Source organism: Melitaea cinxia, chromosome 22, assembly GCF_905220565.1.
Source record: "Melitaea cinxia chromosome 22, ilMelCinx1.1, whole genome shotgun sequence".
NCBI classification, from domain to species: Eukaryota; Metazoa; Arthropoda; class Insecta; order Lepidoptera; family Nymphalidae; genus Melitaea; species Melitaea cinxia.
Window position 1 is genome coordinate 6,205,607 of NC_059415.1, and position 288,358 is coordinate 6,493,964.

The 288,358-nt window shown below is 34.5% G+C and overlaps 12 protein-coding genes, 1 long non-coding RNA gene and 2 pseudogenes across 13 annotated transcripts; 9 read left to right on the forward strand and 6 right to left on the reverse strand.

Moving 5' to 3' along the window:
• The first annotated feature begins 41,412 nt into the window (after nt 1–41,412).
• On the forward strand, nt 41,413–107,045 carry LOC123664417 (apolipophorins). The gene is made up of 71 exons (XM_045598961.1): nt 41,413–41,418; nt 43,029–43,164; nt 43,710–43,754; nt 45,515–45,633; nt 46,499–46,632; nt 46,933–47,074; nt 47,646–47,798; nt 48,017–48,230; nt 49,267–49,378; nt 49,581–49,745; nt 51,407–51,541; nt 51,638–51,759; nt 51,884–51,999; nt 52,203–52,357; nt 52,711–52,853; nt 53,237–53,413; nt 53,557–53,666; nt 53,849–54,175; nt 54,573–54,757; nt 55,135–55,320; nt 55,570–55,705; nt 55,811–55,990; nt 56,524–56,794; nt 57,312–57,604; nt 58,214–58,390; nt 58,714–58,908; nt 59,529–59,714; nt 59,951–60,120; nt 60,957–61,171; nt 61,568–61,730; nt 61,961–62,186; nt 62,365–62,469; nt 62,570–62,681; nt 63,327–63,473; nt 63,990–64,108; nt 64,514–64,711; nt 65,160–65,339; nt 65,679–65,777; nt 66,123–66,275; nt 66,610–66,816; nt 67,176–67,334; nt 70,326–70,561; nt 72,240–72,351; nt 72,573–72,743; nt 73,383–73,525; nt 73,866–73,971; nt 76,767–76,897; nt 77,308–77,509; nt 77,881–78,101; nt 78,733–78,868; nt 79,371–79,748; nt 81,126–81,371; nt 81,817–82,053; nt 82,381–82,713; nt 84,750–84,915; nt 84,999–85,929; nt 86,183–86,378; nt 86,813–86,946; nt 87,479–87,720; nt 88,594–88,796; nt 89,006–89,162; nt 90,291–90,517; nt 91,500–91,624; nt 96,939–97,133; nt 98,650–98,771; nt 100,268–100,407; nt 101,655–101,766; nt 102,169–102,300; nt 104,636–104,790; nt 106,430–106,450; nt 106,911–107,045. The coding sequence occupies exons 1-71, from the start codon at nt 41,413–41,415 to the stop codon at nt 106,989–106,991; spliced, it is 12,564 nt and encodes a 4,187-aa protein (XP_045454917.1). The 3' UTR covers nt 106,992–107,045.
• Nucleotides 106,412–106,548, forward strand: LOC123664800 (annotated as a pseudogene).
• Nucleotides 107,046–108,084: 1,039 nt separating the features above from the next.
• On the forward strand, nt 108,085–108,196 carry LOC123664811 (annotated as a pseudogene).
• Nucleotides 108,197–109,175: 979 nt separating this feature from the next.
• LOC123664467 (heme oxygenase 1) lies at nt 109,176–111,262 on the reverse strand. Its single transcript, XM_045599007.1, has 4 exons — nt 111,042–111,262; nt 110,835–110,967; nt 110,269–110,480; nt 109,176–109,905 (listed from the first exon to the last, which is right to left on the reverse strand). The coding sequence occupies exons 1-4, from the start codon at nt 111,139–111,141 to the stop codon at nt 109,616–109,618; spliced, it is 735 nt and encodes a 244-aa protein (XP_045454963.1). The 5' UTR covers nt 111,142–111,262; the 3' UTR covers nt 109,176–109,615.
• Nucleotides 111,263–115,365: 4,103 nt separating this feature from the next.
• On the forward strand, nt 115,366–118,092 carry LOC123664474 (cytochrome c oxidase assembly factor 7 homolog). Its single transcript, XM_045599014.1, has 3 exons — nt 115,366–115,606; nt 115,862–116,247; nt 117,610–118,092. The coding sequence occupies exons 2-3, from the start codon at nt 115,863–115,865 to the stop codon at nt 117,975–117,977; spliced, it is 753 nt and encodes a 250-aa protein (XP_045454970.1). The 5' UTR covers nt 115,366–115,606; nt 115,862; the 3' UTR covers nt 117,978–118,092.
• Nucleotides 118,093–119,323: 1,231 nt separating this feature from the next.
• LOC123664473 (S-methyl-5'-thioadenosine phosphorylase) lies at nt 119,324–124,628 on the forward strand. Its single transcript, XM_045599013.1, has 7 exons — nt 119,324–119,505; nt 120,271–120,408; nt 121,448–121,627; nt 122,252–122,327; nt 122,921–123,007; nt 123,945–124,067; nt 124,554–124,628. Exons 1-7 carry the CDS (start codon nt 119,324–119,326, stop codon nt 124,587–124,589), a joined length of 822 nt encoding a protein of 273 aa, XP_045454969.1. The 3' UTR covers nt 124,590–124,628.
• A 36-nt stretch (nt 124,629–124,664) lies between these two features.
• On the reverse strand, nt 124,665–143,378 carry LOC123664419 (transcriptional repressor p66-alpha-like). Its single transcript, XM_045598962.1, has 18 exons — nt 143,260–143,378; nt 142,888–142,934; nt 142,270–142,351; nt 140,271–140,403; nt 139,733–139,884; nt 139,088–139,228; nt 137,477–137,592; nt 137,053–137,132; nt 135,776–135,840; nt 134,543–134,641; nt 133,701–133,819; nt 132,974–133,214; nt 132,551–132,755; nt 131,043–131,092; nt 130,522–130,609; nt 128,941–129,069; nt 127,617–127,758; nt 124,665–124,985 (listed from the first exon to the last, which is right to left on the reverse strand). Exons 2-17 carry the CDS (start codon nt 142,923–142,925, stop codon nt 127,634–127,636), a joined length of 1,863 nt encoding a protein of 620 aa, XP_045454918.1. The 5' UTR covers nt 142,926–142,934; nt 143,260–143,378; the 3' UTR covers nt 124,665–124,985; nt 127,617–127,633.
• A 1,640-nt stretch (nt 143,379–145,018) lies between these two features.
• Nucleotides 145,019–156,473, forward strand: LOC123664535 (exosome complex component RRP41). The gene is made up of 6 exons (XM_045599070.1): nt 145,019–145,348; nt 149,090–149,162; nt 149,643–149,779; nt 154,090–154,285; nt 155,687–155,781; nt 156,371–156,473. The coding sequence occupies exons 1-6, from the start codon at nt 145,178–145,180 to the stop codon at nt 156,440–156,442; spliced, it is 744 nt and encodes a 247-aa protein (XP_045455026.1). The 5' UTR covers nt 145,019–145,177; the 3' UTR covers nt 156,443–156,473.
• Nucleotides 156,474–170,017: 13,544 nt separating this feature from the next.
• On the reverse strand, nt 170,018–183,944 carry LOC123664681 (maternal protein exuperantia). The gene is made up of 10 exons (XM_045599190.1): nt 183,793–183,944; nt 182,879–183,057; nt 181,331–181,483; nt 180,720–180,862; nt 180,101–180,306; nt 179,393–179,528; nt 172,405–172,553; nt 171,886–172,025; nt 171,682–171,778; nt 170,018–170,947 (listed from the first exon to the last, which is right to left on the reverse strand). Exons 2-10 carry the CDS (start codon nt 183,035–183,037, stop codon nt 170,889–170,891), a joined length of 1,242 nt encoding a protein of 413 aa, XP_045455146.1. The 5' UTR covers nt 183,038–183,057; nt 183,793–183,944; the 3' UTR covers nt 170,018–170,888.
• A 710-nt stretch (nt 183,945–184,654) lies between these two features.
• Nucleotides 184,655–188,570, forward strand: LOC123664534 (tRNA (adenine(37)-N6)-methyltransferase). The gene is made up of 6 exons (XM_045599069.1): nt 184,655–184,771; nt 184,845–184,942; nt 185,286–185,514; nt 185,904–186,061; nt 186,820–187,030; nt 187,990–188,570. The coding sequence occupies exons 1-6, from the start codon at nt 184,704–184,706 to the stop codon at nt 188,525–188,527; spliced, it is 1,302 nt and encodes a 433-aa protein (XP_045455025.1). The 5' UTR covers nt 184,655–184,703; the 3' UTR covers nt 188,528–188,570.
• A 163-nt stretch (nt 188,571–188,733) lies between these two features.
• On the reverse strand, nt 188,734–192,116 carry LOC123664533 (alpha-glucosidase 2-like). Its single transcript, XM_045599068.1, has one exon. It carries the CDS (start codon nt 192,081–192,083, stop codon nt 188,853–188,855), a length of 3,231 nt encoding a protein of 1,076 aa, XP_045455024.1. The 5' UTR covers nt 192,084–192,116; the 3' UTR covers nt 188,734–188,852.
• Nucleotides 192,117–193,948: 1,832 nt separating this feature from the next.
• On the reverse strand, nt 193,949–195,378 carry LOC123664691. Its single transcript, XR_006744867.1, has 2 exons — nt 195,188–195,378; nt 193,949–194,195 (listed from the first exon to the last, which is right to left on the reverse strand). It is a non-coding gene; the product is annotated as an uncharacterized LOC123664691 (long non-coding RNA).
• A 1,229-nt stretch (nt 195,379–196,607) lies between these two features.
• Nucleotides 196,608–198,867, forward strand: LOC123664482 (proteasome subunit alpha type-5). Its single transcript, XM_045599020.1, has 5 exons — nt 196,608–196,733; nt 196,870–197,126; nt 197,244–197,422; nt 197,704–197,816; nt 198,281–198,867. The coding sequence occupies exons 2-5, from the start codon at nt 196,870–196,872 to the stop codon at nt 198,461–198,463; spliced, it is 732 nt and encodes a 243-aa protein (XP_045454976.1). The 5' UTR covers nt 196,608–196,733; the 3' UTR covers nt 198,464–198,867.
• A 2,264-nt stretch (nt 198,868–201,131) lies between these two features.
• Nucleotides 201,132–209,444, reverse strand: LOC123664420 (juvenile hormone epoxide hydrolase-like). The gene is made up of 9 exons (XM_045598963.1): nt 209,358–209,444; nt 208,886–209,068; nt 208,282–208,530; nt 207,821–207,967; nt 204,439–204,658; nt 203,985–204,116; nt 203,438–203,672; nt 202,933–203,145; nt 201,132–201,895 (listed from the first exon to the last, which is right to left on the reverse strand). Exons 1-9 carry the CDS (start codon nt 209,442–209,444, stop codon nt 201,382–201,384), a joined length of 1,980 nt encoding a protein of 659 aa, XP_045454919.1. The 3' UTR covers nt 201,132–201,381.
• A 43,811-nt stretch (nt 209,445–253,255) lies between these two features.
• Nucleotides 253,256–258,417, forward strand: LOC123664470 (skin secretory protein xP2). The gene is made up of 2 exons (XM_045599010.1): nt 253,256–253,309; nt 256,911–258,417. The coding sequence occupies exons 1-2, from the start codon at nt 253,298–253,300 to the stop codon at nt 258,057–258,059; spliced, it is 1,161 nt and encodes a 386-aa protein (XP_045454966.1). The 5' UTR covers nt 253,256–253,297; the 3' UTR covers nt 258,060–258,417.
• Nucleotides 258,418–288,358: the final 29,941 nt, after the last annotated feature.

Here is a 288,358-nt window from a genome sequence, read left to right on the forward strand (position 1 = left end):
AGAAATAGAGTATATTTTCCGAGACAATACGTCAAGTACAATTATCCACAAAGCTCCTACTCGAACAAATCGGCGGTATTGCACAATAAAAAGCTAACAATGCCTCAGTAATGTCATCCCGGCCGGATTCCCACGTCAGATGGGTCGTTGACTTCGATCGATTGGAGGTACTTTTTTCCAACAATTCCAACTGGATTCCAGGAGCACTAACGAGGCTCTTTGTTTATCGGATGCCATGAAGGACGTCGGCTAATATAAAAAACCTGGAACCGGCAAAAAAATCCAGCACTCGATGGTGTACTCCAAAATTGGTTACGAAATCGAAATTTAGTATCTTGTGTTTTTTTGACGATTGGTTTTCTTTGTAAGCATATGTAGATCGTGAAATCGGTTCGTTTGTGGTATGATGGTAGGTACGTATGATAACGGATTTTTTTTTATTTAATTTTAACATTGTTGTTTAAAGACCGTTTTTACTGAAAGTAATAATTGTTTTGTTTCTTATCAACATTGTTTCTTTGCTCATCAGATTTATCTGCCCGACAAAGGGATTATAAACAATCAGCAATGGCGTCATTTGTTCATTTATTATTAGCACAACATATTTTGTACTTTATAACAAACATACTAGTAACAGAGTAACAATATTTTTCAGAGACTAACCTATTTCCAAAGTAGATATTGTAAAATATTACAATTCATATCAAACTTCTCACAAACTAATCAAAAAAAAAACATACAATGGGTATTATCTTCGTTATTCTATTCATCCGGAACGAAACAAAGATCTATCACACAACTATACTAGTCAACAATCATTAATCTTAGAGCAACATTTTCTAATTTTACTTTCATCTAGCCATACCTAATTAGCTACTTAACATGAGTCATACAAATAGCTACAAATAATAATTTTCATTTTGCATTCTCTGCCCTCCGGCAATATGTATCTGTGTTCCGTGATCGTTTCAATGTCGTTTTGTCGTTTTGTCTCGTCAAAGATAAGGCTTTCACGAGCTCTTATTAAGGTTCGGTATCTGAATATTTCGCTCCGATCCTTTATGATTCTACTTAATGAATATACTGGATGTATTTCGTCATAATGAACTTTGATATACAACCGGGGGTAAGTTTAAGCTTATATATTTATATATATATATATATATATATATATATATATATATATGTGCCGTTATTAAATATCTTTTATTAGTCGTACAAAAATGGTTTTCTACTTTTATTGAATTTTTATTTACTTTATTCAATATATTTCCTTATTATTACATTTTTAAAATATTCTTAAAAAAAAAGAAAAATATTTAAGAATATAAAAATAGTAGTATATTATAGTAAATCCACCGGTGACGGGTTGAGGCCCAGGCCGCCGGTAGTTTAGGTTCCAGGCTGAGGAACCTCCTTACAATGCGGGCCGTTGCAAGCAACACAAAAGTGTTGAATATAAATTTTAGTGTTTATTGTCTTCTATTAGTAAAATCCAAAATAACGTTTAATTAAGAGTTAACACTGTGTTCAATGTTTGCTGGGTTGTAAGAAGTTCTATTCGTTACAGTCAACCATATAATTAAAAAAAATTGTAGCTTCATTCATCATAACTCATAAAGCTACGACTCCTAATACCATTGTTTATCACTCCAGAATATCTTTAAAAACGTAACTCAACACTAAATTGCCACCTACATGTCGCATAACCTCATACTACAAATCTTGTCCGTTAAACAAACACACTACAAAAATTGGAAAGCAAACACCGGACCGATGTTTAATATTGAATTTTATATTCACGCTAAATTGCACATTATTTTGTTCTTCGAAAATATCAAAATTCCATGTTTGTATAACAGTATCGGTTTATACGGTGGCCTGTAGTGACGCCCACTAATGCGTAGGCCATGGAATATATACAGAGACTGTTTACCATTGAGGACGTCGTAAGCGTTTGGCTAAATTCATAAGAGCATTTCTCGTATCGCAGACGACGACGTTTTCTAATAACGCCATCTATCGGAACCCGTTATGTGATTCGTTTTACCATTTATACAAAAATGTTTTTCTACAATATTTACCATTTGATAGGGTAATAATCTTTCTCTTAGACTAGCAAGCCTTTTTGTGCCTATTTAGACAGTCGATCTGAAGGAGTAAACTACAGTTGTGCGTCGGAGCTGACACACACTTTTTTTTACCATAAATATAAATTTTCCTGACTAATAAATAATAACATGATTAGCATTGAATGAGTAGTACAATACTGTATTTCCGTCTCCCTTCTCCCCCAGAAGATAGGAGTACTTACTAAATTTCGAGATAATATGCATCTAGTGTCATAGCTCATAGTATAGTGAAATAACGTCTAGTTTTATTCCAATGTATTCAATATTTTCGGCGAGATACACAAACGTGACGTACAAAATTTGATCTGTTAAAGATTCATTGTATGAAAATAATTGTGTTTGCTCGCAAACGAAAAAAAACCGACTTCAATTATATCATAGTAATACGACGTAGATCGACGAATAAATAGTCAAGTAACTACGCGTTATCAAAGATTACTCAAAAAGTAGTTACATCAGATCTCGATAAAATTTATATGTGACCACATGATAAACATCAGCTTTCGATTAAATTAAAAATCATCAAAATCGGTACACCCAGTAAAAAGTTATGCGGATTTTCGAGAGTTTCCCTCGATTTCTCGGGGATCCCATCATCAGATCCTGGTTTCCTTATCATGGTACCAAACTAGGGATATCTCCTTTCCAACAAAAAACGAATTATCAACATCGGTACATCCAATAGAAAGTTATGCGGTATAATACAACGTAGGTCGACGAGAAAAGCGTCAAGTTAATACGCATTGAAATATATTAAAATAAATAATAAATTTAAATGGAGCCAAATGACACACACCACCTTTCGATTAAAAAAAATTGTTGAAATCGGTCCACTCATTCAAAAGTTCTGAAGTAACATACATTAAAAAAAATACAGTCGAATTGAGAACCTCCTCCTTTTTTGGAAGTCGGTTAAAAATATACTTCGAAAAGCTACAGCAAATATAACTTAATCGCTACAAACTAATGACTTAATCCAATCAAGTTTTGTATTAATTTATTAGTACCTATATGACAAGTTTCTCGTCGATAACTATAAGATCTTCTTTGGAAGACCATTGTACGCCATTGATTCCAAATATAGATACTTTTTGCATAACATTATTGTTCATTAAACCGGTTTATGGCCAATTAATTGATAATTTTAAGTTTTCGTGTTCGGTTTTTACAGAGCAATAAGTATATAATTTTTGTCAAGTACTAAAGTTATATAATCTATTTACACACATTATTTCTGTGACGTAATATAACTAAAGATCTCGTGTGCTTTTTTAGGGTTCCGTACCTCAAAAGGAAAAAAACGGAACCCTTATAGGATCACTTTGTTGTCTCTCTGTCTGTCTAGACCCTTTTACTCAGGAAAACGTATAGGTATCAAGCTGGAAATTATATCAAATACTCAGGTCTACTGGCCCTAGGAGCTGTGAAAAAATCAAACTTTTAAGCCAACGCAATCAAAAGATACAGCCGTTTATGGTGCAAAATTTCGACACTCAAGGGAATCAAAACCTACAGGATACTTCCCGTGAACTCAGAATCCTGAAATTTGGTACGAAGCAACTTCTTATAGGCTATGACATAGCACAGATAAAGAAAAAATTGCAAAATGCATAAAATTTTAGTTACTTTAGGTGAACACTTTTTAAATCTCAAGTTGGTGACTAAAATAAACTATTTATTTTGTCTAAAATTCTGAAGTAAAAGTTATGATAATGTGACAACCTTATATGAAACAAAGGGCTGAAGACGCTTATTATCGAGCTCAATGTTCTTTTGTACCTTAATTAAGTGCTTGAGCTGTGGCTTAAGCCTATTAGTGCTTCAAAAAATGTTTAACAGCATGTGGCCAATTTTAATACTTTTAATAAATCAGAAATGAGAAGAATCAATTTTAGTTTAATGTTTTTACTCGTAGGTACGTGCAAATTATTGTGAATGAAACATCGTAAAGATTTTATTATTTTTTTATTTATTTTATATTTAATTTATAGCGCACTTACAAGTACATAAAAAAGAAACAACAATAAAATAAAATGCAAAGGTAGTCTTATCACCGATTTTGATTTCTTAAAGACAAAATTATCTATTAAGCCCTTAACAACCTGTCTATAAAGGAGACACTTTTAACAAATATCTAACAGGCACGCAGTGCTATTTATTATATATAGTTTTATTTAATTAATATTGTCCATATTCTCGCATTAGATGCAAACTAAAATATAATTCGATATAATACATGTATATGCAGTTCTAGCGTTGAAAATTGACAACCCATTGTTTAGAATCTCGTGGGCGCATAAAGCCCAATAAAATGAATAGTATTAGAGGGGGTATAGACGCAATTTGCATATTGTAGCTTTAGAAGAAATATTTCAATGCCTCGTGATAATTTATATGTTGTTACGGGCATTTTTATTATCACGGGCACGTAACTTTAGTGTACATGATTTATTTGCTAATTCTTTACACTTTGTTAAATTTCTAACATTTTTTTTTTTTATTACACTGCATTTTTATATTTAAAACAAGGTATGTCTGCGACTTAATAATCCCGCGGCTAAATAAAGTTTTAAAATAAAAGTAGCCTAAGTTACTCATTGCTACATCAGCTATCTCCCAATGAAAGTCCCGTCAAATCGGTCCAGCCGTCTCAGAGATTAGCCGGAACAAACAGACAGACAGACAGATACTCCAATTTTATTTATTTGTATAGATAAAACAACGCGTTGTTGTTGCAAAAAATCTTCTTCAGCACGCTTGACTTGGGGAGTAAGCTTGTTAATGCGTGACTAGATCGTTACGAAAAGTGTGATCAGGCAAGGCGAACGGGAGTTGAGAGGGAAATATAAGTTAGACGGAGCTACAGAGGTTTTCAGTCGTATGGTCTAAAGCACACTCGTTTTTTTTTTTTTTTAATTGATCAATTGATCGATTCAGTCTGTAACGCCCCACAATTAAAATTCATTCCAAATACTAATATAGCTTATCTATACTAATATGATTAAATAAGATCTAAGTATAGGACTCAGTAAAGTTTTGAAACGAGTAATAAAAAAAGTAAATTATATTGTGTGTGTGTGTGTGTAAAATTTGAAAGTACACTGATATAAACAAGTAAGCTCTTTTAAGTAACTTTACCCTGTAATTTACAACTTATTTAATTACATATTTCGTACTACAATAGTTCATATAAAACGATTCTCACTTCTATTCATTCATACATTTATAATATTCAATGGCTTTCAATATTGTACAAAAAGCGCAAATGATTTTGCCAATGTCACGTAAGAATTCGTGAAGGAAATTGATTGGCGCTGTCGATGAAACTATATTAATCGCTTAATATTTATTTATTATTGACTGCTATGCTTCAAGTGTCATTCATTATTATGTAGCTGATGGCGCTGATATTAGAACGTGGCAATCTACCATTAATACCGCCCACAAAGGAATAATTATATTTATGTGATGTTATATATCTATACTTCTCCATAATCATATTCAATATTGTCAAAAATTACGGGTATATTACTACAATTTTATTAACTTATCACTTTTGATTCTACCGGATTTACCGCGATAATCGTTTTAAAAATCTTGATACTTCGACCACGTTGTAGGCCGCCCTCACGGATGACTGACAGACAACCAAAACTGTTGGTAGCGACCGTGAAAAATTAAGAACTTTATTAACTTAATCTTTGTGCAAATCAAAAAATAAAATTAAAATTTCTTGGCTCGTCATTTTACAAATTAATCATATGTTTGCCTAATTAATTATAGTTAACAAGCTCCCCATGGCTAGTTGAAATTTTCTTAGAATTAATTGTTTTAAAAGAAATTTTTAAATGCATAAAAGCCAAGAATAAACCACACATTCGTAACAAAAACATCATTTTACCAAGACAAAGTTTTTTTTTTGTTTAATTCTCATTTTTATTTTTATTTTTTTTTTTTTTTTAATTAAAATTATTATTTAATAAGGAAAATTATTTTAGGATAGTACAGGTTAAATACATTTTGATATGAATTAAAGAAAAGTAATTAAACATCGAGGCTTTGTGGCACTTTGGTCAAACGCTCTCATGCCTAAAATGCTGCTCATCTAAAGCAATATTACTATAGATAACAGCTATGATATTGCTCCTAGAACTAACTGTATATCATAGCAGGAGATACTTCAATTACGTTTGTCAAAAGCTCCACTCAAGTTTAGGTTTACATTAAATTATTACTGTAATATTAAATTAATTTCAAACAACTTCATTTTCAAAGTCCATTTTGAACTATTAAATAATATATGGAATTACTTGAATTCGACTGCACCAATATTAATTTGTTTAAAAAAATAAATTTGTCCCATGGTTTTTGCCTCTTTGAGACTTCGTCGCAGGAATTTCAAAACGGCAATCGCGATAAATCCTGTACAATCAAGTGTTAAGTAAATAAAATTGTAGTAATACAACTCTGTGCCTCCTGTGAAGATATAAGTCGTCTTTTTATGGGCATTATTAGAAAAATATAACGATTTTTTGTCTCATTCACCACATTTCCACTGTCTGCTATTATTACGGAAATATTTTTTGCAAAATAATATAACTGTTGGAAAATTCGTAAAAATCGATATTTGTCGAGATGTACTTCTTTGTCTGTAATTAATCACGATTATAATTTATGAGAAATGAATTTAATGTTTTTATATTTATTATTGTTACATGGTTTTTGTTTTTAGTATTATTGTTTATTTTATTTTATTTATTTTATTTTATTTTATTTAGGAAACATACAGTACAATAATACAGTAAATTAATAAATTCATACAGCCAATACACAAACCAGCAAAGTTTCCAACAGTAAATAATTCATAAATGAGCAAAAAGAACACATTAACAAGAAATAATCGATAAGTCACGTACAGAAATATAAAATATAAATAATTCAAGCAACTCTAAAATAAACAATTAAGACAAACAAAAACAAATAGAAAAATTTAATACAATCATCAATTAAATAATAAAGAATTGAAAGATAACAAATTAAATTATACAAAATTACAAAACTAAATTATACCAACTACTGATTGAATATAATTAGGCATATTTATATATAATTAAAAACGATTAAAAAATTGTAATCGATAATTCACAAATATTATTATTTATATGGCATTGCAAAATACAAACATTGATCAGTTAAAGTTTTAGTTTTTTTTTTTCTTTTTTTTTTTTTTTTTTTTTTAATCAGTCAGAGTTACAACACAAAATAAAAACAATTTAATTAGACAATCACAAAAACAAAAAATAAAAAACAATAATTATCTTATAATGTTATTCTCAAAACTGATACATTAGAAATTTAGAACACTAACATTTAGAGAGGGCTTTGATTTTTTTTTTAACCAATCTCAATGGTACTGAAAAATAATCTATTTCTGCATACACTTCGTTATATCGAGCACATGAACGAGAAATAAAATTGTTTTTAGCGTATCTCGTTCTCGTAAGGGGAATGTTAAAAGTGGACTTACAGCGCGAAGAATAACTGGGGCATCTAAAGTTTAAGTAACTTAGAAGAATCGGTGAATCAATTATATTGTTAAGCAACTTATACAAGAATATTTGGTCCTTCTCCATACGACGCTGTTCGAGCGAATCAAGGCGCGCATCTAAATTTTTGAATCTAAAAGTAAGAATTTTCTCAAATTTTCGTTGGATCTTTTCTATTTCATTAACGTATATTTTATATTGAGGGTTCCATATGACTGAACTATATTCCAAAATTGGACGTACTAAGGAGCTGTATAATGTAATTAGAGTATCCATGTTTTTAAAATCCCTACTAGCCCTCAGAACAAAGCCGAGAGTACGAAAGGCCTTTGCAACAATGATATCTACATGTGGTTTAAAAGTTAATTTGCTATCAAGATGTACACCCAGATCTCTCACCTCGGAGACACGACTCAAAACATTTCCATTTAAGTTGTAATTAAACATAACTGATGTTTTCTTACGCGAGTATGAAATAATGTTACATTTCTTAATGTTGAGAAGTAGATGATTAACAACGCAATATTTGCAAAGTTCGTCCAGATCAATCTGTAATTGCACGCAGTCGTTATAGTTGGTTATATTCTTATAGATTTTCATATCATCTGCGTAGAGAAGTATTGATGAGTATTTAAAAACGTAACGAATATCATTAACAAACACGTTAAAAAGAAGAGGTCCGAGGTGAGAGCCCTGGGGGACACCTGACGTAACTGGGACAAATGTTGAACAAAAACCTCTGATCGCAACAGCTTGGCTTCTATCACGTAGATAAGAGGACAACCAACGTAGGAGGTCACCGTGTATACCCACTTCCTCGAGTTTAATAATAAGAAGATCGTGAGATATTTTGTCAAAAGCTTTAGAGTAGTCAGTATACACGGCATCCACCTGGTAACCTTGATCCATAGCATTCGATACGTGATGTACAAATTCACAGAGATTAGTGTCGGTTGATTTTTTACTTATAAAACCATGTTGCTGGGGAGCAAGTATAGTACGTAAAGCAGGAAAGATGTTATCAAATATAATCTTCTCGAAGAGCTTAGCAATAGTAGACAACTTTGAAATTGGCCTATAATCTTTAACATTATATATATCACCGGATTTAAAAATTGGGGTAACAAGCGACTTCTTCCATACTTTTGGCATTTCACCATGGTTGAGTGATTTGGAAAATAATAAAAATAAGGGATAAGAAAGTTGTTTACTGCACATTTTCAAAAACAACGGGGGTAAACCATCAGGACCTGGGCTTTTATTAATGTCCAACTTTTTCAGGTATTTCTCAATAATTTGAGTTGATAGAGAGATCGTACCAATAGAAATGTGAATGGGTAAAGTGGGCTTGTTTTTCAAAATAGGATTAGAAGAATCGCTGTACATAGAACTATCGGTAATAAGTTCCGCAGAATTGTACACCGACTTAAAGTATTCATTAAATAAAATACACATTTCGTTCCCCTCAGTAACAGATTTCTCGTTATACGTTATATGATTTGGTATGGAATTTGAAGATTTTTTCGTCTTAATGAAGGACCAAAAGTATTTACTGTTTTTTTTAATTTTTAACTCTGACAAGCAAATGTAACTTTCGTAGCATTTCAATTGAATTGATTTTTGACGTTCTCTCAAAAGACTAAATTGGTTATAATCCGCTAAACTATTGTACTTCTTCCATTTCCTGTGATACTTTAATTTCTCACGAACAATTTTTATTAGTGGTTTAGAGTACCAACATGGAAAGCCATTCGTATATTTAATTTTAGTTGGAACCAAATCTGAAACTATTTTATTTATTGTTTGATAAAAGGTATCCACAGCTGCGGCAACATCACAATTGCTTAAAATATCATGCCAATCAACAGTAGCAAGAGCCTCATTTATTCTTTCATAATCCGCTGCATGAAATAAACGTATAGTTCTACACGAAGGCTGTAGCTCTTTGAAAATACAATTTTGCAAATTGACATGAAGCGCAGGGTGATAATTATCCTCCCCTACTAGTGGAAGAGTACAAGAACAAACATAGCAATCCATATCAGTAAATATTAAGTCAAGAAGCCTACCGTGACTATTACGTATTCTATTAAATTGTTTTAAATTTGAAAAATTTAGAAAGTTCGACAAGCTATATGCAAATTTATCCCCTTCGCCCACCATACTTAAGTGTGAATCACCGTCCACTTCAATCCATTGAGCTGATGGGATATTAAAATCTCCTATTATTAAGTAACTATCGTTTGAGTTGCTTAATATTTCTTCTGAAATTCTGTCAAAAAAATCACAAAGTGTGTCATAATGCATTGAATTTAGTGGAAAGTAACAACATAAAATGTGCAGAAGTTTAGTACATGGCGCCGCATTAAGAAAAATCGAGACTTTGATAATTTCTGCTGAACACGCGTCAATATACGTGGAAGATGAACGAGTTAAAAAATTGGATTTAAGTGCTATCAATACGCCGCCCCCCAATTCATTACCACACTCAGAATAATTACGATCACATCTATAGACAGAATATCGTGAATCAAAAAGCTCAGCACAAAATATGTTCTCATGCAGCCATGTCTCACTCAAGCAAATAACGTCATAGTCAACCTGAAGTAAGTTTTTATAGAAAGTATTAGTTTTTGTTCGTAGCCCACGTACATTCTGATAATAAACCTTCAAGCTACTATCCATAGTAATAGGTGGAAATTAACAATGCATTATACTTCATAAAATAGCAAATCGACGAGTAAGCAGAAAATACACCTCCAAACAAACACACACTCCCACAAATTCCAATATAAATGCATAAATAAACACACGACAACGCGTAAGTATACGCACATACAAACATAAGTACGCACAAAAACCAATCAAGAAAATTATAATTACAGTTATCATATATTATAAAAAGGAGCACTATAAAATTTCTACATAATAGATATAAGGCGCCAAAGTGTATGCAAAAACAGAAAACAATGCAAACAATAGCAACAACAATATGCCGTAATATATTATGTATGTAAACATGTGCCAGTAAGCTATAAAAAATACAAGTAGCTCTTAAACAATCTTTTTTAAATCGCTCTCTCGTCCTATATGTAACACTGCACTAGTACTTGACCGTCTAACCATTATACTACAATTTTTGATCCAAACGAACTCATAGTTTTTTTCCTTGGCAATTCTTTTAACAGACTGTAATAGGGCTTTGTTTACACTTGTCAGGTGATCATTGAAATAAATGGAATTACTATTTCCAATAAAACCCAAGTAGCTACATTTCAGATTTAATTTCCGTACCTGAGACAAAAAATCATCCTTTTTCCAACGACATAAGAATTTGACAATTATAGGTTTAGTCTTTTTCATATCCTTATTTTTCGATGCAACTCTTGTTACAAAATCGATATCCGTATTAGGATTAAATTTACATTTAGTTTTTTCTGATATATCTTGTAAGATGGAAAGTAGGTTCTCATTTTGTTTCTCAGGAATGCCATAGATCTCCACATTTGATCTGCGAGCCCATTGTTCAAGAACGTTGTTTTCCTCCTTCAGAGTAGTTATAGATGACGTGATTTCACCCAGTCCCGAACATTGTTTATTTAATTTTTGGACGTCTTTTTCACAACCCTCAATTCTTTTATTAAAATTATCAAAATTAGAATTAATAAACTCAAAAAATTCCTTCATACTTAAAAACTCTTCGCGTAAAGATTTTAGTTCCTCTTGCAAAGGAATCATAGATTTTTTAAAATCATCTTTTAAAATTGAAATTTCTGATGAAACAACAGATCGTATCAATTCAATTAAGAACGATTCGTCGTGTTCCGTACTACAAGTGGAATCTAACATCATGTTCTTGGAACACGTACCATCTCGCCTTAAAGTGACATTATTATTATCCATGCAATTATCTTCATCTGACCTCGAGAGATTGGTAACTCCTCGGACTGGTGTGTTGTCGCTATTATCTTTGCGCGACCCGGTTAGTGAACACTCCGGACAAAGCCAGTGTTTTCGTGTCTCCAATTTGCCATCTTTCTTAAAACCAGAGGCCTGGAGACATTGAATGTGGTAATTCAATTTGCATTTTGTACATGTAATGGTATTGGTGGCTCCACCTGTCGGTGACTTGCAGCAAGCAAATTTCATTTTAAATTCAAATATTGACTTGAAAATTATAATTTTTAGAAATAAATTTTAAATTCAAACAAATGAATAACAGCGACTAGACCGGAGGATTTGAACCCAGTTCCGCTCGATGTAAGATGTGTAGTAAAAAACCGTAGCTGTGACCAATACACCGCGGCAGCAGTTCAGTAGTGCAGCGAATTATGATATCACTATGTAATACCACGTACAAGGATAACTTTTAATTGAAGAAGAAGAGGGTATAACTTCAAACTTAAAACAATGTCATACAAAAATCATAACAAGTTTTTGCACTTAAAATCACTTTAAAAAGCACAAAAGTTCACAACTTTACACTCAAGTACACACCAACAAGTCACATAAGGATGATTAAAAATAAATATACCGAAGTTATTGAAAAATGAATAGTATAAGTAACGAAAAACACTGATTTTTATTTCGGACAAAATAATATGATCCTGCTCAATGACCGCTCTTACGCAGACTGACCGCTCTTACGCAGACTGGCTTCAGGCTATTATTTTTATATATTGTAGTATGACTTTTATTTTTTCTTTTTCTTTTTGTCTCCTTTACCATGTCTAATGAATTGGGTTATGCCTGTAATATTAGTAGTAAGAAAATAAATGAAAAAAAAAAAAATATATTCAACATATTTTTCGTGCTTTGTGATTTAAAAGCTGTTATATTAAATTTCACGTGTAATTTTCAAAACATTTTTCGTGAATACTGATGTATCTAGAGCTATATATCCCTTTGAACCTCAACTTTCGTAAACTGTTAAAGTTCAGGTAAATTATGTGAATATACGAGTGATAACAAAAAATAATAAATCTAATACCATCTTTGTCTTTGATTTGAGGAACATTATGCCAGGATCATTATTCTAGAATTTATACAGAGATCAGTTATAGTGTTGTGAAAAAAGGCAAAACTAAAAAGTTTTTTTCTTAAATCACTTTTGTAAGTAATTATTTACAGAAGAAGCTAAAATGTACATTGAAAGACAGCAGTCGAACCTAACCCACTTAGTTCTCAAGCGATAATTTTATGAAACCTTGTTTTTGCTCTCCTGTAAAATGATGATATTCGACTTGTATCACTTGTTCCAGGAGGCACAGAACTGTATTGACTTTTTCGTCTTTTGTATTTTTGATGAAATTGTAAACGTCTAATTCTGCACATTGAAGATATTATTAATGGGCTTCAATTAACTTTATCTTTCCTTCTATCTGTATCATAGCCGCGTATTACGCCGAACTACTAAAGAAATTTTAATTTAACTTGACATTTTTGTGTCTGTATTGTAGCAAAGACACTGGATATATTTACTTTGAGAAATGGCAGTCGCGAGCACAAGTAGTAGGTATTATATAAAATGTATATAAAAAGTAACTTAATACTAGACTCTCAACTACACACTCGGCTATAAGTGTCTAAAGTACGGAATGCATTAAATTATTTTATGTCAGGTCGAGCGTAGGTATATGTAGGCTATTGTTAAGCGGTGGGTGGGTGGCAATCGAGTGTGGTGAGCTTCAAAACCGCATGCGTTCATGCAAATTAATAATTAAGTACTAGATATGCTGCTGACTCGTGGATTTCGAAATGAAAGAGAAACACTGATTACTGTCTATTCGCTTCCTGATCCGAATTCCAATGACGTGAATACACAATCATAACGTATATTTATGTAAAGTGACTATCATGTTCAATAACGCATTATAGATGGTCTGTTACAGTTCTAATTAACTTTATAAATCCATATATTACTTCTATATATTAATCCGTGAGACAAAAACGTTTTAACCCTTTTTACGAAAATTGCGCTGACGGAGTAGTATGAAATTTTGCACACTTATAGTTTATATATAAAAGAGTGCAGAATACTAATATTTTTTTATTATGTATAAAATATAAATTAAATCAATTTAAAAAAACATCACACACTACCATGTATTTGACACACACATGTGTATATACTCTATTGTTTATTATTACACAAGTAAAGTTTTTGACAATAACCTTAATAGTGTTCAAAGTTATAATTTAAATTAATTATGATCGAATTTCGACCACTAGTCGACCTTTAGTTCATGTAAAAATTTGAATCGACTACTCTAATTTTTACTGACGCCGCGTTGGCGCAACGGTTACAGCCATGGATTGTACCTGTTGCGCTGGCGGTTGCGGGGTCGATCCCCGCACATGACAAACATTTTTATTGGCCATACAGGTGTTTACCGTAGTCCGGGTGTTTGTGCAGTCCTTGTGGGTCTCCCCACCGTGCCTCGGAGAGCACGTTAAGCCGTCAGTCCTGGTTGTTACCACACCTTACACCTGTTACACCTGATAGCAATCGTTACTCATAGTGAGGATTATATCCGCCCACCAGCATTGGGGCAGCGCGGTGGATTAAGCTCTAATCCTTCTCCTACATGGGGAAAGAGGCCTATGCCCAGTAGTGGGATATTACAGGCTGAAGCGACTCTAATTTTCAATATTTAAGCAATAAAAAAGAACTAACTAACTAATTCGCAGTTTCATCCGTACAATTTCCGATCCTGTGGAAATGACGGGATAAAAAATAGCCTTTGTGGCAGCCTTAGCACATAAGCTATTTGTCTGGATCTTCAGTTATCTACGTACCGAGTTTATTCATTATCAGTGGAAAAGTTAAACAAACGTCCAGCCATCCTCACAAACATTAACACTTATAAGTATTAATACTTGTACAAACTAGCGACATTTTGACGACGTTGCAGACGTCGTGGTCAGAGTGAAAGTTTAAAAACTTATAATATTAGTGTGATGAAATCAAAGACTTTGCAAGGACTTATTACAATTAAATAATTACAATTAGAGTGTATACTCTACCTATGTATCTATATACCTATATGTGTATATATAGGCTTCTTGCTCTGGTAATCGAATGGCCCTCGTCCACCACGTCTTTCGATCTTTTAACAAAAAATACTAACAACACTCCGTCGCACGCGATTCTGATTGGTTGTCGCCACTAAACAGAAAAACGAGACCGCGTAATAAGTAATTTGAGTTACTAATAAAGTTATATTATTTTCATTATTAAAAGAAATAAATAATCATTAATTTGATGATTGATTTCATATTATACCATTAAAAGGATGTAATGGTCTAAGAATTAAGCAAATTCTTCTGAAATATTTTATTATGTATACAATTTTATACAGTATTTGACATACAAGTAGATTTGAACAGATTTCTGCAGCTGCAGTCATCCTAACGCAGCACAACTTGTCGGTATGTAATACTATTTAATACGCTACATTTCACTCAAGCCAATATTCTTGGGCCCACATTCTTGAGTCCGTTCAAAAATTTACAGCATTCGAAACATTTCGAAGATTTAATGAGATGTAGAAGTATTCAGTTTCAAATATTATACCGCCCTATTTATATTCTGATATTTTATATCTCTCGTAAAACGAACCAGTTTTATCGAAATGTTTTTCAGAAATTTCTATTTTACGGGATTTTGATGTTATTTGATACTGGTAATTCGATCAATTTTTATCTCAATACTCCTACTATGTATAAACGTGTCTTTACATGTTATACGTTTCAATAATTTATAATATTTTGATAATTCTAATTTACACATTACTTATTATATGCAATTCCTTATTAACTAACTTTGTTGGATGTATACTTACTGAACATTTTGTATTACTCTGTAGTATTACATAATAAATGTAATATGAAAACGGACACATTACTTATTCATACTTGTACATGACTCTAACGATAAAACTTATGTACAGCTCAACACGCAGACAACTTTATTCTAGACAACATCGAAGATTTTGTAATACATACATTTCCATCCGTAACTTTAAACTTTATACTGGTTATACCTCTAAAATAAACACATTTATACAAACTAAACATAAAAATTTAGTGCTATATTTGAATAAATGCATATATAAGTAGATTTATTTGCATAAACAATTCGATGCTGTATCGTAAAGGTAACGATTCTTTTGTTATGCAAAGTTAACTATAAAATAAATTTGATTAAAATTTATTTAAAGTATAAACTATCATTCCGGTGCGACTTCGCCCAAAACGAGAACTACACGATTTTGACTTTTCTGCTTCCTCCCGATAAAATATAGCCTATGTCACTCAGTGTCCTCTGGCAAAGAATTTTTAAATTGGTTTTTGAATTAATCGATTATAAACAAACAAAAAAGTCTAATCTTCCCTCTTTTTCCTCCAAAACGGAAGGGCTAAAATTTGTTCAGATATTATGATTCGAAATAATGTTAGAGATTTCAGCGATAATGCTCAAAACTTTATCAGTTGTAACATAAATAAATACTTATGACTAAGATTAGTTAGGTACAAATTGTTGCCATTAGTCACCTTAGATTTGGAAGTCATTTAGTCAGTCATAAATATATATCGCAAAAATTATGTTGAGTTAGGGATAGTGTGTAACGGTTACAAAAAAAGTCATATTTATGTCAAAAAAAATATATTAATTATTTCTCGTACCAATTAGAAGAGTTGGAATATTAAAGATATTTGCAAAAATTAAAAATATTGTAATTGATTAGATTTTCGTTTACGCTTCAGCCTGTAATATCCCACTACTGGGAATAGGCCTCTTTCCCCATGTAGGAGAAGGATCAGAGCGTTAGCAAGATTTTCGTTTAAATAATATCAAATAATTAAATATTCACAAAATTTAGCTACACTAAATATTTTCTGCTAATGATAATGAATCTCAATGAATAATCCCTGAGGGAGTTTTAGGTTCAATTAATTATTTTAGTAGAAATATTCCGGTTATAATATGTGTCCGATATCAAAGACCGTATTATGTAAAATATAAGTTTCATTGTACATATATAATTCATATATTTTTTATTAATTTATGTTAATATTAAAAATAATAATATGTCACAAATTTTAGCATTTTTCCATATTACATCATCCTATGACGAAAAATGTTCTCAAAATAAATTGAAATCAGATTTAAAAAGTCACTGACCTTTCAAATTTTGACTTTCTTTTTAAGCTTAACAATACCCACGCAGTCAAAGTAGTGGGCAGATATTTGTGATCTCCAGATGGTGAGAAACTTAACTATTAACAATTCTTCAGATAGGAGTTTTTACTGCATTCCCTATTCTTAATTTATTGATACATTATACGCGTGATTCTTCTGACTATCAGGTTTATATTAAATAATACTTAATCTGTGCCATGATAACATACAAATGCGTTTTAAATATTCTTCTAACTAGCTGTATCTGGTTTATTAGATTTAAAGTTGTTTTATCGGTAACTAATAGTAGCATATCTAGTGCATATGTTACTGATAATCTTTATCAGCAGAAGTACAACAGGTCCTTAGGATTGGTTTTACCATAAGTAATAAACTATAACCCTTGGTGTAAAAAGGTTGAAGTTGACGTTTTAATGTTAAAAACAAATATCGTAATCTATTTACATATATGTATATATAAATGAATGCTCGTCTGTATGTCCTTTATAGAATTGTAAACTATGCGTTTGGTCAATCAATATCAAAAGAATAATTGTGAAAATAAATTTGTGCATACTTGTAGCTGCATTAAAATTTCTTTTCGTAGTTCTTTCTCTGTTTTTTGTAGCGGTTTATATCTGTTCCACTGTTACTTAAATATATTTAATTATACTAAGGGAAATTAGAACATGTTGCACTTACACAATTTACAATATCACATTCGAATTTAATTTAACTTATTGATTACAAACATAGCACTTACAATACACACATTCGAATTTAATTTAAATTATTGATTACAAACATAGGACTTACAATACACACATTCGAATTTAATTTAAATTATTGATTACAAACATAGGACTTACAATACACACATTCGAATTTAATTTAAATTATTGATTACAAACATAGCACTTACAATATGCACATTCGAATTTAATTTAAATTATTGATTACAAACATAGCACTTACAATACGCACATTCGAATTTAATTTAAATTATCGATTACAAACATAGCATTACAATACACACATTCAAATTTAATTTAAATTATTGATTACAATCATACCACTATGCTGATATAAAACTAATAAGTATTTTAAATAGTTTTTAACGTTATTACGTTGCGCACGTAATGCAAGTATAGTCCAACCAAAATAATTTACAAATTATTTTGGTAACATAATCAAACATCGTTTTTTATACAAAAAAGTTTCATATTAATTAACTGCATTATGACAACCCGAAAATGGTTATACGCCCAAATACGGAAAGCACATTCCAGAGACAAAGGAAAAGCAATTAATATGACTCGACGGATTCTCCGGTTTCTTAGTTGAGATGATATATACATATACAATAGGCAGAAGTGTAGTATACAGGAGTACTTTTTCTTAATTATAAGTAAATGATCTAGCAGTTTCCTAGTACTGAGCATTACCGCTCATAAATATTTCCTTCCGACAGCGTCCTAATTTGAGGTGCGATCTCGTTAAGAGACACCCTAAGGACAAATCTCCAATTTTGTGAGGCCTATGGGGCTAGCCTAAAGGGCTCGCTTTTCTTGGATGAGCCTCAGTACTCGGCCCTCCGAACCTATGACGTTATGAAGCTCGCTGGAGTAGATGTTCCTCGGGATGAATGTTTGTAGTTTTTTTAATAGTAATTTGATCTAGGTGTCCTTGTGGGTCTCCCTTACATGCTTCAAATAGCACGTAAAACTGTCAGTCCGAAGCGGTGACTATTCGCGACAAAGTAAGCGACAATTTTGAAAATTAAATTTAAATATGTTGTACAATAATCCTATAATTTATTTTTAGCAAGTAATTTCTACTTAATTTTTACTAAGATTCTTAACATCGCTATACACTCCATAAATAATATAAATCTTCCCAAAGTACACGATAACCTAGATACTGTTTAACAGCTAATTTACACACTAATTGTAGTCGTGTAGTGGGCGCTACAACACCATCAATCATTGTGTAGACACCCGCATACGATATCGCGTTAATTTGGTTACGACACCCATCTGTAGGTATTATTTCTCATACGTAACGCAAACGTGATTTTAAAAATCATGTAAATAGTGGATTTTAAAATTACGAATGAATAAATGAGTGTAAATAGCAAGGTATAATACATAAAATTTGTTAGTCTAATAATAAGGTACGAAAAAAATTACACTCGACATGTCTAAATCAAAAAAATTCATGTTTTTAAATAGTTCAGTAGTTCGTATTGAGTCAGATATAAAAGAATTATAGCAAAAAATTAAATATTTGTATAATGTACAAATCATAAGTAATAAATATATGTAGGTACTTATCAAAAACTCAACCACGTGCTCAGTATCATGAAGTGTAAAATTGCAAAGGCAAAATTGTGTGAAATATACATAAAAACCAAAAATGTGATCAGGAATGTGATTCTTAATAAGAAATCCATTACCCTGAATAAATGAACAAATGTTAAAATTATCACAAATTATCCAACTATTACACAATTTTTATCTGCCCATGAATTTTAAAATCAAAAGTTTCAACGCTCAAATCCTAACTAAAATCTTAACAATTTATCCCGTTACAGAAAAAAATTGTATTTATTGTATAAAAATTGTATTAAAACTTGTATTTTGCAAATTGGATCATAAATCCATAGTCAAAGTAACTTAAAACTAAATGATACAACCTACATATCTGTTCCTATTCAAATCACATCTTTTATCACCGTTTTAATATTTCGAAATTCCCTACATTCTTTCACTTTACAATGGTACGGTAACACCATAACAAAGTTTTATTAGCCAATCTGATTTTTAATTAAAAATCCGATGTGGGTGTGAAAACATCCATCTCGGTCTACTTTCTTAAGCAGGTGATACGCATACATTAAAGGTGCTTTAAATGTTTATCTTTGGTATTGAACGACGAAATAATGCTTCTAGTTCATTGATTACAGAGCGCTCGCTATAAGTACATATAGAAAATAATTTACTTACTCTTCCGTTGAAATATAAATATAGGTAGTTGTCTTAAATTACATTTATTATTGTATGCAAACAACAAATATCAATTTCATTAGAAATCTGCATAAGAAAAATAACAATTTCGTAATAAATCAGCTAAATTAAAGAGGTTACTAATTAGCAAAACAATCATATTGCTCAATGTGCGTTAACCCGTACAATTATTATATTAGTAACTAATATTTTTTCTATATTTTCTTTTACATTTAATCGTAAATTCTTTACACATTGAACTATATATTTATTTATTACGTTAACTTCGCTTTAATAAATATTTAACAGGTAATCGAGCCAAATATATAAAATAGTTTTATTCCATAAATGAACTAAAACTAAACTTTAGAAAGACATGGACATATAAAAATTTCAACTACCATACGCTATTCTTATAACTTCATATAGCATAGCATTTTATATCATATGAATAGTCAGTCTTATACGGGGACACTGAGATGGGTCTAAGCTGTAATTGATTGCCTCTGTCAGATACGTATACAAGTTGGGTTAATTTGGAATGTTGTAAATTGTATTTAATTGACGAATATCATTTTATTAGCTTAAATGACCGTAGTGTCAAAAGAATGTTTTAATTATAATGTTTGTATTTGCTTCAATAGTTATAATTAGTATTAAATTAGTACGTCACTTTAATCTTCTAATATTGATTTTTTATTACTCATTATAACCATGAACTTGGATAGAATAAATTAATTTTCTATTTATTACCTCGTTTTCAGCAAGATAATTTATATATTGCATTATGATGTTCTCACGATGGATACTTATAGAAATCTACATTTTATGACCCTCGAATATTCTCCTACAAGTTTGAAACAGCAACAATCGATTTTCATCCATATGTTGCCTCAACCACCTCTGCTACTATATTAAATAATGTAAATTAATATGGTTAGTATTATCCCAAAATATTAACAGTGTAGTGTTTATAATGTTAAGCCTAGATTCTGATTGACCTTTATTTTAGTTAAATATGATAATCCCACGCAAAACTAAAATTATATTTAGTATAACATCTTACTCACTAGCTTTATTTAGAACAGTACAATTGAATTCAGTAAACGATGGTTTGGCAACACTAAACTTTTGAATGTTTTAGTTATAATTCAAATGTTAAACTACTTTAATAATGAAGTATAATTTAACATTAAATAAAGTATAATTTAACATTTAAAGTACGTAAGCCGCAGGCTCAGATTATGTGGCTTCTATTGAAAATAAAAAAGGCTAGTGAACACCGGAACAAAGAGTAGTGTTCACGGACCGGGACGTACTCTCTATACATGTTCTAGAAACAATAGACCATCCGGTGACCTCTGTGTGGGATGAGCTAGCGACACATCTGACCGTATATACATGTAACATAATTAAACAGATTAATTTCTTGATTAAATATAAATTTAGTGACGTAATATATATTGTAATGCATATTTTATACTACTGCAGTGGTAAATAAAGCATGCAGTCCCCCTGACCAGATACTAGCTGCTCCAGGAGCATCATAGGCGCGTCGCCGACTCTACCTCCACTGCCAGGATACACTGTGTATACTGATGGGCTCTGGCTATCTTATTTTCCGCAAAATCGAAACATTAGTTAAGGGACAGCATTTATTAAGGCTGCTATAGATTTTTCCTGCTGTATCATAATATTGCATTGAATAGTAACGATGATTAATATGGACATATATTATTCAGATATATAGAAGACAGTTTGAAAATAAAATGAAAAAGTTTTAGAAAAATGAGACGTTAAAAATTCTTCATTATCCTAAGTTTTAGAATACTAAAACATGTACTATTATTCTGTTACTAATATTGACACTGACCATATTACTACTGCTTGGCTAGTGCTTTCCCTCCTAGGGAAATCAAAGCCCAAATCACTGTACTGTTTTATTAGAGTTTTCCTGGCCTTTATGATAAGAACAAAAGTCTATAGAACGAAATATAAGTAACTAAAATAATAAAGACATCAAATGCTTAACGTAAAGACACATTCACGCAATAATAATATTACAAATTTTAACGAGAGTGCGTTTTTGTCAAAAAACCGAAGATACTCGTATCACTATAAAAACTGAAAACGTGTGGTAATGCGTTCAAACGTCGAAACGTTAGCGTTCCTCGTAAGGTCGTATCTGAAGGACGGATCGAATTCCTTCGCAAATAATTATTCGACCTTAGGGAATGCATAGTACCTTAGTCAATGTCATGACAAATATACGTTGCCATGCAAAGCCACATTTCCTTAAAAAGTTGACAAAAATTGAGATTATTGCATATACATACATGTAATTCTAGAAAGCCTTCTATAAATCTTGTAACCTAATAATCATATAACAAAAATCAAAATTACTATATGCAAGTATTCTTCAAACGCACTTTTGAATCACCATTTTACAAATTAAAAGTAGGTATTTCGTTTTAAAAAATCTCGTTGAAAATAAAGTTAGTACCATCGATTCGGAATGTACTCGTAAATTTCGCTAAGAATCGACAAGAAACTCCATATCCTCGCAGTAATTCTTAAAAAAAAACTGTGTTTTATTTCAAAAAGGAGTTTATTGTATAAGCATATATGATATTCTAAAATAGCTTCTACAATTCTTATAATGCCACTACTGCTACTATAGAGTTGAAAGCTTATAACGACAGTTGTTTTAGATGGATGGGTGAATGTTAGTTATTTTCGCTCAAAAAGTAATGAACCGAATCCAACGAAACTTAATATGGAAACAGCTGGAGGTCCAGGGTTCAAAGGGTTTTTATTCCTCAATTCTTGTGATATCAAAAGTTAATTTACAATGGACATAGCTGATTAGGGCATTTTTCTAAATATTTTCATCCTATAAGGAAATGAATTTTAAATGCGCAAATATTCGAAGTCTAAGAGATTTTTTTTGTTTTATGTTTCATAAAAGAAAGTAGAAAAGGGTCAGATGTTTAGTTCTATTTACATGGCGTTTACCTTTACTAATAAAATACCTTTGCGCGTCATGGAAGTGATACTGATTGGACGCAGCGCCATGTAGCGTTAAGCACGATAGTATTATTTATTGCGTTCTAGTTAAGGTTTATTTTTGCTTGCTGTATAGACTTTGTTTGTTCTATAGTCTTCCACAAATAAACTTCTTCGCCTAGTTATAACAGCAATACTTTTCCAAATATATATCTATATATATATATATATATATATACTAGCGACCTCTGTCCGCCCATATTTTTTTTACACGATAAGTAATCATCAACATATCATATCCTAAAACCTTCTCCGAAACACGCTGCATGTTATGGTAAGTATTATTCCGATCCGTTCAGTAGTTTTCGCAGTATAAGCGAACAAAAAAGCGGCTTACCATTTATTAGTATAGATATCAAATAATAGTGTTTGTTCGCAAACGAAAAAAAAACCGACTTTAATTACATCGACGAGTAATACAACGCGGATCGTTATCAAAGATTACTCAAAAAGTAGTTACCAGATCTCAATAAAATTTATATGTGATTACATGACAAACATCAGCTTTCGATTAAATTAAAAATGATTAAAATCGGTACACCCAGTAAAAAGTTATTGCGGATTTTCAAGAGTTTCCCTCGATTTCTCTGGGATCATATCATCAGATCCTGGTTTCCTTATCATGGTACTAAACTAGGGATATCTCCTTCCCAACAAAAAAAGAATTATCAAAATCAGTACATCCAGTAGAAAGTTATGCGGTATAATACAACGTAGGTCGACGAAAAAAGCGGCAAGTAAAAACGCATTATTAGATATAACTCGAAAAGTAGTTGTTAGATCTCAAATAAATTTAAATGGAACCAATTGACACACACCACCTTTCGATTAAAAAAAATTGTCAAAATCGGCTCACACGGTCAAAAGTTCTGATGTATACATTAAAAAAAATACAGTCGAATTGAGAACCTCCTCCTTTTTTGGAAGTCGGTAAAAAAAAGATACAGTCGAATTCAGAACCTCCTCCTTTTTTGGTAGTCGGTCAAAAATGTGTAAATTGTTATTTATTTTACCTTATCCTAACAAGAACGATCACAAAAAAAAAAAGAATTAACCTTCGGTGCATTCGTTCAAAAGTTATGCGCATAATTATGTACATATTATATATCAGCGATTAATTTTTATTTATATATAGGTATACAAAAATCCTAATACTACTAAATTATACTTTATATTATGGTAAAACCATTTACTACATTAGTTTATTCATTCAATCTTTATTAAATATATTCAGTCAAGAATATTAACATAATTTAATTCGTTACAAACATCTTCCAATATTTAAGAATGAAAAGAAATATTAATCAATCAATTTGTCAAGTTAAATAGTACGCGAAAATTCACCTTCAATTAGTGTTTCATTTTTTTTTTTTTTTGTATTTATAATATGTGTAACAATTTATAATACTCCTTAATTTTTTACGTTGTCTCTTCACGTCCCCCCAGTGTTAGATGCGACGAAGTTCACTTGGATCTTTTCCAAACTTCGAAACAAAAGAAGTAAAGATAACAAACTCCGAAATCTTACACACGTCGGATGCTATGTAAGAGACAATTTTCTGCTCAATTTAATTATATCAGCTAAATATTTAATATTTTAAATTATAAATATTTTACTGACCAGTCCATTCATGCTTTAATAGCGAGAAGTTAACAAAGTTAGTAACGAAGAAAGCTTGCGGCAATGGTTTGTGGAATATATGAATTTCCTCATTTCTTGCCCAGCTATTTCGGATTATTCAATCTTACTTTTTTTTGGTATCGCAGGGGAACCCATTTACAGGCGATATCCAGGACGCCCGGATAGGCAGTCCTAGACCGTATGTCGGCTTCAGAACTTGGGGGTGCAATACCGACCAAACCCCTGCGGGAGCCTTCAGCCGCTTTAATTGGAGCAATCTTGCTGATACAACCGAGGACAGTCGCTTTAATTGTTTAAGCAGCTCTCATCGCATAAATGCAGTAATATAATTTCTTTTTAAGAAGGTAAGACATTCTATTTAAAATTTTAATTAAGTCAAATAGGAAAATGCAAATTTTAGAAATTAACTAGCTGACCCCGCAAACGTTGTTTGGCCATATATGTTATTAACTTCCTAACCCCCTTCTTATAACTTAGGGGTATGAAAAACAGGTATTGGCCGATTCTCAGATCTACCCGTTGTGCACACAAAGTTTCATAAAAATCGGCCCAGCCGTTTCGGAGAAGTATTGTAACTAACATTGTGACACAAGAATTTTATATATCAGATTTAAATTATGCAATCTCATTGTACTTATTGATGATAGGATGATGGCTCATATTATGCATCATTGTTTTATGAGAACACTGTCTACCTCTAGCACCGTATAATATAATTTTGTGTAAGTTTTAAAATTCGCCTCATGTACAGAAAATAAAGTATCGCGAAAAATGTGGAAATGACGAGAAAAAAATTCATGACATTTATATCCGGTAATCCGGAGTAGGATAGTGAGGTGAATTCAACTCTGTGCCACTGTATTCTTTAGTTTAGTTCGAAACTAAACTTCCCTCCCGACGTAACCTCCGTTTACATTAAAACCCATCCTATTGCTTGACATTTTTTATACCAGTGACATTAATACTAACTGCTTTGCTTTTGTAAATCGTAGTAAGATTTCGTATAACTCACGTCATATATTATGTAGCTATTATATATGTATTTCTAAAGGTGAACATTAATAAAATACATTCAAAATTACGAAAAACACAGTTTGTGTATTTTCAATATATAAATAGCTTTTTCATTTATTTAAAGCGTAACCTCTAGACGAAAAAGACAGTATTGGACCCATGTATATTTTAGAATTTCAGTTTTAGTAAAAATAATATTACTAATTAGTAAAGGTCGATCGAAAATTTCGAATAATTGTAACAAAGTTTTCACTAAAGAAATTACGAAAAGAAATACATTTTTAGCATTAAATAATTTTCTAATACCATTAAGAGACTGCTACTATCTTCTGTTAGTACTGAGGTCAACGCTTTAAGACTACGAGACGATAAAAATTAATTCATAAAGCCCTCCAGACCGTAAAACATAGCGGGAATCGAAGCCCTTACACCTAACACAATGACCATTATCTAAAACAGCGCTTTCGAAACTTTTTCGTTCCCGTAACCTTTAATAAAAAATTTAATTAATGACCTTTACTTTGATGACTTTATACTTTCTTTTAACAATATGTCTTTCTCATTTTCATTATTAATATTATAATTATTATTATTTAAATAACGATTCCAAAGTGTTTTAAAAGCCTACTTGTATTGTATTTTAACTCTCGCATTTTAGTAAGTTGCTACTTATTCGGTATATGTTTAACCTGTACATTTTAATATTTTAGACGTAGTACATTATAATAACGTTTATGTAAGTTAACTAAAGTTCTTGGTATTGCCGCCATTCCCACTATAATTTTCACGTTACATGGAACCACTCGTACCTTCGGGGGCAAGTGTGTCATAGGTTGGGAATCGCTCTAAAACATTGTAAATTTCAATTGAATTTCATTTTTACATTGTATAAAAAGACACTGCTTAGTTAAATTAAAATAGTAATTTGTTCTTTTTTGTTTGCATTTTCGCTATAAAAAATTTATTTAATCAAAAAAATACAATATTTTTTGACATATATAACAATATATATAACATTTAATTAATATACTATATATATTAATATGTTAGTTATATAATTATGTTAAGACTTGGTTCTTACATTATCTGTACTCGTAATAAGTGAATGCAATTACTGCAGACTTTACTTTTTGTCATTCAAACAACTTTCTAATTAGCACATAAGTAACATTATGTTCATTTCTGTAAATTTTATAATAAACTGCAAATACAAGTTACTTTAAATAAACAAAACATTAGAAAATTACTATCAACTAAATAAATAGTCGTTTGATAATGTTCCTACGAACTTTCTTTGCTATTTCAATACTAATCACATGTCATTGGTTTGTTTAATTAACGTTTTGTAAATTACTTTTTAACAGACTTCAAAAAAAGAAGAGGGTACTCAATTCGATTGTATATATATAATTTTATTTTTTATGTTTTTTATGTATGTTCGGCGATGACTTCGTCGTTTATGAACCGATTTTGATAATTCTTTTTTTTTTGTTGGAAAGGAGATATCCTAAGTGTGGTTATTGATAAGGAAACCAGGATCTGATGATGGAATCCCTGAGAAATCGAGGTAAACCCTCGAAAATCGTAGTGACGACTAGTGCTTTTGTTAATTTTTTTCGTCTACTTACTTTGTATTACTTGTCGATGTAATTGAAGTCAGTTTTTTTTCGTTTGCGAGTAAACACAATTATCTAAAGAACTCCAAAACAATACTCAAAATTTTCCAATGTTAAAATAAAACTGTCTCTTTTTATCTATTTCGTCGTCTTAAAGAAAAAGAAAACAGTAAAATAATCATAGTATTTTGTATGTATATGTTTTCTGACTCCTTTTTTTTCTTAATTTACTTATTGTGTTAGATTTTTATGACTCCTTTTAATAGTTTTATAAAAAGATTTAGGAATAACAAGAGTATTTATAAGTCCAAACTCTTATTTACAAAACTATGATTAAATAAAATATTTAATTGTCAAGATTTTAACTTAAAAAATATTTTTATGGTTTAGTAATTATAAAAATTATAATTATTATATATATCCTATCTATATATCCTAAAAATCAAAAATCAAAGTTTAGGATAACCGCTCACTCAGCAGGAAAGTAGTAGTAGTAATTTATTCATTTTTATACTCTATACGACAAAAAGTTTTCTGCACACTATCCGGCTAGCAAAATTTATTTTAGTCTAAGAACTAGCAGCTTCATACAGTTACTTCATTTGTTAACACATTAAAATATTTATGTCTAGGTAACATATGCTATATGGATCTTGTAATCAATTTTACTTATACTTTCAACGGGTTATTACGCTACAAATGTGTATTGGAATTTATTTAAGTTGCTATTTGTATGAATAAACTGTGAATTAACATATATAATATTGTCAGGTGATTTTGAATCTTATGTTAAGGATAATAAGTATGTTCTATAGTTTCAAGTTGGATTACAAAGCTAATTTCGAAATGTCGCGACATTCGGTCTGTTCACCCACGCTTCCATTCAAATATTCTGTTTGTATGTGCGCGTAATACACTCATAGAGAATAAGAAGACTTATGAATAAAACCTTATTGGTTAAACATGCATGTGTGCAAAACAATTATAAAGACAACTTATATGAATTTGTTGATTTACTCCTTTTAGAGGTAGTATTTAATGAAAAAAAAAATACTTGTAATATTTATGGTAACCTTTTAAAAATTCATATGTGAGATGACTTTATGAGATGATATCATAATTATATTTCTTACATTAAGTCATTTATTTTTTAATTTAATTTTTTTTCTCAAAAGGTCAAGGTAGTCGAATCCCATTAGAATTTTTAAGTTAGTCCAAAAATTTTAAATTTAAAATAACTTTTCTGTTATACATGTACAAGAGAAGTTATTGATAGTCATTTTCTAAACAAGTTAGCCACCCACGACTCAACTAGCGCCTGTCGTTATAAATTAATCGTTTCTCATCTCATATCTTACGACACCAAAGTTCAACAATGTCGTAGATATATTAAAAACAGTAAAACAAAGTCGTGAACCATCTGATCATGAACGGTTTCCTGTCCTCGAATGAAATTGATTACCGCTAATAACTTCAATAGCTACAGCTTGTTTAGACTCTGATAAATGACGGTGGCCCGGTGTTGCCCTAACAAATAAGTCACTACACTCACCTTTCCAGTCTAATGATCACGCATTGTCAACAAATCGACGCTCCAAACCGCAGCGCGCACAGTCACAACACTAGGCATGACGTCACATCGAACTCCATTCATAAACATCGATCACTAATTCGTGTCATTGGCGGCACTATGATCTATGAATCCTTCAAATATACGGAACACAGCACAGACTATAAACGGGTCTCTCGGATAAGGTTCTTTTCGTGTGATGTTTATTTTTTAAGTTTTAAAAAAGGTTTTTATAGGCGCGTGTATATCGCCGCACGCGCACGTTTGAATGCGTGAAGCCTCTAGCGCTCGCCCCCACAATTTTCGCGCGTGGGCGCCTATTACCGGTGCTGCCTCCCAAAGCGATTTTGCGTATATATTTATTTAAGCAATAATACACAGATAAACTCGTCTCGATGTAACAGCACTGTTAAAGACGACCGACGACAGCAGGGGACCGCTCAGAAATGGCGAGCTTTCTTTATAAGTTCATGTTAGAATTTTAAATGAGTATCGAATAATGCATCGGACATAAAAAGCTATCGGCGGCGGCTAACAATATTATGTGAGCTGGTGCGTTGGGAAGCGACTTGTCGAGGAGGACCTTGTATGGAGAAACGAGTTCGTCTGCAGTCCCACACGTTTTGACTTTTTGTCGCACGCTGCAAGTGCTAGGGCTTACTTTGTCCGATTTAATCTGAAACGCGATGCTCGCTGCGTGCATAGAGAATTGTTCGTCCGTACGAGAGGTTGATAGTGCTAAGGGTGTCACGCTAGAGTGGTCGGCGGGCTGGAAGGAAGGAGCATTGTACGTAGAGTCGTGTGTTCGCAAACCACGTCTTGGTCTGCTTCATACATTCGTAATGAAATCGTCGCCGCACCGAGAGTCCTAATTAGATGTCCAGCCTGGATGGCGCTAATATCCTCTTCAACTTTAAATGCGGTGGACTTTACGAAGTGTACTTAAGTACTTTAAGACCACACTTCAATGCATTCTTAAATGAAACAAGCGGTTTACTTCATTACCTCAAAAATCCTAAATTACGAAAAGAGATTGTCTTAGACTAACTTATTTATACGTAGCTACGTAAAGATGTGTCTTCTATACAAATAAATAAAATTGGAGTATCTACTTGTAATATTAAAATAACCGCTTTTTACTAAATACATATGGATGTATACACGGTACATATACCAAAATATCATTTTTTACAATTTTTGTCTGTCTGTCTGTCTGTCTGTTTGTTCCAGCTAATCTCTGAAACGGCTGGACCGATTTTGATTGGACTTTCACTGGCAGATAGCTAATATAACACAGCTAGCTCGTTAATAAAAAATAATCGTCATATCGTTCTGTCCCACTTATAACCCAATACCGTATTTTTTTTCTACATGTATACGGTACTAAATATGTTAGTACCTAACATTAAGTTTGTTTATTTTTTATTTCTTTAATCGCGCTTTACGCGCGAACTCTAATCCCTGGAGTGCCCAGACCGAATACTCTTTTTGTATTAAAATTGCGGATTAAAAATCTTAATTACTGGGCATATAAATTATTTAATTTTTTATAGATATAATTATATGGAGCTATAATATGATATAATATTTTCCGAACGCTTAATCGTTAAAAAACATCGTCGAAGAGGAGTTCGAAAGGCAATTTCTTAATAAAGTTCATCATATTTTTGCGCAAAAGACAACAATTAATAATAGTCCGTACACACTGTGCAAGCCGTAAACAGGTATTTTTACTTTTCCTTAAACATTTACCCGCTTAAAAGTTCAATAATTGAAATCATGAGCATACAACAGGACCTAATGGAATATTACACAGAATATAATTCAGTATTAAGCGGATCTCGATAATATAACTTAATCCTTTGTTGTTCTGTTATTGTTAATTGAATATTCGGAGCTGATTAAATTGTATCACATAATTGTCATTCAATCGAGTTGCAGAGTTTCGTGACCTTTACAGTGTAACTGTTATAATCACAGTTTATAATACATTCGCTTGCCTTTGATGCAATTTAAAATTCGTGGATTATAATTGCGCAATTTCTATAATTTACTTTGTATTTTTATTTTATTTTTAGGTCAAAACAGTGAAGGTAAATTCTACTAAAATTCTAGAGCAGTCCTACTAAAGACGTAAATCAAGTCATGCTGTGTTTCTGTGATGAGTAAACTAGTCAAAGCTTCTTTGGGTGGGTCGTATTGATTGCGGTGATATAATCAGCAAAAAAATAAACATAAATGAACGTCAAATAAAACATAAATAAAACAAAAGACAAAATAAAAAGTGCCTAAAAATTTATTTCATACAATTTTACTGAATCGAAACGTTACTATTATTTCTCTGTCATAAAATATTTCATCACTTACTGGCCGACTCAGCGAACTTCGTGACGCCATATTTATTTCATGGATATATCGATTGTTTTAATCATTATTATTGTGTATTATATATTATAATGAACTCACAAAAAAATCAGTTTGGTACAGTCGTGCAGAATTTATGCGCGTACATACATTTCGTTGTGACATACTTTCACAGATAAACATATATAAATAAATAAATGTTAATAGTAATTAAAAAGTAATTACGTTTTATTTAATAGTGAATTACGTTCTTTAGTAATGCAACAGACGCGAGGCAATCTGCCTACGGTTTGAATCCTGATTGTTTTGTTAGTGCTTATTCATTAGCCTGAACGTGGGTATGACCTAGATACCATGCAGAGACAAATAACGAAGCTTTTTTATTTAGAAAAACAATACTTTCATTTTATTTTATTTTTTTACATTACCTACTCATATTTATTTTTTAATAAAACATTACTGTAAAATCAAATTATACAATATAGGTATATCTAATTAATTTAAATTTAAATTGAAAGTATAAATAATGAACTCCTTACGATCTCCACAGATACATCTTTATCAACGCGTTAACATAGTGGTTACAACAATGAGCGGTGGTGGTTTCAATCCCACACATGATATTGATATTTCCTTGCAGATATTTATCTGGGCGTTTGAAGATGTATTGGGGACTTTGAGTAAAGAGTATTTATTTATTTTTTTAAACAATACAGATTATTCATATCATAAATTTGAAACAAAACAGTTATCAAATCTAATTTTAATTAATAAACGATATACACGAGATCAATAAAACCTAATCATAATCACCATCACAGTATCACAAGTAAGTGTGATGAATAGTTTTATTAAAACTATCGACCGTCTGTACGTATATGAAGATGTATGAGAGTGCTCACAGACTCTATGTTACGATTCGATATCCGCTGATGTCAGATACTTCATACCAATTAAGATTTCTATAACTATCTATTGATAGATGACTTTTAGTTTTTTGGGTACCTAAAGGTGTCAATAAAACTCTATGACTAATGCGTTTGTTAGGCCTGTCGTAAGATGTTCGAAGCAGAGCCAACATTTTTTTTTTGTGTCAAACTTTGAATATTTTATTATCTTTGACAATTATAAACATGGTCTTCACAATATCAAACACAAAAAAAGTGATGCAGTCGTTTAAAAGTTAAGCGGTAATATATTTCGGCGATTTATTTATATTTATATGTTTTTTACCTTAATTAGTCGCCGCGTTGGCGCAACGGTCACAGCCATGGATTGTACCTGTTGCGCTGGCGATTGCGGGTTCGATCTCCGCACATGCCACAAACATTTGTATTGGCCATACAGATGTTTGCCGTGGTCTGGGTGTTTGTGCAGTCCTAGTGGGTCTCCCCACCATACCTCGGAGAGCACGTTAAGCAGTCGATCCCGGTTGTTATCAAGTACACCTGATAGCGATCGTTACTCATAGTAGGGAATATATCCGCCAACCCGCCTTGGAGCAGCGTGGTGGATTAAGCTCTGATCCTTCTCCTACATGGGGAAAGAGGCCAATGCCCAGTGGTTGGATATTACAGGCTGAAGCGTACCTTAATTTGAAATATATTTGAAACTGTATACTTATATCTATAGCTCCGTTGGTCATTGCTTACTCGCTTTAATCATTATCCAATCGAATGATTCAAATGCATTTCAACTCAAGTTTCCACCGAATTAAGTCAACGTCGATATTATCTACCTGTTTGTTAATGTAACCTAAAGGAGGTATAAACAATAATACATCGTTAAATTAACATATAATTGCAGTATATATACTCAGAATACTACATGAAGTAATAGTATACATTTAATATGAATTCATTTACTTAATGACAACGCGTTGGCGCAGTGGTCACGACAGTTGATGTGCTAGCGATCGCGGACTCGATACTTGAACATGATAAATAAAAATACGTCATACAGATTTTTATCGTTGTCTGGGCGTTTGTGTATTGTACGTTTTCAGATTCCAGACACAAGATTTATATTAGTAGGGACTGTTGAGTGTAAGATAATATTAATTGAGAATCGGTTATTCACAAATTATCGATTACATGCAGATAATTGTGTTTGCTTGCAAACGAAAAAAAAACCGACTTCAATTACATCGACGAGTAATACAACGTAGATCGACGAAAAAATAGTCAAGTAACTGTGCGTTATCAAAGATTACTCAAAAAGTAGTAATCAGATCTCAATAAAATTTATATGTGACCACATGACAAACATCAGCTTTCGATTAAATTAAAAATTATTAAAACCGGTACACCCAGTAAAAAGTTATTGCGGATTTTCAAGAGTTTTCCTCGATTTCTCTAGGATTCCATCATCAGATCCTGGTTTCCTTATCATAGTACTAAACTAGGGATATCCCCTTTCCAACAAAAAAAGAATTATCAAAATCGGTACACCCAGTAAAAAGTTATTGCGGATTTTCAACAATTTCTATCAATTTATCTGGGATCCCATCATCAGATCCTGGTTTTCTTATCATGATACTAAACTTGGGATATCTCCTTTCTAACAAAAAAAGAATTTTCAAAATCGGTACATCCAGTAGAAAGATATGTGGTAAAATACAACGTAGGTCGACGAAAAAAGCGTCAAGTAAAAACGCATTATTAGATATAGCTCGAAAAGTAGTTGTTAGATCTCAAATAAATTTAAATGGGACCAATTAGCACACACCACCTTTCGATTAAAAGAAAATTTGTCGAAATCACTCCACCCAGTCAAAAGTTCTGATATAACATACATACAGTCGAATTGAGAACCTCCTCCTTTTTTCGAAGTCGGTTAAAAAATAATTCTGAAATAACTTAATAACACTATAGATACTTAAATTATAACTAAGTATATCAATTACTACACTCATGATCGCTGCAATACACAATGATAATAATCGTTACCAAACAAAACAAAATTATGTGGTGTCATGGGACACCAGGTAGAAACGAAGTTCCTTCGGATAGTATAGAAGCAACACAATTTGAAAAAAAAAAATGTTGAATTTTATATATATTTTCTAGCTCTTAATTTTTTTTTAATTTTGTTTTGATTGGTTTTTGATTAAGTACATAAAAGTATTTAGGTAATTTAGTATTTTAGAAAATAACAAATACCGTAAAATAAAATAAATCAAACAACAATTTAAACTATAAAGTGAAATGAAAAAAAAAACGTGTCTATTTATTTTTGTCGACAGTATGAAATTACATAAATAATTTAAAAAAAGTTTACTAGTAATATTTTAGTTTTACAAACGTCATACAGTCGTGTGACTGATATTACGTCACTTCCGTTATATATTTTTCTTACGGTTTTAGTATCACATTTTTTTCAGTTTGGTCGCCCAGGCAAATGTCAAGCCTGCCGTAAGGAACTTCGTTCCAATAAGAGTTGACGTCAGTTACATCGACGAGTAATACGATGTGGTTAGTCGATAAAATAATCAAATAAATACGCTCATTATATACGCAGACAACTCAAAAACAAAAAGTACTCGTTAAACCTCAATCTTCAAAATCGGTACACCTAATAAAAAGTACACATAAAAAGCACTCTAATTGAGAACCACCTCATTTTTTTGAAAACGATTAAAATAAGTCTGTCCGAGTTAGCTCTGACGCGCCCGCAACAGTGCGTAGCTCTACGGATCTCCATTCATACATAAACCGACTTTGAGTAGTAGAAAGAAGAGAATAAGCCTTTCCTTAAAAATATTAACTATATTCAGGCCTTCATCTTCCTATTGATAAATAATCAAAAAGACTAGGAGAGACTACTCATATAGGTCAGAGTGTAATAAAGATAATTTATTAAAAAATAACATATTAATAGATATATGATGACGCGTTAGCGCAACGGTCACTGGTCTGTGGCTGTTGCGCTGGCGGTTGTGGGTTCGACCCCGCACACATTTATATTGCCCATACAGATGTTTTCCGTGGTCTGGGTGTTAGTGCAGTCCTTGTGGGTCTCCCCACCGTGGCTGGGAGAGCACGTTAAGCCGTCGGTCCCGGTTGCTATCATGTACACCTGATAGCGATCATTCATAGCAGGAAATACATCCGCCAACCCGCATTAGAACAGCGTGGTGGATTAAGCTCTGATCCTTCTCCTACGTGGGAAAAGAGACCTATGCCCCTATATATACACTATATATAGTATATTTATGTTAAATTAGAAAAGGTAATGTGAAAATTTTACATGATAATCCGTAACAAATCCACAAAATTAGAAATTGAGACATTTTTATCGTCAAATAGAAGTTTTATTATTCAACAGACGTCATTAGCAGAGACAATATTGTCATCTAAATTCTGAATCAAACTATATACAATATGACAAGACAACTTATATTTGCTAACACATCAGTTACCGAACAAAATAAATGCATTATAACCACATCTATCAAATAACATTCACGCAACACGATCTAGTACTTCCGCCACTACCCAACGGGTCCCTCGATACGAATTTACAAACGATGTTTACAGACAATATTCATTACAAATTATAAAATTCAACGAAATGCGTGTTCCGTTATGATAAATGAGAGATAATAGTGTTTACTTTGACCCTACAACGACCCTCGATATTGAATGAGTTTTTCGTCATTTGAAGAGTGATGTGCGGTACGCTAAGTTGAATAATGGATTGATAACCGACAATATGAATTGGTGTGTGATATTTTTGTGTCTGTGCGTTGCAAGTGTACGTGCATCGGGAAGTATGTAGCAACTTTTATTTACTTTATTATTATAATCTATTCAGTTAAAACAATCTTATATGTATATGTATATACTTATACCCACCCATATGTAATACTGTTGAACACGTGCTTCAATACTTTTACGTTCATGTTTTTTTTGTCTCAATATAACGTTACTTTACGTAAAAAATACCTTTACAGCAACATTCAATATATAACAATTGTTCAAGGTCAAATATAAAAAAAAGATTTTCCCATAGCTTTGAATGTTTCTTATAAACTGTTAAACTGTTTGTGTCTTACTAAATAAGTACAAAGAAAATATCTACGTCGTCTGCAATCAAGTTTTAGAAAAAGACTAGTTATAACAATTATTTAATTAATGAAATGAATTCCACAAAAGTTTTTGAAAGTTTCCAAAAGAATACAAACTATATTGAATATATCTTTTCTGCTCGCTCATCAGTTTTAAAAATAATCACAATATACAAATATAACACTGAAAAAATTTGTTCTATGTTTTTACAAAAAATATTTTTACGCATTTTTCAAAATCTTTTTAAAGTTATATCTTCAAATTAAACTAGAAATACAGTCAGTAGATTCCAAATTAGCATATCCTTCCAAGTTATACCTATAACTATAGTTACTTCTCACTTGAACATTAACGACGATTTCGATAATTATTGAAAAAAATTATAATCTATCTCTGGTTTTAAACTACTAGCGGTAGGTTTTTGACATAATTTGTATTGAGTTTACGCTAGAATTCTATCTCTAGTAAGCAACTTCAGAGACAGATAAGTATTGAAAATGACTGTAAATTTTTTAAAGAAAAAATCATAATATTAAATATCCCCGAGAAACAGTAAAACATAATAACTTTGAAATAAATTTTACATAAAAATAGGTACCAACTTATTACAGCGTGCTCACAGTTCATCATATATCCGCTGCAAATATTACGAGATGTCGATAATTGTCGAGTAATTAGGTTAAACAGACATCTATTATGCACATGAAGTATGCAATTAATTCATTTACTTGTTGTTGTCAAAACGTGTATTATCTATATCTCTCCTATTACAATTTAGTTATGCATGTCTATTATTATATATCATATTATAAAGGGAAACCTGTTATTGGCCTTATTTTTTTTGTAATTTGGTTATAGTATGTATTAACTGAAACGCTGTTGGTTTTCTTAATAAATAAATAAATAAATAAAATAAATAAATTATAAATTTGATTACTTACCAATTTAGCTTTTTATTAATTATAATTAGTATTACTTAAACTACTTATTAAAAAAAACTGTGTTTATAGTATCCGCAAATCTGCATTGGAGAAGCGTGGTGCAATAAGCTCTGATTCTTCTCTTACATGGGGAAAGAGGCCTTTGCCCAGCAGTGGGATATTACAGGCTGAAGCGTTATAATTCGTCATCTTGCAGTTTACTAACGCACAAAAAGATGCTTTGATAAACGATTTTAAAAACTTTATTTATATTAAAAATTGTATACTCCCGTATTCGAAAAACAAGCAATTGATAAAGTTAGCTTACTCCCAAATAAAACATTTAAAAAAATACAAATATTTTACAATTTAAAAAATTCAAAGCTAAATCCGTAAATTCTATTTCACTCACTTTAAAAACTCTAAAGCATTTTTATAAATAAAAAGGTAAACTATGAGCGAGAACTATTGCCGATTTCCACAAATCGCTCGGTATTGTATTGTTATTTCTCAGTTCAGAGTGGTTATTCCGTGTCGACGGATTTCAATAGTCAATCATCCCACATTCAACAAGGATTTCCACACGGCACAGTAAAATATGTATGCCTAATTCATATTTTTACTATGTGCAGTGCTTACGCTACCATTCGTGATATTCTTCTACTTTATTCAATATATATATTCGAAAATCATGAACGTTTGACAAAATTTTATTACGTTTTTCAAAGCTTACTTTGAGAATTTTGAGATAGAATTTTCTGTGAATATATAATAAAATTTATTTATTTATTTATTTTGTAGGACAACTTATAAAACATACGCTAATACAGATTTTACAAAAATGTTTACAATTATTTAATAATTTAACAATTATAAAATAATAATTGTGTTTGCTGGCAAACGAAAAAAACCGACTTCAATTACATCAACGAGTAATAACAACGTAGATCGACGAAAAAATAGTCAAGTAACTACGCGTTATTAAAGATTACTCAAAAAGTAGTTATCAGATTTCGATAAAATTTAATATGTGACCGCGTGATAAACACCAGCTTTCGATTAAATTAAAAATTATCAAAATCGCTACACCCAGTAAAAAGTTATTGCGGATTTTTATCAAAATCGGTACATCCAGTAGAAAGTTATGCGGCAAAGTAGGTCGACGAAAAAAGCGTCAAGTAAAAACGCATTATTAGATATAACTCGAAAAGTAGTTGTTAGATCTCAAATAAATTTAAATGGGACCAAATGACACACATCACCTTTCGATTAAAAGAAAATTTGTCGAAATCGCTCCACCCAGTCAAAAGTTCTGAAGTGACATACATAAAAAAAATACAGACGAATTGAGAACCTCCTATTTTTTTGGAAGTCGGTTAAAAGTGTGAAAGTACTTAGCTATTTTATTGCGAAATCACTTTAGATTATTTAAATAGCACGTTGTAATGTAACTTTTTTTATATCCAAAATGAGAAAGTCCTATATAATCTTATTGTGTCAAGTATTACCCTGACCTATATTTTTTTACTGTAGAGACTAAGAGACGAAATAAAACTTTTTAATAGGAATTTGTAAGTTTAAATATTTTATTTCTTTTTGTGTAGCCAGACTAAAAAAAATGTATACAAAGAATAATTATTTATTCTTATAATAGTTATAAAAAAATAGCAAAAAAATTTGTCTAATGCTTGATAAATGTGTGTTTATATTATTTCTAACGTAATTTGAACTTGTTAGTCGATTTTCATTATTTGTTACGTTTATTTATTTTGACTTTATAAATGAAAACTAATCGCTTAGTGCTAAGCGCAAAACTAATAAATAATATAAATTTATTTTTCCTTTCATTTTCGTTGTAATCTGTTCCTGTTACAATGGGTTTCATCCTACTATTTTTTTTTGTTTCAAAATTTATCGGCACTGGTCTAAGTAGCTGACCTAGCTTTGAGAAATAAATACTAAATTAAAGAATATTTAATGCCATATAAAACTTATTTATTAATTTTTGGTAATTGTATAAAAAAATGAGAATGTAAAATATTAGTCGTTTTTAAATTTAGTGCCAAAAAATTCAAACAAATTTTTTCGCGTTTATTTTAGATTTGCAATAAAAAAAGTTATAAATATCGCGTCATTAAAGAATATCTTCATAACCGACCCATTTTCTCTGCGGTACAGTGTAGATAGATTTTTGAAAACGTTGTGATATTTCTTTACCTTTCGTTTACCTGCCTTATCGGCCATAACTAAAAGTCGTAATGTAGAAATGTAATGCGTTTATGCATTTTATTATATCTTCGCTTCAGCCTGTAATATCCCACTGTTGGGCATAGGCCTCTTTCCCCATGTAGGAGAAGGATCAGAGCTTAATCCACCACGCTGCTCCAATGCGGGTTTCGGATATATTCCCTACTATGAGTAACGATCACTATCAGGTGTATATGATAACAACCGGGACAGACGGCTTAACGTGCTCTCCGAGGCACGGTGGGGAGACCCACAAGGACTGCACAAACACCCAGACCACGGCAAACACCTGTATGGCCAATATAAATGTTTGTCATGTGCGCCCGTCACCGCCAGCGCAACGGGTACAATCCATGGCTGTGACCGTTGCGCCAACGCGGCGTCAATATATATATGAATGTTTGTCTGTATGTCATTTATAGAAGCGTAAACTCTGCATTTGATCATGTCATGATTCTTAGCAGTGTTGTGCATAACAAAAAAAACGCGTATCAACACGCGCAGGGTACAGCTGGTAAATCATAAAACAAAAGAAGTTTCAGTAAAAAATACATATAATATGTCTCTAAAGTCAAAATTCTCTGTTTTAAATCTACAGTGTTTTTATCAAGTAATGGCGTTGAATAAAAACAAAAAAAAATGATTCACGTACATTTGTTGTCAACATTCCTGGAATTTATTCTTAATGTGCCTATTAATTTGATTGTACTCGTACAAATATACCTATTTATTTAGGAGTATTGTTTTGTACGACAATAAATAATTTATCTCTATTACTAGCTGACCCGGCAAACTCGTACTGCCATTTTTTTTATTGTATATTTTCTTTTTGTTTTGTACGAATGCTACCCTGGCGATAAAGTATTAATCTTCTAAATCTCATTAAAGAACACGAAGAAAAAATAATTACCCAAATATAGTGCATTCATTTGAAACTTATGCGCTTACATACATTCCGGCTTTCATTTTTATTTATATAAGAGTAGCTGTGTCCGCGACTTCGTCAACGTAGAATTTAACAAAAAAGTTATTGATTAGTTCGCAGAGCTATAAAATAAATAAATTACTAAAATAAAAGTAGCCTAAGTTACTTCTTATTACATCAGCTACCTGCCAGTGAAAGTCCCGTAAAAATCGGTCCAGCCGTTTCAAAGATTAGCCAGAACAAACAGACAGTCAGACACACAGACCGAAAGACAGACAAACAGACAGACAGATAGACAGACATACAGACAGAAGGACAGACAGACAGATAGACCGATAGACAGACATACAGACAGACAGATAGACAGACATACAGACAAAAGGACAGACAGACAGATAGACCGATAGACAGACATACAGACAGACAGACAGACAGACAAAAATTGTAAAAAGTGTTAATTTGGTATATGTACCGTGTATACATCTGTATGCATTTAGTAAAAAGCGGTTATTTTAAAATCACAAACAGAGACTCCAAATTTATTTATTTGTAGGTATAGATTCCGTAGTATTTTCCCTATTGCTAAGTAACATTTAGCCACTGTCACTGTATTATGCCTTATAACATTTTTATTGTTCCGTATTCAAAAGGTCTCAATTTGGTACCGTCATAGTTATTATATCCCTACAGTTTTCCAAGATTTCATTATAATTATCTGGTGAAGTCTTAGGTCAAATGTTTGTTAATAGTATGTTACGATTAAAATAGAGAAGTATAACAAATAAGTGAGTATTTACATGAAAAGCACAAGCAAATTTGAATAGAGCGTCTTTATTTATCAAAAGAAAAATAGTCAGTAACAATTAGACGTTTATCAGAGAGAATACGACGCTGCCATCGATTCGAAATGTCGATTTTACTGAGAAGAATCAGCAAGAACCTCTACTAATACTTTGAAATAAAAACACCTGCTACTCTTCTAGTATAGTAGTAGTCCATGGGCGACGGAACTATTATATTTAACATCAGTTAGGGTTTTATTATAAATGCGATAACTTATCTTTGTACTTGATTATATTAAAAAAAACAAGGGAACGTATGTGTACCTTACAATGACAGTAAATATCAACCACTCCCGATATTTAACTACTTATATGAAAATGATTTGATATGAGGATGACCTTTTACGCATTACTTGCGCGTAAAAAGTCATGCCAATGAGATTGATTCATACAAATTGTTTTCATAGCTAGATAAAAATAAATGACTCATTTAAAACGTAATTAGACTGAGAACATAATTATGTACATCAAAAGCGAATCAAGTAAATCAAGAGTGAATAAGTATCTTCTAGGCAAGCGCGCATCTTAGGCTGCACCTTCACTTATCATCAGGTGAGATCGCAGTCAAGCGCTAGTCTATATATTAAAAAAAATACATTATATTATGTGCCTACTAATATCAAATTAACAAATTACCATTTATTAATAGTGACGCGATATTAAGTAACCAAAACGTGGTGTAAATTTTATGTATAGTTAAGTTAACTCTACTAAATGACCATTGAATAATTGTATTTGCTAACAAACGAAAAAATCCGACTTCAATTACATCGACAAGTAATACATCGTAAGTAGACGAAAAAAATTAACAAACGCACTAGTCGCCACTTAATTTTCGAAGGTTCCCCTCGATCCAGCCGTTTCGGACTGTGTGTTCGGTTGAACTAACAGTGTGACACGAGAATTTTATATATAAGATAAGATATTTATTATTATGTGTATGGAAAGATATTGCAATATTTTGAGTAAGAAATGTGACGTTTTCACGCAGATAATCTGTCTAGAGTAGTTTAGAAGTTCTTTGATCTAGAGCAGGGATTCCCAAACCAGTCAAAGTGACCCAAGGGGTCGAAACCTCTTTTAAATTTTTAACAGATCGACATAAACAAAAAAACTAAAAGTAGGATTTTAAGTGACCGCAGGGCTGGCTTGTTGTTTGAAGACACTACGTCTTCGGCTTGTGTATTTCAAAGCCAGCAGTTGGATGGTTATCCTGCCATCGGTCGGCTTTTTAAGTTCCAAGGTGGTAGTGGAACTGTGTTATCTCTTAATAGCCTCTTACAACACCTACATGAAGATAGGGGGTGGCTATATCTTTACTGCCGTAACCACACAAGAAAAATCAAAGGACAAATGACAGTCAAAATAAACTATAGTAGGTACACTAGCTGGCCTAGCAAACTTCGTACCGCCTGGTTTTTTTTCTCAAATATAATAATTACATATTATAAAATAAAATAAAAACATCCTATCTTTCAAGTTGGATCAAACTGCACACGGTGTGCAAATTTTATTAAAATCGGTTAAGTAGTTTAGGAGTCCATCGCGAACAAACAATGTGATGCGTAATTTATATATATATATTAAGATAACAGAAAATTGATTTATTTATTAACAAACCTTCTTAAAATCTTCATCGAATTACAAATCTTTTATTCGAATGACTAACTTAATTTTTAAAACCGTTGTTTTTTAACGGATTGAGCTTAAATTTTATGTAGGTATAAATGAAACATCTTTTTCGGATGTTATCATTTAAATTGTATAATGACTTCATGTGTTAATAATAAAAGTTTTAAAAACAAAGTATATTTTATTCTTTTTGGCGCTGTTATTAAATAAAACCTTGTTTTTTAACTTTTTTCTTTTAATTTATTTACTATTAGGGTATATCTAACAATCCTGATTTTAGTAAACGTAATCCTGTACTAAACGTTCGTATCCTGTGTTTCGAGGCATCGTTTCGTAACAGTTATCCTTTCACTCGAGTAACTAACACCGAACTGATCCTCTGTGACAAGGGTGAGATAAGGATCTCTGGAGTTTTAGTATAGATAATGGAATACCATTTCGATCCTCCCATATAAAGTTGGGAGGTTAATTTTCTGCAACTTTGAATAAGCGTTTCGTTTTTGTTTTTTTTTTTTTTTATTAAGAAACAAAAAAAAAACTTATTTATTAAGATCAACTTTTTTTATGAATGACAACACTATATGTATTATCTTTATTTACATTTTAATAAATTGTCGATTTATTCTTAAAAGTTATTTTGCTTATGTAAAACTAGGATGACTCATTATATAGAAAGAATACTTTACACATTAGATAAGCTATAAGTCAAATCTACATAGTACCAAAACATTTTCAAGTGCTAAAACTTTTATTATTAAAACTTTATCTTTGACGAAAATTTTTAAGATTAAAACTGTAATTTGAGTCTATTTATATTTTAAGTTTGTACCCTGAAAGAACAAGAATATAAGTTAAACTAAACTGATTATCTGTGAAAGCGTAAGTTTTATTCATATTTTTCAGACATTGTTAATACAAAGTTTGTTTTTTTACAGATTCATTAAAGGATCCATACATATGTGGACCACCGACATGTGCACGTAAGTCATATTTTATGTTATAAAAGTAATGTATGTGAAAAATAACTCAATTTATTGTCATCTTACGGTTTTGAAACATACAAATACTATCTCCATAAAAAAAAGGCACTACAAACCTGCAATCTATTAACTTTAAGCGTAACAAACAAAAACCAATATAAAATATAAATTAAAACAATATTTTTTATCATTAATAAAAATAAACATTAAATAATATCGTTCAAAGTAAATCACCCCGTGTGTATCCACAAGCTACTGCGACTCTATTATTTTGTGATTGATTGATTTGTAAAACTTGGAGGGTAGATGTGTAAAAATGTTGATCGTATGTTACTGTTAAGTTGTTATAATTATGCTACTGACTTATTTTTGATATTGTGAGCGTACGATGTCGAATGCCGGTGTGCGGATAAATCAACGACGATGTTTGTCACACCGTTGAACGCTAAGGTTTTTTTAGTAAGATTCTTTGTATTTTAAATCATCAACATCACATCACATCAGCCTTTCGCAGTCCACTACTGGACATAGGCCTCCATGGGTTTTAAATAAATAAATTAAAAAAAAAATTTTGCAGTAAGCTAAATTTAAGTTTTTTTTTTTTTTTTTTCTTATAGATTTTCTATTAATTAAACTATTTTTTTTTTATAATAATGCCTTATCCTTATTTTTGTAAAAACTAATCACGATTTTTTCCAACCATATTTTTTTTTTTCAAGAAGGAGATCGAATATGTTTAGCTCTATATTTCTTTATTAAGATATACCTCTTCTTTTCTCAACTAACACACTTGGTACCACTATTAAAGTTAGTGATAGCACTATGATACTACAAGATAGTCATAGTTTTTGTTTTACTATCAATTTTTATTTGTCAAAGACTATTGTCGAAATTCATGAATTCAATTAATAAATCAATAATTGTTTCATTATTACTTTGTCACAAATAAATAATTGTTTTTAATGTTATCTTGTTATTATAATTTAGAGTTGATGGAATACACTAGTGTTCTTTGTAATAAAATTGGCCGCGTTCCACTAAGTGTCCGCAACGCCCGCAGCGCCCGATCTGTCGTTCCACCTAATGCCCGTGTCGTCGCGAGCGAACGCTCGACGTCATAGTCATAGATGTGGTGTTCGCGACCAAATCGCCCACATAATATAAGTGGGTCAAAGTTAGCTTTCATCAAAACGTGGCGGGAATTTTGAAAAAACAACTGTCAATGTCAATTTGTGAATGTTATCTCTCATTCGATTCTGCTAAAACTTAACGATAAATTCATGGGAATTCATTTTGAATTAAGTTTTACTCCAATCCATGCAAAATATTCACTCCTAACCCCCATAGCTGCATGTTTTCACCATGCCACTATATTGTGATACCTGACATTTGACAGCGCTCAAATATGCGCTCCACTCATAAAATTCACCAACAACGTCCGCCGTGTTTTTTACGTTAGTGGAATGGCTATTTCAGCGGTCGTGATCGATGGCGTTCTGGGCCTTGGGTGGAACGCGCCCATTATCTGTGACAAATGTGACATTTCAAACTGTCTTGTTGAAAGAAAACAGCTGTTTATGAATTCAACTTTTGTTTTGTAAACAATAGTCAAACATAATCACTAAAAATCCTTTTCAAGTAATATTTCTTTTAATTGTTATTGATAGTAACATAATAACGTCGCAGTAATGTATAATAAATAGTGTTTTTAGTAATAAATACCTCTACATTAAGTCAAAACATTTTTATTTATATTTCAGCGTCAGAGAAATTTAAATACCTATCACCAATCATTTACAACTATGAATACAAAGTTAATGTGGAAACCTATTTTGCCGGCTCGAGTAATAATCGCTCTACACTAGATATAAAGGCTGACGTAAGTATATTTGAATATTTTTATTCTTTGCTACTATTTTATTATTGCTTAATAACTACTGTGTAGTTATTGTATAGGCTTGAGATGAGAAAGGTTTTTGAAGTCGAAGGAATGGCTTTATGTATTTATCTTGTAAATGTTATAAAAACTTAACAAGTTTACCAAAAATATCAGATTTTAATATTAGATATTTAACTAAAAACTGAAATTAGCAATATTTCTTTCTTTACTATTTTTCTAATTACAACAAAAATTACAACTTTGTAAGGATCCTTTTTTATCTTGAACTATCGAATAATATAATTTATTTATTACAATTATTAAGAAAACTTATATTTAACTAAAAAATTATCACTTTCATTAACTTTCAAAAATAGTTATAATTTTTATAAGATTAAGGGCCTGCTTCACCAGTTATGGATAAGGATATTTGGTGGGTGACCACATAAATAAGACTTTTGCCAGTAGGACTTGTTTCTCCTCAATCAATAAACTGCAATTTGTAGGTTAATATATGCAAATAGAAATATCTCATAAATATTGTAGAATTCCATGGTAAATTCTATGAAATATTAGATGATAAAAAGAATAATGAATCTAAAACTTTTTACTGTTGGATACTTTCATTTATCAAATAGTGTTATCCGCAACTGTGTAACAGGTCCTTAATAATTATATACCATTACACATAAAACATAATATAATAAATACCACAACACACACAAAACCGTCTCAGTTCAAATTTACAATTGTAGACCAGAAAAACACATAGTGCACGAGTACAAATGCCAAACATTTAGCTTAAGAGTAAGATAAAAAGTATTTATTTACACAGCAACCTTAAAAATTTGTTTCTCTTTTCCAGGCTATAGTTCAATTCATTAAGCCTTGTGAAGGTCTGCTTCAACTGCGTGGCGTCACAATTGAAGATCAGGATGAGAACTATTCTGTTGAACGAGCTGAAATGTTCACTCAATCAATTACCGCTCACGATCTTAGGTAAATGTTAACAACGTCTAATGTTTATTAAAACTGAAAAATATTTCAAGTAAAGTTTATAATGAAGAAAATTTTCTAAAATATAGATTTAATCAATTTTTTTTTAGTCTACTATCAAAAATAACCTTTTTATATATTTTATCCCTAATATAAGATATCAAAAAATATCATATAGTTCAAATTTTTTATCAAAAAATTGCAATAAAAGTAATAAAATTGGTAATGTTGCTAAAAAATTCTTGTTGTATAATTTCAAATTTATGTATTGCCAATCTTAATGACTACTTTTTATTTTTTCAGGTTCTCCTTTCACGATGGTATTATATCAGAAATTTGTCCTGATGAATCGGAAGACGATTGGGTACTCAACTTCAAAAGAGCCATACTGTCACTCTTTCAAAATAGCATGAAAAGATTTGATATTAACTTCAAAGGAGTTGAAGTAAGATTTAAAAATATGTATTAATATAATTAAGTTAATTCGTAAATTTAGTTACACTAGTTGTTAATAATACTTTACTAACACACTCTTCTTTATCTCTTCGATATTTCTAAATACATCAGAATATCCAAAAGTTAATCAGATTTAGGTGAAACAGATGTCCTCTTTTTCTTCCCACTAATAAAGCTTTTAGTCTTATGATAATATCAGTAACTTATGTACAAGATAAAGCTTATCAGCAACCAGTGAAACATGCTCTTAGCACTTCATGTATCTTATAAAATATTAAAATTAATTATTTATTTGTTTTATATTATTTAAGCACCATACTAAAATACTAGCAACCTATGTCTGTCCATATTAACAAACAAGATAAGTAATCACTATTATATCATATACTAAAACCTTCTCCAAAACACGCTGCATCATATGGTATAAGACATAAGTATTAATCCGAATCCAACAAAAAACCTAATCTCCATTTATATATATGATATAAATGGTATAATATATATTATATAATTAGTATAAATGGAAGACAATCATACTTAAATAACAAATCAAATTTCAGCAAGATATCCATGGAACGTGCAATGTGAATTATGCAGTCCGGGGTCAAGAGAACACCAGTCTTGTACTAGTGAAGACCCGTGACCTCTCTCAATGTACGAACAGATACAAGTACATGTCTATATTGCAGACTGTACGGTACGATTTTCAAAGTGTAAGTATATTGTACTTATATGCCGGCTTTTACCAACTTGTAAAGCAGATATCATACATAGCTCCTATGTTTCCAGTATGATTATTGCATATTACTTTTGTCATTTTTTTGTTTACACTAAAATTTTTGTAAATTAAATTTGAAATGGAATTTGTTATTTGCCATAGGCATTAAGTAAAGTGTAGAGAAATTCATAAAAAGTATCTTATTTTTTCTAGAAATTCCAAACATGGCCTGTTTTAAAATCCGAAAGCAAATGTCTTATATCTGTAGACCATCATATCTACAAATCAGTCAACTGTCGAGAGCGTCATTTGTTCGAGCCCTTCTCGGGAAAAAATTCTGGGGCTATGACTACTGTCATACAAGATTTAGTGCTTAAGGAGGAAGTAAACAAAACAGACACAGAATACATGTACTCTGAAAATAAAGGTAAGCTATTTTATTGTTTTTTGTAGTATAGTATGCAAAAAGTAAATATGTGGTAGTGTGGTTGCAACGTGCAGGTGATTTTAAAAAAATAGAGATACTTTAAAACCCCTATTTTATCATTCAAGATTGAATTCCAATATTTCCATAAGAGTCCATCATCAGCAATCCGGCTCGAAGGACCATTATATACGTGCATGGATTTTAAAAAATTGGGAATTCACGGGAATGTTAAAAAACAAAAGACTTGATGTTACTGTGAGCAATGTTAGAAGTATATCGATAAAATTTACTTTCACCGTTACTGATTTGACATTAAAAAAGTCTGACAAAATATAATTTTGTTTTAAAGTGAAGTTGAGGCTGATACTTCATCAGTCTGTGAGTGTTAAATATTTTTAGTGTCAAATTAAGTTAGTATTCGGTATTTTTTATTTGACTTTTATTGTGAGTCAAAAAATAGTATGAACTTCTCACAATCAAACCCATTAAGATTAAGATTCTGTTGAAATTAGGAAAAACAAATAGTTAAACAAATAAAGTTTGTTTAAACGTTGCAAACATTGTGTAGTAATTGTGGTATAAAGCCAATTGCATTGTCCACTGCTTAAGTATAAGGACAACATCCACAGTATAGATAAATAGTATAGAGAGTATAATACTGCCCCAGTCGATTTTGGTTAATGCAAAACCAGTATTCTATCCGGATTGGTTCTATTCTAACAAAAGATCGGTGAGTAATCGTAATCACATATCACCAGTTTTTAATATTAACAACATTTGTCTTTCTGTTTGTCACTATTTTAAAATAAATACAGTAAAATTTGATGCGAACGACCGAGAACAGGTTTCAAGTCAATAAAGATTATTCGTATTTATATTAGAAATACAAAATTTTGTAACTACTTTTTTACAATAACTGAATATTTCAATACATTTGTATAGGACTGGAATAACAAAGAGGCAATTATTTGTATGATTTTACGTGGGTAAAACTTCGGATTACTACTAATTTTAAAGAAACATTCTTTTATTACAGCCTGGGCTGCTATTCAAAAACGCTCGAATATTCTACACCACCACTCCCCATATGGAAGATCTGATACTGGCGAATTGAAATCAGCGAGAGATGTGCTGAAATTATTGTGTTTGTAAGTTCTTAAATCATACATACTTTGAAATTGTCGATTTAAATTATTACTTCAAAAGATTGTATTTCGAAAATTAAAAGCAGTCAAAAAATCATTGACACCAAAACAATAAACAGCAATTTGCTCTAAATATTACCTTTTTGACCGTTTACATCTTGGTATGGTGGTAGTAATAAACGAAATATGTAAATTATCTGCGTAGAGTGAAACCCAGCTCAGACGACGAAGTAATGACCGTCGACGAGAACATGGACAGCGGGTCCACTGTGGGGCTGTGGGGGCGCCTGGTGCGCTCGGCGCGCAAGCTGCACCACCCCGCGCTGGCGCAGCTACTGGCGCGCGCGCCCACCATCTGCCCCACCGCCTCGTGAGTACACTGCTGGTATACGAGTACGAGGACACGGACAGCGGGTCCACTGTGGGCTGTGGGGGCGCCTGGTGCGCTCGGCGCGCAAGCTGCACCACCCCGCGCTGGCGCAGCTACTGGCGCGCGCGCCCACCATCTGCCCCACCGCCTCGTGAGTACACTGCTGGTATACGAGTACGAGGACACGGACAGCGGGTCCACTGTGGGCTGTGGGGGCGCCTGGTGCGCTCGGCGCGCAAGCTGCACCACCCCGCGCTGGCGCAGCTACTGGCGCGCGCGCCCACCATCTGCCCCACCGCCTCGTGAGTACACTGCTGGTATACGAGTACGAGGACACGGACAGCGGGTCCACTGTGGGCTGTGGGGGCGCCTGGTGCGCTCGGCGCGCAAGCTGCACCACCCCGCGCTGGCGCAGCTACTGGCGCGCGCGCCCACCATCTGCCCCACCGCCTCGTGAGTACACTGCTGGTATACGAGTACGAGGACACGGACAGCGGGTCCACTGTGGGCTGTGGGGGCGCCTGGTGCGCTCGGCGCGCAAGCTGCACCACCCCGCGCTGGCGCAGCTACTGGCGCGCGCGCCCACCATCTGCCCCACCGCCTCGTGAGTACACTGCTGGTATACGAGTACGAGGACACGGACAGCGGGTCCACTGTGGGCTGTGGGGGCGCCTGGTGCGCTCGGCGCGCAAGCTGCACCACCCCGCGCTGGCGCAGCTACTGGCGCGCGCGCCCACCATCTGCCCCACCGCCTCGTGAGTACACTGCTGGTATACGAGTACGAGGACACGGACAGCGGGTCCACTGTGGGCTGTGGGGGCGCCTGGTGCGCTCGGCGCGCAAGCTGCACCACCCCGCGCTGGCGCAGCTACTGGCGCGCGCGCCCACCATCTGCCCCACCGCCTCGTGAGTACACTGCTGGTATACGAGTACGAGGACACGGACAGCGGGTCCACTGTGGGCTGTGGGGGCGCCTGGTGCGCTCGGCGCGCAAGCTGCACCACCCCGCGCTGGCGCAGCTACTGGCGCGCGCGCCCACCATCTGCCCCACCGCCTCGTGAGTACACTGCTGGTATACGAGTACGAGGACACGGACAGCGGGTCCACTGTGGGCTGTGGGGGCGCCTGGTGCGCTCGGCGCGCAAGCTGCACCACCCCGCGCTGGCGCAGCTACTGGCGCGCGCGCCCACCATCTGCCCCACCGCCTCGTGAGTACCAGTCCACTGTGGGGCTGTGGGGGCCTGTTACCAATATTTTAAAAAATTAGTTTGCATCAACTAATACAGTTAAATTTTTATCTCTTGCGAAAGTAAAAAAATTAGTGTGTGCTTAAGACCGCGCGGCAGAAGTGAAATCATCATTGATAATCATAATTTCGAGAGCTTTCACCGGTCAGCAGCGAAGAGCAGCTGTCTGTGCCTTTCTCGCTCGGGTACACTCGACGGTACCGAGTTCATCCGATCAAACCTTTCGCCTCAAACCAAAAAATGTGTATGCAATCCGCCAAAAGAAGTTCTCACATCAAAAATTGGAAGCTGAAAAAAAAACCAACCACACTAACACTTAACATTACCCTACATTAAAAACATTTTATGCTCGAAATTTTCACAAAAATACTTTTATCATCCTTAATTTATTTCATTATCATTTTTTATTTGCAGCAAACACATTCTAGATGCACTACCGTACATAGCAAGTCCTGGCTCAGTGGAGCTGATAAAAAACATGATCATTAACAACGAAGTAAACAGGGAAACAAGACACGAGTGGCTTATGTCCATGGCTATGATACCCAGGTAGTTGTGATATATTTTCATATTTGTCAGTAAATATAAATTTAATAACGAAGTCAACTGAACTTTGTTTTTCTACATAATTGATTTATATTGCAGACCTAAACTAGAAATGTTGAAGAGTATGTTGGAATTGCTAAAGAAACAGAAGAACGACAAAGTAATAAGTTTCACCGCGTCGTCTATGGTCCACTCTTATTGCAAACACAGTGGAAAATCTCGTATGATATCTTACTTCAATTTTTTTATACTTATAATCCCCGTTTTTTTCGAAATTAAATCTCAGCGGAATGTATAGTTCAATAGCCGGTTTTTAAAGTGTTAAAATACATTTTCAATTTTCAGTTCGCGAATGCTGCGAAGAAGAATATCCAAACGAAATTTTATCTGAATTCCAAAATATCGTAAACGAAAGACTCAGTGAGGGAGTCGTTAACGCGCCGCGAGAAAATAGAGACAGCGTAAGTTTTAAACGAAATCCCGAGCAATATAAAAGAATCAAGTTTTGTCCCTTTTTTACCATTAAAAAGGATCGACTCATTACAAACTTGTTAAAAATTATGTTTTTAATCACCTTACCCAATGTTATGGATAGCGTATGAATCCAAAAAGTCTGACTACTGACCACTGACCCTAATTACTTAAATTCATAATTTTATTTCAGCTCGTTATAGCAATAAAAGCTCTGGGCAATATAGGAGGCTTTAAACAAGAATTTTCAGATATCCTAATGAGTATTATCGGAGACACTACAATCCCTGTTCCTACACGACTTGTAGCTGTCGATGCTTTTAGGAGAACACCTTGTATTGAGACCAGGTATTATGTCATAAAAATTTTCTTCTTTTAAAAATTCAATTTTGAAATATTTAACTCTCTTTATTTTTTTCATCATTTATATTAGAAAAATTAACATTGGATTGTTACCTAACCAATAAATCAAATATTTTCGTATTTAATCTTTGAGAACAAAATGAATGCATTAATATCGTCACATTCTTGACTCTCTTTCAAGATAAATTTCAAACCAAAATTCTTATACTATGTATCATATAGGATAAAGATCTACCTCCATTTCTTTTAGTAGGGACATTGTAATTAAAACAAATTTACAAGTACATTTTGACTACATTCAAAAATCTACGATTAAACCAATTTTTTCCCTTTTTCAGGGAATATTTCCTAGAAACATACAGAGAACACTTGGTCGATGCCGAAGTACGAATAGCCTCGTATTTGCAAGTAATGCGATGTCCAAACCTCAGCACTATCAGGAAGATATTCCACTCTTTGAAGAATGAAGCCGTTAATCAAGGTAATACTTTATTGCAGTTACATTACCTCTCTATAACTGGCAATTCAAGAAATGCTAATAATTCTTACATGAACAAGAACTTAATATGAATATTTTTTAAGGATTTTTGAAACTGTCTGTAGTCACAAAAAAGAGTAACATTAAATTAACTCCTATGTACAAAAAGTCAAATAACACAAATGCCATCGTTTATATAGGTCATCGTTTTATCTTAATTTGGTTTCCCAACTGAATTGAATTTATCTAATAGTAGTCAAATGAAAAGTTCCTTCGATAATTTTAGCCACAAGACATTAACATAATCGTTTTGGAAGAACTGTGCTTTATCAGTATTGCACGCAACAACTATTAAAGTAGTTTTAAATTGCCTTTTTTTTAAATAGTTGCCACATTCGTCTGGAGTCATCTCAGTAACTTAGAACAGTCATCACTGCCGTCTCGGGTGGAAATCCAAGGGTTACTATCCGGTAACCCGATGCCGCAACTACAAGACAACCCAGATTTCAGATTGTTCTCAAGAAATTATGAGCAGAGTGTCTTTTTCGATCAATATAATGCCGGTAAGTTACTTTGGGTATACTTTAAAAATCGGAATGTAAAATTCAAAATATTTCTTTTTTTTTTAAGTTTCAAGCCAAGCTGAAAAAGAAAATTATACCGTTTATAATATATAAGTTCTAATTCGTAATATTAATTATTTTAGGTGGCAATTATGAGGCTAACGTGATTTTCTCTCCGGACTCGTACATACCGAGATCTGTATCACTCAACTTGACCGTCGATATGTTTGGAGAATCTATTAATTTACTTGAGGTAAGTGGTCTAAAACAGTGTTGCCAAAGTTGAAATACAAAATCGATCGATCGATTCAGCCTGTAACATCTCACTGTTAAGCATAGGCCTCTTTTCCCATGCAGGAAAAGGATCAAAGCTTAATCCACCACGCTGCTCCAATGCCACAAAAATTTCCAATTTTTCCAAATTTTTTATTCTAGATAAAAGCCAGGGGCGAAGGTTTTGAAAGATATTTCGAAGGTCTTTTCGGAAACAATGGACCATTGAGTAAAGACAAAGTGAACGAGAAAATAAACAAATTAAGATTCTTGCGTTCTACGAACGAAGCAGATGAGGTCCGTGAGAAAATCGACAATCTTGGTTACAAGAACAACGCTCTCAAGCACCGTTTTCCTATGGCCGAATTGGGTTTCAAAGTTTTTGGTAACGAAATATCTTTCTGGAGCGCTGAAGGTGATGAGGAAATACGAAAATCTTTACAGCGGCTCGACCCAAAAATGAGGATTCTGGAAATTTTATCAGGAAGAGTAAGTAAATTAAAAAATATTTCAATTTTGAAAATTTTGTTGTTGTGACTTATATACCTTAATGCAATGTATTTAAAAAACAAGTCCGTGCATTTAATATAATTTCAATTGTAAAACATTGAAGTAAAAATATTTGTTATATTAGACAACCAGTGTCTTTGGACAAGACAAGAGAATTTTCTAAAATTGTAATTATTACTTTTTGTTTATATATTTTATCAAATTGTAAAATTGTGTACTTTGTACACAGCTATGTGCCTAAAGGTTTTTTAACATTTTATGTGTCTTTTGTCTATATAGAATCTCTTAAAATCAAAAACTGTAACTAATCTTTAATTCCCAAAAAAAGCAAATTAAACAATTCAGAATTAAAAATTAAAAAATTGTGTTTTAATAGGAAATATCGTATAACAAAGCATCCTTATTCCTGGACACAACGTTCTCCGTACCCACTGGCAGTGGTCTTCCTCTTAATATGAACTTAATGGGCACCAGTTATGTTGATACGAAAATGTCTGGCACAGTTGTCGATAAATACACTAAATCCGGTAATATAGACTTTGAAGGAAAAATAAGACCTAGGTAAGTTTTACCAATATTTCAGACGTGTTACCAAGTAATAAATAAAACTACTACTAAAGTAATAAATAAAGTTACTAATAACAAATTTATAACTAGTTAAATTGTATATATTAGCTACGAGTAAATTAGATGATTTTTAAAAACAGAAGTAAATTTAAATAATTATTATTTATAAAGCGTAAATACAAAAACTTTGATATACTCAATCCTTGTAGTTTTACATACAGAGTGAAATAAAGTTTTAATGTCTTTTTACTTTTTTCTTTCAATTTCTAGGAGTTTTACTATCTTATATTATACTAAACAATCACAGAATTATAACGTGCAAAGCTATACATAATATTACAGAATTCCCTAAACATTTTTCTCTGTTTTAGTGTTGCAGTAAATATAGCGGCTACAATGAGTGTATCAGCGGGCTCTCTAGCATCAAGCGGTATAAGACTGTCATCAAGACTGTATACAGCTACAGCTTTGGAAGCTAAACTATCTATACGTGGTCTTGGATCGGTACGATTGGATTTATCATTACCGAGAGACAAACAGGAAATATTTGCTGCGAAGTAAGTGTATCAAAAAAAAACTAATTTTGAAGCTATCTTTTATCTTTATTATAGTGTATTACGATATTATGACATATTTTCGTATCGAGATTAAATCTTCTATTAAGTATGAAAAATACAACTTTTCCAGCCAAAGATAGGTGTTTGGGTCACGTAAATTTTTTAGCATCCAATTTTATACCAATTATTTTAGAAATATTGTATACATAAAAAAAGCAGATGTTTTGTACTAGTGTACATAATTTTCAGATCAGAACTTCTAATTCTTCATGGAGATCAAGAACTTCAACAGCTAGGCTTAAACAAGAATAGAATAGAACAAAACACTTGCAGTTGGACCACTTTTGATAAGGCTATTGGTATAAAAGTTTGCGCCGCTTATCAGGTAATTGAATAGTGAAAACATGTGTCATTTGTAATTTCTAGAAAATTCTGGAACAAAATTGCATATAAAACTGAAAAGCTAAAAAATATTACATTTTAATTTCAGTTCCCCAATATGACTAATCTCAGGAACGCGCCGTATTTCCTAATGAGTGGTCCAGCTAAGTACATCGTGTCTTTAGAAAAGGCCGATAAATCGGCCAAAACATACGCATTCCAATATAAATGGGAGAGAAATGAAACAACTGATGTTCTAGGATTCTCTTTCGATACGCCGAATAGTAAGGTAATATAAAATAACATTTTTTTCCTAAATTTCTTGCAGATTAATACAGTCACAATCTAAAAGTTAATTAAACAGGTTAAAAATCGACCGTTCCAGCGCGCCGAATATAAAATCATCATATCAAAAATTTCGATCTAAGGGGTACATCGTTCTATAGCTTAATTGGCTAGACCGCCGACCCGGTCAGTCGGAGACGCGGGTTCGAACCCCGCTGAAACGGTCGATTTTTGATATGATATTTAAAAATGTTTAGAATTCCTAATGTGGGGGGTAACACAAAAATAAAATCGCACAAATTACACAGGTTAAATTTAACATTATTAATAAATTCGATCGTGTCATTTGCTTTTTTCCTAAAATAACTCAAATTATCAATTTAACTTTACCCATAAATTGACAAATGTTAAGATTCACGAATGTTAAAATTGAAGTATTAAAAATGGTCTTGAACTTAGTCCTTATATTATTACTTGATAAGTCGGCATAATAACAATCTTTTTTAATGTTTTGTTATTTTATTCTATAAATTTTAGGAGAAACGTATGTTCGACGCATTCTTAAGTGTATCGAATACATCAAGTACCGCAACTCTCACAATGCAATCATCACAAAGCACAATAAAAGCTAAAGCCCTGTACCGTAACCTTCCATACGACAAATCTATAGAAGCAAGTCTTGATGTAGACGGAAAGAAAGAGTTTGACACTGTAATGTCATTGAAGAGACATGATATAAAATATGGGTATGTTTGGCTACCTCATGCCTATTGGGTTGTAAATGATGAAAAAATAGCGGAACTGTCTGGTAAGTTCGATGAGAAACATTTAAATTGATGCTATGTTTGATTGATTAAGACTTTTATTTAACGAAATATTTATTTATGAAAAATAATGTGATTCAAACAATTTTTTATATTGATTGATTCCATTTGTTACCAACCTTATCTTGACCTAATCTAACGTAGTAAAATTAAATATAATTTAAAACTTTATTATTTTATCGAACTTTAAAAAAAGGTTCCCAATTCTGAATAATATGTAAACTGTGTGCTCTTGTTTTTATATATTTTACCTCGTAAATTTTTACTAGGTGTACTGATTTTGACGATTCCTTTTTATTGTAATTGTGTGTTTCCTGGTCATGTGATCCCATTTAAATTTGAGCGAGATCTGACAAGTATTTTTTGAATGATCCCTAATAAAGCGTAATTTTTGCGACTACCCAAACTGATGTTTGTTCCAATTTTTACTAATTGTTGACAATTAGTATAAATTAAAGTCGATATTTTTTCGTTTGATAACGAAACTTACTTTAATTTCAGGGAGTCTAAAAGTGAAATCTAAAGGTGGTGTCACACAATGGGATATAACAGCAGATTTCCAAACGAAACAATTGGCGAGTCATTTGATAGGATACTACACAGTGAACGGTCCAACTTATGGTACAAAATTACATCTCGATTATCAATTTTATGGATACCCCAAACAAACTATAAATATTGAAGCCTTATATAGTGAAAGATCAATTGGATACAGATATGATATGTACTGCGAATTGGCTATGGAATTTACTGCTTATCGGGATTATAACTTCTATTCAGTTGTACGAAATGTGGTAAGTAGGACTTGTTCTCATGGATCTAATATTTTTCTTTATTAATTACTTGACTAGCATAATAATTATGGGTAGTTGACATATATGCAACAAGTCACCTTTGTTGTATGTGTTTGTATGTGTATATTTTATATCTATATCTGTACACTTCCTTACCCAAAGGTTGTCTGGAATAAATCGCAATTAGTGATAAGAACGCCTCTGTACATCTTTCTCCAATTGAACTACTTTTATTTTCTTTAATAGTGTACAATAAAGAATGTTGTCATTAGTATTATTATCAAATAAGATTAATTAGGAACGTTTTTGCATTTTTTTATCTGGGGCAGACTTAAAAAAGTTTGCCTTATTTGTGAACATAGTTTTGTTTTTTTGTCTGGGGCAGTATTAGGAAATTTACCTTATTTATGAATAGAATGGTTTCATATATAATTTTCTAACCAAAACCTATACTTTAAAGATGCGAATTAATAATTGTTTCTGTGATGTTTCCTTTTGCAATATTTCTACCGCTAACTTGGAAACTTCCTGTATGCAATATAGACTATATTTGTATGTGATTGTATGCAATGGATTCAGATTTACCAAAAGATATTTCAATTTTTTCAGAGAACACAAAGTCACGTAGACATAGGATTCAATATTAGTGCATCCAAAGAGCAAAGACTAGACCCAGCTTTCACATTTGCGTTCAGAAGTATAGACAGACTTAATGGTCTGAAATTAGACACAAAAATCACTTTAATCAGGCCCAGGCCGATTTTAATGAAATTCCAATACGATCAAGTAAGTAAAATAATATCTTGGATACATTTTTAAAACCTTTTTTTTGTAAGAGTTTATAATATATATTTTTTACAAGTTTTTCATTTGTCTGATATGATTTTATGGTAAATATGATTTTGATTAATTATGAACATAGCTTTGTATTCAAATTTTATTTTCTATTCGTTGTGTACGATATATTGTTTTTATTTCTTGTTTAACAAGACCTTATTAGTCGCAGGAACTGAACAGTGACCATAAACATAATAGCTATTGAAACTTCCTTCTTCTATTAGAAAAATTCAAAAAATATCCAAATATCACCCAACTTTCTCAAATTTCAGAATGGACCAAAGTATTCAACACTAGCACTTCTAAACTTCAATCCCAAGTCCCGTGAGATTCTAATATCAGGCTACCTATTCGCCCCGCCCGGTACACAATTATACGCAGACGCCGAACTTAACGTCACACTACCAACGTTACATCCCTGTAAACTAAAGGCCAAAGTGCATGAGAAACGACCTAATGAATTTCAGGTACGTATATAGATAAGCTGGTTATTTTGGTGAAATATTTAGGCCGTTGGCTGTATGACTCTGTGGTGAGAGAATTTCTTGGTAAATTACGTTTTATATTTGAAAAAATAAGATTGGAATCATTGAATTCGTTAACTATTTAGAGTATGATAATTAATGTGGATTAATTTCAACTATGAGTACCCAAGGTTTATACTTTCCTCTCGTCATAAGTGGGACTCCAAATTACCCTATAAGGCTATTTGGAGTCCCACTATATGACTCATTATATTATAATATTTCTTACAAAACGAGAGTGCAGAGTTGCAGTTCGAGAAAAAAATCTTAGTATTAATCTAATATACCCAAAGAATACGAGCTGCTTTCTTCGAACTTCTTTTTCAAACTTCTTTTAAACAATTAACCTGAAGCTCTCTTCCTATATTTACAAAACTATTCGCTTTGCTTAAAAACCCTTATATCTTTTAATTTAGGGCCAGTTGCATATAGGTTTATATGCAACATTCTACCAACTTAACAACTAGGAACTAAATTGGCTTTTAAAATAATTTTAATATTAAGAGTTATCTTGTTTAGTTTTTTTTTAAATTCTTCTATTAATAATAATAATTATTATATAGGTGAATGCAGTCGGAATATGGTTCACCGGCGTAGACTTCAACATAGACGCTGTGTATCAAGACCAGTCTAAGACAAACTTAGCTTCCCATCGACTTAAAGTTCTAATAAATAGCAGTCATTTCAAAGACATTGCTGTGGATGCGAGATTTACGCAAGACAATAGGCAGATCACTTTTATAGCTGAGGTAATATTTCATTTACTTTTACACTATAATATTATTATTTAATAACTTGGTAATTTCGTTATGAAAATTGAAAACTACTGAGTCATGTATAAAATTGTTTTTGTGTCCTATTTAAAGACAATATAATTGACTGTCTAAAAATGTAAATACATTTTTTTATAAATTTTGCAATACTATGTCCGCCAGTTTTTTCTAAACTTCAATATCATTATTTTTAAAATATCACAAAATTTCAGGGTGAATACAATGACGACACATACAAAACGTTAGTCCGTTATTTATTGCTCTCGGAACAGAATTTCACCGGTTATGGAGAAATAGAAATAAACGGGAAGACCTACAGTGTCGATTTGAACGCTGATCTCAATAACAATACTAATGTGAACATGGACATACATATTGACCAGTAAGTAATATTTGACTTAAATCTTGTACAAACAAGTAATTATTTTAATATTACCTTTTCTGGACATAAAGTTCCAAAGACTGCCAAAATGTTGCTAAGATTATTAAGCGAAAGTATTTTATTTTTTATTCATCTAAAATAAAAAATAGTCGGAAATTCGAAAGTAGTAACAGAGCCCAAATAATTTTAAAAAGTTGAAGGTTGGTCAACCTAGGTTGACTCAGTTTTGAAAAAAATCTACAATTGCGCAACGAGCCGTTTATTGTTCAACTGTATATTTGTTAACTTTAGGAGTCATCTTATGTCACGGACACCGTGAAGTTACTCTGTTAAGATCTTCCCGAACGAATTTAGCATCTTTGTTTTTATTTATAAGCCAATTTTTTTTTATTGTCTACAGACATAAAAAACCTCTTGCACTTATTATTTCATTCGTAGTATCATTAATGAACCCCAGAAACAATAGTTGACCCATATGCGACCCCTGTAGTATTCTTGATTTACAAAAAAAAATCGATTCAAAACTATTAATAATAAGACTTTGAGGTCGCCTGCTAAGGTATGCATTGTGATTTCACAAAATCATTATTATAAAGAGACCCCTATTCTAGATAAATCATGATCAAAATTATCAAATGCCCCTCCAATGTCCAAACATCGAAAACATCGTCGAATTATACACCACAGCAACCTTATTTGTGTCCCATGGCTACACTTATATAAGTAAAACAGTCATTACTTATTGCATTGATAACTTTTCAACATACTGGTACTCAAAAAAAGTTGGTCCTTATTGTCCTAATGAAGTTCAATTTTGAAAATACACGTTCTCACAGATTACGTGACGTGCATGTATCATATGCGCGAGCCGTGACGGCGGATAGCAAGCGATTGAGTGCGGCGTTCAACTGGGACGCGAACCGCGATCCGTCGCAAAAACTCAGCATCGACGCGCAACTGACCCGTCGCGGAGCCTGGCACCACGCGGGCCACGCCACGCTGCACTACCCCGGCCGAGTGGTCAACGGCGAGTTCGAGTTCCTGTGGCGCGGTGAGTCAACAATGCCGCTACTGTACAATTACTGTATTTCTTCAATCGTATATTGTTGTTTAAATTATAAAAAAAAATATATAAAACTTGGACGGCTTGGTGTCGCGAATAAAAAAAAAATAATAATGATAGTGTTGACGGCTCGGCGTCGCGATCATCAGGCGCGCACGTACTCAAACAAGCCTAATAAGTGTGCATATTATTCGCTCCACAGTGCGTTTAATTGGTCGCCATAAGCGAGAAAGAAGCCGTAACTGCAAAAAAGAGTATGAATAAATTATAACGTCCCATAACTTTGGCCACTTATAACACTGACCTAGTCATAAAAATAAATATATTCATGTACCTGACAAAATTTCCAGAAACTATTTTAACAATAAAAATACATTTGCTCAGATTGGTTCTGCGAATGGATGATACGGATGGGTTGGGCCAGTCCTGCCGCGATCGTGTGGCGAGTGAAAGCCTTTTCGGAAGTTCACGAGCAAACTGTGTACGCACTTCTATCGAGCCTCAACACCCCTTTCCCTGGATGGGAAGATTCTAGCTTCAATGTTATGTAAGTAATTTTTTTATAATTGTTGTTACATAAAAACTTCTGGAATAAAAATTTCCTTTTATTTCTAGAAAAGTTTTATTTTTTTATACTTGATTTACTGTCTTAATAGATGAAGAGCCCGATCATGAAACCAGATCTTATTGTACGCTATTACCTAATTCTGTCTTTTTATATAATATTCTGATAGAGAGTCTGAAACTACAAGAAATAACAATAGTAATTCATCGCAGGTGGCGTTATCACGACAACCTCCAAGCTTTAAATGGTAGCATGAACTGGCAGAAAGATTACCTGGCCTTCAGCTTATTGGCTGACTATTTAATCACGACAACTAAGTTCTATGGAGAAATCAATGCATCAGTCAATTCCACGATTCCAACTTTACCAAAAGCGGCCGCCATCGCTAAACATACCGTCGTGTGGAAGAAAACAGCGGACACGTTGCTAAGTTTCCAGGTACAAAGATTTTCCTATCTTAAGAGTATAGTAGAAGATTAAATTGTTGGTTTTGTTTTTAGATATTCCAAGAAAATAGGAGCGTTATATATCTTCTAAGTTTAATTTCATATTTTCTTCTCTATTTGTAACATTTGTGTGGCCAAAAATTTGTTATTATATTTTATGTTCTTCTCAGTACAACGAAGATGGTCTCCTTATGATCAACTCCTCTTGGGCTTTTGACAAAGGTCAAACGGAGAATAACGTTACTGGACGAGTAACACTTATAACACCATTCCAAGTAAGTACAAAAATACCGAATCAGTTTAACAATTTTTAAACCTTATGCATATTGCAGGTCAGGCTTGAATACTATTCTAATATATTTTTTAACTTTACAGAGTTATACGAAAGGACTCCTTAAAACAGATTTCATGTTCGGACACAAGAGAGACATAAAAGGCATTACTTATTTGGAATTAGAAGAGAAAGTGATCGAAATCAATGTAAACGGTAAGTTACAAATGGTAAAAGTTCTGAAGAGAGATCGGAGATTGCCAAAACAAGTTTCGTCTTTCCCATTCTAAAAAAATGCTAGAATCAAAAAAGGGTAACTGTATAGACAATGGGGCGACGATTTATGGGGTTTGGGGTAGAAGGGGGAAGGGAAGGGGGTTAGTTTACCCTCTGGTACTACTCCCACCCTTCGAAACCTCATGGTTATGGAGATATCGTGTCCAAAGTTTTGAGGTTAGAATTGTTTATTTAGAGTTATCATAGTACCTTAGAGCTCCGGGTCTGACTCCACCTTAGCTCCGGCGCTGGGGGAAGTGCACTCATGCTCCGTTCCGCAACTTTCCCACGTTATTTTCGAACAGGAGTACGTAAAAACGATCTCAACTCTCTATTTTTCTCACAATTCAACTATTGTTCTTACGGAATGAAAAATTAAGAGAACAGCGCATCAAATTTCAAAAAACGTACGACTATTTAAATTTTAATTTGTAAAATAACGACTCAAAAGTGTTTTTGAAACCTATATGAATAAAGTGATTTTTGATTTCATTTGATTCATAACGCGATGACATTTCGTAAGACTGAACTACGTCTGTTAGGTCAGCTGGCAACAAATAAAAGACAAGATTTATAATATTACAGGTCACATGCGTCGTATAACAAACTGCATGTTGGCTGTAAACGTGACCAGCCCTCTACCGCAGTTCTCTCAGAGTACAGCGAGGTTCGGTTTCGTTGAGGCTGATAGGCATCTTGTGGCTATGATCGTCACTCCTAACTCTACTACTGGTAATAAAACTTCTATTAATAAATCATTACTTGTTTTTGAAAAAAAAATCTTAGAATAAAATGTATTTTGAATTAGATGTAATAATTAATGTAATGGTTATAAAATACTTAGATAAAAAAAAAAAAAAAAAAAAAAAAACCGTCGGCGTCGGACCACGTCCTAGTTTTACTAGGCAGTCACAGGACTGACGATCTGTAGTATAATAAGTAGAAAAATCGCCTGTAGTATTATAATGCATGCATGATAAACAAAGGCACGGGCATTTTGAGCCCGTGGATCAAAATTTATAAATAAAAAAAAAAAAAAAAATACTTAGATAAACAATTATAATATTTAGGTTCTTTGAAATACTAAAAAGTCTCTAATTGTATTTCTGAAATTTAAAAGTAAGCATATAGTATTGAGTAAATAAACCTTTGATTTTATTTATGTTTCATGACACTAAATTTATCATCTTTCAGTGTTTCCAATATTCTGCTAACTTACCTAAATTTGTACTTTGGCCCTCTTTTTAGGAATCGAAATTCTACTGCAGCTTGTATCCCTGCAAAATTTCGAAATATTTGGTCACATCGCTTTACCGATACAGTATTTGAACAGAGCCATGATAACTGCGAAAAGAGCGCCTCAAGAGGTAAAATATACACAAACACGAAAACGCATAACTTTTGTTTTTATTAAAACACTTTTTAAAGAAAAGCGCGACGACAAAAACATAATCTTATTCGTCCCATGGTCGTATTTGTCTACGAAATATGCACAAACACACACACACACACACACACATGTCAATTCATTTTTGAAATTCAAAACTGTATATTATAAAAACCATAAAAAAGACTTAATTTTGTTCCATGGTTCATCACGTGTGTGTAGATAATGACAAAATTGATTATTAGCTTTTGAAACTGCTATTTTATTGCAAAATTTAAAAAAAATCTTAATTACGACTGATTTGCGTTTATCTTAAAATTAGTCCTAATTCCGCAAAGTTTGCCTTGAAAGTAGTAAAACTTTCACAACAATCTTTATGTTACAGATCGACTTTAGAGTAGGTTGGGGAACAATGGACTTCGGTTGTACAGGAATATGGCAATGGAAGTCGGTTCTAGATTTTGTCTACGTTTACAAGTTATACACGCCGTTAGATGGTTTTGAGGAAAATGGTCTCGTCTTGAAAAATGTTTACAGAAACGGACTTGACACTGAGCTTTCTATTCGTCTGTCTAAACATAAGGTGAGAACCGAATAAAACTTAAAACACTTTTTTTTTTAATTTTTGTAATTTGATTAAACCGTCAAGAATACTGAATATTTATATTAAGCTTTAAACAAATCATTCAAAAAGTAAAAAATCTACCATTTATTACTTATATCTCAACCATATATAACCATCATTTAGTAAACCTCGTCATAAAGTAATGTGGTTATTCAATTCCTACATAATCTATATCTTGAAATGAACTAATACTATTTCTTGATCTTGACCAACTATAATTAGAATTTTATTATGATTGTTTTGGCGGGTGGGTTTAACTTAACACTACTAAAATATATTAAACTTAAATGTATAATCTTGTATAATTTTGATTATGCAACTGCAGACATTATACAGATTCATATAGTCGCCACGATTTATTACATTTTTTGGGCAAATTAATAATTAATTCTATATTTTTTCCAAGTTCGGTATAGCAGTACTTCTGGTGGACAAAGACAAGGGTCTTCTGGATGTGATAAGAGATCTCGTTGAGCACAAGCCTCGTAACTCAGATATGTTTGTGGATAACTTCGACACGGAAGCCAGTGTTACCTTGGACACCCTCTACTACCCAACTATTACATTCCACGCTCATATGATGAAGGTAATTAAATTAAAAATTGTTTTATTTTTCTCAAAGTCAGTAAAAAGTAGTGCTAGCTTGTTAATAAAACAAAGATTATAAATACAAATAATAAAAATGTCACCCAGTTTTATGCCATACTCCTTAAAATCCCTTTTCCTCTATTTTTTTTAATAATGAGACTGGCTGACATAGGCCTAACTACATAGTTTCTTGCTGATTTTTCACTGTAGAATCTAAATTCCGAATCGATGATAGCGTCACATTAGCTATAATTAATTTATCCTTAAATTAAATTAAATATATATTTAAGAAAATTACATTTACAAAATCGACTACCAATTTTGCGATGTTTTGCAGTTTGTTGGTCCAGACGAAGAAGACATTCTAGAAGCCAATGCTACTTTATACCTACCTAATAAACCTCCCATAGTTTTGACAGATGTGTTTATTTTGGAGGTAAGTGACCAAACATTTCAACATTTACCAAAAAATTCCTAAGAAGACCGGAAAAAGTATAAAAAATACATTGTAAATTATCTTTATTTTGATGATTTTATTGTAATGACAATATTTATATGGATAGTCATTAATAATATCTAAATTGATCTTACGAATTTAAATACTTCCTTGAATATATATTGTTGAATATTATTATTGGTTGACTAATAAATAATGCCATTTTTATCACACCAGGTCCAAGTTAAATTTTAAGATGAAAAATACCAATGTTTTTGGAATTTTTAATTGAAAGACACTTTCCCGCTGAAAAAATTATTATATTCTTTAACATTAATTTTTCAGGAATATACAGTAATACGCAACACTCTCAACTTAGTGACACCTTTCCCAGCAATAAGGCAGTTGAAATCAGTGTACACCGTGGATATTGCCATTGGACAGAAATTTAACGTTACTTGCGTTGCCTTGCTGTATAATGGGACTTATTGGCATGAGGTAAGAAAATATACCTCTACCGCTCTGGCGTAGTTGTTTGTTATAAACAATTTTTAACTTAATAAAAAAAATTCGGTTTGGTTGTCTGTCCTTGTGGGTCTCTCCACTGTGCCTTGGAGAGCACGTTAATCCGTCGGTCCCGTTCGTTATCTTAAATATCTAATAACAATCTTTACTCATAGTAGGGGACATACCCTCCAACCCGCAGTGGAGTTGAAACGTTTTGACTTTATATTTTGTCTGTTAATTTTTATATTTTATTGTGTACTTTCTTACTAAGGTATATCTCATCTTAGAATAACAAAATCATCTCTTCGTATTCTTATTTCTACAGATATCATACAAAATTTACTATGAAACTGAGTCAGGAGAAGATGACGCCTATCGCTCATACTTAGCCTCAGTCGGTATTGCCACTCCATTGGCTGTGTTGCCAGCTCTAGAAGCAAGAGTGTCCGCTAGACTGGAAGATGCTCTATGGAAACTCTCTGCCGACATTGCTATGCCTTCGTTCACTGTCACTGCTCTAGCTAGACTTGAGGTTTGTATGTTACTTGATGACCTTTCGTTCTTTTTTCTGAAAGAAACATAGAGTTTGATGTTATATTTTAAGAAGAAAATAAGTAGTAAAAGAAAATCGATTTGGTTTAAATTGTTTACTTATTTTCTTATTATCTTTCTTTTGATAGAAAAAGATAATTGAGACTGTTGAATTGTTATAAATTGATATAACTTATTATTTGTTTTAGTTTTTTTGGACTAGTAAAATTCTGAGAAAATTTTTGTTCATTTTGATTATTTTTTATTCCTTCTCTGCAATTCTTGTCTTGTTCTTTTTTCATTGAAAATAAAAACTATAAAATAATATAGTGAATAATGCAATTAATATTATTTTTATAGCTGGACGATCCTTTCGTCGAAACATCCGGCAGTTTGAATCTGACGTCGATTTACTTGGAAGACTACTTCATAAAGATGGAGTTTAAAAAGGACTTCTCAGATACGGACAACCTTGTAGGCGGCGGAATTCATATACAACAGGGAAATCAAAGCAACTATGTAAGAGATTTCATCTATTTTTTTATTAAATATTTTTTTTAATGTTTCTGACAAAAAAAAATCACTATTACTCAGTCATAAGAGCGTAATGGTAATCTTAATGGTGTGCTGCTGTTGATAAAAATAGTATAGTTATGGTCATGGATACTGAGTGCTGATTTTCGATTTTACTTAATTTTTTTTATTGATGCAATTTTCAATTTTTTTTTTTAATAATTAAAAATAGTCTGTCCGGGATTTTTTTAGACAACCCATTTTTAATATATTATTTATCTAATACTGTTAAACGAGCAATTCCTGCGTATAGATATAGAATTTGAATCTCGGAAACGGCTCCAACGATTTTCATGAAATTTAGTATGCAGGGGCTTTCGGGGGCGATGAATCAATATAGCTAGGATTCATTTTTAGAAAATGTCGTTTTATCCCAGTTTTTAGACGATGAAAAAATGGCTACAATATCCTTAGAAAACGAAGGTAAATTTAACCAGATCGATTATGATTTTTTTCTTTTTTTTTTCTAATTGCACTCGTTATTTTTTTTTAATAGCTAGTTCTTATTTTTTATTATTATGTCTGTAAAATCGAAAAATATTATTCATATTTTATCATTATTATTTTTTTTTATTATTTTTCTTTTTTTGATTTTTTAAGTCTATCTATATTTTTTATTATTGTCGGTGAAAAAAATATTATTCATATTTTATAAATATGTTATTCGTATTTAAATATGATTTCCAAAAAACACAATTTATTAAAAATACCGAGCTAAGCTCGGTCATCCAGTTACTATTATCTAATATACTAAATTTATTATTAAATATTTTTCATTTTATTATCAGCTCGGTCAAGATCGACTTAGGTTCGTATCTTCTACCAACAGATACAAAAACACATTAACATTTTTAACTGATTAAGAAACGGAGGAGATTTGCAATTCAACTTATGTGTTACCTTATAAGTTTTTACTAGATGTATCGATTTTCATTATCGTTTTTTTATTCGAAACGAACTTAAGTTTGAGTGAGATCTGACGGATAGTTGCTTAGCTAGTAATATGTATTATATTATTTGTCAACATTATATTATTTGTAAAATGAAGTCGGTTTTTGAAGTAAAACTTCTTTACGCACGCTTGACTTGGGGAGTAAGCTGGTAAATGCGTGACTAGAGCGTTACGAAAATTGTGATCGGGCTAGGCGAACAGATGTTGAGAAGGAGATATAAGTTATTAAATATATAAAGAGAGAGAGAGTTACGTTTCGTAAGATTTAATTCGGTCGTGTGGTCTAAAGTACACTCGTTTTTTCTGCTTACGATCCCCGCATGATGCTTATAGCGATTCTTAAACGCTCAATATATATTAGGTCCTTACATATGAAATTGGCGTTTTTTCGTACTGACCACTTTGATCTCAAATATTTCCTCTTTGGTTGATAATTCCAAATTCAAATTATACAGCTATTTATTTTATACGTTTGCGTTTCGAAAACCGTAATTCATTTGTTTTTTCTTCTTTTATTTTGAACTTAACTAAAACTTGAAATATCGTGTTATTTACGAGTACGAATTTCACCGTGGCACCAGTGCAGCAGAAACTGATCGACAGGTTAATAATGTTTATGGCTGCGGTGTCGTAAAAGAAAACACAGTGCGTTTTTTTTTCCAACGTTTTTCGTTCTGGAAATTTCGACCTGCAGAACAAGCCCCGTACACGTCCGGAGACCAAAGTTGATAATGATGAAATGAAGGCTAATCTGAAAGCGGATCCATCACAAACTACATCCGAGTTAGCTGCAGGCTGCGGCGTTAGTGATAAAACTGTTTTAACAAAGCTTGAAAGGACCTCATGAATTAAGAGAAGCAAACCGACAAACGCGCTTAGACTGCTACGTTACATTACTCAATCGGCACAATAATGAAGGAATTTCAAATTGAATTGAAATGGCTGAAACCTGGCGAGCCAGCCAAATCCTGCCTCAAGTGAAAATCGACTCAAAAAAGTTAGTTGTGAGCGTTTGGTGGACTAGTGCCGGTGTCGTTCGCTACAGCTTTCTTAAATCTGGTCAGACGAGTACGGCAGATGTCTATTGTCAGCAACTGCTAACCATGATGGAAAAGCTAGCTGCTAAACGCCGCGTTGGCGCAACGGTCACAGTCATGGATTGTACTTGTTGCGCTGGCGGTTGCGATTTCGATCCCCGCACGTGATAAACATTTGTATTGGCCATACAGGTGTTTGCTGTGGTCTGGGTGTTTGTGCAGTCCTTGTGGGTCTCCCAACCGTGCATCGGAAAGCACGTTAAGCCGTCAGTCCCGGTTGTTATCATGTACACCTGTTAGCGATCGTAACTCATAGAATATATCTGCCAACCCGCATTGGAGCAGCGCGGTGGATTAAGCTCTGATCCTTCTCCTACATGGGGAAAGAGGCCTATGCGCAGTGGTGGGATATTACAGGCTGAAACGTAAACAACCAAGGCTAGTCAATCGGTCTAGGCCACTGCTGCTTCAGGATGACGCTACACCACACACTGTACAACAGACGGCTACCAAATTAGAGGGGCTTCAATTGGAATGTCTAAGACATCCACCGTACTCCCGGACTTTGCTCCAACAGATTACCATTTTTTTCTAAATTTGAATAACTTCTTGGCAAGGGAAAAAATTCAACCACGATGGGGCTGTCCAAACCACCTTCAAACATTTTATTGATTCCCGTCCGAATGTTTTTTTTTTTGTAAAGGTATCAATGAACTGCCTATAAAATGGCAAAAGTGCATAGATAGCAATGATACATACTTTGATTAATTAATATATTATATCTTTAAATATATATAATTTTATATTTAAATATATATTAATTATATACATTTAAAAAAAACGACTTAATGTTCCGACGATACAAAACGCCAGTTTCATATGTAAGGGCCTACTATAACCCGTGCCGACACGTATAACGCAGTCGCGAGTATATCTGTGCGCGTGCAGCTGTTCGCGGAGACGTCCTGGTCGCGGGGCCCGTCGCGGCGCCTGAGCCTGACGGCGCGCGGCGCGCTGGCGCCGCTGCTGGCGCCCGCCACGCTGGCACTGCGCTGCGCGGAGCTGCCGCGCCAGCGCTCGCTGGGCCTGGACGTGGCGGCCGCCGGCGGCGCCTACTCGCTGCAGGCCGACCAGCGCGCCGCCTCCGTCAGCGTGGCGCTCAGCTCGCCGCACGACGGCTTCAGGTCAGTCTTGCGCTAGTACAATACACGCTGGCGCTGCGCTCGCGGAGCTGCCGCGCCAGCGCTCGCTGGGCCTGGACGTGGCGGCCGCCGGCGGCGCCTACTCGCTGCAGGCCGACCAGCGCGCCGCCTCCGTCAGCGTGGCGCTCAGCTCGCCGCACGACGGCTTCAGGTCAGTCTTGCGCTAGTACAATACACGCTGGCGCTGCGCTCGCGGAGCTGCCGCGCCAGCGCTCGCTGGGCCTGGACGTGGCGGCCGCCGGCGGCGCCTACTCGCTGCAGGCCGACCAGCGCGCCGCCTCCGTCAGCGTGGCGCTCAGCTCGCCGCACGACGGCTTCAGGTCAGTCTTGCGCTAGTACAATACACGCTGGCGCTGCGCTCGCGGAGCTGCCGCGCCAGCGCTCGCTGGGCCTGGACGTGGCGGCCGCCGGCGGCGCCTACTCGCTGCAGGCCGACCAGCGCGCCGCCTCCGTCAGCGTGGCGCTCAGCTCGCCGCACGACGGCTTCAGGTCAGTCTTGCGCTAGTACAATACACGCTGGCGCTGCGCTCGCGGAGCTGCCGCGCCAGCGCTCGCTGGGCCTGGACGTGGCGGCCGCCGGCGGCGCCTACTCGCTGCAGGCCGACCAGCGCGCCGCCTCCGTCAGCGTGGCGCTCAGCTCGCCGCACGACGGCTTCAGGTCAGTCTTGCGCTAGTACAATACACGCTGGCGCTGCGCTCGCGGAGCTGCCGCGCCAGCGCTCGCTGGGCCTGGACGTGGCGGCCGCCGGCGGCGCCTACTCGCTGCAGGCCGACCAGCGCGCCGCCTCCGTCAGCGTGGCGCTCAGCTCGCCGCACGACGGCTTCAGGTCAGTCTTGCGCTAGTACAATACACGCTGGCGCTGCGCTCGCGGAGCTGCCGCGCCAGCGCTCGCTGGGCCTGGACGTGGCGGCCGCCGGCGGCGCCTACTCGCTGCAGGCCGACCAGCGCGCCGCCTCCGTCAGCGTGGCGCTCAGCTCGCCGCACGACGGCTTCAGGTCAGTCTTGTGTTAGTACAATACTATACAATTTGGTTCCACCATCACCTTTCTACCACCGAACCGCAAGGCATCGCATGAATCTGCACCGCTATGTGGTTGAAATCCCACGATCTCGCACTAAACGGTTTGCTTCCTCGTTCCTATATATATATATATACGCACCGCAAAAATTTGAAATGCCCTTCCGGCTTCCGTTTTTCCAACGAACTATAACTTGGGTATCTTTAAATCTATAGTGAATAGGCATCTTCTAGGCAAGCGCGCACCACCTTAGGCTGCATCTTCACTTGCCATCAGGTAAGATAGCAGTCAAGCGCTAGTCTATATATTTAAAAAAAAACAATACACGCTGGCGCTGCCATTTTTGGCGCCATATTTTTTTTAATTTTTATAAGCAACTCTCGTCAACTTTTCAACAATAATTAGATCAACTTAACTTCTATCTTATTTAATTTCATCACGATTCCATTTCTTGTCGTCATTCAAAATGTAGGACTCTTGATCAATAATTCTCTTACTTTGATGTCCAAAGTAGCTGATATAAGTTAAAATACTTATAGGCACACGAATAGACTGGGAGAAGTCTTTCGTGTCATTGAGTAAATAGTTAATAAATATTAGAGTTAGAAATGTACGATGTAATGATATATTTTCTAAACAGGGCAGTGAAAATTATAGGCGAGGTAGAAAACGACGACATACGAGGGTCGTTTGTGACTGATACGTCAGAATACGGCATTACTGGAAAAGTGCTCAAACGTGAGCCACTTGAGGTAATAACATACATTAATAAAATCAATATTACTACAATTTATAGTTCCCTTAGTTTTTTTTTCCGTTTGTCAGAATATAATTGGTGATATTTTTTTCACTTAATAATATTTGAAAAAAAAACAGATGTTTTGTAACAGTAGAAAATTGGACTAAAATTAACCCTTAAAAATAATACAAAGATATCCCAAATTAATTATGTTTCTACTTTTTTCTTTACCAGCTGTCGCTGACATTAGTGCCCAAAGGTCAAGGTCAACAGATAACAATAAGGGCCAAGTGCGAGTCGTCGCCCACCGTGTACGGTATTACAGCTCATATAACTGGCGCGATGGAGACGACTGTACGCGCGAAAATTGAAATGGAAAAGAATTTCACCGATGTTTCTTTTAAGGTATAGTATTATTTTATGCAAATATTGTTTTCATATATTTTTTGAAGTAAAACTTCTTTACGCATGCTTGACTTGGGGATTAAGCCGGTGGATGCGTGACTAGAGTGTTACGAAAAGTGTGATCGGGCGAGGTGAACGGAAGTTGAAGAGGGAGATATAAGTTAGATGGAGCTAAAGAACTTTTGCGTCAATCGTGTGATCAAAGCACACTCGTATGGAAAAAGTACTTGACTGCACTTCTTAACATGCACTCACCGCTACTGTTCCTGGAGGAATCTTAGTCTGATTCTATAGTTTAGATTAACATCAAAATAAAAAACCTTCATTCAAATAAGCTTCAAAAGCACCTTCGGATTGCAGATTCTGCAGAGAAGAAACGGCAAGAAATTCCGCAGTTACACTTTTTAAAATAAAATATATTAAATGTGTGTTTATACAAATTTAGTAATATCTTGCATGAAATACCGCAACAACCTTAAAGCGGTAAGCAGTGTTTCAGTCAACTGCTCAAACACACCAACCTATTTTTCCAATGATTGCCAAAAAAAAAGTTTGGAAGGAGACAAAACCTCGTGTAATTATGGAATCCATTAAATGTATAATAACCTTACATCTAAAATAAAAAAGTCTTATTTCCAGGTTGAATTGCCACAAGTGAAAAACAAAGAGATTTACTTCAAATCCCGTGTAGATGTTTACCCTGAACTAAGGCGAGTGGTGACAGTACAAGCTGCGACACCTTTACAGAAACTGAAGTATCTAAAAGCTGATACGGATTTCGTGTATGTATATATTTTCAAACTTATAAATAGATTATTGAGGTAGATGATGAGCACACATGCTCAAAATCTGTAGCAGCCCGTCCGGGAAAGTACTTCGACCTTACAGAAGATCATAGCTAAATAATACTGCCTTAAGGCAGTGTTGTTTTCCTGTGATATGAGTAAGGTGACCATAGCTCCTGTGGGGATGATTGGAGATAGAGTAACAAACATACTTCATCCATCCATCCATCTGTCCTCACAAACTTTGGCGTTCATAAAATTCGTGGAATATTTTTACTTGTCATATTAACAAAAAAAATAGTTATGTGTGTTAATAATATACGTGTGTGTGTTCTAGATTTGCCCCTAAAACTGGTTACCTGCTATGTAACTATGCGCTACCTGAAATGAAGGGAGAGGGTGACCTCAAGTGGAGTTTCTTATCCGACGACCTTTTTATACGAGTAAGTTGGAAATAAACCTCAAACAAACACATTTTACAGACATTAATGTTAGTAGTGTTTCATTCTAAACGAAGCGTTGTAACGTTATTAGTGTCATATTCACAGTACAGAATCTTTTTTTCACTAGCTTAAACAGAGTGCGTACTTTATAAAACAACTTGTGGAGAGTAATTTGCGCTGAAGTCCTTTATAATTCGTAACGTTTGTATAAATATACTAGCTGTGCCCGCGGCTTCGCCCGCGTTGAAATCAGTGTGTCACAAAAATTTCCCGGCAAGCTTTCAGTGAAACTCTCATCAAAATCGGCTTAGCCGCTCCGTAAACCTTCCTCTTGAAGCCCTCTCTCTATTGGTGAAACCACATAAAAATCCGTTCAGTAGATTTTGAGGGAATCGATTACATACACTTTTGGGGACTTTGTTTTATTATACCCTAACTGTTGCCCGCGACTACGTCCGCGTGGTTATAAAGATATGCGTTTCTATTAAGATGTTTAACGCAAATTACTTTTTTATTTCAGTCACTTGAAATGCTTATCAGACTGAGTAAATTTTTAAAAGGCACAATTTAGTATAATTTAACAGTTGTTTTTATGAAACCTCTATATACACCACATTTTTAGTTTTATTTTCCGGCTGCAGTATAAATAACCTATCAGGCGAACATATAGCTGCTGCATATGTTTCATACAAACTCGCAAAAACACAACAATCACAATATCGCAAAATCCGCTCTTAGCGGACGTCTACTAACAATAATCTACCTCCTTGCCAAATTCCATCTTTGTCCATCCTTGATGGATCGACCATCCAGCGGTTTTTGAGTTCTCGTGATGAGTGAGTCAGTAACCTTTCTCTTTTCTCTTTCTCTATATATAGATTACGATGCATTATTTGGACATCTCCTTACCAATTTTGTAGCTGTTATAGTTTCGGAGATTTCGTGATGAGTGAGTCAACCTACCATCCCCCGTTTTAACCCCAAAAGGGAGTTGATTTCTAAATATACATTATTTGGACACCTTTTCACCATCTATAGAGCTTACATTTTAAATTTCAAGTCTCTTACTTCAAAAACATAGGACATTCATAGAAACTTCCAACCCCCAAAGCTACCTGCCAAATTCCAAGTTTGTGTTATAGTTTGGGAGATTTCGTGATGAGTGTCCATTCGCTTTTATATATATATAGATGTATATATATGTTATCTGTATATAATATGTAATAATAAATTCTGTTCTATTCTATTCTGTTTTGATCTTTTCTTTTCTTTTCTATTCTGTTCTATTCTGTTCTTATTCTGTTCTATTTTATTCTATTCTGTTATGTTCTGTTCTATTCTGTTATATTCATTTCTTATTCTGTTCTGTTCTATTCTGTTCTATTCTATTCTCTATTCTGTTAAATTTTGTTCTATTCTATTCTATTCTATTCTATTCTATTCTGTTCTTATTCTGTTTTGTTCTATTCTGTTCTATTCTGTTTTGTCCTATTCTGTTCTATTCTGTTCTGTTCTATTCTGTTCTGTTATTATTCTGTTCTATTCTGTTCTTTCCTTATTCTGTTCTATTCTATTCTGTTCTGTTCTGTTCTATTCTGTCCTGTTCTGTTCTATTCTTTTCTATTCTGTTCTGTTCTTATTCTGTTCTATTCTGTTCTTTCCTTATTCTGTTCTATTCTATTCTGTTCTATTCTGTTCTAATTCTATTCTATTCCATTCTATTCTGTTCTGTTCTGTTCTGCTCTATTCTATTCTGTTCTTATTCTGTTCTATTCTGTTCTATTCTTGTCCTGTTCTATTCTTTTCTATTCTATTCTCTATTCTGTTAAGTTTTGTTCTATTCTATTCTATTCTATTCTATTCTCATCTGTTCTATTCTATTCTATTCTGTTCTATTCCATTCTGTTCTGTTCTGTTTTGTTCTATTCTTTTCTATTCTGTTCTGTTCTATTCTGTTCTTTCCTTATTCTGTTCTACTCTACTTTATTCTGTTCTGTTCTATTCTATTGTCTGTGTTGAGTTTCGTAAAATCCTTTCCTAACGGATGTCTACGTCCTATAAGGAATCTACCTGCCAAATTTCAAGTTTTAACTATTATAGTTTTTGAGATTTCTTTATGAGTGAGTCAACCTACCATCCCACGTTTTAACTCCAAAAGGGAGTTGATTTCTAAAGGTACATTATTTGGACACCTTCTCACCATCTACAGAGCGTACATTTTAAATTTCAAGTCTCTTACTTCAAAAACATAGGACTTTCATACAAACTTGCAACCCCCGTTTTACCCCTTTAGGGGTCGAGTTTCGTAAAATCCGTTCTTAGCGGATGTCTATGTCCTATAAGGAGCCTACTAGCCAAATTTCAACTTTGTAGGTGTTACAGTTTCGGAGATTTCGTGATGAGTGAGTGACCTTTCGCTTTTATATGTATTATTATAGATAACCGTTCTCAATAAATACGCTTTTTATTATTTTTGATTTTTTTAAATTTCTTCAATAAGCAGTATCGAACATAATATTGTTAAAGTAAGATTTGACTTAACAACTTTAATTTTAATGTGTCAATGTGATCTGAATTTATTTTCTACAAGCTACAATAATTGGACGCAACGTTATTTATTACACACAATTGTTTCGAAATTAAACTACTAGTATAAATTATGCAAAATATTAGTAACGTGTAAAAAAATTAAAGAACTACTTTACAAAGTGTATGCGAAGCTATGTCACGCGCTATCTCAAATAAATTAATTTATTCGTGCCTGAATCAAACTGAGTTTGCACCTTATTCTTTAGGTAATAGGTCAGCAACTCGTAAAGCAAATCCAACGTAGCGTCGACCTAGACATCTACTATGGCAATAACACGGAGGACGGACTGCCCAAAACTAACGCTGGTTTCAGAATGGATTTGGATCGGATATGGCAGTGAGTATTAAATTTTATTAAATAAACACTAAATATACGTATTATACTTGTTAAGAAAAATTACTTGTAAATTATTCAAAGGTATCTTTTAAATAAAATTAATTTGGATTTTCAATTATATGAGTGCGCATGTGCTGTGCATGCTTGCTTACGTAAATGCGTACACTTGTTGCGAATGCATATGTGTGTGTGCAAATGCTTTCATATGTCCGTAAAAATGTACATGTTTGTGTAAATACAAGCAAAAAATGTAACTATATCAGTCGTCTGTTACTTATGCCACACTCATTAAGTTGCCTACCTTAGTAACAGGCGACCATGTGTGTATGTCAAAGCTATTTATTTATTATTGTTTTACGTAACAACAATGGCAAATAAATAAATCAAAAATTAAAAAACTCCGTATATAGAATTGGAGCCAACGCATCATTCGGCATTATAATAAACGAACGTCTTAACCTGGTAATCAACGCGATACTACCCAAGCCGAACGTAGATGTGCACTCGCTGTCCATTACTGGCTCAATGGCTAGAGGAGCGCGCCCCACGCATAGTTTACAAGTAATGTATCGCACTGATGTCACAAAAATCAACGCAGGATTACAGGGTCAGGTGTGTAAAACATTTTTATTTATTTATTTATTTTTAAGTAAATGCTCATTGCTTAGTTTCTTACTAGCTTTAATCATCAAAATTTATTTTTAAGCTCGTGTTAATATTTTGTTAACGTGATACCTATTGTAGAGTACTTGTAACGAAAGCTTTATATATGCCAACGGTTATAGCGGTTGATTTAAGTTCAATGAATTATAGTGCTGGAACTCCATATATCTTGTTCAGGAATGGACCCTTAACCAATTATGAAATATTTTTCGTGTTGGTTTACTCAACTATTATTCAATAAATACATAACATCGTAAACTAGCACTAAAAAGTACTTTTCAGTGTACTTTCAATCCTAAAAACCTTTTTAAATTGTATAGGTACTAACACTTGAAGATAGCTTTGATGCCAACTCCACGATAACTTGGACATCAAACTCCCAATACAAGAACATTGACAACATAGTGTCCTACAAGTGGGACGCTAATGGCTCTAAATATATTGACTACGCTCTGAACACGCCTTTGTATGAAGGACAACACACTTTCACTCTCAAGGGCTCGTACCAACAGGATATGGTGCATGGATACCAAGTTGTGAAGTAAGTTCTGAAATAGTTTTTTTTTCATACCGCTAGGTTGGCAAACAATCTTATGATCTAAACTTATGGTGGCAAACAAAGTTATAGTTACATAGACGCCTTCAACGTTAGAAGCATTACAAGAAATTTGTCGACCCCCCAACCTCCCTAGGAACTGTGGCTATCTTACTTAAGAGCAGTATTTTTCTGTCATCCATTGTGAGGTCGAGGTACTTCTCCATTTCAACTGGTCCAAAATTTCAAGTCGCAATCAATCTAATATGGTTAAAATTTCAGTGTCTCCTACATGCATATGTGAAATGAGGTTATGGCAGCTTTGTTTGTTCGATTTACATTAAATGACGGTAGTCAATTTATTACTATTTTAATAAACATACATTTTAGACGACGTGCTATTGCAACAGTCACAGAACTGGCTGTTGCGCTGGCTTTGCTGGTTCGATTCCCGATCACGGTAGACATTGTATTGGCCATACAAGTGTTTTATGAGGTCTGATCGTTTGTGTTTGTGTATTTTTTATATATTTGTTTCATATTGTGTGTGTGTTTCTGAACAACGAAACCAAAAGAGATAATTTTACTGGGTGATGTTGAGTGAAAAAGTTTAATTATTTATTATTTATTTCCCCAGAGGTCGCATGCACCGGCCGGGTAGTTGTCAAATAGGTGAAATAGACATGCGCTACGGCGGTTTCAGACACACAGACGGACACTTCAACATGACCACACCATTCCAGACTCTACCGTGGCTGAGGTCGATATTCTATGTAAGTTTCAATTTTTGCTATTATTTGTCCTTTTAAGGTCTGTCTCAAATTTTGTTTGCCTTAAACTAAAGAGCTGGAGAACGAAAAATGGGGCCCTAGTTTTTTTTTTTGATATTTTAAAATTTGTTATTATGTCCACAAGCTATTGCAGTTATATGCTGTCAGCAATTAAGTATAATAAATGAGCTAGACATTTTCATTTTTACTACTAAAGATAAATTTAAAACATTGTGTCATGTCATAGACTAAAAAAATGGAATCCAAACGTTCACAATTTATTTTTAATATAATAAAAGCAATTCTCACTTAGTCATTGGAAATTGTAGTCCAAATAGCGTGTCAGCACTAAATAAAACAACGAAAATTAAACTTTATTTCAAGAGTCACTAGGTCTGAATTTTAAGTATGTTTAATACATATATGAATTTACTTATATTAGATAATATGTAAACTAAAATTGACAATTACAATATATATTAATCATACAATAAATTTATTTTAGATAAACAATTTAGAAGAGATGTCCGACAACAAAATCGACCTATTTTGGCCAAACAACACAGCAACAATCAACACAACACACAAGTATCAGAAACAAAACGCCGGTTTCACACAAAACGGAGCTATATCACTTTCAATTCCATTGAGCACTCAACATCTAGTAAATACTGAGTATTTCTATGTGGAAGAGGATAAATGGAGCAATGGAACTGCCACTATTGACTTCGATCGAGAACGATTTGTTAAATTCTTCTTCGATAAAGTTTTGAGTAAGAGTGATAGGAATCTAGATCTTGCGACTATGAATATAAAGGTTGAAAACGCTCATAAACCGGTGGGTGTGAAATATATCCACGAATATGACACGACTGGAAATATAGTAAGTATAACCTTAAAAGTAAGTCTTAGTTATTGTCATATTATTATTTGTGTTTGCTCACAAACGAAAAAACAAACTGACTTAAGTACGCGTTATTAAATATAACTCGAAAAGTACTTATTAGATCTCGACTAAATTTCAATAGGACCACATGTCAAACACCACCTTTCGAATAAAAAAGAATCATCGAAATCTGTACACCCAACAAAAAGTTCTGAACATACATAAAAAATACAGTCCCTCCTCTCGTGTGAACCTCCCCCTATTGTAGAGGTTGGTTAAAAAGATAAGATATTTTCAGTGTTGTAAAATAATTTTTACTATTTAGGTACACGAATTTTTTTTTTTTTTTGTCATTTGATCACGTTACAAAGAGTGTTTTTTTAGAGAAAGTTTAGGCTATTATAGCTTCATGACTTACTTCGAAATCGAATCGAATTAACTAAGAATTTTAACCAATCTGATGATGATTAAAACTCAACTTATTTCTAATAAATATAATCGTCAATTCAGATGACAATTAAATATATGGCAACACGCGGTGTACCATTTTTTTGACATATTGAAATTGAAATTGATTTTAATTGTATTAATATAAAATTTGTGTTATTATTATTAAATGTTTGTTTTTATGGATTTTATGATGTTTTTTTATATATTTGATTATTTGATTAATTAGACGTAAAATTATTATTATTACTATTTTAATTGATTTTATTGAATTTTTTAAATTAATTGTTAAATTTAATGTTATTTGTATACAAAAATCTGTAGATCGAGGTAGAATTTGTGATCAACTTAACTAACGCATTGGGTTCACTGTAATGTTAGTTTTAAGTTTTTTATGCATAAATAAATAAATAATAAATAAAATGTATAAGTCAAAAGTCAAATCGTAGATATTAAAAATAGCATGGTGTCATCTCCTGTCAAAGATTTTCATTGTAATATGAAACTTTGAATAGTTACGGGTTTCTGTAAAGAACTCACTATACACGGCGCCACGGTTCGCTTAAACCGAATATAAAAATCATCATATCAAGAATTTCGATCTAGCGGGTACATCGTTCCATAGCTTAATTGGCTAGAGCGCTGACACGGTCAGTCGGAGACGCGGGTTCGAATCCCGCTGGAGCGGTCAATTTTTAATATGATATTCAAAAATGTTTAGAATTCCTAATGTGTGGGTAACACAAAAATAAAATCGTAGAAATTTATAAGTACTTATGTCAGGACTTTCTAACTTAATTCTCGAAATGTCTCTTCTCCAATATCATCTTAATAGTTCTCTATGATTAAACACAGGCATAAGATATCTCGGATCTTTTAGGCCTGAAAACTTATATTCTATACAATAAATTAAACTTAAATTTCCAGGATGCGAAACAAGCTACAATATTCCATCTCCACAACGCCACAATGGCAAACATAACGGGCAGACTCGATGTTTACACATATGACATTGGCAAGCAGTTGAAATTCACAGCTATACACAGGAACCGAACCTGGACCTTCGAGAACAAGTACGAGGCTGTTGACAAAGAACTGAAACAAGGAAGCAAGGTGACTTGGGCGGAAGATGTTTGGATCAATTATGATATTCATGTTACTAATATGAGTGTGGTGAGTTATTTCTATGTATATAATGCTTTAGTTACCATATTGTTCATCTTTAATGTTCTAAATATTTAGTGGAATGTTAAAAACATTTGTCAAAATTAGATTTTTACTTAAATAAATAAAATAAAAGATAAAACTCAACAATCTGTAAACGATGTTGTTTTTTTTTTTTTTTTTTGGTGACATTATGTAGAAAATCACACTAAATTTTAAGTTCAGACCACGACATACTATGCAATTATTATTATTATTAATATATGGCAATTATAGATTGTTAAAAGCTTGTAATTTTTCATTTATCTCTCATTTCGATAGCACGCCTTCAATACTAGAAAAGTTAACTTTTCCATTTGCTACATGATCTTCATAATACAGATTATATTATAAAGCAAAGTACCACCAAAGATGTAAATCAATAATTGGTTTTTAAAATTTACCTATTTTTCAGGCTGACACAGAATCTCAAAAAATAGTAATGGACGTTCGCTATCCACTGCGTACATTCCGTGTGATAGCTCTATATCGCTTACAAGATACACTACTCGATGGAACCGCTCATATGCTATGGAATGTACGCGCTGAAAATAAAAGTGCTGAACTAAAGGGTAGATGGGAAAATCCTCCCACTAAGGAAGGAAATCTCCATGACGTATATTTGGCACTTTCTCATCCGTCTTTCAGCAAGGTATTGTTTTGCTACAATTGTTTTATTTTTTGAAAATTGTACATGTAAAATATTTCAGGCGATTTTTCCAAATCAATGAAGTAACCTAAAAATTAGCGAAACAATATAATCAACAGACTCTTTTACAATAAAGACAGTGTTAACAATACTCTTTTGAAAATTGGAAAACCATTATATCTTCCTAACCATAGCAAAAAAAAAACTATATTTAAAAATGTTAAGTTCACTGTAAAGTTTTATCTCTCCCAATAGATTTAAGATTGTTACAACAATAATTCATAATTTCGATTTCCAAGACGATTTCTATACCTAAAATATTAATTTCAGGACGTGTCTCTAAAAGGCCAATATATAACCACACCAGCTGTTATGTCAAACCTCTCGATAGAGCTACAATACTCGGATTACGAAAACGAATATCTTAAACTGAAATCAATCTTAACTGATAACTCTAACGGACCAATTAGAGACTACAAGTTCGCCCTTAAATGCACCCATCCCTCAACAAACTTGGATCTCGATATGAAGTCTGATATAAATATACACAGTCGATGGTACTATCTGACGAACTATTACAGATTCCAGAAAAATCTTTTCTATGAAAAGTTGAGGAGTAATAAACTTTTGATTGATTTGAATCAAAGTGAAATTAACTGGGAGGTACGTTTTTTCTTTAATCAATATCCAATTATGAACATACTAGCGACCTCAATCATTTTTTTACACGATAAGTAATCATCAACATATCCTATACTAAAACATTCTCTGAAACACGCTGTAAATGCTAACTTACAATAATAAATGTAAATATTTTGTATAAATAGCTGCTTAAAATATTAAGTACAGTATGTAGTGTTGCCCAAATGCAAGAACAAGACGAGACTTAGCCAGTCTTGGTCTTGGTCTTGCGCCAATACACCTGGTCTTGGTCTTGGTCTTGGTCTTGGTCTTGCGCTCCCAGTCTTGGTCTTGGTCTTGGTCTTGCAGCAAGAGTCTTGCAAGTCTTGCAATTACCTATTAGTCTATTACTATTTATTAAAGTTTACTTTAAATCTTAGAAAAACGTATTAGAATTGGAACATTGTGAGCTTGAATTAACATAGCCATAGTAAAGATCAAGCAGATTAATAAATAACTGAAGATTTGATAAGAAATTCGAAAAATCAACTGACCTATATGTCGTTTTCCATGGAAGTAACTGTTTCTTAATAAACATTTATGATTTATAAGCTTACATTTGCTAAAACATGTAAAAAAACAAATTAATTACAATAACTTGACTGTATTTTAAAGAACAATACTTATCTGTCTAGGCTTTTTATTTTATTAGTAGGTAAGTACCTACGCTTTTTATATTATTTTATTAGTTTTGTAGAATTTTTTTACACGTTTCAAGTATATTTAAAAGTGGCTACAATATTTATTAAACGGGTGATATTTGAACACTTTTTGCTATTTTTTCTTGTAAAAACTTAAGAAATATAATGACTAAATGTACAATAATAGTACCTAAGTAATTAGTTTAAAACCATATAAGTAATCAATATTATAATATATACTTACTAGAATGAATTAATATGACATCTACTACCTATCCTTACCATTTTATCCTAATCATAATACTACTTGCGTGATCAGTATAATGTATTCATTTTCATTCTAAGCACTCTGAAACTTATTTATTCTTTGGAACACCTGTAGGTACTCTTAAAATTCGAAATTATTTTGCATGAGTATACCTACGCCCGTGGCGGCAATCAAATAGTGTCAAATGTTATGATTTCGGCGTGGCGGCAACGATTGTTTTAGATTTCAAAAGAAGCCGCCGGCGCGTGTATCATAACCATGTACTTCCAAAAAGCGGCAAATTTCTTTGAGAAGTAAGTACAAAACCTTTGATGCCGCATTATCAAAGTGCCGATGGTTAAAACATAACTATGCATGCACTCCGTTTGATTTTAATAGATATTTTTTTATTCGCTATGTTTATGGTATTAGTCGTAATGCGCATAGGTCCAGTTTTTCATATTCTTTGATACAGTTTTTTGCGTCTACCTATACCTATACACCGAACTGTTACACCTAACTACTCAGTGAAATAGCGCTAAGTCCTAACTGCAAGACGCAAGAGTCTTGCAGGCTATGTCTTGTTCTTGCTCAAGTCTTGCACGGTCAGTCTTGGTCTTGGTCTTGCTAAAAATACGCGGTCTTGTTCTTGGTCTTGGTCTTGCAAAAACGCAAGAACAAGACCAAGACTGCAAGACCAAGACTGAATTTGGGCAACACTAACAGTATGCGATTACAAAAAAAAATCTCTTTTCTGGGATCAAAATTTTTTATATTAAAATACCGTTCAAATTGGAACGAGTGGAGGAATTGGAGTGAACAATATTAATACATGTAATAAAACCTTCCGTTATATTTGAAAAGTTTCGTCAAAAATATTTCACGTGTAGGCCCTCTGTCAAAATATATATCTATATATGTATATGTATGTCTGTATATCATATAAAGCTACTTCAACATCCCTACAATATTCGTATCCGCCTATTTTTTTAATCAACGCAAAGGTGATGCGATGTCGCGTGCAGTGCTTTTGGCTCACCGGAGCGAAGTGCTTTCGCAAACATTCCGTATTTATTTGTTTTGATTTATAATAAATTATCCTAAAGGCGTATGTTTTCTTTACAATATAGCGTGCAAACGAAACATATTTCTACAAAGTCAACGGCACCTGGACGTTAGTGTATCCGAGATATCAAGCTAGAGGCATCGTATTACGTCCTAACGCTAACGACACTGTCTTTGCCGAACTATCCATGGTCGATAAAGCTTTAGTCGCACATTATAATAGCTCAGACGGTAAGTATATTTAAGTAGTACAAAATACAAATTCAGTTCGATGAACCAAATGATTTTGACTTGATTTTCAATATTTTTTTCAGATATTTCATACCACCTGATAGGTAAAATTGTAGACACAAGGTCAGCCAAACTAAACGCGTGGCGTAACTACGATGACGTCACCACAGCGGATATAGCCTCTTACATACGTTTGAACCACTCACGTCTCCTTACAAGTGCAGTAGTATGGCGACCGGAAATATTCAGCGAAGTTAAATCACAAGCGCTTTCTACATTCAAACTTTTGTACAACCAAATTAACGACACCTTGATCATTCTCAAAGAAGCGCCAATGGAAGCTCATCTCGCTTTGAGAAACATTTGGAGTGATGCGAAACCGAGAGTCAGAGAATTTTTGGACGACCTAAACGATTTACACGTTATCAAAGACGATTTAGATGAATTCGAACGATTCTTGAATGAGTCTTACGATCACAACGACTTTTATGTTAAGGATATAGTCGAATTTACGTACTACGTATTGGATGAAATGGCAATTAGGAATCATTTGGAAAGTCTACCAGGTTTCGTGAACGATATGTGGGGAATGATGGGTAACACAAGTTCCTCGATCAAAGAAAGTCTAACATACGTCGTTGATTCGATAAAAATGGCGTATGCGAACTTTTTGGAATCGATGAACAAAATTCTCGAAGCTGATCTAATGGAATTGGTATCAGATAAATTGGAAAGCATGATATTACAATACGATAACTTTGTGCGAGATTTGCACATGAAGTTTTTGGATTACTGGGAGGAGACTTGGGTGAACGCGACTAATAGATTGTCTAAGTATTGGCATGATTTGCTGAAATCTATCGAGCCTTTATTCTTTAAAATATTGCATTATACGGAAGCTTTTGTGGTGACTATTTGGAGAGGGGTTATGGATTTCTTCCATGAAAGAACACACGAGTTGACGGATACACCATATTTCAATTATGTTTCCACGTTTGGACATGAAATGGATAGGTAAATACATAACATATGATATGTCATGTTAATAGAATGAATGAATGATTAATTTTTAATTAGTTAGATAAATTTTATTGTACGTCAGAAATAAATACCGAATAAAAAAGTTAACACGCAAAAAGTAATTCTAAGCAAAATTTATTCGACTTTAAATTATCATAATTAACTTTAAAAATTAAATCAGTAACTACTACAATAAGTCTGGTTTGTAGAAGTGATTTATTAAGTATAAAAATGCAAACTTTCACAGAATCTACAAAGATTTAGTGAACAACGATATAATAACGAACATCAAGAAGTATACCAAAAAGCTATGGAACGTTGTATGGGGCAAGATAGAGAAGTACATCCCCTTCACCGACGAGTTCAAACAGTTGTATAATGAGTTCAGAAACGCCTGGGAGACATTCTTGAAGACACCGCCAGTTGTTTACGTTAGGGATAAGGTATGATTTATATCCTTCTACTACATTCATACAGAATTATATAAAAATTATAAAACAATAAATCACATGTTTTAAGAACATTTTTCTTTTGCCCGTTGTGCTGAAAAAATTTGATGATATCATACAAACATATCAGATACATACATTTTTAATGAAAAAGTGACCTTTTCAGTTTAAGAATTGTAATAAAATTTCATTCTATGCTATATTATTAAAATCGGTATTTATTAGAAAAGGTAGTTTTGAAATGTATTTAACTGATATTTGATTCACATTTTAAATGTATTGAAATTTTATATACCAATATTCCTCGTATTAGCTTTACAAATATACAAGTTAAGACTTTCTTATCATTGGATAGATTCATCCATTTCTCCTTTACCGCCATAGAACTTTAAAAAAATTAATCCTTGTTCTTATTGAACCTATTGTAGTACCAGGAAGCGTACGTCCGTCTGAAGTGGTGGTACGATTACTTCTTGATAGGCGAAGGGTTGAACAATGTGTGGGAAATCATTTACGCCAAAGTGACCGATAGGGCCAGAACTGCATTGCAATATGAGGAACTGTAAGTATGCCTGTATTTTTAATATTTTACTCTAATAGCCTAATTTATAAAATGATGAATCTGTTTTAATCGTTTTCGTTGAGCAAATTGATAGATTGTACATTATGGATAAAGATACAGATTGTACATACAGCCATTAAATTATACTACACGGCCTTTCTCAGTTCTATACAAGTATTTAGTAATAAAAATAATAATGATAATAAGTGTCACAAAATTGTTGCCACATCATTATTATAATATAGCTGAGTTTGTGAAATAAAGATATTTACTTTTATTATTAATTAGTCTGTCTATGATTTCTTGTGATGTTGTACAAAGTGATTAAAAATGAGATAAATTTTAAACACACCAAAATTTAGAAACCATTATACTAAATTAAAGCTTACGCCAAATGATTAAAATTCGCTACATAAAATATCCACTGGAGTATTATAGTTTTAATATGACAGAATTCAGACAATTTAACGTTGTTTGCCTTGAAATTTACTCCTGTTTACCTGAATAACATAATGTAAATATTTTTTCACAGTCACCGCACACCAAAAACTAATTTTATATTCGATCCGCACAAGGGCGAAATTATCTTAGAACAAAAGTTGCCAATGTCATGGCACGCCTTCAACCGAACTCCGGACTTCACGGAAATATCTGAATACAGAACCGTTAGAGACTTTATGGATGAATGGCTAATTAGCAATAGGAGCATATGGTCCTATTACTATGATATACGACCATATATGGACTTCAATAACGTGCTACCACCATTTGCAGGTAAAATATACTTGAAACTGATGGTTCTCTGGTTAGCTTGTGTCTAGTAACATAAAACTAATTTATCAAATTTAAACAAGGTTTTCACCGTGGGACTTTTTGCCATACACATTAAAGTCAAAAGATTATGAAAAGATTAATGTAAAAGTCAAAAGATTTGATGATCGTGATTGTCAAAGACTGATGTGTACAACGTTATCCTAAACTAGCGACCCGCCCTAGCTTCGCATGGGTGTAATGCTGATACTAAATACACTACAGAATGTCTTTATTTATAGTGTGAAGCTAGCTTATAGCATGGTAATTAACATAATAACAATAAAATTCAAATATGCGTCGTTAGGTCACCATAGCATAATAATATTTAGCCTATATGTTGACCCGACTTCTTAATAATATTCGTGCCAAATTTGAAGTAAATCCATGCAGTACTTTTTGAGTTTATTCCGGACATACATACAGACAAACAGACAAACAGACAAAAATTCTAAAAACTATATTTTTGGCTCCGGTATCGATTGTAGATCACACCCCAAGAATCTATTCTTTTAAAAAAATATTCAATGTACAGTTTTGACTTTCCTACCATTTTATTATATGTATAGATTATAAGAAGTTCTGGCTAGCTACAAGATTAAAATATCATCCCAATGTGCCAAAAGTATACTAGAGTTTGTATTTAGTAGTATTAAGTTAAGATCAAGTAATAATTTTGTACTATAGTTTAGTTTATTTAAAAATGTTAAAATTGTTAGTGTTATATAAAAGTCCCTAAATAAAGATTAAAAAAAATTAAAATACAGCATGTATGTTTTTTCATTAATATTTTGTATGCGTTGTTTCGTACTTATCAACGCTTTTTCCTATTTTCAGGATTGGCAATGATGACAGGTCAAGGCACACTAGTAACCTTCGATAAACAAGTGTTCACGGTATCCGAACCTGGGACTTTCCTGCTAACGAAGGATTACAGACAGAACAACTTTACTGTGCTCATGGAGAGTAACGCCGAGGGTCGATATGATTTAGTCGTCCTCACTAAGAAGAATCTCATCTTTGTCGATTTGTATAATAAGGTGAGGATTTTTTTAATGACACACTATAACAATAATAGACTTTATTAGTCGCTTTGTGGCTACGGCAGTAAAGAATATAGCCACTCCCTCTCTTCCCGTGAGTGTCGTAAGAGACGACTACGGATAACACAGTTCCACTACCACCTTGGAATTAAAACTACTTTTAAAAACTATTTCAGTACAAAAATTAAATCTTTTCTTTTTTTCAGCAAGTATCACTAGATCGATCGACTCCATTAAATCTTCCAGCCGTAGTTGATGATCTCGTGGTTGACAGACAAACTGACACATTGACAATCGAAGGACAAATTGGCTTGGAAATAGAATGTAACCTCATCTTCCGCGCTTGCAAGTTGGAAGTTTCTGGTAAGCATCTTTTAATATTCATTATTATCTTATATAGTCTGGAAAGCTGTGCAGGACTTATAAAATGAAGCAAAAAGAATATTACCCACTCATCTCAAGATGAAATGTTTTGGTTTCATATAGCCCTATTTATTACATTACTTCTCATAGTAGCTTCAAAGAAGCCATCAAAGTATAAAAATTAAAATTGATGTCAGTGATAGTACGCTTTTTAGTGAGTCCTAAAAAAAATAAGTATAAACAATAGTTATAATAACTACTAAACGTTTTTGCCGCTAGTTTTAATGTAATATATTGTTACGTGTTAGGGTTCGAAGGATTTGGAGAGAAAGACCTGCTGACTCTTTTCAAGACTTTATTCACAAGCACTAGGTCCAACACAAAGCACTAGGTTCAAACACTAAGCACTAACAATGTCCTATGTCGTAGCCAATGTCGTAGGTTTCGCTAGTACCACTCTTGATCACTAGTTTTCACTCTTGAAGTCGCTTCGAAGATTGCTCAAACTGAACTGCTCTCGCTCGCCTACCTGCGGCTATTTATATCGGCCGAGACGAGGCCCAGACCATTCTAGAAAGTTCGCGCATGTACCCGGTTTTCGAGACTATATTTTCTATACAGTTCCAGAGCAGTTCCTCTAACGCCATCTAGTATTGAGTAGAGAGTTTCATGCTATCGCTGTCTTTGTATGTTTTCAATGTTTGCCGCTAGATGGCATTAGTTTCTTTGTGTGTTCGTAACAATATACTTAAAAAATAGTGAGTTCTGACTTAGAACAAACGATCTCGCAGTTTGCCTTGCCAGTTTCACTTCCAAGATAACACATAATGGAGGTTTTGGGCAATATCAATTAACACGGTGTCTTCATTTAATTAACTATATGTGGTCTGATTGAATTTTTTTTTGGCGTCAACTTGATAATTTCTCGAACAGTTCTGACGTGACCTGGCTAGCGTGGTATAATGGTTTAACGTATCTTGAATGGCAACTGCGGAATTGCATACTCATCCCAAATTGCTTAAATTTTGCTAAAGACCTGCTGGTATATGTCCAATTATTACTCATGTATTAATTGTATATATTCTCGTATGACATTTATCTTTTATCTGTTTACCATCATAATTATAGGTTGGTATTACGCAAGCCTTGGTGGCCTCCTCGGCACGTACAACAACGAACAGTATGACGAGAGACAGTTGCCCAACAACTCCATAGAAACGGACATTGACAAACTCGCTCACGGGTGGACAGTGCAAAATAAAACGTCACCCGCTAATCCAGACAAATATAACAATACGTTATGTGAGAAGTTCTTCCAGAACAAAGTTTCTCCATTACATCCCTGCTTCAGTTTGGTAAGTTATAGTAAATAAATATTATGATATTGGGTTTGTCAATAAGGGCAAGTAGATATTAAAAAGAATAAAACAAGCTGTGTGTGAGGGAATAACAAAATTCTCTGTTTAATTAAAAGGGTATGTGTGTATGCCATTTAGTGTGGAATATGACATCGTTCAAATGCCAGCCTCAGATACTTACCAAATTTCTTATCCAATTTTCTTATCCAATTTTCAACGGCTCTTACGCGTAAATTTGAACGACAGCCTGTGTTATGTTCACCTTTATGGTATCAGGTTTTTGCTTTATTTGCATAGACTTGCGACTTCAAGAAACCCCATGAGAAAAAGTCTTGCAGGGTTAAATGGCATGACCTTGTTCGGCTATGCCACATCCTCCCACGAGAGATAAACCTACATCGTTCATGTTGAATGTCAAATTTGGTATCCGCTATATGGTAGGCGCCATTCTGCTGGAACTTCACGACGTTTAGTTTGCTTTTGGGTCACTATAAATTGATTTTTCATCGTTCTGACTGACTGTATGTGTTTTGACTGACGTAGCACTCGCCATTGACGGTGTCTGCCTTACCAAAGTCGTTTTCAAAAAAGTACAGACCAAGAACACTGCCGGCCCAAAATCCCAATCAAACGATATTATTTTGCGGATGCATTATCACCTGGTTATCCTCGTGTGGGTTGGTATCGTCAGATGTACGACAATTTTTCTTGTTAACATAACCATTTATCAAAAATGCGCCTCGTTTGTAGAGATGTTTCTTCGCCAAAATTAGGATTTAATAATTTGGAGCACAGTCACCAAAAAAAAAGATCATTTAAAACATTGAGCTCCTATGTCAATTGGATCTTTTACTCCTATAGGCCAAAGACCAAAAGCAAAACTCGCTCTCTTTCCTCTCTTGTCTATTAGTTCTGATCTATTTTCAATAAATTGAGTTATTTTAAATTTTACTAAAAAAGCAATAAATTCTTGGAACAGATCGACGCGCTGCCGTTCTACTTGGAATGCATGCATGGAGCCGAAGCGTGTGCGCTGGCGGCCGCATACCGTGAGCTGTGCGCGCAAATGCACGTGCCCACGCACGTGCCCGACCACTGCCTCACGTGCGTACACCGCCTCGTCTGTACCGACCCCCACACGCACACCCACACCCACACCCACCCCGATACAGGCACCTCACATCCTACCGCGAGCTGTGCGCGCAACTGCACGTGCCCACGCACGTGCCCGACCACTGCCTCACGTGCGTACACCGCCTCGTCTGTACCGACCCCCACACGCACACCCACACCCACACCCACCCCGATACAGGCACCTCACATCCTACCGCGAGCTGTGCGCGCAACTGCACGTGCCCACGCACGTGCCCGACCACTGCCTCACGTGCGTACACCGCCTCGTCTGTACCGACCCCCACACGCACACCCACACCCACACCCACCCCGATACAGGCACCTCACATCCTACCGCGAGCTGTGCGCGCAACTGCACGTGCCCACGCACGTGCCCGACCACTGCCTCACGTGCGTACACCGCCTCGTCTGTACCGACCCCCACACGCACACCCACACCCACACCCACCCCGATACAGGCACCTCACATCCTACCGCGAGCTGTGCGCGCAACTGCACGTGCCCACGCACGTGCCCGACCACTGCCTCACGTGCGTACACCGCCTCGTCTGTACCGACCCCCACACGCACACCCACACCCACACCCACCCCGATACAGGCCCCTCACATCCTACCGCGAGCTGTGCGCGCAACTGCACGTGCCCACGCACGTGCCCGACCACTGCCTCACGTGCGTACACCGCCTCGTCTGTACCGACCCCCACACGCACACCCACACCCACACCCACCCCGATACAGGCACCTCACATCCAACCGCGAGCTGTGCGCGCAACTGCACGTGCCCACGCACGTGCCCGACCACTGCCTCACGTGCGTACACCGCCTCGTCTGTACCGACCCCCACACGCACACCCACACCCACACCCACCCCGATACAGGCACCTCACATCCTACCGCGAGCTGTGCGCGCAACTGCACGTGCCCACGCACGTGCCCGACCACTGCCTCACGTGCGTACACCGCCTCGTCTGTACCGACCCCCACACGCACACCCACACCCACACCCACCCCGATACAGGCACCTCACATCCTACCGCGAGCTGTGCGCGCAACTGCACGTGCCCACGCACGTGCCCGACCACTGCCTCACGTGCGTACACCGCCTCGTCTGTACCGACCCCCACACGCACACCCACACCCACCCCCACCCCGATACAGGCACCTCACATCCTACCGCGAGCTGTGCGCGCAACTGCACGTGCCCACGCACGTGCCCGACCACTGCCTCACGTGCGTACACCGCCTCGTCTGTACCGACCCCCACACGCACACCCACACCCACACCCACCCCGATACAGGCACCTCACATCCTACCGCGAGCTGTGCGCGCAACTGCACGTGCCCACGCACGTGCCCGACCACTGCCTCACGTGCGTACACCGCCTCGTCTGTACCGACCCCCACACGCACACCCACACCCACCCCGATACAGGCACCTCACATCCTACCGCGAGCTGTGCGCGCAACTGCACGTGCCCACGCACGTGCCCGACCACTGCCTCACGTGCGTACACCGCCTCGTCTGTACCGACCCCCACACGCACACCCACACCCACACCCACCCCGATACAGGCACCTCACATCCTACCGCGAGCTGTGCGCGCAACTGCACGTGCCCACGCACGTGCCCGACCACTGCCTCACGTGCGTACACCGCCTCGTCTGTACCGACCCCCACACGCACACCCACACCCACCCCGATACAGGCACCTCACATCCTACCGCGAGCTGTGCGCGCAACTGCACGTGCCCACGCACGTGCCCGACCACTGCCTCACGTGCGTACACCGCCTCGTCTGTACCGACCCCCACACGCACACCCACACCCACACCCACCCCGATACAGGCACCTCACATCCTACCGCGAGCTGTGCGCGCAACTGCACGTGCCCACGCACGTGCCCGACCACTGCCTCACGTGCGTACACCGCCTCGTCTGTACCGACCCCCACACGCACACCCACACCCACACCCACCCCCACCCCGATACAGGCACCTCACATCCTACCGCGAGCTGTGCGCGCAACTGCACGTGCCCACGCACGTGCCCGACCACTGCCTCACGTGCGTACACCGCCTCGTCTGTACCGACCCCCACACGCACACCCACACCCACACCCACCCCGGTACAGGCACCTCACATCCTACCGCGAGCTGTGCGCGCAACTGCACGTGCCCACGCACGTGCCCGACCACTGCCTCACGTGCGTACACCGCCTCGTCTGTACCGACCCCCACACGCACACCCACACCCACACCCACCCCGATACAGGCACCTCACATCCTACCGCGAGCTGTGCGCGCAACTGCACGTGCCCACGCACGTGCCCGACCACTGCCTCACGTGCGTACACCGCCTCGTCTGTACCGACCCCCACACGCACACCCACACCCACACCCACCCCGATACAGGCACCTCACATCCTACCGCGAGCTGTGCGCGCAACTGCACGTGCCCACGCACGTGCCCGACCACTGCCTCACGTGCGTACACCGCCTCGTCTGTACCGACCCCCACACGCACACCCACACCCACACCCACCCCGATACAGGCACCTCACATCCTACCGCGAGCTGTGCGCGCAACTGCACGTGCCCACGCACGTGCCCGACCACTGCCTCACGTGCGTACACCGCCTCGTCTGTACCGACCCCCACACGCACACCCACACCCACACCCACCCCGATACAGGCACCTCACATCCTACCGCGAGCTGTGCGCGCAACTGCACGTGCCCACGCACGTGCCCGACCACTGCCTCACGTGCGTACACCGCCTCGTCTGTACCGACCCCCACACGCACACCCACACCCACACCCACCCCGATACAGGCCCCTCACATCCTACCGCGAGCTGTGCGCGCAACTGCACGTGCCCACGCACGTGCCCGACCACTGCCTCACGTGCGTACACCGCCTCGTCTGTACCGACCCCCACACGCACACCCACACCCACACCCACCCCGATACAGGCACCTCACATCCTACCGCGAGCTGTGCGCGCAACTGCACGTGCCCACGCACGTGCCCGACCACTGCCTCACGTGCGTACACCGCCTCGTCTGTACCGACCCCCACACGCACACCCACACCCACACCCACCCCGATACAGGCACCTCACATCCTACCGCGAGCTGTGCGCGCAACTGCACGTGCCCACGCACGTGCCCGACCACTGCCTCACGTGCGTACACCGCCTCGTCTGTACCGACCCCCACACGCACACCCACACCCACACCCACCCCGATACAGGCCCCTCACATCCTACCGCGAGCTGTGCGCGCAACTGCACGTGCCCACGCACGTGCCCGACCACTGCCTCACGTGCGTACACCGCCTCGTCTGTACCGACCCCCACACGCACACCCACACCCACACCCACCCCGATACAGGCCCCTCACATCCTACCGCGAGCTGTGCGCGCAACTGCACGTGCCCACGCACGTGCCCGACCACTGCCTCACGTGCGTACACCGCCTCGTCTGTACCGACCCCCACACGCACACCCACACCCACACCCACCCCGATACAGGCACCTCACATCCTACCGCGAGCTGTGCGCGCAACTGCACGTGCCCACGCACGTGCCCGACCACTGCCTCACGTGCGTACACCGCCTCGTCTGTACCGACCCCCACACGCACACCCACACCCACCCCGATACAGGCACCTCACATCCTACCGCGAGCTGTGCGCGCAACTGCACGTGCCCACGCACGTGCCCGACCACTGCCTCACGTGCGTACACCGCCTCGTCTGTACCGACCCCCACACGCACACCCACACCCACACCCACCCCGATACAGGCACCTCACATCCTACCGCGAGCTGTGCGCGCAACTGCACGTGCCCACGCACGTGCCCGACCACTGCCTCACGTGCGTACACCGCCTCGTCTGTACCGACCCCCACACGCACACCCACACCCACCCCGATACAGGCACCTCACATCCTACCGCGAGCTGTGCGCGCAACTGCACGTGCCCACGCACGTGCCCGACCACTGCCTCACGTGCGTACACCGCCTCGTCTGTACCGACCCCCACACGCACACCCACACCCACCCCCACCCCGATACAGGCACCTCACATCCTACCGCGAGCTGTGCGCGCAACTGCACGTGCCCACGCACGTGCCCGACCACTGCCTCACGTGCGTACACCGCCTCGTCTGTACCGACCCCCACACGCACACCCACACCCACACCCACCCCGATACAGGCACCTCACATCCTACCGCGAGCTGTGCGCGCAACTGCACGTGCCCACGCACGTGCCCGACCACTGCCTCACGTGCGTACACCGCCTCGTCTGTACCGACCCCCACACGCACACCCACACCCACACCCACCCCGATACAGGCCCCTCACATCCTACCGCGAGCTGTGCGCGCAACTGCACGTGCCCACGCACGTGCCCGACCACTGCCTCACGTGCGTACACCGCCTCGTCTGTACCGACCCCCACACGCACACCCACACCCACACCCACCCCGATACAGGCACCTCACATCCTACCGCGAGCTGTGCGCGCAACTGCACGTGCCCACGCACGTGCCCGACCACTGCCTCACGTGCGTACACCGCCTCGTCTGTACCGACCCCCACACGCACACCCACACCCACACCGATACAGGCACCTCACATCCTACCGCGAGCTGTGCGCGCAACATAATGCTCAACATAAATAAAAAGAAAAAAAAAACAATATATAAAACATAATAACAAATCGCTTTACGGTAACATTTTTTTATAACTTATTAACAAATTATGATTCGTGAAAATTTAAAATATAGGAAAAAAACACGGCCTATTGGATCGCTCATGCTGTTCATTCACTTATACTCATTCACCTCTAAAAATATTATGACCACATCCCTATTTGCCTCATAAAAAAAGATATTAAAATGTCATATTCGAAAATATTAATTATCTGTACTCTCGAAATTCGTATTTTAATAATTTTTATGTATTTAAAATGATAAATTGATATTTCTTTTTAGTGAAATAAATAGTAAATGGAGTTTTTCAAATGTCTGTAAGCTAATGTTATGTGAAAGTGAGTAATAAATGCGGAAAAAACGTGAATTACGTATTGACAGTGGTATGTTTACTAAATAAGACACTTCCAAAAAAATAGAATATACAAATATCACGCACGTGCCAGACCTTTGATGCCATGCCTTACCTTTGATGTTTATAATATTTTACCATAGATTTGATTGAAAGTAGTTTGATGTTACTACAAAATAAAAATGCCATCCACAATCGTTCATTTTTTTACAGATGCACAACTCCTGAAGGAGACATCGTGGAAGAAGGTTCTTTTCTTCAGTTGCAAAACGTTCCCAGGTCTATGGATGTTGTATTCGTCATTGAAGCTCAGTACTGCAACAAGAATATACGGAAAACGAAAAATATCGACATGTTTGTCGAAACCTTGGACAGCAAACTGCAAGGGAACGGATTTTCTGATAACAGGTAACACTCTTTCAGAATCGCATTTTAATAAAATATTAAATGTAAAATGACTCATATATGTTTATGTAGTATTCTGAAACGTCGTTCTTACTCTTCCACTGTTCGTGTGTTTATGTGTGTCTTAAACTGTACATAAACATACATAATCATACGTCCACCAACAATGATAGTTTTAGCGTGAAGGAATAAGAATTATCCAAATGGTGTTTTAATAGGTGTATCCATCCCTCATCAGTCACATTGTTTTAATAATTTATTTATTTACTTATGTTTATATTTTATACAGGATAACTGGTGAATTACTATCAATATTTAAGGACGTAATATTTGACGATATGACAAAATAAAAATACATATAACATAAATATTAATAAACTTCTAAGTAAAGTTAACCAACAGTTATCGCCTTAATTACGCGTCATCTGGACGCCCTAGCTGCGCTGGCGACACAAAACAGGTGTATAGATATAAATACATTTAGTTTAGATTCGTTTACCTACGTCCAAACGCCGCCACGTGTTAACAGGGTAGCTGGCTACTTTTGATAAACAACATAACCTAACCTAACCTCTTTCTCCACGTAAAAAAAAAAGAAAAAAAAAGGTACGCATTGCCAGAGGATCCTACAAGGATTAAAAATTGGTTACAACTAAAGGAAAAGGAAATTTACCGCAATTGTAAACTATTTTCTATAAATTTCGATTAAATTGTTTTTTTTTTTTCGGAATATTAGAGAAAGTGATGATTTATATTACCTATATAACGCAAAATCTGTTTTTCCCAAATACCCCAAAGATATCATTTAGGTAAAATAGTGTAAGTAATAAATATAGTTTTTAGAATAATTTACTTCAGATTACTTTCTAGTTTATTTCCTTGTAGAACGCAATAAAAAATTAAAACCACAAAATACTTTTCACACTACTTATAAATTTCGCGCTAACCCGAACGATCAACCGCTGCAACGAATAACCTGAGCATTCATGTTACGTACCTTTGATGTACCTACCGACGCGACACGCGACAACGCCGCAACTATTGCCTATTTCTTTTTACCTATTTCTTGTCAATAAATATTGTGAACGTTTTAGCAAGGACGACCAATTGTCAGCGTATATATCAGTTTCGCATTCGAGGCTATGTTCACAGAATTCATAAAAATTTGCGCGTCTTATATACCTATTATCTATTTATTTCTCCGTATACTATTTATTATCGCCCAAAGTTGGGCTAAAATCAGTGTTGAAATACGAAAGTTTAGAGGCTTGTATTTTTTAAATGTACACTATTTTTACGGTTTTGGGTACATACATACATAGATAATGACGAGATCAATTGATATTATCCTTAATTTTGCATGGTCAACGTCAAACATTGTAGTAGGTACTGTTATACGTTAGTATGGAAAGATGAGCGACTTGTTTAACCTTAAATATTGATAGTAATTCACCAATCATCTGTATATAATAGTGATTTAAGAACATACATTAAATAGTAAGCGATTTGTTTTCATTAGATACGCGGTAGTGGTGTACGGTGGTGCAGGCGTGTACCGTCGACCTCGAGCACTGTACGTACAAGGGAAGCTGTTCACGAGCGCTGTTGATGTACCGAGACACTTCGAGGCTTTCGAAATCGGTAAGATATTTATGTTATATATTTAGAATTTGAATATAGTTTAATGTTTTTTTTTCCAAGGCTAGGTACTCAATTTTTAAAATGGGATATGATCATGGGCCAAAATTGTCATGGTCCGGCGCGGCATTCTGCGAGGGGTGGCCCAACCCGAGCATACGTGCCAGGGATGTGAAAAATTAACTGATTTTTACAACAATGGATAACTAAAATAAAAATCAGCGAAACAAGTCGACTATTTATTAACACATCCCTATTATATATGCTGCTATTTCCTTAATTTACGGGGCGGCAATTTAAACTTGCCCTAGGCGCTGAATCTTAAAATAAGCCACTCGATGTAAGAGGGTCTTTTCCATTTAAAAATTTACATGATACTAAAATATAAAAATGAAAAGATGTAACCACAATAAAGATGAGGCCAAACGAGCGTCATTTTGTGAGTTGTGAGTCGCGTAATTTCGGTCGCGTAATTTCTGCTGCATTCGGTTTCATACAAAAAGCCGTTCATGCCACACGGCGACACAAAATGAGTTGTGTGGCACGATCCGACCAAAACAAGTTGTGCGGCACAATCCGACCGAATTGCGTTCGCGGAGGGGCGAGGTGACCGAGAAAAGCGTCAGCCATCGTCAGAGAAAGATTGCGTGAAAGTCGACACGTATTTTGCTAGCGAACGAAGAAACGCTCGGATAATTAATTAAATAGTAATACATATTATTAAAATACATATTTATAGGAGAAACAAACTTATTTATTAAAAAAAAAACACAAAACCGAACACTTAACTTGTATTTATTACTATTTTTTACACATACAACAATTATCACGAAATTAATCTTAACCACTAACTTAATCGAAAATAATCAACAAGAATTACAATTTAAATTAACCAACCAAACAACCGTTAATTTGAATTTAAAAATGATCCACGTGCTCGTCATGAAACAACGACCTATCATTCCGAAAGCCGAGAAGCAAAAGGTGGTTGCATGACGTTACAAAACGTATTAGTGGGTAGGGAATTATTTTTATTAACTGTTGTATTACGTCACGAAACGTATTAAAAAAATCGAGATTTTCTGCGACCGAAATTACGCGACTCACAACTCACAAAATTACGCTTGTCTGGCAGCCCAACAGGATTTCTGCTAGGCAGAACTTCTGCAACCGAAATTACGCGGCTTATAGTCACAACTCACAAAATTACGCTGGTGTGACCTCACTCTAAGAAGCCATTCATAAATTACGTCACACGCTTAGGAGGGTTTGTCAGTGTGTGACATTAGGTAGAAGGGGTTCTAAATGTGGTGACACCCAATTTTAAATTATAATAATTGTGTCTAATTGTAAGTATTAAATAGCGAACTGAAGCTATTTTGCTGTTTTAATTTAATGAAGCCTAGGTGTGACGCCACATTATTATTATCATTTAGGCATAAGTACTGAAAAAAATTACTCGCCAGAAATGATACTAATATCCTAAATTTGTGATACAGACAAGAGCTCGCTAGTGCGCGGCAACAAGACGGTGCGTGGCGATGCGCTGCGAGCGCTGCGCTTCGTGACGTCCCTGCCGCTGCGGGCCGCCGCGCCGCGCGCCGCGCTGCTGCTGCCGTGCACGCGCTGCGACCGCGCCGCCGGGGACTCCGTACGTACTGCGACTCTCTCTCTCCCTCTCCCTCTCTCTCCCTCCCTCCCCCCTCTCTCTTATTCTCTGTATCTCTATTTCACTCTCGGTCTGGAGGAGAGTTCCTCCTTTTTTACTCTAGGAAATACCTTTACGCATCCCACCAGATGTTTATGTACAGCGCGCTGGTACGACTGAATGTAGTTCTGCAAAATCAGTGGTAAAATGGTAAATGGTATCTACAAAAGTCATGACCTCTTTTTAACCGACTTCCAAAAAAGGAGGAGGTTCTCAATTCGACTGTACTTTCATGTTACATCAGAACTTTTGACCGGGTGGACCGATTTCGGCATTTTTTTTTTAATCACAGGTAGTGTGTGTCAATTGGTCCCATTTAAATTTATTTGACTAACAACTACTTTTAGAGTTATATCTAATAATGCGTTTTTACTTGACGCTTTTTTCGTCGACCTACGTTGTATTATACCGCATAACTTTTTACTGGACGTACCGATTTTGATAATTTTTTCTTCGTTGGAAAGGAGATATCCCTAGTTTTGTACCATGATAAGGAAACCAGGATTTGATGATGGGATCCCAGAGAAATCGAGGGAAACTCTCAAAAATCCGCATAACATTTTACTGGGTGTACCGATTTTGATAATTTTTAATTTAATCAAAAGCTGATGTTTATCATGTGGTAACATTTAAATTTTATCGAGATCTGATAACTACTTTTTGAGTAATCCTTGATAACGCGTAGTTACTTGACTATTTTTTCGTCGATCTACGTTGTATTATTTGTCGATGTAATTGAAGTCGGTTTTTTTTCGTTTGTCTGCAAACACAATTATTTTGTTTTCGAAACCATCTCTATTTTTTTTTTAAACTAGCTGACCCGGCGAACTTCGTATCGCCTAACACAAACTTTATTGTATGGTATTAAAGTTCAAATTGACTTTTAAGTATTATCACAAATCTTTTGTATGGGAGTATAGAAAAGTGTTGTTTTTAGACTTTTTCAGGAAATTTAATTTTTTTTTTTAGAATTTTTCTCTCCGTAAGAACCATCCTCGTACTTCAAGAAATATTTTAAAAAAAGAATTAGCGAAATCGGTCCAACCGTTCTCGAGTTTTGCGCTTAGCAACACATTTTGCGATTCATTTTTATATATAAGAAGATAAAACTAAAGGTATACCATATAAAATTACTATCAATTTATTTATAATTATATAACTTTGTCATAAATTTACAGTTTGACTATTCCACAATCTACCACAACCTGATGGAGAACTCGATAACTCTACACATACTTATGGACGATGACTTTTCGTTGTCGAAGAAACGAGTCGCTAAGTATCTGTTTGGTAAGTTCTTAATTAAGTCTTAGTTAATGTTTCATTTTGTTTTTAGTTAATCGTTTCTAAATTCATCTCCCATAGTAAAAAATCTATCTATCTCTGTCTATTTCAATAAGTATCTCAACATTAGTCGATATACCTCGAAGCGATGACATACAGTTTGGATACAAGCAAAAGGCATTAAATTAAACCACAAAAACAACAAACTCCTTGTTAAAATTAACCAGATGAAGTTACACAATCAGAAAAGCTTACTAATTTGTTGCGATTTTACATACAAATTTGTCAAAGGCTTGGATAATCTAAGCGACAGCAATGAATCACTATTTTCTTAACGTGAATAGACTATAGTGCTTTTATTAAGTAATTGAAATATAAAATTAAGTAAAATATGTAATATTTAACCAGGTGTGGACAGTACATTGGCGTACACCAATAAAGACTACGAGAGGCTCGTCGGCGACCCCGGCCTGCGCAAACAAGTAAAACTGCCGAAGGAAAAACTCGGACTATGCACTTCACTGGCTTTGGAAACGAATGGTAAAAAAAAATCTAATTGATGAATTTATCTGGTAGTACACTTTTTTCAGTTAATAGTTAAACTTTAAATCTGATATTCTTGTAGACATTTAGGTTTAGGTTTAAAGAACTTTATTTTTTTCTCAAGAACATTACAGTTCACTTATGAGTATTGTACATATAGATACTTTATTAAATATGTAACAAACAGTTCGACCGTATTTGTTTAAATAGGTAATGACTCAAAAAAGGGAAAGGTAGCAATAAAGAATCATGTTTATTTATTTGTTTACTACGAGTATTATGAATCATATTGTGAACACGGTTTAGTTTGTCTTTTTGTTTGATTGAAGGTAGTTGATAAATTAATGTGAATGTTTATGAGTGATTTTTTTGTTGTGATTGTATATGTATATATATATTTTTGTTTATTTGTTATATTTATTCATTTGTGTTTTATGTTTATTTATCCATTACATTTTAAGTATATTTTTTTTTTTTTTTTTTATGTTTATTCATTTATGCTTTATGTTTATTTATACACATTATGTTTCAAGTATATATTTTTTTAATTTACTTTTGTATGTAGAAAGGTTTTCACATATTTTTATTTCATTTGGTAGTTTATTGTACCTCATGACACCATCATATAAAATGTTTCTTTTACCGTACCCTGTTCTTGGTGTAATGAGTTTCAGTTTGTGTGTATTTCTTAAGTTGTGTGTATACTCGCGTTTGATAAAAGCTGTCTGCATGCGGATGTGTCCAGATAATATTTTTTTTATTAACATGCATATGTTTACAGTGTAAATTTGCTCAAGGTTAAGTATTTTAGTGGTTTTGTATAGCATAGTAGTAGGTGTTAGCTTGGGATATTGGAATAACACTTTAATAGCTTTATTTTGTGCACGTTGTAATGGCATGATATTCGTTTTAGCGGCGCTGCCCCAGACCTCTATTAAATATGTAAGTTTAGATTTTATAAGCGCATTGTACAGCATATATCGTATTTTAGGTGGTATACAAGAAGACATCCTCCGTAGCGCGCCAATGAATTGTGTAAGTTTACTTTTCAGGTGTTCTATGTGGGGTCGCCATGTCAATTTATCGTCAAAAATTAAGCCAAGGTACTTTTCTTGGTGTGATCTACGAAGAATTTCGTCGTTAATACGTAATGATATATCGTCCGGTATTTTTTTATTTTTTGCACTGAAAATCATGTAAGAACTTTTCTTTTCGTTAACTGTTAGTAGATTACATTGACACCAAATGCTGTATTGGCGTAGATCTTGCTGTGCTTGTTTGACCAATTCTGTTAGGTTCTTTCCGAAGTAAAAAAGACATGTATCGTCAGCATATAGTGTAATATGTCCAGTTAGATTGATATTAGTTACATTATTGACGTAAATTAGAAATAATAATGGTCCTATTACGGATCCCTGGGGAATACCGCAGGTTAAACGTTGGGGATTGCTTGTGTAGCCTGGTGTACCGATTTTAACAACTTGTGTTCGAGTTTCTAAGTATGATTGAAATATGTCGTAAGCAGGTCCGGATAACCCTAAATTTTTTAACTTAGCTAACAGTAAGGAGTGACTAACGGTATCGAAAGCTTTCTGAAGGTCGATGAAGATACCCAGACAAAAGTTTTTTTTATCAATCTCTGTATTTATTTTCGTTATTAAATCAATTACTGCTGATACCGTTCCGGATTTTTGACGGAAACCGTATTGTTGCGTAGAAAGGAAACTTAAACTCTCCAAGTGTGCCATCAGGCGCCTATATATGACACTTTCAAAAACTTTTGAAATCACAGGCAGCACAGAAATCGGACGATAGTTACCCGGATCAGTTTTTGGTCCGGATTTGTATATCGGAGTTATTTTTGCTATTTTTTATATTGTAAATACAAAATGTCTAGAAATGTCTACAAGAATATCAGTACGTGTCATGTACGTGTTCGTAACTTGTAGCTTACGTGTATGCTGTAATTATCTTTCACCTGCCTACATTTTTTTTCTCTTAAATATTTAAAGGAACTTTTTGGATGGACTTGAATATTTTTTGTTGGGGTATTGTTGTATTGTTTTTGTTTTTGTTTCTCATCTTTATTAATGACTTAATTTTAGTTTTTTATGTAATTGTATTATTTAATTCGTACGTAAGTGTTATATAAATTAATCACAACATATAAATCATCATTATGACATCATATCAAAGTCAGGAATACGGTCACATGTATGTCATATCTACTTATTTCTACGATCTCTATACGACCTACCTATGACGTCAAGTCACACGTTCACTGGATACTATACTAGTTTACCTAGTGCACTAAAACGACCGATGGCCGCAGGTACAATCTGGGCTGGCTCGAAGCTGTCAAGCGAGCGCGGCGCTGCGCGGCGTTTCGCCACCGTGGCGGGCGGGCGCGCCGCCCTCGCCGCGCCGCCGTGCGCCGCGCCGCGCTGCGAGTGCCGCGCCGCCGCGCTCACCTGCCGCCCCTGCGCCGCGCGCGACCCCGTGAGTACACACACACGCGCACACACACACACACACACACACACACACACACACACACACACACACGCACGCACACACACGCACACACGCACACACACACACACACACACATACGCGCGCACACACACGCACACACACGCACACATTTTTTTTAAGAACTGTAACCTCGTAAGCCTTAAATAATGTACAAAAAGTAAAATGAGCTGCCTAAACCATTATGTGAAAGTGAGGTCCTAATATTAAAAATTAAACTATCCCCGATCTCCAACGAAATTAATTTGAAAAAAGATGAATTTTAACCATATACGCTTACTTCACATTCTACATACATTAACAGTCAGCCAGAATATGTCATAGCTTAGAAAATCTATTAAATCTAAAACCCATCTAATGAAATATGCTCCCTCAGAACCCTTAATACTCTTTACAGAATTACTTATTTTTGTTACACACTCTTTGTAGGGTTCCATACCCAAAGGGTAAAAAATGGGACCCTATTAATAAGACTTCGCTGTCTGTCCGTCCGTCCATCCATCTGTCTGTCACCAGGCTGTATATCAAGAAGAGCGATAGCTAGACAGTTGAAATTTTCATATATTATGTATTTCTGTTGCCGCTATAACAACAAATACTAAAAACAAGATAAAATAAATATTTAAAGGGGGCTCTTCCCTTACATAAAGCGGTTTTTTTTGTCCTTTTTGCCTGATATCAATAAAGGCAACAGGTAGCAAAATATTCACAAAATACTCAGTTTTATTTTTACTATAATAATAAATAATACAGTTAAAATAAATTCAATATTTAAGGAGGACTCCCATACAAAAAAAAAAAAAACGCCATTTTTTATCTATTTTTGCTCGATACCAATAAATGGTAACAGGTAGGCACTTGAAATATTCACAAAATACTTTATGATACTGTATGGTAAAATAAAAAAATATTTAGACAAAGAAATTTAGTCAAAATATTTTACCTAGTCAATGGTTCAGAACCTTTCGTTCGCGAGTCCGACTAGCACTTGGCTGGTTTTACTAATTATTTTTTAAATTATTTTCAAACCATTCATATTTTTTACAACATAAAATTCATAATATTTAATTACAACTAAAACTTAGTCAACGTAAAAGACAACAACACTTCTGGAAATTTCTGAAACTTGCTCGCCCTCAGCTATTTTTTGGCTGTTCTATATAATATAATTTTTTTTAATAATTATCCCACTTAGATACTTTAGACCTCTTCCTCTTCTTCTTTCTTTAGTAACAAAATATCACAGTTTTATAATTATTTTTCAACACATATAATTATACGCTTATTAAAAACCTACATTTTTACTATAGATGTTTTCTGTTTATTACACATTTTACTATTACACAGTCATAGGTACCACAATTAAAACACAACCTAAATTGTTATTAATTCCATTGCTCTCTAAAACGCCATCTAGTTTAGCAACAAGGAAACAAAATTCAAAACATTCTGACATTTGAGATGTAGTTTGTTATTCCACTTCTAGATGGCGCTATACCATTAACCCATATTTTTGCATCGCGCTGGCTAAAACTTTGTCCATATAATCACTACTCCGGACCGAAGTTTCCAATTCATACCTACCTGGCGCAAGGATACCGTGATCATGAAGGCGGTTGCCTCAGAGCGAGGCCCCACCATTGCACTGCAGTGGGGTCGACCTCTGCGATTATCCGTAATGCGGATAACTCGGACGCGTAATTTTTGGTATACCATATATTACAACCGCACCTACCCAGATGCAACGAAATTTAATAGCTTTTATTTTTAATTGAAATGTATTTAGTTTATATAAATTGTATAAATAGGAATTTTAAATATTCTAAAACTTAACGCATAACATGTAAACTAATATAATTATATTTTATACTTTGTAATCTGTTCTGTTCACTATTCAGTATCTACTAAATATTGCTGTACACGTCAATTTTGATTTATTTTTTCTATCTTCTAACATTAAAATCTGATAAAATTGTTATCTAATAATAAAATTATTATTGTAATATTTTGTAATAATTATTTTCTTTTACTAAGTAGGTATAAATTGTAACAATCTTTTACTATTTCAGTTGGAGTTATCATTTTGGAATTCGGATGACATTGACGAACTGATCGACATGGCGATGGACCCTCCCTCACTGCCATCATTTAGTTGATAACTGTACTAAACATGAATAAATGTTATTAGTAAATAAAATATAAATTTTAAATGTAATTGTTACTTATCACCATTTAATTATTTTTGTAAATTATAATGTATTAATTTCAACATGACTTTTATTTAAATAGATAGGAATATTCAAGCTAGTAATCAAAATTATATAAAAATAAGAAAATGTAATAAGATAATGGTAACGGTAGTTAGCAGTGTGAAAGATAACAAACACGTGCTAGTATATGTTTTTGTTGTTTGGTGGTAATTTTTAGATATTTGAGGGTATGGAATACCCTCATAACTGGGATAAAGTAATTAAAGCTCTTGACCAAAATAAAAAGCTAATTACTGAAAGAAACCCTAAATGACTCCCTACTATTACAGTTGCCTTAACCTTTCTTGGACGGAATTTATCAGCAAGAGTATTCTGTTTCCACGCTTTCCACCCCGTTTATGTGTACCAATTACCGACCGACCATTCAATGTTTCACTTGTTGTCGCTTTGATAATACTAAGGGCCGACTCAACCTCACTCTGACAAAACTTGCTCTGTCTCAGATGACAATGTCACCTGTTTTTTTTTGCAGAGGTTATCACAAATGCACAGATTCTTCAAAATGTCCGGAACACGAAAGGCAGAAACAAATCAAATTGATTATGACTCAAGAGAGCATTAATTTTCTACGTGACATTGGCGAAATCATCTGTGCTCAATTAGCACTATTGAAAGCCATTAATCTAAAGAAAACAAAGAAGAATATAAGATTTATTATTTACAAAGAGACTTCGTCACGTGTCTCTAATCCTAGGCTAAAACCTACTACTCAAATCATTCACCAACCCCAAAGCTGCCACTACATCCTACCGTAAAACGGTGTTCAGAAATCAGAACCCCTCGTCCTAGTACACCTCTGAGACCGTCTTATGATTTTATACTCATTCCTCTATCACCAATTCTCCTAATCGGCCATGCCTTCGATGCCTGTGAATAAGACGTTCGAAAGTAACGACATATAGGCACTAGTGTGCTCGCGCTGGCTAGATTTTAATTGAGAACTATATAGTTTCTATAGTTTATTCAATTTTAAAGGAGACCGAAGGGTTTCACTTCATAACGCATAAATCTTTTGCCTTTTGCTAAATATTTCCGAGGGACATACTCAAATGCCGCACAAAATTACTAGGTACTTAAAAATTTATTAACTAAAAAAATCTCTTAATAGTTCTCTTAACAGCTGCACAGATTTCTTAGGCAAAGTTTTAATAACTTTGATTCAATCTCTGCATAACTCTGTTCGTAGCCGCACAACATTTGTAGAAAAAGTTTAATAAATTCTAAATAACTTCTGGCAGTCCCGAATCTTCCAAATACTGTGACTTATTAAACCATATAAAACGTTTCTTTGGATTCAATAATACTTTTCCAGTTTATAAGAGAAAATAAAAATTTCAGAAATATTATTCCTACTTAGATCATACACACATTTTTTTATAGTTTCACCCTAAAATTAATTTAAATTCTATGAGTTACTAAACAATCAAATCGGTGCTTCACTTCAATAGATTAATCGATCCGGACAGGTTGGAATGGTTGCATTTTTTCACTGACACCTCTAAAATTAATCCTGAGTTAAACATTTGTTCCGCTGTATGGATTTCAAAATCAACATTATTTTGAATTATAAACTGCCTTCTTAAGTTCTTACTCCTCTACTTTCTCAGATGAATGTATTGTGTCTATAGTATTCCGACTCTCGAAGCTACCTCCAGGTTTTATTGAAAAGTCCATTTCAAGCTAAAAAATAATCTTCCCGTAATTTTAAACTTAAACTACTACTACTACTAAAATAAATGGTTCATGACAGTTTCTTATGTAAATGTGGTGGTGGTTGTGTAATTGTCCAAAATTAATTGTATCATTATATATGCATCCCAAAATCATTCCCCGTCCGGTTAATTTTACTTTTATTCTAACTTTGGTATCAACTTCTTTATATGTTGTCTTAGCTAAGTTTATTAAAATTAATGATATAAAACTGTAATTTACCAAAAAATAAAATTAAATAACCACTTCCACTAACTCCAGCTTAACCCACTGTTGTATTGTCAAAACTGGATTCTGTCTCCGGACCTATATAATTTAGAAAGGAGAAGGAGCCATAAGTCTATAAAGGAGAAGAATATACTTAATCAGTCTTTTATTAATAACAAAAATAACATCAATATTACACACATTCTACATTTGATCATTCTAAAGTTTTATTTTAAAACATCCACAAATTAATCAATCAAATTTTCTAGTAATATATAAATTAGACATATTGACTGTGAATAAATTTATAATTTTATAGTAATTATACTGTTTAGAGAAAAAAAAAATACAAATAAATAACAGTACTAAAGATGATCTTAACCAGACAAATACTTCTGCTAACAAATTACAATTATTTATAATATATTCTAATAGTATGTAATAGGAATAACAATTACTTATACAATAATAGGTCATTTTATATAATTATAATTTCTTTATTATATGTAGTTAATGATATTTTTGATACAGTGATTTGATAATATTCAATAATCAATAAGTTATTTATTTTGACTTAACAATTATAAAATTAATTATTTATTAATCTTATAAGCCAACATCACACCGAGAATAAGTAGGACTATAGCTGATGTTTTGTACAGCACATTATAGAGAACTTTATTCTGACCACCGACGGAGTTCACAATCAAGTTATTCATCAAAAACACTTGATTACTCTCTTCTATAAATGCTTGCTTTTCTTCTTCTGACATCTTTGCTGCTATTTCGTTCATTGCTTGTCTGAAATCATTCTTTAACTGCGGAATATCAACGTCTGTGAAATCTGTCACTCTATCGATGTATTTACCTACTGGTGAGTTAGCTGAAAATTAATTAAAATTTCTTATTTAATGCCATCAAAACATAGTCATTTATATATATATTAAAAATAAATCCCTATTTCGATTGGTTACATCATAATATCCTAATGATTTTACAGATTTCCTTTATCTTTTTTTTTTCAAGTTTTCCAATACACAAATATCCCAGCCAGGTGGTGGCTCCCAATGCATGGCAGCTGATATCTTCATTACTAAAAAAAACTTCATTACACTCTGTATATATGTGTAAAATGACCCTTAAGTATAATTAAAATATATATATTCTTATTAAAAAAATCATACAATTCAATTAAATATAACACACCATCCTATATCAATTACCCTCTTAAGATAAAAGTAAGTACCATCACCAAAAACGCTCCTCTTCTTAGCAAGGATTTGGCCACCGCTCAACAAGCCTAAGTACAGATGATACACGTAAGCCATAAGAAGCTTTGGGTTTTCTCTTTCAAGATTTTGCAAATGTTCCAAATAGTTTTCCAAGGCCATTGACTTGGGTGTGGAGCGCCAGTCCTCTCCAAGATAATGTAGTAAATCATCTTCAAAAGCGTCTTTTCTACAAGATGAAGGAGTATTTAAGCACAGTGTTTATTAAAAATCATTCCATACCAAAATTATATAACTAAAATAGTAAGTAGTTTATACAATTTTTATTTTTTGGTACAATTTAGAACTGGTAGTAAATAACTAATTTTGTTCTTATGGCTTTGCACCAAAAAACAGTAAAAAATAAGGTATTTCGAAGTGTAGTAAATATTTGAAGTGTAAATATTTGTAAGTCAAACCAAATTATTATTACTTATTAAGATTTAAATAGTGCGTATTTAGCAACACTAGGCAACATGGTAAAGCATATTACTAATAAAATATAGTACTGTAATATAAAAGTAACTAATTTGCAACAAAGTACCTTAACAATACGTCAGACACAAACAATTTTTCATAGTCCCTCATATTCAATCTTTTCTTCGCATCTTCGAGATATGCAAATATATGGTAAAAAACAAAGAGTCCTCCACCCCAAACGGTTTCATCGCTTAATGCTGAAATATTTTAAACATATATATATATATATTTTTTTAAATGAAGTAATGTAAACAAAAAAACGTAAACTTACAGAGGGCAAATTTCGCATTAACCAAAGCGTCACTTAAGGAGTGAATAGATCTTGTAGCTTTACGCATACGAGTGGTAAACAATTCTTCACTTTGCGCCATTCTTAAATATATATTTTTATATATAAATATTTTTCTTTGTGAATTTGCAATACCTTCTCTTCTAAAATTAATTTATCATGCTACACCGAAAGTTTGATAGATGATAAGTGACAATCAAGTGACAATGGGTGGGTTCCACTAAACGACCGCAACGATTGTAATTTGTATTTCCGAAGGCGCACTTAAATGAATACACAAAGTGCGCCTTCCTTCTCGGGGCTGATTAGCGTGGACGACGGGTCCCCCGACCCACCTCCAGCTGGCCCCGCGGGCGGGGAGTAAACCTAAGTTCCCCACCCGCAATGCCGCGCCTTTCGGAGCCACGTCTTAGGGGGGCAATCTCCTCGTTCCGGTACCCCAGGCGTAGCCTGGAGTGAACATTGCCAATCTGAGTCGGTACAGTCCAGGGTAGCCATGGGCCTTTACTCCGACGGACCTCGGCCTCAGCACAAAAAAGAGCATGCTTTCGCGCGACTTAGGGTGGACGAGTGAACCCCCCCCCCCCCGTACTCTGCGTGGAGGAAGAAAACCCAACTGCAACGTCTCTTCTTCTTATGATAACATTTTTCAAATAATTGATACAAATTGAATTATAGTATAGTTACTATTTTTTTTTTTTTTTTTATGTCACTAGGTCGGCAAACAAGCGTACGGCTCACCTGATGGTAAGCGATTACCGTAGCTTATAGACGTCTGCAACAGCAAAAGCATCGCAAGCGCGTTACCGACCCAATCCCCAATCCCCCCAGGAGTATATTTCTCAAGAATTTAAAATTTGATACAAAAACGAGTGTACTTTATACCACATGACTGAAGTAGCAATTCTTTAGCTCTATCTAACTTATATCTCCCTCTCAACGTCTGTTTGCCTCGCCTGATCACACTTTTCGTAATGCTCTCGCCATACATTCTCTCTCCTCCTTCCGACTCTCCAAATCAAGCGTGTAAGATTTTTTTTTAGTTCAAACTAATACTATTAAACGAGCAATTCTTGTTTATATATATATAATCTGAATCTCGGAAACGGCTCCAACGATTTCAGAGGTGATAAAATCGATCTAGCTGGGATTCATTTTTAGGAAAGTCTTTTTATCCCTATTTTTAGGCAATGAAAGAATGGCTACAATATCGTTAGAATACGAAGGTAAATTTCACAACTGTCACTAAGGATGTAATAGCTCAGGTCAAATCGCCTGGTCAGAACCGACTGAGAAGACCCCGGTTCAAACGCTCATGTCTTCAGATCGATTTTTTCCTTTTTTTCTAATTACACTCGTGATTTTTTAATTAAATAAGTAATCAGTTCATATTTTTTTCTTATTATGTCGGTAAGATCGAAAAATATTATTCATATTTAATTGATAATGTATTCCTTGACGATTTTACTGTCCTTTTGGAAAAAATCCCCATATCATGTGATGTTCTTGTATTGACGGAGTGCTGGATAAGTAAAATGTCGATCACTCCAGTGCTATCGGAGTATGTGTCCTATGTTTCAACTTATCTAAAACAGAACGATGGCGTTGTCGTATATGTAAAATCAGATCTGAAACATAGTTGTAAGCTTGAAACTAATATTGGGGAAGCAAATAGTTTAATCGTATCTAACTCAAACGAAATTAATAATATAATAATTTTTGTAATGGTTTGGAGTGTTTGACGTCCTTAGCATCGGCACGATCGGTTGTTCTGTTTAGAGATATTAATGTGAATATTGCTTCAAATGGCAATGCTTTAAACCGACATAAATATATGAACCATATTGCATCTTATGTTCTGATACCAACACATGAACTTCCAAATCGTATGGACAGTTGTCTTGATCACATTTCACTGAGGTCAGACAGATATTCCAAGACTTTTATACTCGATTCTCTGATAACAGATCATGCTCCTACGTTTTTTGTCCTGGAATGCAAAATAAAAAGAAGTCAAGAAAAAGCTACTATCAGAAGAAAAGATACCCTAGTTTGTTGCAGGAGTTATTCTGTACAAATTTTAATCAAGTGTACGAATCTAAAAATGCGAATCAGGGAGCTAATGTTTTCATCGATATAGTATCGAACGCCATTTATAAATACTCCAACTTAATACGAGCTATTAAGCCATGGCTTACACCAAGTCTTATACGTTACTAGCTGACCTGGTGAACTTTGTACCGCCTTCTATATTTTTTTCTTAAATATAATAATTAATATATCAAAATAAAATATAGCCTATCTTTCAAGTTGGATCGAATTGCACATGGTGTGCAAATTTTATTATAATCGGTTAAGTGGTTTAGGAGTCCATTGAGGACAAACATTGTGACACGAGATTTATATATATTAAGATATTAGAAATCATGATAAACTACACAAAAAAGCAAAACTAAGGACTTCTAATGATGTACTGTCTATATCTTCTAAATATGAATCTGTCTATGAATTTAAGAAAAATAAAACTAATCCTAAAGGCATGTGGGACACTATAAAAGGAGTAGTCAGTTTGAGGAACCCTAAACCAGCCCCAACAGTATTGTTACATCTTGATGAAGACCCTCATATGTCACTTAGTAAATAATTATTTTGCAGATCTTGCGGATGAAATACTATCTAAAAGAGGATATAACGAGGGGATATTTTTCGTGATTACCTTTCGAATCGTACCCAATGTGTCAAAATAGGAAACTGCACCAATGATGACACTATGTTAGCATATGGAGTCCCAAAGGGCTGTTTTCTTGATCCAACATTGTTTTTGATATACACCAACAGCTTGTGTGCTCTTCGACTGGCTAATTGTGAAATAATTACCTACGCAGATGATACAGCGCTGATTCTACATGGAAGAGAATTGGCAGAGGTATACAATCATGCATTGAAACAAATTATAAAATATCTAGATGATAACTTGCTGACACTTAATCTAAATAAGACCACATATATAACTTTTTCACTGCGTGTAAATACCCAACCCTCAAGTGATTTTTGTATAAGAGCTCACCATTGTCTTAAGTCAGACGACGATTGTGAATGTCACTGTCCCAGCCTAACTTCTACATCCAGCACAAAATATCTTGGTATCATTATAAATAAACATCTCAACTGGTCCCTACATATTCAAGCTTTAACGATTTTATATGATATGAGATTCCTATCTTCTATAAACTTAGGATGTCTGCAGACCGTGACACACTAATTAATGTTTATTATGCACTTGTTCAGTCGCTACTTCAGTGTTGTATTGTCACGTGGGGAGGAACTAATATTACTACGCTGCTATCACTGGACCGTGCGCAGCGTGCGATTCTCAAAGTTTTGTCTAAAAGACCGCGAAGATATTCCACAGCACTCCTATATCATGAATGTTCTGTCATGACTGTCAGGCAGATATTCATCATACAGTACTTCGTAAGCATAAAGGTTTAATATACAATCCCTCTCAAAAGCGCAACAGAAGTAGGGTATGTACAATACCGCCACATAACACATATCACTCTTGCAAAACAGCAATTTTAGATCATTGGATCATTGGATCATTGGCCCACCTCTAAAATAATGCAAATAAAGTGAACAATATTTTTCCCCTTAAAACAATGCATTGCAAAAAAAAATATTCGCAGCTGGCTTCACTCACTTGATTTTGTCGAGACTGAAAATGTAATTCATTATAAAAAAATAATAATGTTTCTTCTAACACACATGCACACACGCACGCAGTCAAGCACACACGCACATAAGCACACACGCGCACACACACACTCACATAGACATGAAGTAAAAATGAGCATACCCTCACACACTTTATTACCCCCAAAAAAGAAGGACAATATCGTTTAAATACTGTTTTATATTATTTCTCAAATGGATTTGCATCTGCTATGTACATAATGTATGCTGTCTCATATCTCAGAGTGGAAGACGCAGGCAGTTGTATCACAGTCTATACTATTACGGCTGCCAACGTTACCCTGTATATGTTTTGGTTTGAAATATATATATATATATATATATATATATATATATATATATATATATATAATTGCTCATTTAAGGGTATTAGATATCCGCCAACCCGAAGTGAAGCGGCGTGGTGGATTAAGCTCCAATCCTTTTCCTAAACAGAGAAAGAGCCCTATGCCCAGAAGTGGTATGTTAGCTGAATGCCCTATTTTAATTTATTTTTTTGTAAAAGTTTTTAATTGTTTGAAGTTTGAACTACTTTGGAAGTTTGAACTACTTTGAAAGTTTGAACTTTGAGGATCTATAATCTATAAAAAACACAAATTATTATTTATTTATCTGTGGTCTTTGGTGGACTAAATTGATAAAATATGTTAATTAATGTTAATACTAACTAAATTGAAACATTTACATCAGTAAAGTGCTGAGATAAAGTTTAGTTAACAACAATAATCTGAAGTTCTGTAAAAAGCAAGTAGCTACGTCTTCGAGTCATAATGGTTGATAGAAAGAGTGTTAAGGTAACTATTTTTAATGTTATTATTAAATAAAATGTTGTAAGTTGTAATGATATTTTATTATTTTCTTCTTATAATAACATTTTCGATATCTTACAATTTAACGTTTTCGTTTATTAATAATAAAAAATTAAAAGTTGCTCAACGGCGTTAAGCTACTAGTGTTGATATTGATATGTGTTATCATTTTGACATTTAACCCGATTTGTGTTACCTAACCTATCGTGGTACGTACCGATTTAAAAATTACGAAATAAGAATGGCCTATGACTTAAAAAAAGAAGAGGAAGTAAAAGAATACATCGAGAACCTCGGAATTGAATATCGGTTCGGATGTTACAAAGAAAAAAACCCCGAAGTTTGTCACCTTCTTGGTGACTACTTAGAAGCTATTAAAAAAGATTATGGAAAAGCGGCAACAGTATATAAAAGTAATTGCTTAGATTATAATTACGGAAAATCATGTTTAAAATACGGTAACTATGCACTGATCGGGCGAGGGCGAGATAAAAGTGATCCTCAAGAAGCGTTGCATATTTTCGAAAAGGGTTGCGAGTTAAACAATCCTACGTCCTGTCTTCACGCCGGATTGCTTTTAACATCTACTGGTCCTAATGTCACAGTACAGCGGGATGTACCCAAAGGTTAGTACTAATAGATAAAAAAAATAACCAGTCGTAAATAATTATCTTAATTATTATCCTATATATATACTTTATATATATATATATATATATATATATATCACGGTCAGTTTTGGACTCACTGTCGAATTAGAGAAAATAAGCATTAGTTCGCAATTTGAAGCATTCAATGTTGAAAATAATACGCCTCAACGCTTTGAAAATTAAAATGTAAATAAAAAGGCATGGGCACTTAAGAGCCTATGGATGTTAAAACTTATATTTAAAAAAAAAGTACTAATAGATAACTTTAATATTCGAACTTAAGTCTTATACATAGCGCAATATTTATGTCAGTTATTAATAATTCTACTATTTCAAATTGATACACTACAATATTTCACTCATAGTGGACCACCTTTGTGTCTAAATGTGGAAAACCGAGCCCACAACAATACAATACAATACATACACTACAATATTAATTTATAAAATCAAAACGAAAATCAAAAAAAGCTTTATTTAAATAAGCCCCATGAGCATTTTTGAATCAACATTTTACAAATTAAAACTAAAAATAAATTATTATTTTTGTAAAAGTAAAGCTACCACCTATTTGGAATGTAGATTTTGCAGAGAAGAATCGGCATGAAATTCCGCAGTTACTCTTTTGAAAAATAATATATAAACTGTGTTTTAGTACAAAATTAGTATCATGTTGCATAAAATACAGCGTCACTAAGTCCACACATCTTTATCAACCATGTAATCCTGCACCGAATAATACCCTTTATCTATTATTATTTTTTTAATAAAAACTTAAAATTTATGTTGAGACAATTCCATAATTGTTTGTGGGATTTTATAATACATGCGAATACCATAACTCAGAAAGGAGATGTTTACTTTGCGCAGTCGGAAACTTGGAGTTACAATTTGTTATATATATTAAAATCATAAAAAATGTAAATAATATTATAATGAAACAACTTTTTTAGATTTGAAAAAAAAAACATACGATAAACAACGTAAACATTAGATAATGTATATCATATCACAATTTATTAAAAAATTTATATATAAACATTTTATCGTTTCATTTTTAGTTAACTTTTTTTTGATAAGTTTGTGTTTTATAAAAAATACTTTCATTATTATTAGTAAGCTGTGCTTAAATCATAAAATTAAAATTATCATAAGTTTATCAAATTATAACAATAAATTGTATGTGTATAATATGTGTAATATCAAGTAATGAAATATAAATTTACGACATTATATTATAATAAAAATAAAGACTACTATTTTATACAATTATTATCTACTAGAATACTACTACTACTATATTTTTTTTTTTGTTTATAACAAAATATTATTTTTTAGGCTATAATTATCTCAAAAAAAGCTGTGACAACAAGGAGTCTATGGCTTGTCACTATTTATCGGGCATGTACCTCACCGGTGTACCGAAAAATCCCAAAGAATACAATCCACACAATCCAGAGAAAAATGCTAAACTTGATTTCTTAATAAAACCAGATCTAAAACAAGCTTTTCAGTTCGCGTTGAGAGGATGTGAGCTAGGCCATGTCTATGCCTGTGCTAATGTCAGTTTGATGTACAAAAAAGGTGACGGAGTTGAAAAGAATCTAGACGAATCAAAAAGATACTTTGAAATTGCCAAGAGTCTACAAAATGCAGATGAAACTACAAAGGAACTTAAATTTCAACAAGGCCTTGACAATAAATAATATTCTTAGTTTAAATATGGTTGACATTTAAACTGCATTTGTCTTTTAAGTATTTAAATTGATACCTCTAGTTGATATAGCTAATTACTATTTAAATAAAGTATTTAAAGATGTTTCTTTTTGTATTATTTAACCTCATTTTTATATTGTATATTTAAATAACCAATGTCATTAGTCGAAGATATCAAAAAAATGTATATAAAGTCTCAGTGCTTTATTCTATTACTGCTTGTCAAATGTATTTTTATTTATCTGTCAGATATTGACTCAATTTTTTAGATGCATTTGATTGCTTGATTTAGCCTTTAACATCCTGGCATGGGCCTCCTTCATCAGTAAATTTGGAGGTTAATTTGATACACAGCTTTACTGCAAGTTGGCAGTAAATTTCTCAATATAAGTAATGATTTCTATCAGTCTATTATTATGGTAACAATCATGACCGACAGCTTAACAGCTCTCCGAGACATGGTGGAACCCACAAGAATAGCCATCCAGATCAGAAACAAATATTTGCAAAACTACAGATAATATCGCTTATTTCTCACACCTACTCAGCTCACTCACCATTACTCCAGAATGGTTGTCAATTGTATTTTTTATTTAATTAATATTTAGTATACTAAATTCTTCTAATATTACTAAAGCGAAAGTTGTGAGAATGGATGTGTGTATGTTTGTAACTCTCTCGCAAAAATTACAGGACCGATTTTAATGAAACTTGGTTACCAAGTAAATAAATAAATATTTACAACATACACACACGGCCCTGTTCCTAAAGTAAGCGACTTAATACTTGTGTTATAGGTATAGCTACATTTTTTTTTTTCGATAAACATACATATAAATAATACATATATAAATAAATATATATATTACACCCAGACTCGGAGTGGGAATCGAACCCACACCCACCGGAGCAGAAAGCAGGGTCACTACAAACTGCGCAAACGGGCTACTCAGAAAATAAATCAATATTATCCACCTTTCTTTAAATAAATAAATAAGTAATAAATATCATATAACATTCACACAGTTAATAGTCGTGTGTTCCTAAAATAAGCAACTTAATGCTTGTGTTATAAGTAACAGTAGGTAGGTAGTTATTTATAAATATACATGTAAATAATACAAATATAAATGCAAATATTACACCCAGACTCAGGCGGGAATCAAACCCACAACCCGCGGAGCAGAAAGCAGGGCTACTACAAACTGCGCCAACGGGCTAGTCAAAATAAAAGTTGAATAAATTATCTAAAAGTGTATCAAGTTTAAAAAACATAGATTTGTGATAAATTTTACATAATCAGTTTATATTCCATACTCAAATTTCGTAATTGAAAATGCAGATTGGTATAATCGGTGGTTCCGGGTTCGATGACCCGAATCTATTTGAGAACCCTATTGAGAGAGAAATAACCACACCTTTTGGGAAACCTTCTGACGTGCTACTAGAAGGTAACATCAAGGGCGTATCTTGCGTCCTCTTAGCCAGACATGGAAGAAAACATCAGTATCAACCCAGGTAATTTGATGTTATTTGTATTACCTTTAATCTACGAGTTGCCAAGGCCAAATACACAATTATTATAAAGAGTTAATTCATTCATAATCTTTGGTTAAATGGGTTCCATCAAAAACGATTCAATTTAGAGAGATGCTAAGAAATGTAAAAAATAAGTACAGCTAATCAATTAACTTTACATATCTGTATTCTTAGTTTAGAAAAATAGATAAAACCTAATTGCAGATACTAGGATAACTTTGAAATGAACGACTCGCAACTTAATAAGTGTGCTAAGTTAGAATATTGCGAAATCTGTAATAATTATTAATTAGTTTAATATTATATAAAATTAATTTTTTTTTTTAGTTTTATCGTACGTAATGTTAGGGAAAACAATTATTTTTTATTTGCACGTTTGTTCTTAATTTAATTTTAAACTTATGCATGATCGGAATTGGCCTTAATATTTGTATTACATTTTGTTACCGTTGCTAGTAAATAAATAATAATAATACTACATATACAATAATTCTTTCTTTTAATTTTTTTTTACAAATTATTATTATAATATTCTTTTTATACAAGCTTTAATTATTAATAAAAGAACAAGTGATACGATGAAATTGTAAGCACATTAGGCGGATTACTCTAATTCTTGTACTGAAAATGTTTACCCAGTAATGTTGCTTTTACGGGATGTTTATTAAATACTCATAAAATTAAAGGAACAGTTTGTACTGTTACTTTTGTACGAACAGAGAAACAAATTCAATTTTTTTTCAGTGATGTAAACTATCGTGCGAACATCTGGGCGCTGAAGATGGTAGGTTGCACGCACATCCTAGCCACCACTGCGACTGGCTCACTAGTGGAGCAATACCGGCCCGGGGACTTGGTTGTACTGGATGACTTTATTGACAGGCAAATTACTGATACTCGCTTTTTGAATTCAATTCAAATTTGACTGTAAACGCCTCATACGTAACTATTAACAGTCCCCAGTAGAGTGATGTCATGTGTAATAAGGATATGAAGAAAAATCTAAGTGGATAGATCCGTCTAGTTCATATGTATAATAATATCGCAGAGGGGTCAATTCTGTAGGTAGTACTTTTTTAAACAATAGTTACTACGTATTTTGCCTATACAATTTTTTTTTTTGAATTTTTTGTCTTTAATATCTTGAATAAATGCACCAGTTATAAAAAAAATGCGCTATATCATATAACTTGTATGTAACAGCAGTTTTCGTTGACGTCAATCGAATCTGGTCTAATCTGCTACATGGCAAAGTCTATAAATTAAATCAATTTTTATAATAATTTGAATAGATCGTCATTAACTGACTTCCAAAAAGGAGGTTCTCAATTCGACTGTATTTTTTTTTATGTATGTGACTTCAGAACTTTTGATTGGGTGGACCGATTTCGACAAAAATTTTATTAATCGAAAGGTGGTGTGTGAATTTGGTCCCATTTAAATTTATTTGAGATCTATCTAACAAGTACTTTTTGAATTATATCTAATAATGCGTTTTTACTTGACGCTTTTTTCTTCGATCTACGTTGTATTAGACCACATAACTTTTTAATGGATGTACTGATTTTGATAATTCTTTTTTTGTTGGAAAGGAGATATCCCTAGTTTGGTACCATGATAAGGAAACCAGGATTTGATGATGGGATCCCAGAGAAATCGAGGGAAACTCTCGAAAAGCCGCATAACTTTTTACTGGGTGTACCAATTTTGATAATTTTTAATTTAATCGATAGCTAATGTTTATCATGTGGTGACATTAAAGAGCTGCAAGCGAGATCTGATAATTACTTTTTGAGTAATCTTTGATAACGCGTAGTGACTTGACTATTTTTTCGTCGATCTAAGTTGTATTACTCGTCGATGTAATTGAAGTCGGTTTTTTTTTCGTTTGCGAGCAAGCACAAATATTCTACATGTGCAGGACGTGGGGCCGCCAGTGCACGTTCTACGACGGCACGGCGGGCGGGCCGCGCGGCGTGTGCCACCTGCCCATGCGGCCCGCCTTCTGCGAGCGCGCGCGCCGGGCGCTGCTCAGCGCCGCCCGCGGCCGCGCACTCGTGTGCCACGCGGCCGGCACCGCCGTCACCGTGCAGGGGCCCAGGTCGTCGCCCACCGCATTCTTTTTTCGCATTTTGCGCCATTTTCTGCCACGCACGACCCCTCTTTGGAACCAGCTACCACCTACGGTATTTCCGAACAAATACGACCTAGGGACCTTCAAAAGAAGAGCATATTCCTTTTTGAAAGGCCGACAACACGACTGCTAATCCTTTGATGTAGCGGGTGTCTGTGGATGTTGTTTTCACTTACCATCAGGTGAGCCAACTGTCCGTTTGCCCCCTCTTCTATAAAAAAAAAAATCTGTTTCGAACGTCGAATTACTCACAACTCTTAACTGAAGTAGGGCACAACAGGAATTTCCTGCTCAAAATCTGGAGCAGCCCGACTGGGGTAGTACCTCGACCTTACAGAAGATCACAGCTAAATAATACTGTTTTCAAGTAGTATTGTGTTCTTCTTAGTGAGTAAGGTGACCAGAGCTCCTAAGGATTGGGGATTGGGTCGGTAGCGCGCTTGCGATGCTTCTGGTGTTGCTGGCGTCTATAAGCTACTAATCTCTTACCATCACGTGAGCCGTACGCTTGTTTGTCGACCTAATGATATAAAAAAAAAAAAAACTAGAGCAGCGGACACGTATTACTAAATTCAAAATTTCGTCAAACAGATTCTCCAGCCGCGCCGAAAGTTTGATGCATCGCCAATGGGGCGGACACGTCGTCAACATGACTACAGTACCGGAAGTACGATATATTTTTTTACGCTTCAGCCTATAATATCCCACTACTGGGCATAGGCCTCTTTCCCCATGTAGGAGAAGGATTAGAGCTTAATCCACCACGCTGCTCCAATGCGGGTTGGCGGATATATTCCCTACTGTGAGTAACGATCGCTATCAGGTGTAAATAATAACAACCGGGACCGACGGCTTAACGTGCTCTCCGAGACACGGTGGGGAGACCCCACAAGGACTGCACAAACACCCAGACCACGGCAAACACCTGTATGGCCAATACAAATGTTTGTCATGTGCGGGGATCAAACCCGCAACCGCCAGCGCAACAGTTACAATCCATGGCTGTAACCGTTGCGCCAACTCGGTGTATATTTTTTTAATTGGAACAAAATTTCGTTATACACTACTATCGTAACGAAACGAAATTCACAATTGAAATACTCATTATTGTATAATAAAATTATCTTCAACATACATAACTGATTGTTACTATTACCCATAAAACAAATGCTTTTGAAAGGTTGAGGCGGTCGCAGGTGGACTGTTCTTTCTTCCCGTGTACCTCAATAAGTTAGTCGTCAACACTGCTGCTCGGTGCAGGTGGTGCTGGCGAAGGAGGCGGGGCTGAGCTACGCGGCCGTCGCGCTCGTCACCGACTACGACTGCTGGCGGGAGAACGAGCAGTCCGTACGTACCTGTATCTGTATCCATATTGGTCCGTTCGTACCTTCACCTGTACCTGTATTAGTCCGTACGTACCCTTAGCTATATTGGCCGTTCTTACCTGTCTGTACTTGTATTGGTCCAACCGATTTTAATTGATTTACCGTTAATTATTTAGATTGATGAGAAGAAACAAAAACTATGAAAGAACATATGCACGATTTTATTTTTGTGTTACCCACACATTAGAAATTCAAAACATTTTTGAATATCATATCAAAAATTGACCGCTCCAGCGGGATTCGAACCCGCGTCTCCGACTGACCGTGTCGGCGCTCTAGCCAATTAAGCCATGGAACGATGTACCCGCCAAAGCGAAATTTTTGATATGATGATTTTTACTTTCGGTTTAAGCGAACCGTGGCGCCGTCTATAGTGAGTTCTTTACAGAGACCCGTAACTATTCAAAGTTTCATATTACAATGAAAATCTTTAACAGGAGACGACACCATGCTATTTTTAATATGCACGATTTTATTTTTGTGTTACCCACACATTAGGAATTCTAAACATTTTTGAATGTCATATCAAAAATTGACCGCTCCAGCGGGATTCGAACCCGCGTCTCCGACTGACCGTGTCGGAGCTCTAGCCAATTAAGCTATGGAACGGTCGGTATGACACGGTCAGTCGGAGACGCGGGTTCAAATCCCGCTGGAGCGGTCAATTTTTGATATGATATTCAAAAATGTTTATGAAAGAACATCTTAAGTGAGAAATGCCTTGTAATTTATACAGGCGTTGATCGCACAAAGTGTTACCGATAATATTTCGTACACAATTTTAAGTGGAGACATTTACAAAATTTAATTTTGTGAAGAATTTTTGAGAGCTGTTGTTATTTTTATTTTTAACTTTGTTATTTAGAAGTTTGTAATATTTTGTTATTTTTGTTTTACAGGTGTCAGTTAGCGAGGTCCTCGAAATATTCGCGAGGAACATTAAAAAAGCGATTGATGTTATCGTAGACGGCGTGCAGATACTAGCCGCTGACTCCGACTACACCTACCTCGACTGTCACAAGGTATTCAACATACTATAAGAAATATCATAATTTTTTCCTATATACTATTTCAAAATATTTTTATATTTTCATTAAGTTAAACACAAACACACCAAGATATTTTGCTTTATACAAAACTAGCTGCGCCGTGCGGTTTTAACCACGTTATTTCCGATGTCGAAGGTCGTGTCAGGATAAAAAATAGCCTATGTGTTATTCTGGGTCTCCGGCTATCTACGTACTAAGTTTTATTAAAAGCGTTCATATTAAGCGTGAAAGTAAAGTAAAACAAACTTACATAACACTCAAACATACACAAACTTTCGCATTTATAATATTGGTAGGATTTTTATAAAATTGCATTTATATATATATTGTTCTGGTAAAATGCTAAATTCTGGTAAATGTTCATAATTATATATATATACATATATAATTATGAATGTCAAATAGCAATCGTTTTACGTAAGACTGAATACTGACTAATGTATATATTTTTGTTTTCAGGACCTCGTCAGCTCAGCCATTATGTTGAAGAATTGAAAATTTTAAGTCTTTAAAATGAATAAACATTTAATATATTGACCGTGTATGTATTTTAGTAAATAAAATATCACGTTGATACGTACAATATTTATTGAAGTACTTAAAAATTCAGATATAAAACGAAATTGATCTTTTACACTACAAATTACAATTAATCTTATATTAAGATCTGCTAAAATTACGTATTTCTTGTGCTTTAATTAATTAACGTCAAAAAATTATTTCATACATCTAGCTCGCTTAAAACCAAACCCCAAGTATCTGATCGTAAAACATTAAGAATACGTTACAACTATCCTTCGTACTCATTACTCCTAGCATACTGTAAAGTAAATATTAAAAATGCTCTTCTTATTCTAAGTTTTTTTTTCTTCGTTAAAACTCCTAACCGACCTGAAATTATATGTTGATTGGAATTTACTTTGAAACACAATGTAATTAATTAAATACTTAGTCTGGCCATAAATACTGTTACAATTTAAAATAAACAAAATATTACAATTGAATTTGGAACCTGTCATTTGTATATGATTGATCATTGTGTTTTCTTATTTTCGCGCTAATATATTGTAAAATATTTTGTGATATTAAAAAGGAATGGGGTGATAAAGAGAACCAAATAGCTGTGATTGCATTACAAAAAGTAGGTATTGAGCTAAATACAATTTTTGAAACTCTCCCAACGCTTGGTATAACTCGCGTCATATAAAAAGAACGCTGAGAAAAAACTGGAGGGGTGCGTTTGCGCATGGGTGCACTCGCACACGAAAGTACTACTGTTTTATTTTTAACCGACTTCAAAATTCTGATGATGGGATCCCAGAGAAATCGAGGGAAACTCTCGAAAATGCGCATAACTTTTTACTGGGTGTACTGATTTTGATGATTTTTAATTTAATCGAAAACCGATATTTATAATTTGGTCACATTTTAATTTCATCGAGATCTGATTAATGCGTATTTACTTGACTATTTTTTCGCTTACCTACGTTGTATTACTCGTCGATATAATTGAAGTCGGTTTTTTTTTCGTTTGCCTGCAAACACAATTATTTAATTAGGATTTCCCTCGCGGCTTCATATAATGGTTATTGGTAGGTACATTAAAAAATACTAGAAATACCTGTGCGAATAATTCGCACTAAATAAGTATTATAATTATCAGTTTACAAAATTATATATTTTTTTAAACAAAAGCAATAACATTTTTTTTTTTTTTTTTGTTATTGAAATGTTATATTCAAAAATATTAATTATCTTTAATCTGGATATTCGTATTTTAATAGTTTTTGTGTTTAAAAAGATAAATTTATATTTGTTTTCAGTGAAATAAATAGTAAATAGAGTTTTAAAAATGTCCGTAAGCTAATGTGTTGCGAGTGGGTGATAAATGCGGAAAAAACGTGAATTACGATTGAGAGGGATTTGTTTACCAAATAAGACTGTTCCAAGAAAATGGACAGTAGGGAAAAGTTTTTTCAAGAGTTGGCAACACTTTAAATCGCCTTTGCGCATCTTGCATCAGCCAGCGTTCTTTTCACATGACGCGAATTATATATTATAAATAATTTTTCTCACTTCTCTATGTCGTACTATTTCGTAATTTGAAACTTAGAGCTTAATCCACCACGCTGCTCCAATGCAGGTTGGCGGATATATTCCTTACTATGAGTAACGATCGCTATCAGGTGTACATGATAACAACCGGGACAGACGGCTTAACGTGCTCTCCGAGGCACGGTCGGGAGACCCACAAGGACTGCACAAACACCCAGACCATGGCAAACACCTGTATGGTCAATACAAATGTTTGTCATGTGCGGGGATCGAACCCGCAACCGCCAGCGCAACAGGCACAATCCATGGCTGTGACCGGTACAATAAAACCTCCTCTGTTTGTGACAGAAAAAGATCTGGCCGTTCACGTAGTGTTCGTACGAAAAAGGCGATCAAAATAGTAAGGGAATGAATTCGAAGTAATCCTGTCCAAATGCAAAAGATTTTATCTCGGGAGATGAAGATATCACGAACCATGCCGCGTAATTTAAAAGATGACTTAGAGGACTTGCAGGCTATAAGAGACGCACTGGTCATTTCTTAACTGATAATTTAAAAAGAATAGGGTGGTAAAATTAAAACAACTTCTTAAGCGGTAAGCAAAGGGTAAGTAAGTAAGTAAGTAAGCACAGTAAAATTTTGTCTACAAATGAGAAAATATATACAATTGAGCAATATTTTAATAAAATAAAATGACCGTATTTATGCTCAAAGCAAGCTCAAAGGATGCTTCCCAATTAGTCAAAGAGTACAATGGGCATACTCCGAAGTACGTGGGCATTATCTGACTTCAGTGACGGTATGGTATGCTGTTAGCTATGAAGGAGTGACAGCCATATTTTTTTGAAAAAGGTATCAAAATATTAGCACAAGTGTATCAAGATACCATTCTTAAGAAGATAGTTAAGCCCCTTAACAACACCATGTTTTCTATAATCAAGAATAGTCCGTTCAACAAGGCTTGGTGCCGGGTCATAAAGCTCGATTCACTCAATCTTAGAAACCAACGTTTCGGATTTCATCAGATCTGAAGATTGGCCGTCATCTAGTCTCGATTTTTATTCGCTGGATTATGATTTATGGTCTGTTTTAGAGAGTATAATTTGTTCTAAGTGTTATGATAATTGGGAGTCCCTAAAACAATCCATACCATTGGCAGTGATGAATTTTTCCATGGAAAGAGTGTGCGCTTCTATTGATAACTGGCCTCAACGTTTAAAGGACTGTATTGCAAATGGAGATCACTTCGAAAAAGATTTATATATTTTTAATAATTTTATATTAATGTATTAAACTAACACACTGTAATAGTAATAAAAGTTACATGCAGTAGAAGAAATGTTTTTTCTTCGTAACAATATTTAGGGCAAGACTATGTACTGCATAATTTTCTTGTAATGATTTTTTTTAAAGGCTCATTAAAAGTTTGAATATATGTAATATGAAAGTAGTAGTGCACAGCAGTACCGGCGCGCGGCGCGCGCTCAGTTCTTGGGCCAGGGGTTGCGCGCGTGCTGGCCGGGGATCATGTCCAGCAGGTACTGGCGCTGCGCCTCCGCCACGCGCTGCATCTCGGCCGCCATGGCCGCGCCGCCGCCCGCCTTGCCGGCTGCGGGCAGACACTTCAATACTCACGAGCATTTAAACGCTCCCGGTGCGCGAGCATACTGTAACTCGACTATCAGTTCTAACATTCATCAGCCGTACAAATTTTACTTGTTAAAATCTTTATTAGTCACTTCATCATTCATCATCATTACAGCCTATCACAGTCCACTGCTGGACATAGGCCTCCACAAGTTTACGCAAAAATAGCATGAACTCATGTGTTTTGCCCATAGTCACCACGCTGGGCAGGCGGGTTGGTGACCGCAGGGCTGGCTTTGTCGCACCGAAGACACTGCTGCCCGTCTTCGGCCGCTGTATTTCAAAGCCAGCAGATGGATGGTTATTCCGCCACCGGTCGGCTTTTAAGTTCCAAGGTGGTAGTGGAACTGTGTTATCCCTTAGTCGCCTCTTACGACACCCACAGGAAGTGAGGGGGTAACTATATTCTTTAGTACCGTAGCCACACAGTATCCGTAGCCACACAGTTAGTCACTTAAATAAAGGTTTTTATGTATATAGTTATGTTGTTCGCGATAAATGTATAACCAAACAACTATTACGTATTATTTGCACTACATAAAAATGCGCCTATGAGAAGTTTTGATAATTTCATATCCACTACTGTGTACAATTCTTCGATAATTTTATAAGCAGGGGATTTTGTAATTGATGCATCAAAGTAATATTGCTCACAATGACACAGTGACATACTCATGCTTCGGACGTGATACGGTTATGATTTGGTGTGATCGAGTGAATAACGATAGTGTAGTGTAGTAATAGGAAGGCGGAGCATACGTACAGCGCTTGCCCAGCGCGCTGGCCTGCGCCATGGCCAGCTGGTAGGTGTAGAGCAGCGGAGAGAACTGCATCATGGCGGCCGTGGAATGATAGTGTAGTGTAGTAATAGGAAGGCGGAGCATACGTACAGCGCTTGCCCAGCGCGCTGGCCTGCGCCATGGCCAGCTGGTAGGTGTAGAGCAGCGGAGAGAACTGCATCATGGCGGCCGTGGAATGATAGTGTAGTGTAGTAATAGGAAGGCGGAGCATACGTACAGCGCTTGCCCAGCGCGCTGGCCTGCGCCATGGCCAGCTGGTAGGTGTAGAGCAGCGGAGAGAACTGCATCATGGCGGCCGTGGAATGATAGTGTAGTGTAGTAATAGGAAGGCGGAGCATACGTACAGCGCTTGCCCAGCGCGCTGGCCTGCGCCATGGCCAGCTGGTAGGTGTAGAGCAGCGGAGAGAACTGCATCATGGCGGCCGCCGCCGCGGCGGGCGACACGCCAGCGCCGCCGCCAGCTCCACTCAGACCTGCAAATACATTCAAATAATGTTGCTGGGGGCCATCGAATACGCACACACTTAACACTTAGTTGTTATATACCGGGTGATTTTGAAAGCATTTTGGAACCAAAAATTTTGAATTATTTATCAATAACAGAAGAATTAACTGAGATATGGCACAGCAGCAATTTCCTGCTCAAAATCTGGAGCAGCCCGTCTGGGGTAGTACCTCGAACTTACAAAAGATCACAGCAAAATAATACTGTTTTCAAGCAGTATTGTGTTTCTGTTGGTGAATAAGGTGACCAGAGCTCCTGGGGTAATTGGGGAGAATATATATATTCTTCCCAATTTTTTTTTTTCATCAAAGTCGATATTCATATCGTTTACAGAGAAAAAGCGAGAACCAGTAGTAGCGCTTTCTAATCACACGGTAGCTACATTCTAAAAATAGATTACGGTTTAATATCGAGTCACAAAATCGTATTCGCCAATAAAAACAAAGCTACCGAGTTGCGCCGGCGTCGACCAATGACGGCATTGCTCACCTGTAATCGTCGGCGTCCCGCGTCCCTGGCTTTCAGTCGGTCAGTAATACCATAACGGTACATTGATTTTTTCTTGTGGTCGGAAATAAAAACTTGTTTATACACGCGAATATGAAAGCCGTGATGATTTACGCATTGCGATAGTAGACGCTTTTGATAAAGTGAAAAGTGATAGAGACACATTAAGAAAATTTAAAAACAATTGTATTAAACGTGTACGTTTGTGTATTGAACGCAGCAGACTCCATTTTGAGCACTTGCTTCGATACAGAGAAGTGTAAATAGTGTAAATAAACTGTTAATAGGTATGTAAGTTAATTATTCTGTCGATAGCTCCGATTTTTTAAATACGCCTGAAATATTTATACCTAGTCCGTTGATAAATTGATTTGTTGTGAAAAGAACAATCGTGGTCAATAATCAAAAATAAGTTTAAATAAAATAGGTATTTCTAACGATCCTAAGGCCGTGTAAAGTATGAAGGACAAACTGGAGTCTATCAACGTAAGTACTCGCTAGCTCGCGCCTATAGGTAAACTTTGATCAGCCGAAACGCGCACGGACGTGTTTCATTCATATAAGATAATGAACGAATGATCAGTGCCTTACTACCTTCCAAGTCGATCAAGTAAAAATGAATATTAAAACTGAAACTTGTTTTTAGTCAACATTACAATTGATTTATCCATTTTTATTGGTACTATAGATGATTCCAAATTAAAATGTTCCGTTTCCAAAACGCCTATAAAATCACCGTGTATAAACATTAAGTTGCAGAGCTCAAACTTCATTATTGAAATAGTAGTATGTTCAATGAGGTTTGATACAAGTGCACTCTCTCAACAGTCACTTATACGTTACCAAATTGAAACAATGTAATGGAGGTCAATTAAGAATTGAACATTAAAATTCTTAAATGTTAAACTCGTACCTCGAAGCAACTGGTGTTGCAGAGCCTGCATGGCGGCGGCGCTCTGCTGCTCGAACGCCATTTGCGCTGCGGCCGCTGCAGCAAGTTGCTGGAAAATATATTCATTATTTTTATTTGTTAAACAGGACGGTGATACAATGGAACCATAGTGTTCATGGAACTATTATATCCCCGAAGAGATAGCATATATAAAAGTTAACTAAAAACTTGCAGTTTAAAGTCCAAAAACCGAGGGCTCCCAGATTTTACTAATTTTCTTATAGACAAAATGTGTACAAATACACAGACAACAATGCAATATAGTATTAGTGTGTACAGTGGACGAATATATACACCGATAACATATAAACGAGTTTCAACTATTTCTAAGCAAAGAACTTTTTTTGTAACATTACAAGTATTAACACATTGCCTCACAAAAAACGTCGTTGGGAAAAGCTATAAAAATATTAATTTATATTAAAACATATTTAGATTCGGCAATATAATTAATTATATTATTTCTAGTTTGTATGTCATACCTGATGTTGCTTGCTGCTACTTCCTTGACTACTGGTGCTTGAAGATGATGCTGTAAAAATATAATCGTTTGAATACCTTAATGACTAACAGTCTAGTAGTAACTAGTTAATTATGTACGCGCGCTACGCTTCAACCTGTAATATCCCACCGCTGGGCCTCTTTGTCCATGTAGGAGATGAATAAGAACTTACCATGATGCTCTAGTGCGGGTTAGCGGATATATTTCCTACTATGAGTAACGATTGCTATCAGATGTACATGATAACAACCGAGAACGACGGCTTGTGCCCTCCGAGGCACGGTGGGGATACCCACAAGGGCAGCACAAACACCCACACCACTGCAAACATGTGTATGGCCAATACAAATGTTTGTCAAATGCGAGGATCGAACCCGCAACAGCCACAATCCGTGCTGTGATCGTTGCGCCAACGCGTCGTTAATTATTATGTGCCACACAAAAATTTAAAACAAAATATGTTGAATGTGTGTGTTTTTGACATTAATACAATTCAGTTCAATATTTTTCGTTTTTGAAATGAAGTAAATATACAATAGTAATTAATATAATTTCCTTGCTAAACAATGTTTAAACAATTCAAAAGTGAAAATAAGTACAGTTGGTAGTAGGTAAAAACCTTAAAATATATAATTGTTGAAGATGTCAGGTAGACAATAAATTTATTAGTATACATTTACTAGTTTTTGTATTCCGAGTCACTAATAATCATTATACTTAACTAATTTGAGTTGGAATAATATGTGGTTATTGGGCAATCACCGGTAGATCATTGTCCGTTGTTTTGTCCATTTTATCACTTGTCAATTTCCTATTTTATTTGTCTGTTACTAAATACCTTTTACAAGAAACGCGAAACGCGAATTTGTGCGTGCTCGTATATGTGGAAGCATTTGTGTGTGTTAGGGATGTAAAAAATATATAAAGGAATATATTCCTTTGAGTTTGTATATTTGTTTACTACCTTTTTTATAGCAGTAGTAATATGTATTGTTTTATAAAGAGATTTTTGATACTCCATAATAGTCACATATAAAAGAAATATTTAATTTTAATTTTATGTACAGGAATTGGTAAATAGCTTTAAATGTCGTTTCTTTGTTTTTTCAGGTAGGTTAAGGGTTTTTATAATTAATTTTGTATCATAATGTATATAGAAAAATTGTATAATAAAATCTTTGTTTTTTTCAGAACAACACATTGTATAATTTTCCGATTCCAAATTTAAGTAATCAACTAATGTCTTATAAATATATAATCTATTTCAATAATAGTCAATAATTTTTTTCCAATAATAATTTTTCAATAATCGTTTATTGAAAAATTAAAAATTGATTTATAATTAACTACTTTTTCAAAGGATTTATTTTTATATGGAGTTATTAGATTATTACATTAATCGCATATTATTTTTTTAATATTACCGTTTTAATATTTTACTAATCGATTTCCATATCGCATCCCTAGTGTGTGTGTGAGGTGGCGTACCTTTCTTGGGGGGTGGGTCGGGCGCGTCTCTCGTGTGGCGCGCGGGTGGCGGGGGCGGCTTCGCGGGCGGCGGCGCGGGGGCGGGCGTCGTGTGGCGGGGGCGCGCGGGCGGCGGCGCGCGGTGGTGGTGGTGCGCGTGGGCGGGCGGCGGGGCGGGCGCCGGAGCGGGCGGGGGGGATGGCGCCGCTAGGCGACGCTCAATTTCCTGGAAGCGATTTAATAGATAGTTTTAGTATTTCATAGTAGAACGAATTAACGGTGTTTGATAAAATAATATTATTTATATATTATTAAGATCTACATATAATAACACTTTTAAGTAGTGTTGTGTTCCTATAGTAAGAGCTACCAGGCAAGGTCGGGTAGGAAACGTGCTTTCGATGCTACCGCGGTGGAGGTGGGCGCGCGGTGCGGAGCGCTCACCTGCTCCTGCTGCAGCGCGCGCACGAAGGCGGTCTTGAGGCGCGCCGTGTGCTCGGCCTTGAGCGCGCGCTTCACGTTGCCGGACACGCACAGCTCGCACAGGCGGCGCGCGTGCGGCGCGGCGGGCAGCGGCGCGAAGGTGGCGTCCGCGCGGCGCGCCGGCGCGCGCTCCCAGCGCCACACCGCCGTGAAGTCGCTGCCGCACTGCGCGCACACGGCCGGCACGCTGGAGCGCGGCATGCTGGCGGCGTGCGTTATTGTACATCGTGAGGCTCGAGATGGAAAGGGGTTCGGGGAAATATCACAAAGAGAGAAAGAGGCTGTTATGAGACATTACGTGTTCATTGAACGCGCGATTTCTCAACCAAACAAACAACCAACAAACACCCTGCAATCTTAATGTCTGTCTGAAATAGGTATTACAATACTTGGTTTTCCAAAATTTAAGCAGATTATACCTGTATTTAAAGATTATGTTCTAAATAAACTTTGTTCAAAATCAATACACCAGACTGGGTTTGGAGGGAGGCGAGTTTTAAGCCTTGCCACATGTCACCAAGAGGGTCAAAATAATTTCTTAAAAAAAATTACGTTACTCATGGACGACCCCTTAGGAACCCCTTAGGCTTGGCGACAGAGAAAATATTTTTAAAATACATAAAATGTCAGTATTTAGTACTCAATAAATATCTATATCCATAAAAATTTTATATTATTCATTTCATACCGATCTTCATTAGTGAGGTAGTCAACAACGTGTTCCAACCCCACGAGATACACGAAGTCCGTGTTGCTAGGAGACGGGATGAAGTTCATCTCAGGCGGCGGCGGTTTTGGAGGCGGGATCTGTGAATAAATTAACGTACATATTTAAAACCCAACTTTATGTCAACTTTAACTTAACACCGATGTGTACTAAATTTTCATAACTATGTTCAAATTGTTGATTTTATTGAAAAATAATTTAAATGGAAAAATGGAAATTTAATGTGTGAAATTGCGGTCACCAACCCGCCTGCCCAGCGTGGTGACTATGGGCAAAACACATGCGTTCACACCATTCTTGGTGCGAACTTATGGAGGCTTATGTCCAGCAGTGGACTGCGTGAGTGGAGTGTGAGTGGTGTGTGTGTCTGTGTGTGTGTGTGTCTGTGTGCGTGTGTGTGGGTGTGCGTGTGTCCGTGTGTGCGTGTGTCCGTGTGTGCGTGTGTCCGTGTGTGCGTGTGTCCGTGTGTGCGTGTGTCCGTGTGTGCGTGTGTCCGTGTGCGCGTGTGTGCGTGCGTACGTGCGCGTACCCGTGTGCGTGTGCGTGTGCGTGTGTGTGAAATTGCAGAATATGTGACGGCACGCTAGGTAGGGGATGTCACATAAATGTGACAAATGTCAAATACATGTGACGTCATTTAAAGATGGTCTAGAAATTTAGCTTAATCAAAACTCCAAATACAATCCAAATTTCACTTAAATTCTGCAAGAAAATATAGTAGTCTAAATTCCATTACCAAGTCTTGGGTTTCTTAGCACATAGTCAAAATGATTTATTTGTACAAAGTATGCAATTCACGTGACCTGCAACAGAGTCTTCTCAAGCTGTTTTCTCAGAGCAAGTTTAGCTGCGGCCTGACGCTGCGCCGGCGTCTGCGTTTCCTCAGAACTTCGGGAACTGGTCTACAAAATATGGAGGATGAATTAGATAACATGCTATATTAATGGTTATTAACCTTTTAATGATTGGGGACCACAAACTGCTTTTTGGGCTAAATCTGGAGTACTGAGTTATAGCCTAGTGAGACTACCAACTCTACATCTCGTTTTTGCTGACCATTTGCTTCACTTTAAGAACTACTGCTATGTACATACTTTACTTGTGCGTGATGTTTAACTAAACAAAAATAATGGTTCCGGCAGCAGAGATTAACAAGTTATAATTGTGTTTGCAGACAAACAAAGAAAAACCGCCTTCAATTATATCGACAAGTTATACAACGTAGGTAGACAATAAAGAGTAAATACGCATTATCAAAGATTACTCTAGGATGTTTTCCTGATCATAGTTTGTAATAAAATATGTATCTCGCAGGACAACAAAAATTCTATAAATTCAAAAACATTATAATATAGTAATAAAACTAGAATATTATAAAAATTCAACATCACATTCTCATACTCACTGCATCGCTTGTACTACTGGTGACCGATGAGTTATCCTGAGCAGGCTTGTAATTAAATATTTATTCTAAGTTTTCTGATAGAAATACTATCTACATTTGTTACTAACTCTATTTATTTACTTCTTAGTATTCCTAACAAAATATAATAATTTATGACATCATAATTGTCGTAATTATTCCACTATTTTGAAATAATGGCTTCCATCAGTGCAAAAGTACCGCAGGTAATTTCGCCAATGTAACAAATGGAGAAGACTGCAATTACTTTAGTCTATTACTATCAGCAAATTTCATATTGTCATAATATGTCAACTGTCATAATTATTGGTGTCCATAAAAAATTAATATGATAGTGAGAATTTTAAATTACCTATTTGTACCTTGTTATAGCAAATAAGATTTTGTTGGTAGACTTTAGGTTCAGAATTTAAAAAGAAGTATAAGATTGCAGGCATATTTAGAAGGGGGCCGGATACCAGCTTACCCCCATTATCAGATCTAGTGCCCAAGATATTGAGTTACTATTTTGAAATTTTAAGCAGGACACCTACGAAATATACCTTACATCGATTTTTTTTTGTACTATAATACCTGTAATACATTCATAGATACGACAATATATAACCAATACCTTAGGTGTGGAGTGTGTGGCCGGCGGGGGAGCGGGAGTGATGGTGACCGATGGAGTGATACTGGCTCCGCCGCTCGACGATGACTGCGGGACACAAAAAGGGTTATTAAATAATTTATAAACATTTAACTTTTTTTTTGTATAGGAGAATTGATGGCTTTGAATATATGAGATTTACGTGCTAACTTTTTTTTATTAAAATAATGTTTCCAATACAAATGATATAGGCAATAATGTAAGCTTAAAAGTTAGGTTATGGATACTTTAAATAATACTAGATAAGAGATAAATATATATTTTGTGCGCTTTATATTAGCAAACGCGTGCAGTGCGCTTTATATTAGCAGCTTTATATTGGCAAACAAGCTTACGGCGTATCTGGTAAATAGTAAGCTGTGTGTGTGTGCTGGGTGTGAGCGTGGCGCCGCCGGGCAGCGCGGACAGCGAGCCGACAGTTACCTGCGAGCGGTAGGGCCCGGGTGTGAGCGTGGCGCCGCCGGGCAGCGCGGACAGCGAGCCGACAGTTACCTGCGAGCGGTAGGGCCCGGGTGTGAGCGTGGCGCCGCCGGGCAGCGCGGACAGCGAGCCGACAGTTACCTGCGAGCGGTAGGGCCCGGGTGTGAGCGTGGCGCCACCGGGCAGCGCGGACAGCGAGCCGACAGTTACCTGCGAGCGGTAGGGCCCGGGTGTGAGCGTGGCGCCACCGGGCAGCGCGGACAGCGAGCCGACAGTTACCTGCGAGCGGTAGGGCCCGGGTGTGAGCGTGGCGCCGCCGGGCAGCGCGGCCAGCGAGCCGACAGTTACCTGCGAGCGGTAGGGCCCGGGTGTGAGCGTGGCGCCGCCGGGCAGCGCGGCCAGCGAGCCGACAGTTACCTGCGAGCGGTAGGGCCCGGGTGTGAGCGTGGCGCCGCCGGGCAGCGCGGACAGCGAGCCGACAGTTACCTGCGAGCGGTAGGGCCCGGGTGTGAGCGTGGCGCCGCCGGGCAGCGCGGCCAGCGAGCCGACAGTTACCTGCGAGCGGTAGGGCCCGGGTGTGAGCGTGGCGCCGCCGGGCAGCGCGGCCAGCGAGCCGACAGTTACCTGCGAGCGGTAGGGCCCGGGTGTGAGCGTGGCGCCGCCGGGCAGCGCGGCCAGCGAGCCGACAGTTACCTGCGAGCGGTAGGGCCCGGGTGTGAGCGTGGCGCCGCCGGGCAGCGCGGCCAGCGAGCCGACAGTTACCTGCGAGCGGTAGGGCCCGGGTGTGAGCGTGGCGCCGCCGGGCAGCGCGGCCAGCGAGCCGACAGTTACCTGCGAGCGGTAGGGCCCGGGTGTGAGCGTGGCGCCGCCGGGCAGTGCGGACGTGGTGCGGCGCGATGCACTCGCAGACAGTGAGCCCGCACCTGCGCCGCCCGCCACCGCCGTACCCGATGAGCGCTAGAACACACACACTATTACTTATTTTACTTATTAATATTTATAAAAATATTAAAACAAACTAAAATTTTAAAACTCTTTTTAATTAGGATATTTACGCGAAACGTGATCTATCACACCTAAAGAATCCCCCCATTTGAAGAAACATAGTTAGGAGCCTCAACCTCAACTCAAATCTGACGGGAATCGAACCCACAACTCCCGATGCAGAAAGCAGTCACTGCAAACTGTGCCAACGGGCTAATCAAAACATAATTATAAATGAACGTAAGTGTGTGTGGTGCGCGCGGTCGCACCTTGCTGTGCTGGTGCGCGGGCGGCGGCGCGGGGGTGACCGTGACCCCGGGCGGCACCACGCAGCCGCTGCCCGCTAGAGCCGCGCCCGCCGCGCACGCTCCACTAGCCTCCTGTGAACGAACGTATCTATACCACACTACTGTTATAGATTGATTCATATACAGCTAAATAATACTGCTTTCAAGCAGTATTCTGTTCCTGTGGTGAGTAAAATGACCAGAGCTCCTGAGGTCGGCGGTGGGGTCGGCAACGCCCTTGGGATGTTGTAACATAGTAAATATGTTTTGCATAGCGACATCTGGATCTAACGGCAGAATTACTATAGATCCTAGTATTGAGGTTTGCCTAGTGAAACTTGCAAGCTCACTAGATGGCGTGCTTAGAGAGTTGCTATCTGTTTGCACGGTTTTTTTTTTACATCATTTCATATTTAAATATTTATTTAATTGCGTAGTTTTTTGTTCAAATTGTTTTATAAATAATATATATATATATATATATATATATATATATATTTCTATATATTAGATATATATATATATATATATATATATAGATTTCTTTCGGTTTGCTGTAATGGATGGATTAATAAAAATTTGGAGTGGCAACACTGCCAGGTTGAATGATTTTCTCTTCGACCATGATTGGAGAAGGCGAGAGAAAGATTTAGATTTCACGTTTTCGTTTTTTTTAGCCAGGTTCGCCTGTAACATAAAAATTATGTCTCTGAAGAGAGAATAAGCTTTAATATTGGAATTAAACTACCTTTATTGTTTGAACTACTAGTTGGTTTATTATTAAAAACTTGTCCAACCTGCTTCAAAATTTGTATTGGGTCCTAACCCTAAAGATTTGTTACTGTTTTCTTTGTCAACGGCACATTGTATTTCGAAATAGCTGGACAACTTTTTTTTTCCGACAATGTGCCGGGTGGCAATGTTGAATGCAAGTACTTTTTTGTTTGTGTACCTTCAAATGTAACTTTATTTTCATTATCAACAAAATAGTATTTTCCAAAAATGACCAATAAATCCCAAGCGGAAGTATCATTACTCAACTGAATAAACAAAATAAATTTTAATGCACATATTATCTTATCAAATTTCATAGATAACAATTTTAAGGTGTTTCAATTACTGTTATATCATATCAGCCATCAAAGTATGTCATGGCCTCAGATCGATGACGTCATATCGAAATTTGCTCAAAACAAGTATCATTAAAATATTGAAAGCACACTTGTATACTTACAAAATAAAAATAAAAATCCATATCCATTAAATATTAGGCTATTTTATTTTTTCTTTTAATTTTTTTCGGAATTGATTTAACAAGATTTAAGGTGAACAAACTAAACTGGAATAATCAACTGAGTAACTTGAGGCAGAACACATAAGGACTGTGTTAGATCTACAGTGCGGATAGTCTGGTGGACTAGTCTAAATAGCAACTACAACCCTATGGAAAAATCTCATAAAAACAAGGACTAATGGGGACCAAATTCTCATATCGAGTTTTGAGGAGTTATGGGATGAGTGAGAATTTGGTCTGTATATGTCTATGATTTATGAGGTGTGTGAGATTTGATCCATGCGACAGTACCTTGGCGGGCGGCAGCAGCGCCGCGTTCTGCGACTGGCGCAGCTTCCTCAGCAGTACGAGGCGCGTCTCTTCAGCGCGTAGTTTTTCTCTCAGAGCTCGTAAACGTCGCTCACGCTCCCATATCTCCGCGCTCGAGAGCTCCTGAACAAAACCATTTTAGAATTAACACCTATTATGAGTTATATTGCACACCATTAAAAGATACAAAAAAAGAAATAAATATAGTTCAATTAGAGAATGATGTACAAAGATAGTTTAATCGCTAAAAGAGCAATTTCTTCTAGACAATGTTTCGGTATAGGATAAGGTATAGAAACAGTGGTTAGGAAGTGTAACTGAAGTAGAAGTAGTTAAAATCTGGAGCAGCCCGGGAGGGGACAGTACCTTGACCTAACAAAAGATCACAGATCAAGCAGTGTTGTGTTCCTGGGGTTAATAAGGTATTCCTGTAATGATTGGGGATAGGAATGGCAATGCACTTGCGATCCTTCTGGTGTTGCAGGCATCTATAAGCTACAGTAATTACTTAGTTAGGTAACATAGGAATGCTTGTTAGCCAACCTAGTTGTAAAATTATCTATATTCATTTCATACCAATAACAGTAAATAATTTGTTAATAAAAAAAACCTACGTATACCACTCACTCTATGTCCAACAATAGGCAACGGTGGTTCATTCTCATCGTCCGAGTCTTCTTCATCCTGAGGATCGCGCGGAGATTCCGGAGGAAGTGTGGGCACCGCACTCGCAGTGATGGACACATTCACACCAGTTGTGTTTAGCTTGCTACTCACATCTGTATGGAAAAGTTATTTTAATGAAACTCCAAAAAACAGCGAAAACAAGGTTTGAAACAGCGTACGAATGTTCCATTAGTAATTAAGTAGACTATATTCTTTTAATTACAGAATGCTTAATATTCTAAAACTTACTTTCGTTTCTTCCCAATTTCAAAAGAATATGTAAAATTAGATTGGTAAATACTATGTTTTATTAACTAAATGAACCTTAAAGTTTTATTTATGTTTATGATTATTACTCCATTGTCATAAGACATGGCCACATTAAATATTTTGTATTCAGACAAAGTCAATTCATAAGCTTTCTAAAAGCAAAACGATTGAAATTGGGATCACTATATGCTGGAATGTTCATTTTATTTTAACATAGCTATCAAGTTACCAGTAAATGGTGCGGGAGCAGACAGTGATGGTTTGCGATGCGGTGGTGCTGCAGGCAGTAGGACAATATCTGGACTCTCGGCATAACTGCGTTGCTCCGATCGTGGCCGCAATACTCTCTTACCACTTGCGCCCTGGTGATAATAGATAATTGAAAAGTAAATTTCATTTCACATTCACAAATTCAACTATCATAGTTGTACTATACATAATTATTACAAAAAACTACATATCTTCTCAAGTAGGTTGTTTTGTCAATGGCTATTTCCACAAATCACTAGTCAGTGTACCCATAGAGTGATTTGAATAGTAATCCTAAATCCTTGATAATGTATCTAGTAAGATACTTCATGTGCAACTCGAAACGAATTTTTAAAATAATTAGCTCATCACTAAATTTCATTTTTCGTTTGACTTTCAAATATTTTATGGCAAGTTCTTAGTGTATTAGTATCCATGTTTGTTTTTTATTGAAAATGCAAATCACTACATGTTTTATTTAATCCAAAATTTTATACAGATACTAGCTGACCTCGTTAACATTGTTTTGCCATTAACCCCCTTAATCCCACCCCCCCTCTTTTTACTTAGGAGTATGAAAAATAGATGTTGTTCGATTCTCAGACCTAACCAATATGCACACAAAATTTAATGAGAATCAGTTAAGCTGTTTCGGAGGAGTTTAACTACAAACATCGCGACACGAGAATTTTATATATTAGATAAAATATAGTATATTCATACTATTTGACGGATGGTAGTATCCAACAGTAAAAAGCATTTGATTCATTATTCTTTTTTAGCATTAAATTCTACTATATTTATGAGATATTTCTATTAGCATATATTATTATTAAAGTTGCAGTCTATTAATTGAGAAGAAAAGGTCCTACTGACTTATTCTACCTCCCGCTGTCAAAATCTATTTGTATCGTCATCCCTCAAAAAGAATTATCCACAAATGGTGAAATAGGCCCATAGTGTATAATCATTGTAAGTAATAAGCTGTAATATACATAATGCTTGATACGGGAATAATTAATGTTGTGTAAAAATATACATTTAGCAATAATTACATCCACATATAATTTAATTTATCCACATAAAACTTACTTCACACATTGTTTTTATAAAAACAACATACAATAATAATAGTATATACAAAAATACAAAAAGTGATCTTACATTTATACTCACTCGATCAATCTTGAGGTATGCACAAATAACAAAAAATATCATTATTATAACAACACATATAAAAATTACCGACCTTGGGTAGACGTGTGAATGTTATTATTATAATGTAATTGTTTATTTGATTTAATTAGTAAATTTTATGATGCATATCAAAAAGTTGATATTAAATTTATAAAAAAATTGAAATGTCTATTACAGGAGGAACTCATCTAATTCATGATATTTTGTAATTTTAGTGATTGTCAGACAAATACAAGCAATAAATGACTATCCATTAGTTACAATGGATAATAATATACTTTTAAGGCTTCATATAATATTAATTTCTTACATATGAATGTTTCTTAAGGCAAATTACTTATCAACAGTAATATAATAACAACAGTAAAATAATAATACAAGTAAAAACCAATTTAAACTATTGATAATAATTACATAACTAACAATACAGCTGTAGCTCAACCAAGACTTTAGGGAAAATGACCACAAATACAGTTTCAGCATGATTTCATTTTGTAAATATTAAAAAATAAATATCTTTAACATACAGACATGATTGTCTGTTCTAAAGCAGACAACTTATTGTATTTTTCAGGTAACGTTAGACTGATATAGTTACATATTTTTTAATAAGTATAAATTACATACAAATAATACACATATATAAAATAAATATTTGTATATATATCCAATTCCTGCTCTGAGTTTAGTTATATATGTATATATACTGAAATTGCATTCACAACCTGAACCATTGGGCTATTCTGATAATAGTGAATTAATTACAATATTGTGTAACTTACATGAGGAGGTGGCTGGGCTGGTGTTATAGTCAGGCCACTGGCTGTTAAGGCTCTTAGCTCACTCAGTTCTGGTGGCAAGGATCTACTGAAATTTTATTAATATAATTAATTTTTGCATATTATAAATTTAAGTAAAAAGGAATGAAACCTAAAGTTAAAAACCCTAAAGTCTCTTTTTCCTATTATATAATTATATCCATAACATAGTTTCCTAAGCATATAATTATTCATACATGATCTATGATTAGGCGGTTACCTTTTAAATATTGCTATAGCATAGTATAAGTTAGTGATTTTTTGTCAAAAAATCAAAGTCTCAAAAGTTTTTGTCAAACTCTGTGTGATGTAAATTACAATTTGTGTATAATATTTACAAATATCAGAAATAAGTAACTGTTTCAGAACCAATTACATCACAATTTACAATGTAAACAATAAAAAAAAAATAAGTTGATATATATTTTCTTGTTATTCTTAACTTTGATACTAAGTATTAATTTTTCATTACGTATATAGTTGATATGTATTTATCATATTTTAATACAATCGCATCATTTGAAGTGTCAATAAAAATGAGAATAACAAAAGAAATTACAATTAAATATCCTTTTATATTACCTGACGCTGAGGTCCACCGCTGAATCGTCTACGTCCATTGTACTTCACTGCACAATTAATTAGCCAAAATTATACAATCACCAAAAATCAATACAACACAATAAAGATTTGACACAATAATTACAATTTCAATTATTTAACAACAATAAAATTATTATTACGACAATACATTACGCCGAATTCAAATTAATGATAAATCCATATTAACAACAAAAATAAGAGTAAAACTGTAAATTAATTTCCCCTAACGCCAAAATAAATGACAGAAAGCTGACAAATTGTCATGGACCCTTAACTGCAGTTTAGCTGGAATATTATCAAAATATTTAGTCAAATATATGTTTACTAATTATTATTAATAGTAATAATCACCTTTGAATACATTTATTTACAATTTTTTACAGTTTTTACACACATCTATCCAAAAATGCGATTTTTAATGCAATGTATAATACACATTGTAGGAGTGCAGAGCCAGGTAGATAGATGAAGATGATAACAGATTATAAAGAAATTATAAAATTAAACCAAAAATTATATTTTTGTTAGCAATCTTAAGTTGGCGAGGGCGGCATAATTTTTTATTATTATTTTTTTTTTTTTTGCTATTTCAATTGTTCGTCAATTGTTCTTCATTGTTCGATCAAATTTTTTTTTATTCTTCTTTAACTTTTTTTTTTTATAATTTTCAAAAACTGACTCAGGTTAGCAGTAAATATCTATTTTTTCTGTTTTTTTTTTTGCTATTTCAATTGCTCGTCAATTGTTCTTAATTGTTCGATCAAAAATTTTGTATGTTCGTTTTACTTTTTTTATTTTTAAAAAGGTAATCTTAAGTTGGTGGGGGCAACTCAGTTTATAATTATTATTTTTTTTGCTATTTCAATTGTTCGCTAATTGTTTTTCAATATTTGATAACAACCGTCACGTTAACGTTAAAACCAAGTATTAATTTATTTTCAAATACTTTATGACAAATAATTCATTGTTCGATTTAAAAAACCTTAACATTTTTGAATATCATATCCAAAAATGTTTAGAATTCCTAATGTGGGTAACACAAAAATAAAAATCTTAGATATTAAAAAACCTTAGTTTGTTTTTCGTTATCTTCTTATTCTATACAAATTAATTTTCACTGCGCATGCGCAAAATGACAAGTTGTGTGCGATAGAAATCCCCCAGTAGTAATACCTCTTGAATCACTTTATTTATTAATGATACATAGAGACCGACAGACATCGGAAAGCGACTGTGTTTTATACTATGTAGTGATAGCTGAAAAATACTCATAGATCTCGATCACATACACACAAGCACCTTTTGATAAAAAAAGGATTCCCATGCCTCATTTTTCTGTCATATTAATAATCACTTGTACTAAGTAGTCGGCATTATGTGGTTCTGTTAGAGCAGTTACACCAAAAATTATGCTTAATAATTTATTTTCATATTTACAATGATCAGTTAAGCCGAATACACAGGCCGAAGACGGGCAGCAGCGTCTTCGGTGCGACAAAGCCAGTACTGCGGTCACCAACCCGCCTGCCCAGCGTGGTGACTATGGGCAAAACACATGAGTTCACGTTATTTTTGGCGTAAACTTGTGGAGGCCTATGTCCAGCAGTGGACTGTATAGGCTGTAATGATGATGATGATGAGTTAAGCCGAAGTAGCTTTAACTATTATGCGAGTCTGTCTGTCTGCCTTGAAGGTAGAAGGAGAAGGAGAAGGAGAAGGAGAAGGAGAAGGAGAAGGATAAGGAGAAGGAGAAGGAGAGGAAGGAGAACGGGAAGGAGGAGGAGAAGGAGAAGGAGAAGGAAGAGAAGGAGAACGGGAAGGGGAAGGAGGAGAAGATGAAGAAGACGAAGAAGAATAATAAGAAGAAGAAGTCAGATAGAAGTAGAAGATGAATTTCAGATACATTCAGCTAATTGTAAATACTTTTATGGTTTTAGCAACAGCAAAAATTGAATGTCGATTTTCAAGGGTGAAATATCGATTCACTGAATCGATTCAAGACAACATATCGACTTAAAAAATCAATTTATTTGGTACGAGGAATCGATTCTTCGATTAATCGATTTCAGAATTCAGATCGCCATGCCTATTTGAACATTTGAGAGTTGGTATTACTAATTATTGAAGTCAGCTGTCAGATACCGTTATTTATTTAGAGGTTATAAAATTGTTTGATAGATATATCTATTAGATACCAAAATTTGCTGTACAATACAATAAAAAATATTATGTTTCTATAAAAGATAGATCGTAATAAATAAATTCCAAAATGCCGGGACCTGATTTATTATCCAGTCAAGGCCTACGTTTAGATGGAAGAAGGCCTAACGAGCTGCGGAGAATAAGATGCAAACTTGGTGTTTTTACCCAGCCTGACGGGAGTGCGTATTTGGAACAAGGGAATACAAAAGTCCTAGCAGCTGTTTACGGCCCCCATCAGGTAGTGTGAATTAAAATTAATACGCTTAAGTCATAATAGTATGAAGTGAAAGAGATTATTTTTATTGTCTTTTTCGCATGCGTTAGCTGTGGTTAACACAAGTTAGGGACATTTAATTGTTCGTATTCTTTTTTCAACTCGGTTCCATTAGTCATATAGTGTAAATAGTTGGTATTTGGTTTTTTAATACTTGTTACTAATATTTATAAGGTGTGGTAAGTTTTGTTTACTATGTATATGTATATGTATCATATATAAAATTCTCGTGTCACAATGTTAGTTACAATACTCCTTCGAAACGGCTGGACCGATTTTTATAAAATTTTTTGTGCATATCGGGTAGGTCTGAGAATTGGCTAACATTGATTCTTCATACCTCTAAGATATAAGGGAGGGGGGGATTAAGTGGGTTAATAACATATCGACTGTCCCTACATATAATATCGAAATTGAAAAAAGGCACTTTACAGGAGAGCACTTTGAGGTTGATTTTGTGTACAAAATTGTCATTTATTGGGCCATCTGAAAATAATTTCAGATATGCTAAACTTTTATTGACAAGTAGATGTATATGTCATTTTATCTAAAATTCTTCATAGTTTTTGAGAAATGTTATTTTCGATTATTTACTTGGCAACAATTTCATCAAAGTTTACTGAATGTGACCCTTTCGATATTTTACGTTGTACATGTGTTGTATATTACAAACTTATCGGAAGTGTCACTTACGATACAGTACGTCATAGTATTTTATATGTTTCGATACTTGGCCTGTAAATTCTGAACTGTTAGGTAAAAAAAAATGATATTCTTAAAAGATTTTAAATAAAATAAAGACAAGTTTTGTTTACTGACGTTTAGTTAAAATAAAATCAATAACTCAATTAAATTGAGAATTAATATTGCAATCACAGATAATTTCACGTTTAGTGTAATGAGATCAAATGAAACACGTTTTTATTCTTCAGATGCTTAAAAATAAAACAAAGAAATAACAAACTTCTACAAATAAAATATGAAGATTTTTACAAAACAAAAATAAACTAAATAAAATCTTCCATTTAAACATAAAATCGAATAACATTATCATTTCTTAGAGTTATGATAATTATTATTGTTATTATAAACATAATATTGTAATTTCTTCTGTAAATAATTATAAACATTTGAAATACTGATGAAATCTCTTTCGTTTCGTTTTAAAAAGGAACTTCATAAAAATTAAAAAAAAAATCAGTAACATAACATATTCAATCTAAATTGCTAATTTGTTCTTCAGTTGGAGAGTTTTTGTTGGAAAAATTGTGGCATTTATCACATATATCTTATTCATGTTTTTATGATTTAAGTCTGTATACTGGCGTAAAGTCTGCACACAAAGTGTTCAAAAAAGTTTTAAGACAAACACGTCTTTTTGCACAGGGATGGTTTTTGTTTTCGACTGGATATGGTAAGAAATACTCAGTGGTAAACTGTCTCCTAGATGTGAATTTGTTAATAAAATCCCATTGTATGGTCAGCTAATTGCCAAAAACTTTTATGAAGTTTCTGACGAGTTGTTTCATTAATATGCCTAGCAACAGTTTAATTTACAAGTTGATTTACAAATTGGTCCCATTTCTTTTTTATTACGTACCTTTCCATTCCTGCTAGCATTATGTTGACCAGTGTTCACTGCAATCTTTCTTTTAACATCTATCCAATTTGCCGTGACCCTTTTCCTTTTTATATACTTTATTGCACTCAAAAAATACATGTGAAAACAACATATAACTTTTTTTGCCAGGGTTAACTTTAAAGATAGATTTCCTTTTTTTAACTGTTGATGGAGACTCACCTTCCACTAAGGCTATAAGCGGAAACTCATATTCCAAAACAGTTATAAGTGACGCGACACTAGGTATGACCACATTAGGAGAAACTATTTTAGTGTAAGTTTGTAGCGTGGGCGTGTCAAAATCTACGCATGGAGATGGGATGGGAGTAGGTTCCAAGCTATTAAGTATAACTGAGACGTCCTCATCGTCATTGAAAATATTAATTAATTTTGTTAGCATTTCCAGAAAATTAATTTAATCGTCCATCATAATATTATCTTCTAAAGCTTTCCCATCAGTTTCGCTTAGTGTGCATTCTTTGGGCAATGGTGACTCTAAAATTTGAAAAACAAAATAGTGATAGTTTATGTATTAAATAAGCTAACAAAACTTGAAATTGATTTGTAAAAAAATATAGTTCTGTTAATAAGATACAACATAAATTAATTAGACATAGAAATTCATTTTAAGAAAAGAAATCTATATTAGCTATATCGAATATAAAAAAAAAAAAAAAACAAAAAATATACAATTCCGAATGAAATCATCGAAAGTGGTATTTTCAATAGGCTCATCGACAAATGTACTCGCGTATAATAATGAATGTACCAGATTCGATTAAACGAAGAAATTAAACATCAGCGAATAATATCGAAAGTGTCACTTTCGATACTCCAACAAAAATGTTAATCGATGTATAAAATCGAATCTGGGACTTTCGATAGTAAACTTCGGGTGAATGAAATTTATTTAAAAAAAATAATTAATCACTGAATTGTTAAGAAAATCAGATTATAAAACAAGCAAAAAGTAAGCACCCGAATTAATAAATCTACAAAAAAACTTACCAGTTTTCCGTATTTGTACTGCTGCTATATCGTTTGTATTTAGTAGTCTTAGTATCCGTGATGATCGTTTTCTTGAATTAACTTACTCATGCGCTTCAGCCTGTAATATCCCACTACTAGGCATAGGCCTCTTTCCCCATCTAGGGGAAGTATCAGAGCTTAATCCACTACGCTGCTCCAATGCGGGTTGGCGGATATATTCCCTACTATGAGTAACGATCGCTATCAGGCATAGATGATAACAACCGGGACCGACGGCTTAACGTGCTCTCCGAGGCACGGAGGGGAGACCCACAAGGACTGCACAAAACACCAGACCACGGCAAACACCTGTATGGCCAATACAAATGTTTGTCATGTGCGGGGATCGAACCCGCAACCGCCAGCGCAATAGTCACAATCCATAGCTGTGACCGTTGCGCTAACGCGGCGTCAACTTACTCATAATGATAACAGTATAACAATTTCTAATTAACAACAACTTAGTAACTTTTGAATGTGCATAATACGCGCCCGTTAGAATCACATCACTTTAAAATTGCGATCTAACGAACGCGCAAGCGCGCAAGGCGCCGCGTATGACCACGAAAGCGGTAGTTTCGTCCTGCTCGCACGCTTCTTGTATCGTTATCATTGTTCATGGAAAATGTGGTTTTATATGTATTTTATAGCTTTTTCTCTTTTTTGTATGAAAATATACATAAAAAGTAGGTTCTTAGTGCAATAAAAAAAATCGCAAATTTTCAGTTTCGATACTGTACGTAGGGACAGTCGATATATGGAAAAGTGACTAATAGTAAATATCTTGTTTTCATCTTATAATGCACGAAAATAAAGCAGTTAAAAACTACATGGCTGAACAGAAACTGTGTAATTTGAGTTTAAGATAAAGTGTTATTAAAACTTAGTTTAAGTTAGTTAATACATCTTTCTTAATTAAATGTATGTTATTTTAGTTAGAAGAACTTCATATTGTTTTACTTTTGTATTTATTAAAACTGTTATAATAAAACATGTTTGTTTAACAAAGTAATTGCAATTACATACTTCTACGCTTTTTTTTTTATAAATTTCAGGCATCAAAATCCAAGAGCTCTACTGAAGGAGTAGTTGTTAATTGTCAATATAGTATGGCGACATTCTCCACTGGTAAGTTTTTAAATTTTATGGTAAATTTTAATTATTTTATAGTAGGTTACATTTCTGAAAAAAAAATCTTTCCATATATTACACGTAGTCAACTAGTCTACAGCAATAGTACAGATTACTTGGCATTTTTACTGATGTGATTGCAACGAAATATTCAGTTCAACTTTAAGTCATTTAATGAAATGTATTAAGGATTGACAGACAAACTTATCATTATACAAGTACTTTTTTGAAATTGGATTGGATGCAAGCAGAAAATGAACAAATCAAACCAATCTCTGTCCATTAAAAAATTGTCCACAGCCAGGGCTATGTTGGAAAAAGTGGATTTATATCCACCATTTTTTGAAGGCAATTTAAAATCATATCTTATAAAATTATTAGTAATATATACACAAAAAAAAAAAACAATTGTTGCTGTAATTGTTTACTTCTAATTACAAAATTATAATTGTTATAAAAATTAAAATTTGCTTACAGGTGAAAGAAAGAATCGTCCTCGCGGTGACCGCAAGTCACAAGAAATGTCGCTGCACTTGAGACAAGCGCTGACAGCAGCCATTAAGACTGAATTATATCCACGCTCCCAGATTGACATTTATGTAGAAGTTTTACAGGTACTATTTTCATCTTTACAAATAAGTTAAATTGTAGTATGAATAAATGAATGAAATATGCTGTATATGTTCCACTGCTAAAAAGGTAATGGACTCTTTTTTCATATAAGGGAAAATTTGGAGCTAGCTTGAGCAAGTTTTGAGTAAATTAAGAATTCTCTGTTTTGCTCCAGTAGGGATTGGTGGATAATTTCCTTTCAAATGTTGTTAGATGTTTACAAAGAGCAACACGGAGGGGAGTAGCCATGTACAGGCGTTCCCCTCTGTCAAGGTATAAGGCCAAATGGCCATATGCGTACAATAAAACTAGTTGCAGCCGCACTGATCACTAGACTAAATCTAGTTGCGCGATTGAATCAACGTCTTTCAAAAAATGCCAAATTGTTCTGTTTTTTGCTGCAAAAAAAGATCTGCCACGTCAAATTTACTAAAACATGACGTTACTTTTCATACTTACGTAAGTATTTTTTAATCACATTATTACTTGTATACTTCTTTTAAACTTTTTTTAAACTTAAAAATTACAAATATTATCGGTCGTGTTGACTCGATTTGTTTACCAACACATGCCGCTCGCCCTCATACAATATGCGGATCGGTCGAGCGACTGATCGGAGTCTATTTCCGAGAAGTCACTGTCGCCGAGCGATAGTGTTGTTACCGGTTTGTTTGTAGATGGTTAGCGATAAAAACGGCAAAGGCAAAAGAGGAGACAGACATTTTTGAGATTTTGATTTATTTAAAATATTATATTGCTAGCTTTTTTTAATAAACATAGTTATATAATAAAATTGCATTAAATTAAATATAATACACGTATTAATACATTTTACTAGAATTACTTAATGTGAACTTCGACCATTATGTTTTATATAAAAATTTGGCAGGTTTTCTAAAAATCCAAATTTAAGGGATACATGGAAAAAAACTGTAGTAAAAGATTAGCCTGGACGCCCACAAAAAATAGTGTAATTTGTTCAGATCATATCAATACCACTAACTTTCAAGTGTTGGCGAACAATAGAAAGATTAGTCGAGGGCACCAAACCAACACTAACGCCACACTGTTTTTGTCCCGTAAGTTTTTTTTTGTCTCGTGTACAAGGTAATCAAGATATGGTTCACCTTAGTCATAGTAGTAAAATGAAGCTTAGATTTATCAACTTTGAAAATTAACAATGTCCATCCTTTCAGAGTCATCAACAAATCATGTAATCTAGCAGATGACAAGCTATCATCTTATGATGCCATTAGTGCTACGCTCCCTATTCCCGATTCGTTGACATCAACGTGTATATCATCAACTCCTCAAAATGTGGGTTAACTTTAAATCATTTATAGTAGACTGGCATTGTTTGGCACAACAACGTTGCACCAAACGTATTGTGACATAATTATAATAGTTAGACATATGCTGTCGCGACACTTTTTGACCGACTTCCAAAAAGGGAGGAGGTTCTCAATTCGACTGTATTTTTCATGTGTTACTTCAGAACTTTTGACTGGGTGGACCGATTTTGATGATTTTTAATTTAATAGAAAGCTGATATTTATCATGTGGTCTCGTTCAAATTTCATCGAGATCCGATAACAACTTTTTGAGTAATCTTTGATAACGCGTATATATTACGTATATTATATTACTTGTCGATGTAATTGAAGTCAGTTTTTTTTTTTTCGTTTGCGAGCAAATACAATTATTGTAGATAATGATGTATTCTACAAAGTCTTACTACATTTTGTATTTCTATTATCATTAGTTTTTGCAGTGCACGCAATGTAAGTAATTTTTTAGGTTGTTTTTTTATCCCTTGGGTAACATTATTGGAGTTTTAGTAAGAATCCCTAATATTTTTGAAAATATAGTATAACCTATGTCGCTCAAGGATAGTGTAGCTTCTCAATGGTGAAATAATTTTTTGAATCGGTCCAGTAGTTTCGGAACCTATTCAATGCTAACAAACAAACAATCAAATCTTTACTCTTTATAATCGTTTCTTTTACATGAAGATGTTTGATTTGTATTATATAACAAATTAAGTCTATTTTTATAATTACATCTTACCTTTGTATCACTTTAAAAACCTTATTTCCCTAACCGAGTACTTGAATTTATCGATAATGCATATCGACAGTTGGTACAACCACGGCTGTAAGCAACTTGTCAGTGTAGTCGCGGCGTGTCATTATACTGTAATGACACAGAATGTATCTATGTGTGTGTGAAAAATGTAAGTGTGATTTTAATTTAGTATGTATGAGTTTCGTAGTGACAGACGATTATTTTTGTGTGGGAATTAGGTAAAGTGTGCATGTGTGTAATTTCCCCCCGCAAAAAATGACAGACAGTTTTGGTATCGGTAACAAACGCAATGGCTACTCCCCTCCGTGTTGCTCTATGGATGTTTATAATAAAAATCAAGACTGATGGTTCTACACATTTTCTGAGACTTGGTGGGGAGACTTATAAGGGACACAATAATATACGCTTCAGCCTGTAATATCCCACTACTGGGCATAGGCCTCTTTCCCCATGTAGAAGAAGGATCAGAGCTTAATCCACCACGCTGCTCCAATGCGGGTTGGCGGATAGATTCCCTACTATGGGTAACGATCGCTATCAGTTCGTATCCTAATGTTAGTAGAAAAAGAATATATGTTTATATAATTTGAAATAAAAAGAAATTTTTTTTTTTTTTTTACTTTTAATCCTTGATATGATGATTCTTTCTACTGGGATTTTTATTGGCAGATAAATAAATGTTATGAGGAAAACCTTCATCATTTCATCATCATCATCAAACATCAAAAATAGCGCAAACTATAGTGCGTTCAACGAGCCGAGATACCAAATGTAAACAAACCAAATGCGAGGTCATTCAACTATGCAGGGTTTTGTATGTTTTTTTTTACTTGCACAAATTTTTAAAATTTTATTTATATTTTGATAATTACTGAATTTTGATAATTAATTTAATATAATTATTTATATAAGATTTGATACTTCTTAAATAATAATTATCGAAATATAAAAATCACCCCGAGCGCTTCAGGACACTAATAAAAATAAATAATACAAAATCAAAGGGCCGTCCGCGGTCCGATTGTTTTCAAGGCCAGTTAAAATATCGTTCGACCTTGCAAAGAGACATGCCTCAGATAGCAAACAAACAAGATAGAAAGAGATAGACTATATTTTGTTTGCTCCGTCGTCGCTACGAAAAAATGATGGGCTTTGTTTACATTTGGTATCTCTTCTCGTTGAACAGACTTTAATGTGTTTTGCCCATAATCACCACGCTGGGCAGGCGGGTTGGTGACCGCAGGGCTGGCTTTGTCGTACCGAAGACGCTGCTGCCAGTCTTCGGCCGGTGTATTTCAAAGCCAGCAGTAGGATGGCTATCCCGCCATCTGTCGGTTTTTTAAGTTCCAAGGTGGTAGTGGAATTGTGTTATTTCTTAGTCGTCTCTTACGACACCCTTGGGAAGAGAGGGGCTGGGGTGGCTATATACTGCCGTAGCCACACAGCGAGGAAGACCTCAGGATTTGTTATTATATATTTTAAAAAAAAATTACGTTTTACACAGACAATTATTGTCAATGCGGGTGCATATAGTAATGTAATATTTTAAAAAATTTTGCATACTATAAACAATTTTACTTAATATGCTCGTAGTATATCGCTATCGGCGTCGATATTATGCTCTGAACTTCAACTTTACTGCAACATTTTATGATTATATATATATATTTAGCGAGTATTAAATACTTATAGATTTTGAAGTAAAATTTCTTTTCGCACGCTTGACTTGGGGAGTAAGCTGATGAATGCGTGAAGAGAAAGTTACAAAAATGAAGATAGGAAGAGAGAGAGAGAGAGAGAGAGAGAGAGTTACGTTTCGTATATTATTGTAGGGGCAACTAAAGAAGTTTAACTTCAGTCGTGTGGTCTAAAGCACACTCGTTTTACAATTTATTTTTGTATGTATTATTGACGACACGTTGGCGCAACGGTCACAGTTACTGGTTTGTGGCTGTTGCGCTGGCGGTTGCGGGTTCGATCCCAGCACATGACAAATATTTGTATTGGCCATACAGACGTTTATCGTGGTCTGGGTGTTCGTGCAGTCCTCGTGGGTCTCCCCACCGTGCCTCGGAGAGCACGTTAAGCCGTCGGTCCCGGTTGTTAGCGATCGTCACTCATAAAAGGGAACATATCCGGCAACCTGCATCGGAGCAGCGTGGTCGATTAAGCTCCGATCCCTCGCCAACTCGGGCCGGAGCGAGTACTAGCACGGTGGTCGCCGCAGGCGGACGGCGGGCCGTACAGCGCCAGCGTGAACGCGGCCACGCTGGCGCTGGTGGACGCGGGCGTGCCGCTGCGCGCGCTGGCGTGCGCGTGCTCGGCGTCGTGCGCGCGCGGCCGCGCGCCGCTGCTGGACGCGGCGCACGCGGAGGAGGCGGCGGGCGGCGTCGTGCTCGCCGTGGCCAGCCTGCCCAGCGCCGGTGAGCACCGCTGCTGGCTAGATTTTATTTATTTATTTATTTATTTCCGTATTTACACAACATATTCAAGTAACAAGTGACAAAAAAGGAACAATCAGTTTCTAGGTGTAATTTGAAAGCAATTACTATTATGATCTCTACTTCTCCTAGCTAGGTAGCTGAGCTATCTGTATTAAGGAGAAGCGATTTTCCTCCCAACAATTCTACAGTTTTTACTTTTCATTAGTTTGCCACGAGTTGTTCAGAGTTCAAAGTTACATTATAGATTATAAAGTTACATTATATTCTACAAAAGATTACATACATAATTTTTAATATTAAGTACTAAATGGGGTGTCCCGGGGAGAATCGAGGCGGGGCCTTGCGTTTTATCTAGTATCGCAGGTGTCTGTAAGCTCCGGTAATCGCTTACCATCAGGCGAACCGTACACTTGCAGGCTGCCGGCTGTATTAAAAAAAAATCTTTTATTTCATCTCATCCGTAGCGAATCGCCTAACTTTTTAAATATGTGTATTTGGCACACTATACTATGTACTTAGGTGAATTGTTATTTAAGATTTATTAAATTAGATTAATATTGTAGATTTATTAAAATCATGCAGTTATTATTAATAATAATATTTTAAAATTAATTCATAACATATTTTATATTTTTTACAATATTTAAACTTAGTGTTAACCTTACTTTGACAACGAAATGACGGTAGTTCTAGTGACATGAAAAGAGACTCCACTCTTAAGGCGGATTTACGTATACTTGTTCAGATTTTGAAGAAGATATTCAACTGTAATGCTCATAATTTAAAAAAAAAAAGAAAGAAGGAAGAAATTTTGGATTCATTCAATCAATAGACTAATGTAATATATATTATATTGTTTATGATTTATATTATACATAACATTATATTGTCGTATAGTTTCAATTAAGTCATCCATTTTTAAGAGCCAAATATACTATTATCTTACAAATTAAGTAAATAAACAAACACACTGTCGCGTCATAACACAGCACTGCCGCGCACACATTAATCTGGCGTGTCGCGCGTTTCAACACCCCCCGCAACCGGGATCGATTCTGATGCGACACATCAGAAGCCATCACATGACACAACACATCAATGCAAAGTTGTCATACAAAATGTATGATACCGATTCTGTTCTGATGCGACACGACACGACACGTCAGTTAAATATAAATCCGCCTTAAATCCGCCTTAGATTGCAGTGATTATAGTAAAATTAATAATTCAATACATATAATGACTTTATAACACTAATGTAAAATATTATGTACTTATTCTAATTGTAAACTTATAAAACTCAAATCAATTGCAATGATTTTCATACATTTAATAAAATTAAATTTGAGTTGATTGTTAATGTGTATTATGTGATTTTAGGTAGCATAGCTCTATTGGAACTGTCTCACAGACTACACAGCGATTACTTCGAAGCTGTTTTAAGTCAAGCAATGCAAGGGTGCAGAGATATAGAGGTATAATTGAAATTGAAATCCTACTATATTTTAAACGCGAAAGTTTGTATGTATGGATATTTGTTCCTCTTTCACGCAAAAACTACCCAATGGATTTTAATGAAAGTTTAAAGTAATATAGTTTATACATTAGAATAACACATAGGCTATAATTTTTAAAGATAGTGTGTGAATTGTCCAAAATATAACGATAATTGTCAATTCGGAAAAAAAATCTGCAATCTGCGAGCTATTCTGGCGTACGCTGCAAAAACTGTAGAGTTTACGCGTATATAATGTAAAAGAGAATTTTTATCTTAATTAGTTCTACAATAAAGTCCGCGACAGAATATATCTATCTTTTATGAGTAAGCCATTGTCGCAAAAACAGTGGACCATAAATGTAATAAAAGTTGATAATATATTTCTAATGCACATTTGGTAGTAACAAATTGATTTTTATGTCACAGAAAAATTTGATGAATTTTGGTATAAAGATAGACATTGAGAAGATAATAAGCTAATCGAAGTACTTACTAACTACATTTTAGATTTTTAATTAAGTATTTATTACTTTAAAATTAATATAAAAAGTGTGTTTATTTTGCAGGTAATATTGGACAAGGCTATAAAAGAACATTTAGCAGAAGGGTGGACAAAACAAGACATTGTAACAATATAAAATATACTATTATTTATATTTACAGTCTTTATATTCATGTCTTTTATTTCCTATATTTCAATTTTCGCATCTATATCTTTATCTACATATAATAAAATGGTAAGAAAGTCAAAACTGTACATTGAATATTTTTTTAAAAGAATACTTGGGGTGTGATCTACAATCGATACCGAAGCCAAAAATATAGTTTTTAGAATTTTTGTCTGTTTGTCTGTAGGTATGTCCGGGATAAACTCAAAAACTACTGCATGGATTTACTTCAAATTTGACACGAATATTATTAAGAAGTCGGGTCAACATATAAGATACATATTACCATGCTATCATCTACGGGGAACGAACAGTGAACCTTTATTTCTTCAACGCATTCTGTAACAACGTGTAATCTAACGACGCAGATTTGAATGTTGTTGTTATTATGTTAATAACCATGATATAAGCTAGCTTCACACTATAAAAATCACGCAATATAATAAGTAACTTAGGCCGATAAACATAATTAAATGAATATAAGTAGTATCAAGACAATTTTAAAGCAGCGCCATGTATTATTATTTTTTTAGTCATATACCTATATTCATTATTTTCTCCATCTGCTTCAGTCACAACTTATAACTTAATTCAGCAGAATCACCATAAAGTCATTTATTCAAAGCAGGCTGAAAATAAGCATTTTTTGAAGGTCAATTTTACAAAAGACAGTCTCCCTCTGAAACTGCACTTTCTGTAGATATGAAATGTAAAGAAGAAACGGGTAAATGAATGTTATTTTAAAAGGTATAATCGTAGGTATTTTTGGTGCTGTATAGCGTTCACGCAGACGACGTCGCGGGCAGCAGCTAGTGCTAAATATATGTTATGAACGGAGATATACGTACAAGCTTAAATTTATTTATTAGAGACTTGATTAGAATAATTATAATTGTGTTTGCTTGCAAACGAAAAAAACCGACTTCAATTACATCGACAAGTAATTCAGCCTAAGTAGACGAAAAAATTAACAAACGCACTAGTCGTCACTACGATTTTCGAGGGTTTCTCTCGATATCTCTTGGATTCCATCATCAGATCATGGTACCACACCTGGGATATCTCCTTTCCAACAAAAAAAGAGTTACCTACCTATGAAAATCGGTTCATAAATGACGAAATTATCCCCGAATACGGTCGAATTGAGTAACCTTCTCCTTTTTTGAAGTCGGTTAAAATCAAATTAGATTTCAAAATCAAAATTAGGCTTCAATGTATTGAAGAAATGTTAATTTTGCAGTGAGTTTTTTAATAATTGTCACTTTTCATTACAACATCGCTATGAATTACAAATCACAGTAATATATCCTGTTTAATAGTTTGAATTATTTCTATTGTCAATGTTAGAAAAATGATCACTATAAATAAATGATTAGATAGTCCGTAATATTTATAATAGATGTCGGATATGCCGTCAATTTTTTTGCAAACATTGATGTTCGCTAAAAAACGTTTCAATTTTTGTGCCGAGTAGGTATACCTTTTTTTTTCAACTAGTCAAACGTGAAAATTTTTCGTATTGTCACTGTGCATGATACGACCTTGATCTAACTTGAAAATAAGTTATTTTCCTCGGCCGTAGACGAAACGGTAACGAGGTAGGTAACCAAAGAAGTGGATCGTGTCAAGTTGATTGGTTGAGACCAATCAATTATATAAAGTGAAAAAAATTCCCGACTCTGAGAACGAAGTGAAGACCCATTATATTGTAAAAAAATGTCACCATACAGTTATTAGAGTGAAGCGATTCAATGCTCTCTATACTTCATTAGGTTTACGTAGTAAGTTGAGATAAGGTTCACCATTTAGCTCAATCAACAAAAATAGGTTCCAATAATTTAACACAAAAGGTTGAACGTGTGGGGACTTCCCCACCCGAATCTTACAGAAGATCATAACAGAATAACACTGCACTCATTAAGTATTGTGTTCCTGTGGAGAGTAAGGATGCCAGAGCTCCTGAGAGGATTGAGGGTAGGGTCGACAAAGTGCTTGCGATGCTTCTGGTGTTGCAGGCGCCTATAGGTTACGGTAACCGCCTACCACCAGGTTGACCGTACGCTATTTGCTTATTACTTCTCTTTTTTTTAAATAAAAATAGTTTACTCAAAATTATACATATTTACAATTCACAACTTAAGAACTAAATATTTACAGATAGTTTTGGTATAAATCATGTCCGCGTGGAATTGTGCCAAGAATGCTGGCAGCATTTCCCCGTTGAATCGCTATGCCGATTCTCTGGGCAAAAAATGCACCAGCCCTCTTGTCACCAGTGGAGGCAATAAGGCGAGGAGTTATCTCATTTAAAATATTTTTAGCACTGCAACTCCAAGTGTTTCGACTGCAAACGGCACAAAGATGCAATTTCGAATTAGTGACAAATATTTGTGCCGTTTAGTCGTTTCAGCTTTTTCCGCTGCGGCTCCCGTTTTTAAGGCTGTGTCCCTAACATGAAACGGAGCAAGTGTGTCAACGCAGGTTGCGTCCTACAAAAGCGCCCGTCCCCTTTCCCAGGGAACCAACATCAATCCATCAGGTCTCTTGCCATCATTGCGACTAATTCCAGTAAGCTCGATAAGAGCAGGAACGTCGATGGTGGCAAGAGCTCTTTTTATGGTATCGTTTAAGGAACCGTGGCGGGAAAACCTACCTGAACTCTTGTTACTGGAAAGGTCGTGTAGTCCGAAAGAATCAACCTCTTTTCCGCACGGACATCTGTGTTCAAATCAAGTTCAATCATGTGTGTCAAAATCTTATCTCTTGAAGTTCTTTTGAAAATTAGCAAGGTCTAGTTTGAGGTTCATTGACACACCAGAATTGCTCATAATATTGATATGGGAATATATATATGGAATGAATATTGAATATGGGAACACTACTAAATCAGAATCAATAATTGTGTTTGCAAGCAAACGAAAAAAAAACCGACTTCAATTATATCGACAAGTAATATTACGTAGGTAGACAAAAAAAAATGTCAAGTAAATACACATTATCAAAGATTACTCCAAAAGTTGTAATCAGATCTCGATGAAATTTAAATGTGACCACATGATAAACATCGGCTTTCGATTAAATTAAAAATCATCAAAATCGGTACACCCAGTAAAAAGTTATGCGGATTTCGAGAGTTTCCCTCAATTTCTCTGGGATCTCATCATCAGATCCTGGTTTCCTTATCATGGTAACACACCAGAGATATCTACTTTCCAACAAAAACAGAATGATCAAAATCGGTTCATAAACAACGAAGTTATCCCCGAACATATACATATGTATACGGTATGTACCGTATGTATGTATATATATCTATACGGTCGAATTGAGTAACCGCCTCCTTTTTTTGAAGTCTGTTAAAATTAGCATTATTCAAAAAGAGCTTCAAAGGCACCTTCGAATCGTCATTTTCCAAATCAAAAATTGTGATTATTTTTGAAAAGATTTATCGGTCCGTTTAATATAACGTGACATCCTCTAACAACCATTGACAAAAACGAACTCATGATACGATAATTTGCGGGTAGCTGCTATACACCAGTGAAGAAATTACTGATGCCATTCATCTGCCGGAAGAACACTTCATACTGTCTAAAACTAAAGCATATTTCTCATTCAAACTACCAATAACCTTATTACCAGAGTCTACAGCAGGGTTCCCAACCTTTGTTTTGATGAGGCTCCCCAGACTATTAATAATTTTTTCATGCCCCCCTCCCCTCCCTTTACATTTTCAATAAATACAAAAAATGCACATTATATACTTAAAAGCCTTTTATTTTAATTCTAATAAACAATGTTTAAAATTTGAAATTAAAATAAATGTTTTATCAAATAATAATACTAATAATAATAATAAGAGTAGGTACTAATGAGACACTTGAGATTGCATGTTCAGAACCAATTGGTTAATTTTAGGCTCTGTTTTTGTTAAAGCTATCATCGGGTCACTATCGACATCAAGATTTCGCTGTTTAGTATTAATTAATACTAGAGCAGAAAAGCCTGTCTCACACAAGTAAGTTGAAGAAAAAGGTACTAATACTCGTAAAGCAAGAGAGGCAAGTTTCGAATTAACAGGCAATCTTTTGATCCAAAATTGCTCCAATGTCAAAAGATGAAAGTCATCTTTCATGGACGAATCAGCCTTCATTTCTAGAAATTCTTCCTGAACTTCTGTAATTGACGTAATATTCCAAAGATATATTGACCATATTAAGAAAAAAGTATTTATTGAATACTTTAGTTACCATTAGCCTCTTGTATCATTTATCGAAAATGTAAGCTCTGAGTCTGAATAAATCTATGTAATATACCTACCTATACGAATAAAATGTAAAATAATCATCAAACGTTGTATCACTATGATCATTACTAAAACCTACAATTATATTCTTCCCGAAATTTTACATTCGTCTCATCTATTTTGAAGGTTTCAACTTCTGCCACGTGTGAATTTCACACATGGTTTTTTGTTTTTTTACCTGTTTGCCACCTCAGTGGTATAAAAAAAATTATTAACGCTTTCCGCCCCCGCTTCCCTTGACACTCTCTACGCCCCCCTTGGGAGGCGTGCCCCACTAGTTAGGAACTCCTGGTCTATAGATTTTTGAATTGGCCTGTAAAATTAACCGACTGTGGCATATTTGTGTATTACATACATAATTAGGATAGACTATAATCTTTGGCGATATTTAGTACTATGTGATATCTATAATCTATAATCTATAATAATCTATTAATAATATATATAAAAGCGAAAGGTCACTCACTCATCACGAAATCTCCGAAACTATAACACCTACAAACTTGAAATTTGGCAGGTAGGCTCCTTATAGGACGTAGACATCCGCTAAGAACGGATTTTACGAAACTCGACCCCTAAGGGGGTGAAATGGGGGTTGGAAGTTTGTATGAAAGTCCTATGTTTTTGAAGTAAGAGATCTGAAATTTAAAATGTATGCTCTATAGATGGTAAAAAAGTGTCCAAATAATGTATCTTTAGAAATCAACCCCTTTTTGGGGTTGAAACGGGGGATGGTACGTTGACTCACTGATCACGAAATCTCCGAAACTATAACACCTACAAACTTGAAATTTGGCAGAAAGGCTCCTTATAGGGCGTAGACATCCGCTAAGAACGGATTTTACGAAACTCGACCCCTAAGGGGGTAAAACGGGGGGTTGGAATTGTATGAAAGTCCTATGTTTTAGAAGTAAAAGACTTGAAATTTAAAATGTATGCTCTATAGATGATGAGAAGGCGTCCAAATAATGTATCTTTAGAAATACACCCCTTTTTGGGGTTAAAACGGGGATGGTAGGTTGACTCACTAATCACGAAATCTCCGAAACTATAACACTTAAAAACTTGAAATTTGGCAGGTAGGCTCCTTATAAGACGTAGACATCCGCTAAGAACGGATTTTAAGAGAAACGACCCCTAAGGGGGTAAAACGGGGGTTGGAAGTTTGTGTGAAAGTCCTATGTTTTTTGAAGTAAGAGACTTGAAATTTCAAATGTAAGTTCTATAGATGGTGAAAAGGTGTCCAAATAATGTATCTTTAGAAATCAACCCGTTTTTGGGGTTAAAACGGGGGATAGTAGGTTGGCTCACTGGTCACGAAATCTCCGAAACTATAACACCTACAAACTTGAAATTCGGCAGAAAGGCTCCTTATAGAGCGTAGACATCCGCTAAGAACGAATTTTATGAAATTCGACCCTTAAGGGGGTAAAACGGGGGTTGGAAGTTTGTGTGAAAGTCCCATGTTTTTGAAGTAAGAGACTTGAAATTTAAATTGTATACCTTATAGATGATGAGAAGGTGTCCAAATAATGAATCTTTAGAAATCAACTCGCTTTTGGGGTTAAAACGGGGGATGGTAGGTTTACTCACTCATCACGAAATCTCCGAAACTATAACACCTACAAACTTGAAATTTGGCAGATAGGCTCCTTAGAAGGCGTAGACATTCGTTAAGAACGGGTTTTACAAAACTCGACCCCTAAGGGGGTAAAACGGGGGTTGGAAGTTTGTATGAAAGTCCTATGTTTTTGCAGTAAGAGACCTGAAATTTAAAATGTAAGCTCTATAGATGATGAAAAGGTGTCCAAATAATGTATCTTTAGAAATTAACTCCTTTTTGGGGCTAAAACGGGGGATAGTAGGTTGACTCACTTATCGCGAAACCTCCGAAACTATGACACCTAAAAACTTGAAATTTGGCAAATAGGCTCATTATAGGTCTTAGACATCCGCTAAGAACGGATTTTATGAAATTCGATCCCTAAGGGGATAAAACGGGGGTTGGAAGTTTGTATGAAAGTCCCATGTTTTTGAAGTAAGAGACTTGAAATTTAAAACGTGTGCTCTATAGATGATGAGAAAGAGTCTAAATAATGTATCTTTAGAAATCAACTCCCTTATGGGGTTAAAACGGGGGATGATAGGTTGACTCGCTCATCACGAAATCTCCGGAACTATAACAGCTACAAACTTGAAATTTGATAGATAATTTCCTTATAGAGTGTAGACATCTTTTAAGAACGAATTTTACGAAACTCGACCCCTAAAGGGGTAAAACGGGGGTTGGAAGTTTGTATGAAAGTCCTATGTTTTTGAAGTAAGATACTTGAAATTTAAAATTTATGCTCTATAGATGGTAAAAAGGTGACCAAATAATGTATCTTTAGAAAGCAACTCCCTTTTGGGGTTAAAACGGGGGATGGTAGATTAACTCACTCATCACGAAATCTCGGGAACTATAACACCTACAAACTTGAAATTTGGCAGGTAGGTTTCTTATAGAGTGTAAACAGCTACGAATTAATTTTACGAAAATCGACCCCTAAGGGGGGATCGATCCAAAAAACGGGGGTCGAAAGTTTGTATGAAAGTCTTATGTTTTTGAAGTAAGAGACTTGAAATGTACAATATATGCTCTATAGATGGTGAGGAGGTGTCCAAAAAATGCATCGTAATCTATATATATATAAAAGAGAAAGGTCACTAACTCACTCATCACGAGAACTGAAAAACCGCTGGATGGTCTATCCATCCAGGTTGGACAAAGATAAAATTTGGCAGGGAGGTATAGTCAGCAGACGTCCGCTAAGAACGGATTTTACGATATTCCACCGCTAAGGAGGTTTAATTGGGGTTGATAGTTTGTATGAAACTTAAACAGCCTGAAAATAAAACTAAAAATGTGGTGTATAGAGGTTTTATAAAAATAACTATTAAATTATACTAAATTGTGCCTTTTAAAAAGTTACTCAGTTTGATAAGCGTTTCGATAAGTGACTGAAATAAAAAAATAATTTGCGTTAAACATTTTAATAGTAATGCATATCTTCATAACCACGCGGACGTAGTCGCGGGTAACAGTTAGTGTATTATAAAACAAAGTCCCCAAAAGTGTATGTGATCGATTCGCTCAAAATCTACTAACGGATTTTCACGCGGTTTCACCATTCGAGAAAGGGCTCCACCATTGGCAAGAGGAAGGTTTACGGAACGGCTAAGCCGATTTTGATGAGAGTTTCACTGGAAGTTTGCCGGGAAAACTTTGTGATACACTAATTTCAACGCGGGCGAAGCCGCGGGCACAGCTAGTCTATAATATATATAAACGCGAAAGGTCATTCATCACGAAATCTCCGAAACTATAACACCTACAAACTTGAAATTTGGCAAGTAGGCTCCTTATAGGACGTAGACATCCGCTAAGAACGGATTTTACGAAACTCAACCCCTAAGGGGGTAAAATGGGGGTTGGAAGTTTGTATGAGTGTTCCATGTTTTTGACGTAAGAGACTTGAAGTTTCAAATGTAAGCTCTATAGATAGATGGTGAAAAGGTGTCCAAATAATGTATCTTTAGAAATCAACCCCTTTTTGGGTTAAAACGGGGCTAGTAGGTCGGCTCACTGATCACGAAATCTCCGAAACTATAACAGTTACAAACTTGAAATTTGGCAGAAAGGCTCCTTATAGGGCGTAGACATCCGCTAAGAACGAATTTTACAAAATTCGACCCTTAAGGGGGTAAAAAGGGGGTTGGAAGTTTGTATGCAAGTCCCATGTTTTTGAAGTAAGAGACTTGAAATTTAAAATGTATACCTTATAGATGATGAGAAGGTGTTCAAATAATGAATCTTTAGAAATCAACTCCCTTTTGGGGTTAAAACGGGGGATGGTAGGTTTACTTACTCATCACGAAATCTCCGAAACTATAACAGCTACAAATTTGAAAATTGGCAAGTAGGTTCCTTATAGGGCATATACATTTGCTAAGAACGAATTTTATGAAACTCGACCCCTAAGGTGATAAAACGGGGGTTGGAAGTTTGTATGAAAGTCCTATGTTTTTGAAGTAAGAGACTTGAAATTTAAAATGTATGCTCTATAGATGATGAGAAGGTGTCCAAATAATGTATCTTTAGAAATCAACTCCCTTTTGGGGTTAAAACGGGGGATGGTAGGTTGACTCACTCATCACAAAATCTCCGAAACTATAACACCTACAAACTTGAAATTTGACAGATAGGCTCCCTATAAGGCGTAAACATTTGCTAAGAACGGGTTTTATGAAATACGACCCCTAAAGGGGTAAAACGGGGGTTGAAAGTTTGTATGAAAGTCCTGAGTTTTTGAAGTAAGAGACTTGAAATTTAAAATGTTCGCTCTTTAAATGGTGAGAAGGTGTCCAAATAATGTATCTTTAGAAAGCAACTCCCTTTTGGGGTTAAAATGGGTGATGGTAGATTGACTCACTCATCACGAAACCTCCGAAACTATAACACCTACAAACTTAAAATTTGGCAGGTAGGCTCCTTATAGGACTTAGACATCTGCTAAGAACGGATTTTACGAAACTCGACCCTTAAGGTGGTGAAACGGGGATTGGAAGTTTGTATGAAAGTCCTATGTTTTTGAATTAAGAGACTTGAAATTTAAAATTTTCGCTCTTTAGATGGTGAAAAGGTGTACAAATAATGTATCTTCAGAAATCAAATCCTTTTTGGGGTTAAAACGGGGGATGGTAGGTTGACTCACTCTTCACGAAACCTCCGAAACTATAACAGCTACAAAGTTGGAATTTGGCAGGTAGGTCCTTATAGGGCGTAGACATCCGCTAAGAACGAATTTTACGAAATTCGACCCTTAAGGGGGTAAAACGGGGGTTTGAAGTTTGTGTGAAAGTCCCATGTTTTTGGAGTAAGAGACTTGAAATTTAAAATGTTTGCTCTTTAGATGGTGAGAAGGTGTTTAAATAATATATCTTTAGAAATCAACTCTTTTTTGGGTTCAAAACGGGGGATGGTAGGTTTACTCACTCATCACGAAATCTCCGAAACTATAATAGTTACAAACTTGAAATTTGGCAGAAAGGCTCCTTATAAAGCTTAGACATCCGCTAAGAACGAATTTTACGAAATTCGACCCTTAAGGGGGTAAAACGGGGGTTGGAAATTTGTGTGAAAGTCCCATGTTTTTGGAGTAAGAGACTTGAAATTTAAAATGTTTGCTCTTTAGATGGTGAGAAGGTGTTCAAATAATGTATCTTTAGAAATCAACTCTTTTTTGGGGTTAAAACGGGGGATGGTAGGTTGACTCACTCTTCACGAAACCTCCGAAACTATAACAGCTACAAAGTTGGAATTTGGCAGGTAGGTCCTTATAGGGCGTAGACATCCGCTAAGAACGAATTTTACGAAATTCGACCCTTAAGGGGGTAAAACGGGGGTTGGAAGTTTGTATGAAAGTCCTATATTTTTGAAGTAAGAGACTTGAAATTTAAAATGTACGCTCTATAGATTGTAGAAAGGTGACCAAATAATGTATCTTTAGAAATCAACTCTCTTTTGGAGTTAAAACGGGGGATGGTAGGTTGACTCACTCTTCACGAAACCTCCGAAACTATAACAGCTACAAAGTTGGAATTTGGCAGGTAGGTCCTTATAGAGCTTAGACATCCGCTAAGAACTGATTTTACGAAAATCGACCGGTAAGGGGATAAAGCGGGGTTCGGAAGTTTGTATGAAAGTCCTATGTTTTTGGAGGAAGAGACTTGAAATTTAAAATGTATGCTCTATAGATAGTGAGAAGGTGTTCAAATAATGTATCTTTAGAAATCAACTCCCTTTTAGGGTTAAAACGGGGGATGGTAGGTTGACTTACTCATCACGAAATCTCCGAAACTATATCAGCTACAAATTTGAAAATTGGCAAGTAGGTAGGTTCCTTATAGGGCAAATAAATTTTCTAAGAACGAATTTTATGAAACTCGACCCCTAAGGTGATAAAACGGGGGTTGGAAGTTTGTATGAAAGTCCTATGTTTTTGAAGTAAGAGACTTGAAATTTAAAATGTATGCTCTATAAATGTTGAGAAGGTGTTCAAATAATGTATCTTTAGAAATCAACTCCCTTTTGGGGTTAAAATGGGGTATGGTAGGTTGACTCACTCATCACGAAATCTCTGAAACTATAACAGCTACAAACTTGAAATTTTGCAGATAGGTTCCTTATAGGGCGTAAATATCCGCTGAGAACGGATTTTACGAAACTCGATCCATAAGGGGATAAAACGGGGGTTGGAAGTTTATATGAAAGTCATATGTTATTAAGGCAAGAGACTTGAAATTTAAAATGTATGCTCTATAGATGGCGAGGAAGTGTCCAAATAATACATCGTAATCTATATATATAAAAGAGAAAGGTCACTGATTGACATCACGAGAACTCAAAAACCGCTGGATGGTCCATCCATCCAAGATAGACAAAGATGAAATTTGGCAGGGAGGTAGATTATAGTTAGTAGACGTCCGCTAAGAACGGATTTTGCGATATTTTTATTTTATTTTTTTATTTTATTTATTTAACATTAACACCAACAAGACATACACTAACAAGAACAAAAAAGAATAAATTTTTACAATATTAAGTATAAGTGTTGCCTTAATTATAGGTGTTACACACAATTCGCAAAAAGAAAACAGACGCACAATATACAAATAAAGTTATATGTAACAAATTCATATTAAATTAAATCACAGAAAAAAAAATCGACTATAAAAATCATAAAAAATATAAAAACAACAACAAACATATTCCATCGCTAAGGGGGTTTAATTGGGGTTGATAGTTTGTATGAAACATATACAGTAGCAACAAGTTCGCCTGATAGGTTATTCATACTGCAGCCTGAAAATAAAACTAAAAATGTGGTGTATAGAGAGGTTTTATATAAATAACTATTAAATTATACTAAATTGTGCCTTTGAAAAAGTTACTCAGAGTGATAAGCATTTCAAGCGACTGAAATAAAAAAAATAATTTGCGTTAAGCATCTTAATAGTAATGCATATCTTCATAACCACGCGGACGTAGTCGCGGGCAACAGTTAGTGTATTATAAAACAAAGTTCCCAAAAGTGTATGTGACCGATTCCCTCAAAATCTACTTAACGGATTTTCATGCGGTTTCACAAATGGAGAGAGGGCTTCAAGAGGAAGGTTTACGGAACGGCAAAGCCGATTTTGATGAAAGTTTCACTGGAAGTTTGCCGGGAAAACTTTGTGACAAACTGATTTCAACGCGGGCGAAGCCGCGGGCACAGCTAGTTGTCATATATAATTGTATTTGCTTGCAAACGAAAAAAAAATTACTTCAATTAACCTTCGGTCAGTCGCGCATTTTTTGCTTACGCGGTTGGTCGAGTGGGGTCTCTGAAGACCCCAAAAATAAACAGCCTAAAAAACAACTATCTAATTAAATTTACTTAATTATCTCAGCAAATTATTGGTAATTAATCTTATTACATTAAGACTACAACGAGTTACGTAAAAATATTCTTTTATTTCTGCCTTCAACTTACAATCTAAAAGTAGGAACCTAAATTTCTCTCCTTAAGATCACAATCACAAAAAAAAATGTTTTAATGTAACTAAATGTAGGAACTTCTCCTTTTAATTAATCTATATACAATAACACTAAAATAACAAAGACAGTTACGGAATATTTGGGAAACACCAACAAGAAAAACACAAACTTTTACCAATTGAAGTCAGTCATGTTTTTACCGATTATCCTTTTGAACACAGTCGGTGTATACCGTTTTAATATGTGTTGGGCATATGTCACCCTTACAATAATGGCAAACAGATTTGAATTTTCGATCTCTTGGTCTTGGATAATGAATGCAAAGGTGTTTTTTTTTATGTCACTAGGTCGGCAAACAAGCGTACGGCTCACCTGATGGTAAGCGATTACCGTAGCTTATAGACACCTGCAACACCAGAAGCATCGCAAGCGCGTTGCCGACCCAATCCCCAATCCCCCCCAGGAGCTCTGGTCACCTTACTCACCAACAGGAACACAATACTGTTTGAAAACAGTATTATTTTGCTGTGATCTTCTGTAAGGTACTACCCCAGTCGGGCTGCTCCATATTTTGAGCAGGAAATTCCTGCTGTGCCGCCCTACCTCAGTTAAAGTCTTCCTCTATTTTTAAATTATTTTGTAGGTACCATTTCTCTCCCTGTTTTTGACGATGAAAAAGTTTTGTGACGATATATTTATCAATGCCTCATCATCTCTATACGAACTTTTCAAATCTATGTGTTGTTCATTCGATTCCAAAACCACATACTGTTCGTCCAACGATTCTGGAACCTGACGATGCGCACGCAAAAATTCCCAATTCTCAAACAGCTCATCCCGAAATACCTCATGTCATTCTGTAGATTCATCTTCACATTTCTGCTCAGAATCAGTGTTATGCTTACTCCTTTCATCCAGATATATACCGCTTTCACCATCTTCATCATCACGACCACGTTAACATCGTTATTTTTAACATCTAACCAGCTTGATATACGACGTTGATATTCTTCGTCCATTTTACCAGTTAATAAAATTTAAAATAACAAAAAAAAACATAAAAATATGTTAGAAAAGAAATCTAAATTAAAAAAATCAATTCAATTTTACTTACGCGGTTAGTCGCGTGGGGTCTTTCAAAGCCCGTACGCACAAAACACGTTTATATCTCTCGGCACTTAAGCGTGAACTGAAGTTAGCGGCGATACGCAGCAAGTATAATTCAAATTAGGATGGTACCTAAAATATTGAATCGCTGAGATGGTTTTAAATGTTAACATTTTACATTTCTGTAACACCTGGGCTTTTAAAGACCCCACGCGAACAACGGAGGGTTAAATCGATAAGTAATACAACGGAGGTAACAAAAACATAGTCAAGAAAATACGCATTATTTGAGATAACTCAAAAAGTGCTCATCATATCTTGACCAAATTTAAATGGGACCACATGACAAGTACCAGCTTTCGATTAAAAAAAAAAAACATGAAAATCGGTCCTCCCAGTAAAAGTTATGAAGTAACACAAAGAAAAATCAGTCGAATTGACAACCTCCTCTTTTTTGGAAGGCGCATGAAAATAGCATTTGTAACTTCGGTGAATGAAGTTTAAAAGATTAAAAAAAAGTGTAGGTGCAATTATAATTAAAAAGACAAAATTAGACTTACATATTTATTAGAGATCTGAACAAAATAAGAAATTAAATTATATGTACAGTCTATGTTAAAACTAACTAAATTAGACGTAAGTTAGGTACACACTGTTTTCGTTACGCGAGCTTATTGTATTGTAAGAAAACTTAACCTTAGAAACTTTTTATGGCAAAAGAAATGATATGCGACAGCTCATTAGTATAGCGAAAAATGCGTATTTCATTTATTAAAGCCTAAAATATATTATGCCTTCGGAAAAAAATAAATATATTTTTTATTTATTTATCGGATGTAAATAAATCAGTCCATCCTTTCCATGTGATTGCACGTATTGAAAAAAAAATATAAATAAACTTTTAATTTTTTCAATAAATAAAGATAATACGAAAAATTGTACTTTTAAAAAGCCCAACACAACAAATATTTCCTCTATAACTGTAATGTATAAAATATTATTACGACTCCAACATCATACAACGGAGCGACCGCTCCAACAGTAAACACGGATTTGTAAAAAACAACAAAACGTTGTTACATACTTATTACACAAAAGTGTGAATAAACTTTCTTAAAACACTGAGTTGCTAAGGCACTCATCTACATTACCATCTATTCATGTATATATAAAAATTTACGCATCAAGCAAATGAAAAAATAAACAAAATAAAAGGTTAACAGTCAAATAAAAAAAAAATGTAAACTCGTTTACCGCATGCAAAACAAATAAGTTTCAATTCCAAAGGAGACTTAACCTAAACGCATAATACGAATAAATGTCGTCACATGCTATTGCTCTTTTATGATACTAAACGATAGTATGTGATGATACAAAAATCTAAGCTTTAGTTTTATTGTAAGTATTATTGTAGTGTCGAGTTAGTTGCTCGGAATAGCCTCCGGCGCGGGGTTTTGACTAGGCTCAGCTGCGGGTACATCTGAAAAAAAAATAATAATATTAAAAATAGTATTACGATAAAAAACATAAAATGAAAGATGTACAAAGGCCTGATGTACAAATGTCTTTGTACATCTTTCATTTTATGTTTTTTTTAACCGACTTCCAAAAAAGGAGGTTCTCAATTTTTTTTTAATGTATGTCACTAGACTTTTGACTGGGTGAAGCGATTTCGACAAATTTTCTTTTAATCGAAAGGTGGTGTGTGTCATTTGGTCCCATTTAAATTTATTTGAGATCTAGCAACTACTTTTCGAGTTATATCTAATAATGCGTTTTTACTTTACGCTTTTTTCGTCGATTTACGTTGTATTATACCGCATAACTTTCTACTGATGTACCGATTTTGATAATTCTTTTTTTGTTGGAAAGATCATATCAGATCTGGCACGAATTTAATCCACATGACAAGCACCAACTTACAATACAAAAAGGGAACAGAAAAACCATCAAAATCGGTAGTACATTCAGTAAAAAGTAATGAGATACATATACAAAAAAAATACAATAGAATTGAGAACCTCCTTTTTTTTAAGTCGGTTAAAATTACACAGTACAGTATTCGTTAAAAACTAAAACGATACTGTCTCTTATAATTATAATAAAAATAATACCGATTTTATAATATGTCAAAATCTAATAAGTTTTAGTGTCGGAAATTCTGATAGGGTTTCAATATAAGATTTATTTATCAAGTTATACAAATTCCCTTACCACTATTAGTCTTGTTGGGTGAATTTTGAATGGACGTCTTTTGCGACTCGCTGGTGGTCCCCTCGGCATCACCCGTCTCACCCGCTGAAGACGTTCCCTGAACATATTTTTACATTATTTTTAAGGTCCCTCAAATTTTAATGCTTTTTCTTTGCTTATGTGTCATGTGATATACAGATATACATACTTATTTAATAAACTCACCCTAGTTCTGTTCTGTACTCGAGGTTTGAGTCCTTTAGGCTCTTTGGCAGGATCAAAGTGACAGTCAAATATTTCAATCAGCTCCTTAATGTCTTCCTCTTTTGCTGATACCGATAAGGCCTCCAATTGTTTTTCTAAACCTAGTGTTTAAACAATTTTAATATAAATAAATGTACATTTAAATTACAAATAAGGCACACTAACAAAGTTCCAAAGAATCGTATTAGGTTTTTAAGCATATTTGAAAATTAATAAAACATTTTTAGATACTATAAAAAACAAGAATTAAACTGAGAATTAAACTGATAAATAATAAGGACTAAATAACAATAAAATTAAAAGGCTTGAAGACTTTTAAATTATTTTAATGCCCAACATCCTACCATATCACAAGTCAATTTTTATATAGGCCTTAAATCCACGATGACTTCAAGGTCCAATATAGCTGAAAAGTCACTTTGTTGCTCTAGAGAAGGGATGTATAGCTCATGTAGAAGAGTTAGAAGGAAGCTATCTCACCTTGCAGCTTACAATCCTGCCAGGCGTCCCGGAGCTGATCATACAGCAGACCAGCATCAGCCAGTAAGCGACGGAGCTGAGTCACTCTCTTGCGCTCTGGACGCGCTAACCGAAGTAGCGGAGCGAATACTGGCCGGAATGTGTTCTGTCTGTAACACCCACATAATGATTGTTAGTTGGGTCGACTTGTGACCATGTGAACACACACACATCAGCTGGGTCAGCATCCTATTAATATATTTAAAAAACGATCCGCTTCTAGGAGCCATCCATAAATTACATCACATTCATTTCACAATTTATATACACATATTTACACGAACAGTTTCTACATTATTTTCATTCCCATTTAAATTATTTTTCAATAAAATTAACATCGATTATATCGATCAAACATAGTACATATAGTAGTATGAATATTTATAAAATATCATTAATATAAACGGTTGACTCCTAACACCATAACAGTACACCAAGTAACAATTTTTTTTTTGAAATGAAAATTTCTTTAGCCGCGATGGGGACTTTTTGGTAGGGGATAATCTTATGAGTTCGCGTCACCGACATGCTTACAGCAGTATATGTATCTGTAGCTATATATGTGCTGTGTATATCTTATATGTGAAATTGATTGGATTTAGTGATAATTGTGTTTTCAGGCAAACGAAGAAAAACAGACAAGTAATATAACGTAGGTAGACAAAAAAAAAATGTCAAGTAAATACACATTATCAAAGATTACTCCAAAAGTTGTAATCAAATTTCGATGAAATTTAAATGTGATCATATAATAAACATCGGCTTTCGATTAAATTAAAAATTATCAAAATCGGTACACCCAGTAAAAAGTTATGCGGGTTTTCGAGAGTTTCCCTCGATTTCTCTGGGATCCCATCATCAGATCCTGGTTTCCTTATCATGGTACCAAACTAGGGATATCTCCTTTCCAACAAAAAAAGAATTATCCAAATCGGTCCATAAACGACGGAGTTATCTCCGAACATACATTTAAAAAAAAAACATATACAGTCGAATTGAGTAACCTCTTCCTTTTTTTGAAGTCGGTTAAAAAGTTCAATGTGCATTTTTGAAAGTGTTTTTGTTTGATTATTATTTAAATTGTTTAATGATTCATTATGAAATTTCAAATTTTAATACTAAAAGTTCTGTTTTCACTTCTATCGGCAGTCTCTATAGCTGCCAATTTTTTTATGATGTACTTAAGTTCAGTTCAGTTCTTTGCTTAATGGCTTTTAGTTGTGTCAGTTTGACACATATCATTTCGCCAATGTCACGTGGGATGGAGAACACACGACGGAGATTGTTATTATTTCGGTGGATTTGAGAATACAATTTAGTAAAATTTTGAAAATACACGAAAATAGTATGTATTTATTCACAATACTCTCAAAATGTACAAAAATATAAAAATATTTATAAGTATATAACATTGTACTAAATATATATATATATATATATACATTGTAATATTTACAATTTAATTTTATTATATTTAATATATTTACATAAAAACGAACACAGAGGACTAAACACAAACATTAATAAAGATTCAACATTTATAGGGCGGGGAACTTCAGGAGGAAGTACGTCATACAACGGATGAAGGAGTTTGGGGCAATTAAACAGGATATGGGATGGGGATCCTTCATCTAAACCGCATTCACAGAGTGAATGGTCCCGTACTCTAATTTTTGCGAGATGTCTGGGTGTGCACGCGTGACCTAAACGCAACCTGCAAATGGTCGAAGTGACCCAGCGATCGGCGTGTCTAAAACGGAAAAACCATGGTCGTCTAGGGATTTCTGGTTGCAGGCTCGCATAGTATTTACCTTTTACCATTTTGGATGATATCCAAGATGATGTCCACGAATTGGCCAACCGAGTATTCACTGCAACACCAAGATCATAACAGAAATTTTTATAGTGAGCATGGGAGCCGATTTGGATGGCAGATTTGGCACATGAATCCGCAGTCTCGTTGCCGGGAATATCAGAGTGACTGGGAATCCAAACAAGAGTGATCTGCAATCCTTTCTGATGACATAAAAACAAAACTTCCCTGATCTTTAAAATAATGACAAATCTTTTTCTGCTACGAAACGGGTTTTCCTTAATTGCTAATAGGCAACTTAAGGAGTCAGTCAAAATTACGGTTTGTCTTAAATCATGGGAGTGGGCATATAAAATAGCTTCCAAAATAGCGACTGCTTCACCGGTGAAGACCGATGATTCAGGCGGGCACTTAAACTGTAAAATAATTTTGAATTTTGGGATCCAGCAGGCTGCGCCAACGCAGCTATCTGCGGACAGTTTAGACGCATCGGTATAAATAAGTAGATGATCGGACCAATTTTGATGAACTACATAATTAAAGAGAGACTTAGTGTTCGGGGAACCTTTGATAAGACCAAGGTTCGTAACAATGACAGGACGATATACAAGGGCTTTATAGGGAATAGAAAAAAGAGGATTTATAGGCAGTTGAATATATGGATTTGGAAGTTTAGTAAAGTACAGGAAGCTATTCAAAAGACATGATTCGGGTTTGTTGGGATTGTGAATTTGTGATAGTTCGCTTAAACGACTCCAAAGAGGATGTGAAGATAGCTGTAACATTTTGCTGACAAACCGATCACAAAGGAATTGTCTCCTTATTTGCAACGGAGGGTCAACGCATTCAACCTGCAGAGCATTCGTAGGTGTAGATTTCATAGCACCCAGAATGATTCTAAGGCATTTGTATTGTATTTTATTTAGTTTTTCTGAAGTTGATTTAATAATAGGGTCTAAAACGAATAAACCATAGTCCATATGGCTACGAACTATGGCATTGTAGAGGAGTTTTTGAGAATATGGGTGAGCTCCCCACCAAACGCCTGAAACTGCCCGAAGGGCATTGATACCTTTTTCACATTTTTTAAGAATATGCTCTGTATGAGAAAGTCCATTAAGTCGGTTATCGAGAATAACTCCCAGAAATTTAGCCTTATCTACGAGGTCAATGCGCTGACCTCCATAATGAAAATCGAAGACAGGGACGATTCTTTTTCTAGAGAAAGCAACTGCCTGGCTTTTGGTTATCGATAAAGATAAGCCATGGTCAGACAGCCACTGGCCTAGATAATGCAAAGCAGAGTTAACCCTAAATGTGATATCATCGACTGAATTTGATCGATAATATATGGCAATGTCATCAGCGTATTGTAAAATGTTGCAAAAATTGTTGACAGATAATTCGAGATCAGAGGTGTAGATACTATAAAGTAAAGGGCTAAGGACGGAGCCTTGAGGGAGACCTTTCCAGACAAGTCTGGGGGGAAGAGAGACGTTTTGGAATCTTACAGATATTGATCTGCAGAAAAGTAAATTACATATGAAATGTATCATCCTCGGTGGAATACCCAGCTGATGCAGTTTTTGCCTGAGTACCGCGAGAAGAACATTGTCATATGCAGAATTTATGTCTAGGAATACACCCACAAGGTACTCTCCTTTTGCAAAGGCTATTCGAATATCTGTGGTGAGAATGCTGAGACTATCCATTGTGCTCAGTCCCTTTCGAAAGCCAAATTGAGAGGGAGAGAGAATATTTCTACTTTCCATTACCCATTCCAAACGGTTCTTCAACAGATGCTCTGTAATTTTCGCTAAAGTAGATGAAAGGGCGATGGGTCTGTAGGAATTTGAATCTGACGGATTTTTGCCTGGTTTTAAAATTGGTAAAACTATTTGTGTTTTCCAAGAGTCTGGAAGAACGCCTGTTGTATAAAATCCATTAATTATGTTTAAAAATATAACCTGAGATTTATGATTTAAGTTTTTTATAAAAGAGTAGGGAATGCCATCTTCTCCAGGTGAGGAGTCTGTAAGCCCAGACAAAGCACACTGGAGCTCAGAGAAGGAAAATGGAGCATCCATTTCGTCTGAGATAGGTTTTGGAAGAGAAGGAAGAAAGTTGTTCTGGTGAGGAACAAAGGGAGGAACAAGTTTGTCAGCAAAATTGTTAAGCCATTCTGATGGATCATTAGAAGAATTATTACTTGAAATGAGGGAACGACGAAATTTTTTAAGTTTTGCCCAAACTACTGAAGAAGGAGATCGCGGAGAAAGTGATTCACAAAAATCAACCCAGCAGCATTTTTTCTTTTTAGACACTAATCTTTTCAATTTAGCGTCTAACCGTTTATAATGTAAAAAATTAGAAGGGGACATAGACACAGAATACATAGACTCTGCCTCTGTTCTTTGTTTCGATACACGAGTGCATTCCTCATCCCACCAGGGAGTGGAAAGCACCTGTTTTTTGGGAAAATGTTTTTTAGGAAAATGAAAATCGGCGGCAGTTGTAAGAGCATTGACAAATGATTCGTAACAGAGAATGACATTTTCAACACCTATAAAACCTGGGATAGCGTCCAATATGTCATCAACAGAACTGGCAAAGTCAGACCAATTTACATTTTTGAGGGAATATTTTAATAGGGGATTAGGATTTGAGATAATAGAAGAAGTGGAACTTTGATTAAGAGATAAGACGATAGGAAAGTGGTCACTGCCAAAAGTGGAAGAAAGGATATTCCATGAAAGTTGTGAAGCAAGAGAGGGAGACGATAAGGACAAATCTACTGCAGACCCGGGGTTTTGCGAAGGGAAAACCCTACGAGTAGGGGAACCATCATTAAGGATGCAAAGATTGGCATCATCAACAATGTCCACCAATAAGTGAGCATATCTATCGCAGGAATGACAGCCCCATGCAGTGTGATGAGCGTTAAAGTCACCCATTATAAGGACAGGAGGAGGTAGTATAGAAAAGACAGAGTGAAGATCTGGAAAAAGGGAAGAAGAAGGATGAGGTATATATATAGAAAGGATAGAAATGTTTAAGGATCTCACAGCAACAGCACTAAAGTGCTGGCTGGGAGGGAGGGGGATTTGAGAAAATGGGATAAAATGGCGGATAAAAAGGGCACAACCTGCATATCCATCACTTCTGTCATCTCTCAAACAGGAGAAACCTGGGACCCGAAACCGAGAACCAGGAACTAACCACGTTTCAGAGATGGCAATAATGGACGGACTATGCTGATTGATGAGGGAAATGAGTTCATGTTTTTTAGGACGAATGCTCGGGCAGTTCCACTGAAGGAAGCTGGTCGGAAACATTATTAGCAAAATTAGCTAGTTTGGAAAGGTTTAGGGCAACGTTGGACGGTAGGGGAACATCACTGCATGAAACAACCATACTAAGGATGAGTTCAGTAAGCATTTCTAAAAGGTTTGAGGAGTTTCTAAAGGAAGGAGTGTTATTGTTTTCATTAATAGCGCAACCGTTAGGAGTGGTGGAAGGACAGCTGCCAATAATGGCTTGGTGGGCTTGTCTATCGTACCCTTTCCCAAGAGCGGAAGAGGGGCGAGCAGAACGGACTACGGTTTTGCGGTAGGAGGAGATGGAATTGTTTGAGGAAGGGCTGGCATTGTGGGGGTTTAGAGAAATATGTAAGGACGGGGAGGATACTTCTTTAGTTATCTCCGCGTAGGATCTACGAACAGGAGGAAATTTAGTGGATGCTTCGAAATATGAACTATTACTAGCGGCCATTTCTAATTTAATCGAGTGTTGTCGCGAATACTCAGGGCAACCTTTGTCTGTAGCGAAATGCGTTCCTGAGCAATGAACACAAGAAGCATTGTCCTTAGTGACATCACATGAATCTCCACCATGTTGCTGTGAACATTTGTAGCACCTCGGTTTCGATCTGCATTGATTTTTAACATGCCCGTAGCGGCAGCAACTGAGACACATGATAGTAGGAAGGTTGTAGGTTTCTACAGGAAGGGCAGTGTGATAGGAGAAGATTTTAGTGGGCAATATTTGTCCCCTAAAGGTCAAAACTATGGATTGGGTAGGAACCCAGGTGATGACTCCCTCATTGAGAACTTTGCGATTCATACGTCTCGCTTTCACAACTTCACCGCATCCAGCCGGAAGTTCTAATGAGTCGACGAATTCCTCCATCGACCAGTCCACGGGAACTCCTTTAACTAAACCCATTCGAGATATATTATATGTCGGGATAAAGGCATTATATTTGCAGAGGCTTAGAATGCGGTTATTTAAAAATGAATTAGCTGCATCAGCGGAATCAAATTGAACAGAGATTTTATTTCTGCCTAGATTTTTCACTCCGTCTTTTACGACGGAGCTGATTTTATGTTTATGTAAAAATTGCCCAAACTGTATCGCACGGAGAGTAGTACCTGAGGAGGGCTCAGTTACTTCCCGCGACACCTGAACGATGAAGGGGCCTTTATCATCACCTGAGTATTTTTTAGGACCTTCAGAGAAAGATGGGTGTACGTAAATGGATTGGATGGACGGATTTGCAGTGGCCGGGTTGACAATTATTTTCTTAGATGCTATATCAGTTAAAATATGTTCATTCGGTCGTTTACGAGATTCGGAAGATGAATTAGATAAAGAGGGATCAGGGATATTGTTAAAAATCCCAGGATCGGGGGGATCAGGAGGGATCAGGAGGGTCGATCGACCTCCATATTGAATTAAAAAACTTATTTCTAAACTAAAATAAATTTAAGTTTACAAAAATAATAAATAACTAACTACAAACACTTACAACAACCAGTAATGAGAGTAGAATACAATGATTATAAAAAACAGACTATTTTTACAGTAAATTAACGAAAGAAATGAAAATAAAACACCAAAATCTCTCTAATACGTGTGTTAGCCAAAACCACTAAGGCGCGAAAAAAAACTGTACTTAAGTATTTACAACTATTACAATTTGAATTGTGCTGTCACAAAATTAACCCATCCCCAACCCTTGTCACAAAATGTCACCTTTCGTCGACCCCCTACCCTCATTAACGTGACGTAATTTATGGATGATCCCTTATATTTCAGAGTTATCAAAATGAATATGTCAATAGAACCGGGAGGTACCTCTCTAGTAGCTTCTTGAGGTTGGCAAGTGCCTCCAGCTCGGTATGGACGGGCCGAGCCCATAGGCGAGCCGTCTCTACCATATCCTTACTGGCCGTAGTACCTTCCCCACCCGCTCCTACTTCTTGCTGCTCTCCTAGTAGAACACATTTTATTTTATCATTATTGTTTTAATAAAATTTTAATATTCTTATACTATAACTAGCCCCGACTGAGCCCCGCAGTTTCAACTGCATTAATTTGAGAAAAAAATGTACTAAAAAATGTAAATTCGAACCAGTAGTTCCTGAAACTAGCATGTTCAAAGAAACAAACTCCTAGCTTTACAATATTAGTATAGATATTGGTATAGGTACAGCTTTTGAGTGCTCAATGACTGGATCGCTTTGGGTATTGTGTGAGGTTTGCAAAAAAAAATTGTTTTGTTCAGAAACAAACGTGTAAAACTATTAGGACTCATTAAATATATATAATAAAATATAACAGTAAAATAACTCATGAAACAAATGAAGGCATACTATTGGATAATTTTTATTGTATGTTGTTAGCAACTATAAATAAAAAATAAGTAATTCACAATTGGACGACCTATAATAACAATGTGACATATTAGTATCAATTACAACGTCCATAAAAAATACTACAATTTTATATGCTTATCAGAATCTAATAAAATTCAAAATTAGTATTCTTTTAAGTATATCTAACCTTGTGCAAGATGTTCAACAATCCTATATGCAGCAGTAGCCCGATCCAAAGCGCTATCTACAGATAGTGTATCTGCATCCAACAATACTCTGGCTAAAACTCTTAATGATATCGATTTGACTGTCGACTTGCATTTATCAGCGGCAAGTGCATAACTGTCTGTGAAACCTGCTACTATTGTCTTGAAACGGTCCAACAACTTATAACTGAAACAAAGAAAAATCATTTTTCAATTTGTTTCATATATCTGATAATACAACCAAAATATGATATAAAAACATATAACAGTCAAAATTTTGTTGAAAACAAATTTTTATTTAGCGTTAAAGTTCCAGACGTAACAATTTCTTCAGTAACAACCTGATGGTTTAGATATTCTTAATATATTTGTTTCTAACCTAATTAAGCCTCAGAAGGTTCAGGACTCTAGTAGGTACAACAAAAAAAGTTTATAAAATGCATTCAATTTTTATGACACTTTACCAATGATTTTGTTAGAAGATTTTCAAAATTATTCTAAAAGTATGGCCAAACTACAATTCAACAGATAAATATATGTATTTTAATATTAATTACTGTCATTTAATTTAGTTACAGTACAAAAATTCGTATGATTTACCGAGTAAGAGCTTCTAAGAGCATTGTAGGACTGAGACGACGGGGCTCGTGGTAGATGAGGATTACACTGCCGTCACCCTTTTCTTTTTCTAACCAGTCTAGGAAGTCTGTTAATGCTGATATTTCAGATTTAGTTTTTAATATCTGAAAAAAATATATATAATTTACTAATATTTAGCTTACAATGATTTTAACTAAATTTTAAGGGCAATTTCGCAAAAGTGATTATCTCCAAATTTAAACCAATATTTCTTTCCAATTTGATTGCTTTCAAACAAAGTCTTATGTTATACAAATTTCATAATCATGATTTTAAGTACATCCCTATTAATATAATAACACCCCTCTCTTTATGCATCGGGGGTTAAAAGTAGCCTATTACAAACAAATTTTCTTTCAAATATTGTTATAGATGGGTTTTTGGAAGGTACGCGTTCAATGAAAAACACGTCATATCTCATTATACTTCCCCTCCCTTTGGAGCTTTGCGTAATAAATGAACAACCCCAAAAATTTATTTCTAAATGAAAATTGCGTCCTGTATTAGTGATTTCTTCTTAATTTCAACTTCTGAAAGAAAACTTATAATATAGTTTAGTGTTGTCTACGTACTTTATGTGTGTTAGTATCCTTCAGCATTCGGTAACGGCCCACTGTAACGACCCTTACATTGTGACGTCTCCTAGCACCTGGATTCAGATCTCCGTATGGCATAATGTACTGAGAATACGATTGTTTGGGAGTGAAGGCTGCTATTTGACATATCTGTTGAAAAATTACATTTTGTTATTATTGTTTAAAACTGCCTTGTCATCAGATTTTATAAAAAAAAAATATTACACAAATAAATGTCAAATAGAAGTACTTGTTCCTAATAATAATAATGATAGTAACCTTTATTTGCAAGAAAATCGTGTTGTAATTTTACAAGTTTAACATTAGTATAATCCAAACGTCTTCTACCTTACAGTGTGCAAATATTAGTAAATAATGATGTACTCGTACAGCAAAATAAATTTAACATTATCAACAATAGATTATCATTGAGATATTTAATTATCTCTAGTCATTCAATAACAGTCATTATGTACAATATAGGTAGATTTTTTATCAGAGGTTAAATTTTTGTTAAACCCCGCTGTAACCTTTAAGGTTAGAGTAACGCTTGGCTCCGGCTTAAAAAAAAAACATTCTAGGGGTAGGGCAGACCAAGACCACGTGGACAGTGGGGTGCTCCGATTCGGTTTTGTGTATTTTTCGAATTTCTAAACCTATATTCTAGCACGCAATGTTACTAATTTTATTAGAATATTATGTCTGACGCGTTATTTTGTTTAAAAGTGTCGATTTGTCAGTCGTTAAAGGTCAGTTCGTATCGTATTTTGATTTTGCAGTAAAGATCGTTTTTACGTACATTTGTTCGAAAATAACGCGTGATAGTCGCAGTACTGAGCATGAGTACACTTACCGCAGCACCGGAATAAAGGTAGTCAGAAATAAAAATTTAACCTCCGATAAAAAAAATCTACCTATATTGTACATAATAGCCAAAAATAATGTTTCTCATTTATTTCAATTTGTTGCTTACTTATTTTCTCAAACGAGAAACTAAATTTTTTTAACTTTTTTAATTTACATTTTTTTTTTTTGATGTTTAAAATTACATTAACACGCTAAAAATTATTTTAATTTAAATAGATATAAAATACATCATTTGCAAAGAAGTTATAGTTAATTTTATCTGATCTAAAGAGTATTAACAACAAGTAGGTAGTGAAACATTTAATAACAAATTAATAATCACAATTATGTAATATTTGCATTATTTTATGAAGCATTCTGTAGTTAAATAGCTCTTGTGAGTTTTATCTGTCATTTCATATCATTTTATAAATAAAATCTTATCTATCTATTCAAAATATGCTTGTACTTTCATAAGAATACAAAAATGTATATTCAAATCTTTTTTCTCTTTATTCGGGTAAACCAAAGGTATTACAACAAGAATAAAAGTACACAGTATATAAATAAAACTTTTAAGGTAACACATACACCGTTTACCATGTGTTACACACTTATATCAATTTTTTTTATTTAGGCATTTTTTCAAAAATGTAATGAAATTTTATGACTAAATGGGTAACAGTAAAATAATTTTACCTCATCAATGAGCCTCCTTCCCGTTGTATCCATGTCCCATCCGACAAGAGCGTATTTGCCGGGTGGCAGCCCTGCTGGTTTCTCTGCCAAGGCTGGCAGAACTTCGGCAGGAGCTTCGGCCCCACTACCATTAACTTTAGCTTCTGATACCATTGCCATGTACTTTATAGACTTTATAACTGTAACAAATAAAAATAATATTTTAATTTTTATTAATAAAAGATTAATTTAGTCGGGTTAAGGTTTCCTTAATATAGTCAGTAGTAGTGCCCTTGTTATAGTCACTCATAGTTAATTTTATTGAAACGAATTGAGGGTAGTATAAAAAATGTATTATCACAAAATTATTTACATTATTATTTATTTATTAAAATCTATCAATTAAGTATAAATGAAATTAAAATTTTATAATAGAAACAGTATTATTTTAATAACTATTTAAATTGTAAATGATGTTTGATCTGTATTGATCTCGTATCATAATTTTATTATCTTATAAATAACTAATGATGTTGTATCCTAAGAAAATATCACCTTTTTATCATGTGAACTTCAATAAACAACTTTTTAAGCAAAGTAAGCGTAATTTTAACGCATACATACAATAACTAAAAAAAAATAGATTACAACCTTAAAAATGATGTCACGCCGCTACAAAATACCTACATACGACCAAAAATAAATCGATTTGTAAGGTCGATAATAACGTCCCATATTACGAGAAAAATCAACCTTATGAACCATATAAGGTTCGGAAGTTCATATAGAGTTTCATATTTAAAATTAAAATATCAAATATATATTTTACCGACGGAAAATCGATAGAAAAATAAAAATTAGGACACGTGGCGATCTTTTCTTTACAGACATTTTGCCCCGCCCTTGTATGTCAAAATAATTTAGGATGAACTCACTATTTAAATATGATGATCCTGGATGGACGTTGTTGAAGTATCCTTTACTTATAAAAAGTTTCAGGTAAGTTTATTACGCCTGTAAATTAAAGTAATTTATGTAGAAAATATCAGAAATCTTGGCACGTGTGCGGCAATCGGAAAACGCAATAGTGCTTGGAACTTTATTTAATTCGTATAAGAATCGGTAAAATTAATTAAAAAAAAAACTAATTTTCATTGGTTATTTATATCTGTTTTCATTTACTATGTGTATGTATTAAACTTTCAAAAATATATTTTCAAATATTTTTCCAATATTTTTAAGAAACAAGTGGATTACTATAGTATTTTGTTCCTTTAGGAATTTATTAATTTAACGTTGACGTATATTATAACGTGTATACAGTTATTTCATTTGTTTTAATACTACAGTACTACTTAAGTTATAAATAATTATTCTATTAACCTAAGTGTTATGAGATTTTGTGATTTTGTTTTGTGTGTTTAAGGACTTTAAGGTGAATATTCTTGTCACATTTTAAGTAACAATTTATGCAATATAAGAAATGATTAAAAAAATTAAATGGGATATATTTAACATTTAAAAAAAAAATACACTATAAATATATAACTTATAATAGATAAACAACAAATAATTTACCGATTCCAAGAATCGGTATAGTATAGGGTTTAGTAGTTTTTATAGTATTGTACACACTATTTGTTTATAAATCTGTGCTTTTAGCTTTTGTCTCTTTCACACTTTCTTGTTTACGGCAATATGGTAAACATTGAATTTGCCTAAGACCCAAAGGCACAAAATTCATGATACCAATGGAAATCATTAGAAAGTTTCACTAAAGGTTTTTGATTTTTCTCTATATTAATTAAGTATATGTTTCTATTAACTGTTGTCAAATATATTTACTATGACAGAAAACATCGAGTTTTATCAGAACCAGATAGCTTTGGCTAGAACGGAAATAAAAAACTTAAGGTTAATAGTAAAGGAAATGTTAAATTAAGCTTCGATATTGCGACTATTGTTTTATACTATTACCTTTTTTCAGACAGCGTATATCAGCGCTGAAACATGAGCACGTAAAAGAAGTAAATTATATAAAATCAACGCTTAGTAGTCTTCGGTGTTCTAACTGCGCTGCTGAAGGTAAATTTACGTTTATAGATTGTAATGTTAATAAAAATTTCTTGTAATTTATATTTTTATAATATAAACGTAAAATCAATAAATTAATTACTGTAAAAACTATCAATAAAACAATAGCTAGTGAAATAAGTAGTTATTACAAGTTTTCTTCTAAATGACACTGTATTTATAAATTTTTAATTTAATTAATAATAAAAGGACAATTTATTAATTATATTAATTATTAAATATTATAGTTTCTTTTTCTATAAAATATACACTTACCATACAATTCTATCCAAATGTAATGGTTGATATGTGTATGTATTAATTATGGTTTTATAATTATTTATGTCGGTTTCAGCTACATCAGTAGTTAGCACTACAAACACTGTCCAGACCTTAGTGTCCCCATCTAATGAGATAACATTTCGACCAATTGGATATATTGAGACCACGTTTGATAACAAAAGAGCAGTACCACGACAGCCCTCAGTTTTGAAAAACTTGAGGGGAGTGATTGTTATTGATACTAACGTTTTAAATAACCCCGATCATGCTCTCAATGGTTTGGAAGAATTTTCTCATGTATGGTATGTAATATAATCTTATACTATAAATATAGAAATGTCACACTGCCTGATGAAGCTTAATTCTGCTCTACTGAGTGTTCATGAATAACTACTATAAGTAATTATTACCATCACAAATCTATGAAAACATCTGAACTGACTGTCTGACACTCTTTGTTCTCTAAAAAAAAAAAAAAAGAATCTTTAACTTACATTGAAAAATATTAAAAATGATAATACTTATACACATTATTAGTAAGTACACATAGTAATAACTCAAAAACTGCACATCAGATCTCACTCAAATTGAAATGGGACTAATAGAGGACCTGCTCACTTTATTGAAGTCAATTAAAAAATATAAATTTTATGCATGATAAACAAAAATGTGTACAAATATAAAATTTCAGGATTATATTTCACTTCCATATTACTGACGGGAATTCTGTCCAAGCAAAGGTGTCACCCCCACGTCTTGCTGGCCAGAGATGTGGTGTATTTTCTACAAGGTCTCCGCATCGCCCTTGTCCTATTGGACTTTCTCTTGTTAAACTCCACAGTATTGAAGGTAATGCTTTTATTTCATATATATTATGTTTTAATTTTTAAGTAATGTACCTATATCTACAATAAAATAACAGTGAAAAATATACTTTCCATAAAAAGGATTTAAAAAAATTGCTGCATAATATCATGCTCATAATAACATTGCATACAATATATAGTACAATATATATTTTTTAATATCATATCAAAAATCGACCATTCCAGCAGGGATCGAACCTGCATCTCCGACTGACCGTATCGATGCTCTAGCCAATTAAGCTATGGAACGATGTACCCACTAGTACGAAATTTTTGATATGATGATTTTACATTAGGTTATAAGCTAATATGTAATGTAAGGTAATATGTAAGGGTAACACATAAATAAAATCATACAAATTACAATATATATTTTCTTATATATTTATATAGAACACTAGTAGCAATTCTATATATTTAAATTTTCGTATTTTTTTCAATTCTAAAAATTACATGATTGTAGATAATTGTAAAAAAGAATTGTCAGTTAAGTATTGTGTGTGTATTCCATTTTAACAAACAAGTGAATTTTTTTTTGCAAATTTTACAAGATTAATGTAAGAAATGTCTGTGTAAGAGTCTGGTGTCATTTTATGTTTAGGAAACCTGTATTACCGAAATTCATACATAGATTTAAAATTTTAATTACCATTTTGCCATAGTTATAGACCTTTTTAGTTATATATAGAACTTTTTAAAGATAAGAATTAAAATTGAATATAAATCAATTTTTTTTTGCAGGCAATAAAATACACTTCTATGGCGTAGATATGGTGAATGGTACACCGGTTCTTGATATTAAGCCATTCATACCGCAATATGATTACCCCCCAGCTAATGGGGATTCCCCCATTTTAACTTCTTTAGTTAGACCACCAACTGAGGGTATAAGTGATGCCACAGAAACAATGGCTGGTTTGCAAGTTGATGATGATTCTTACTCTGCCAGAAGGTAAACATTTTGAAATCTTTATTTGTCTAGTACCATATGTTTAACACAAAGAAAGCACTTAATTTTCCAATATTTAATTGTATATAGAGTAATTCGCTAACTTAAATTATTTCTTAAAAATACTGTACATGTATTTTAAATAATTTTACAAGATAAAAGTTTTTTCCCTTATAAACATTATATTAAAAAAACTAAATTATTTTGTAATACTTTTGAGTATGAAAGTACATATCATAGAGTATTTTTTTATTTTGTCTTAAAATTAACATCTGAAAACTTTTAGAATTGACGTCTAAAAGTTGACTATCACAGATTGCGCCAACGACCCACGTAAGAAGATTAATATGTAAAAAATAATATAAAAAAATTATTTTAGATTGTTTTTTAAATTTATACTTAATTATGTAAATAAATGAACTTAAATGTCGTCAATGACAAAGTTTTATCTAGATTACATGTTGTATTGTAAATTACAGTAAGTTTATATAGCAATAAATTGGTATGCTATATACCTTTTACCTATACAATATGGATTTCATAATATATTCTGACATAAAAATATTATTGTAAATTGTAAGTATCAACAAAACACGTCGATTTGGTTATAAATACACTAGTTTAAGTGTTCAATATTTTAAAATAAGAACACGCCTATAATATAATTCATAATATTTTACTTACTAAAATAAGTTTTGTTATAATCTATGCTCGAACCGAATTTCGTTACTAACTTACCGCTCTTTACGCCTTTTGGAGTTTCGCGAATAGTGGTGTTTCGGGGCGGCAAGGGGGGCATCATGCCCTCCATTGCGACTTTAAGTTACAAAAATAAGATATAATTATATCCTCTTACTAGATCTTGTAAAAGATATTTTAGGTTAAGTTATAAAATCTCCTTTTTCTTAATCAGACATCTAATCAAAATTACAGATTTTGACTATTTTTATATTTATTTTCAGTGTGAGTCCTCGTTTAGTACAACCAATCGGTATCGACACGTCTAGTCCAATGTCTTCGCCATTCGGTGATATTCCTTCTTTATTACAAGAACCTGCCAATTTTATCTCACCATCCCCAGAATCTTCAAGCGAAGATATGTTAGACGGTCCTATCACATCTCCAGTAAATAGAGACACTGAGCGTGGATCCCCAGATGGACAAGAAAGATTTACCCCACCGCAATTAAATATCAATCAAGATGGCATACGTGTCGCATCCTGGGTTATTAATCCGCCATCACAGCGTTACCAAGTTGTCTTTACAGAGGATACACTCCAAAGATTGAATGATCTCATTGGTGAAAGAGCTCAAGATTTCAAGTCTAACATTGAAAATCTACTATCAGAAGATCCTAGGTCTGCTTATGTCAGGAATAGATATCCGGATCATGAATATAGCTGTGTCCTAGAAGATTTATCAATTAGTTGCGTTTTTAACGAAAATTCGTCGACTTGCACTATTATTGCGCTAAGGAGCGCTGAAGAGTTGCAAAATTAATTTTCAATGTGTAGATTAGTAATAAATGCTTAATCGTCTAAAATTTGCCTTTGATTATTATTGGTATAGGTTGTTTTAGACAATTAATGTATATAAATTGAATGTGCCTTCGTTTCATTTAACTTCAACATTCAATTTATATACATTAACTGTTGAGTCATTTTTTTTTTTGTTGTATTTGCCTTAGGCTATTAAAAAAAAACTGATTCTATCGTTACATCTAGCATGTGATAGCTTCGTGTTAATTATTGTTATGTTAAAAATAGGACGCTTAATAAAGTATTTAACATTAAATGCAATTTCCACGTACTAAACGTGTTCGTAACTATAATTTTTTAAAAAACCGTAGTTGCCTACCAGATCCGAAATTGCCAACAGTTTCCAATATAGTTAGTTCTATGAATCTAAACTCTTTTCCATTAAAGAAGATAGATTTTACCGAGTTATCTCGTTTAAATCGGATAGGATCAGACAAATCACTCCATAATTTTCCATCGGTGGAGTAACGGTAACGAATTACAAGGAATGTACCATTTCCGGCGTCAATACGAGGCGTGTAATCTGCTCTATCTAATTCGTATACATCTCCCAAGTCGAAATGAAGTGAAATATGTTTTTCTTCTTTTGGATTTGATTTACCAGCATCCCTCCAATCGGTATGCCACATCGATTTCAAATTTCCATCGGTTAATTTATTCACTTCTTGACAAGGTTGGCATGGCAAGTTACATTCAACTTTTACGCCTGTTATAATATTTTTCAGTTCGTCATTCATCACTATATCTGATATCGCGTCGGTCCATTCAGAAGCGCATTTGTTTAAAATAGTTCGAATTCTAAATTCATATTTACTACCATACACGAGATCTTTAAATTCGAATGAATTGCCTATGATATTTGTAAACACTACGCCATTTCTTTCGATTTCATAACAATCTGCTTGTTTATTTTCGTCCCATTGAACAGAAATTGATAACGATAGGATTTCTTTTACTACATTTTTTATTTCGAAATTTTTCGGTTTTTCTAATGTCGTAATTACTGGAAATACTCCAACGATTTCTTTTTTATTTGAAAAATTTATTATTTTGACTTGAATTTCACTCCTTGTAACGTCGAGTTTTTCGATTTTTATCAATAAGAATTTTTGTTTTGTATCACTATATTCACTTAAATATGGATTTATACAGAAGTTTTCATCGAAGAAGTATGCGTTTTCCTCATTATTAAATTCAATTAAAGTCTTAGCTTTCGATAATTTTAATGTTTCTCCATTTATAGCAATCTTTACATTTTCAACATCTTCCGATGCCATTAATTGTATCAATGTGCTTCTTTCTTTAAACATATTTTTGTAAGATTTTTTAGTTTTGAATATGGTTATAAGTAAATCCCCTACTTCATTAGATGATGGACCGTCTGCTAATATTTTAGTTGTAGCATAACCGCCTCTTAAATAATCAGCCGATTTACCATCGTCTTCATAAACAGTAAAGCTTGTAGTTCCATTTGGGTATAAAGTAAACTTTCGGAGGGCCCTTTTTATTTCAAAAGGATTGTTGTTTGGGTTGGTCATCGGTATAATAGATCCTTCTTTTATAAATATAGGAATTTTCCATAATGGTGTTAGGACGTTGTTGTAAATTTTGCCACCTTGATACTTTTCTCCTGTTATAAAATCTATCCATACTTGATTTTTATTTGGAAGATAAATTTCATTGCGAACGGACATTTCCATCCTTTTTTCGTTGTTGTATATTGGCGCTACCAATATACTAGGTCCCCACATATACTGATATTGGGAATCTTTGGTATAAGCAGAAGTTTCTTCAGGGAACTCAAGAAACATAGCTCTGACCAAGGGAAGTCCACGAGTCGATTCGTATCCTAGACTATAGTTATAAGGCATCAAAATCGACTTTAATTTCAAATAAGCTCTATTGATTTTTGTGGCTTCCTCATCATAACTAAAGGGAGTTTTTGGAGTGTTACCCCATCCATCCATGTTCAATTGTAGAGGAGTAAAAGTTTTCCATTGATAATCTCGAATATTAATTTCTTTGTTTCCGCCTGCGTAAATTCCATCCATATCGGAACCTATGACTGGTTGACCTGAAAGACCTGCTCCTATATAAGTTGGAATATGAAATCGAATGTATTCCCACTCTCCACCTTTTTGATCGCCACTCCAAATGCCAGAGTAGCGCTGCGTACCAGCCCAACCGTCAACCATTATAATCATTGGTCTGATATTGTCCTTAGTTGATTTTTCAAAAATTTTGGATGCATTTTCTACAGCGTTGAGTCCAAAAGAGTAACCGCTACCGATCCAAGCAACATCGCATTTTAGTGCAACTACGTTGGCTACACCTACTTCCTTGCTTAAGTCTCTTTCTCCTTTCTTAGGATGTAATGGGTCGACAGGATGAAGATTAGATTCTGTCCATAATGCTACTTCAACGCCATTCTTAAGAGAGTAATCTACAAACTCTTTCAAATTTTGAATGTCCCCATCTAAAGAATCAGTTTGTCCATATCCAGAACCGTATCCGTCGTTTGGTATAAACCAACCTAACGGTATGTCGTGTTTATTATACCTGTCTATCATAGCGCGAGCAGAGAATTGATAGTTATTTTTTTCTCCATTTAACGATTCCAAAATGCCTTTTTTATCTCCAATTTCGTTTGGCTTATAACTTTTATAATAATATCCATCTTCAAAAAGTATCGCTCCACGAGTGTCTGGAGAAACTTTTACCCAATAATCGCGATTAAAAGCGTTTAAATGCGCTTCATAATATGCGTACTTAGGCATCAAAAGCGGTTTCCCAGTTAATTCGTAATAATCATTCAAAATATTTTTTGGTAAGCTATTTATAAAAAAATACGCATCAAAATCTTCTCCGTCGTGAACAGTTTCTATGGAATTATTTGATTTGTAACTGAAATCGTATACGCCTTTTTGCCACGTGTTTCTCAGGATACCGTATCCGTAGGTAGACCAATAAAAGGGATTAGGAGACGTTACTCCTCCGTCATTCCACTCGTTTGTATTTTCAATATAGATAATCTCTCCTTTGTGACTGAATCTTCCATTTTGCATTCCGCCTCCAAAAAAGTATTCATCAACGTGCTGTTTTAATACTTGTTTTGATTCGCAATCGGTATAAGATAAAGGTTTGTTTTCGTGTAAGACTTCTTTGTTTGTCTTTAAGTCAACAACATTCATTGTAGCTTTTATCTTATCGAAAATTATTACTACATCTTTGGTTCGTATAATGTAATGTGTTGTAGTATCTTTTCGTATCGATTGCTTGAATGCTTCGAATCCGTAATCATTAATATCTTTTGAAACGATTTTTGCAACATCGTCTGGGTTTATTGGTGTGGGATAATCCAAAAAGTCTCCACTCGGTGACATGTAATATCTAAAGACATGATCGTTTAGAATATGTAAATTAGCTTTTTCGCCTGTTTCAAATTCTATTGCATAGTGTGTGTCGGTTTTTTCAAAGCCACTAATACTTCCTATAACTTTTTCTGGATTATCAGTCATTTTTATTTGTTTTGTTTGTCTTGATATACCTGAAATAAAGAAACAGTTATTAGTATTAGTTTTATTATGATAATTTTTATGTTCTTACAAGTGGTACACACATTAAATATCACCGTGATTTATTTTGTTGCCTACATTTTATTATTTTCAGTTTTAGATGTCATAAAATTACTAAATTTTTCGCATCACGATAAAAAAAAATTGTAATATGTAAACCTATTTTAACGTTAACTCCTATTTATTAATTAATATTTAAATATTTATAATTTTTGATTTTGTACTGATATATTTAAAAAATCCTTTTTATTTTCTTACAAAATTATTAAATTTTGTATATTAGGTACAGACAAATGCCATAGGAAGTATACAAAAACACTGAAATTAATAATGTTTCCATATTTCTTTTCTAGTCTAACGATAAATTATTTAAAAGTTAATAACATAGGTATATTCATTTAAACATTTCGCTCTTTTATTGGAAAAAGTCAAGAAACAAATAGAATTTTAATTTTTTTTTTCATTCTTAAAACGTTATTAATTACCATATTATACTGAACATACCTCAAAAAGTCACGTTAATTAAATTGATTCTTTAAAATATTTTACGAAAAGTAGTTTTCTGGGACCTATAATGCGATTTTGATTACAATTGCACAAAATATCACTATTTTCTCCTTCAATACGTTTATAGCGCTCAGGATGCCGTATTGTGACTAGCGTAGTTGTACCGTTAACCAGTTTTATATAAAATAATATTGCTAGGTTATCGCGCGTTCCAATAACGTACAAAGCAAAATTTTAACATATATTTTTAAACACTGTTTTTTTTTAGGGCGAATAAACACGTGTTTACAATTGATTCAATATTTATATTGTTAGGAGGCGTAATCGTAATAACTAAATTATCATTTTATTGTTACAAAGGATGTCAGTTTTATAGATAGTGTTGGAACAGATAGCAGAGCTAGTACTCAACAAACCTATTAAAGAAACAACGATATAACATAAAAATGTACCTACTAAGTAGCATAAGTAACATTTTGCTGAAGTTTTTTTAAGATTGCAAAACTTTTGGGAATAAAGGAAAATAATGCATAGAACTTTGGTATAAAATAGGTACCCATCCACGTAGGTATAGGTATCCATACACGTAGGAATAGAACAAAAAAAAAAAAAAATTGCAAGGTGGCGTCGAGTCCTTGGAGCATGGAGCATGGAGCATCTATGCTCCATGCTTTGGACATGGATCAGGTATACTCTGGATTTGCTATGCGCGTACACCCGTAAGGGACAGACATAAAGTACATAAGATAGAAGGGTTGCCAGCCTTTACCAAAATTACCCTGCATTTTTCATGAATTTTCGATAAGGCAGTAATAATAACAATAATATTATTATAATAAGTAAGTAATAATAACTGCCACGACAATGCGATTATTCACTTATATTATGCAAACGCTCTTAGCGCGGCCTCAAAAATTTTAAATAAAATAAATTAATTGAAAAAAATTTGAAAACCCGCCTGTGTAAATACTGAAGAAAAAAAAGTTTGATTTTAACACTCCGGACAGGTCAGGATCCAGCTTTAAAATCAATCTATATTCTTTCTAATAGTAATAATCGGTCCCGACTATTAAAATCGCCCTTGTTTTTCTCTTCAGTTTTAACGCAGGTGGGTTTTTCAATTTTTTAATTATTTTATTTTATTCTGCTTTTGAGTTTTGATGTTAGCATGAAATACGACAGTAATATTTTGTACGATGTGGTCTGAAAACTGTTCTGTTCAACTCTTAGTCGAACTTGGGAGTTGAACGGAACCTCTTTAGTATGATTTCATGAAAAAAAAAAAAAATGAAACAAGTAACTCCAAATTTAAGTTTTTATTGTCCTTTGAAAATAATTAATTTGGGTACATATTTCTTATGTTGTCGATTTTGTTTGTAAAAGATTTTGTTGCATAATGAATACGAACATTAAAATATTTTTAACTTATTGCTTTAACAACTTTGTTTAAAATGCCTACAGCATATCCGAGTATGTTTGGTTTGTGGCCAGTTTTGTCGCCCAGTGGCACGAATTCATAATTGGCGAATTGCAGAGTCCTTTGGAAATCTGTAACAACAGTTTCATTAGTATATGAAATTTAAAATTGAATACAAAAATACCCCAATTTTAGGGTAATTTATCAATAACACAGCTATTATCCCTAAATAATCTATAACTTGATCAAATTATAAAGTAGTTAAAAATGGCGGACTAGCCTGAGATTACATCGAGGATGATAAATTAACCTTACCACTTAATTTGGTTGGTTAATATATTTATTATTATGACGATAAATGCCGTTTTCATACATTATTTCTATTATGTACGATTTTATTTTTGTGTTACCCTCACATTAGGAATTCTAAACATTTTTGAAAATCATATCAAAAATTGACCGCTCCAGCGGGATTCGAACCCGCGTCTCCGACTGACCGTGTCGGCGCTCTAGCCAATTAGGCTATGGAACGATGTACCCGCTAGAGCGAAATTTTTGATATGATGATTTTTATTTTCGGTTTAAGCGAACCGTGGCGCCGTCTATAGTGAGTTCTTTACAGAGACCCGTAACTATTCAAAGTTTCATATTACAATGAAAATCTTTGACAGGAGACGACACCATGCTATTTTTAATAATATTAAAAATAGCATGGTGTCGTCTCCTGTCAATTAATCCTGTCTGTTAATAATATTAAAAATAGCATGGTGTCGTCTCCTGTCAAAGATTTTCATTGTAATATGAAACTTTGAATAGTTACGGGTCTCTGTAAAGAACTCACTATAGACGGCGCCACGGTTCGCTTAAACCGAAAATAAAAATCATCATATCAAAAATTTCGCTCTAGCGGGTACATCGTTCCATAGCTTAATTGGCTAGAGCGCCGACACAGTCAGTCGGAGACGCGGGTTCGAATCCCGCTGGAGCGGTCAATTTTTGATATGATTTTCAAAAATGTTTAGAATTATTTCTATTTATAATAACTTTTTAATATGCTACGACTCTCATTCTATCAATATTTTTGCCTAAGAAAGTATATTTTTATCAAAAAAATTGTACTTACGTATGAAAGGTTATGTCTCGTAATTTCTGCTCAATACGGCTTTTACAGCCGATTATATAACATATTACCATGATAAGTCTCATACAGCACTCAACTACGTCTTAGTTTCACCACTTAAATTACCGTAAGTCACTTAAATCATATAAATTCACGAAGTAAATATCGGACTCAACTGATTTGTTGGTCGCAACCATAGATAATACACTAATATAGTCGCAACTTTAGTTGTGACCAACAGAAACTATGACAAAGACAAAAAATGTTGTTTTCGTCCTTTTCATTTTTTACAGTTTTCGTATGTTGTGGTTTCGTTCACACACGGTAATAATAATTGCGTAGCAAATCCAGAGCATACTTCATCCTAAGCTTTGGAGTTTGCTGACCTGTGTTGCTGACAAGCTTGAGCCTTGACATATGCTTATTGTCTAATCCTACTAAGGGGCTGTTTCACCACTTGTCGACAAAAGCTATGATTTGTTACCTAAATCATTGCATTATCCAACCCGTAACATTTTATTTCGGTTTCGCAATCGAATTTCTTTTTATATATTAACTAGCTGCTGCCCGCGACGTCGTCTGCGTGAACGCTATACAGCACCAAAAATACCTACGTTTATACCTTTTAAAATAATATTCATATACCCGTTTCTTCTTTACATTTCATATCTACAGAAAAATCTCATAGATGGCGCTGCTTTAAAATTGTCTTGTCTACTTATATTCATTTAATTATGTTTATCGGCTCAGTTACTTATATTGCATGATTTTTATAGTGTGAAGCTAACTTATATAGCATGGTTATTAACATAATAACAACAACATTCAAATATGCGTCGTTAGATTACACGTTGTTACAGAATGCGTTGAGGAAATAAAGGTTCACTGCTCGTTCCCGGTGTTGACCCGACTTCTTGATAATATTCGTGCCAAATTTAAAGTAAATCCATGCGGTACTTTTTGAGTTTATCCCGGACATACATACAGACAAACAGACAAAAATTCTAAAAACTATATTTTTGGCTTCGGTATCGATTGTAGATCACATCCCAAGTATTCTTTAAAAAAAAATATTCAATTACAGTTTTACCCTTAGTCGCCTCTTACGACACCCACGGGAAAAGAGGGGGTGGTTATATTCTTTAATGCCGTAGCCACAAGTTATACTCCAATTCTCGCGAAATATTCACTCATCATCACTCACTCAGCTGCATGTTTTCACCATGCCGTCATATTGCGAGCACACAGTTGACACCTGACAGCACCCAAATATGCGTTTCATTTATAAAATTCGCCTACAAGTACAACGCCCGCGGCTTTTTTTACCTCAGTGGAACGGCAATTTAAGCGGTCGTGCGTGACTCGTGATCAACGGTGAAGTGTGAATAGCGTTGTGGGCCTTAGGTGGAACGCACTCTTTATCTTTATGGTTGTCATGCTGTCAAAATTTTGATTACTCACGAAGTTGCTTGCTTGTGCATTTTATTCTAATCATAAAAAAAATAAATAGTCACGACTTGTAGTAGCTTAAAAATTTAACTTTTTCAAGGTATTAATATGATATTAATATCTCTTTTATGATATGTGTTCTTAAATATATATATATATTTTCCTTTGAAGTTTTTGATTGGTTGTCCTAATGTACCGGTAAAAATGCTTATACTAAACTTTTGGATATTTTGCAGATGTTCTTAACCCGTTCAGAGTATGATCGTGGAGTCAACACATTCAGCCCTGAGGGAAGGTTGTTTCAAGTGGAATATGCCATTGAAGCTATAAAACTTGGCTCGACCGCGATTGGTATCTCGACGTCAGAAGGAGTAGTTTTAGCAGTTGAAAAAAGGATTACTTCGCCCTTAATGGAACCTACTACTATAGAAAAAATTGTCGAAGTCGATAAACATGTTGCGTGTGCTGTTTCCGGTTTGATGGCTGATTCTAGGTAATAAAATACTTATTCACTCAGCCTCATATATATCAGAAAGAGAAACTAACTTATTAAAATGTGAAAAAAAAAACCAATAATAAAAGTGATAATGATATATTCTTATTATTTTAGGACTCTGATAGAAAGGGCTCGTGTTGAATGCCAGAATCACTGGTTTGTGTACAATGAACGTATGACTGTGGAGTCGTGTGCTCAAGCCGTCTCGAACTTGGCTATCCAATTTGGAGATAGTGATGATGACAGTGGAACTGCTATGTCTAGACCCTTCGGAGTAGCTGTTATGTTTGCAGGTTTGTCTCAAAGAGAAATAAAATCTATAGACAAAGAATTAATTATTTTTGCTCATGAATGTAAAAATGAGTTGATCAGTTTGCGAGCAAAACTTACCATTTCTTGAATATAAGAATCAAATTTAAACAATAAATTAATTATTTTAAATAGTAGTTCAACAGTAATATTAAAGGCTGTTGACTTATAAAAAGTAAGTGAATATGTGAGTAAATTTCGTAAAGTAAATAATTTTAGGTGTCTAGAATGAAAATCATTGTAATGTATACTTTGTATTTATTAGGTATTGATGAGAAAGGTCCTCAGCTGTTTCACATGGACCCAAGCGGTACTTTTGTTCAGTATGATGCCAAGGCCATCGGCTCTGGTAGTGAAGGGGCTCAACAAAGTTTGAAGGTAATATAAATATAGTGTATAGCTTAGATAGAGAGTTAGTCATTAGTCATTTTCAAGTTTCAACACATCAAAAATAGTCAGGAATTGTAATTTTTTAAATTATCATGTATTTTTGATTACCAAATTTATTTATCGTAGTTTGTAGCAGTAAGTTCAATACCTACTTGTAAATTATTGTTTTTCTGTGCATGCATTCTTCACTAGCTGCACTTTTAAATAAAAGTTAACAAATAATACACAAATACAGTACATTATTAAAGCAGTACATTTTTATTCGGGCACCAATGTTTACTTTAGTTTTGTAATTGCTGACTAAACTGCATTTAACCATACCAAGTAAATAGTGTATAGAATGTAAAAAAATCTCTTACTTGAAATTATGTAACTTCAGTTTACTTCACGCCTATAATTCACTTTACTTTTGTGTTATGAAATGTATTTAAATATGAAATATCAACTTTCAGGAGGTGTACCACAAGTCAATGACTCTTAAAGAAGCGATTAAGTCGGCATTGACTATCCTAAAACAAGTAATGGAAGAAAAACTATCCGAAAATAATGTTGAAGTAGTGACCATGACACCTGAGTCTCTGTTCCATATGTTTACAAGGGAGCAACTTGCCGAGGTTATTAAAGATATACCTTGAACCTTTGTATCTAGGATAGTAAAAACATGGTTCAGTTTTCAGTTTTGCTTATGACTTACTAAATTAAAACAAAAATTAAGCCCAAACAATAAAAACAAAGCTGAATTCTGTTCATAGAACTGTCCGTCAAACAGAACCTACGTTCTGGTAATATTTGAAGTAAATTGTATATGGTAGAAATCATTTTTGTTTAATTTTTAGTTTTTGAATGTAATTTGTATAATGTATGTACAATGTTTGTGCAAAATTTAGTTTTGGTTATATTTTTTCATGTTTTTTATATTACAATTTTTTGTAAATGCAGGCATTTTTTATGCTATTTATTTCAAATATTATCATGGTGATGGAGTTTGTAAGAATCTTAAAGTAAGTATTCAATGTTTAATAAAACTTTCATCTTATAACTATTTGTATTATTTTCTTTTTCTTTATTTCTATGTAAATATAAATATATATAAAAGGATAATGTAATAATAGTTTGTTAGGATCCTTATTTAGACATGAATTTCATAGTAGTGCCTATAATATATAATATTTTGATAGTATTATTATTAGAGTAAAATAGAAAGTTAAATTTAGATAATTTTTACGTTAAAAATACTTCAATATATGCAAAATATGAGAAAAACTTAACATTAGAAAGAAAAACATTCCAGTTTACACAGTTCCCATATTTCCCTATCCCATAATTCCATTCAAATTATTATAAAATTTATAATTGTTTGCTCGCAAACGAAAAAAAAAACCGACTCCAATTACATCGACAAGTAATACGACGTAACTTGTCGAAAAAAATTAACAAACTAGTCGTTACTCCGATTTTCGAGGGTTCTTCTCGATTTCTCTGGAATTCCATCATCAGATCCTGGTTTTCTTATCACGGTACCACCCCTGGGATATCTCCTTTCCAACAAAAAAAAAAAAAAAGAATTATCAAAATCGCTTCATAAACGACGAAGCTATTCCCGAACATATATAAATATATACGGTCGAATTGAGTAACCTCCTCTTTTTTCGAAGTAGTTTAAAAATATGGATTTACTTGATAAATACCGAAATTTAAAAATAGAAACATCAAAAAAAAAAAAAAAAATTGTAAAGTAGCGAAATTATTCTCGATTAATTGTGTTTGCTCGCAAACGAAAAAAAAACCGACTTCAATTATATCAACGAGTAATACAACGTAGATTGACGAAAAAATAGCCAAGTAACTACGCGTTATCAAAGATTACTCAAAGAGTAGTTATCGGATCTCAATAAATATATGTGACCACATGACAAACATCAGCTTTCGATTAAATTAAAAATTATTAAAATCCGTACACCCAGTAAAAAGTTATTGCGGATTTTCAAGAAGTTCCCCCGATTTCTCTGGGATTCCATCATCAAATCCTGGTTTCCTTATCATGGTACAAAACTAGGGATATCTTCTTTCCAACAAAAAAAGAATTATCAAAATCGGTACACCCAGTAAAAAGTTATTGCGGATTTTCAAGAGTTTCCCTCGATTTCTCTGGGATCTAAACTTGGGATATCCTCTTTTGCAACAAAAAAAGAATTATCAAAATCGGTACATCCAGTAGAAAGTTATGCGGTATAATACAACGTAGGTCGACGAAAAAAGCGTCAAGTAAAAACGCATTAATAGATATAGCTCGAAAAGTAGTTGTTAGATCTCAAATAAATTTAAATGGGACCAATTGACACACACCACCTTTCGATTAAAAAAAAAATTGTCGAAATCGGTCCACACGGTCAAAAGTTCTGATGTAACATACATAAAAAAAATACAGTCGAATTGAGAACCTCCTCCTTTTTTGGAAGTCGGTTAAAAAGTACTATTGTACTCTTGGTAAATGTAAATAGGTTAGTCTTAACTCTTATAAAGAGTATTAGATATCCTGAATGTAATATACTACACGAAATCCTATATCTGTGGGATCCAATTAAATATAACTGCACTTGAAAATATTGATAAAGTCTTGAAAAGTAAAATTGTAAATTTAGCAACTGTACATTTTACTATTAAAATCTGATACATTTTGGATTAACTAAAAAAGTTTATGTATTTTACAACGAAAGTCAATGATGATTAGACTATGTAACTAGACTGATTATTAGAGATATATTAGATTATTAACTAGACTTGTTCAATATTTATAGCCCTGCAAGTAGAGTAGCTTTCCTCCTGTTACGCGAGAAAGTACATTATACGAGAAATAGAAACAAAAAGTTACCTGGTAGGTTTGGTACTCTAGTGTTACACCTCATATATGCCTATTGAATAAAGTTTCAATTTAAGGATAGGTAATATTTAATCATTTTAAATCTGTTCCATTCAGCTGATAAAACTTGAAGTAAATTTTTATTTCGATATTATCTATAAGTTATGTTTTACTCTGTGTTAGTGATTCAGCAATAATTTTATAGAAATTCAAAAAAATGTATTAGAAATAAAATAAAATTTTGATTTAGATGATTTCCGCAATACCGGAGCTGCAATGGAGTGAAAATAGCTCACGGAACACTCTGCAAGATTTTTCTCGCTTGAGATTGGAGAGACAAACTGTTTAGGTAACACTATTTTAAAGTACTTTCGATTTTAATAAACTATTTTAATCTATATTTGTTTTCTTTTTAAATATCTTAAGCAAGAGTGAATAAGCGGTTTTTAGGTAAATAAAATCAATTTATTAATAAATATAAAAAAATATAATTTATCATATTCATACTTCACATAGTATAAAAGATCACATTTTTAATGTAACAAATTGCTTTTATTCTTACGTATAAATTAAAAGCTTATAAGATACTTAAGTGCATCAGAGAATATTTTAGCTTAAAAATATTAAACAAGTTCAATAATAAATTTCATCATACAAGTTAATTGGTCCATTCTTACATACAGACAATTTATATTACCAATATTTAGCCAAATAGGGTTCCAAATCCAATGGATTTACATTTGGTCCGAACCGTTCCACTGGAACACCGTTTTTGTCGACGATAAACTTTGAAAAGTTCCATTTAATGAAATCACCGAATGTACCGCTTTGGGTTTTTTTCAAAAAGTTCCATAAAGGATGTGTATTTTCTCCGTTTACTTCGATTTTCTCGAAGACATCAAATTTGACGCCTCTCTCTTGTATAAATTCCAAGATATCTTTCGATGACCCTGGCTCTTGGCCTCCAAATTGATTACAAGGGAAGGCAAGTATTTTGAAATCTCTGCCTTTAGCGTATTTCTCGTATAATTCGTTTAACTGGTCATAATTTGTGTCTGTGAGTCCGCATTGGGAGGCTACATTGACTATAAGGAGTACATATCCCCTGTATTTTTCAAGTTTGACATCTCTTCCATATATGTCTTTAACAGTAAAGTCGTATACATTTTCAAGTTTTTTATCATTGCTTTCGACTTTTTCTTGAGGACTGAAACAATTTAAATTATATACATTTTAACTTGAAATGTTCAATTAAATAATCTTAGATTAATGATAGCTTTTTAACTAATGTCGGAGGTTTGGACAACCAGATATTCTTAAGCATGTCAATCAAAGTGGTTTTATAAATATAGATGTCTTTTATCATAGGAACACACAGTCGTCTGTTCCTATGATAAGCAACTTAATGCTTGTGTTACAGGTAACATTTGACTGTTATAACTATATATATATAAATACAAATATTACACCCACACTCAGGCGGGAATCGAACCCGCAACCCGCGGAACAGAAAGCAGGGCCACTACAAAATGCGCCAAATGGGCTAGTCAAATGTTTTATGTTAATAGTATAAATTCTAAGATTAATGTTATAAAGAACAAGATTACCAAAATTTGTATGAATGTTGAATATTTTAACATTTATTTACTTTAAAAAGAATAACTAAGACTACGAAAGATCCAGAAACCACCATTTATTTTTTAACCATAATTTGTTATCATACATTACATCCATAAAGACAACACATATATTTGTCATGTGGAGGATAAAACTCACAATCATTAGTACATCAGCCAGTTGCTTATTATACTATAGTTATTCGTCGTCAAATATATTTTTTTTTACAAGTGATATACATCCACGGGCTTATGAACCCATGTCCTTTTTTATTCTAAAAACATGCAATTTTTATTTTTATTTTTTTCTATTTCAAGGTAGACGTACCTCGTCGTCAAATTACATATCCAAAGAATCAAGTTGGATACATGCCTGTTTTACTCTGCACATAAGTTACGAATATACTTTAATATATCAAGAGGTAAAATAGGCCATTAAGGCCTCTTTTACTTCAATTAAGAAACCTCATTAGATTCAGGCAATACAAATATTCGTACGATTTTATTTTCGTGTTACCCACACTAATGTGTGTGAATTCTAAATATTTTTATATAGGATAGAAAAATGCCATAAAGATATATTATCATCATTCAAGGCTCCTGTTGTCAATTATAATTTTTATTTTACCTGGTAACATTATGAAATTGTCTGAATGTATTCACAGCTTCAAATATATCATTTGCCATTATTTCAGGATTTTCCATAGTGGCAAAATGTCCACCATCCTCCACCATAGTACTGTGTAAATAATTCTTGAATTTCAACTTCAAAATACAATCTGGCTGAAACGCCAGTTCGTATTTGAATTTAATACCCCATGTTGGTACTTCAGTGGGTATTCTGAAATTAATAATATGGTTATCTATTGGGTGCCTGTTTCTTTTACACAATAAAAACTTATCTTCTACCTACAAAATTGCTTCTTTATGTCTGTTACTTATTTAATTTATTTATTTGTATATACTAAAGACTAGAAATATTTTAAGTTAACACTCATTTCAAAAGGGTATTTTCTAAGTGGATATGAGCGAGTGTATTTATAAAAAAGTAGTTAGAAATTATATGTTGCATAATTAGCTTAATTCGATTACACGTGTTGAATGATAAATATTTACTATAAAGTGATACTTACTCATCAAGCCTAGTACTCAAAGTTCGTTTGTTAAAACTCTCGGCATACAACCTCATTGCAGTTGTCATGCTGTTTGTAGACCAGTACACCATGATATTGTCTAGTAAGTTTGTTAAGCTATGTTTTGCCAATAAGTTACCATCGCCAGCCTTTATGTACGAAGGATTTGTCAAAGTTGAAAATTTTTCTAATATGTAAGCTGCTAGACCTGCTGGCGAGTCGGTTAGGGCAATACCTGTGAGATATATTTTGTCATTTAGCATCATGTACAAAATACTGTGAAATTATTATTTGTGGGTAACCTTATATCGATCGTAATTCTTTATATTGTAAAAATTTGTAATAAACGAAAACACTTTTTAACCAACTTCCAAAAAGGATGATGTTCTCAATTCCATTCATTTTTTTTTTGTGTGTTCAGAACGCAACTTTTTTTGCACAATTACATACTTGCTTATATAGTTTTTGAAGGATTGGGGGCAGATACTTTTCCCATTCACCCAGCTAGTTAATCCAGCTAGTTATTACATAAATAAAGACAAATTACCAATGGTATCAGGTTTGCTTGCTTGTAAATGCAAATAACCTGACTCTTGTATCAGCCAGGACATTTTCTCACTTAATGGATACATGCGGCTCTCTAACTCTGGCTCAACTATTAGCTTTGGCCAAAAACTACCTGTATGGAAAAGGTTTATTTAATTTTACTATACAATAGTAATTTAAATTAAAAAAAAAAAATGTAGGTTAAAGTTCTGTCTATTGGCTAAAGATGTTTATAAAGTTTCTTTACAATAGAAATTCTAAATATAAAAGTGAATGAAAATATTTCAAGATGCAATTAAAATTTATTGAAATTTCATGTAATGTTTTACTTTTATTTTTTTATTATTTTTAGTTTGCAATTTAGCTATCAATGAGACTTTATTTTATTTGTGTTATTCACAAAATTCTCAATTTTCCTAACAATACCATAAAAGAATACACAAAATAGGTCTTACCTAGCAATGTGTAAATATGAGCCAATGGGTGGAAAAACAACACAGGCAAGTTCGTATGAAAACCGAGCACTCTTTCTGGAAACAAGGTAGACATAATAGATCCTATGTAATGTCCACAATCACCTCCTTGGATGTAATATTTATCGTGACCGATTCTTTTCATTAAGTTTGATATAACTACCGCTATTTCCATTGGGCCTAAACCTGGGCGAGCGGGTGCCTGTAATAAAATTAAAAAAATATTTTGTTATTAAAAATATTATAATCGTACTTTATATAAATAAAATAGGATTTATATAGTACAGTAACCAATCATACAATACTTTTTTCAACTATGACATGGTGGAACTTTCTTTTACTAAAAAAAAAAAAAAAATCTACAAGGCTTCAAAAGCTCTTTTGAAAAGTTTTTTTTTTTTAATTAAATTTAATTTATGGCAGTACAAAAAACGCCAGGTTAGCTATTTTATTTTAAAATATTAAGTTATATCTAAAATATATATATACTAGCAGTGCCCGCGGCTTCGCCCGCGTTGAAATCAGTGTGTCACAAAGTTTTCCCGGCAAACTTTCAGTGAAACTCTCATCAAAATTGGCTTAACCGTTCCGTAAACCTTCCTCTTGAAACCCTCTCTCCATTGCTGAAACCGCACGAAAATCCGTTCAGTAGATTTTGAGGGAATCGATCACATACATTTTTGGGGACTTGGTTTTATAATACACTAACTGTTACCCGCGACTACGTCCGCGTGAAGCGCGCGTCGCGTCGAACAAAATGGTTCGTTGAATTCATCAGAATTGTGGTATGAAATAATAGTAATAATATAGTATTGTAGTGTAAATATGTTTAAAATATACTGCATGCAATTTAGTTTTTAATATAGTTCTACGTAAATATATGCCACGGAATAGCGTAAAGCACGCTCCTCCGTGACTCCGTGACGACAGGGGTAAATAAAATATCCTAGTAATAAATTATCCTAGTAACGTAAAGGTTAGATATTGTATAAAATATATATTTTTTTGTACTACTTATAAGTGATCAATATGTTTCTTGAACACATAGAGATGCAAACGCGGCTAATTTCCTTTAAACCGACCCTGGTGTATATGTTTCATACAAACTATCAACACCAATTAAACCCCCTTAGCGGTAGAATATCGTAAAATCCGTTCTTAGCGGATGTCTACTAACTATAATCTACCTCCCTGCCGAATTTCATCCTTGTCCATCCATCCAGGATGAACCATCCAGCGGTTTTTGAGTTCTTGTGATGAGTGAGTTAGTGACATTTATATTTCTAGATTACGATGCATTATTAGGACACCTCCGCACCATCTATAGAGCATACATTTTAAATTTCAAATTCTCTTATTTCAAAAACATAGGACTTTCATACAAACTCCAAAACTCCAACCCCGTTTTATCCCCTTAGTGGTCGAGTTTCATAAAATCCGTTCTTAGCAAATGTCTACGCCCTATAAGGAACCTACCTGTCAAATTTTAAGTTTTGTAGCTATTATAGTTTCAGAGATTTCGTGATGAGTGAGTCAACCTACCAGCCCCCGTTTTAACCCCAAAAGGGAGTTGATTTCTAAAGATACATTATTTAGACACCTTCTCACCATCTATAGATCATACATTTTAAATTTCAAGTCTCTTACTTCAAAAACATAGGACTTTCATACAAATTTCCATCCCCCGTTTTACCCTCTTAGGGGTCAAGTTTCGTAAAATTCGTTTTTATCGGATGTTTACGCTCTATAAGGAACCTACCTGCCAAATTTTAAGTTTGTAGCTATTACAGTTTCGGAGATTTCGTGATGAGTGAGTCAACCTACCATCCCCCGTTTTAACCCCAAAAGGGAGGTGATTTCTAAAGATACATTATTTGGATACCATCTCACCATCTATGGAACATACATTTAAAATTTCAAGTCTCTTACCTCAAAAACATAAGACTTTCATACAAACTTCCAACCCCCGTTTTATCCCCTTAGGGGTCGAATTTCTTAAAATTCGTTCTTAACAAATGTCTACGTCTTATAAGAAACCTACCTGACAAATTTCAAGTTTGTGGGTGTTATAGTTTCGGAGATTTCGTATAAGTAAGTCAACCTACCATCCCCCGTTTTAACCCCAAAAGGGAGTTAATTACTAAAGATACATTATTTGGACACGTTTTCACCATCTAGAGAGCATACATTTTAAATTTCAAGTCTCTTACTTCAAAAACATAGGAGTTTCATACAAACTTCCAAACCCCGTTTTACCCCTTTAGGGGTCGAGTTTCGTAAAAACCGTTTTTAGCGGATGTCTACATCTTATAAGGAGCCTACTTGCCAAATTTCAAGTTTGTATGTGTTATAGTTTCGGAGATTTCGTGATAAGTGAGTCAACCTACCATCCCCCGTTTTAACCCCAAAAGGTAATTAATTACTAAAGATACATTATTTGGACACGTTTTCACCATCTAGAGAGCATACATTTTAAATTTCAAGTCTCTTACTTCAAAAACATAGGAGTTTCATACAAACTTCCAACCCCCGTTTTACCCCTTTAGGGGTCGAGTTTCGTAAAAACCGTTCTTAGCAGATGTCTACATCTTATAAGGAGCCTACCTGCCAAATTTCAAGTTTGTATGTGTTATAGTTTCGGAGATTTCGTGATGAGTGAGTGACCTTTCGCTTTTATATATATTATTATTATAGATTATAGATAAAATAATCAGTCAGGTATTGAAATGAACAAAACAACAAGACGGTTATTCAAAATAAGGTCAATTCCTTTAATATATTTGGTATCTATAAATAATGTTATCAATGTTTTACATAAGAGGTCAATGTATGAGATAATGAATAACAAATTCATGCAATGTATAAATTTTACTTTTTATTTTAGTAAGTGATATTAAACACATTAAAGTATTGTGAATTTGTTTGTTATCTATTCTTTTGAACAATAAATTTATTGATTTAAAAAATAAAATTATTGTAATCCTTAATTTTGAATATGTTTAAATTATAATAGATATTAGTTAGTTGACACAGGCCCTGTTCAAATTTCTTAGAAAAAAGTTTTTTTTTTTTTAAATTCTTATTAATAGAATTTTTCATTTTAATAAGAAAACTTGAACTAATTTTGTTACATATAACAAAAGAACTTTTGTTGAAAAATTATGAATGCAATTAATCTGAAATTTTGAATTAACCTCACCGCTGGACAAAGGTCTCTTTCTCTATATAGGAAAATGGTCAGATCTTAATCCGCCATGCTGTTCCATTGCATGTTGGTAGAAAGAGTCCTACTATGAGTAACAATTAGTTGCAGAAGACAAAGCTGTTAAGAATAAAATTATAGTCTTTTAATGTTTTCTCATACCTGTGAAAATCCATATCCAGGCAGGCTAGGAGCAATGATCTCAAAAACAAACTTGTGTCCAACTCTTGGTTTGGTCAGCTTTGGTATAATTTCGTAGAACTCTCTGATAGACCCTGGCCACCCGTGTATTAACAGTAATGGTACTACCTGTAAAATAAATGGACAGTATTCATAATATTACTTTTCAAATTTTATTTTCAACACTATTAAGCGAGTCAGTGAAACCTCATATTTTATGATTAAAATTTAAATTTTGGTCTTATTGCTCCTTATAAGTCATTATTTATTTAATTAAAGGCAAAATAATTTAATTTATTTATAATGAATAAGAAGTGATTATGTGTGTCTCAAATTCGATGATTCTTATTTTATTTCAATACTGGTGCTTGTCCTGCGGTGCCATTTAAATTTAACAGACACAATTATGATTTATTTAATAATCTTTACTTAGAAATACTTACTTCAACATCTGGCAGAAGATTATCTGGCTTAACATGCATATAATGTATGTCTAATCCTTGTATATTTGTCATGAAATGGTTATACTGGTTGAAAAACTCTTCCCTTTCCTTGAAGTTATACTTATTCTGCCAGTAGTCTAAGACTCTGGTTATGAAATGTGTATTAAAACCGTAAGTAAAGCCAGCTTCTTCTAGAGGTGGCGGGAAAGGCCTTCTGTGAAGAAGTCTCTCCTTAAGATCATTGATCATCTGTAAATAAAAAGTTAATAATTTTAATTATATCATTTATTATCTTTTGGATGTTTTTTGTAAATCTTTATAAATGTTCTGTTTCTGTGCAATAAACTATTAAATATACAATAAATAAATATAAATTGTGTGATAATAAAGTACCTATAAGTACTATTAAACTGACAAATTTTTAGGAAGTTAAAATTATGACCATATACATTGCTTTGTCCATATGCATTGTACTTTTATACTAGTGATTTTTTTTTTGAATTGTTACAATACTTCCAGGGATTAGCTTCTACAATTCTACAAATTTTACCTCTATATCAAATTGGTACCTATATTATTAAGAAAATGAACATTATAAACTTACGACATCTGAAAATTCAACTTTGTAAGGTCTTATAGATAAATCTGGATTTATTTTCATAGGATAGGGTCCCCAGTATGCATTCAGATCAAACTTTGGTAGTTCAGGTGGAGTTGTTAAGGCTTTGTAAAGATAATATGACGCTGCACCTGTTACTATTGTTGATAAAAATACTATTTTTCCAAACTGAAAAAGAAATATAAAATCATTTTTAGAGTGTAAAATATTGACTTATCTACGTGTTAAAACATAAGCAATGTTTTATAAAATTTATATAGGATTAATAACGATTAAATTTATAAAACAAAAATAATACATATTTTTACCAACTTAAAAATATTTATTTTGTCATTATATTGTTATTTTTATATAACTTAATGTGTTTACAAAAATTCAAATACCTCATCAATGAATTAAGAACATAAAAAAATAAAAACACTAAAAATACATTTTAAAAAGAAAAATTTTAACTCACAGAGAAGAATGATGATTTCTGTTTCTGTTTTGTTTCTTGTAGTTGTTTCTTTTTATTTTCATTTTTCTTTGATTGTTTATTGCTCATTTTTGTACTTTCTAAATAGTTTCAATTATATCTCACCGGCATAAATAGTACAACTTAACTTTTCGGTGAAATTATGTTCGTTTTCTGTATAAGTAGATATTTTTTTATATGCTATACGATTAGAATATTGGTATACGTACATTTGAGATTTCTGTACTAGCTGGTGTTTGTAAAGTACACCAGATAATGTATAAAATTATAAAAGTTGGTATTATAATGGGTAAAATTTTTAAATTTTATAAGTGACACCGTGAGTCGTGACACGAACGCTAATGTTTGGTGTCATTTATATCCGTCACAGAATAAGCAAATGTACTAAATTATACAGCCTCGTCTGATGTGTTGTGTCCAATTGTTCAATAATATATAAAAAACCTAGCAATGTCTTTTATTGAGGTGAGATACATTTTGTTAAATTTCTTTTAATCATAAAATATCGACCGATCGAGGAGACAGACGAGGTTTCTATCCCGCCTGTGTCGGAGGCGGAAATGGAGGTCGCGGTCCGCTGCCTGCGCGGAAAGAGGACGGCGCCTGGCCTGGATGATGGCCCGAGCCGGGTGCTGGGAATCGTCCTCTAGGAGATGTGTGATCGGCTTCGGGAGTTGTGCAGCGCCTGTCTCGCGTCTGGACGATTCCCGAAGCCGTGGAAGGAGGGACGGCTGTGCCTGTTTCGAAAAGGAGGGGCGACCCGTCGATTCGCCCTCCGCATACAGGCCCATCGTCCTGCTGAATGACACGGGCAAACTCCTAGAGAGAGTCGTGGCTTCCCGTGTCGTCCGGCACCTGAAGGGAACTGGGCCCGGATTATCCGAGGCCCAGTACGGGTTCAGAGCGGGGCGGTCTACATTAGACGCCCTGCTCTGGCTCAAAGGATGGACGCAGGTGGCGGTCCGCGAGGGGGAGAAGGCGTTGGCTGTCCCGCTGAAGGCGTTGGGTCCTGGTCCGGGTGGGAGCTCAGATGAGATACCTGGGTCTCACCCTGGACGGGAGGTGGTCTTGTGTCTTGTGAGAGTCGTGGGAGCCGCCGCCTCACTGGGGAGGCTGCTGCCGAACGTGGGTGGTCGAGTGCCCATTGCCGTCGGCTGTACTCCGGGGTCATCTGGAGTATGGCCATGTACGGGACACCCGTCTAGGCGGACGCCCTTGGTCTCGCCAACAAGACCCTGCTGCGACGTCCGCAGCGGGTCATCGCGACGAGGGCGATACGCAATTACCGGACGATGTCCTAGACGGCGGCGTGCGTGCTGGCCGGTGATCCCCGTGAAAATTGCAGGCGGAGATCCTCGCCGAAATTTACCACTTCGTGGCGGCGAGGAGATCTCGGGGGGAGCCCCCGAAGGCAGGCACAGGACACCCTGTTTCGGCGGTGGAAGGAGGACCGAGCCCCGCCGGTCCCCGGGCAGTGGACGATGGACGCGGTCAGGCCAGTACTTCAGAAGTGGGTGAAGCGGCGGTTCGGGCCGCTAATCTTCCGTTTGGGGCAGGTATTTTCCAGACACGGGTGCTTCGGTAAGTACCTGCACCAAATTGCGAGACGGGAGGCGACTCCAGCCTGCCATGGGTGTGGGGCGCCAGAGGATACGGCGCTCTACACGCTAGAGGTGTGCGCCGCGTGGGACTCACAGCGGCGCGCGCTTTCGGTTATCCTCGGACGAGATCTCTTACTGCTGAGTGTCGTAAAAGCCATCAGTGAGAGATCGTGGCAGGCGGCGGTCTCCTTCTGTGAAGAGGTAATGACGCAGAAGGAGGCCGTGAAGCGGGCCAGGGAGAATGACCTCCTCTCCCACCTCTCCACCGACCCACTCCAGCGCAGACGTATGGGGCAAGGAGGAGACAGTTTGCCTACCTCCTGTCCCCCTCGTAATAGTGGGGTCGCCGGCCGATAGTCAGGGGATTTCGGCCGGCCTGATGACACGACGCCACATGTCTGAGGGGTAGCCTTGTTGTGAGCGAGGCCACCCTCACCATTGTGCCGGGGCCCGGAGGATTTGTCCAGGTCTACCGCTGGGGCGAGGTGGCGAATGCTAGCACGACCCCATCACACCCCACGCAGGCGGACGACTGCTCACACGTAGTGGTTTTTTAGTCAGTAAGAGTCTGACATACCCTCTGGCGCCCCCGCGCGATTTTCCCTACTTTTTATTTTTTATTTTTATTTTATTGTTAAGGAACACAAACAGTTAAAAATAAACACATACAATTAAAGTTACAAATATAATACATAAACCAAAACTGTGTCCACAAATAAGTTTAACACGATCAGCTTTCGCCAAAACTAAAAGCAAGAATACATTTGTTAAATAAGTCAAAAATCAACATTAGCATTTAAAAACTAAATTAAGGCTACAACTACAGGCAAAGGAAGAAACATTACGAAACAACTATACAAAGAATTAAAAATTAAAAAATCAAAAATTAAAAAATCAAAAAATTAAAAATTAAAGGCCAGACATCACCAAGATTTGTTGCAAGTCAATTCTCTAACCCTACTCTTATAAAAATTAAGTGAGCACCAGAACTGGTCAATTGTTTTAAAATGTTTATTATATGATGAAGTTGCACGTGGAATGAATGTGTTGCCACCATACTTGGTTTTGGTCTTAGGTATATGGTACGACTCCTTTGATCGAGCACTAATACGTGGACATTTTATATCAATGTTACGTAATAAAAAGGGAGAATCAATATAATTATTAATAATTTTATATAAAAAGCACTGATCCCTTTCTAATCGGCGAACATACAATGGTTGAATAGGATGAGAAGTCAAGTCAGCTTTTAAAAGAAATTTACTCCTGCGATCCAGGTGTTTCAAAAATTTTTTGTTTATTTTTTCGATCTTATTAATGTATTTTTTATATTGGGGATTCCAAACCACTGAAGCATATTCAAGTATAGGTAGCACAAATGATCTATATAAGAGTATGTAAGTCGAGACAAACATGAATTCTCGAGATACTCTCAGAATGAAACCTAACATTCGGTAAGCCTTATTAACTATATACTCTATGTGAAACTCGAAAGATAGCCGTGAATCAATGTATACACCCAGATCCTTGACAACGGAAACCCTTTCTACAAATTCATTATTTAATTGATATTTAAAAATTATTGGTTGTCGTTTCCTAGTAAAGGTAATAACATGACATTTCTTTACATTTAATTTAAGACTATTTGAATCACAATACAGACAAATATTGTCCAAATCTTGTTGCAAGAGTAAACAGTCCTTTTGGGATTTTATAATTGAAAAAATTTTCATGTCATCCGCATAAAGAAGGACATTAGATGTCTTAATATTACATATTATATCATTAATATATAAGTTAAATAACAACGGCCCCAAGTGCGAACCCTGTGGTACCCCAGATGTAACGGGCACAAAAGACGAACAGTAGCCCTTGACGGTTACTGCCTGACTTCTATGACGAAGGTAGGAATCAATCTAACGCAGGAGATCGCCATGGATTCCGAGCGCCATAAGTTTATTTAGTATAATTTGGTGCGATATTTTGTCAAAAGCCTTAGAATAATCTGTATATATAACATCAACTTGAAAACCCTGGTCCATGGCAAAGCCAATTCTGTGAATAAACTCGCATAAATTAGTTTCAGTCGATCTTTTTGAAACAAATCCGTGTTGTTCAGGAATGATAAGGGGTCTTATTTGAGGTAAAATGCTATCGTAAATGATTTTTTCAAACATTTTAGCAATTGTATTAAGTTTGGAAATAGGTCTATAATTAGTTACATTATGCTTATCACCTGATTTGAAAATAGGGACGGTGAAAGATTCCTTCCATTTAGTAGGCATGATACCGCTTATGAGAGATTTCCTAAATAGAAACATTAAAGGTTTAACAAGTTGTTCCTTACATGCTTTATAAAATACTGGTGGTATTCCATCAGGACCGGATCCTTAAGCAATATTTAATGCACCTAAATATTTAAGTATATTTTCACTTGATATATCAATCGACCGTATTGGATAAATATTATTTAAACCATTATTAGCACTATGGTAATTCGTTGAGATAGAATAAGTTGAACTTGGCTCATAAACAGATTCAAAGTATTCGTTAAAGATATTACAAATATCGCTACCATTAGTTAAAGAAATACTATTATACGTCATAGAATTGGGAATAACTGGAGCGGCCTTTTTAGATTTCACAAACGTTAAAAAAAGGTTATACAGAAGACCGAGGAGTATAACTTGCCATTATGCTTAGCGTTTGTGGACTATGAGAAGGCCATTGATTTGATCGAGACATGGGCTATGCTGAAGGTTCTCCATAGGTGCCAAGTATACTGCAGGTACGTTGAGGTGCTGAGGTACTTATACTCTAACGGCATAATGTTGGTCCGATTACAGGACTAGAGCTCGAAGCCAACACTACTTCAGCGAGTCGCGAGGCAAGGGGATGTTATATCCCCGAAGCTGTTTACCGCTGCGTTGCAGAACGCATTCAAGTTTCTGGATTGGAAAGGATTCGGAATCAACATCAATGGCGAGTACCTTACCCACCTCCGTTTAGCTGATGACGTAATCTTCTTGGCTCAGACCTTGGAAGACCTGAGCACAATGCTCGAGCATCTCAACAGTGTTTCCCAAAGAGTGGATCTTAAGCTGAACATGGACAAAAGAAGTTACAAAACAGATAATAAAATCACTAAGATGCTCTTCTATACTAATATTATAAAGATGTAAAGTTTATAACTTTGTTTGTATGTAGGGGGTAATCTTCGCAAATGCTGATCCGATCATGAACATTCTTTCACTAAAAGAAAGCTACACTATTCAGGAGTAACATAGGCTATATTTTATTGTAATTGAACAAAACATTCAGAAAATAAGAAAAAGATTAAAATATAATATCAAAATGGTAAATAAACTAGCGCCATCTATCGCTATTAGAAAACAATTTATTAGTATTTCGACGTTATTAATTTAGTCTTATTTTCGTCTATCGACGACGTTTTCTCGATTTTTGATAGATGGCGTTGGAGCAACATATTATTTATGTAAGTGCTATAAAATTTGTTCTTTAAAGTATGTTATTTGGTTCTGTAATTTAAAATAATAAATACACGGGAGCAACATATTATTTATTTAAGTGCTATAAAATTTGTTCTTTAACGATATGCACGCATAGAAAAAATGTATCAGCATTTTTGGCAAAGATGGCAGAGGGAATACATTTCGGAAATACAACAGCGAACCAAATGGAGAACCAACAAGGCCAAGCTGAACGTCAGTGATTTGGTTCTCATCCATGAAGACCACGTCCCTCCGCTGTGTTGGAGGCTTGGGCGAGTGACGCGTTTGTTCCCGGGTCCAGACGGCGTATCCAGGGTCGCGGACTTGTCCACCACTAGAGGCTGCGTACGGCGGCCACTTGTGCGCCTCTGTCCTCTACCAACTGCTGAAGATCTTCAAGGTTGAAAGAGCTTCCTTTCAACGAGGCGGGAGGATGTTGCCGCGCAAGGCAATTTAGTTCATATATATTTTTTTAATAGTAGTAATTGTAGGGAGAGAGAGGGCGCATCTGTGCTCGTGTTAACATTGGCTCTGTTATAAATAATTGTTTTTATGATATAATAGTTGTAAATTGAAGAGTAAAAGTGATAATTACGTGAAACAAGTTGTGAATTCACCGGACTAATGTTATGTGCTTGATAAATGTGATATTCACGAAGAAATATTCGAAAAAACAACCGAAATCTAAATCAGCACGAAACGCTTCGACTGGGGAATAATTTACGAAAATAACTTATAAAGACTAACATCAACACCTGTTACGTGAAATCCAGGAGAAGGATAAGTGTGAAAAACCGTATGTTTTGAAAATCTTGTTTATAATATAATTTCAAATATAAACGGAAGGTAAAATAAAAATTACCGCCATCTAAAGATACCGTAATAGCGCCATCTATCGGGGAGTAGCGAAGATATCTGCAACAATAATAAAAACTCCTGCGCAACAACAGCTTCCAATAGAGGGCGTTAGTGGTACATAAACAATGGAAGAAGTCGTAAAAATTTTACAAAATATACAAGATGACATATCAAAGAATAAGCAAGAAATGAAAGAGATGGAACTAAATATTAAAGAATTTATAAATAACAAAATAGATGAAAAATTTCTCATTTTCGAAACCAAAAATAAAGAGTTGGAAACAAAAATTGAACAACAACAAAAAACTATAGATATCTTAGATAAACAACTCAGAAGAAAAAACGTTATATTTTTTGGAATTGAAGAGAAAGAGAAAGGGTATGAAAGTTTACTCTCCATAGTGTTAGATATTATCAACAACCAGATGAAAATACCTTGCCAGAAATGGGAAATCGAACACGCTAATAGGATAGGAAAAAACACAGGTAAAATCAGGCCAGTAGTTGTCACAATAACAACAACAAGCAGGAAAATAGAGATACTTAAGAAGAAAAAATCGCTGAAGGATGCAAATATTTACCTAAAAGAAGATTTTCCGCCTAACGTGTTGCAAAAACGAAAAGAATTACAAGAAGACCTTAAACGCGAGCGCGAGTCAGGAAAAAGAGTAATATCTAAGATTTTATTTTTGTGTTACCCACATTAGGAATTCTAAACATTTTTGAATATCATATCAAAAATTGACCGCTCCAGCGGGGTTCGAACCCGCGTCTCCGACGTACCGTGTCGGCGCTCTAGCCAATTAAGCTATGGAACGATGCACCCGCTCGAGCGAAATTTTCGATATGATAATTTTTAATTTCGGCTTAAGCTAACCGTGGCGCCGTCTATAGTGAGCTCTTTACAGAAACCCGTAACTATTCAAAGTTTCATATTACAATGAAAATCTTTGACAGGAGACGACACCGTGCTATTTTTAATATCTAAGATTTTATTTTTGTGTTACCCACATTAGGAATTCTAAACATTTTTGAATATCATATCAAAAATTGACCGCTCCAGCGGGGTTCGAACCCGCGTCTCCGACGTACCGTGTCGGCGCTCTAGCCAATTAAGCTATGGAACGATGCACCCGCTCGAGCGAAATTTTCGATATGATAATTTTTAATTTCGGCTTAAGCTAACCGTGGCGCCGTCTATAGTGAGCTCTTTACAGAAACCCGTAACTATTCAAAGTTTCATATTACAATGAAAATCTTTGACAGGAGACGACACCGTGCTATTTTTAATATCTAAGATTTTATTTTTGTGTTACCCACATTAGGAATTCTAAACATTTTTGAATATCATATCAAAAATTGACCGCTCCAGCGGGGTTCGAACCCGCGTCTCCGACGTACCGTGTCGGCGCTCTAGCCAATTAAGCTATGGAACGATGCACCCGCTCGAGCGAAATTTTCGATATGATAATTTTTAATTTCGGCTTAAGCTAACCGTGGCGCCGTCTATAGTGAGCTCTTTACAGAAACCCGTAACTATTCAAAGTTTCATATTACAATGAAAATCTTTGACAGGAGACGACACCGTGCTATACGCCACGTAGGCGCCACGGTTAGCTTAAGCCGAAATTAAAAATTATCATATCGAAAATTTCGCTCGAGCGGGTGCATCGTTCCATAGCTTAATTGGCTAGAGCGCCGACACGGTACGTCGGAGACGCGGGTTCGAACCCCGCTGGAGCGGTCAATTTTTGATATGATATTCAAAAATGTTTAGAATTCCTAATGTGGGTAACACAAAAATAAAATCTTAGATATTAAAAATAGCACGGTGTCGTCTCCTGTCAAAGATTTTCATTGTAATATGAAACTTTGAATAGTTACGGGTTTCTGTAAAGAGCTCACTATAGACGGCGCCACGGTTAGCTTAAGCCGAAATTAAAAATTATCATATCGAAAATTTCGCTCGAGCGGGTGCATCGTTCCATAGCTTAATTGGCTAGAGCGCCGACACGGTACGTCGGAGACGCGGGTTCGAACCCCGCTGGAGCGGTCAATTTTTGATATGATGTTCAAAAATGTTTAAAAAGAGTAATTTTACGCTACGACAAAATTGTGACACTAAAAACACGCGAATCTGAAACCCGTACACCCACAGAAAGGAACAAAAATAAACGTCTTATGTCTATATCACCTGAAGAAACATTTAAGGAAACGGGAACAGAAAGCAGCAACGAAAGGACAAAACAAATAACTAAAAGAAACAAATCACAAACTATAACAAGCTTCTTACGCCCGTCGCAGCTGAACCTTAACGAACAGGCACCACCAACGGTTAATGCGAAAGATACTCAAAAAAACTAACTAGCGCCTCTGCAATTTTAACCTCTCTACCTTCTCCAAGCCGGCCGGTCACCGAGGAGAAGTCAGACCACTGCCTCCTAAACCACGATCAAAACCAAATCAAAAACAATAAAAATATAAACACAAGCAAAAAACAAAAATCACGAAATCTCTATATAGCCAGTATAAATGTAAGAACATTATTATTAGACAGCAGAATTGAAGAGTTAAGATACGCTGTTAAGTCAATAAAATGGGACATTATAGGTTTATGTGAAACAAGAAGAGAAAAAGAAACAATTGAAGAACACACCGATTTTATTTTGTTTCATACACCTGGGACGAAAGGAAGAAATGGAGTGGGATTCTTAATTAAAAAGTATTTAAAGAATGATATACTGAATATAAAAAGCTTTTCAGACCGTGTAGCGTTACTAGAAATACAAACATCTCACAACTCTACCTGGTCTTTTGTTCAATTATACGCCCCTACAGAGCAAAGCACTAAAGAAGATATTGAATATTTTTATAAAACAGTGCAATCGGCCTTGGACTCAATCCACACTAAAAATGTAATTTTGCTTGGTGATTTCAATGCTAAAATAGGAAAAGCTAAACAAAACGAAGGAAGAAATATAGGTAAATACTCATATGGGAAAAGAAGCTCTCACGGCGAAAGACTAGTACAATTCGCAGTCGAAAATGATTACTGCTTCATGAACAGCATGTTCCCAAGCAAACCACACAAAAAATGGACATGGCGATCCCCTAATAGTCAGCATTTTAACGAGATTGATTACATACTAACAAATCAATCCAACTGTATAAGGAAATTTGATATAATAAAAAACCTGAACTTCAATACTGACCACAGGATGATTAGATGCGAACTATCATTAACTTTAAAATCAAAAAGAAGAAAAATAAAATCCGTTGACTACACTAGGCAACAACTGACTATTTCAGCGGACGACACTAGCTACTGGGGAAATAAATTCATGGAAGCTGTTAATTCACATGTACAGGTACAAAAGCAATACGACCAGCTAGAAATAGTGTTACAAGAATTTTTGAAACAACTGCCACGGAAAAACAAACATATAAACAAATATATAAATGATGAAACAGAAGTTCTCTTAAAACAGAGGAAAGAATTATATACAAAAAAGAGAACAAAAGAAGTAAAATCCGAAATATCAAGAATAAGCAAAAAAATTAATAGAAATATTTTACAGCAAAAAAAAGCAATACGACAAAGTACCTTCGAAAAATTCATAGAAAAGACAGGGGCTGTACGTAAAGCTTATAAAGAGTTGAGTGATAAGTCAGAGTGGACAGGAAAGTTGAAAAATAAACAGGGAATTATTCAATCACGACGTTCTGATATCATAAATGAAGCCACATACTTCTACAAAACGCTCTACACTGCCACAGGTAGTACCTTTTCCTTCCCAGCCACAAAATCGAACGAGTATCATAGAGCAGATTCCAATGCGGAGACACCAATCATTTTGATTTCAGAAATCGAACACGCAATAAAATCCCAAAAAAACGACAAGACCCCAGGAAGCGACAACATTACTAACGAAATCCTTAAAACATTATCCGATGTACTTTTGAAACCTCTTCAAGTATTATTCAATAATATACTTAGAACCGAAAATACACCAGACCAGTGGTCAAAAGCTACAATCATATTACTATTTAAAAAGGGGGATAGAAGTGATCTAAGAAACTATAGACCAATCAGTCTCATGTCTAATTTATACAAAATCTTTTCAAAAATCATATTAAGTAGGATAACAAGAACTTTAGAAGAACACCAACCGCGTGAACAAGCAGGTTTCCGTAAAAGCTATTCGACTATGGACCATATACAAGTTGTAACACAAGTAATTGAAAAAGCGAAGGAATATGGCAAGACTTTGTACATGTGCTTTATAGACTATACAAAAGCATTTGACTCTCTACATTTTGAAGCTATATGGATATCACTTACACAGCAAGGTGTCAACCAGAAATACGTCAACTTAATTAAAAATATATATACAAAATGTCTTGCTAAAGTGCGCCTAGAACGTGAAGGTACCGAATTCCCCGTACAAAAAGGAGTAAGGCAGGGAGACCCCCTCTCACCGAAACTGTTTTCAGCAGTACTCGAATCTATTTTCAGAAATCTAGATTGGGAATCAAAGGGAATAAAAATAGATGGAGAACTGCTGAACCACTTGCGTTTCGCGGACGACATTGTGGTATTCGCAGGAAGTGCTACCGAATTAGAAAGTATGTTAAATGAACTAACAATCGAAAGTCAAAAGGTGGGATTGTTAATGAATACGACGAAAACCAAAGTCTTGACCAATGGAGTCCCTCAAGATATTAGAGTAGAAAATGAAATAATTGAATATGTTAAAGAATATATATATTTAGGACAGCTAGTATCTTTTAAAAATAATACAGGAAAAGAAATAGAAAGAAGGATAACTCTAGCGTGGAAGAAATACTGGGGATTGAAAGAAATAATGAAAAACAATGATATTAATATAAGTATAAAGAAAAAACTGTACGAAATAGTGATATTACCATGCCTGACATATGGTTGCCAAACATGGTCACTGAGAAAAATGGACGAAGAAAAAATTACTATCTGTCAACGTAAAATGGAAAGAAGCATGCTTGGTCTAAAACTATTAGATAAGGTTAGCAACTTTATTATCAGGAATAAAACAAAAATGATAGACGTAAGGAAAAGAACAAGACTGCTCAAGTGGCATTGGGCAGGACACATCTGTAGGATGAATAATAACCGATGGACAAAACGCCTAACAGAATGGATACCAAGAGACAGGTCAAGGGAAAAAGGAAGACCAAGTAAAAGGTGGAGAGATATCTTTAACCAGAGATGTGGACCGCTATGGACACGGAAAGCACGGGAAAGGGATACATGGAAAGGTTTGGGAGAGGCCTACGCCGCAGAGGCGACTATTACTAATATTAATTAAGTTATATTATAAATATGTATAGGAATAAATTGTATAGCTTCAATATATAGGTTAGGTTAGGTTAATATATATCATACATACATATGTTTGTACTAACAATAATTGAAATTTATTAGTAGTAGAAATAAAGGCTATTTTTATTTTTATTTTTTATTTTATTTTAGTAATTGTAGAATTATTGTAGTATCTAATATTAGTTAATTATTTATTGTCTGTAGTTTGCATTATTTCTTGTATAAATATTATCTGTAGTTCCTTTGTAGAATTTCATTGTCTTTTGCATAGTCTTGTATTATCTATAACTTTTTCCGGCCCCTTCCTTCCTAATTCAACTTCTCACGCTGTCACATCGTATTAAAAGCAAAAATTAAATTTAAAAATTATATTGAGTTTTAATTAACAAATTAAGGCTCCATTATGTATCAAATACAGTATGTTATTTGGTTAATATAATAATATTATTCGTAATAATATTATTATCGCCCAACGAAGTGGGCACGGGCCGGCTAGTCGTTAATAAACAAACATTTAAGCGTTTAATCCTAATGTAATAATTTACAAACATAATTTTATAATTTCAATCAAGCATGTACTTACATTGAAATCAGCTTAGCGTCCGCGACGACATTTATAATTTTTCTTATTAATCTTATCTAATTCTCTACTTTATTTTTTTATTTCAAGAGAAAAGGCACAAAAGTAATTAGCATACTACACCCTACCCAGTCCCGATATTAATTTTTCTTATTTGAATTTAGGTAGTTTGGAAGAAATAGCCATAAAAGTTTTTGTTTTTAATATCAAGTTCATATATGAAAAGTTAAATATATCACAAAAAATAGTAACATTCGGTTTCAACAAACGAATTATTCACGTGTGAAACGAATATGAAAATAAATGTGAACTGAATTGACGCTGTCAGCACAAGCCACAATCCCTCTGTTAATTGAACGCGCGGGGCCAATACGGCTTTTTTAATTTTTCCACTCAACCGCTGCAGATATGCCTTGACTCAGGGCTGATATTTTTAAAGTTTTAACATTTTTACATGACTACAATAAAATATGTTGAAATTGTAAATTTTATGTAGCCGGTCGAATTTTATTAAAAAATAAATAGCACATAACGACTCTCTGCGACCTAGTGTACACACCGTCTTCACCACGTTGCCGGTCATTTCGCCCACGTAGCTTATGGTTTACAGGAAATCAAATCGGTTTTGGAGTTCCAGTTAGGAGTCCTCGGAGCCACATAGTATTTGGGGCGCTTTCAGAGTGCCCCGCAATAGCTGGTGTTAGCTCCCATTGTTCAATTACAGAATTTAGTGTGCGTTATTAATTTCAAAATCATCACATGGTTTGGTAATAAAATAATTGTCAGTTAAATGTGATATTTTAATAATCTGGTAATTGAGAAAGTAAATAAAAAATAAAATTTATCTGAATAAAGACAGCCCTAAGTTTCACCCACCACGCTTTCAGCGCGCTATCACGGCTCTCAGCTCTGTCACCGTACTTCATTTTTCCCGCCCATCGGATTCATTTCCAAACAAATTTTGAGTCAAGTTATACGAACAACTTTTGACTTTATCAACACAATTTTTAATTAACATAACGCAAAAATCGCTTGAATACGCTTATTACATAGAACATTTGGTTTCGGGCGAGCTTAACATTGCGGTTTTTCAAATAAATCCTCTTTTGGGAAAATGACATAATTAAGTATTGGTTTTAGTTTGTAATTAAATTGTTTATTTTATCGCACATTCGATGCTCGTTGAACTGTCAGTCAGCAAATAATACACTTTTTTAATTATTGAATATTTACATATAATAAATATTATAATATTCATATTTTTATTTTACTATTTACGTTAAGTTACAAACACTTTGAGTTTGATTGGTTTGTCAAAGGCGAAGTCTATAAATTTATTTGTTAAACTATATTTTAGAATATATCAAAGGAAAATATTGTGTGTTAATTTAGATTTTGGGTTGTCAAGAAGATATTGAAATATTTAATAAGTCCGCCAATTGTACTACACAATCTGTAACCAATATTTGTAGTGTGCAATAGGTATAAATAAATTGTTAAAAATATTAGAAATAATCTACCTACTTAAATATATGTAGTAAATATATGTAATGAATTAACAATGTTCACGAAGTGCTTCACTTAGTTATTTCATGGATCTAACTAAACCGTAAGAAGCAGCATCTGCGAGTCACTGATAAGCTTGACACCCTACGCTACTCCCGGGAGGACTGCCGACTACCTATTGAGCCGTTGTTAATACCGTTCGTAATAATATGTTACGACTACTTTTTATATTAATAATAATAACTTTTTTTTTCTGTTTTGTAGTGGATCTCGTCAAAGAAGCAAATATAATAAATACATAATTATAATAAGAAATAAGGTGAAGTTTTACTGTTAATTTTATTTGTAATTTTAATATGAGTCGATTTGCAATCTCAGTTTTTTTTCTCAGGTAGGTATAAACTTTATATTAATTGGTCAGCTTATGCCCTTTATGCTTTCTCATGTATATTCATTTGAAAACAGAAAAAAAACAACATTCCAAATACCTAAATAAGGAAAACTGTATGTTAGGGATTACCTGTGTAGGTATAAATAGCATTATTTGTATGTATCTGTTAGCAATTCATTTAGTTATACACCTAAAATCATTCCAATAAAGCAGTTTACATACAAGATAGGTTTTCAATAAACTTATAGTAATGCTTTCATTTTATCGACATACATAGCACCCTCTTGAAATTTCTGCAGGTAACTAAGGTATTGAAGTAAGCAAATCGTGTATATCTTACAGACCAACTAATAAATTGGGGTATTCTTCATAATGTCTTTTCATAGTGTCTTCATAATGTGTGAGCTACTGTACACTACACTTGGTCCATAACATATACCTACATATATTCGTATTTATTTCAATATCTGAAATAAGCAAGCGGCCTTCATAGCATGGGCTATATGATTCCGTATATTTGTATTATCTATTTATCTACTTATCTACGTTTATGCTCTGTGACTAAGTTGTTGTAGGTACATTAGTGAATAATTTTATGGTTCCTAATAAGTTGCCTGTAAGGCCTGATAAACTTGTCACTTCGCAACGTTTCCTCCCCGAGGGACCTCTACTAACTAATGCTCATTTAAGTCTCATATCCACAGCTATAACATTGAAGTATTGAGTCTCCAGACATAGCTAGATAGTTAAAATAAAATGTATGTATATATGTATGTATGTTTTAGGTTTATAGGTAAAAAGTATACAAATAGCCGTCATCCCCATCCTACAATGCGAAAGTTTGTGGGGATTGATGGATATTTGTGAATTTTTTGTTAACCTAGAAAAAAAGGAAAAGGAATTTAGAAATTTTACCACACATCATTAGTCCTATACCAAACGGGTTATGCAACTTTTTCCATGAAAGCTCCCAGGTGGCTTGATTCATTATGGAGATTTTTAACAATTATTATCGTTATTATTATTACTTTAAATAAAACGTAACAAATTACATATTTATACTTTCGTCATGAATTTTTTCAATTTATAAAAAAAAAAAAAAAATGAGCAGGAATCTCTTCCAGGTGACCTTCCTCTACAAAATTAGATTTGACGGTTCTATGTTCCTACATATTATTTAAGTTCCAGTAGAAATGGTACTTTACTGAATCATGATTCCCTACTTAAAGAGGATCCAACAAGGAGGCGGGTGCTCTCTAATACTTGAGCCTGTTTGGTCCTTAAGTGCCGATAACGTCACAGGTTCGGCTTAGTGGTTACGAGTTTCGCTTGACGCTCCGCTTTCAGAGAGATGGGGATTTACGTTGAGTTTCCCCAATATTCAGGGGTGGTGTACATATACGTGAAATATTTTCTATGTTTAATAAAACGCTTTTTGTGTTTTTCTTTTTATTTTGGTTTAGGTATAAGTAGAAGTATTAAATATACTAATATATAAAATATACTATACTATACTCAACAATGAAAGTTATATAGAGAGTCAGAAAATAATATAATACAATTGTTCTATTTATAAACTGTTAACTAACGATTGTTGTTTTACTACGGTAATTATGCATAGTTATTGTCTGACGTTTATCCCCCCTCCCAGAGTGAGGGGTCGGGTGGGTTCGCTCTCCCGCTTTATGGCGGGCAAACGCATGGTGGCCGAGGCCGGGCTGACCATGGTCACCTGGCCTCAGGGTGGTAGGACACTCCTAGATCTCGTCTCCCTCCTGCAGACGGCGGTGGAATTGACTTGGACCTATTGAGCATCCCTTGCGATGGGCCGAAAGGCTAAAACCGGGGAGCGTCGTGGTAGAATGCGAAAGCGACTCCATGGCGTCCCCACGAAGGTGCCGCCGGAATACAGATGGGGTTTTGGTGGATAATCTGGCAGTCGGCTGGGAGATCCATACTCCCGTCGCCCTCGGGCGGCGAAGCTAGTGCGTAAATAGCATTTTATCATCTATAAAAAAGTTTGTTCTATGTTTAAAGTCAATGTAACATTTTTAACTGACTTCAAAAAGGAGGAGGTTACCAACTGGATTATATATATATTTTGTATGTTCGCCATAACTTCGTCTTTTATGAACCGATTTTGATAATTCTTTTTTGTTGGAAAGGAGATATCCCAGGTGTGGTGTGGTATTATATTATGATAAGGAAACCAGAATTTGATGATAGAATCCCAGAGTAATCGAGGGAAACCCTCGAAAATCGTAGGGACAACCAGTGCGTTTGTTAATTTTGTTCGACTACTTACGTTGTATTACTTGTCGATGTAATTGAAGTCGGTTTTTTTCGTTTGCGAGAAAACACAATTATGTTAAACGCATTTTGAAATTATATCATCTGCTATACTTCATCAAAGTTATGTAAAAGAACTTCGCAAATCCCAACTGTAGACCGTAAATGGGTTTTAAAAAGTTCCACAACTTTATTATATTATTTAGTACAGATTGATTTAGGAATTCTTAGGGCCGACATGGCAACCCTACAAGATCTCGTTACGTAGCTACGAAGCCATCAGATAAGGGCGGGCTCAAGTTTAATTGAATCCTGCTGAAGTTTCCACCCCGTCCGCGCTGATTGGCGCGCGCAAGACATTGTTCGCCCCAGCTATGTATCGCTCCACGAACTCTATTGAAACTAGCCGGGAACTGTAAACTGCTTTAATCCCTGTATAACGTTCTTAATGGATATTTTTAATTGCTTAGTACGAAACAAAAAGTTCTTTTTTTTTAATTTGGTTAAAAAAGGGTTTAGATATATATTTTGATTACCAAAATATTTTATTGTCTTTGTTTATTTGTGACTTGGATTGAATTAGTCTGATATAGTGTATTACTTTTTGTTTTGCTGCATCGTCTGTTTCTACAGATAAATAAATGAGAAAACATGTTAAGCTTGGTCTTCTCTTACTACGTGATAAAGATATAGAATTTAGAAAGAAAAAAAAAATTAGCATTAAATTGATAATATTATTGTTTATCATTAATTGTCTAAATGTAGATGTTTTATAATAAAGGTATAATTTTTTAAAATAAAATTTTTCTTTTTCTAAAATTTTCTGAAAGCTGAGCCCCGCGGTTTCACCCACGTAAATATGAGAAAAAATTGCAATAAAATATTATTATACAGTCTATGGACTTTTTCAGGAACTACCCAACACAATAAGAATTTTGCAATTGGATTTTTTTTAAATATTAAAACCTTCGGAATATATAAAATATAAATTAGCCGAATTGGTCCAACCATTCTCGAGTTATGCGCTTAGCAACATTCATTTTTATTTGTGTAGATAGATATAGGTACTCAATGCTACGATTTTAATGACCCGTCAAAATGATTTCACTTAATAACGGAAGTGGTAGTATCTACTATCGCATTTATAATTTTAAATGCTTTTCTCTTAAATCATCTAAGTATGTTTAACATTTTTTTTCTACCTTTGTGCGTGCTGCAAAGAATTTTGTTTACATCACACCTTCGAGCAGAGTCATGTATTTATTTTCAAAGAATTTGAACTCTATCTCTATAGCAATAGTGGTCTATAGTAATTATTTTAACTATTATTTTAGATAGGCAAGGTTGTGTCGACGAATTAGTTCCAGCTAAAGCGAACTAGAGCGGATGTTCATTAGACGTTACGTGTTAGTTATAATTTTGAAAACGCAAGATACATTCGTATAAATTATGCGTAGGAGGAAATTAGATCTTGAATCTTTACGAAAAATCTCTAGCAATTTACATTGTTATAAGTTCTTAACGAATGTGACATTTTTTGTATTAAAACTTCACAAACTTTTTTTTAATAAAATTGAAAATATTAAAAGTTTGGTTATTTTGTTCATTGTATTCGCTGATTTCTGGATCTACCACACTAATATATAAATATGTACTCTTCAGCCTGTAATATCCCACTACTGGGCATAGGCCTCTTTCCCCAAGTAGGAGAAGGATCAGAGCTTAATCCACCACGCTGCTTCAATGCGGGTTGGCGGATATATTCCCTAATATGAGTAACGATCGCTATCAGGTGTACATGATATCAACCGGGACCGACGGCTTAACGTGCTCTCCGAGGCACGGCGAGGAGACCCACAAGGATTGCACAAACATCCAGACCACGGCAAACACCTGTATGGCCAATACAAATGTTTTTCATGTGCGGGGATCGAACCCGCAACCGCCAGCGCAACCGGCACAATCCATGGTTTGGGACCGTTGCGCCAACGCGGTGTCATAAATATGTATGTCATACATATATATGTCATATATGTCTTGAAATATTTCAATTGTTTTAGCTAAATAACTTAACGAGCTAATAACAGCAACTTTCAAAATCTTTTGACTATTCGACATGGGTTGCTGTTGTCGTAAAAAGACAAAAACTTGTATTTGTAAGTCTTGGTAGTTTAAAAATAATTTAAAAAAAAATTGTCCATACAATGGACACCTTAATATATATAATCAAAGATTTCAAGGCAAGTCTATCCAGTTTAAACGAGTTTCCTCCTTTTGTAAAAATTATTTCTTTGATTAATTAGATTTAATGTTTTACACAAATGTTTTCTGACTTATTGAAGTGCTGTAAAAAAATATGTTTTTTTATACTAAAATTACATAATAATTGTATAATAAATTTATAAAATCTCTCATCTCTACAATTCGAAAATTTGTATTCTACAGAAAGGATGAAATTTTTCAAAAAAAAAAAAAAAAATGTTAATAAAATAATAATTAAATAATTTCATAATATGTATAATAATACAATAATTGTGTTTATAGGCAAACGAAGAAAAACCGACTTCAATTATATCGACAAGTAATACAACGTAGGTAGACGAAAAAATAGTCAAGTAAATACGCATTATCAAAGGTTACTCCAAAAGTTGTAATCAGATCTCGATAAAATTTAAATGTAACATGATAAACATCGGCTTTTGATTGAATTAAAAATCATCAAAATCGGTATACACAGTAAAAAGTTATGCAGATTTTCGAGGATTTCCCTCAATTTCTCTGGGATCCCATCATCAAATTCTGGTTTCCTTATCATTGTACCACACTTGGGATATCTCCTTTCCAACAAAAAAAGAATTATCAAAATCGGTTCATAAACGACGGAGTTATACCCGAACATACACAAAACGTGTATCACTTTCGTCAGATATACGAACGTATAAAATTTAATTTTGTTTTGAAATAGATAGGAAAGTAATCTCTGCATTACAAATGTAAGAAATAATAAGTATATAAATGCATTTGAACAAAAAAGTGTTAGAAAATGGTTTAATAATTTATGGTCAAAATAAAAGTATGATTTAATCATGGATGTAATGTGTCAGTGATATTAAAATAATAATAATAATAATTAGGGAATAAGTTTAGCTGTAGAAATATTTTTGGCCAAAACCTAATTCATGTATTATTTGTAATTGCGATATGTATATTATTATAATAATGTATACGTACTTATCAGATATATTTACTGGTAAAGTAGGTACACAACATTCGTAAGAAATTCTATACAACGCCCAGAAGGTTCAGATAGCGTATGAAATTGACTTCCATATGGGAAAAAACTCATAAAAACATGGACAAATACAGACACAATTCTCATACCTTCTCATAAATCGGTATGAGAATTCGGTCTGCTTTTGTCCATGTTTTTATGAGGTTTATGAGATTTTTTCCTTAAGTTTGGCTGGTTATTGACTTGATTACATGCTTGTGATAAAAATTACACCAAAAACTGCTAATTTTCTATTCCAACTTTATTTTTGCATGCATCTCAGTATTTTTTTTTTTCAGTTTTTATATTAGACTAAATTGTATCACAAGAAAAAGTAGTAGTAGTAGTAGCGGGTAAGTTAAAAGGCTTAGACATACTTTGTTGCATGGTATAAGGTAAAAAGTTATTAACAATAAAATATGAAGTGTACGCAAGTATGGGCAATAAATCTGGTTATGAAATAATAATTAAAAGCGCCGCATTTATAAGCCGTAATCGATCCCGGAATGATATCTACTCTATGCTGTAATATGTATCTAGAGGCCTATTTCATCAGTTATGGATAACGCTAATTGACGAATGCTAATACCCAATATATAAAAGTTTTTGATGTGTTTTATTTATATACCATGTTTTCTTTGACAGGAAAACGGGTCCTAATGAACTATTCTATTTCCTACTGTTAAAGTCTAATCGTAACTTATTTGCAGGATTAACCTTATGAATTACTGGTACAACAGGCCCTTAGTAGGATTATATTACAATACCTACTTCATGTATATTCATGCCATAAGTGTACATATACGTTAACTAGACCATAAGTGTACATATATTATAGATAGCAAGTAAGTGTATATATAAACATAGATAATAATAATAATAATAATAGTGACAACAATAATTAAAGTAAGGCGCAATATAATTCTATGTCTTTTTGCATGTAAGATATCAATTAAGTTTAGCATAATTTTGGTCGGTGGACTCACGTCTGCATTAGGGATACTAAGAGAGAATAATTAGTTCTCTTAAAGCTGCAGCAGTGTAACAAGTAAACGATCAGTAATAAAACTAAAAATCGGAATAACAAAAGCACGGGCACTATAAGCCTGTGGACATAACTTTATATATAAAAAAAACCTACTTCAACATTTTCTTCTAAAAGCAGAGCAATTGTTTTTAGAAAAAGTGGTATCTATAGTTTTAAATATGTATATAATGTATAATGAAACGAAAGCAATTTTCTTATTGTATACAATATTAAGAAAAGCTACAATTCGCCAATCGAGAAACTTGTTTGTTTTTGCAATGCTAGTAGGTATGTCTTGGTGCTTATTATATTGACCACGTACTTAATGTGCAGAATAATAAGTATCAAAAACAAACTACAAAAAAATATCTTATTTAAAGTATAAAACCTTTATATTTGATGAGAAATTGCAAAAACTTTTTTTTTTTTGCAAAGAATGCCTAACAAATAAAGCATTCTTGAAATCTATTTAGTAAAGTTTTCTTGATTACTAATTTATTGATAATTTATTTCAATAAATAATTGTGTTTTCAATCGATTTCAATTACATCGACGAGAAAAAACAGTCAAGCCAATATGCATTATTAGATATAGCTTGAAAAGTACTTGTCATATCTCAATTAAATTTAAATGAGACCACGTTACATGCACCATCTTTCGATTAAAAAAAAAATCATCAATCAGACGTCGGTACATCCAATCAAATTTCTGAGGTAACATACTTACATCAAAAAATACACTCGAATTGAGAACCTCCTCCTTTATTAAGTCGGTTAATAGAGAAGATATTTTAATTACATTTTATTAGTATCCGGAGGTCTATTATTATTTAGGTGGGTTGGTAAATTAGGTAATGCAAACCACACTGTCTAATTGAGGGCTGGCAGATATGTTTATATGTATAAGATTTTATCTTGACTCAAAGTTCTGCTATTAACGAGTACCGTATAAATTTACATTAAAATCGTAAAAAAAGTTAAGGTTTATTTTAAAATCCTGCTATTGGTCTATTTCCTCGTAATCAGCCTGTAACATCTCACTGCTGAACATAAGTTTCTTTCTCCGTGTAGGAGAAGGATTGGACCTTAATCTACCACACTGCTCCATTGCAGGTTGGCGGATATGTTCTTTATTATGAGTAACGATCGCTATCCGGTATTTGTGATAATAACCGGGACCGACAACTTAACGTGCTCCCCTAGGCACGTTGAAGAGTCAGGACACCCACCCACAAGGGCAGATATCCAAACCGGAAAGAATTATTTGTATAAATCAAATATCAATTCCGAGCGGGAACCGAACCCGCAAACCGTTGATTAGACACCAAGGCAACTAATATTAGCACCACTGCACCATAGCGGTTGATATATTTTTTGTAAAGTATATAATAATTTCTATGTTAATAATTTCCCTCTATATTCGGAACATTTTCGTACATTCATATATATACTCAATTATCTATATTATCTATATAAAAATCTCTAGTATCGATGTTTGTCTAGGCTAATCTTCGAAACTACTGGGCCGATTTTAATGAAATTTAGCACAGATATGTAGCTTTGTCCAACTTAAAATATTCGCTAATTTTGTTTCGATTAATAACTGCGACATTTTTATTGCAAAAAGAAATGGCAAATGAAGAAAAAATGTTCAGCTAGTAGTAAATATGTTAAACTATGAACGAATAGAACTGTATTAGAGAAAATATAAAGATTAGGTTTATATAAATACGAAAGGTTTACTACTTTAGCTTTGTTTTACTAAATAAGTAGTACATTTAGAAATTACGAAGTGACAAACATATCGCTGTTTTTTTTATCTGTTCAAGTTTTTTTTTTCTTTTTACTATACAAAGGTCTATTACCTGTGTCGTTAAGATAAAATATGATTTAGGTATTTAGCCTCGAAACGTACGTAGTCGCGTGTCACTAGTTAATTCGTTGTTTGATTAAGAGAGGTTGTTAAAATCGCATATAATATAATAGATAACTTCCGTGTTTGAGATATAACAATCAGCTGATCGCTACGTCATTCGCCATCGGCGTCAGCTTTCTACAACACAGCGCTAAGAATGTGTGCTTGATTCATACGACGAATACCGACGTAACGACGAAATATAATATTTTTTTAATTAATCTGTATCAATAGTATTATTTTTTTTACATTAAAAAACATTTTTTTAAATTAACCAAGTATTATTATTTTTTGTTTAATAACATGGAACTAATAATAAATTTCGTTAAATACGCCGAGTATTATCTTATGTGTTGTAAAATTGAATATGATTACATCATGCTCTAAGAATAAATTACAGTAATAATAAATAGAAGAAAATAAAATTAACAATCTGCGCACTATAATGTAGCGTACGTATCAATCAGAGTTATTCGATCGGTAACAGTAGGTTTTGATGCTGTTCTGAATATATGCCAGTGCGTTCGTTATGCAAACAAAGATTATTGTATTACATTCTAAATTACAATACGTTCTAAAATGTAATTAAAATATTATTTACGGAACTATTTCTTACGTATTCCTAAATTAAATGTTATATTAGTTCTAAGTAATTAAAGAGAAGCCTGAATACATTTGTATCAATACTCTTTATCACAATTTTATACGTCATCGTCATCATCATCATTTCAGCCTATTGCAGTCCACTCCACGCCAAAAATGGCGTGAACTCACGTGTTTTGCCCATAGTCACCACGCTGGGCAGGCGGGTTGGTGACCGTAGTTATACGTAGTACATCTCACACTAAAGTTACAAAGCTCCCGGGGAGGACTGGGGGTAGGGTCGGCAATGCGCTTGCAATGTTTCTGGTGGTTGCAGGCGTCTATTGGCTACGTTAATCGCTTGCTATCAGGTGATCCATACTGGACTCCTATTTAAGTACAGTTGGGCAGGCTCGGTAATCTCACAAAAAATCGCTTGAAGTGGCTACTTATACTACTACTGTGGCTACAGTAACTGGGTTTTTTCACGAACAGTGCAAAAACTTGGAGCAGTGCGGTGGATTAAGCTCCGATCCTTCTCCTACATGGGGAAAGAGGCCTATGCCCAGCAGTGGGATATTATAGGCTGAAGCGTATAGATAATACATATACAAATACAAATATTACACCTAGACTCAGGCGGGAATCGAACATACAACCCGCGGAGCAGAAGACAGGGCCGGTAGCTGCCCTGCGCTAACGGCTAGCCCGTTCAACGGTGTACACCGTCAAAGATATTCTTAGTTTAAGAAAATATTAATAGTAAATCGTTACTCGAAGTGTTATTTCAACTTTCCCAATTTTGTTTTCGTTTTTTACAATTAACATTTGATATTTAAAAGTGATTGAATAATCGAGTGCACTAGTTTTGATACAGATAAGTATTCACGGTTAGTAGGTAACTATCGAAATCAACTGTAATCTTCTATTGCATAAAAAGTTGATAGTAAGTGTGAGCTCTGCTCACAGCTTCGCCTGGATTAAACGATTACGATTGTTCTAAAATCCAAGTACCTTTTAACCGACTTTTATATTTTATGTATGTTACTTCAGAACTCTTGACTGGTTGAACCGATTTCAATGAATTTATTTTTAATCGAAAGGCGTTGCATGTTATTTGGTCCCATTCAAATTTAATTGAGATCTGACAAGTACTTTTCGAGTTACTCGTATATCTAATAATGCGCATTTACATGACTATTTTTTCGTCGACCTACGTTATATTAAACCGTATAACTTTTTACTTGGTTTACCGATTTTGATGATTCTTACTTTAATCGAAAGCTAACGCTTGTCATGTAGTTTCATTTAAATTCGATGATCGAGCCCTGATGAATATTTTTTGAGTTATCCCTAATAATGCGTATTTAATTGACTATTTTTTTTAAATTCCTATTAAACGTTTTATTACTTGTCAACGTAAATTGAAATCAGTTTTTTTCCTTTGCGAGTAACATGTATTAAATTATTTATTTATTCATACTTTTTTGCACACAAATACAAAAATGAACTATCACACAAGTAATTCTGATAAATCGTCTGACTTACAAAGTAATTAAAACCGTAACAAATTCAAGGGCAACAAAAGTTGCTTAAATAACTAAACTCGGAATTCTAAAATATTACCCAATCGATTTAAATCTATATAAAAGTCTTAGTATCTATAAATAATGATTATACTTTGTCTCTCATGACCAATACGAACATGCGAGTTGCTTTCGTTTCGAAATACTATTATTATACTGTAGATATTTCGCTGTTTCCAGTTAATAATGTCAACTATTACTAAATAATTTAATTTGAGTCCAAATATTTATATGATAAATGGTTTAGCGTACATTTATATGATGTTTTATAAAGCACTAGTGTATTGTCCGCGCGTGTTATACGATTCTGAGCTGTTCCTTGTCTCTTGCTTGTGTTGATTTATGAAGTGTACGCAAGAGATGACATATATTTTTAAATAAAACTTCAATTGCGCCAACACTCCCATTGAAGTGCCAACGGAAAATTATTATTATTACAGCATCATATTGATATTGTAATTCGAAATTAACATTAACATTAATAGTAAACAACTCTTATAACGTTATTTATCGTCCACTTGGATTACAATTGTGGCATAATTTTTATAGCAGAATCGCGCCCTAGTTGAGTTACGAATTACAAGTTTTTTATTGCATAAACGCATAGCTAATGACTTTTATATTACCATCATCTGCAAGCCGAAGCAAGAATATAGGTGGACTATCTTCCTGGTCATAGTAAAAAGTTAGCTAATGTTATTACAGGAACTGATATAACTAATGAGCTATATGATAATATGTTTCAGTTGTCAAAACGGGACGTCTTCTCCAGATCTTTTTATTTATTTATTGTTTTACTTGAGTCTAATGAGTAAAAAAATTATTAATTTAGGATGACATATTTAAGTCAGCTTTTATCGACGTGTTCGACAATTAAGCGGGACTGTCCCAAGTAAAATGATTATTATGGTCACGTTGCGGACTACTAGTGATAGTAAATCGATGAAATAAGAGATCAGTAATAAAAATTCTGGCGCCATTGAATGTTGGTCAAAGATGAGATTCTAAAGCTAGCTGTACATATAACGACGGTCGCAGTTGTATGAATTGTCGTAAGAATGTACTGTTTGCTACATTTTCGATTGTATTCGAATGATTTGTGTAGCTTAAAAGTTTATTACAAGTGCAGGGCATCAAGTAATTACTTAAATAAGTAAAACACTTCACACTCAACGACCCCCAGTAGAATTTTCTTCTGTGTCAGAGGTCCGAAAACACACACAATACACAAACACAAACGTCCAGATCACATGAAATATCTGATGAGTCGGGATCGAAGACACTACCGCAATTGCAACAGCCAGTGCCGCAACCGCTACGCTAAACGCGTTGTCGTCTAAATATTATTTGTTTATAAGTATCGAAATTTTTGTGTGTATTATTAACGTATTTAATATTATCATGTACATAGGTACGTCATTATCGTATGTATAATATCATTTTACGTATTTAAAATAGACTTATATAGTTTACACAACTCTAGCGACTTTTGTGACCAATTATTGTTGTTTTCAACGTACAGAATTGATTTTTCCTTAATTTAAGTTGTTAAAACCTGTTCTTTCTATTTTAGTAAGATAAATATATTTTAATTATTATAAGACTGTTAGATTAGACTATACATATAAAAGGCTTTTTTTTAAAAAAAAACCTTTCACTTTTTCATTGTACTAGTATTTTTAGTACAGTGTTCCTTTAGTATATATTCTCGTAATTCTTACATAAGATACATTGATGTATTGAGTGCGAATTCCGTCCTTGAAATGACTCAGTGATCCACTTGTCTTAAATAACCGTCTTTAAAACCAAGTACCTTATCTTGTATGTCTTCTTTCTTTCATTTTATTTCATTTTAATACTAACTGACTCGGCAAACGTTGTCTTGCCGCTAAACGCTATTTAAAAATAGGGGTTGGTGGTAGAAGGGTGAAAATTTAGGGTTATATGTATTTTTTAACGCCGAATCATAATAAACTAAAAAATTAATAACTTATCTCAAAATTTAAAAAAATTAGGGGTGGACTACCCTTAACATTTAGGGGGATTAAAAATAGATGTTGTTCGATTCTCAGACCTACCCAATATGCACACAAAATTTCATGAGAATCGGTCAAGTCTTTTCGGAGAAGTTTAACTACAAAAACCGCGACACGAGAATTTTATATATTAGATATATAAACGAAGTTCCCCAGGTCAGCAGGTATAAACATAAATTAGATAATAATTAAAAGATGAAACATATGTACGTCTATAGGCACTATAAAAAAATATTCGAAAGAAGTGTTCGCGCACATGTTATTCTTAATTTCTTTAATTTTCGTTTTTGTGGTTTATAAACTAGGTGATACCCACAAAAACTTCTGTATTATAGTAAAATATTATTTCAATTTCAGTTTAGAAGTAGAATTTATACCCCGCTTGTAACACTTTGTATCAACAATAATTTCTATAAGCAGCTCTAGTAGGGCTAACAGGCATACTTTTTATTAAAGTTTGATAACTTGATAAGTATTAATTGAAAATGTCACAATATATAGGCATGATCCAAGTGTCTTCGAAATAAAAACATGAAGACTCAATAGAAATGTATTCAGTGATTTACCATACGCACGACAGAACTCTATCATATTATTTACATAGATCGTTATATAAGTATAAATATATGTAGCAGTAGGTTACTTGTTTCAATGTGTCGATCGCTAATGTCTAATTATCGGACTATCTACATGCTACACAACACTGGTAACAAGTGATGGTAATTGCTGGTGCGGTCACATTTGCTGGAATATTTGTCTCACAATTTTAAATAAACTTTATCATTAAGAAATTAAACATTCTATAATATTAAATTAACTTATTATTAAACTTATTATAACAATAAAATCACAATAATCATAAAGCGCATAAGAAAAAGGTATGTTGTAAAAAATATTTAATTAATAATGCAATAGAATGTAGAAATGAAATACTTTTTGGCGTTAAAAATTATAAAATAATCTACATATATAAATAAAAGTGAATCGCTGAAATGTACATATGTACGCGTAGAACTTTCCAACGACTGCTCAAAATTGCATAATTCTTTTATTTTGTATTTGTTATTGTCAAAATAAACTTGTACTAAAGAACTTGAAAATAATTGTGTTTATTTGAAAACGAACAAAAACGACTGCTTTGATGTAGACAAGTAATACACGTAGGTGGATGAAAAAATTGTAAAACAAATAAGCATCATTAGAGATAACTCAAAAAACAATCGTGATATCTCGATCAAATGTAAATGGAACCACGTAACAAGCACCAGTTTTCGTTTAAAAAAAGAATCATCAAACTCGGTATAACCAGTAAAAATTTATCCGGTAACACACAAAAAAATACATTCGAAATGAGAACTCTTTTTTAAGCCCGTAAAAAATATAAAAAGTAATTCTTATTAATTTATAGATACACTGAAAAAATAAAGAAAGAATTCACACAAATTATACTCATACGTTTTTTGAGTAAAGTCGATTTTCGTAAGTAAATGTTTAAAACATTGTAAACCGGTTTCTTAATAAAAAGTACCAAAGACATTACTTACCTTTTAACAATATGTTAAGAAGTTTTTCGCAACTTAAAAATTTATATTTATTAACTCACAATGAGTTACTTAATTGTTAATTACACTGCTATTAGTTAAATAATTTCAAATATACAACCTTAGCCTCTTTTGTGAAACTAACTTTTTTTTATATAATTGTGTTTGCTCGCAAACGAAAAAAAACCGACTTCAATTACATCGCAGAGTAATACAACGTAGATCGACGAAAAAATAGTAATACTTTGTTCGTATTCCATATGACGCGACATTATAAAATTGTAGAATTATATAATGTTCTACTGTTATTTCTAACATTTTGTTAGCGATTGAAGGCAGAAATTTCATAAAAGGCCCGTCGTCGATTCGCGCGAAGCGCTGACATCGCTTATTACGGCGGGTTTTTTAGTTGAAGCGGATTTATATTGAATTACGGTTTATGTCTTTTTTTATTAAAAATATGTAATGTTCATGTTTTCACACAGCTCCGATGCACGACTGGAGTTTACCCCTTCAGATCAACTGTCTAAATACTAAATAGGCACAAAAAAGCTTACTAGTCTAAGAAATATATTATTACTATATCAAATTGTAAATAAATGAATCAATAACGCCATCTATCGGAACCTAATTGCGTTATTAGAAAACGTCTGAACGCCATCTCTAACAAGGTCATTCGTTCAGTAGATTTCACTGTTCAATTTTTTCATTCCGGGGCCTTAAATGAAAATCGATTCTTAAAGAGAAAACTCCAAAAACAGTCAAGTAAATACGCCATATCAGATATAGCTCAAAAAGTTCGAGTCAAATCTCAATTATATTTAAATGGGACCACATGACAAGCGCCACCTATCGATTAAAAAAAGAATCATCGATATCGGTCCACCCAGTAAAATAGTAATGAGGTTAATATAACGTTGGTCGACGTAAAATAGCCAAGTAAATACCCAGTATTAGCGATAACTCAAAAATTAAAAGCTCAAATATATTTATAACGAATAAACTGCTACTCTCTACTCTAGTGGAATATTGTAATTTGATCGATAGTGAACGAAGTAATTTCATTAAATTTTGATAGATGGCGTTGTGGCAAAGTATTGAACATGAACACAGTCGTCTTAACATCGTCATGTAAATACGTGTCATCAAAGATTACTCAAAAATTGCTCATTATATCTCAATCATATTTAAAACGGACGACATGACCAGTATTAGCTTTTGATTTATACAAAAAAGATCAAAATCAGTGTACCCAGTAAAAAGATATAACGTATAATACAACGTAGGGTGACGAAAAAACCGTCAAGTAAATACGCAATATTAGATATAACTCACAAATTACTAATCAAATCTCAATTAAATTTGAATGGGACCACGTGACGAATAGTAGCTTTTAATTTATATAAGAAACGTCAAAATCGGTGCACCCAGTAAAAAGTTATGAGGTATAATACAACGCAAGGTGACGAAAATAATGTCAAGTAAATACGCGTTATCAAAGATTAATCAAAAAGTAGTTATCAGATCTCGATAAAATTTATATGTGACCACATGATAAACATCAGCTTTCGATTAAAGTAAAAATTATCAAAATCGATGCACCCAGTAAAAAGTTATTGCGGATTTTCAAGAGTTTCCCTCGATTTCTCTGGGATCCCATCATCAGATCCTGGTTTCCTTATCATGGTACCAAACTAGGGATATCCCCTTACCCAACAATAAAAAAATTATCAAAATCGGTACACCCAGTAGAAAGTTATGTGGTATAATACAACGTAGGTCGACGAAAAAAGCGTCAAGTAAAAACGCATTATTAGATATAATTCGAAAAGTAGTTGTTAGATCTCAAATAAATTTAAATGGGACCAATCGGCACACACCACCTTTCGATTAAAACAAAATTTGTCGAAATCGGTCTACCTGGTCAAAAGTTCTGATGTAACATACATAAAAAAAAAAAAAAAAAAAAAAAAAAATACAGTCGAATTGAGAACCTCCTCCTTTTTTGGAAGTCGGTTAAAAAGGCCCATGTTCGAACATGTAAACGTACTAATGGGTCATTACTGAGCGTTATGAACAACGGCGAACAATTACCGTACGTGTTACGTGAAGCTAATATTGTTCGCTATTAAATAATTATAATGTAACAGATAATAAATTTTGTCACGTCTCGATAAACTTGGAGAAATGAGTTCTTATTTGATTGAGTTTTAATATCAGACAGTTTAATACATTGATTGATTGAGACTGTAATATTACTGATGGATATAGGCCTCTTTCTCCATGTAGGAAGGGTCGGAGCTTGAGCTTCCATCATGCTGCACCACTGCGGGTTGGCGAATATATTCCCTATTATAAGTAAGTTTCGCTATCAGGAGTCTATGACATCTGGGAATGACCGCTTAACACAACATACAAGTACCCTGATTGAATTTTTTTTTATAAATACAAAAATCCATCCTGAGCGGGAATCGAACCCCCAACCACCGATGGTTAAGCATACACGTGGTACCTGCAGCAATAAACCAGAGCGATATTTTGTACACATTTTTTTGAGTAAATTAAAATTACTTCAAATCATATGTATTTAATGTATATATGTAGTCACTTTTAGCTAAAATGTTAGGGCACATTAGTAGCATAGTAGCAGTAGGCACATGATTTCAAGCAGAAAGAGTTAATCTTATGACAAACCGGCTTTTCTAAAGCTTGAAAAATGAAAGAAAAATGAAACAACTTTTTTAATGGTCACGGGAGGACTAGTCCTTAGGATCTCGTCTTTAGGACTTTATTTATTCACTCCTTTTAACAAAACATGTTACAACATACAGGTTAACGTCGGCAGCCCTATTAATATAGCTATAATGCTTCAAAAGCACCTCCAAATCGTCATTTTACAAATTAAAGTTTCAAATGTCGTTAAAAATTAGGCTATACCACCGATACGGTAAGAATCTCCGCAGTTACTCTTTAAAAACTATTTGAAATACAGCGTCATTAAATCCACAAATCTCACGAGTAATCTATACAAATAAATAAAATTGGAGTCTCTGTTTGTAATATTAAAATAACCAATTTTTACTAAATGCATATGGATGTATGTATACACGATACATATAACAAAATAACATTTTTTACAATGTTTGTCTGTCTGTCTGTCTGTCTGTCCGTCTGTCTGTCTGTTTGTTCCACCTAATCTCTGAAACGGCTGGACCGATTTTGACGGGACTTTCACTGGTAGATAGTACTGGTAGAGCTGATATAGTAAGGAGTAACTTGGCTACTTTTATTTTAAAAATTATTATTTTATAACTCTGCAAACTGAACAATAACTATTTTGTTAAATTCCACGCGGATGAAGTCGCGAACACAGCTAGTCATTAATAAAATCCTGTACCAAATAATAAGCTTTGAATATTATTATTTTTAATACAAATTTTAAATTTATTTTCAGGCAATTACGAAATCGTTTTAAAAAATACTATTATATTTTTATAAAAATATTATAAATAGCAACAGCCCATTTTTAAATTTGACTTTGTTTTAATTGAAGATATACTTTATAGACTTGTTCCGCATTATACCTTTCATGAGCATGTAAGCACGGCTATAATTGAGAAAACGGCTATAATATAGAAAGCATTCTAAGAGAAAAAGAATTTCTTTCCATATGCAGTTCTTTAGTTGTATGCGGGAGTTCGTGTTAATATTTTACTTTATGGACGTTTTTTAGTTAAAAAATAGTATTGGACGGTTATGCAGAAATACGTTGGCAGAGTAGCTCGTATATTAAGACAGCGTAAAATTTAAAAAAAAATGCGTGGGTACAAAGTACACAAGCAGATGTGAAACTTCCTTGGCAAACTAATTTTTAAGTCTCGTTTATATTTATACAAATCTAAAGCTTTAGATTTCTACTTTAAATTACTACTTTACATTCAAAAGTGTTTAATCTCTAATCTAAGGCAATTCGGTAGTTCTAAAAAGGTGTTAATTGAGTAATACATTAACAAGTGTACCCGCAGAACGTTTTAACGTTACGAACGTTAACTTTATACGGTTATTTACTCAATTTCAATGTTGTAATATACTTTTAAAACATTGTTTCAGACCTTCCATGATTAAAAGTAATATCACAAGGTCGGACAATAGTTGTAAACGATAAAAAGTTTCGATATATATTTGCGACATAAATCACAATTATGAAAAAGTACAATTTTATTTTCCAAGTTCAAATATTTAATAAAAAATTAAATAAATTAAAAATAATAATGAATTTCGTATTTAAATAATAATTTGATATTAATAATATAATAATGTACGAATAAATTTAAATAAAAAAACACGAAAAATATGTGATGTTAATTAATTACATTCTCATATTTCCATTCAAAAAATTCGTATAATTTATTATATTAATGACATGGTCTAATACTCTTGTGCAAATTAAAATACATTTTCTGTTTCAGTTTCACTATTCAGTAATGCAAAAATATAGAATAACAAAACATACTTATGTAAGTTTTCTTACGATCACTCGTTAGTCTAAATTTAATCAATTTAATTCAATATAATAATTATTATTTTCTTTATAAAACCGTTATTATCAATTATGTGAGAATAAATTTAAGCCTAAACCGATAAGTATTTAATACGAGTTTCTACAAAACAGTCTTCAAATAATAAAAATTAATCAGATTAAAAAATATTCTTTATTTAAATAGTTAACTTTTGACTTGAGTCATCAAAACAAAAAGTTAAATGATTTTAAATAATGCTCAACAAACACCGATTCGAAATCTAAATTATAATTAGAGAAGGTAGTTGAAATCATTAGTAACTCACTAAAACGCTTGTCGTAGGTACTTTGTTTACTTGGAAAATGGAAATTTAGTGAAATATATTCGTGTAAATGCCAACTAAAACTAGTCCTACGTATCATAATATATACATGACTTACTTTTTGACTACCTTCTACAGAATATTGATTATACTTTATTTTTTTTGTTATATAGTATATTTACATAGTTGTATGTATAAAATCCGAGCGACTCTTTCGCCATCAAACTGTCTTGACAACTTGGGAGATTTGTATAGGTCAGCAATAATTTTGTAAGAATAAATAAAAAGTGCAAAATTTTATTAACAGATACTTAACTTGGTCACTAATAATATCTATATATTTTTATCCGAATCCGAAGTCTTTTGACTTGACAAGTATAAGTTCAAGTTCTTCGTTACTTGAAAACAAAGAGTGCATGACAGAAAGTGAGGCTCGACAACAATTTACTAAAGATTACTATTACATATTACGATAAAAGTATTTATATTAAAAATAGATTGTAAAAAACCTCTACCAGTGCAATATTGATGCGAATCGCTACTAATTTGGTGTAAGTTTCATGCATTACGAGTACAATACTAGAATGTATCGTCAGTTATGCAAAAATCAACTTAAGAAATAGGCGTGAAAAGTATTACATAACGACAGAATGATAATATAATTTAAGATTTTGTTTATTAACAGTTCATTTAAATAGAAATAAACCTGTCTATCTAAAGTCTTAAAAATTATATTCATTCATTAATTTGCATTGATAGCTGTTAACAGTGCCAAAATAGCAGAATAGTAATGCCAACACAGTATAGACGTCGCCAATTAATTAGGTTCCTGTGTCCTCTAGCTGGGGCAGAAGGCGTCCACAGTGCATCTTCATCCCGAGTGGTCCTGAGTATCTTGCTTGATCTCACTCCAGGTCTATCTGATGGCCTTGGCTTCGGCAGTGATTGTCCGTCCTGACTTACGATGATAGTGTCAAAACAACATTGATAATGTCACCAATGTCACATAAGTCTTTAACAAAGAGCTTGCAGTTTGTCTGAATATTTGTTATTCTTTCCAATTCTTCATAATTTTTGTAATGTTTAACATTTTTGAATATAATATGATATTAAAATTTGTGTTTCAAAGGCAGCGGTTAGATGGTTATCTCGCCATCGGTCGGCTTCTTAAGTTCCAATGTGGTAGTGGAACCTTGTTATCCCTTAGTCGCCTCTTACGACACCCATGGGAAGAGGAGGGGTGGCTATATTCTTTGGTGCCGTAGCCACACAGCGCAGCACACACAGCCGAAGACGGGCAGCAGCGTCTTCGGTCCGACAAAGCCAGCCCTGCGGTCACCAACCCGCCTGCCCAGCGTGGTGACTATGGGCAACACACATGAGTTCACGCATTTTTGGCGCGAACTTGTGGAGGCCTATGTCCAGTATATCAAATAACAAATTATTTCAATTTATCAATTAAGTACAAAATTAATTACGAAACAACGAGGCTATTAGAAAAATGTTCTTAAAAAAAGTTAGTCTAGTCTCTATGAGAAGTAATGCAAAAAAAGTGTGATCGACTTTTTCCCAAAAATTTTGCACTTGAATTTACATTTTATAGAAAATATAGTTTTCTGTTATATAGTAGTAATGACATCATTTTAATTAAAATATAAAGGGGAGAGTATATTTCTATACATGTTCCTTAAGTATTTATGAGAGTTTATCTCTTTGTCTGTGTTAAGTATTTCTTACCTCCTCACTATTTTAAGATTTAGTTGACAAGCAAATTAATCAGTCCTAAAGGGGTGAAAACATAATAAAAACCAAAATATTTATACTTTGTATTAATCAGTACCTATCTTATCACTTGAAAAATGTTTGTAAAAATAAAAAGGCGATTATTCTTTGAATGAAACTTTTGCTTTTTATATTGCCCTTATCACATAACAGGTACTTTATTTTATAGGGTTATTCTCAGGTAGAAATGAAGCTGTTAAGGTTACGGTATCCATCTTTTTGTCTTCTTGCTGTGCTGTCATGTCACAGAAGGTTATCTCGGTAAATTTAATCTGTATCGATTTGTATTTTGTTAAGTACTTAAAATGATTAATATTGTCCTAACACTAGAGGTGAGGTTGGTTTCACCTGCATTTCGACGTTTGTATTGACTGCTCCACTCTTCTATGCAAAGGGCTAATAAAGTTTAATTTGTATTAATATTATAAATATGAGATATTTAACTGAGGTAGGGCACAGCAGAAAATTTGCTGCTCAAAATATAGAGCACCCCAACTAGGGAAGTACCTCGACCTTACAGAAGATCACAGCTAAATAATACTGTTTTCAAGCAGTGTTTTGTTGCTGTTGGTGAGTTAGGTGACCAGAGCTCCTGGAGGGAATTGGGGATAGGGTCGGCAACGCGTTTGCGATGCTTCTGGTGTTGCAGGCGTCTATAAGCCACAGTAATCGTTTACCATCAGGTGAACCGTACGCTTGTTTTCCGACCTTGTTGTATATAAAAAAAAATGTATTATTAATTTTTAATGGAACCCACGTATATTGCAACATTGCTAAGACCACTGTGCTAAGCTATCGTAAAATCGAGATACAACAAGTTCTCTTTTAAAATTTAAGAAGTTACCACTTAATCCACTTATAAATATATTCAAAATTATTTTTAATTATTCTAAAATTTTATTTTGTGACACTTACGACTATCGCAAAGTCCCGTATACATTGTATTACCCTTTGTCTGAATTCCGAATCGATACAATACTTTTGAGCGCGCAAACAAAAAAAAAATCAATTTTATTTTTTATTAAGACGCGTCTAAATAGAAACACGTTATAATATTATATGTTATATACGATATTCAGTGATATTTATAAATGAAATAATTTTTTTTTTTTTTACATCAAGTCTATTGCATCAGATGTTGGCAGTCAAATATTCGAATAGAATTATGATTTGTAGGTGTTGATGAGACAGTGAATGTAGTTGGGTTGGTATTTATTTTTTATTGCCAACATTTAAATTGCTTTATTGTGTCGAAGGTTATTTTAAAATATAATGTTATGTGGTATAATTTGTTATCATCATTATCCTCATAGTAAAAAAATAATTAAAATTTTTTTAGTTCTTTTTTGTTTGTGTACGCTTACAACTAAAAGAAGCAAAGAAGCGAAGAATATTTTATCTATATAGAAAACAATACATATCATAAATCATAAACTGTCTTTCAGATTCAATGTTTTGTCGAACAACATTTTTATGCAATGCAATCATGCAAGTCATTATTAGCTCTGTCGCTGACTAAACATTTTGAGATGAATCAATACATTTTGAAATAATTCGTTTTTATCCGACCACTTATGTATTTTTACAATGTTCTTATTCTATATTGATATTTGCATCATGTAGACAAAGAGAAAATTTAAGTTAGACAACTTTGCAAAATGAAAAGCTGCTGATCCCTTGAGCACCGGTGATTTGGATAAATGTTGGGATAAGTTACAATTTTGTTTTCTATAATCATTTTTATTGATAGAGACATTTTCAGGGAATGTATTCTATTGTACATAATACATTTTAATCCAGATTTCATGTCAATCTTGTTTCCGAATTTTCGAACGCATAAAGTTTAAATAGTTGTTACATTTTCAAAACATTATATTTTGTATTTTTCAAAACTTTATATTTTCTACGCAATTTTATTAATTTTTCTTTCCGTAAGAACCTTATACAAAGTATGAGAAAACTTAAAAAAAATACTATATTAGTCAAGTCGTTTTCAAGTTTAGCAAAACGTTTAGGTATATATATGTATAATCCACAGCAGTCTTAATCCCTGAGATCTGGAAGATCTGTAAAAGGCTGCGGTATACTTGGATTAATAAACTTGAAATGTAATGTATCAAATCGTACAAAATCATATATAATGTACACCCGAGTTACATAAACAAAAAGAACAGTCACGTGTCTACAATCACGTTAGGTGCACGTTTCATAAGATACATGAGACCCGTTACCTGATATTGAGTGTCCCAATGCTTCAAGGTTTCAATAACAAGTGTCTAAATTCACCGAAAGGAGTATAATGTGTACAATTTTTTTATTGTTATTCGTGTACCGTACCGAATAATGCTATTATTAAATTTGTGGCCATTTTTGTTCTTCTTTATAATAATGATATTTTATTGAGAGCACAGCAGGTATATTCAGCTAAAAATTCGTATAAGCCCGTCTGGGAAAGTACGTCAATCTAACAGAATGTCACAGCTAAATAACACTGATCTTAAGAAGTGTCGTGTTCTTGTGGTGAGTGAGGTTGCCAGAGCTCATTGGAAGGGCCGGGGGTTAATAGGCAACACGCTTGCGATGCTTCTAGTGTTGAAGGTGTCTATAGGCTACCGTAGCCACTTACCAACATGTGGGACCATACGGTTGTTTGTCGACTTAGCTGTATAAAAGAAAATAAATACTGTCTGTAACTATCTTTATGCTTTGTTTGTAATATATTTGTGGTGTACAATAAAGTATAAAATAAATAAAAATAAATAAATAATATAGAACAACTATGTATTTAATATTTAATGAGAAATATCTCAGATTATCTAGCGATATTACTCAATGAAATTAACTAACTGCTTATCACAAGTGTCTGATATTAATAGTGTTAAATTTGCTATTTGTAGATCGACTGGAACAATGCGTCATTGTTACTCGAGTTATCGCTTGCATTTAATCTCTCGTAGATTATTAGTTTATTAATTGCAATTCAAAGTGACCGTCTTCCGTAACATTTTTAGTGGCATAAGGAAATATTTCCAAGTTATGATTTATTTCAATCAGATAGCTACTATCTCTATCTATCTTCAGTAGTCGCGTCCTGGAGTGGAGACAGCGTGTGAACAAACGCAGTATGGGACGTCCTCCGGACCGCTGGACCGACGATCTACGTAAGATTGCCGGTGGAGGCTGGATGAGAATTGCGTAAACTACAAAAACAAAGTACTGGCGCAGCTATCAAAATAATATTTGCTTAAATTTTTTTTCATAACACCATTTTCTCAAACATGCGTCCGGTCCGCCTAATGGTAAGCGGATAAGTAGCCTAAGGAAGCCTGCAACAGCAGGAGCGTTGTAAGCGCGATGACGACTACCCCTGATCCTCCCCAGGAGCTCTTATCATACTCACTACAAGAAGACAACGCTACTTGGGAGAAATATTTTTATTGGTTTTGATCTTCTGTAAGGTTAAAGCACTTTCCCAGTCGGGCTACTCGGAATTTGAGCAAAATATTAAATCTTACGATTAATATAATTAGTTATTCCTGCAAATAATAACAAAAAATTACATTACGAATTACGTGCTGTGTGGCTACGGCACTAAAGAATTTAGCCACCCCCTCTCTTCCCGTGGGTGTCGTAAGAGGCGACTAAGGGATAACAAGGTTCCACAACCATCTTGGAACTTAAGAAGCCGACCGATGGCGGAATAACATTGCAACTGCTAGCTTTGAAATACACAGGCCGAAGACGGGCAGCAGCGTCTTTGGTGCGACAAAGCCAGTACTGCGGTCACCAACCCGCCTGCCCAGCGTGGTGACTATGGGCAAAACACATGAGTTCACGTTATTTTTGACGTAAACTTGTGGAGGTCTATGTCCAGCAGTGGACTGTATAGGCTGTAATGATGTAATGATACATTACGAAATTATATAAAATAAATAAATATATATTAAATACATTACGAAAGATAAAGTTTAGATACGAATTAAGCTTGCAATAAATTACATTTGGTCATCCTTGATATTTAGTTTATTAATTTTTTTACAGGTGAGTCTAGAATGTGTGAGTTCATCGATGATTTTTAACTTTTTAGGTCATCATATAACTATCGAAGATTTTACAATCTGTGTTACTAAGCGCTAAATTGAAAACGGCTGGAGTGATGAACTAATAGTTTTTCCTTTTTTTTCATATATTATATTAGAAAAGTATACACGTTTTTAGGTTCGCTAAATAGTATAAGATCTGACGGGGGTACGAATATATATATATATATGAAGTATGAAGGTACGAGTAATAATTAAAGTTATTCTAAGAAATATTTTTTTTTTTAGACGACTAGGTTACATATACTATAGTCTATAGTCGCTGCTACACCAGAAGCATCACAAGTGCGTTGCTGACCCTAACCCTGACCCGCCCAGAAGCTCTGGCCAACTTACTCACTAAAGGAACATCTGTAAAGTTGAGGTACTTCCTCAAATGGGCTGTTTCCGATTTTGAGCTGGATATTTACCTCCATTTTTAGCAGTTTCTTCCTATTTCTAGATTTCTTTGAAGAGTTAAACTGATTTAATGAAGAGTTACATTATGATTTTTGGACACTGATGAAAAGACTGGTCCACAAGTTTAAAGTCGCTCTACGTGTAATGGAACGGGCTTTGCTTGGGGTCTCTCTCAAAGGTAGGATAAGAAATGAGACTACCCGCAAGACGGCGAAAGTAACCGAGATAGTCCACAGAGTTAGCAAGTTGAAGTGGCAGTGGGCTATTCATCTGTGTCGCAGGACCGATGGCCGTTGGAGTAGACGGGTCCTGGAGTGGAGACCGCGTCTTGGCAAACGCAGTGTGGGACGTCCTCCGGCCCGTTGGACCGACGATCTACGTAAGATCGCCGGTGGAGGCTGGATGAGAATTGCGTAAAACTAATGTTTGGAGCGAACTTGGGGAGGCCTATGTCCAGCAGTGGACTGCGATAGACTGGCGTGATGATGACATGATGCAGAACCTTCTTTTCGTTCTCTACACTAAATTTTCAGGTGTTTTTTTTTTCTTTAAAGTATTTTTTACACAATTACGTTTTTGTGATTAAAAAAAACCTACAGTCCCTTAATTAACTAAAGATAAAGGAAACCGCTCTGGTGTGTAGTTGGGCGTGTAGGCGTCTAAAATTGTATTTGTACAAATATTTCTATTCGGTTTGGATATCTGTTCTTTTGGGTCTCCCCACCGTGCCTCGGTCCTAATTGTTATCATAAATACCCAAGCGATTGTTACTTATGGTAGGAAATATACCCTCAGTGAAGCAGCAGGTGGATTAAGCTCCAAACCTTCTCCTACATGGAGAAAGAGGCTTATGCAGTGGGATGTTACAGGCTGAATCAAATCAAATCAACAGCATGGTAGATTAACCTTTACACCTTCTCCTATATGGAAAGAAGGCTATTTGTCCAGCAGTATGTTGTCTACAGACTGTTACATGCAGTAAACTTTATACATTATACAAACAGCTGCGACTAGAAGCTGTAACGGCAATTGATATGCGTATCGACTGGTGTCAATTTGTTAGATAACTATGCTTCTAGTATAATTGCTATATGGTTATATATACAAATAAATAAAATTGGAGTGTCTGTTTGTAATATTAAAATAGACGCTTTCTTCTAAATGCATATGGATGTATATACGGTACATATATCAAAATAACATTTTGTACAATTTTTGTCTGTCTGTGTGTTTTTTTTATATCACTAGGTCGGCAAACAAGCGTTTGGCTCACCTGATGCTAAGAGATTACCGTAGCTTATAGACGCCAGCAACACCAGAAGCATCGCAAGCGCGTTGCCGACCCAATCTCCAACCCGAAGATACCAGGTCACCTTATTCACCGACAGGAACACAGTACTGCTTTAAAACAGTATTATTTAGCTGTGATTTTCTGTAAGGTCGAGGTACTACCCCAGTCGGGCTGCTCCAGATTTTGAGCAGGAAATTCCTGCTGTGCCCTACCTCAGTCTGTCTGTTTGTTCCGGCTAATCTCTGAAACGGCTGGACTGATTTTGACGGAACTTTCACTGGCAGGTAGATGATATAATAAGGCGTAGTTTAGGCTACTTTCATTTTTGAAAAATTAAATAATTTCTGCAAACTGAACAATAACTTTTTTGTTAATTCCACGCGGACAAAGTCGCGGGCACAGCTAGTTTTAAATAAAATTAAAATAAGTATTTTGTGATCTTGAAATTGAAACTAGTAAAGCGATACGATTGAATACAAATTCAATTTCATATTGTTGCTATTTGAAAATATGTAAGCTCTACTGCTGTTAACATATTGAAATGAAGTTTTTACATATATCCACCTTTACTAAGAATTGTGTTGTGGAGATCCGGACACACAACGCTAACATAACGCCTAGACAACGACAAACATTCGTATGACTATTATTTGTCATAATCAAGGATCGAAAAACGACGAAAGATCATGCATCTCAAAAGTATTCTTAGATAATTGGGCAGAAACATTGACGAATAAGCTACATTTGGTGCAGATTTATACTTATTGATATAACTGCTACGTATGTATTCTTTATTATATTAACAACGTATTTTACACTTTTAAAGATTGGAACGGAACATATTCTGTGCGTTTCAACGTAAACTCATGCTGTGTCTACAAAAATCTATGACTTTAATAATGTGTCTGCGCAACACGCGTCTTCATATTATTTAACGATTTTACAAGCTATTGTAATGGTTACAAAGGTACAAAATTAGTTGCGTATGTGTAGTAGCCTTGTGTATAGATAGAAATCTTGTCTTTATACTATTTTTTAATTATCATTACTTTGCAAACTGTGATATCAAAAGAGTTTTAATATAAAAAATGCCAAAGATTGACAAAATTGCGAATTGGTCTTATCTTAACTAGTTTATTATTAATAATAATTTATAACCCTTTATATTTTGCAATCTCCTTTTAGATTAACTGCATCGCTAGAGTAATAAGATCATTATTCAAAACATAAGCATAAAAACAAAGAGTTTTTAGTCTATAATTTTCATTGATTGTTTTTATAAAAAATGGTTTACATTTATTAATATTTCATTTCTTAAAATATCAGAACATTAATTCAAGTTGCTTAAAAAGTCTTTGTCAAGTTACAATTATTATTTAAATATAATTACAGATCAAATCTACACTAATGAAGATGACGAGTGTTTTTTTTAAAGTAAAAAGTCTGAACACACACACACACAGACTCTCACATACACACGACAGTCTAGATTACGACACACTGACACAAATATTCATCATGTACAGCTATCAATTAACTGCTAGAGGAATTATAGTTAGATCGCCTGGATAAAAAAATATAATAGGTAGTTGTTTTTCGAACAATATTTTTCTTTATACGACTAGGTAATAATAATAAATAATAATAATAAATACTCTTTATTGTACACCACAAAGAAACATTACAACAAAAGTGATACATGAAAAGAAAGATGTACAAAGGCGATCTTATCGCTAAGAGCGATTTCTTCCAGACAACCTTTGGGCATAGGACATAGCGAAGAAAAAGAGAAGCGGTAGGGAAGTGTACAAACAGTTGATAAAGAATTGGTATATAGTTAACAAGCAGTATGATATTAACAGAAGTAAATATACATATACACATACATATACACACAATATACATACACATACATATATACAAATAAATATATACATATATACTACATAAACAAATACTACATAATATATATATTAATGGAGCTGATAATGATAATTATGAAGTATTTAGTGACAAAAAATGCGCCTTTAGATATTTTTTAAAACAGGCAAGAGTTTGAGCTTTTCTTATAGAGAGAGGAAGAGAGTTCCAAAGTTGTACAGCTTTAACAGAAAAGGAGTTTGAATAAAAGGAAGTAGTATGAGAGGAGTAGGTACAATGTAACACCAAAAATATCAATTAATCTATTTTGTAAATATATAATAGTCATGTTATATCGTTTCGTATATTATTATATACGGAAGACAATAATAACATAGATATAAAATGTACGCAGTATTTTAAAATAGTTTTAATTGTGTAATTGAGAAATATGCATTAACGAATTAGAGTGAAAGTATAAATCTTAAATCAAAACAACGTACAACGCGTCTTTGACACATATAAACTAATTTTTATTATATTTTAATGATTTTATGAAATGCTCAATAAAAAAGGTTTCAAATTTTTATTTTTATAATAATTAATAATATAATATATTTTTAACTACCAATAAGTTGGTAATCTAAAGCAAACATATGCTATAAACCAGACTTACAGATTCTAAGAATATTGTGATAAACAAGTAAAATCATATATCATGTATATGTTGGGTAGATACTATTATAGTAGTTCGTGAAGGTAGAATAAAAACAAACGTAGTTCACTGTTCATGCTAAAACATTACTGCTTAAACTTTTATTATTATTAATCTATCATAAATTGGGGACGCGTTGGCGCAGCGGTCATAGCACTGGCTGTTGCGCTGGCGGTCGCGGGTTCGATTCCCGTTCACGACAGACATTAGTATCGGCCATATAGATGTTTGTCGTGGTCTGGGCGTTGTGCTTGTGTATTGTCTGTGTTTCCGGACCCCCAACACAGGGGAAAATCCTAAGGGGCCGTTGAATGCGTTTATTAATCTTAGAAGACAATCTCGAGAAATATTAAAGGGCAGAGAGATTTAATAGTATAGATAAAGAAATAATTCATGTACGTAAAACGAAATGATTCGCCGTAATGTAAATTATGTATGTTCATAACTGCCTAAAGATTGTATCTAATTAAGTAATTCATTTTTTTTTGTTACTGTCCGGATAAGGCTTGTATGAAAAATCGATAGATATATTAAGATACGAAATTCGCCGGATCGGTTAGTTTGTATATATGTACTGATATAATTTTAATTTTTAAAATTACTGTTCAAAAGTGCAATTGAAACCTACTTGAATAAAATAACTTTGATTATGATTATGCTTATAAAGCCCAAATTTTAAAAAGTAAACTAAAATTCGAAAATGGAACAATATGGTTCCCGTATATCAAAAGGTCCAGATATCAAAGATTGCTCCAGTTTAACGCAACTAAGCCGTCGTACAGCGTCAAGCGTTCACCCTCTAGTGGGAGGGAACGTACATAAAGCCTGCAAGCGACAGCACCCAGCACAGACAACCAGTCTTCGGCAAGAAGACACCAACATGAAGTTTACGGTGAGTTTGTGAAGTGTCAGTGTTGTGTCCGTTTGTCGAGAATACGGTCGGGTTTTTTTTTAAATTTGAAATTTGAATTTTTATTTTTTTTTGAACGGATGTCTGGTGTACGGATTTTAAAATTATCGGTTTACATATTATTAACTTGTCAATAATTATTCGTAGGTATAATAATAACTAGAAATTAATATATATTTTTTTATTACTTTAAATAATAAATAAACAAATTTGTATATGTAAAAATCTCAATAATTATGCGGTCTCTGTAAACAATCTTTAGTTATTTTTTATAATAGTTCTTTCTATGGTAATTTTCGTTTCACTTTCTATCATGCATACATGGGGAAGTTAATTTGTTCTTCGTTTCATAATAACTCTGTTACATTTTCATTCCAAATTTAGAAAATGAAATGCGTAACGTAATACGTGAAACAAATATTTAGATAAAATTTAAAACATGAATAAAATAGTTTAAATATTTTTTCTAAGATTGAATTGATTCATTGAATAGCATTGAAAAATTTTAGAATTTAGAAGCTTTAGTGTTTTTTTTTGCAAAATCAATCATTAAATTATTACAAAACGATTCCGAGACATTCGCTTCTTGATCGAAAAATGAACAAATTAGTGCTCGTTGTAATAGTATGTAATTGTCTTGTATTATGTATTCACTATTCCTGCATTACGTTATAATATTTAATAATAGTTAATTTAAAAAACTAGGAAGGAAGACGATTAACATAATCCTATTTTGCATATCAAATGCGAAAGAGGTTTTATAGTCCACAGATTATCGTCTAAAGATGTTGTTTTCTTAATATTTGTAATGTCACAGATAAAATCAAGTTAATGTTTTTTTAATTAAATTGAAATCGTAAGTAAAATACTAAAATCATTATAATACGAAAGTACAAATTTAGTATAATATTCACTATGATGTTGCAAACTTACATTTCAAAATATGAAAAATTACTTTCAAATTCAACATTTTAAATTATAAATAAAGTATAATTATAGTACGAGTAATTAAAAATTAGCTAGCAGTAATATATTTTACATAAATTTACGTAATAATTTTATTAAATGTTATTCTAAAAACATATTTAAAAAAATAAGTATTTAGATCAAATGAAAAAAAGGTTTTCATTTTTTCATTACATTTATTGTATTGCTAAATCATTATTTACTTGTATAAATATGTAATGTATGTTTCAATACGGAAAGTTGTTGTAAATACATAATAATTTTCCAACCAGGATGATAGTGACAGCTTTTCTATCCTGTTTTTTTTAAATCCGGTTTAGCAAGGTCGTTGTCCGTAATGCCAATGTAACGATAGTGTTTATAACTCGTTTTGTGATAGGGATGTGATTTCTTAAACTGTTATATACTATAAATGTTTAGACATGTTATATCAAGATTTGAAATATTTCCCGCTATTAATCAGTGTATCTATTTTTATATCCTTATTTAATAGTTTCCTGACTTTCTGTTGATATTGATTTTATTAAATCGATATAAAAATATATACATAATTTGTGCCATTTCATTACTTGTTTCTCATATGTTTTGATTTACTTTGATTAAAACTCCCATTTTAAAGGCTGGATTTAAGGTTTCAATGAAAAGTAATTCAAAAATGCTTATTAGTTGGAAATTGTACAAGTAATAAATTTTAAGTTAGTTACAAATTAGAGACAAAGATTTGTACTGAGATACTTTTTAAAAAGTGAAGTTAAAGTATTCCTTCCTCCTACAATTCTTAGTCATCAAAACTACAACATAAAAATATATAAAGACATTACGTGAGTGCTTAGCTTTACGTATTATAGTGGCGTAGTGTGAAACGGTATTAACCTTATTGTTTTGCAGATCATGCATGAGAAATAAATGGACGAGATAAAGTGTGGAAAGTAATTTCGTAATCGTGAAGCGAATACGTTTTCTAGTTTTAAAAATAAATGTTAGATTGTTTGTTAAATAACAAAAACTCGTGTGGTTAAATAGCAATTTATAATTTTTTTGCGGATACTTTTTTAAACGTAACTTATTGTTATTATTGAACTTCACCTCAGGTTTTTATACGGTTTTCGTTAATTGATTCACTAGTTTTCGTATAAAAGAATTAAAAAATAATAATAATAATCTTTTACATTTATCAATATCAGCATGAATTTTATTTAATCGATTCACTTTTTTCAAATCAATCAAATACACCGTGTCGGTTTAAGAATGTTGATTTATAAATATGACAGGGCGTGAAATTAGTTGTTTATCTATAAAAAATTCTAATGATATATGATTAATATTCAAATAAGTTTTAACAAGACTAAATGCTTCATTTGATATAACATAACAACACGACCTTATTACTATTATAAAAGCGAAGGTTTTGACACAATAATTGTGTTCGTTGCTTAAATGTACGGATTAATATGACATTTGGCCACAGATATAGATGACAGTCTGGAATAATAGGCACGAGGCTAATTTTTATCGATTCTAGATTTGTTAGCGAACGAAGTCACGGGTAATAATTAGTAAACTTACGTCAATAAACAGTTATGCTTGTGAGTGATTGCAAATAAAATATAGGCTTGTTTCATGAGTTGTGGATAACGTTATTCGATGTATGACGGTATCCAACAGTTTTTGATATAAAGGATTATTCCTTTTATTATCAAATTTTATGTTTAGGTATTATTATTATTCGCAAATAAGAATCTAAAAGCTGTAGTTTATTAATCGAGGATAAGCAGGTCCTAATGGCCTATTCTACCTCTTGCTGTTAAAGTATCGAGTGGAACCAACTCTTTCGCCAAAACACTAGCGTGCGCTACGTTGTATTGTGTAACACATTTCATTAAAAAGTCTCGAATATTTTTAACATTGCGACACAACACTTATTAATTATAAATACAATATTTACATATAACTTCATTCGCGATGTTACTTATGTAAGGGTTTTTAAGAGCCTCACATTATTCTTCTGTTATCAAAACTTCGGATTTCCATTAAAAATTAATGAATTCAGAAAATTGTATAATGAAAGACGATTAGTACAAACTCCTTGTACAATTAAAATTTAATTGAAATGGACGCTTTAGTGTAATTCATGTTCAATCAATCAAATGGATAAAATCCTTTTTATTGTTAGCCTCCTTTCGCTTTTTATCCAATTAAATAGGTACTAGGTACAAAAAATATTTTCACTCTCTTTAGCACTCGTGATTGTTTCCACCCATTGTTCGATACAAATTATTACAATTGCCCAACAGAATGTCGAGTAAAAGTAATTGATATCCTGTACCAATTTCCGACAGCGTGTGAAATGTAATAAAAAATGTTTAGAGAAATTTTTCTAAACTAAAATATTTATATAACGAAACTCAAATAGAATAAACAAATAAATAAACAGATTTGGACGTATTTGCAATTGTAATAAGTATTAGAAAGTTTAAATCCGCAGATAATCTGGACCATTCACCTTAAGGATTTCTTTATACGAAACAATAGTTTTCCAACGAAATTTTATATAATCATGTAAAATATGTATAAAAATGATCTTTTGAGCTTTTAATCAACATACTTTCTTTCACAGGTTGTGTTAGTAGCCTCATTGGCCGTAGTGGCCTTTGCCAGCGAGGAAAAAGGCACACAAAAGGCGGTGGCCGAAGAAAAGAAACAAGATAAACGTGGAATTTACGATACCGGATCCTACGGTGGTGGCTACGAATCTGGTGATGGCGGTCACAGCTTCGGAGGCGGTGATGGTGGTCACAGCTTTGGTGGAGACTTCAGCGGTCATGAAGTGAGCATCTCTCACGGCCAATCAGGACACGAAAGTTACGGTCATGGTGGTTCTGAATTCGGAGGATCCTCTGGTGACTCCTGGAAGCCCATTTCCAGCGACTATGGCCACGGACACCACGGTCACGTTCATCACCACGTCAAAACCATTGAAGTGATCAAGAAAGTCCCCGTCCCATACACGGTTGAGAAGCACGTTCCCTACACCGTCGAAAAGAAAGTTCCCTATGAAGTGAAAGTACCCTATCCCCAGCCCTACACCGTTGAGAAGAAGGTCCCCGTCACTGTCAAGGAATACGTGAAATACCCGGTTCATGTCCCCGAACCTTATGTTGTAGAGAAGAAAGTCCCTTACGAAGTTAAGGTTCCCGTCGACAAGCCCTTCGAAGTTAAGATCAAGGTGCCCACTCCTTACACTGTAGAAAAGAAAGTGCCTTATGAAGTCAAGGTCCCCGTACCTCAACCCTACACCGTTGAAAAGAAGGTACCTTATGAAGTCAAATACGAAGTGAAAGTACCTCAGCCTTACGAAGTCGTCAAGAAGGTGCCTTATGAAGTAAAAGTACCCGTCGACAAACCTTATCACGTATACGTTCCCAAGCCTTACCCTGTGACTGTCGAGAAGCCTTACCCAGTAACAGTACACAAGCCGGTACCCTATGAAGTCAAGGTCCCAGTCGACAAGCCTTACAAGGTCGAAGTGGAGAAACCTTACCCAGTCCCAGTGAAGGTACCAGTTCCCAAGCCTTACGATGTATACAAGAAGATCCCTTACACCGTCGAAAAGAAGGTGCCTTATGAAGTTAAGGTACCCATCGACAAGCCTTACCCCGTATTCAAGGAGGTTCAAGTACCTTTAGTCAAGGAGGTCCCATACCCCGTCAAGGTGCACGTTCCCCTATACATCAAAAAGGAAGAGGAACACCATGGTTGGCATTAATTAACAAACCTAGCGTATAGGTTTCACGTCAGTACCTTATAGTCTAAGTTCAAATTGTGATCATTTAGTATTCGTAGTGTAACTATAAAAAATTTACGTTACCGGTTCCAAGCTGGTAACGCTGAGATTGTTTGTGTTGTGTTTGAAATTGTTTGCTATTTTCACGTTTTCAAATTGCTGTCGCATAGCACCGGCGATCGGTGCGCGATTCATTTTTGTGCATGATATCTAACGATTGATCTGTTGTTACTTGTTTTCTTTTCGTATAATGTGCTTTGTTTTATGCATTTGTGAAAGTTTTCCTTTTGCAATAAACTTATGTTGAGGCTGATATAAATAAATATATGTTATATAAAAACTTTATTTCTTTTTCATTATTGTCACATCATACCTTTTGACTTTTATATGTTTTACTCATATTCGATAGATACAAAACAAAATCACAATCTGTCTTAGTTAAGCGTGTGGATTAATACCTTAAATGTACTTTCACAAAACATATTCCATTAGCGTAATCGTGGAAATAATGACCATGAACGAAATATTAAAAGTGGGTTGTTTGAAAGTTTCACTCTCCATTTTATTTGGTACGTAAAATTAGTTCAACCACATTCGCATCAAGTGATGTGTATGTACCATAGAGCAAAAACAAACTTTGTTTTTGCTCTTTGGTATGTACACATTTTTTTTGTTAAAAGCGGGACCACTTACAGTTCTTTGAGACAAAAGAAATATAGTAGAAAAAACGAAAAAAACACCAAATATTTATATTTAGTATTGGATGATATACTTTCCATTTTCATAAAGAAGTATAAATATTATAATATTTCCGAATTACTTTCATGACGATTACGTAAAACGTATTTAAATCTTTCAAAATACTTTAATACAGTTAATAAACCTACATTAAACTTACATTACAACGAATAAACCTACTTCCTTCCATACAAAATTCATTAAAAACATAATTGTCAGATTCAATTGCCTTCTTACTAAGAAGTGACGTAATTTGTACATTTATTACTACGTAGTAAGTAGTAGCACTGTCATTACTTTATTTACTGTAAAATTACCTAACGCACTCCTCTCATTAACCATTAAGTTTTAACCAATGATCATTACATAAGAACATCTCGCAATCGTTAAACCAATTGGTGCATCACGATCTGATATGAGCGAATGAGTTTATGCGCTGGTGCCTTCGACAAATGCTTTGATACAAGGTAATGTTGGCTAACTAAGGGATGAGCAATACGGGCATATCTCTATATATAAAGTTTCGCAAATGTACATTTTTTTATATTTTACGAATTCCACCAATTTAATATTAATTTTAATATTAAATTTTTGGAATTCGTAGTTGTAAGTATTACAGTATACAGGTTCCCAAAAATTGGTTGTAGCACACATGTATTTTTAAAATTATTACTCACTAATTGTGTGTGTGTGTGTGTGTGTACACTAGCAGTTTTACCCGCCTTAATTTGAGGAAAATAAAATAGCTATATAGCCTTCCCGATTCCTCGGTAAATGGGACAAAAATAATTTTTCAATTTGAACCTGTAGTTCCTGAGATTAGCGCGTTTATACAAAAAACAAACAAACTTTTTAGCTTTATAATATTAGTATAGATATATTGTATGAATGTACTCGTATCTTGCTCATGATTTTTTTTTATCTAGAATTTTTCGCAACAAAAACTGAATTTATCTATATATTAAACTTTGTACACCTTTTTACGATTGTGCGGACGGAGCAGTATGAAATTTCGCACATTTGTAGTTTATATAGAGAAGAAGTGTACAGTGCTAATTTTTTTTAATTATGCATTAAAAATACAGTAATAATCAATAATAAAAAAAAACATTACACACACTACCATATACTTAACACACACGCATATATTCTCGGTTGTTTAATGTTCAAATAATAAATTAAATTAATTATGCTAGAATTTCGACTACGGGGTATCCGCTAGTTTTTATAATTACAGATAAAGAATAGCCAAATATAAAGTACGTAATACAGACAGCCGTATTTATACAATGTCGTATTCATATTATTCGTTTAAAAATAATTCTCCACCATTTTTCCTGAATTTTAGTAGTTGTTTCCCCATTTACTATTGGCGAAATTACATCACAAAATTTATATATAATTTGTTATATATCGTCGGCTTTGTTTTATACTATGTAATGATAAATAAATAGATAAATAAATAAATAAACCTATGAGGTATAAACAAATTACTACTGCTTTGTTTTTGCGATTAAATTGAGAGCAAAATCGTGACTATTCAGATGTAAACAAATTTAATGCGTTCAGATCGACAGCTAGATTGCTTTGGGAATTTGTGATACTCGAAATTACTAGAAGTGTATCTATGATAAATAATCATTGAAATTCAAACATTATTATATTGCATGACGATCTTTTTGCATAGCGGTCCAAGCAATTAGCTGCTGCGTAAGCTTTTGCGGGTGTGATCCCCCTCACAACTTATGCTTGTATTAGTCATACAAATATTTGTATGTGTGATTTAGGAATCTTTGTACAGTTCATATGTGTTTTCAAACTCCGACACACGATTTTTATCCCATTTTTAGTGCAACATTTAGCGTGAGGCGCTTATTAGTATTACGAATTTTTATCTTTCTTTTCTTAGCGTCAAAAGTCTTCGCAGAGCAATGTCACGAAAGTATGCAGGCCCTATTCGCTCCTCCTTCTGATCTAGATTTGCCAAAGTAATTTAGTTAATAGCTGACGTATTCACAATGCGACTCTATGTAAAGCACTAAATAATTGTAATACATCTCAGTAGTTATTATTATTACACTGAGGTAACTCATGCCTGTGCAGTTTCAACACTGTCTCCAATAACTAATATCTAGTATCTTGAATTACTAAAACTATTGCGACAAAATTATTGCGAAAAATATATTACCTATCCTAGGCAAGTAAACGTTTAACTTATAAAACCTTTTTTTAAAATATACAAATAGGTCTATATTCCGATTTTTCTAGAAGTGTTTAACAAATTTGACAATTTGAAAATAATCTGTATCGAAATAAAATTATAGCAATACTAGCGACCCGCCTCGGTTTTGCACGGGTGCAATGCTGATAATACATATACTACAGAATGTCTTTATTTACAGTGTGCAGCTAGCTTATAGCATTAACATAATAACAACAACATTCAAATATGCGTCGTTAGATTACGCGTTGTTACAGAATGCGTTGAAGAAATAAAGGTTCACTGCTCGTTCCCCGTAGGTGATAGCGTGATAATATGTAGCCTATATGTTGACCCAACTTCTTAATAATATTCGTGCCAAATTTGAAGTAAATCCATGCAGTACTTTTTGAGTTTATCCCGGACATACATACAGACAAACAGACAAACAGACGAAAATTCTAAAAACCATATTTTTGGCTTCGGTATCGATTGTAGATCACACCCCAAGTGTTCTTTTAAAAAAATATTCAATGTACAGTTTTGACTTTCCTACCATTTTATTATATGTATTGATTATAAGAGTCATTTAAAAATATACTTTAGTACTTTAGTAATCTAGTCGATACTGTTTTAATAAAACAGCCATGTCTATACAATTACTGTGTCGACTCGGAGAGCCATAAATTGTAATAAATGTACATAAATATTACCAGATTGTTTACATAATTTGTAAATGGGTGACTCAACTTAGGTAATAGATGTACTTCACAACTGCATCACAATTGAATGTATGTCGGAACGGTTTTGTTGCTCGTGAAGAATGTATGTATTCAATATCATTTTTAATTAAATTAGTTATTTTACAAATTTTCATTTACCGATCCTATGACTTTTACAAATGCAATTACTGTTGTGTGCTGCCCTAAGACGTGTCTAGGTTATAAATACGTAGACGTAGATAGATATATCTATAGCATATATCACATTAATAAGAATACGCCTTCTATAGGTATACTAGAACAATTTTGAGCCTTTTCTTGTCTTAGATGAGTGAAAAACGCGTCAGAGATATGTGACACAATACAAAGCAAAAAAACTAAGTGTTAATGTACACATATATATATGTTACATTTTATTGCCTATAAAGATTTTTATGTGCATTTGTGCGCTTAAACGTATATGTTACATGTGTTATTGTGTGCGTGGCACGAACGCTATGTCTGTCCTATTTTTTTAAGGATACTTAAAAATAGATGTTGTATATGTCACATTCATACATTTCCAGATTTAAAATTATATAAAGTATCTGCTTAGAAATCGGTGATTTTTTTTATTTAGCCTCTATCTTTCCAAACGCCCCAAAGGACGACAATCAAAATCAAGTCAGGTATGCAAATTAAAATTAAAGTTTTACAGGTAAGTAGGTACAAACATTTACAACTTCTAGATAAGATCATTTAAGCGATATAATTATCCTCTACCCAATAAAAATACTTATGTTCTATCTACTCGCTTTAATTCGGTGATGTCACTTGTCGTTTTTCGTCGCTTACCTAGTTCGACAAGTATGAATTTTAAACATTTTTGAATATCATATCAAAAATTGACCGCTCCAGCGGGATTCGAACCCGCGTCTTCGACATACCGTGTCGACGCTCTAGCCAATTAAGCTATGGAACGATATACCACTAGAGCGAAACTTTTGATATGATGATTTTTACCTTCGGTTTAAGCGAACCGTGGCGCCGTCTATAGTGAGTTCTTTACAGAGACTCGTAACTATTCAAAGTTTCATATTACAATGAAAATCTTTGACAGGAGACGACACCATGCTATTTTTAATATGTACGATTTTTATTTTTGTGTTACCCACAATTAGGAATTCTAAACATTTTTGAATATCATATCAAAAATTGACCGCTCCAGCGGGATTCGAACCCGCGTCTTCGACATACCGTGTCGACGCTCTAGCCAATTAAGCTATGGAACGATATACCACTAGAGCGAAACTTTTGATATGATGATTTTTACCTTCGGTTTAAGCGAACCGTGGCGCCGTCTATAGTGAGTTCTTTACAGAGACTCGTAACTATTCAAAGTTTCATATTACAATGAAAATCTTTGACAGGAGACGACACCATGCTATTTTTAATATGTACGATTTTTATTTTTGTGTTACCCACAATTAGGAATTCTAAACATTTTTGAATATCATATCAAAAATTGACCGCTCCAGCGGGATGTATGAATTTGTTATGAATTTGTTAGAATGTGTAATTTAATGTTTTGTTTTCATTAATATTATAGGTAAGTCGTGAGAAACAGTGGTTTTATATTCATTATTAGTTCTTGGCGAGTATTATTTTATTTGACATTTGTGTTTGTTACTTGAGAAAATCGATTATGGTTTTTAAGACGTTGAGTTGATAGCTGTAATCAATTAGTTGTAGTTATTTGATTACATCTAGTGTACGGCTCTAACAAGGAAATATTTAACTCTCACTTAGTATGGATAAAGATAGTTACTGTTTTTTGTACGTAGAGTTATAGCGTCGGAATTCGCCGAGATATTTGCAATTAGTACCAAAATCCTATGAAATATTTAATTATTTTTTTATATTAATTTTAGAGCATACTTAGCGATTAAGTATGCTGAAGTTGAGAGTAAGGTCGGTAACGCGCTTGCGACAGAAATATCAACTAGATAAGCAGGTATTTCAGGCTACGGTAACCACTTACTAGGTGGGCTGTACGCTTGTTCACCATCCTTGTATAAAAATAAATTAAGCTGTATTTTGAGCGTTGATAGAGTAGTACCCACGATAATATGATAATTTGTGCTTATGGCATTATATGAAACTAGCTGCTGCCCGCGACGTCGTCTGCGTGAACGCTATACAGCACCAAAAATACCTACGATTATACCATTAAAATAACATTCATTTACCCGTTTCTTCTTTACATTTCATAGCTACAGAAAGTGCAGTAACAGAGGAAGACTGTCTTTTGTAAAATTGACCTTCAAAAATTGCTTATTTTCTGCTTTGAATAAATGACTTTATGGTGATTCTGCTGAATTAAGTTGTAACTGAAGCAGATGGAGAAAATAATGAATAAGGAATACAGAATAGGATATGAATAGGGAATACATACTTATAGGACTTCTCGATAAACAACATTAGTGGTTATGATGATGTTTTTTAAATCCCATAGATGGCGCTGCTTTAAAATTGTCTTGATACTACTTATATTCGTTTTATTATATTAATCGGCCTAAGTTACTTATATTGCGTGATTTTTATAGTGTGAAGCTAACTTATAGCATGGTTATTAACATAATAACAACAACATTCAAATATGCGTCGTTAGATTACACGTTGTAACAGAATGCCTTGAAAATATAAAGGTTCTGTGCTCGTTCCCTGTAGGTGATAGCGTGATATTATGTAGCCTATATGTTGACCCGACTTCTTAATAATATTCGTGCCATTATTTGAAGTCAATTCATGCAGTACTTTTTGAGTTTATCCCGGACATACATACAGACAAACAGACAAAAATTCTAAAAACTATATTTTTGGCTTCGGTATCGATTGTAGATCACAACCCATTTATTCTTTTAAAAAAATATTCAATGTACAGTTTTGACTTTCCTACCATTTTATTATATCTATAGATTACATCCTACGAAATATGATGAATTACTTTAAAGAATATTTCACAACACTTGATTGATTTATTACTCTATTAGCATAGTTAGTAGTACAAATAGCATATGCGTTAAGTATAGTCGCGAAGTGAGATTTGGCCTGGTTTCTGTGTTAGAAATGTAAACATTCAAACATACATTTTGAATATTTAACATGTTACGTCAACTATTACTGTGACGATTAAAGTGTATTGGGCTTATTTTGTATTATAACGCAAAACGTAAAAAAAATGTTGTACCAGGAACGCTACCTTCGAACGCTTCTTCCTTGTTAAATTTCATTTTAAGCAGCTATTTTTCTAAATTAGTGTTGTTTGAGGTTGACTTATTAAACTGTTATTAATTATTGTTTATGTTTCTTAAAATATTTTATATTTAAGATATTCAAATTTAAACATATTATGGTGTTCCGATTTATCAATTTTAAAAATCTATATCTATACAAATAAATAAAATTGGAGTGTCTGTTTGTAATATCAAAATAATCACTTTTTGCTAAATGCAAATGGATGTATACACGGTACATATATCAAAATAACATTTTTTATAATTTTTGTCTATCTGTCTGTCTGTCTGTTTGTTCCGGCTAATCTTTGATACAGCTGGACTGATTTTGACGGGACTTTCACTGGCAGATAGCTGATGTAATAAGGGGTAAATAAGGCTTTACTTTTATTGTAGAAGATTATTTATTTTGTAACTCTACAAACTGAACAATATTTTTTTTAATTGTTGAAGAAATGAAAAATGATCAAAATTCTTTGGTAATGTTCTTTATTCGTGCTAACTAAATTACCTTTATAAAAACGTTTTGCATTAAATGTTGAAGGATTCTTATCATTGGCGATAGTGCAAGTGTATATCACGTAATTGAACATATTTGAAATTTCAAACTTAACACTGCTGTAATAAAGTTGAAACTTGATGTTATATTTCAGTGTAGTTAATAGGTCTTTAGATGTAAGTAATTGCCTAGAAACTGGCATCAATACTAATACAAATTTAATTTGAAAAAAAAAAAATTCTTCATTGGTCAACAATAAAGTGTAAAAGAAATTAATTGATTTTATTTATTATTTTCGTTAATATTAGATATTAAGTCATATGTTATAGTCAGTAAAATAGCATCACGATTTGACTCCTAGGAACAAATCAGTACCTAACTGCAATTGACATCGTTCTAGTTTTGTAGATAGCCTGTTTAAGACAAGAATGTCGCGACTGTGTTCTTATTGTTAATGTAAATGCATTTATAATTAGAACATAGTTTTTCGTATTATGTTCATCACTTTAGATTAGCAATAGGAATTACGTATTTGGTCGACGACCGGTTTAATTATTCTTTGATTTAGCTTACTAGCTGCAAGATTCTAGAAAAATTCGTATCGAGTTATGTCAGATTCTTAATAAGTATATTGGCTGAAGTATTATACTTCATTCTGCAGTGATAAATACGAAAAGAATCCATGTTTATCGTCATGCCAGCGGCGGTGTAAACAACCGTGTCTCCTAAACTAGTCGTAAAACAATTACTTCTGTGGTTTCGATATTTAAAGCTAGTATTGTAGGCTGGTAGTACTATTACCTAAATAGTAGATTGTTAACTAATTACTATATTTTTTTCTGAACGACTATGATGGCAAACACACCATACCACACCCACATGATGGTAAGCGCTTACCGTACGAAGCCTTTTTTTATATATAAAGTTATGTCCACAGGCTTATAGTGCCCGTGCTTTTGTTATTCAGATTTTTAGTTTTATTACTGATCGTTTACTTGTTACACTACTGCAGCTTACATTAAAAGAACTAATTATTCTATCTTAGTATCCCTAATGCAGACGTGAGTCCACCTGAGTTTAACTGAGGTAGGGCACAGCAGGAATTTCCTGCTCAAAATATGGAGCAGCCCGACTAGGGTAGTACCTCGACCTTACAGAAAATCACAGCAAAATAATACTGTTTTCAAGCAGCATTGTGTTCCTGTTGGTGAGTAAGGTGACCAGAGCTCCTGGGGGGATTGGGGATTGGGTCGGCAACGCGCTTGCGATGCTTCTGGTGTTGCAGGCGTCTATAAGCTACGGTAATCGCTTACCATCAGGTGAGCCGTACTTTTGTTTGCCGACCTAGTGACATAAAAAAAAAAAAACCGACCAAAATTATGGGTACCGTACCGTCTAATCTATCTAAAACACAAGAAGTATGGTAAGCGCGTTGCTAACACTACCCCCGATCCTCCCCCGGAGCTCTATCCACTTTCACCACAGGAACACTACACTACTCCAGTGCAGTATTATTTAGCCGTGATCTTCTGTAACGTCGAGGTACTTGCCCAATCGGCTGCTTCAGATTTTGAATTAGATATTTCTTGATTTGCCTTCCTTCAATATACTCTATATACTCTATGGATGCTAATTAGTAAACACAAATAATTTCCATGAAATCATTTAGAAAGTCTTTTAATTAGTATGTTGTTACGAATATTAAATATGAGCGAACGATGTGATTACTGTAATTTAATTACATTGTTGAAAGTATGTACATACTTTCAAGATATATAGATTTGCGCAAGATGTATATCATTTCAATCTTCTAATGAAGGTCGGTTTTAAACAATTACGAAATGTGTTTTAGACTATTTCTTTGTATTTGTGGAGTTGTATTTGTGTCACGATTGCTCATTAAAGACTAATTACGATTGTATCTGTTGCGCTGGCGGTTGCGGGTTCGATCCCCGCACATGACAAACATTTGTATTGGCCATACAGACGTTTATTGTGGTCTGGGTGTTTGTGCAGTCCTTGTGGGTCTCCCCACCGTGCCTCGGAGAGCACGTTAAACCGTCGGTTCCGGTTATTATCATGTACAACCGATAGCGATCGTTACTCATAGTAGGGAACATATCCGCCAACCCGCATTGGAGTAGCATGGTGGTTAAGCTCTGATCCATCTTCTACATGAGAAAAGAGGCCCAGCAGTGTGACATTTTATATGACGTTATAGACTGAAGCGTACCTCATGACTTTGTATTGGGTGTACCAATTTTGATGATTCTTTTGTTGTTCGAAAGGTGAAGCGTTCATCACGCGTTCATTAGTGCCATTTGAGATTTAAATGAACGATTTTTGGTGAGAACTTTTTCAGTTACTTCTAATTATACGTTTATGATTTTTTTTCAACCGACTACCAAAAAGGTGGAGATTCTAAATTCGCCTATTTTTTGTGCTATTTTTATATTTATTTTTGTTGGTGACACAATAAAAAACATTAATTTACTAATCAGAATAAATATTACAATAATTTCTCTTTTACACAGCGTATCAAGATATATAATCAATCATTACAGCCTATACAGTCCACTGCTGGACATAGGCCTCCACAAGTTTACGCCAAAAATAACGTGAACTCATGTGTTTTGCATGGGTCACCACGTCACCACGCTGGGCAGGCGGGTTGATGACCGCAGGATATATAACATATGTATTAAATTGTTATGAGTATTTTGTAAACCGAAAAGATAAATCGTGTTTTGTACAGATATAATGCGGTAACTTAATAACAGACAGACGGATAAAAGTAAAAAAAAAATGGTTTCTATTACTCTCATAGAAATCCTTCAAATCTTAAATATACTCTCACGTACAGACACCAGTCAGTTACAATTTTATTATACGTATAGATATTTCCTCTCAATTTATTACATTACTTCAAGTGACATAGAATAAATGATTTAAAAAATGGGTTAACTAAATCGAAAATAACGAAGAAAAAAAAAACTAATTACAGCCAGATATTTATTCAAATATTCAATATCATTTATCTAAAGAATCGTTAAAAAATATTTACATCTGGCATATAGCTGCAGAGCTCAACAGGGGAATGGCGTCCTAGACTGGTCCTATTAGGAGAACACTCAAAAATAAGAGACAGAGCGAAACACAAAAGTCAGTCGAGAAAGAATACAAACAGAGTCTGAGATGATGGTGCATTGATTACTTTATGCAAAAACAGAAGGTCAAGCATTTTGCACCTATCTCTTAACGTAATCAAGCCAAAGGTATTCAAGCGCTAATCATAGGAATTTCTCTCTGGATGTCTGTCCTCCAGTCTCTCCGAATGTACAATATGACAAAAAACTAAAACTGAAATGACTTGATTTAAAACTGGACTATAATCACGTAATCTAGTCAAATAAAATTTTAATATTCAGATATGATACACAGTTGTTAAAGTAGTCGTTATTTGATTAAATTACCAGCTTAGTACAAACAAGTAAACAGATATAACTTTTAGTAGTTAGTGCTGACTAGGGTTTAAATTCTTGAGTCATGGTTTTTCTTAAATGAAATAACAAAATACAAGAAGAGAACCATAATAAGTATACAAAAATTAATCTTAAAGCTAGTAAAAATAAGTTTTTAACTTATTATTAGTAAAGTCAAGTCATTCATTGTCACCTAGATTTCTTGAATGTCTAGTTCAAAATAACACATAGAAACTGAAACATTTGCATTTACCAAACTTATCATTGTCAAAAACTATAAAGGCAATTGAGAAATAACAAGTAATTATATTATAATAATGAATAGTATCTCATATTTATCGTAATATTTAGTCTATGATGCAAGTATTTTGTAAGATTATAAATGTTAATAGTAGGAAGTATGTGGCGGACTGGTCAAAGCACAAGCAACGTCGAGACATGATCGCGTAGTTTCGGCCATTCACAAACCGTCTATATAATTTATATTTATTTATTTATTTGTATAATGAACAGGCTGACCCGATAGACACTATGCCGGTTTGTGAACTGTCAAATGCTCGAAGATTTTTTTTTTTTTTTTTATTCCGCCAGAACCTTTCACAAAATATTAATACATACTAACTTAAAATAAATAGAAAAATTGATGGATGATAAAATGAAGCTCTTCTTTGTATTATAAAAATCTTACTAGGGTATATATTTTAACAGTATTTTTTAACTATTCAACGTTCCAAAGTAACCTTTTAATAATTAGGACGTACGAGGGTCATGTAATCGCCATTATTAAAAAAAAAAAGAAAATAACAATAAATATAAAACATGTTTTGACCGACTCATTGACAGTTTAAAAAATTATTGATTGCTCGCAAACGAAAAAAAAACCAACTTCAATTACACTGACATTTAATACAACGTAAGTAGACGAAAAAAATTAACAAACGAACTTGTCGTCACTACGATTTTCGAGGTTTTCCTTCGAGATCTCTGGGATTCCATCATCAGATCCTGGTTTCCTTATGAGGGTCTCACAATTGGGATACCCCCTTTCCAAAAAAATAGAATTATCAAAATCGGCTCATACACGAAGAAGTTATCCCCGAACATACAAAAAATATATATACGGTCGAAATGAGTAACCTCCTCCTTTTTTGAAGTCGGTTAAAAGTTTGTATGTCAGAATCAATACACAGTTAGAGTTTATTCTTTAAAAATGATTACCGTGATATTTAAAAATTAGAATATTCGTTTAATTTAATAAAATTGTAAGTAATTAAAATAATAAAAGTCTAAAATACAAATTACTATTAACATCGCTATAGTAAATGCAGAAAAGAAAAAGTTACATTGACAGCTGACGAGAAAATGACCACTATTAAAAATAGAAAGAAAAAATAAATAAACAGTCGTATAGAGACGGTTAATGAATGGTATTTTAATGGTCACTTCCACGTGTTACGCGATCATTGTGCAATTGCACGCACACTGAACGATCACTGTGCATGAATATTGAGAATATATTTCTTAAAATGGATAAAACTAAACGATGTTGATATTTCGTTGATGTTTAGAGGTAACATGTTTATATAAATAATTGTTGTACGTTGACATGAGTAGAGAAGACACAATAAAAATGTAATGGATGAATCTTACATCCCTTATACATATTTTATTAAACGTTTTCAAAAAAGGAGGACGTTGTTAATTCGACTTTTTTTTGTGTATTTACCTCATAACTTTTTATCGGTTGTATATTAATTTGATCGAAATCTGTCAAGTATTTTTGAAGTTACTGATGGTAAGGGCGGTGTTCAGTAAGGATGGCTAGACTCTAACAACATACATACACAGACATGTACAGATTCTATAACCATAATGACTAACTAAAGTTGTTCAAGTGTCTAATGAAGCCATAATTTAAGCAAATCATCAATCAGCAATTGTTGTAAATTAACAGTTAATTTTTTTTTTCAAATTGACAAAATAAATTGAATATTATCGACGTGGAAACCAAAAAGTTTGGTGCTAATGAGATTTGCCGTGGTTTTCGTAGATTTAACACGTAGGAAGTCATGGTACACAATAGCCCGTCATGCATATTATAATGTTTTACGTAACAGTTATTAACTTCTTACAACGAAATCATCTATACAAATAAATAAAATTGGAGTGTCTGTTTGTAACATTGAAATAACCGCTTTTATTAAATGCAAATGGATGTATACACGGTACATATACTAAAATAACATTTTTTTACAATTTTTGTCTGTCTGTTTTTTCGGCTTAGCTCTAAAACGAATGCACCGATTTTGATGGGACTTTCACTGGTAGACGACTGGTGTAATAAAGAGTAGCTTAAGCTATTTTTATTTTAGAAATTTATTTATTTTATAATTGCGAATTGAACAATAATTTTTTTGTTGGCCACGCGGATGAAGTCGCAGGCACAGCTAGTAAACAATATTAACGTGACCAAAAGTATATTTTTTAATTTATATTTACGTAAAATCATCGAGCTCAATTCATATTCTCACTTAATAACGGCATTAGCATCAGATTTTAAGACGGATATGAAAGACTATAAATTTCTCGCAGTTTCGCCTGGTTTGACGTTAATTATTTTATTTAATCTTTTGTAAGTTTGTCTTGTAGGTTATTTTATTGAAGTTGCAGTGTGTGCGTGCTCGTACGCGTTTGTGTGCGTTTTGCGTTCGTACGCGTGTGTGTGCAAAATGTATGGTATAGTGCCAACGCAGTACTACTTAATAGTATATTTTCTATCATATTTATATATTTGGAGCATTATAGTTAGGGTTAAATTTGTTAAGTACGTAAAAAGTAATAAAATAAATAATTAAAAAAAAATAGGTTCCTATAGAAGTTAGTGTTCCCGACGTTTTTTTTTTTAGTTTAATTATTTGAATCTTGACTTATATAATTTAACTAATATTGATAAGATTGATTCATCAAATATTTATTTTGCTAGGATCATAATTACGCAGTTCATTAAAATTGTGTAATAAAAAAAAATCGTGTCAAATTTGTCAAAAATGTTCAACACACTGCAGAGTTAATGACATTTATGTTGACATATAAAGCGTTTGCTCAAGTGATAGTGACATACTAACATGAAGTAGATAAAATGTTTCTTAAGCGTACTTTCCTACATGATATGTCTTAGTACACGTATATATGCAGATTGTATATGTGTTTATGTATGTATAAATGTATAGTGTATATGTATGTATGACGTATAATTTATTACAATCTATTTCTGATTGAATGATCAATAAATCAAAAGTAAAATATATATGAATGTGTAAACTAATTATCCATTATAACATTTACAACCTACATATATACTGCTAGCTAAACTGAGCACATAAAAACAACCTAATTATCTCGCTTAAACCCATCCGCATATTTATTGAAATCGTCTTTGTGAACATACCGTCGATGAGCGTTTTGTTATTAAATAAAGAAGAAGCGAATATTACTAAGTTCCTCCCTACTTAAAAGCTTACTAAAAATTATCTAAGCTTAGCATAAATATGTTTTTGTAACTATTGTAGTAATATGTGTAATATCTGTTTTTGTTAATGTTATAGCAATACGTATGTGTTACTTTATTATATAAACTGTTACTTGCGGACAAGCTTAAAGGTTTTTGTAAGTAAATATAGTGTAATACATGCTTTTCTTAATATGTTACAAATAAAAAAAAAATCTTAAAACTTAATGACGTAATTTATCGAGGTTTCATCTTTCGATGCATACTTCTGCATCTTATCTTCTCTTCCATATATTAAGGTCGGGGAAAAAGTTTCTACGTATTTTATATAGAAATTCAAGGTTAATTTTGCAAAATTTACTTACATTTATTATTATACCACTTATATATATAGGTACTACTGTTTTCGATACCTTGCCACCATTTCGTAAGTAGTGACAGGATAGCGTTGCTGTAGAAATTTTTGTATTACTCATTAAATAGGGCTGGCAAGTAGTTTTGACACTCCTCTCTTGATGTTAACTTCGCACCTAAAGAATTCTGAAGATACCGAACAAGATTTAAGTCTGAAGGTGCAAGATCGGAGCTACAGGATAAGTGCATTAAGACTTCCCATTCAAACTCTTTCAGTTTTTGTTGAGTGGCTAAAGACGTACGTGGTCGAGTATTGTCGTGATGAAAGAGAATTTTTTGTTAAATTTCATTAGCTGTTGACAATAGAAATCCGAATCGATAGTTTTGCCCTGCGGTAAAAGCTTATAATTAATGATGTCCTTCCAATCCCACCATACATTCAACATCACCTTATTGCATGTTAGCCCGGGTTTTGCGATAGTCTGTGCTGCTTGACCTTTGACTACGATCTCTTTCGAACATTCTTATCGTAAGTGATCCATTTTTCGTCATCAGTAATCAATCTCTTCAAAAATGGTTCGATATCATTACCGCGTCTTAAGAGAGAATCGCCAATGAGTACACGACCCGTAAGGTTTCTTTTAGTGAGTTCGCGTGGTCGCGTGGTTGCCATATATAGAGCTTTTTTTTGTATATCTACCCTTTTTCAAATGGGTCAAAACTGTTTTATGGTCATTTCTTAAATCTTCAGCTATATCGTAATCACACAAATGTCGATCTTGCGCCACTTTTTTGAAAATGTTATTATGTTTATCCGTAACTGGAGCGAAATGCATCTTTGACAAAATTCCCTTACTGAAAACGCATAAGCCAATTTTGTGCTACTATTACTAACATTGCAAAAGATCTATAAGCGTAACAAATTTTTTTCGCGACTTAAGTTGCAAATTACCCTTTTTAAAGTAAACCTTTATTAAATTTATTGAATTTCTTAGCCAGTTACAAACAATACAACCAAAAAGATTTTATTGCAACTTTTTACTACAAAATACGAAAAGACTTCATCCTCGATATTCCTATTAGAGTGATATAATTGTGTTTGCTCGCAAACGAAAAAAACCGACTTCAATAACTTCGACAAGTAATACAACGTAAGTAGACGAACAAAAAGTAACAAATGCAGTAGTCTTCACTACGATTTTCGAGGGTTTCCCTCAATTTCTCTGGGATTTCATGATCAGATCCTGGTTTCCTTATAATGGTACCACACTTGTGATATCTTCTTTCTAACAAAAAAAGAATTATCAAAATCGGTTGAAAGTTATCCCCGAACCGTATATACTTTTTAAATGTATATTAAAAAAATATACGGTCGACTTGAGTAATCTGCTCCTATTTTGAAGTCGGTTAAAAAAGATATACTTTTTCTATAGTTTAGTAGAAAATATTTAGAACTTATATCCTGCACGCAATTTTAATTAGTTCAAACATTAATATGAATTAAATGCGCCAAGGAACCTGTTCTTATTAAGATGTTATCAAATGCAATTGATTTAATATAGGATTGCCTCGTTTCAAGCTATTGGACAACCGCAGTCACCGTTTGGTTGTTATATATCATTTTTAACTTTAGTTTTATTTGATTTGTAACCAGTGACAGTACATCTAGAATTTATTTTAGAATTCAATTATGTCAAATATGGCCCACAGTTAAAAAATAAACTGTTTCTCAGTCTTTGCTTCTTAGCTATAACTACTGCAAAAGAACCTTGATAACTAATCAACCTTGTTATGTTTGCTCCAAAATAACCCGCTCAGCGTGGTGACTATGGGCAACACACATGAGTTCACGCCATTTTTGGTGCGAACTTGTGGAGGCCTATGTCCAGCAGTGACGCCGCGTTGGCGCAACGGTCACAGCCATGGGTTGTGCCTGTTGCGCTGGCGCTTGCGGGTTCGATTCCCGCAGACGACAAACATTTGTATTGGCCATAGAGGTATTTGTCGTGGTTTGGGTGTTTGTGCAGTCCTTGTGGGTCTCCCCGACGTGCCTCGGAGAGCACGTTAAGCGATCGGTCCTGGTTTTTATCATGTATATAAATGTATGTCTCATAGTAGTCCCTTCTCCTACATGGGGAAAGAAGCCTATACCCAGTACTGGGATATTACAGGCTGAAGTGATATCCAGCAGTGGAGCGCAACAACAAGGTCGACATGAAATATCTTTCTCAAAATATCGAGCAGTCCGACTAGAGAGGTACATCCACCTTAACCCTAGATTGCTCGCGCTATGAGCATTTTGCCGCCCACGGCACAATATTTGTATTATTTCATACACGATGCATTTGTCAAGGCCAAGCGTCCTAGTAGCTGCCCCCCCGTTCCTCACCTCCTTGTTTTAGAAATTAGAGTATACTCAGTGCGCGGTTGACCGCAGGAAACAAAGGTTGTTGCAGGTGTGTCGCGTTCGTCGGCGAATTGCTCACTGCGCGACTACTCACGTAAGTAAAATTTGTGGATCTGGTTTTTTACTATAGTTGAAATATTATTAGTTTTCATTGCGAATAGTATTGTTTTGATGTAAATATTGTATTAAAATTAATTTTTAGATTGTTTAATTAATTATTGGGCGTTGTGTTTTTGTTTTGTTTTGCTTAGTTTATTTAATATCTTTTTAGATTATTACCGCGTGAAATGAATGAACAAGACAAACAAATACTTGCGTGGTTGGAAGAGGAGAGAGAAGACGAAGAAGATGATGCGCATAGTTCATCGCATATAGTGTCGGAAAGTGACCGGGAAAGTGAACATAGTGATCGTAATACTGACACGGAGCAATCAGCGGCAGAATCTGACAAGGATGTGCCATCAACTTCTCGCGTAACGCCTGCAGTATCCCCTGCGCTTGTCCATTGTTTTTCTCATGTCATTATTTTTCTCGATTCTGAACATTGCTGGCATAAATAGCTAGATAATATACAAAGAAAATACTGACCAGTTATTATTACGAAAAATATTTCTGAAAGAAATTGCCCTGGCGATGACTAGACCATATATAATTACAAGATCCAACGTAAATACATTGCACAAACAACTAAGAAACTAAATCGCCCGAGTTGTGCCATCGGATCATCAAAATATACCCTTAGGTAGGGAAGGTATATGCGCAGTATGTCCGTCCAAGAAAAATAGAAGGACGAAAAAAGGGTGCAATAGATGTGCAAAGTTACTGTGCAACGAACATTGTATGCACATGTGTCAGGATTGTTTTGCTGAAATACAGGCTGTAGATGATGAAAATGTGTAATTTAGCTATTAATTTTAATTTTTTTTTATATAAATAATTGTAAAGAGGTTGCCAAAATCCAAAAAAAATTACCGAAGATTTCCCAAAGCATTATTTTCTTAATTTAATTATAAAACTTTAATAAATATTTCTTATTCTGATGATTTATGTTTTATTCTATCCTTTAAACATAAACATAGAAACATATAACTCCTATTTTCTAAAAAAAAACGTATTAAGTATGGGCGGCGAAATGCTCCCCACGCGATCACTCGCGTTTCACGGAAAGGCGCGATTACTCTAGGGTTAAAAAAGATCACAGCCAAATAATACTACATTCAACCAGTGCTGTGTTCTTATGGTGAGTGAAATAACAGAGATTCGGTGGTAGAGTCAGTACCTCACGAGTGATCTTCTGTTGTTGCTTGCCTCTATAAGTTACGGTAACCGATCACCATTAGGCGGACCGTGAACTTGTTTGCCACCCTTATTGCATATAATGCATATAGGTTTTTCTGTAACCAATATCTCTAGAAATAAGTCGAATTAAATATTAGTAGCCTACTATCTTTCAATCGATTGTTTATCTTTTATATATATATATTCAATAATTGATACACTTAAATATATGCAATAAAATTTTCCATTTCGATACAATGTTGAACAAATATTTAATCAACGTTTCGAACATTAATTTGAAGTCATCGGTATTATCTCTCATATTAATCGGTGAGATTAGAATTGGGGTGGTTTTGTGGTGAGGACGTTAGGGGCGGAAATTCGTTTATAGAAATAAAACGATCCTCTTTATAGCGTCTCATATTTCTATCCTAACAAGATGTTACACCTGTCTTCGACAAATATATCGTTTGTCGTTTCGTTTCGTTTTATTGCACGTTAAATAAACGATTAGTATTAATTGTTACGATTATATATAGCTCCATTATGTTCCGCGGCTTTGTTTGAGATAGATTTCATACAGTTTTTGTTTAAAAAGTCGGTTTGATTAAAATATTTCTATGTTAATAATGATTCATATTGAACCGAATAAAAAGAGATTGTGAACTTTTTACTGTCAATATACTGTATAAAAGGTAAACTTTTATTTTTAAACGACCTCAAAAAAGGAGGAGATTCTCAATTCGACAGCATTATTGTGATTTTTTATGTGTTACCTCGTAACTTCTTACTGGGTCGATCGATTTCAATGTCTCTTTTTTAATCTAATACTTGAAATTTTGCTTGTTATATGAAAGTAAGTATTAGTAAAATATAGTATCAGTAAAATATTCCATTGAATTTTCATGATAATAACAAGACCGACCAATCTTCGTGCTTTCTGAGCTACAGTAAAATGACCAAGAATATACACTTAGGTCCGAAAAAACTATTCCCTAAACCCTTAGCAGCAATCAAAACTGACTGTTGATGTCAATAGGACTTTCGTTTCTAGTAAACAAGAACGGTGGTCAATAATTTTATGTTACCGTTTTGCTATTAAGTAATGCTAAGAGTGTCAGTTACAGTAAAGTTTCCACGATTTAGCTCTAAGCTTTAGCTGTTGTAAGATTACATAACAAAGCCAATGTTATGATTTAGGTGCTAGCCGACCCGGCGAAACAATACTTGATTTGTTTAAATGTTGATTTGTTGAATTGTGTTTTCGTACAAAAAAAACCGGGATCGACATCGACAAGTAATACAACGTAAGTGGGTAGTCGAAAAAATAATCAACTTAATACACGTCGGTAGTCAAAAAAAAATAATCAAATTAATACATATTATTAGGGATAACTCAAAGAGTACTAATCAGATCTCGATAAAATTTAAAAAGGACACACAACAAGCATCAGCTTTCGATTAAAAAAATTATTGTCAAAATCTTTATACCCAGTAAAAAGTTACTAGGTAACATACATAAAAATACAGTTGAATTGAGAACCTCCTCCTTTTTTGCACTAGGTTAATAGAAGAAATACAGAATACGTCATTTCTATACATAAAAAACACACTACAGACATCCACAAAGTTCAAAAAGTTGTTGAAGCCTTACTATATATTATCAAAAATGTTGACAATAATTATTGACAGTAGACAATCGTAAATAGGCAAAAATTGTTCTGAATTTGCACAAAATAACACGACAGTAACAAAAATTAAGCACAGTTAAAATAACTTTTAATTTCTTTTTTTTTATAGATAATGTCAAAATTAAAACGTACAGTGCTAGGAGTGCGTGACTGGAAGATGTTTTATTTGATGACAGCCAGCACCTGTAGTGGATCACATGCAATTAAGAATAATTAGACATGACAATTCTTTTCCTAGATGTATTTTCTGAACTTTGTTTTTTTTTTTAAACTATAAATTATTTCATAAGTAAGTAATAGATAAAAAGATAAAAATTCAATTATTTTTTCTAAACCTTAATTTAATATTACCGCCTCTATTTATATGAAGCTCTTTATAAAATGACCACATTCTTGAGTTTTGAATGCATTAGACAGAATTGTATCGAGATACCATCGCTGGTAAACGTTCACCCAATTCACTATTACGTCAGTGGTCTGTTTATATCATATGACTTTTTATTTTGTTTGTGGATGTCGTGTCGTAGACTCGTAGTTGTTTTGCATTTTGTAGGACAATGTAAAAGTATCATTTTCATATATTCAATTTCAATATATATATATCTTTAAAAATAATGCTTTATAAAAATTTAAATACTGATTTATATAATTTAAAAATTTAGGCTGCCTTTGCATACTTATTTGTTTTTTATCTAATGTTTCTAAATTGTATCTTTCTTTTGTGTGCAATAAAGTTTTAATAAATAAATAAATAAAAAAATGTTTTGATTTTTAATTTTCGTTTTTTTTTTATCAATAAATTAATGTGATAAAAAACTGTAATTTAATAAACGTAACACAGATTTTTGATAAGATAATGACAACAGAAGACTTTATGTACCATATACGTTCAAATAAAAATATGTTTTTGTTCAGACTTATTGTGATAGTACGATTTTTCATCGTAGATTATAAATAAGTTTTTAAGTACCACATCGTGTTCGCAGTAAATATTATCATTCACTAAAAGCCTATTAAATTTAATAAAGATATAAATAAATATTATCTAATTGTTCATTAAATACACTTTATTGTTAATTGTTAATATTAATTTATATATGTCAAAAATAGTCTAAAATATAGACAAATTCAATATTTATATTAACTGAAAGTCAGTTTAGTTTACAGTGAAATAAATCACTAAAATTTCAAATTCATAAAAATGTTTTACGCAGTATCAGCTAACCCGCAGTGGAGCAGCGTGGTGGATTAAGCTCCAATCCTGCTCCTACATGGAGAAAGATGCCAATACCCAGCCGTGGGATGTTACAGGCTGAATCAAGTTAACTCATCGAGTGCTTATTAATTTGATTTTTTATGCACGCATACACTTTTATATTCAGAAAGTTATTCTGATTGGCAGGCATATAAAAATATGACACAACACTCCATTTTAGCCGACTTCCAAAAAAAGGAGAAGGTTCTCAATTTGACTGTATTTTTTTTTATTTTTTTTTTGTGTATGTTACTTCAGAACTTTTGACTGGGTGGACCGATTTCGAAAATTTTATTTTTATCGAAAGGTGGTGTGTGTCATTTGGTCCCATTTAAATTTATTTGAGATCTAACAACTACTTTTCGAGTTATATCTAAGAATGCCTTTTTACTTGACTATTTTTTCGTCGACCTACGTTTTTTTTTTTTTTTTTAATTCTAGACCTCCGACATGTCTGGTCGGAGACTGTATTTGCTAGCTACTTTTTCATACCAGTTCTCGCTTTCATGCCTCTCGTACGTTACGTACGTCGACCCACGTTGTATTATACCGCATAATTTTTTACTGGGTGTACCGATTTCGATTATTTTTAATTTAATCGAAAGCTGATGTTTATCATGTGGTCAAATTTAAATTTGATCGCGATCTGATAACAACTTTTTAAGTAATTTTTGATTACGCGTATTTACTTGACTATGTTTTTGTTTGTGTTTTTATGTATTTAAAAATTTTTCGTCTACCTACGTTGTATTACTTGTCGATCTAATTGCAATACAATTATCAAAAAAATATTTCAAAAATTTTACGTTACAAAAAAATGTTTATAAATTCACCTTCTATTTTTTAATGTTTTAAGCTTTCCGTTTTTTAAACTAAGCTCTTAAAATTTTACTAGCATTTAATGTGAACTAAATGCAAGTACTTATTTACTATACATTTTTTTAAAATTATTTATCAATTATTAATAAATTTATATACTATAATATATAAGCTATGCAAATTATAGTTTAAGAAGGCTTAATTACTTTCCTAAGCGACTCTTAGGACCTGTTTCACCAGTTGTGGTTAACGTTATTTAACGTATGATGGTTAAACTATCCTCAGTTAGAATGACGTTCAACAGATTTTTACCATCGACTTCCACTATATTTATGAGATATTTCTATACATGAAAATGAATATAAAATCGTAGTTTGTCAATGAAAGTTTATACGAATATTTTCACTATTCAAATCCATTAATTAAAGAAGAAAGAAAGATTTTTTTTAATTATACTTGTACGAAGCAGGAACTTTCGTGCTCAAAATATCGAGCAGCCTGACTGGGGTAGTACCTCGACCTTACAGAAGATCACAGCTAAATCACACTTTTCAAGCAATGTTTTGTTCCTGTTGGTGAGTAAGGTAACCAGAGTTCCTGTGGGGAACTGGGGATGGGGTCGGCAACGCGCTTGCGACGCTTCTGGTCTTGCAGATGTCTATAAGCTACGGTAATGATACGGCTTACCATCAGGTGAGCCATACGCTTGTTTGCCGATCTAGATACATCAAAAAAAGCATGGACCTCGTAGCTATTATGACCTACTTTTGTTAACAAGCAATTATTATTAATATGATTATTAATTTTGCATTATTTATTGTTCGCAAAAATAAAAACGCAATTGTAATTACAATGCAATTGCAATCATAATATATCAGGCGTTTGATTAATTGTTGAAAGTTACAACAAAATATTGTTTCATAAAAACATTTCTAAGGGAACTTGCCAGTATTTAATGTAATTGTAATTAATATGAACATGTTCTTAAAATTTTTTTCTTCCATGGGAAACAAAATAGAAGTAGCTCTCTCGTGAAGACAGGTGTTTTACGAAATGTTAATGTTTTGATTTCGATTTGTAAATACGAAATAAAGATCTTAAAATTTCAAACCCTTTTTTATGCACGAATGACTTTATTTGTCATTGATAAAATCAGTATGTAACAGCCATCAAGTAGTGGAATGTTGCGCTTCTGTGGTCTTGAAATTTTAAATTTTAACATTTTGTGTTTTGGAATAATTAAAGCGATCCGAAAGTACTGAGAGTTGTAAAAAATTATTATTTTTATATCTATATATTATTATTATATCTATATATTATTATTATATCTATATTATTATTATTATTATTATTATTATACCTCTATATTCATACGGGGAGCTAAAACTTTAATACCCCTTTTTATGAAAATTGCGTGGATGGAGGAATATGAAATTTCGCACCCTTAGTAGTTTAGTTAGTAGTTAGCATTGGTAGTAAGTGGTTATTGTAACCTATGAACCTGCCTGCAACACCAAGAACATCGATGTAATAAGTGCGATGCTGATGTAAACTCGTTGTTAACGCAGCTCTTCCTCTATAATGCTCTGACTACTTACTGCTAATTTTATAAATGAGATGTGAAATTAATGCTCTATATTGTAATTATTTATTCAAAGAAAGGAGATAATGGCACTCCTTGCTTGCTTTTTGTTAGGTTCATTAAGTATCTACATAAATAAATTTAATGTCAAATGCGTTTTAAAAATATTTATTACAAAAAAAATGTAATACCTACCTACATACATTTTTTAGTTCAAAAAGTGTTTCAAATATAGTAAAATAAACAAGAGGAAGGTGATAGAAAAGTTAATAAATCAATACAAATTAAAAAAAAAAAAAAAAAAAACAAATAGATAAAGATTTCAAAACAATTCGTTCTTATTTCCTCAGTAATAGATTAAAAATGTATCTATTAACTTACTAATTTGTCAAAAAATAAAAAAGTTAAACCTTTACCGTTTTAGAACGCTAGATACAACCAATATCGATTTCAAATTAATATTGATTCATTTAGCATCGTTTTTCGAGAAAAAATATCATTTCATTCTCATCTTATCAGGTCTTTACTTATATTTCGGTTTTTTGTTAGAGCTTGTAAATCTTACAGGACCGTACGTCGGCCTCTTTTCATTTAATTTGTTGACGGCCCAAAGATAACGTTTGGCGACATTTTTTTTATCTAAACTGTTAAAGGGATGCGGTCATTTGGACAATTTCGTTTTGATAAATCTTTAGGGTTCCGTAGCCAACAAAACCCATTAGACTAGTTAGTGGGTAGGCTGTTACAAGGAATGTATATCTAATGAACAAAAATCGATAAATGTGAAAGGCCTGTTTTATATATTGCTGGTGAAGTAGGTATATTTAGCGTAATTTTTACTGATATATCAGACACGCTATCAGTAGTATGTAAAATAACTCCATTCATCGTTAAACATTGAAGTTATATGGAACCTTTAGTGTAAGTTCGATACTTACCTGGTTTTTTATATTCATCTGTGTTACATTACCTTTTTATTTTATGTCACAAAAAATAAAAATCTATCGTTGCTATTATTTTTTGATAGGCGTCTTCCTAAGTTTGTGCAATTATGCATGTTAAAAAATCCTTTTAAATTGACCTTAAACATTGTAAGTATCATACCACTGCGTATAGATATCCTTTACTATAAAGGCAGAAGTGTTGCAGTTTCATTCCCCTACCCTGCTTTAATGTGGGTTTGAATTTATTTTATTGTGAAAAGTAGTTAATAGCAATCATTATTCGGTGTTTATGATAACAAGACGATTCGGTGAATAAAGTTACGTGCATAACAAAAAAACAAATGTTGTTCCCATCCCAGCAGGAATTGGGCCTGAGATCGATGTTAAGCGAATGATTAAATTTGCAATTACCAGGTACCTACCATACATCTTGATAATTTAAAATCCATATGTATAAAAATGATCGCCGTTGTGTTCGTTATAGTTGAGTCTCAGGACAGGGCTTCTATAGGTAAAAAAAACTTAAAAAAAAATTTCGAATACAAAATTTGTTGAAAAATAATATGGCGCTTAACTGGTTATTTGCATTGGATTCAGTCTGTATTATCCCACTTTCGGGCATAGGTCTTTTTCTCCGTGTACGAGAAGAATTGGAGCTTAATCCACCACGCTGCTTCACAGCGGGTTTGCGGATATGCTCTTTACTATCAGTAACGATTGTTATCAGGTATTTATAATTACAACCGTGACTGACGGCTTAATGTACTCTCCGAGGCACGGTGTGGTACAAGCGGTTGTTGTAACTAACTAGTTAGTTATAAAAATATAATACAAAAGAACCAAATATTTGAAAACTGTCCTTAAAATATAGTATTAATAAATGAAATTAACTGCTTCATTATACGGTGAGATGTTACTGATCGCTAAAGTATAAGGATTCACAACAAAAAAACGGTAGCTCTTAACAGATACTATCAGAATAATAACAAAGACGTTTGGTATGCCTGCTCGCGTTGTATAAAAATAAACACACCAAAAATTTCGAAGACGTGTATTTCGAAGCAACAATATTAAATTTATAAAATAACAGCAAGATCGCGTTATTACATACAAAGCAAAAAATTATCGGGACGAGAAGCGTGGGTAAGCGTATAGCGGTTTGGAGCGGACTGACGCGTCGACGGCCGATCACTGGGCTCCGCCGGCTGCAGGGCGAGCACGGGGGATGCGCGGGCGCAGGTGCAGAGGCGGGAGCCGGTCTCCGAGGCGGCGGGGCCGTACGCCGCGCCGAGTGTCCGCGCGTTCGAAGCTATATTTAGTATTAAGCTATGGAGAAAAAATATATAATAATTATAATGGTGGGTCATCCCACATGACCCCCCCACGAATACGGGGGTTACGGAACGTAACGGTCCGGGAATCGAACCGTACGACCTGATCTGGTAGTTTTTCGTGTGCTTAGGTTCTTTTTGTCGTCTCCTTGTTCCTCGTTTAGTATATATGCAGGCTTTACTCTGTCTAAGCTGACTTTGACTATTTTATTCCCGATTGATAAATCCATTGTCTTGTTTGTTTTTGAAATTATTTTGTAAGGACCTGCATATGGTGGTTCTAAAGATCCTCTCAGCAAGTCCTGTCGTAAAAATACGTGGGTTGCGTCAGATAAATCTCTATGTATAAACACTCTAGGCTGTGCATGATTAGAAGATGGTGAGGGTCGCAACTCAGACATTTTGTGACGAAGAGCTCTAATAAAGTCTGGATACTCAACCTTATTCGGACTAGAAGTCATGAACTCGCCAGGGATACGGAGCTGTTCTCCAAATACCAACTCTGCGGACGAAAACTGCAAATCTTCCTTCCACGCCGCTCTCAAACCAAGGAGAACCACTGGAAGAGATTCAGTCCAGTCCTTGCCACCATGCGTCATTAATGCAGTCTTGAGAGTACGATGAAATCTTTCGATCATTCCGTTAGCCTTGGGATGGTACGCAGTCGTTCTTGCTAACTTCACCCCGCACAACTTTGCTAAATTCTGGAACAATCGAGATTCAAACTGCCTCCCTTGGTCCGTTATAACCTTTCTAGGACAGCCGTAGCGAGAGATCCATCCAGCCAGGAACGCTTTAGTCACAGTTTCAGCTGTTATATCGGGAAGTGGTATAACCTCTGGCCATCTGGTGTACCGGTCTATGACTGTTAAACAGTAGCGGTTTCCACCAGAAATCGGCAAGGGACCAATTAAGTCTAGGTGAATCTCAGAGAAACGAGCATCTGGAATACCGAAGTCGCCTAAGGGAGATACAGTATGTCTTGTTACCTTCGACCTTTGGCATGCCACACATTCTCTGACCCAGGCTCGAACGTCTTTTCTGAGAGATGGCCAAACAAAACGCTCACCTATCAGCTTAATCGATGAAGCGGCTCCGGGATGACTTAAGCTGTGCAGAGAGTTAAAAATATGTCGCCTATAGTCAGCTGTGACGTAAGGTCGAGGCTTGCCAAGAGAAACGTCACAATATATGGATATATCAGAATCAGGTAATGATATTTCTTTTAATTTAAGAGAAGTATTACCACCAATGAGTTTCAGCAGCTCAGGGTCATCTTTCTGGGAGGCAGCAAGTTCGGTCATGTCCACCGGCGTGCTTACTGCTTCTATCCGGGAAAGCGTATCTGCCACCTGGTTGTCTTGCCCTGAGATATGCTTTATATCCGTAGTAAACTGTGAAATGAAATATAATTGATTAATTTGTCGCGGCGAACCTTTATTTTCTTTTTGTTTAAATGCAAAAATCAGAGGTTTATGGTCAGTGAAAATAGTAAAAGGTCTTCCTTCTATCATATGTCTAAAATGTTTGATGGACTCGTATACCGCCAGCAATTCTCGGTCATATGCGCTGTATTTTTGCTGTGTGGGGCTCATTTTTTTAGAATAAAATCCTAAAGGTTGCCAGCTATTGTTGACCTTTTGTTGAAGTACGCTGCCAATTGATACATTTGAAGCATCCGTTACTAGTGCCAGCTCTGCACTCGGGACTGGGTGGACTAGCATAACGGCACGTGATAAACTCACCTTGCAACGCTCAAATGCATCTAAAAGTTTTTCATCCCAGTTGACAGGTTTTGAACCTTTCATATTTGAACCAGCTAGTAGGTTGTTGAGAGGGGCTTGCAATTCAGCGGCATTTTTTATGAAACGCCGGTAAAAATTGATCATGCCGAGGAACCTTCTCAAACTTTTTATTGTTTGAGGTGGGGGGAAATCTTGTATTGCTCGAACCTTATCCTCTAATGGACGGATGCCGTCGGCAGAGACAGTATAGCCAAGGAAAGTTACCTCTGGTAATCCAAACTTGCACTTGGCTGCATTGAGTACTACGCCATGTTCTTCCAGTCTAGAGAAGAGCTTACGCAAGTGTTGTCCATGCTCCTCCTCATTGCGCGATGCTACTAAAATATCATCAATATAAGGAAAACAGAAGAAATCCAAACCTCGTACAAGCTCGTCCATAAATCTCTGAAAGGTCTGGGCGGCGTTCCGCAGACCGAATGACATGAAAGGACACTCGAAGAGGCCAAAAGGTGTCGTAATGGCGGTCTTCGGGATATCCTCTGGATTTACAGGGATCTGTTGGTAGGCTTTAACTAAGTCAATTACAGAAAAGACTGAACATCCATGTAGTTGATGGGAAAAATCTTCAATGTGCCGCACAGGGTAACCATCCGGAATAGTTCTTGCGTTTAAAGCCCGGTAATCTCCACATGGTCTCCAGCTGTTATCATGTTTAGGTACCATATGTAACGCAGAGGCCCATGGTCCACTAGAGTAACGCACCGTACCATCTTGCAACATCGCCTCGAATTCTGCCTTGGCTGCTATCAAGCGATCTGGGGCCAACCTCCTAGGACGGCAGAAAACAGGCGGACCTGGTGTGGTGTTAATAAAATGTACCGTCGAATGACGTACCTCTCGTGGAGCGCCCGTCGGCCTAGTGATGGATGGGAACTCCTGCAGCAGATCCTGGTAACCCGAGGCACTGACGATAGCCTTGACACTAGGAATGTCAGAAGAACCGGCAACTGCACATACAGAAATTTTCGTTAGTGAATCGAGTAATTTTCCATTGCGACAATCAACCAACAGATTATAAAACGATAGAAAATCAGCCCCGATAATTGGTTTAGGAACATCTGCCACTATAAATTTCCAGCTAAAGTCTCTTCTTAACCCTAAGTTTAGCAGTAGGTGAATATACCCGTATGTAGGTATAATAGTACCGTTCGCTGCTGTTAAATCAAAATTGACCTTGGCTCGACGATCTCGTAGAAACAAATGTGGGTAGACGCATACATCAGAACCGGTGTCAATAAGAAAAGTTTTCTTTGATCTTGCATCTGTCACGAAAAGACGGCTGGAAATATTGCAACAGTCACTCGCCGTCGTTAGCGACTGGCCTTGAAGTTTTCCGAAGCGTAGTCACACGGCGGAACACATCTATGAGCCTTCCCACGGAAATGAAAATGGTACCAGCATAATTGATTGCTGCCTACCCGGTACGAGCGGTTGCGTGACTTGCTTCTAGAACGCTCATTTTGACGGCTATGACCGTGTGTGCGGGTATTTTTTTTCCTCGCATGAGTACGATCTAATTTAACTGATAGGCCTTTAAGCTGTTGAGATAGTGCGGAAACTTCATTACGTACCTCCTGTCTAATTAACTCTGTCAAATTACTCGCCGATGATGATGTGGCGCTGGTCACCTGTGCCACCACAGGGTTGCTCGGGACGATTTCAGCCACGCGGTCCACCAATTCCGCCACGGCTTCCAGCGGCCGCTCACTCTGCTGCGCCACGATAGTCTGTAAATATACTGGAAGGCGACTCGTCCATATAGTCCGTAAAAAATCGTTAGGAATTCCTGGACCAGCTAAATCCTGCAGGTGTCGTAAAAATGCGGACGGCTTTCGATCCCCAAGCTCTTCATGTGATAATAATTGCATAATCTTTTGTTGCTGCGAGGCAGACAGGCGTTTAATAATTTCAGCTTTTAATAAATCATACTTCCCAGTAGTTGGAGGGTTATCTATGATTTCTTCTACTTTTTCTATAATATTAAGGTCTAAATTTCCAATAAGGGTATAATATTTTGTATTATCAGAAGTAATACCGTTCAAAAGAAATTGTGCTTCTAACTGACAAAACCATAGTTTTGGTTTTTCTTTCCAAAAAGGAGGCACTTTTACACTAACCTTAGCAGTTACCGCCGTACTCATAATATTCTCCGCTTCTTGCGCTGCGTCATCGCCGTGCGAGAACTTTCCAGGCGCGGTCCGGTCCGACGCCATTACGTGGTGTAGGCGTGGCGTGTTCTACAATAATTGCGAAATCACGTCGTCGTTACCACTTTTTGGTATGCCTGCTCGCGTTGTATAAAAATAAACACACCAAAAATTTCGAAGACGTGTATTTCGAAGCAACAATATTAAATTTATAAAATAACAGCAAGATCGCGTTATTACATAC

Bases quoted from the DNA above. Each gene is read 5' to 3' on its own strand.
- LOC123664473 (XM_045599013.1), top strand. From the start codon at position 119,324: ATGCAGATTGGTATAATCGGTGGTTCCGGGTTCGATGACCCGAATCTA. The intron at 119,506-120,270 runs GTAATTTGATGT...ATTTTTTTTCAG, and splicing joins AAACATCAGTATCAACCCAG to TGATGTAAACTATCGTGCGA. The intron at 124,068-124,553 runs GTATTCAACATA...TTTTGTTTTCAG, and splicing joins CCTACCTCGACTGTCACAAG to GACCTCGTCAGCTCAGCCAT.
- LOC123664417 (XM_045598961.1), top strand. The intron at 63,474-63,989 runs GTAATAAAACTT...CCCTCTTTTTAG, and splicing joins CACTCCTAACTCTACTACTG to GAATCGAAATTCTACTGCAG. The intron at 97,134-98,649 runs GTAACACTCTTT...TGTTTTCATTAG, and splicing joins AACGGATTTTCTGATAACAG to ATACGCGGTAGTGGTGTACG.
- LOC123664467 (XM_045599007.1), bottom strand. From the start codon at position 111,141: ATGGCGCAAAGTGAAGAATTGTTTACCACTCGTATGCGTAAAGCTACA. The intron at 110,968-111,041 runs GTAAGTTTACGT...AAAATATTTCAG, and splicing joins TAATGCGAAATTTGCCCTCT to CATTAAGCGATGAAACCGTT. The intron at 110,481-110,834 runs GTACTTTGTTGC...TTCATCTTGTAG, and splicing joins GTGTCTGACGTATTGTTAAG to AAAAGACGCTTTTGAAGATG.
- LOC123664535 (XM_045599070.1), top strand. From the start codon at position 145,178: ATGCCGGGACCTGATTTATTATCCAGTCAAGGCCTACGTTTAGATGGA. The intron at 149,163-149,642 runs GTAAGTTTTTAA...ATTTGCTTACAG, and splicing joins TATGGCGACATTCTCCACTG to GTGAAAGAAAGAATCGTCCT. The intron at 154,286-155,686 runs GTGAGCACCGCT...ATGTGATTTTAG, and splicing joins GGCCAGCCTGCCCAGCGCCG to GTAGCATAGCTCTATTGGAA.
- LOC123664474 (XM_045599014.1), top strand. From the start codon at position 115,863: ATGGCCTATGACTTAAAAAAAGAAGAGGAAGTAAAAGAATACATCGAG. The intron at 116,248-117,609 runs GTTAGTACTAAT...ATTATTTTTTAG, and splicing joins ACAGCGGGATGTACCCAAAG to GCTATAATTATCTCAAAAAA.
- LOC123664420 (XM_045598963.1), bottom strand. From the start codon at position 209,444: ATGAGCAATAAACAATCAAAGAAAAATGAAAATAAAAAGAAACAACTA. The intron at 209,069-209,357 runs GTGAGTTAAAAT...TTTCTTTTTCAG, and splicing joins AGAAATCATCATTCTTCTCT to TTTGGAAAAATAGTATTTTT. The intron at 204,117-204,438 runs GTAAGACCTATT...TTTTCCATACAG, and splicing joins TCATATTTACACATTGCTAG to GTAGTTTTTGGCCAAAGCTA.
- LOC123664533 (XM_045599068.1), bottom strand. From the start codon at position 192,083: ATGACTGATAATCCAGAAAAAGTTATAGGAAGTATTAGTGGCTTTGAA.
- LOC123664681 (XM_045599190.1), bottom strand. From the start codon at position 183,037: ATGGCAATGGTATCAGAAGCTAAAGTTAATGGTAGTGGGGCCGAAGCT. The intron at 180,307-180,719 runs GTAAATCATACG...TCTTTGTTTCAG, and splicing joins CTCTTAGAAGCTCTTACTCG to TTATAAGTTGTTGGACCGTT. The intron at 172,026-172,404 runs GTGAGATAGCTT...TTTAAACACTAG, and splicing joins GCAGGATTGTAAGCTGCAAG to GTTTAGAAAAACAATTGGAG.
- LOC123664534 (XM_045599069.1), top strand. From the start codon at position 184,704: ATGACAGAAAACATCGAGTTTTATCAGAACCAGATAGCTTTGGCTAGA. The intron at 184,943-185,285 runs GTAAATTTACGT...TGTCGGTTTCAG, and splicing joins TTCTAACTGCGCTGCTGAAG to CTACATCAGTAGTTAGCACT. The intron at 186,062-186,819 runs GTAATGCTTTTA...TTTTTTTTGCAG, and splicing joins TAAACTCCACAGTATTGAAG to GCAATAAAATACACTTCTAT.
- LOC123664419 (XM_045598962.1), bottom strand. From the start codon at position 142,925: ATGGACGTAGACGATTCAGCGGTGGACCTCAGCGTCAG. The intron at 140,404-142,269 runs GTAAGTTACACA...TATTATCACCAG, and splicing joins CAGCCCAGCCACCTCCTCAT to GGCGCAAGTGGTAAGAGAGT. The intron at 139,885-140,270 runs GTAACTTGATAG...TTTTCCATACAG, and splicing joins TGCTCCCGCACCATTTACTG to ATGTGAGTAGCAAGCTAAAC.
- LOC123664482 (XM_045599020.1), top strand. From the start codon at position 196,870: ATGTTCTTAACCCGTTCAGAGTATGATCGTGGAGTCAACACATTCAGC. The intron at 197,423-197,703 runs GTTTGTCTCAAA...TGTATTTATTAG, and splicing joins AGTAGCTGTTATGTTTGCAG to GTATTGATGAGAAAGGTCCT. The intron at 197,817-198,280 runs GTAATATAAATA...ATCAACTTTCAG, and splicing joins GGGCTCAACAAAGTTTGAAG to GAGGTGTACCACAAGTCAAT.